Source organism: Callospermophilus lateralis, chromosome 5 (genome assembly GCF_048772815.1).
Source record: "Callospermophilus lateralis isolate mCalLat2 chromosome 5, mCalLat2.hap1, whole genome shotgun sequence".
NCBI classification, from domain to species: Eukaryota; Metazoa; Chordata; class Mammalia; order Rodentia; family Sciuridae; genus Callospermophilus; species Callospermophilus lateralis.
In genome coordinates this window covers 151,921,984-152,210,341 of record NC_135309.1, presented here as the reverse complement: position 1 = coordinate 152,210,341, position 288,358 = coordinate 151,921,984, and the positions used below count along the sequence as shown (strand labels likewise).

General features: G+C 40.3%; 1 protein-coding gene across 1 annotated transcript; it reads right to left on the bottom strand.

Moving 5' to 3' along the window:
- Positions 1-49,745: 49,745 nt before the first annotated feature.
- Positions 49,746-160,727, bottom strand: Marchf11 (membrane associated ring-CH-type finger 11). The gene is made up of 4 exons (XM_076856211.2): positions 160,191-160,727; positions 158,865-159,020; positions 71,981-72,173; positions 49,746-50,068 (listed from the first exon to the last, which is right to left on the bottom strand). The coding sequence occupies exons 1-4, from the start codon at positions 160,725-160,727 to the stop codon at positions 49,746-49,748; spliced, it is 1,209 nt and encodes a 402-aa protein (XP_076712326.1).
- Between the last annotated feature and the right edge of the window lie 127,631 nt (positions 160,728-288,358).

The window sequence follows — 288,358 nt, the reverse complement described above, 5'->3', positions numbered from 1 at the left end:
TATCCTGGATTATCTGAGTGAGCCCAATCTAATCTCCTGTGTCCTTAAAAGCAGACTGTTCAGCCAACTCTACAGAGAGAAAGCGTAAGGGAAGACAGAGAGATTTGAAACATAAAAGGGAATCAATCCATCATCTCTGGAGGGGGCCGAAAGCCTGAGAAGAAATACAGCCTAGGGGAGAAAAAACAGCCCCAGGTGACAACCTACAAGGAAACGGAGACCTAGCTCTTACAATCAGAAGGAGCTGAATTCAAACAACAATCTGAATGAGATTGAAAGTGCATTCATCCTTTGAATCTGTATGTGTGTCTAAGCCCTGCCTATTTAGGCCTTGTGAGACCCTGAGTAAACGACCCAATTGAGTCCAAAGACTTTTGACCAACAGACATCATGAGATAATAAATGGAAGTTATTTGAAGCCAATCATTGTGTGGAAATTTACTTTAATTACTCTAGACTATGACCTGAAGTCAATGAAAGTCAAAAGACCAAAGGCCAAGGCTGAGGAACCTTAACTCTGCCTGCCATTTGGCCATCCGTGGTCAAACTTGAATGTACTACTACAGAGCACTGGGAAATCTGGGCCAATATTTCAAACTTTTGCACTTGACCTGAGATAGAAGGAGAATACCAGCTGTCCAGAGGAAGTTTAGTTAAAATTATTTGGAGCTGGGGAGGCTAATGGGAAAACCTTTCCTGAGACACAGCAGTCCAGAAAAGAGAGAGCTTTAAGTAAATTGGCAAACCAGAGAAATCTCTCAGTGATTTTTTTTGAAGGAACATTTTTAATCTGAAACTGGGGAGGGGGTAGGTGGATTGGACACTCAGGATTGCATGTTTTCCCAAGTAACAAGGGACTAAGATAGAGGTAGGGAGAAGTTAACGTTGTAAGAATTTTGTGTCGGATGGAACCACAACCACATCCTTATGTTATCCCTCAGTTATCAACCTTTGTGGAGTTTACCCTCTGAGGTTTTCTGAGCAGGTTGTGAAGGCATATTTGTATTCCATGAGGCAGATTCCAAATCCAGGAACTGTATGTGGTACATGGCTAGATTTGAGATTTAAATATCTCTATTCTCTTGGATGATTATAACATAAATTGTTCTCATAGTGTGTCCCATGGGCCCAGGGACACGTGGAAAATGGGATTTTAAGAGGAGAGCAGTTTGTTGGCATCCCACTTATATTCTGCATTGCTTCTATAGTTCTAGCTGGCTGACATAGAGAGGCACCTAGCAACCAAGGCAAAGGAGCCAAACCCATCTTCTTCCAGGGAAAGGAGTTAAGCTTCTCCAGAGAAGCTTCATGTGCAGATGACAGCTCACTGTAGATACGTGTCACATGTTCTATGCCCAACTCACCCACAGCCCCACACTTTCATCAGGCTTTCAAGATCTGGGGGAATTCAAGGTGAATCTTCACTCAAGATGAATTCTCTTTATGTGCCAGAAATCTGTGTCCATGTCCACCTCAAGGAAATAAAATCTTATTTCTGAGAAGCCATTTTCCCTAGTGGGGACCCAAAGAACATGGTTAAGGTTTTTAGAATCCGAGGGGATATGAAGGCCAGCTCTCCTCACTCCCAACTGTATGACCTTGGGAAAAGTGCTTCATCTCACTAAACTTGTCTTTGGATCTGAAAACAGGTCTATAGTAATACCCATGTTGTAGGCATCCTATCCATCACATTGCACCTCATATTTGAGATTAAAATAGTAGTAATTATTAAGAGTAGGGGCCAAGCAGAAAGTAGTCAGCCAGATTACAAGGGAAAAGGTTTAAGTTTGACATAAAAAGGAGTTTCCCTGCAACAAGAGTTAGAAATCTTACTGTGAAGATTTATGGAAATTCTTTTGATGAAGATGCTGAAAGTAATCCTGACTATAAAATTATATGATAGGTGTTTCTGGTCATTTAAGAATTCACACAATCAAGTGACTATCATCACCTCAAGCTATCATCTTAGGAATTTATTCAGTGATTCCAGTGCTATTGTTTTTTAGGAAACTCCCTGGAACCTTATCACTAAAATGGCCTTCAATGTAATATATGATCCCTCCAACATTTCTTTATTGAGGACAACCATTATCTTCTCAGGGATCATGAGACTTTTAGAAACAGCCGAAAGTCATTCCATGCCAATAAAGAGAGGTGACAACACAATGAGAAGCCTGATATTTGCATTCATGGATCCTAGATTGTATGAGTAGATGAAAATGAAAATGACTTCAAGTCTAATATATGATTGCTTAAATTTCAAGTGCTTTGGAACTATTTCTTGGATAGTTGATGCACAATTGCTTACCAACTTCTCCATCCTTTGTCTTAAGTTTGAAATATATTATAAGAAGACATCTTTTAAAAGACTAGTTCTTGATTCAAAACCAAATTGGAAATCTAAGATCCCCCTAAAAGCCACTTTTCTAATTGTTCTCAGAACCTCACAATTTGTTTCTAACTTCTTCATGTTTTCCCTAACCTGCTTCTATTTAATGGTAAATATTCTTTAATCTGCCTTAATAGATGCATTCTATTTAAAATCCACACTTGATTAGCAGGGAGCCATATCAAGTGAATTTTGTAAGTGATTAAAGTTTCTACTTCCTATGCAACCGGAGTCTCACATTTCCAAGCAAATGACTCTGGCCACATTCACATGTCTAGTGTGTATTTGGATAAATACCAACGAGCAATCTGTGTGCCAAATCACAGGAAGATAACTGTCCTTTCTAATGCTGCTGTTCCTCCCATTCTGATGAACCAAGTTAGCCGAGTCCAGAAGGGCCGAGTGCAGACATGAGTGAGGTAAATGAATTGGAAGAGAACCCAGAATCCACCAACAGGAAAGGATTTGTGTGGAGAGTCCCCAGATAGAATTCTCTGGGCAAAGACTGCAATCTTTTTCTTGGCTCTGCTTCTCCAACATCCCTGCACCCAGCAGAGTCACATTTGTTCTGAAATCCACCTTGGAGAGGCAACACTTCAGGGCCTGTCCTGTGGGGGGCGGGGGGCAAATGCAGACAAAACTGATCTTTACTTCCATGATCTCCTAAAAATGTCCCTGGTGAAGTCACTTAAAGCCACTGGAATGGTGACTGGATACACATCTACACTGGCAGCTGATGACATAGAGGCCCTTGTGTCCATGCTGCCTTCAGACCTGTGGGATAAATCTACCTGGCCCAGCCCTGGCCCTCTGTCCCAGGTGGGCATAGTACTAGCTACATTCAACCTGAACTGGTCCCCAGGGACATATGGGAACATGTCGCTCTCTTGGGTAAGGAATAAAGGCTCTGGCCCCTAACATTTCTGAGTTAGGCTAGAATTGGTAGATGGACTACATTAGTAAGCTTTCCATTACCATAACAAAATACTAAATGATCAACCCAAAAAGAAGAAAGGTTTGTTTTAGCTCACAGTTTTGGAGGTTTTAACCTGTGGTTGGTTGGCTGCATTGATTTGGGGCCTGTAGTGAGGCAGAACATCATGGCGAGTGGTGGTGGATGGTGGAACAAAGCTGCTCATCTCATCGCATCTGGGAGGTAGAGAATTGATTTCCAGGGGCCATTTCCCTAGTGACATAATTATCTACTATGAGGTCCCACCTTATTAGAGATTGCACTACCAGTAGCACCATCGACTAAGGACAAAGCCCTTAACACGGGGTCCTTCTGGGGACACTTATCCATAACAATAAGTCCCACAACTGCTTTCAATCCCAATTCTTTCCCTGTGTGGAAGTCCTAACTGAAAGCTTGCTATGACATGTGATACATATTCTATGTCCATCTCTACCTTGGACTGACCCCTCAATTTTACCAGGCTTACAGAACCTGGAGGAATCCCCAGCTCTTTTTCTGGATGAATATAGGGTCATTCACTGAATTATTTTTTGAAAACTATTTTTGGAAACTGCAACCAATCAATAGGAGCCAGCATGCAAAATAAAATCTATTTGTCAACAAGACAGCAATGGAAAACTACTAGCCAGGTCTAAGGAGCTCAGTAAGCAGAGATCAATGTGTTGTTGTTTTTCCCATCTTTTTTTAAATGATGAGAAAAATATTCATATTATCTATAGGTATCTAGGTATTACTGCTCTAGAAACAGAACATCTCAAAATCTTAAAACAACCTCAGATTCATTCAATCTGACCTGCTCATTTTGCAGAAGGGGAAAATGAGAGTCTTATTATAGACTCTCCCTCTCCACTCATCTCTCCCCATTATTGGGAAAGACAAATCCTCTTACAAATGGGGGACTGGAGGGTTGTTCCATTCATACATCTCAGTGGGAGGCAAAGCTCAATTTTTGCTATAGAAGTTGAAAACCCTGAACTTCCACAATATCAGCCTCTCTCACAGCCAGCACTACACTACTCCAGTGTATCTGTCCTCGGTGTTGAATTGGGAGCTGAAGGTGTAAAGAAGTAGTGAGATTCCATTCAATGTCAGGTGACAACAGCGATGATTTTAGAAACCCTATCTCCGTGCTGCGTGATGGCTTTCCTGTTCAGTTATGGTGGCACCAGTGGCATCGTCTCCTGACTGACCCATGATTTGGCCTTGGTCCTGGATGCTGCCAGCATTTTATATTCCTGAGTGTTCCCAGGTCAGGAAACAAGTCCTGTCCTTTCCTGATTGTTCTCCATTTCTTCTAACTACAATGCATATTTGCGTAAGTATGACAAAGGTTAGCTTTATTGTTGTGGTTTTGTTTTTCTATTTTAGTTCCTTGCAACCAAGATCCCCAACTTCCATGTGGCTTTACTGGGGACTAGCGAACAATACCACTTTGGGGCAGAGCTAGGATGGAGCCCACGTAACTTTTATCTCTATGCGATTTACATGGAGCCCCACTTGTGGTCTCACTGTGCTTGCACCATCACTAGTCCTGTCCTCTACCTTCTAGTAGGAATGCTGTACTCTCCTTGCCTTCTCCATCCTGAGTGATAAACAATATAGGGGGGAAAGTAGGATCAGTGTTATTCAAAGTGAGAAAGAGTGTAGGTGCCTCTATTGGTGAAAAATAGATTAGGTAGAGAGCAACCTGAAACTCTGTGGCTTAGGTAAACTGGAAGTGCATTCCTCCGTCAGAGTGGAGCCCATGAGAGAGGCACACACACACATCTTCTGTGGCAAACACTGGGCACGGATGTCACTGTGCCAGATGATAGAAGACCTTGGATTGAACCTTTCAAGCTGAATTTTATATCTGATCATATCAGATGACTCTTCATAATGCTTAAGCACAAAATGAATTCTGACTGACTTGGTCTTTGCTCTTCTTGAGAATCATCAGAAATCATTCTGCCATCAATATCATAAACTCTTCCCAGAGAAATAGAGAAGCTCATCCGCTAAAGAGAAAGATTATGAACATCTCTCAAAGCCAAGATGTCATATGCTGGAAGCTTCATTGATCATTGGACTCTTTTGCTTATCAGCAACTCAAAACAAACAGAGGGATTCATCCTAGTAATAACACCTAGGATTTTGTAAGGAGATGTGTTCTCTCTCTTTCTCCTCTCTCTCTCTCTCTCTCTCTCTCTCTCTCTCTCTCTCTCTCACACACACACACACACACACACACATACACACACACACACATGTGTGTGTGTACATGGTAGTTACAAAGAAGCCTTCCCTGAATTTGCTTATTCCTGATGCTACCCTGTCACCAGGACAGCACTCTTTTAATTATCTTCTCCTCCTTCAGATTCTGAAATGATTTCTTTAAGCGGCAGAATCTACCTTGATGCCTGTCATTTTGAGGAGTAGACATGCTACATCTTCAAAGGCATAGAGGATTTCTTTTCCTTCAGCGTTAATTGGTCAAGGTTGACACATAAGAGTTAAAATCATTTCCTGTTTCAGTAATTGTACTTTCCTCCCTCAGGAAGGAGTGATGAAGAGCAATAATGAAACAATATAACAATATAACAATAGCCATTTGAAAAACGCTTTGTCAAAGTGTTCTCTCAGAAACTATTAAAAAAAAAAAAAAATCACCCATACCTTCCAGCCCACCTTTGTGTTGCTTCATCCATCCAAACGTCAACCCTGGGCAAATAATAATTGTTACGTTAGTTTTCTTTAACAAAAAGAAAAAAATTTACAACAGTCTCGGTAAAAGTTGTGCAGCTGTTCTCAAGGAAAGTGGAAAAAAAAATATATCCCCAGGCCTGTTTGACAGACATTAAACAACCCCCACGGTAGGAACAGGCAGGATTACACAGTGGGGCTTCCACGAAAATCGAAGGCATTGATTTTCAGAGACGGAGCCCAGGCTCCCCACCCTGAGAGAACACCTTATGCTGGGGCTGCTTCTGTCTCTTGCTGGGAAACGTAAAGCAAGTTGGTAGCAGCTGAGATTCCACGCAGGCTGCTGCCACTGCCTTAGCAGACACTGTGGAGGCTGTGGAGGGGCGATGGTGATGGAGCACCTTAGGCAGAGCAAGGCCAGCTCCTCGCGCTGCTTCTCTGCATGACATCTCGACTGGCTTTGAGAACCAGGCAAATGTCACAAAGCATCCACAGCCCTTTCCAGCACTGAGACTCCTAGCTCGCGTCCATAGGATGTGCTCCATCACGCAGCTTTTCCAGGGACTCAGGAAGACAAAGTGTGTTCATTTGAACCCCTCAAGTTTCTCTAAAATAACATATGTACCAACCCAGTGAAAATACTGGTTTATCAAATATTGCTCTTTTGTTAAAAAAAAAAAAAAAAAAACCTTCTTTGCGGTAGAGAGCTGTGCATATAAACACTGCAAGGTTTTTCTTGCAGTTGGACTCTGCCTACCTCTCCAGCTTCAACTCTCTCTTCTCCTTCCCTTCACACTTTACTTCAGCCACAACTCCTTTAATCCTGCTAAAAACACTGTCTTCCTGTCTCAGAGATTCTGCATTTCCTGTTTCATCTATCCATGTTTATTGCATAACTTTCATCCAATCTTCATGAATCGGCTTGAAACATAATTTCTATGTGAAGCTCCCACCCCCAGAAAAGATTATGTTCTCCTGCTATGCAATTCCATGACACCTGTATATCCTGTGTCATTGTCAGGATAATGGCAAATACTTGTACAGCATAGGGGGCCAGTTACTGTTCTAAGAATATTCTCTCTCTCTCTCTCTCTTCTCTCTCTCTCTCTCTCTCTCTCTCTCTCTCTCTCTCTCTCACACACACACACACACACACACACACACACACACACAGAGTCAGCCCTCTATATTTATAGGTTTTCAATCTGTGGATCCAACCAACCATGAGTTGAAAATATTAGAGACTGGAGGTGTAACATTTGTCTAGCATCCATGAGGCCCTGGGTTCCATCCCCAGCACTGAATAAAATAAAACCAATCAAACAAAAAAGCCTCACAAAACAACAAACAAACAAAATGGGGGGAAATGCATCTTTACTGAACACATATTAGACTTTTTTCCTGTCATTATTTCCTAAATAATACAGTATAACAACTATAGGCATAGCATACATAGCACTTACATTGTATTAAATATTATAAATAATTTGGAAATTATTTAAAGTATGTGGGAGAATACACATAGGTGAACACAAATATTACACCTTTTTACATAAGGGACTTTGAACATCTGTGGGTTTTGGTATCCATGGAGGGTCCTGGAATTAATCTCCTGCAGACATCTCTTAAAAGACCTCTCTCTCTCTCTCTCTCTCTCTCTCTCTCTCTCTTCTGGTTGAGCATTGAGTGAATATCTATGGTAGCTATGAATCGTAAGGCATATAGATAGATGATAAATGATTGATAGATAGTCTTGCTGTTTTCCCATTTCTTTCTAAAAGGAATATGAAATGCTAGATGGTAACCACCCAACTGCTTCCCCAGAACATCCGCCTCCTCTGGGTGTATCTTCCCACAAGCAGTTGAGGCTGAGCTATGCCTAAAGTGGTCCTTAACCACAATTTTACCTTGGAATCATGGCAGGGCCCAACAGTGTCTCCCTGGGAACATCCTAACAAAATATTCCTCTCTTGCAGCCTTTATTTGTTTCCATCTAGACAGAAAACTCCCCCAGCAACATTGCTCCTTTAAATTCTACAGAAAATAACTCATAAAATTATGGGTCCCATATTAGAGAAGTCTTTTTTTTTTAAGAGAGAGAGAGAGGAGAAAGAATTTTTTAATATTTATTTTTTTAGTTTTCAGTGGACACAACATCTTTATTTTATTTTTATATGGTGCTGAGGATCAAACCCAGCACCCCGCACGTGCCAGGCGAGAGCGCTACTGCTTGAGCCACATCCCCAGCCCAAGAGAAGTCTTTTTATTTAGCATTGTAATGTAGATTATCTGTCCAGCCAGTCAACTGTGGATAAAATATGGCAAGTAAGGATGGAGTGGGGTACAAAGACCATTGCTAAATGAAGACAAGATTTTTCTGTTTTATTTTACCTGGACATCTCCTCTGGATGTTACTGGAAGTCTTTGTTGCAGAAACTCAGAAAGAAAGATAGAATAGGAAGAGGGATGAAGGAAAAGATCTTCCACCATGAGACAGTTACCTTAGGTGACCTACACTGACGTTTGTTCCAAGACTGCCTCATCCCTGTTCAGATATTGATGAGAATATTACCAGAAGAGACAAATTTTTATCCAGCAGAGATAACACTCAGGATGTACCAGACATAACATGGAATTTGGAGCCAGACAGACCCAACTGAAATGTCATTTCCATCACTTATTAGCTATGCTGTCTTAGACAAGATTGTTTAAACTTTCTTATCCTCAGTTTCCTTGGCTATAAAATTAGGATGCAAATGTCTGCATCACAGAGCTTTTGACACGAGAGTCAAATACAATATGTCAGGATGCCTGCTGCAGAGTGGATGTTCAACATACAATTACTTGTGTTCATGTTCCCCCCGACTAACACCTAGAAAAGTTTCTAATTAGATCCACTTGTCTTTTGAGGAAGGAAGGTCCTTCTCCCATGTATCAGAGGTTTGTAAATGACCTGCTGTATTGACAAACGTCAGAGGTGCCTCTCTTTACTGGCAACTCACCAAACATCTTCCTAGCTCAGGGTAGAGTTCTTGTTTCATCTCTAATATGTGAAGCCCTTAGAAATCTTATATTTAACTTTTTAATTCCAGAGAAATATGGATTTTAAGAACACACAGCCTCCCTGTCCACACTTTCCTTATCTAAGTTAGTCCATCAATGTACATTGCCTTAAAAATGAATTTGTTCCAGGGCTGGGGTGGGTCGGCTGTAGAGCGCTCACCTTGCACGTGCGAGACCCTGGGTTTGATCCTCAGCACCACATAAAAATAAATGAATAAAAAAGGGTTTTGTGTCCAACTACAACTAAAAAAATAAATATTTTTTTTAAAATGAATTTGTTCCTTGAAAACATTGAAACTCTTTACATGAAACCTTGCATATATTTGTATATTTAAAAACACATTTTATTATATGATTTTATAAATATGGAAAACATATAGGATTATATACACCAGGTTTCTACCTAGTAGTTTGGCAGGCAGTGGGGGTGAATGAAGGTAGAATGGATGAGGAACAAGGCAGAGGGGAGGTAAGCAAAAAAAGAAGAAAATAGTATATATAATATAATCCCATTCTGATGACTTATTCACATGTGTATACAGATATGCAGGAATAGACTAGAAGAAAAAAAGTTAAAACTCTAACTATCCACTTGTAAAAATGTCACACAATATGGCTCAATAACCAAATATTGCTAAATGACAAGTTGCAGAGTTGTATTAAGCATCACACTAATAAAAAGCAATCAATCAATCAATAGTGTGTCTGAAAATGTGACGTATTTGCATAAGAAATGGAACAACTTTAATATTTGTGAAGAACAGGCAATGGTTTGTCTTCCTTTCTAGGAAATATCTTTCAATTTGCTTATCCAGATTTTTATTGTTTTTGTAATTTTTTGAGGGGTGGGGGAGTCCTTTAAATAAATCTAAGAAGCAAGTAAAATAAAATAAAAGCACATTCTTTAAGTTCAGAGTTGATATCATTGACCCAGTGACTGGTTCAATGCTGAGCTTCACTACTACTAAAGCAGTGAGAGCTGCTTTGTCATATGGTGAATTAAAAGGACATAAAAATAGCTGAAAACGTAGACAGCGCCCTTCCTCTGGCTTTCCCAGGCTTACCTCCTGAACAATATTCTTGCTACCAGAATAAGCCTCCCCGCCCCACAGTACTCAAGGTTGAACCCATAGCCTCGTGCATGCTAAGCAAGTACTCCTCCACTTAGCTTCATTTTCAGCCCTTTTTATTTCAAAGTCAGTGTCTCATCAAGCTGCCCAGGTTGGTCTCAAACTAGCAATCCTCCTGCCTCAGCATCCTGAGTAGCTGGGATTACAGGTATGCTCCACTATGCCTGACTAGAGTTGTTCCTAAATCCCAAGAGAATATTGACAGGATGTTTAGTTTCCAGGATACTCGTGAACTCTTTTTGCTTCTGAAAGTGGACTTTTTGAGAAGCTCCATTCATATGTGTGGACATCCACCCTTCCATCTAGATGGGTAAGATGGGGCTAGATCTCAGTGTCTGCCTAGGGTTCCATACCTCTTGTCTCTAATTCATGCATGTTGAATCATCCTTTTCTTACAAATTGTTGAAATCACAGATTTGATTTGGGCTTTGACAAAGAAAAGTCCTGTTAGAAGTTCTCCACATGGTTCACTGGATGATAAGCATTTCTCATTGCTGTTGGGGGACAATGTCCCAGACAATTATGGTATCATTTTATCTCCTGTTTGTAAACCATTATCCTGTGGCCTTTACTTCCTTGAAACCACTTGGGGAAAGTAATGAATCTGAAGCTGAAAAGCAGTCATTATTTTATTCCCTGGTAAAATGATGCCTTAATTCTCTCAGGAGCCTCCAATGGTCATGGAAATATTCAACGTTTGGCCAGGTAGTAAATGAGATCCGCGATTCTCTTTTTCCTCCTGCTTTAGATGCATTAGATTATATACTGTTTTTTAAAGTGAAAGAGCATAGACAGAATGTAGAACAAAATAAAAGTCTATAAGAAAAAAATTCATGTCTTTAAAATAGGAACAGGAATCAGATATAGCAATAGTCAAAGCAGAAGAAATAAGGACCCGCAAGGCATAATGTAAGCAGGTGAGCTTTTAAAGGCTTAATAAAATGGGGACAGAGAGCTAAAGACAGCACTAGCAAAAAGTGCAGATTTCTTTCAAAAGAAGATAATGTGAGCTTAAGGCTTGGGGATTTTAAAAATTGCTTTTCATTTTGTAACATGAAAAATAGTATAGGATTTTGATTTAGATGATCTCTTATATTCTTTCAAGTCTAAGACTCTTTGCGTAATCCAAAATGGCTATGTAGTGATATGGTATGTATTTTGAACAGTAATAAAGATTTCCATCAACATCCCACTCTTCATTGATGACGAGGTTGAACAATCCAAGCTAGTCCAACCATGATCAATACGTTCACACGTGTACACGCTGACACGTAGCTGCCTGTACTCAGACTCACACATACACTTCCCTGATATAGCCAGACCCGAAATGAAGAACGTTTGGGGAGGATAAAATAGGTTACATTGGTTAATCTGTCAGTTACTGAACACTGCTTGGCATATGAACAAGATAAAGTAAAACCTTGCATATTAAAAAATGCAATTCTGACGCTTACAGTTAAGAGAAAAAATTTACAGAAATAAGAGCACTGACTCCTATATTCTACATGGCGTTTGCAGAATGGAAGCATGTTTTCAATTACTCTTATCCCCGGAGTCAAATATTTAGAGCGTGATGTCACTGTTGACCAATGCTGCTTGCCTACTCTGGCTCTTATCTTGACAGACACTTTTCCCTGGGCAGGAACCTCAGAGGGCCTCATTCAGCAAAAAAGAAAAGCTAGAAATCAGGGAGGTAGACACAGCTCAAGGTTAGATGTAGGAGGAAAGAAACTGCATGATTTTTAGTTGTGCTGTGGAAATAGTATTTATTGTATATCTATTTCAGAAGAATGGATTTAGACCAGTGATATTGGCCAAGTTATGTTGTTACATTGTGTGTGTATATGAATATGTAACAATAAATCCCATCATTATCTGCAACTATAATGCTCCAGTAAAAAAAAAATGTGAGCAAAAACAAAAGAATGAATTGGGCAAAATGCTCACTTAGTAGAAGTATTGCCCTTGGTATTGATGAGGGTTCCTAGAGAAACAAAACCAGCAGGAGGCTTATATAAATAAGGCTTATTATAAGGGCTGGTTCATGTGGTTATGGAAGCTGTGAAGCCCTGTGATCTGCAATCTGCAAGCTGGAGGTTCAGGAATGCAATGTTGCAGTTTGGAGGCCTGAGAACTAGAGAGCTGATGGTGTCTGTTCCTATCCTAACCTGAAGGAGTGGTGAGGGCAGAAGATTGACATCCCAGTTCTAGCAGTCAGGCAGAGGGCAAATGCAAATTTCCCCCACCTGTTTGTTCTGTTATGGCCTTCAACCCCCTGGGTGATGCTTCCACTGAGGAGCACCATCTGTTGGTGCACTTCACCAGTTAAAATGCTAATCTCTTCCAGAAGCACTCTCACAGGCAAACCCAGAAATCCAGGTAAATCAGTTGTGTGGGCATTCTGCAGCCCAGTCAAGACAACAGTGAAGTTAACCATGACACCCCATCAACATGTTAGGACTTTTAATACAGTTAATACAAATGCAGAACCTCCCAGAGTTCTGTATGAGAGTCTCTGCCTGCATGTGAAAACAAGGAGGATACTCAAGGCCTTTGGCTGGGTCTGGACGTCTTTGGTAGAAAAATTAATGAGGAACCTTTCTTAACGTGCAGATGTTGGGTCCCCATCCAGATACCCTGAAGCTGAACCTTCAAGATCCATGGCACCTGTCTGTGGGTTGGTTACGCTGGACCAGTTCAGCTGTCTTTGACTTCAAAGGTTCTATGTAATTGAAGTAAAATTCTGAGCAGAATATCACTTCTCTGTCCACCATCCAGGAAATCTATTTATAGAGTCACAATTTACATTGCCCAGTGAGTGAAGAAGGGAAGAAGCTGTCCAAAACTTGTTGTTATCTAAAAGGGAGGGTAAAGGGCTATGCTTTTCTCATAGAATTCCCTAAGTTAGTTTAACTTTTTCTCTTTTTTGGGAGTAATGCTTTCTCCCGTGAGAATAGCATTTTGCTTGTCATGCCAGAATACGTTCTATCATCCCCAGTACTGCCTTGTGTCTTTTTCTCAACAGCTTCCTACATTAAAACATGGATTTTCTATATCAGAAAAGTCATTACTAATTAAAGTATTTTCCAGATCTTACTCTATGGTGACACATATACAAGAAGTCGTGATACATATCAGTTAGGTTTTGATATATAGCATTGATGTTAAAAAGCATGGAATCTGGACCCACAGAGGCTGAGTTCAAATTCTGTCCCTGCCACATGCTGGTCTGTGACCTTGAACTTAATCTCTCCATTCTATGACCTATACTTTATAAGGTTTTGTAAGAAGTGAGCTTTCATTTGAAAAGTGATGTCATGGACTTCACATAGGTTAGATTTTTATTATTTTTAGTATGTGTAGATGAACTGTGGGTAACTTAAAAAAAAAAAAAAAAAAAGCTTACTTCCTTTCCCTTAAGCCAGGGTTAATAACAAAATAGTGAACATCTGCCGCAGTCTGGCTGGACACAAAATAACCGAGCCACCACAAAAGCCCTGTAGATTCAAACAGCAACTCTTTATTCTCGAACTCTCACCGGCACTCTACACGCATGTTCTGGGAAAATACACCCTCCACCGGGCTCTGTGTACCAAATACCCTCTGAATTCCGCAAGAACTCAACTGGGAACTCAAGGAGTGGGCACCTGAGGCAGCAGGATATGCCCTATTCCCAGCAGGATCCACCCTAAACCTGGAACCGCCCTAAACCCGGATCCACCCTAATCCCTGAGCAGGGTCACCTTTCAACCAAAACTCTCAAACATTTATGCAATGTCACTGCAAATGACCTGGGTCCAAGGCAAGCCCATTTCCACAATGGAGAGTCCTCCCTCTAAGCAACATTGGGTAGGCTGACAAGGAAATTGCCATGCGTCATTCCTACTTGGCTATAGCTCTCAGCAAACATCCACATCTGTAGAGTGTGAGAGGTCAGCCACAATGCAGGTAGAAAATAGGCATCCCCTGTGGCAGGTGACCCCTTCACAACATTGAACGTTTGGCCGCGTTCTCTGTATTTTTACCAGAGAAGGAGGCAGTGCAGGGCTGCTCTCCACGTAGACTTGCCCGTCTGGAGAATACAGAGTATTAGACATCACCACAATTGTCCCAAGAAATCTAAACAGCAGCCCTGAACCTTTGAAAGTCCTGAGAAAATTATAAGGAAGACAGGTCAAGGAGAAGGGAGAGAAGGTGTTCTAGTCAGTATTTCTTTGCTGTGACTGAAAAGACCTGAAAAAGAAAAATTTTAGGGGGAGGAAAGGTTTTTTTAGGGGCTTGCAGTTTCAGAGGTCTCAATCCCTAGACTGCAGGCTCCACTCCTCAGGACTTGAGGTAGACAGCACATCATGGTGGAAGAGTGTGGCAGAAGGAAGCAGTTCACATGATGATCAGAAGCAGAGAGATTCCATTCACCAGACACAAAATATACACCCCAAAGGCATGCCCCCCAGTGTCCCACCTCCTACAGCCATGCCCTACCCGCCTTTAGTAATGACTGCTCAGTTGATCTTTATCAGGGGATTATTCACTGATTGGGTTAAGGCTCTGATAACCCAATCATTTCTCCTCTTAACCTTCTTGCATTATTTCATACATGGGCTTTTGGGGGGCACCTCACATCTAAACCATAACAGAAAGTGGAGGTAAAAAACCAACAGTTATCGAGTGCCCTGGGTGTGCCAGGCATCATAAGCATACATTACGTGTGCATCACCTTCTTGGGCAGTGCAAGACGAATGAATGGTGGTGAAGTTAAACCAGCAGCTGTGCTGGCCCACAGACAGGAGGGAGGCCTGCGAGCATGTTCAGCTGTGAAGGTTCTAGTATGCCCTCTGAGGACTTAGATTCCAATGCTTCTGGCAGCAGCTGGTTCCCAGAGGAAAACACATGTCCTCTGACCCCCGACCCAACCCCCAGAGCAAGAATTCTAAGGAGACCCAGACTCTAGTGCATGCTTGCTGGCCAGGGTTAGTCGAGTGCTCACTTCTGACCCAGAGGCAGACAAGACAAGACAGAGCTCCTTGGGGACATCCCCCAAACTCACCTCACTCCACACCTGCAGGCTTCTCTCACCCCTGCTTCCAGGGCACTTGGGCCACCCTCACTTGAGGGCACCCTCCTCCCTGCTTCAGAACACTATTTATAGGGGCTTTGCGAAATTTGGCAAAGAGGGTGGTGGAGGTTGAGCATTTTTATTACATTGATGAGAAGTTTAGGCACTATTTATTCCTCTGATATAATATTTATTTCTTGGATGAAGAAATACTCAATTGTATATCCCAGTCTCTCAGTGAGAAATTTCAGTGCACTGTGAATAAAAGGGGTATTTCACAGATGAAGAAATTACAGAATTTCCTATCATCACTGCAGCTATCTTGGGTGGGCTGAATCTATATTGTACATGAACACAGAACTGGACATAAGGGGAAAAAAACTTAAAAATATGAACTTCTGCCCCAATCCAATCCTATACTACTTATTCAGACCCCTGGAGATCACCTCTGAAGATGGTGCAGAAGAGAAGGTGACTGAGTATAGTCACCCTTGATATCTGCAGGGGATTAAACCCCGTAGAATACTAAATTCCCTGGATGATCCAATACCTTATATAGAATGGTATAGTGTTAGCACAGAGTAGATGCACATGCTCTTGTATATTTTCAAGTCATTTCTAGATTATTTATACCTAATGCAATGTAAGTGATTTGTAAGTAGTCACTAAACTATATCATTTAAGGAATAATGACAAAAGTCTGTACATGTTCAACAGACAGGTAATTTTAAAGGACATTTCCAATTTGTGGTTGGATGGATCCACAGATGCAAAGGGCCAGCTGTATATCCATATCCAACAAGATAATCATGGTATCCTTTGAAAAATCCTGAGCAGATTCCCATTTTTCCACCTGGATTCGTAGACCATGTATTCACTGGGAAAATATAGCATTGTTTTGCTAAATAAAGTTCTAACTCCCAGTTTACTTCTGGTTTTATATTTTAGAAGCCTAACAAAATTTCTGTGTGAGCTTTGCCTGCTTAGTGTAAGGGGTAAGGCTGTGTTCATAGTGTAACATACACAAACTGTACAAACCAGAATCAGGCACATAAGGTTCACTCCGGAGCATCAATTGCTACGGTTAGCATACTATTGGAAGTGATAGCCACCCTCTTCCCTTAAGCAATAAGCCTCAGTCTCCTGACTTGGACCACTTAATGGGGGAAAGCCTGCATTATCCGAAAGGGAAACACAGTGATATTACAGAGGATTATCCTGTTACCAAGTTTTCAATATAAAGCTTCTGTCCATCGGCTTCTTGAGGATTTTAGAGACACAAGAGCGACAATCACAATCCAAGACCGATGAATTCTACATTTGGAGGAGAAGTGTGATACAGCCTGCCTCGCAGTTGCATTTCTTACAGTGACAAGGATGTATAGACAAGCCGGTTTTCAGAACAGAATGTTCTACCTACTACTCTGAGAAATATTCTTATATTGAATTCTGGGCAAACAAAGCCATAAAGGGGTATTTTGGTGACAGTTACCTCATGTTTCTCTGAATTCTTAAATAGATGTGCATTTTTGACCCACAAATAGATTTGGGAGCATAATGCAAGCACAGAGCAGTGTCTTCACAGAAGGATCGGGCAAATGACAACTTCAAGGGAAATGACATTCAAAGAAGTCATCTGCCTCACATCAAAGCCAAATTAGAGACATAAATTAGAAATTCAAGACCAGATAAAACTTCTGGTTTTATAGAGAAAGAGCGCAGTGGTTTATGGAGGGATACAAGTATAGTATTTCTTTCCAAAACAAAGCAAGTCATTATCACAGAGGGTTGCTTTTGCAAGCAGCCACAGATGTATACAATATGTAAATATGTGTGTTGGGCTCAAAAACCACATTAAAATGGAGTTAAGAGCCTGGATTGTATTCATCAAAGTTTGGGTAATGTCAAGGTTGTGCCAAGTGCCCCAGCCCCAGAACACCCATGTAATGCCAAGGCTCCACTGCTCATCTGCTCCTTTATATCTGGTGGCTTGATCACTTTGTGTCCCAAAGCAGAAAGCCCCGACAGCAGAGACTGGAGTTCAAGACTTGTTTCATTTTCTGATCCCATGCACTAAGTTCTAAGTGTAGGAGAGCCACCGTTACTTTCTAACCCTTTATCTTCGAAGGAATTGCACTTTTAATGAGTAACAGATGAAACTGTGAATGAAAACACACCGTGGTCCCCATCACCTCTCCGTAGAGCAAGGAATACCCTAGGAGAGACACTATGGGTTCTCTGTCCGGGGGATATAGATTTGGAACAAAGGAGAACCTTTAAGTTACATCTAAATGCACTGTCTCTTTGAATGCACTCAGGGGTTGTCTGACCATGTTAAGGAAGAGAGAAAGATGTTTTGCATTTTGATGCAAATATTCCATATTTAAATCTGTTGTGTGATTTTCCATATAAATTACATATGTGTAAGTAACCAGAAACATTATTTGCCTTGACAGACCTTTTAACTGCTAAAATGTAACCAAAATTGAGATGTTACAGTTTAGATATGAGGTGTCCCCAAAAAGTTCATGTCTGAGACAATGGGAGAATTTTCAGATATGAAATGATGAGATTATGAAGGGGTTAATTTACTGGTATGGGCAACTGTAGGCAGGTAGGTTATATAAGAGGTAGGTCATGGGGGCATGCCTTTGGAGTTTATGTTGTGTCTCTGGCAGGCAGAGCGCTCTCTCTCCCTCCCGCTCCCCCTCCTCTTTGTGCTTCCTGGTTGCTAAGTCTTGAGCTGCTTTCCTCTGCCACGCCCTTTTGCCTGTTCTGCCTCACCTCTAGCCTAGAGCTGCAGAGTTGGTCGACCACCGACTGAGCCTTTGAAACAGTGAGCCAAAATAAACTTTTCTTCTCTAAATAGTTCTTGTCAGGTGTTTTGGTCACAGCAAGGAAACACTAACTAAAACAAGATTTTGGACCCTAGATCTCCCAGGGTGGAAAGTATTTAATATGTATCCACATATCAAGCTGTGCCCAGTGTTGGCTCTTTCCACTTCACTTGTGCATTGTGGCTGGGGGAAAGAATAATTTTCCTCCTGTACTTCTCCACTGCCCATTACAGAAGAATAATTCCTAGAAAAAAAATTATAAAATTATGCCTATTTCTTCAAACTCTTTGGGTGACAATGACACTACTAGTCAACATTTTAAAAAATAATAAAGAAACTATAGCATCTCCACATGTTCATCAAACTTTGAAAAAAATGCATGTTGATCATAGGTTAAATATCCTGATATTCATATAGGATTTTTATCGCCACAGACAATATCAAGTGAGTGCCCTCACTTTGACTTCTTCCAGAAGAGTCTGCATGCAAAACACATTCAAATCAAATTATTAAATATTGAGCACTTATTAAATACAAGACACTGGATGCAGAAAGGAATCCTGATATATACGGATGTATATCAATAAGGGATAACTATTAAAATTAACACATGGTTGTAAGATTTATAATTATATGTTAACAAATATAATGATGCTTGTATATGATATTATTCAAAGATTTAAGAAATGAATCTTTGTCAAATAAAATGACTACCTATATGTATATTTGGGATTTGGGGCAAATTTCCCCCTCTCTGGACCTCAGGTTCCTCTCCTAAAAAATGACCCCTAAATGATACTAGTTCATTGTGAGTTAAGATTGCTGCATTGGGTCAAATAATGTACATAAATAATTTGGAAAGAGAACCTAAATCATAATGAGTGCTATTATGGCTGAATTCTGTTACCCATAAATTCATATGTTGGAGTACCTCAAAAATGTGAGTATATTTGGAAATAAGGCCTTCAAAGGGGTGATTAAATTAAAATCAGGCCTTTAGGTAGCCTTCTTCCAGTAGGAATGGTGTTCTTACAGGAAGAGATTGAAACACCCCAGAGACACATGGGACAACCACGTGAACAGGCAGCCAGAAATGACCATCTGCAGACCCAGGAGAGAGGCCTTCATGCACTCCGAGGGATCAACCCTACTGGTACCTTCATCTTAGACTTCTACTTCTAGAACTGTGAGAAAATAAAGTTCTGGTGTTTAAGCCACATAGTCTGTGATAGTTTGCTATGCACCCCACACAGACTAATGCAAGAGCTCATGTGTGTTTACTATATGGAGATGAGAAGGGCAGAGTGGGAGAATGAGTGACCAGGGGACTACAGATGAACTGCGATGGCACAGCTTCCCTCTGTGCCAGCCTCCCCCATCTTTCCCACACCAGGGCAGTGCATTGGACTGTCTTCTTAAATCAGCCAGGACATTCTGGGAAGAATCACAGCTACTTGCAGATAGAGGGAAAGCAGAGCATTCTCATCTGTATCAATTTATAGATTCGGTTTGGAAGGACTCCGAGCTTCAAATCATCCAAAATAACACACAAACCTAAAGGAGCCCTCATTCCTCCCAAAGCTATTGTCCTTTTGCAGATATAAATCAATACTGTGTTTTCAAAATGGCTCATTTCTTTTATGAATGCCTTGGCTTCTCCTGGTTAAGAAATTTAGAGTCCAGAGTAAAATAAAACAACCCGGACATTATGTATCAGCATCTATTCATAGAGACATAATCAGTGCAATCATTGAACACGTTGTTCTCAGTAAGTTTCTTACACTGGGTAATGTATGCAAATATGCAACTCCTTCCTTCAGACCAAACTGCAAATGTATCCTTTTCCCGTAGGCCCAGGGGTTAAAGGAGATGGTGCTCAAAGCCCTATGTCTTTGCAGTGTCGTGTCAACCACAACAACACCAGAAATTCCACAGAGATCTAATAGTGTATTGCTGCCAATAGCTGGATCTTTTTATTGCTAAATGTTCTCTTTCTCCTTTGTTTGTGGCATAGTTTTAAAATCACGTAGTGCAGTTTATGTTTAGGGGGAAACAGATGATATCTCTATATCCTGAAGTCAGACCCCAACAGCCCATCAGTTAGCACTCGACTGCCATGGGCTATGTGTGTTATGGTTTTAAGGACTTCATTAGTCTGGGGTCCTGTTCCCTCGGGCTTCCAGTTAGCAAAGATTATTATGAGTGCCGTCCAAATGCTCAGTTGTTTTAAATCATTTTTATTAAATATAGGCTGCCTATATAAGGAAGAGAATCCTAGGATTTTAAATGGTACCTCTCAATCCTTCCAGTCCAGGGATGGCACATAGGTCATCTTATCAATTGGTGGTGGCTATCTAAACCATGATGTTGAAAAATGTGCCAAGGTCAAGCGTGGACTTAATAAGAAATAATACCAAGGTCAATGTTGACCTCTGATGAAGGCACAGATTGGAAAGAAGTAGTAAGACATGCTGGGACTTTCCATCTCTAAATCCATCTCTTTCTACTTAAAAGTGAGGAAACTGAACTCCCAACACATTAAATGATATTCACAGGACACATGCATCAGGACTCTCCTTTCTACCACACCAGTGAAAATAATAGTTATACTGTGAACATGCACAAATATGTAACAACAAATCCCAGTACTGTGTGCAGTTATAATGCACCAATAAAAATATGGGGGAAAAAAAGAGAAAAGATCCTCGCAGCATGAATCACATTTACTTCTGCCCTCCCAGTGTCCCTACTGGTCTTCATTCTCAAATGAAATACAATCCAGAAAGTGGCCCTAAAAGCCTATTCTCCTTAAGACAAAAGTGCCCATCTTACTCTAGAGGATGGGCTCACTTTCTATCTACTTAGACACATTTTCTGCTGAGACCCTTTTTATGTTAGAAATTCTAAGAAAAGTGTTGTTTCTGGTTACCATCTCATCTGTATATCAGGGAGAGAAATAACCAGTCCTAATTCTGCATGTTGAACTTAAGTCTCTAGAGGTCTTTGAGTCCTTTGGAAAAATAATTTAATGAAACGTAAGTTTATTAATTCAGTAACATTCCAAATATAGATAAGAAAACATTATATGTAAAAAAAGAATATTCCTCACTTACATTGGGCAAACTATAGGGGAAAATAAAGTAAAAGTGACACTGAATCCTTTTGAAGGGATAAGAGCAAGGAATTAAATTTTAATTCCTTGTAGCAATTATTTTCCCCCTTGGGGAAGGACATTAAGAATTTTGTGCCTCAATGCCGGGTATTTTTTATTGCACCCACGAACAAGTACATCTTTCCAAACTGCCACTCTTCATTGATTTTAAATAAGAATAGATGAGTTTGAAAAGATAAGAAGATTCATTAGTTGTAAGCTCTAAATATTGCAGGTGAGATTATTTTCATCTACTGCAATCTACTGTGGACTCGGGGGAATAGTCAAATGATACCCTTGAAAAATACATTTCCAAAGAATTTGTCCCTGTTTTGATAAATGCAAAGGCAGCAACTCACAGGCTCTCTGTTCACTAACAAGTTGTCATGCATCCTATCAGACCACAAAGAACATTTGTTCTCCATGGGAAGGGTCATTTCTATGCATTGAGAATATCCCAAGAGCGTGGGAGGGGAGTTTACTGTAATATTTTAGATGAAGTTCCATAGTCAGTAGAAAAATATTATTAAGATCTACTTTCTTCCAATCCCATTAACCTCCAAAGGAAAACTGAGGCAGTGTCTGCTCTTTGGGAAAAGCAGGCAAGAGGAGCCATGAATTCTACTGAAGAATTGATTGGCAATTGATGCTTATTACCATACAAATTGTCACAGCATTCCAAAAAGCTAGGTATTATGATCTATATTTTACAAATGGGAATATAGAGACACTCGGGCTTATGTGGATTTGTAGTCCTGAGCACTGGAAAGAGAAACAGGAGCTAAGCCATTTTTTGCCCTGCTTCTACTGGGCCAGGCCAAAGGTTGCTCTGGGTGACCAAATCACACCTCAGCATCCTAAATCCTCCCCAGAGTCTTCCTTCAAACAACCAAGTTGCCACTCTAGCATTGCAGTTTGGCATAACTCCTCATCCCACACCTAGCCCCCAGATGAAAATATTTACTCTCCCAAACATAGAAAGGGCAAGTCCTATGTGCTTTCCTGATATGGCTTTTGGAGTTTGCTTTTAGGCAAACACAGAGATCAAGACATGAGGGGGAAGGATTTGCATTGCCTCCTTTATGACATTCATTTCACCCTGCACTCTGCATTTCCCTAGACTTTGTTACTTCAATGACCAAGAGCAAAATCTATGTTATGCACCCTGAAACCACCGCAGCATCGAGCCGGGTGCCTTGCCCATAGTAGCTGCCCAATCCATGTTAGCAGAGTGACTTACTGATGGATGGAGTGCCTCAGTTGTCAATCTGCTCCTCTCTTTTTATTCACCTTCTGCCACTTGAGTAACTTTGCAGACAGAAGTGCATTCTGATTCCCCTACAGCTCACCTGACATGCCCTCTGCTATGTCACCCTCCTGCTGACTTACCCCAATGTAAGGAGGCCCAAGGACAATGACTCAGCTCAGCATTATATCTAGATTTTCCATGATCTTTTCTCCTTCATCATTTGCCTCTTTGCCAGTCTGAGTGACTCAGCTTCTAGCTTAATGGAAGAAGTGTTTATAGAGTATATAATGCTCCTTATATAAAATAATTTTCCAAAACTCCCTCATGCCACTCTCTCATTTCATTGACACAGATCATTCTGGGACCAGCAAGATGCACCTCATGACTCTTACGTCACAGGTATGAAAGGGAGAGAAAGAGGTGACCTGACCAAGGTCGCATAGCAAGCCATACTAGTTGGTGGCAGGTACGCATCCCATGCTCTTTCCATAGCACCATGATGTACTCTTCAATTGTAGTAGACCCTGTCTCTATCCTCAGGGCAGAGGCTTAACCCCAGAGACTCAGCTCCAGCTTAGTCCAATGGGTGTTGATTAGCTCTACCAAAGCTTCTAAAAGTGTACTCTGGTGATTTAGTTCACAAGGTTGAAAATACTTGTGGAAGCATATTTTTGTCATAATATAAGAATTATCTGAAATAATTCATATTTTAAAAATGGATTCTCAATTAACTCTCATCAAAAATTAACATTCCCCATTCATTCATTTGGCAGGATTTGAGGAGAATGGAGGTAGCCTACAAAGCAAGCACTGCAGGAACTTCTGGGGATCTTCTGTCCCAGTGAGGGTCCGGGAAACAATCCCAGAAGTCAGTGTGGGTGGGGCACCCAGATGCATAAACAGCTCATGAGCAAGGGGCTCTGACTTGTGAGAGGAGGAAGTCTATCCAGGAGCAATTGATGGGCAAATGAATTCTTAAGAGGGAAATAAAAAGGACAGGTGCTTCAGAGACACGGGCCAAGGGATATTGAATTTCTGGGTCCAGGGAACTAGATTAATATAAGCAACTGTGAAGACCATGTGGATCACAGAAATATGCATTCATGCCTGGTTTTTAAATTTAATTTATTTTATAGGTGTTTGAAAATTATTTTCTCCTGATCCATCTGTGTATCAGGGAGTTAAACTAGGCCAAACTTCCCACTTCATAGCCATGTGGTGCTGGGAACTTTTCTCTGTTCCTCATCTTTCTGATTTTGTGCACCAGAGGCATATTCACCTGACATATGGGATTGTTGTGAGGATAAATGAGATGATTTCCGTAGGGCATCTAGGACATTGCCTGGCCCCGAGGAGTTGCTCAATAATTTATTTTCTGAATAGATTTTTATGAGTTTGTGGCCTTTATACCAAATGTACACTTCGAACAATGCCTTGATCCCCAAAGTCCAGATCTCTTGGAGATAATTGTGCCATCATTTCTTCAGTCTGGAGGCAATAATACATTAATTAGATAAACAGACAAAGAGCAGAGAGATGCACGTGTATGTATACAGATGGAGGTAAGGTGGGTAGAAAAACAGATACAGAGGAGAATTGAAGCATTGTTCCTGATCTACCCACACCTCTATGAGACATCACCCTAAATCTTGCTGAAACCAAAGCCTGAATAATCACAAAGGATGCTTGGACTTAGGAGGTTCACTGCAGGTCCTAGTTATTTATATTTCTTTCTTGTTACTGAGTAATGAGACATCATAGGAAAATGGAAGCAATGGATAAGAAAAAAAAAAATCCAAACCTACACAGATACTAAAAGTGGAATCAAGCAAAAGTTGGAGAGCAAAGAACATAGGTTCTCATTACCCTAACAGAACATTTTCAACCTCCCCCTAACTCTGTCATGACTTTAATAAAGGGCCCCTCCCCTGGCCCCCACACCTCCTCTCTCTTCTGCCCAAAGTACCCATGATCACAGCTTTTACCGTAGCTTAGTTAAGCAAAATTACTATTTATGTGGAACCCAGGAACTCTAAGAGTTAAACTGAGTGTGCAGGCTCAGTGGGCAGGGTTCCTGGGAGACAGAGCACGAGAGGGAAGAAGCATCAAGACTGGAGGTCCAGCAGGGCGCCATGGTACATGCCCCTAATTCTAGGGGCTCAAGAGGCTGAGACAGGAGGATCGTGAGTTCAAAGCCAGCCTCAGCAATAAACAAGCCACTAAGCAATTCAATGAGACCCTGTCTCTAAATAAAATACAAAATTGGCCTGGGGATGTGGATCAGTGGTCAAGTGACCCTGAGCTCAATCCTTGGTACCCCCCCCCCAAAAAAAAAAAGGCTGGAGATCCTGGAGTGACCTGCCTGCATCTCACACACCTTGACCTTCAGGGGTCATTACCAGTGTACAGAGAGCAGCCTGTAAGAAGTGAACATGACAAGTTTGAACAGAGTAGGCACGTTACTTGGGACCAGTGATGACAGCTCATAGGATTCATGTCTGTTGATGGAACCAACAGTTCCATCAGTTGGTTCTTCCCAGACAGGCCTCTACAAGAGGTTTTATTCCCTAAATTTTTCAGGTTCCAAACTTATTTTTCACCACAAAATGTTTTATACTTCCCCCACTTGATTATAGTGGTGGCTAACATTTTCAGAAAATCTTTCCTGTGCCTAGTCCCTGGTAGGTACTTTCTGGTGTGTTGATATCATTACTACTCATGCCATTTCTGTAGGTAAATGACATCAGGCCATTTCACAGATCAGAAACCAAAGGTACAGGGAAGTTAGAGTAACCTACCCAAAGTCACGCAGCCATGGGGAGAGTCTAGGTGTGGACCAGGCAGGCAAAGCCACAGCCCCTGCGCCCCCCCCCGCCAGCCCTGAACTGGTGTGCAGAGCTTCCTCCTGCTCATAGGTGAGCTTCCTCCAAAGAACAAGTCACACAAGAACAGAAGGATTCCATACATTCAGGAAGTCCTCTGCGTTAGTTTCACACATAAGAAAACATGCCTGCTGCCTTCGTATCCCTCACAAACAATGCTCAGCAGCACAGGGTGTATCAGCTTACAACAGCCTCCCTTACCCTGGTAATGTATGGCCAGACTCCACCTGTTCTGCAGCCATGGTTCCCAGGGCTCAGGGGGCTTTCTCATATTCTCCTGGACATAGACTGCCTATGTGTGTTCCCAGGGTCTTCATTATTATAATCCATGTCCCCACCAAGTCTTGCCCCTAAGTATTTGGTAAATATTTTTGGAATGAGTGAAATCATAGTTCCGTATCTTGATCCTCTTTCCCCTACCAAGGGTATTCCCAAGTACAGGTGAGGTAGGAACACTGGCTTAGACTTTGGAATAGGTGATAATACTAGGAATTTTGAGAGAGGGACACTGACAGACTAGGGCTGGGAGTGAGCTCCTGCTACAGAAAGACCAGTACAAAAACCAAAGCACAAGTTCAGTTCCAGAAGCCCTTCTGGTGGGTTGTGGTTCAGGGTTTGGAAGGATGGTAAGGGACGGCATTGTGATCATGTCGGGGGTGGGGGAGGGATGAGTGCCAGCAGACACTTGCATTGAGGATAACAGGGTTTGGGTCTAGTCTAAGGATGTCGCAGGTCATGACTTCCATGTGGAACCTGAGAAGGAGTGAGAAGCACATTCCTCCAGTCTGTGAGGACCACGTGGGCTGAACTAGGGCTGGGGCAACTTGCCTGGGCTGCTGATCCCAAATGGCTGTTTTAGGGGTTTGCTCCTTCAGGTGGTATTCTGGACAAACCATGGGGAAACTTTCCCTTCCAGTGTTTTCCAAGGGCATGACCCTAAAAGGTACTCACTCAGTGCTGAATAGAGACACTGAGACATTTCAAGGTTGGCATTGTGCATATGAATCCGGGCATTCTTGAGTGACAGGAGCCCAGGGTATCAGTTATTTTGGGAGTCCTGTGTTGCCTACTGTCCATGGCTCTTGGGTCTATCCCAGGTCTATCTTGGGTCTATCCCAGTTTGGGTGGTTATAGGCAGTGCCCTCTCACTATTAAGGAGCAGCTAACAAATCCCAGAGGCCTATCCTGAGCCCAGAATAGGCTCAATTAGAGTTCACACAAGGGTTCAGGGACTGTCTTACATCATTTGAAAGTGACCCATAGGAATTTCAGAGTAAATATTTTTAAAGAGATTTTGGTCCTAAATTCTTTTACCTGTGGTTAGTTGTTTCTTTTTCTTCATAAAAGTCCTCATGGACAGAGAAGAAGGAAACAGAAAACTCCCAAGCAGCTTGCCGTTAAGGTAAATTTCTATGAGAGAGGACTGTGCTCAATTCCTTGCTCAGAAAGACCATTCTGAGGTGACAACTTGGAAAACTGACAACAGGCTTGTCCTACCACCAGTGACATTGTAGACTTTTCTTTACAGAATGAAATGATGCCCGCTCCATACACTGGGCACAGCAGCTAAACAAAAGCAAATCAACCAAGGCAAATAAAACCTTAAGCATCTCAAAACTGAGAAATGTACAAAAAGAGTGAGATAGATATGGGTCAGAGATGTACACAGTCAACGTTTTGCTAGCTGGACTGAAGGAAATCAAAAGCACACCTCTTGACTATAGCCAGGAAGTGTCAGGGACAGTGTAATAGCAGATGGCTCAGTCTAAAGTGCAGAGAAAACCCAATTGAAGGGTGGCTGCCCTCAAAATGGGACTGGATTCACTTATTGCTAATTAGGATGAATAAAAAGAGACACTGAGAGATGTGAAGCCTGGGATTAGGGAACCACTTGATGGGGTGGAGGGTGAGAGCTTTCCTGGTGCTTTGGAAAATCACTTATGCAACATCTGGTCCATTGTGCATGCCCTGAAGTTTGCACCTAGTAAGAACTAAGGATATTAGTGGTAAAACCACACTGCAGGAAACAGTCCGAGGGAACCTCACTGTCCAAGCTGGGAAGACTGCTTGGCTCCTATAAAGAATGCCTCTTTTGGACTGGCCTGTATGGAAAGATATTTTTTTCCTTTAGCCTGAGAGATAAAGTGCACAGCCCTGAGCAAAGCTCTGGACTGTTAGCTGAGGTTGTTGGGATACCCAGAGCACCCTCTTGATAATCCACCATTTGATTTGTACCTCCTTGTGCTAACTGCTCTTTCTTGGGGTGAACTTGCTGTTCCTTTACTGAGTTTAGAGAAGAAATGAACTACTAGGCTCATGCAAGACAGGAACAGCAACAGGGAGCTGGGAGATAGAAGGAAGAGAGAGAGATGTAATGCATAACAAATAGGATTCTTCTGTGGGGATTCTTAACGTTGGAACTTCCTTTTTTCTCAACTTTCTGGCCCAGGGTGAGATTGGAGAGTTATTTTAATCTTTACTCTATTTAGAGGACCAGAGTGTTCCAAAGAGAAGAGTTCTGCTGAGCATTTTAAACAATTGATTCCAGATGGAGTCTCTCTGTATCATTTTTGGAATTGTTTTCTCTCAATGTGTTCTAAAGATAGAATGTACATATTCACTGAAGATTGAGGGATGCTAAAATATTAAGCAACTAGGAAAGCAAATCCTGCCACATGTTGGTCTCACTTGGGCAAATGGCTTTAATATTCTCTCTCTCTCTCTCTCTCTCTCTCTCTCTCTCTCTCTCTCTCTCTCTCTCTCTCTCTCTCGTGTTTCCATGAAGCATCTGAGACATTAGCCTTGCCAGGATAGGAACCACAAGATGAATGTGCAGGGTATATTGTTCACACCTATTCTCAGGCACAATTTTGAGATTATTTTGCAATAATAATAGATGACTTTTATTTTAAATTAATTTTAGGAGTGATTGGAAGAAGAAGTATAATGTGTGTGTGACTTTGTGTGAGTGTGAGTGTGTAGGGGGTGGAGGGAGAGCAAGGGAGAGAGCTCTACTGGAGAAGCCAAGATTAAAAACCAGAAGTGATCGGCATCAATACCCCACTGCCCAGGGCTCCCTTCTTCTAAGTGGTTGACATCCAACATTTGGAGGCGATTATCAAGACAATTGGAGGGGCCCCAGCATTCATCAGACAAAATGAATGGTGACAGGGACTGTGGCCATGGGTCAAGGTGTCAGTCATGGAATGATGCTCCAGAGACTCTCAGCCCTACCACACCTGTGGCCAGGGTGGAAGTGATGTGCTGTCTTTCTCTGTGTCATTAAACATGGATACTCTAGCCACAACTGATGAACCAGAGATGTGCTTCCCAGCTGCGTGCTACACGATGTGTATGGCAGCCCAGGAGCTTACAAGGTGGCTGAGTGCCACACAGATGTGTTCCTTTTTAGTTTTCATTCATTAATTAATTCATCTATTTATTTTGTGGTACTGGGGATCAAACCCAGGGCCTCAAGCAAGTGCTCTACCACTGAGCTACATCCCCAGCAGCCTGCTTTTTTAAAACAGGATATTGCTAAATTATCCAGACTGGCCTCAAGCTTGACATGCTCCTGCCTCAGCCTCTTGAGCAGCTGAGATTATAGGCATGGGTCAAAGCACCTGGTTATTGTACCCCTTTTTCTGAATGAAGAACAACCAACCCAAGAAACACCGCTCCCTGCAGTAATTGAATGAGCAATACAGGAACAGAAGGAAGAGACAGAGGGGCAGCCGTGACGAGAGAATAAGAACACAGAGAGAAACAGCTAAAATGATTGAGCATTGAGAATGGTAGAGTAGGTCCCAACTGGTGCCATTGTCAAGGAGGACAAGATGGTGCTTGAGTTCCTAAGGGTCTTCAGTGACAGCTCAGTTCTTTGTGACTCCTCACTGTGGGGGAGTTGATGGGCAGCCCTGACCCTCCTGACTTCCCCAAGTGTTTACTGTTAAATCCCCACCACCGGAGGCATCCCAAACCTGTCTCTCCTCTATACACAAAATAATAACTACAAAAGTAAAATGTTTAGTGTGTGCTAAGTGTATTAAGTCGATTTTTAGTTAATTGTTTCAGAAACCTTTGCTGTAGATGTTACACTTTTGCTTTCCATCTTACAGATGAGAAAACAGTAGAAAAGGGGGCTTGAGTGCGATGGAAACTTCTAGAACACTGTGGGGATCCATCACCCGTCAACTGAAAGTGCCAGTTGAAAGAAAGAATTGCAAAACTGTTTCATGCGTATGTTAAACATTTTATTTTCTTACAGACAGGAATTTACACCAGTTTGGCAAGGCCTTTACATTATCGGTAGAGGGTCTGTAGTTGAAATTCAGTGGGTGTTTTTCGGGCAGAAACCACACACATAACATGTGCTCCATGTTTGCCGGTTTCTGTTGCTTTGATGAGGTGAACCTGAAGACAAATGTGAAACACTGTGATGCAGAATTGTCCTAGGTTTCTATTTTACTGTTCTCTAATATTTTATAGCTATTTTTCTAATATCCGGTTTTCATGGTTTGTTGATATTCTCTCCTTTCAAAGAATTCAGCCTCGTTTTTTACAGGGTGACACAAAATTTTATACCATCAGATTTGGTTATTGTATTTAACTATCTGTGTGATGACAACTGCTATTGAGACATCTGAGATCTAATTCTTTTCACTTTTTCCGTCGTATATGGACACAGGGTCTTTATTTATTTTTGTGTGGTGCTGAGGATCGACCCCAGAGCCTCACACATGCTAGGCAAGTGCTCTACCACTGAACTCCAACCCCAGCCCCTGAGATCTAATTTTTAAACACCTTTCCTAATAAGAGCAGAAATGGGTGGGTCTACCCCAGATTCTATGTCCAAGTGGCTGTAACTCTGTGTCATTTCACATGCTCGAAGCTATGTGCACTCCCTTGAATCTAAAGGGGCCTTGGTGACTACTTTAACAGATTATGGTGAAATGATGCTACACGGTTTTCAAGCTGAAGTCATAAAACTGCATTTCTGCCTTGTTCTTTTGCATAACTGCCTCTTGGAAGGCAGCTGCAGGCTGGGAGGAACCCCAACAGAGAGGCTCCCACAGGGAGAGGGCTCAAGGCTCCTTGCCTGGAGTCTTGGCAGAGACCCCAGCTGGCAGGGGCACCAACTGACCAGCCAGGTAAGTGAACTAACTTGAAAGTAGCACCTCCCGTCAAGCTGCCTTACCTTATATCTCACAGAGTGGAGAAGAACCAACCTTCCCAATTACAATTTAGAGGGGAAAAAAAAAAAGAAAAAAAATTAAATGGTTTTATTTATTTATTTATTGTGGTGCTGGGGATTGAATCCAGGGTCTTGTGCATGTGAGGCAAGCACTCTACCAACTGTGCTTTATCCCCAGCCCTTAAGTGGTTTTATTTTGAGCCCCTGAGTTGGATGGTTTGTTATGTTGCAGGAGATAACAGGAATGAGTACTTTGGGTATCACTGGATGTGTCTCATAGAGAGACTGAGGAGCAGATATCAATCGGTTGGTCTATTGAGTAAACTTCTATCGTAACTCCTCTAAGATGATGCAAATATTAAGAGAGAAAGCCAAGTTTTGAATCCAGAGATCTGGCAGAATTATATTATTATACCCCTGGAAAAATTTTGAAAGCTCTACTGAGACATACACAGAAGTAGATGAAATATAATCATTTGGTTTGATTTCTTAACTCTGTACTTATAAATAAGCTCCTGATATTTAAAAGGTCCAAGGCAAGAACACAAATTTAAACAAGATGTCTAATAGGTAAGAGTTAAACACTGTTCAATAAAATAAGCTTTATGTTCTTTTTTTTTCAAATGCCTTCATGAAACTGGAATGGCCAGGTTTGAGTTGGAATTCTTGGACTCCATGCTTATATCCTTTGACTTTCTACCCCAGGATCCTTTTCTCACTACTGAGGGTTTTGTGTCCAAAGCCCATGTGTCCAACCTTCATTAACACATTCAGTTTACCCCTGAATAGCCTCCCTACCAGGGATGGCCATACTAGGGGATAAGTGGCCCCAGGAGATTGAGACCAGAGAAGAGGCCCACGCAGGCTCAGGAAGCAAACTTGAAGCCACTTGGGTAGAAAATTATGGGGTACATTGCTTGGGACATGATCTGGAAGATGAGATGGGCTCTCACAGGACTCTGGGTGGCCATGTATCTTTGGCCCCTGTCTGCTCTCATGGAGAGATTGCAGCTGGAAGGACGAGAACAGCCCCCTCAAAGCAAGACACTCATGACAAGGAATCTTCTTCTCATGCCCAAGGACAGAACTTCCTTAGTCTCTAGTTAGTGCTTCCCTCCAAATCCTCTCCAAACATTTCTGCAGGGTCTGGTATGATTGAGAATCAATAAATATTTTCCCATTAAAGTAGTCTAGTTCCCAAAATTATGAACATAAATTAATACTGCCAATGTAGAAAATGGTGTAAAGATTCCTCGAAAAACTAAAATTAGAACTTTGATATGATCCAGTAACCCCACTACTGGGTATATATTCAGATGGAATGAAATAAATTCATCAAAGAAAAGCTTGCATTCCCATGAGGATTGCAGGACTATTCAAAACCATAGCCAAGAAATGGAATCAACAGAGGTGTCCTCAATGGATGAATGGATAAAGAAATATGGCATGTGCCTACTGTAGAATATTACTGAGCCTTAAAAAAGAATGAAATGCTGAAATTTGTGACAACACAGATAAGACTGGAGAACGACTTTTTAAGTGAAATAAGCCCAAGCACAGAAAAACAAATACTGCATGTTCTTACTTAGATGTAGAAGCTAAAAAAGTTGATTTCATTGAAGCCAAGGGAAGAATAGGGGTCACTAGAAATTAGAAAAAGTAGTGGCATAGAAATTAGAAAGAGTAGTGCCATATCAAGTTGAATGATGAGTACCAAGATACATTTAAACAGGAAAGATACATTCTTTATGGTCTGCAGCACAGTGGAGTGACTATAACTGACAACAGTTTTTTATACATTTTATAAAGAATTAAAAGAGAGGAGTTTGAAATTTCCCAACAGAAAGAAATTATAAATGTTTAAGGAGCTAGAAATGCTAATTACCTATTTGATCATTACCCATTACATACATGTAACAATTATCACACCATATCCCATAAATGTGTACAATTATTATTATCTGTCAAATAAAACATGATGATGATGATGATGATGATGATGATGATGAAGTTTTCCATTTTCAGTCTTTGGTGCTGCTGGAGTTGAAGACTGTCAGCCCTGAGTGAGGTCATGAAGCTAGAATAGGAGCCAGACCTCCAGCTCACCTCAGACCACAGCTAGAATCGACTCTAAGTGGCTCTAAAGAGCAAGAATGGTGGATGACAATTAGATTTGGCTCAGTGACCAGAGGCAAAGTAAACACCAGACATTTGAGAATGAAACCTTGAGCACTGTCCCAACCTTTTAACCCGATGATGACATTTCTACTGGCATGCACAGCTGCAATTTCTCCTACCCATGCCATCTCCCTGCCCAAGTACCTATATTCTTCTTGCAATGACAGCCAAGTAAAGTGGAAATGATTGGAGCTAATAGTTGCTGTGCTGTTCTGCAGAATATTGCAACTATGCATTTAGAAGATGCATTAAAAAAGAACTATCCATCTTATATATACATTCAGTGCTGCCTCTGGGAAGCCACAGAAACTCCCATGCCCAATACTAGTTATGGTAGCAGTGTAGACCCTTTAAACATGTGCACATTGCAAACACAGCTTACTTAGTTTTAATGCTATATGTTCAAGAACAGTCTCTGATATGTCAGGAAATTATTACCCATGAAGCAGTTGATTATTACCCATGAAAGCAAGGTAATTAGAGCTGGGCATTTTAGTATTATTTTAGTCCAAATTTTACAGAATTGAGTCATAAAGTCCTATAAAAATATTTATCTGTCATTTTGATTAAACTTAGTTCTACCAGCAGCAGAAAAAGACTAATCTAGGTTATATTACAAGGTGTTTTGAGTAAAAGTGAAAAAAGTAATAGTCATATAATTTTTCTGTCAATAAATTTAACTTACTTTATTTAGAAGTGAGTTAATATAAATCCTTCATAAACATGGATAGATGCATGAACAAATATGTAACAATGAATTCTCATTATTAGGTACAATTATTATGCACCAATCGAAATATGGAAAATAAAACATGTAAAAAAAATTGGATATGTCAAGATCTCCAATGGAACAAAGATGTTTGAGGCATAATTCTTCCAGCATGTAAAACAAAACTACAGTGAGAATTCTTTTTAGTGAAGGCTATCAGATCCAGGAGAGCAACAAAGATCAAACCTATGAGAAATGATTGACACACATCACCCTGGACATTCTTCTTCCGTTTAAAACTCCCTTGGCTCAGAAGAAGTCCATTTGTGCCTAAGCTTGTGATGAGTGCTCTGGGCACAGATATTGGTTGGTAAAGAATTATATAAGTTAATCTATTAAATGGTACTTTTATCTTGAGAGATGTTTGTTGTAGGGACAAACAAGGCAAGGCACCAAAGACAGCAGGACACAGTTTTATTTGGCTGCAGCCGGTTGAGGGGGCACAGCTTTTGCTGTATCAATTTATCCCCTGAACCCCGAGTTCAGGGAGTTTCAGAGTTTTATACCCAGCATGTAAGGGGAGGGGCTCAGAAGTTCACAGTCTGCAGAAGTTCACATAAAAGCAGCTTTTGCTTTCACTGTTCTGGGCAAATTAACTCTTCAAGGACAACACCTGAGAAGGGGAGAGCTTCTTCTCCCCTTTCTTTCCTCTTCCTGCCAACTGTTACCATGGAGCCCACTTGTAACTTATCTTAAAAATGTAGACATCTCTGGGAAGCCCAGCTCAAGGCCAGAGGCCTTGTTTGCACAGTTCTACAAAGTACTATACTGGATATGTTTGTGAAAACTAGTAAGGGGGTGTCCAGCACCTGGAGTGCTGGTATCTTCCCGGCCAGTGGCCAAGTAAAAACAGGGCGACATGAAAATAGGAAGTTTATCTACATTGGACTCTTTTGCAGAGTCTCTTTTGCTGACAGTCCTAAAATCAGCCATGGTGAAGAGGGCTTTTCTGTGGAGAAAGGGGGTGCCACTTCAATGTTAAGGAAGTTTTATGAGTTTTGGGGAGAGGAAGTAAAATGAGGAAAGGTAATTTATGAAACTGTCTACTAATGACTATTGTCCCTTCTATTTCCATGGAAGACTAAAAAGCTACACACAAAAAAATTCTCATTCCCAAATCTGTGTTTGCATTTTTCTGTTGTGGACATTTTTTTTTTTTGGTTGTTTTTTTTTTATTATTATTTTTACTATTATCATTTTATTTCCCCTAAGGAGGATTATACCGGATCCTGAAAGGGATGGAAAGTGAGACATATAGATAAGAGATATGTGGTTTGTAAAGAGCTCCAAGGGGTCAGAGATGACCATGACAGCAACAACAACAAAACCTATGAGCATGATGAGTCAATTTAGCAAGGGCCCAGGGTACAAAGTTAACACAGAAAAATCAACTTGTTTTCTATTTACTAACAATAAACCAGAAAAATAAGATAAGCAGGAGAATTACTGCTTACATATGTTCAAATTCCAGTCCCCTTAACTAGTGAATATGTAATCTTTTATGGAAAAGAAAATGGAGTTAAAAGCAAAACAATCGGAGTGAAAACAAAAATCAGGACTCAACTATATGCTGTTTATAAGAAATGAAATTTAAATATAAAACCACAAACTATTTGTAAAGCAAAGGAACCAACAGAATGCACACTGTTAAAAGATAAACTTTGGCACAGCAAAATCTTAAGAATTTATTTGAACACTCAGTGATTGATATGAGATGAGGCAACATTAAATCAGGATAGAAATAGTTCAGGGCTCCACAGAGTGGGCACAGGGGAGAATCTCTATCAGGTATTTGTGAAAAACAGAGACAAAGAAAACATTGGGTTAAAGTGGAAAGTCCTTAAGTTAAAGGTTAGTTAGTGGTTTCTGGTTAGTAGAGTCTCTAATTAGAGGTTCATTAGTTGCTTCTCATAGGGTAAGCTCAAGTTTCACTTTAGTGCTCACATTGAATTGGGTTTCTACTTGCTTCTGTACAAACTCAAGGCCCTGGAGCCTTCTCAGCTGAATGGCACACCAATAAGTCATTGTAACAGTACTAGGAAGCTGGAAATATAGCTCAGTGACAGAGCAATATCAAGCAAGTGTGCCAGGCCTTGAGTTGATCTCCACAAACAAAACACTACTATGCAAAAAATAACTATATAAAAGCAAATATGGCAAAATTAATATCAACAGACTAAGTTTCCATATGAGGCACTCAATTCCTCAATTTATCAAGAAGACATAATGATCCTATATGTATATAAATCTGAAAACATATGAAACAGAAATTTACAAGATAAAATGAGAAATAGGCAAATCTACAATCATAGTAGATTAATTGAAAAAAAAATGTAGATTTTACAAATTCTGCCAGAATGTAAATTTGGACAATACTGAATAATTAGTGTTATTAGAATTTATAGAACAACATACCCCACAAATGCAAGATCTTCTTTTTCCAAGTATCCATGGACTTTCATGGATTCTTCACTAAACATGGCCACAATTGTCTCTCCCCCTGTCAAAAAGAAGAATCTATTTCCCCAGCTCTTTAAGCTCATCCTATGACTTGCTTTGGCCAGTAGAATGTGGCAGAATTGTAGTATATTACTTATGATAAGACTTCAAGAGAAATGCCGCTTTTTCCCCACTCTTTCGAAAAGTTGCTGCCCCTTTACAAGACTGAAATATCATATGGTGGAAGCCAATCTGCTCATGTCGCATCCCCAGCCAACCCTCCAAATGAGTGTGACCTCATGAGTGAGATCAAGGGAGATGAACAGAAGTATCATCCAGGCCACCATCAAAATTATGAAAAATAATGGACTGTTGCTTTTCAGCCACTAAGTTTTGATTGTTATAAAGCAAGATTGTTGATGTGCTGAAAACACTTGACCAAAAACATCTCAATAAATTTCAATGGATATAAGTCATACAAAGTATCTTCTTTGACCACAATGAATTAAGTTATAAATGCTATAAATCAACAATAAAGATAAATCTAGGAAGCGCACAAATACTTTGAAATTAAACTACATAGATCAAAAGTGTTTACAAATTTAAGGAGAAACAACAAGGGAATTTATAAACTTTTTTTGAACAAAGTAATAAGGAAAATAATATATACATCAACTGTTGGATTAAAACAGTACTTAGAGTAAAATTTATAATTTTCGGTGCTCATAAATTAGAAAATAATTAAGGTTTAAAATCCGTGATATAAGCTATACAAGAGTAAAAAGAAATAATAGTCTTTATTACAGATACAGATCCCATTGTATTGTACGTAAAGAGGGCCAAGGGGTCAGAGATGACCATGACAGCAACAACAAAACCTAGGAGAATGATGAGTCAATCTAGCAAGGGCCCAGGATACAAAGTAAACACAGAAAAATCATTACTAAAAATAAACCAGAAAAATAGGATAAATATCATCTATAAAAATATAAAATTCTTAAGATAATTTTAACAAAAGATGAAAAGGATTTACACTTAAGACTAAAAATAAATCTTTGTATATTGAGAGATTCTATATTGCAGCAGAGTCTATTTGCCCCAACTTTATGTCTACCTTCAAAACCTGCTGATATTTTAAAACAAAATTGACAACCTGATTCTAAAATGTGTATAGAATAATTTCAGAATAACTAAATCCATTTTGACAGGGAAAAATAAAAAGATGAAGTTGGAGGGCTTAATTATACTAAGAGGTCACATAACTTTTGTTTAAACTCCAACTAGCAGTCCTACCCACAGGTATGTTTACCCAAGGGAAATATCTTAAAGCATATGTTCATAAAAATACCTGTGCAAGAAAGTTCATAGCCATTTTCTTTGTAACAGCCCTAAACTGAAAATGGCTTAAATGTCCATCAAAGGATAATGGATAAACAAATTTTGATATATTCCTGCAATAGAATACTACTCTAATATAAAAAATAGCTGATATGCACAATGATATGGATGGATCTCAAAAGCATTTTGAGAAGCAAAAGTTGTCAGATATAAATGCATATACAGAAGGAATAGTATATTCATATTTCACTTATATGAAGTCCAAGAATAGCCCAAACTAATCTATCTCAATAGATAGGTTGTCTATGGTTTAGAAACTGAGAAGGGATATAAAGCAATGACCCAGAGTGATGAATACATCCTACATCTTGATTGAGATGCTTTTTACACAGGTGTGTACATCTGTCGCGTCAACTTTATGTTTGATGTGTGCCTTTTGCAGTGTATCCAATAAAGCCCAATAAAATTAATTCATAAGAAAAATGTAGTAGCACATCTGCTAAATGTTTTTAATATTTGGGACAGGTAAGTTGCATAAGGACAGAGAACCCAAATCCTGGAACAGATTGCAACACTTGGTGAGACCCAGATGGTGAGTGTCCTAGTGAGAACCTAAATGGGAACACAGAGTGAGGAGTGGTGGTTGAACCTGCTTGGAGCAATCTTCTTGCAAAACCAGGTGACAGAGGAACAGAACCATGACTGATGCCCAGAGACCAGAGGCAATTATCTACACCCCAGATGGAAGTGCAGTATCAGATTGTGGTGCCATTTTTTGAGGAAAGGAACATGAGACTTAGATTTGAGGGAAGAAGATGACAAGTTTAGCTTTTAACATGTTACTTCAAGATGCTCATGGAACATATAGGAGGATAGATTCAAGGTATTTTGGGGTTTTACACCTTAGAATTCAGCAGAGTTTTGATGTGAAAATAAAGACATTCAAGAAAGATTCAACTTTGTCTGAAAATTCCATAATGCAATCATTAGGAAACTGAGGAATCTGATGTTCCCTTGGCAATAGGAATGCCTTCCCCCCGCCCCTAAAAGCAAAACAAAGCAAAGCCAAAAAAAAAGATCCAACTTCATAAACAGAATTTTATTTTTCTTATGCAACAAGATACAAAGAGGTAGGCAGTTGCTGGCATCAGTTTAAATGCTGAGTGACGTAAAAGCCAACACGTCTGAACTTTACTTGTCCTCATGACTTCAAGATTGCTGCTTCAAAGTGGAAGGAAGTGGGAATGTCAGCAGTCTGCTTCTTTTTATCAAGGAATCAAACGTTTCCCAGAGGTGATCTAACTGGATTCTCATTGCCCAGAACTGTGGCACTAGCTACCTCTCACCAAAGGACAACTGGAGGAATGAGTCCACCTGTGAAACTAAATATATGTTTCTTTTGCAAGAGGCAAGGTATGAGGTAGTAGGGGTGGCTATGGGGTTGGCCAAGCACCTTGAGTGTTCAGAGTTAAAAGAAATGCATGTAAGTGTTGGCCAGCTGAAAGGTGGGGTGGGGGTCCATTGTGGCAATCGGGCAAGGTCTTAGCCACTGGACCTGACAGATCTTTAAATTCCTTTATTTGGCTACATAGGGAAAGGGGGGTGGGAGTGAGTTATATCCAAGTTTCACCTTTAGGTGACTCTAAAACAATTAAGTAGATGAGAAAGGGCACTTCAATCAGATCGAGGTAGTCTGTGCTCTGCTCTGCCACTCACCTTCCACATTTCTACCTTTCACTTGTGCCAGTTTCTCCATCCATATCATAGAAACAGCAGCCGTCCCAAACAGTGCCTAACACCAGGCGAGGACTTGTCAATGTAAGCTGCTGTCTTCTCTAAATCAAACACTGAGGATCTTCAAATGAGTCATTTTATCTAATTATTACAATGGAAAATCACATTGAAGGAGATACTCACCTGATTGAATTATAAAGGTATTACTTCTAGAAAGAATTCACATCCATAATTTCCAAATTATAGGATTAAAATAATTCTAAAGCTAAATATCAATAACAAATAAATAAAAATAAGAGCAAGTGTAATCTGGAGAACACAATATTGCTTAGAATTCCTTATGACCCTATTTTGTCACAGTGGTTTTTTTCACTGGCTTCTTAATTCATGAAGGGGGTCCTGGGAGCTCTCTGTCATAAACAGATTAGTAAGAAATGGAAGCAGATTGCTCTGCCATAGGTCCTCACAGAGTATGAGCAGGACAGCGATTTTCAACTCTAGGAGGACTGCTGAGATCAGCAGTCTCAACACTTTTTTAAAAAAATAAATTTTGCTATGTATATTGAAGGCATGCAACATGATGTCATAGAACACATACATATAGCAAAATGGTGATTATGCGGGTCAAATGGATATATTCATCATCGCACATAGTTTCCCATTCCCCTCACCTCCCCGAGGCAAGGGCAACTGCAATCTGCTTATTTTACAGAAATTCTGAATACAATACATTGCCATTCACTGTGGTCCTCATGTGGCACATTAGATCTTCCAACTTATTCACCCTACATATTTGCATTTCACTTCTGCCCCCGCACTTCAGCCCTGGTGCTTTAACTCTCTATGTATTTGACTTTTGATTTGTTTTGTTTTAAAGATTCTATTTACAAATGATATCATGCCATATTTTTCTTTTTGGATCTGGTTTATTTTACTTGGCACAATGACCTTGGGGGTGATCCATGTGTGGTGGCAAAGTACTTAGTCTTCTTAGTTGAGGTGTCTGTCAGCTCTGAGTCAGGGAAGTGAGGTCAGAGCAGTGTTCCCCACCATCTCTGCTTCGTCCCTGATGATACTCTAGTTGGTGGCCTAGACTCTTCATACAGCTGGGATTTAACCATAAATTGATACTCAAATGCAATGAAGACATCTCTCAAAACATCTCTTGTTTGGCCCGGTGAGGTGGCGCACACCTGTAATCCCAGCAGTTTAGGAGGCTGGGACAAGAGGATCACGAGTTCAAAGGCAGCCTCAATAAAAGTAAGGTGCTAAGCAACTCAGTGAGACCCTGTTTCCAAATAAAATAAAAATAGGGCTGGAGATGTGGCTCAGTGGCTGAGAGGCCCTGAGTTCAATCCCTGGTATCCCCTACCCCCCAAATTGGGTTTGTACAGAGAATTATACAGAGTGGCATCCATACCTATCTGGGGCCCAAGCTTAGAAATGGCATCCTTAGCCAAAGTTCAGACAAATACTCAGAATAATGTGCTGGACAACTTGTCTGTGGAAGGCAGGATCAGGGCCCTGCAGAGAGGTTCATGTCACCATCCCCAAGTCTACAAGCGTGTGGTGGCAGGAATGATGGGCAGCTGTGATTAAGTCAAGGGTCTTGGGTTGACAAGATTAGCCTGATGTCACTACAAGGGTCCTTAAAGGATGGGGACAGAGGAGCTGAAGTCAGAGAGGAGACATGCCAGGGAAGCATAGGTGAAATGGTGTGCTTTGGAGATGTGGGAGGGGCCTGTGGGAGCTAAGACCTGCAGACTCGGTGTCCCCTAGAGCCTCTGGGACAGCCAGCTCTGTGGACCCCTGGGTCTTAGCCCCTTAGGATCTGTTTTGGACCTCTGGTCTCTATGCCTATACGGCAATGACTTTGTGTTATCTTAAGCGACTAAGCCTGTGTTAATTTGTTACACCAGAAATAGAAAACCAGTCTGAGTCATTATCTTCTGTTTGTTTCATGATCTATGTGTTGGCACCTTCCTCCTGGGAAGAACTCGGTCTCATTTGGAGGGGAGGCTGGGGGAGAGTATTTAATGGTAGCATGGAGCCAGGAACAGCTTCTGGTTCTTTATCCAGACCACAGCCCTCTGTCCACCCCGTCTCCACACAGACATACATGCACATGAGAACAGACACACACACACACACACACACACACACACACACACACCACAGTTCTCTTCTTTAAGCACTGGGTCAAAGTGGTGTAGCACCTCCAGATACAACTGGGGTACCACAAGTAGAATCTTAGGGTCCTTCCTCCCCGTCATTCAACTGAGCCCCAGGAAGTGATAGCTGTTTTAACTGTAGCAAAATCCGACAGAGGGTGCTGCTGTGGAAATCCACCCATGTTAATGAGATTCATTTGAGGTTTGGACTTGATAAGCTACACTTGCTAAATCCAAACTTCTGACTCATATGCATTATGAAAATAGGGAAAGGGTGTTATAACACTGTCTCTCATGTGCTTCTGGGCTGATACAGCAGACAGTCAGCAATGACTCCACACTGAGTAACTCTTAGGCAAATACCTTCAGTATTGAGTGCTTCCAGGTAGACACTGAACCACTTAACCTGGCTCTTTCTAGACTCTCATTCTTTCCTTAACTGGGAAACCCTTCATGGAATTTGATGTGACTCCGTTGATCCCCAGTATGCTACTGAAGGCATTTATATGTTGATTAGATAGGCATTTCTGTGGCCCAAAGAGGAAGCTCCAGGAAACTCATAGGATGAGAAATTAATTATTCAATAACCTAGGACAAATTCAAGACATGCAACGATAAGATTAAATGTAGCCCAGTGCATTGAACCAGGAGCAGCAGGCAGCTCATCTTAAGGTGCTCCTGAAAGTCTTACATTCAGGGGACTTTACTCTTGACACAAATCCCCTTAAGATATGGCAAGGGATTTTCCAAGGATCTCAGCAGCTATATAATAACTATTGGAAAGAAGAACAATTCAGGAAATTTCTAAACTTCATATAAATTAGATTCCTTTATTGTTTCTGAAATGATGGCAGCCAGGAAGAGGTGTGTTGTGAAGAAGAAATTGAAGTTAATTGCAGATGCAGGTAATGGTGTCTGGGGTGATGGAAAAGAAGAAAGGCAAGAGGCGAGGAGGGGGAACTAGATGACAATAAGATGAAGAAGAAGAAAAAGAAGAGGAGGGGGGAGGAGAAGAAGGAGCAGGACTGGCATGTGTTAGAGGTTATCTAATCTGATCAGCAGATGTGCTGCAGACTCCTAGCAGGTGGTGATGGTGATTTATTTTTTGCTTTAAACATTGTCACATGGTTTTTTAAATGAAAAATATGTTAATGATATGCCAATGATAAGCAGGTCCTTTTTCTATATAATGTAACCTGCTTTTTGTAAGCCTTTATGCTTAATCCCAAGTGCAGAGATGCTCACAGGAGTGATGCTGCAAATTCCCAGCTACTGACATTAGACAGGCAGACCGGGAAGGGTCAGATCCCCAGAATGGAGGAATTGAAATGTTAATGCCTTCAGAGCCCTTCCTCCACCCTATCAAGATAACCTGCCCAGGCTCCAACCTGTCTAGGAATTCCCCTCCCTATAGGGAGTTATAAAGTTGTTAATTAATGTGTCCTGGGCTGCTCCATCTGGCCCTTTCCCTGTCCATCAGCTTCTCACCTTTTGGCCATCCCATAAGCAGAAAGGAGAGATAAGAGGAAGAGAGCGGGAGAACAAAGGAAATTTAGGACATAAAAATGCAGAACACCTCGCTTCTTGGGATACCAGGATACCAGCTATGGCTCCCTTCTCCCTCCCAGCAGAAGTCTGTTACCCCTTCTTTAAATAAACACTGCTTTATATGTTTGCCTCAGCGATAACAAGTGGTGGAGCAGAACTCATCACAGGTAACCAGCGGTATCAATGTCACCTGTCACTTCAGTGTCCCAGGAAACACTTTTTCTTTCTCAGTCTCTTTTCTTCCCCATTTTCTGCCACATTTCTTTTTAAAGTTTCAACACCAATTCTCAGCCCAACATTTCCTCTCTTAATATTACAAAATTCATTTATTGATTTTTTTCAAAAAATATTTTTTCAGAACCCCCTCTATACCAGTCCCTCTTCTAGGTACTAGAGAATCAGCAGCAAATAAAATATGGTCCCAGCTTTCATGGAGCTTATGCTCTGATAGAGGAAAAGAGGAATAAATAAATGTGCATATATTGTGTCCGTGGTCAAAGACTCTACAAGGAAAGTAAAGCAGAGAGTGAGAGGAAGGTGCCATTTTCCTGTGGTCTGGGAGGACCTCATAACAGGAAGAAAGCAAGGTGGGTCATGAGGGCGTGTGGGCAAGAGTGTTCTGGGTGGAGGGAGAAGCCAGAGCTCTGCAGCAGGGATGTGCTTCAAGGGTTTGAAACCCAGCATGAGCCAGGCCGAGCAAGTGGAGTGAGTGGTGGGGCTGCCAGCAAAGGGGCAGCCAGGGGCAGGTCCCTAGGACCTTGCGGGACTTTGCAAGGACATTGGCTTCATTCTGGGTGAGATGGGACCTCATCAGAGGGTGTCTGAGTGGAAGAGTGGCAAGACCTGAATTTCATTGTGCAAGGGTGCTGCTGCTGCTCTGCTGGGCTGGGATTAGGAGGAGAAAGCTCATTTCCTGGAGCCCCCATAACATAGTACCAAAGCTGGGTGGTGTAAAACAACCCCAATTTAGTCCATCATTCTTCCGGAGGCCAAAAGTCCCAAACTGAGGTGCCAGCAAGGCCATGTTCCCTCTGAAGCCCACGAAGAGTATTCCTTCCACCTCTTCTCCACTCCTGGTGGCTGCCAATTGTCCTGGTGCCCTCTGCTTGCTGCTGTGTCACCCCAACCTTCTGCCTTCATCGTTACATGGTGCCCTTCCTTATGTGCCTGTGAGAGTCTAGTGTGGCTTCTTATAGTGGCCTTAGTCATAAGGTTGAGGACCCATCTGCTCCCTCTCAACTAATTACATATGCGAAGCCCTACTCTCAACCAAGTTCACATAACTAGGTTCCAGGTGGTCATTACTTTTGGGGGCGGGGCACGCAATTCAACTCAGTACAACTAGATTTAGGCAGCAATTGGGATAGTCCCCATGAGAAATTTATACCAGCAAGAAAGGTCATGTCCAGTAATTAGATTTGGGGGAAAATATTAAGGGATAAACTGATGGAATTCACTAGTGGATTGAGTGTGGGTACAAAGGAACGGAGATTTAGGGATGACACAAAATTCTAGCCTAGGCAACCAACTGTATGATGAGAAAGAGAAACAAAGGGCTCTATTTTGGATAAATTGGATTTGAGGCGTCTTCTTTCCTATTGCAAAGAGAACACAGAAACCACCAGGCAGAGGCACTCAAACCTCTTACACCAAGCTACATACTTACCTGAAACCCTCCCCTCACTTTCCTTCTTCCCCTCCGACTGAAACTGAAGGTCAGACCTGTAAATGGCTCCAGATCCCAGCCTCTCTGCCCTCCTCAGGGAGCATCCTTGAGGGTCACTTAGTTGTTCACATTCTCAGTTTCTCAATTGCACCCCCAACTCACCCAGCTCCTTTCCAACACCATTTATACCCGCTTAAGGAGCTCGTGCCTTGAAAAGGAGAAGAGAAAAGCAAGAGGAATAAAAAAGGGAAGAGGAGGCAGAGAAGAAACCTGCTTTGAGGATACAGCCAGCCTCCTTTGCACGGTCACTCACTATTAGATCATTGCTTCTCTTCCACCTGAAGCGTCCCTGGAGCTGCTTCTGCCTAGAGCACCAAGGGGTCTGGCTGCTAAAGCCCTGGCTGCTTCCTGTCCCTGATCTACCTTTAAGGAACATCTTCCTGCCTTTTGAAGCAGTCTTTCCCCTTGGCTTCTAAACATTTAACCCCCTTCATTTTCCTCCCCATTTCAACACCTACACACTTACCCTCCCTCTCCCCCCAGGCTAGGCTGTCAATGACCTCTTGACATGTCCATTTCCAGCAGACTATGCTCCTAACTTTTGGACTCACATCCACTGCTCATAGCTGCCTTATGGGCACAGGAATTTGTGGTTATATGTCATCTGCTACCTCCTCCTGCTCTGAGCCACTCTCTCTTTCCTCTTTCTTCCTCCTCCTCATAGTAAGGGTGTCCTGCTCCTCCCCCAAATTCCTGCTTCTCCTGCACACTCTGCCTCTCCCTCTTCAGTCAGTTCCTGCTTTTCAGGTGCTTGGTTTAGAGGTTAAATACTACAGAAAACTGTCCCTGACCCTCGGTGTCAATAGGAGGACAATTGTGTTCTTTTCTTAAATTCTCATGTGGGCAACAGGATGCTGGCTCTGAGATTGTAGATGCCTGCTTCATCCTCCATGAGGCCATAGAGTTTGGAAAATGAGCCTGTCTCCTCCCCTGTGACCAGGCAGCCTTCCCTTGTTCCCTCCCAGGAAAACTGGGGCTACTCCACTTGCCTTGTCCCCTCCACCCATGCCACCTCCCTGGGGCAGCTTCCCCAGCTGCCTTGGGAGCTAATCCTCATTAATGTGCCAAACAGGGATAAGCAAGGAGCTTTGTTATGCGCCTAGTAACAGTTTCAACAATGGCATGAAGGGCAGTAATGCCACCTTGTTTGTCTAAGCCAGAATCAATGGGGACAAAGAGAAGTAAGAGTTCTGAGAGGGGCATTAACAAGGTTTTGTTCAGTGTGGTCAGTTAGCACACTGCAAAGGGCACAAATGCTCCTAAACAATGCTCCTAAACCACTACTTTGGTTATTTTGATAATAATTTTTAAAAAGAGCATAGCACCAAAACTTCATAGATAACCACATATTATTTTCATTCTCTCATTGGCGCCTCATATCCTGAGTTTTCTAGGGGAAAATGCCTTAAGACAATTTTAAACTCCTTGGCTAATTAGCAAGATAAATCCACAATGTGGAAAATGGTACCTGATGAAGGTAATGAATTAGCCCCAGGTACCATTGTGGTCCAGAGCTCAGTGCTTCACTGTAAATGACAGCATTTGCTGCAGCTCTGCATGAGACACACAGGATGGGAACATTTTTTCTCAATTAGAAAACTGGAACTAAGCTAATTGCCTTAAGTATCTTTTTAAGATCTTTAACAATTATTACTTAGTGCATGAGACATTCAATTGTTTTATGAAAACAAATAACATAAAATTACACAACATAAATTATATAACATTATAAAACACACATTTTATATGACATGTTGCATGATGATGTTATTATAATATTTATTATATAGGGAGAACAATGTCAAATTTTACCATAACTTAGTTTGAGACAGGATGGACTTGGAAAGAAAAGTTTAATGGGTCAGGCATTTGTAAATTGCTGTCATTAAAATGTGAGTAAAGAAAACAAACTATACAGGATGATATGGACAAAACAAGACCTATGTTTACTAGCTGGATGACAGCTTTTGTATTACTTGGAGCAGCAAAGCTTATTTTGCTATTTGACTCCAAAGAAAAGGGAGGAAGGAACATTCACACATCAGCAAAAACAACAGCCCTTCCTAACATCACTAACCTACAGGGGAAAAATAGAAAAGAGACTCAGTCCTACCTAGGCTGAAGCAAAAGCAAGAGACAGAACTTGGTTAATTGGGCATGTTTTCAGTGGGATGGAGAGAATAAAAAATAAAAAGGTTATATTGAAGCTAAATCAGATAAAAAAAAATTATTTACTCTGGAAAGTGGTGGAATTTTTAATGGAGAAATTACCCTCTGCTTCATAGGATCTTTGATGTGCTTTCCTACTCGGAATTATGGGTTTTGCTATCTCCTCGGGAGAAAGAAGGAAGGAAGTGTGTCCCATCTGATCCCCGATTTTCTAGGGCATTTTTGAGTCTACAGCTGTTGATGGAGACAGAACATCCATCCCCCAGGAATGACAAGGTCAAACCTTACCACAAGCTGCAGCCCACCATTTTTCCATGGTTCCCTGTGGGATTCAGTCCCAGATACCTACCGACCCTATAGACTGGGATCCTAGTCCCTCCTGTACCCAGGGCTTTCCCACCAAAGATCCTTTCATTGCTGGAATATGCCTCTCTTTCCCCCAGAATGTCCATCACTCCTTTGCTGATTTGCAAATGTTTATTAAAATCAGCCCCCCCCCCCCAGTGACACCTTCCCCAGATGCCCCACAGGGACAATTCATTACCTCTCTGACCTGCCACTTAGCTCACCAACATGTAGGATGCACTGCAGGATATCCCCACACACCAAGGCTCCTCAGCTATCCATCTGGCACATAGAAGGTGCTCTATAAGTTTCTTAGATTGGAAATGAATGATTCAAAACAGACAGGCTGAGTGCATTTTCTAAATTTTTATAATATTGGAAAAGATTTGAAAATAATTATTTCCAATTCATTTCCTTATCATAAATGTTCTTGGCATTGAAGGCAGCTTGAGTTTGAATTATGACATTAACAGTTGAAAAGATAATAGTTTATATCATCATAAATCATATAGTATGTTATTAAAATTTTTAATTATTTTATAGCAATGAGCTCAATTTTCTAAATGCACATGCCCACACTTGAATTTCTATGCAATCTTTTCAGGAATGGTCCTTTTTTTTTAGTGAAAATTCTGCTAGATTCTTCTTCCAGTGTTGATTTGAATTGTGTGCTGGTATGCATGTGTTTGTGTTATAGGAGGTAGGAGCCATGGAGACAGTGAGTGGGAGTACAGGTTACAGACAGAAGGTAAACCCAAAGGGCAAGGTCCTTGGATGGAAGGAGGCTTCCATTCAGTTGCCCTTTCTATTAGGAGCTCTCATATCCAGAGGTCTCCACCTTACACCCCATTCAGATGCAGCAGAGAGGGAGTCTCATCCTCTGCCCCTTCTTGTTTTCAAGTAAGTTGATGTGGATACAAAGGTGCACACTAATTCAAAGGCAGGATAGTAACATGCTGTAGCACTTGTGTCTAAAGTCTTAGTCCAGTGTTTTTTTAATATTGCTTAATATTTATTTTATTCATTTATTTATATGTGGTGCTAAGAATTGAAGCCAGTGCCTCACACATGCGTGGCAAGTGCTCTATCACTGAGCCCTAACCCCAATCTCTTAGACCTGTGTTTTTAAAACAATGCTCTATATTGTACTGTCAGCAGTAGCTAGAATTATTCTCCATTAGATGATGAGCTGTTATGACTTGCCTTAATGATTAAATCGTCCAGGAAGCCACCAGGACTGTACTCATTTAACATCAGCTTAAAACAAGCAAAACCCTCACAGTTTGGCAACAGAATGCTCAACATTCTCACCCTCTAGATCTAGATGTGCCTCTAACTAATGTTGGAATTTCATTCTTTCATGACTTTGTGATTCATTCTTCACTTTTCTGCAAATTTTCATACCTTCTCATCTGTGACAAAGATTTTCAACTGGAAAAATATATTTTTAAGAAGTGGGAGAATTTGCTATGTGGGAATCACAATTCTACCTATTCTATTGTCAACATAAATAGAACATAAAGCATTATGGCACATCACCATATTTTAAATATTTCATCTATTTTAAAATCTAATTAATTGCTTCAAACAGCCAGCATGTTCAACTCATGTTTCTAAGGGAAGTATGCTCATTTGCCCTCTCATCTCTTGTCACTACCCATTAAAATGTGACAATTACCTCCAATAGGAGATCCAAAGGTGGAAAGTCCCAGGTACCACTAGTTAGCAACCTGTTCCTGGGGAGTCAATTTAGCTGCATTTATCTCTTTCTCTTTTTCATTTAAAAAAATACTGATTGAGTCATCTAGAGAAAGACTTCTCACAGCTGGCAAACATACTTTTTAGGACTTCATTAGGCCAAATAATAGGAATATATTTAAATGATTAGGAAGATACATATGGTTTTTCAAAAGGAAAAATCTAATTAAGATGGTGCTCAGATAATTCAAGACACTAATTAATGGAACTAACTGTGATGGGTCTATTAAAGGTCTGAGCCAATGCGAGGCAGCATTATCTTTGGGTTAGTATTATTATAACACGTATATGGTGCAATGTTCTGGGGAGCTTTGAGAACTGGAATTAGTCAGCCTTGTCATTTAATATGAACTGGAATAAAACCATATTATTTGGCTCCTATTTATTCTTTGAGATGCTCTCTGTGCCGTTCCCAGAACTTGCATTGCTGGCGACCAGTTGTTTTTCATCACAGTAAAAAGCCGCACTGAATCCTGCCAACAGCAGGAGGCACAAGGAGCCCCAGCCCTGTGTGCCACCGCAGCGCCTGTTCTGTACCTCGATGGGCACTTGGGAGTCTTCCCACAGCACTCTAAACCGCTTCCCCATTCGTGCTATGTCAGAAAAATTACACGTGCAGCAGGAAATTTGGTAAAAATATATTTAAAAGAAGCAAGAAAAAATAGTTTTGACTTAAGGATAACTTTCATCGTTCTTTTAACCCAATAGAGTTGAATTATATGTATAATGATTTCAAGTACTAACTTATAAAAGATGTGACAAATCAGAAAACAAAGAACAAGACGACTCTCTTTTTTTTTTCAGAAAAATGTATTTGCAATTCAAATGTTCATATAAAAAGCATAAATTTTAAAAAGTTCATAGATGTGTGTTTTTTTAGAAGTGCTATGGTTTCTCCATTCATTGCAATTACATTCCGAAATGTGCAGGGTGGTCCACACTGCATCATCAAATGTGTTTGTCACACTGAAGTCACTCTCATCACAACCTCTCCCGAGCTGTTATCTTCTGACAAATCCTCCTGGGGCCTCATCCGGTTGAAGAGATGCAAGAGCACGTAGCCACACTGGAACCTTGGCGAGGTGAGCTGCGTTGGGTGGACCAAGTTTCTGCTCCGCAGAGCCGTCAGTGGCAACCATAAAGTCCTACTCGTGGAAGACTCTCCCCGGCTGCTCTCTTCAATGTCTGTGGCTTTGTCATAATTTAACACATCCCAGTGCAAATTCACGGCTCTCCAGCGTTTAAACACTCTGTAAACTGCAGCTCCTTCATGGACAATGAGACCTGAAATCCAAGGGGGGAAAATAAGACGTCCTGATCAAAAGTTGGGAATCTTACTTTGTATTAAAAAGAGGGATTCAAGAAATAGTCCATTCTGTGTTATTCATCCCCATCAAAATGCAGTATTCTGACTATGCCAATATTATGACTCCTGACAAGGAGTCATACAGAAAGAATCAATATTCGAAAAGTAACTACCATGTAGAGTTAAGCAGCCATGGGTATAATTTACTTGCTCCATTGAGGCAAGAGAACACACCTTGGGCACTTAACATTTCTTTAAAAGAATCATTAAAGTTGTTCATTGATTCAACATTTGTGTCCATTGTGTGCCACGCCATATGTTAGGGGGCTTGTACCCAACTGACAAATTAGGAAAGAGACAGTTACTAAGGTCACTACCATCTCCCCAGTGTCTAAAACAATGCCTGACACACAGTAGACACAGTATACCCTTTTTGTTATTTGTCCTTTCCTCAACAATGCAACAAAAGTTTATTGAACAGCTAGTTGAGCTTTATGTATATTATCCTATTTAGTTCTCACACAGCCTTGTGAAGTAAACTAGCATTTCCCTTGCTTCACAAGCAAGGGAACCAAAGCCCAGGGATGCAGGGGGCCTTGCCCCCTGGCTCAGAGGTAAAGCATCCATGGGTTCAATCTCCAGTATCAAAAAAAAAAAATTACTGCATGATTATCTGAATTTGAAGAAAACAATGGCAAGCAATTACAGAACATGAATCCAATGAATGACAGCAATGACATAAAGGGGTACAGAGTTGTACCCGGAAACATGGATGAGTCTCAAAACCATAATGAAAGTCATGATGAGAAAATGAAAGTTTCTGAAAGAAACGATTCTACATTTTTCTGGAGAGACACACACACACACACACACACACACACACACACACGGTGAATGTATAAATGTACACATGAGAAAAACAAGCACTAAATTCATGATAATGGGAAGGAAGAGAAAGAAACAAGATTGAGAGCTGGCTTCAAGGAAGGCTTTCAACTGTATCCCAAATGTTGCAAATTTTTAATAAAGTGATTGGATACAGATGTTGCAAGTATTATTCTGTATATTTTTGTGCCAGTAGGATTCAAAAATTACAAATAATTAGGAAAATTAATCTGAAATGGATTGAGGAATTTGGGGAAACAAAGGAGGCTGTTGTATTATACATGAAGACTGGAGTAGCAGTAAGCAGAGTACAGAGGGATGAAGGAATGAACTCGGAGGAAAAATGGGTAGCAACTGTAATGGAGGAAGGAGGAAAAACTCAGTCCCATATCTCCAAGGCTAGAGGAATGGCTAATTGAAAGAAGGGTAGTGATCTTCCCATATATACAAGGAGCGTCTAAATTTTGTTTTTGTTCGAGAGAGCAAGTTTTGGTCAGCTAAAATAATGTCAGGGAAGTGATGGAGATAGCCACACCTTGAAATATCAGGATTTTACCTACCCAATCTCAGAATTCAAATTTTACATTGCTCCTTTACCAGAAGATAATCTGATACATGTGACTTCAAAGCTTCCAAACATATTAACATAGGACGAAAAACTGTACATGATCTAATAAGCAAAAATCCATTCAGCCCAATTATTGAACACTGCCAGGTACAGCAGATGTAAACTGCTGTCAATCATAACAATTTTGGAAAACTATTTTGACCAAATTCTTTTTCCAAAGAAATAGTCAATGTTGACCTAATTGACCAGAGGTTTTCAGGAAACATGAGTTAGGACTACTAGACTTTAGTTGGTGATTTTATTATTAGCTTTCTAAATTCTCCATGGCCATAATTTAACCTTGCTGGATCTCTTTTTCCCCCTTGCAAGCAATTGGAAATACCTAATTTTTACATTCAGCAGGAGAGTGTTAAGATAAATTGGAATTCATCAACTATAAAGCCCCCAGATTTCCTCTGAGATGGTACTATATAACTACAAGACACTATTATCAATTAAAAATCAATAGTGAATCTATGCAGCGAGGGATATTCATTCACACTAATCATGAGACACTTACAGACTGAGACAGGTTGATTGTGACTAAGTGCAGTGAGAAGCGGGGTGGGGGTGGCTTCACCAGTAGAAACTACTCTTTCTCAGGATCCTCTTCCTTTTTTATTGATTTCTTTTGAAAGGCCAGGAATCAGGTGGTTTACTAGAGTTTAAACTCACTTACTGGGACTATATTTATTCCTGGTATTTCTTTTCTATATACATAAATCCACCCAATGTGCAGACACAAGCCCCACAGGTCTTTCTAGAACATTCTGAACAGAATTTAACCAAGGAAAAGACACTCGAAGTTCTCCTGAGGACACACACAGTCCTCTTGAATGTCCAACTCTTCATCGCATTAAGTTATGAGTGATGTTTAGATCTCATTTTGCTCTCATGGGCACAGAGAATCACTCCTTGCCCTCTGCAAGCTTAGATTGCCCAGAAATATAATGAACTCCATCCACCCTCTACAGTGCATTTCACCCCTTTCTTCTTTGTGCTCTGGAGTTGTGGCAAATGCCTTTTATACTACAGGTATGAGAGAACATGATGACGATGAATCTAGGGGTAAGGCTTCATTCAAGTCTATTTCCCATGTTGACAATCCAGCCTTTAGTTTCTATTTTATTATTTTATTTTATTTATTCTATTTTATTTATTGTATTTTATTTATTCTATTTTATTTTATTTTATTTTATTTTATTTTATTTTATTTTTGACACTGGGTATTCAATCCCAGAGTGCCCAGAAAATCCAGCCTTTAAAAATCATACGAGTATGCTTTCTTACTGATAATCAAATCAATTTGTCACCTGGACATTTCAGATCATATGAGAATAGGATTGGATTTGCTTTGTCATCTGAGTCACTAAGTCTGCAGGGAAAAGAGATGACAATTTCTGTAAAATGTAAAGGCAAAATATTTTAGATACTAGCTACACTAAATGGCACAGATGTCCACAAAGTGTGATTTAATTTGGGGTCTGGAGAGTCCTGGAGTGTTTCTGTATCGCAAGAGGGGAGGGATTGGTGTTTAACTGAAACATATCCTGTCTGGTGTGCAAAGGAACATTTTTGTTAGGGAATAATCTTGAAAAACAAAGCAGGCCTAAATAGTTTCTGGTTTTAATAAAATTTTAAAAAAGGTATAAGTGATTCCTAGTGGAGTTGGGAAGGGGAACATGGGAGGATTAGACAAACTCTAGATAGGGCAAAGGAGTGGGAGGGGAAGGGAGGGGGCAGGAGGATAAAAAAGATGGTGTGATGAGATGGACATCATCCCCTAAGAACATTTATGAAGACACGAGTGGGGTGTGAATATACTTTGTGTACAATCAGAGATATGAAAAATTGTGCTGTATATGTGTAATATGAATTGTAATGCATTCCCACTGTCATATATAACAAATTTTTTTTAAAAAAGATATAAGTGAAACATATTCAAAATTTTAAATGGTGTGTTTGTTTTGACATTCTGTCAATAGGTAAGAATTAATTACCCAAAGAAATGAGGTGAAGATCAAGGTACATAAGGTCACCTGCTCACACACCTGTAGGTATACACGCGCACACACACACACACACACATGCACACATACACACACACACACACACCTGATTTGTCTGTCTACTTCAACATCTGAACAAAGGTTGAAAAATTTAAGGTCAAATAAGTTTTATCTTATCTTAACAATCAAACCACTAGTCAAACATTGCCATTCCTTGTGTCACCAGTCTCAGCCTTGGTTGGGATAGCTGTAATTATTTTTCAATAATTATAAGCTAAATTTTTATCACGGGGAAATTTGTTCCAAGAACTGTCCTAAGAGTTTTACATGCTTGATTTTCATTTACTCTAGACAGCAACTCTACAAATAGATGCTATAACTCTCAGGGAACAATTTGAGGAAACTGAGACCTAAAGAGATTTAACCATTTTTACATCACAAAGGTGCTAAAATCAGTCTCAAATTCATCTCAGTATAAACCCTGAGTACCTCAGTCCATGGTAAACTTCCAGTGTACGGCGGTCTCTTCTCGTTGTAGAATGACCAACTAAGAGATCAATGTGGACTAACTATCTCAGTGTTCCCCTGGTATTCCCATGATGAAACCTTAATCCCCAATGTGACAGTATTTGGAGGTGGCCTTTGGGAAGTAAGCAGAGTTACGTGAGGTCATGAGGATGGGGTCATCATGGTGAGATAAATACCCTTATAAAAAGGAGAGGAGACACAAAAGAGGCCTCTCTCCCTCCCTTTCTGTGTGTGCACACACCAAGGCAACGTGAAGGCACAAGGAGAAGACGGGAGCTGACAGCAGGCAAAGACAAAGGCCCTCATCGGACACCAACTGTGCCAACACCATGTATTTCCCAGCTCCCAGAACCACAAGAAAGAGAAATGGTTGCTTAAGCCACTCAGGCTACAGATTTTGTTAAAGCCACCTACACTGACTGTAAGAGACCTTATACATAACCCCCCCCCCATTCTCATTTAAAACATAAGTAGATTAAGTCCCGGAGGCTGCAGCTTGAACCAAATTATACAGTTAGTGCCAGATTCAATATCCTTGTGTGTCACGGACACTGTTAGATGCAGAAGATGCCAATGAAACAGTCCCCCCGCCCCAGGAGAGAATGGGCAGGGCGCCTTACCTGAGGGTAGCGCTGTGATGCCTGCCCAGAGCTCTGTCTGTCTGCTGGGTGAGTTACCCCCACCCTCAGCTTTCCCAGGAAATGCAGGCCCTCAGGAAAAGGCAGAGGAACCACAAAGGAACCCAGGTAAAGCCCTGTGCATGGCTCAGTGCTTCGGAAGGCTAAAGAACTCAAGGCCCGCTCACAGCAGGTGTCTGGCAGAAAAGGCTCTTGATTATAAATTGTCCGAGATTTCCAGCTTAATTTTACCTTTTCTCCTTTGCCAACATTCTTATCTCTCTGTCATATTCGAAGCCTGTAAATAAACCTTGTGTCCTCCTGGGAAGTGAGTGTGACCAGAACCATACTGGAAACTTGGGTCCTGTTTGATCCCCAGTGCTAGAACAGCTCAGGGCCTATCTCAGCAACAGGCCCTACTTTTTTTTTTTTTTTTTTTTTTTAATATTTTTAATACAGAGTTAGTTGAATCCAAAATATGGAACCCACAGTTAGGGAGGGCCAACTGTATAGCATAAAAACAATCTATCCCATATTTTGTAAATACAGTATGGCAGGTCCGACTTTTAACTCCTAAATTTCTGTTCTTTGGTGAAGGTCATAGAATGGTGGCTTCAAAGGTTTAAACAAACTAGTCTGTGGTCCATGGTACCCTCTGCTGGAATTTTTGCTAGAATGTAATAAAACACATTAGCTCTACTAACACTATTTCCCAACACGTCACAAGTTTAAATATCTTGTTAATATGAATCTTGGAGAAGTAACCAGAAATCATAGTTATTTCTATATACACAGAATGTTTATTTTTTTTTTTCCTGATGTACTGAATCTGTACATCAATATACAAGAACACCCAAGAAAAAACTTAGATGAAGATAGGCAGGTAATATATATGTCATCTCAAAAGTCACCAGGTTCACAAAACAAAGTTTTCATGAATTTCTATGCCTCTGGGAAGTACAATGTGCTAAAAATATATGGGGATTTTAATGGATACTATGTCCAATGTTGTTCATATAGAAGCAAATAATGTGAAGAAATAGTCCATATAAAATGCACTTTCAAGAAGTGTTGATTTTTCTATTGGTCAATATAAATGATAAGACCTTGATTCCTCTCAGAATGATCTAGAACAAAGTAAAAGTCATAGGACTAGGTTGAGAATCGAATGCTGTTCATGAAATCTAACAGCTCAGGGGCTTAAACAGATTCATCCTTACCACTGGCAGTACAATCGTGTGTGAGAAACCTGGTAAGGACAAGGAATTATTCGGAAGCTTCCCACAACACACACACACACACACACACACACACACACACACACACACACCCCACCCTGATGCTAGAGGCTGGCTAATATCCAAATACTGATGGTGCAAGCCATCCCACATAAGGCAGATAGCAGCACATGTGAAGGGAAGCCCCTTCAAAATAAGTGAAGGCCCTGAGGGTCACAGAGATTCTTTTGAGAGTGCACAAAAGGAACTTGGTGTCCTTTCTGTGAACTGCCTCTCTGCTCCACGAGGCCCACAGTCACCAGGCTAGACAGGCAGGGCACGTTTGCACTGGATCTGCAGCACTGATGACATGCTGCTGGATTCAGAATGAGACTGCAGGGCCCACTTGCATATGGAGCGTAGTCTTTTGCTCAGTAATTGATGATGAACAAGCTGGTGACACAGGTTGAATTGGCTCTGTCCTGCAGTCTCTATTTCAGCAAATGACTCTACTCTAAGTCAGCTGGATCAGAAAGCTTGTCTCTTGCTCTAAATTCTGCCCATTCTGTCTTCTTAGCAAACCTGAGCTGAAACCATAAAACTGAGAAGATTCTGGAACTTCCATTCGGACATTTGTAGGATGAGCTATTAATCATGCATCAAGATCCAGATTTTCCCACATGTTCCTCTCTGATACAAATAAAACCAATCATCTGCTCCTTCTACCATCTACCACCGTCCCTGTTTTACTTGACACCTGTACTGAAACAGTTTGTATGCCCAAGATCCCTAACCAGCAGTGTGCTCCCTACAATGGAAGCCTCACCCTTCTTGCCTGTGGATATCAATTCCCACTTCAGGGCCTGGTACATGCCAAGAACTCAATCTTTGCTAAATGAGAGGGAGAGATAAAGGAGAGGGTACCCATCCCAGGAATCTAAGGGATGACAAGGATTGACTTAATCTAGATGCACTAGTGCCACTGAAACAGAACAATGTGTCAAGTGTTGTTCTTTGAAACATTAAACTAATATTTTATGACACCAAAGACAGACTGAGACATGCATTTCAAAACTAGATTTGAAAAGGGTTTAGGAGTCAGTGCCCACATTTCATGAAACATGGGTTTTAGCCTCAAGGGAAAAATACACACACACACACACACACACACACACACACACACGGAATGGCATAAAGAAAAGAGTTAAAATTTCTTTATAAACAAAAGAATTGAAAATTCTTTATAAACGTTTGTTCTTCCCCAGCAAACTGTAGTCCTCTCCCCCACTGTCTTTTTGGCTTGCATCAAGCAATTAGGAACCCAAATACTTATAAAATGACTGTGCCCTGGCCTAAGAGGTAGTTGTGGATTCTTCTCTGCTATTTCCAGGCAAAACAGAGAGAAGAAGCTGTCCATTTATTTCACTGCTTGTTTTCTAAGGGCCAATCCATTAATCAATTATTTTATTATTATTTTTTATTTCTTGGTAGCTAGATTGGAAGTTATCCTGAGTTTCAACTGCTAACCCTTGGAGCATAAATACACCATTGGCACTTTCACATAATATTCCACAAAAGCTGCAAGCTATACCATGGGTTATAAAATATATGATATGGTGAAATTTTTAAAAGGGATTCAAATAATTCACTGGAAAAGAGAATCACTAAATCATCTAAGTTTCTAGCCCAATAATGCCTGCAAAAAAATAGTCTATGGTTGTGATTTTTTTCCATAAAAGAAATAAAGGAATAAGACCAATACTTTTATAGATTATAATAAAGATCTCTTAGAGGGCTCCTGTAACAGGAAGCACAGACTAGTATTAGTTTAATTTCAGTTGCAGAAAGTGTCATTGTGCCCCTCAGTTCCGGGACAGATAAAATATCTTGTGACAAAGGGGAAGCATCATAGATCACAAGGGTCTGAAGACCAAGAAGAGGCTGGCAGATATGGTCACGGAATTTAAAATAAAAATTAAAAAAAAAATTGGGTATGATGTAATCCAACTTTTTCACTTGGGAGAATGAGGACTCTGGGACCCAGAGATGGGATGTTGTGTGACTGGCTCAAGGGTCCATGGTTAGTTTCTGAACCCAGGAACTGAACTAGACCCTGGATGCCTGGTCCACTCAGCTAGTTCTGCAGGAACTCTGGTCTCAGGAGCCATTTCTGGCCAAAGCTAAACATCACTAGAGTCTCTTCAGCCCACAAAATCATCAGCCGTCAGAGGAATCAATGGACAAAATTTCCTTTTGGTAACACCAAAGGCTAAAATGGGTGAATTTTTCTCCAGTCTCTTAAAGCATACACAGTGTCATAGGAGACAGGGGATGACAACAACTTGCACAACTCATAAAAATAAATAACTCTGCAAGTTCTGATTTTGTGAAAACATTTTTTGGTTAAGAAAGCAATGTTGATATCTATCTTCTGTGTTAATTAAAGCTTTTAGGACTTGAAATCATTTTGGTAGATTTCCATTTGTTTCCCACATTCTAGTCCATGAACTAAACCCAGTTCTTAGAGATTATGTGGACTTTTCCTAGTAGGAAGTGGAAGAAAATACAAATAATTTCGCATTTCTTCTGCAATGGACAAACTTTCTACTACAAATTCACCAAGTACCTGCAGGCTGGTCACTTTGAGAACAATATTTTTAAAAATTTATGTTAAAACATCTAATTAAAATTTATTTATCTTTGTGGCTTCGAATATGGTATTTTAATTCTGTTGGCTATTAATTTTTTGTCTTTCTCTAAGACTATAAAGTCAATGTGTAAAAATTCTAAACAGAAGCTATCATCTAAGCATAATTAAAATTTATAACTCTTCTCTTTCATTTCATGATTCCAGCAAGAGATTTTCAATTGAAAATATTAATGGAAAATTTAACCTGAATATAAAAATGCTCAGTTTCCTTAATATTCTGTTCATGACCGGGTGAGAAGATTCAAGGTTGAAATGTGATTCTCTACATAGATAATTCTCATTAAGAAATAGTTTCACTCAGAACAATGGAAAGAGAAATAGATTTTTGTTAGAGTATATTTCATACATGCCTTTCTTCTTTTTGCTAATGTTTCCAAATGTCACTGGCTTCACTTATTTTGAATAAATTAATAAAGACTTCACAAAATAACTATATTACTTTGGGATTTTAGGGAAAAATTTCTCCATTTCTGATCTTAAATTAGCTCCTGCATTCTTAGAAAAGGTATCTGTTCTCTCTGTCATGTCTTTCTGTTTAAGATAGTAATTTGAGTAGCTTTACTTTACTGCATAGACCACAGCATTTTGCATATTAGTCATTCAAGCTCGGTTTCTAAGGAGAATTTTCTATAACCAAATAATAAATACAATTAACTGAGTCGTGTAAATATTTGTGCTCGTTGTACACTCTCTGAAGTAACAGGATTCCAATCTTGGGCCCTGCTTCCAGACTGTGTAACCCTGGGGGAATTACTCCCTCTTGCACTTCAGGTTTCCTGTTTCCAAGATGAGCCATGCAGTATGAGGTCCTTGTGAGGATTAAGGGTGAAAGATGAGGTGAAGAGCTTAGACTGATGCACAGATCATAATAGCTCTGATCTTAGATAACCCTGGAGGCACGGTTTTTACAACCTTTTGTCTACTCATTTGGAAGCAGTTGAAAACCTACAGGGGCTCGGTTTCTATGCTCACTTCTGTGGTTCCTGATGACCTATGGGTTTGTCTCCATCTCCCTGTCAGCACCCACAGTGCACATCATTATTTAGAGGAATGTTCGTGTTCACGTTCCCTTCGGTGAGAAAGTTCTCTGTTGTCGCGTGGTACAAGGCCAGGAAACCCCCAGAGAAGAGCTCAGCTGTGAAAGACAAAGCCAGGTCTGGGGGTTCGGGAAGCTGCGTCTCCCATGGTCCTGAATGGGTGCAGATGGCTCTTCTTGCAATGGTTTGGCCCCACTGCTGCACAATCTGCTTTCTGCTCTTTCTTCTCATGTTGATTCAGCCCCTTTAGGGAACTTGCTTTAGCTTAGAGTACTCAGGGATACCCTAGGTTGCTGTCCTTGTTCTCAAGCCTCACATATCCAGCATTCCCACAATCACTCTCCTGGAGAGCTGTGACGTCACACAGTAGAGCCACACAGAGAGCACACATGGGCACATTCATACACAGAGCAGCTCCACAGAAAGTGAGCCCTTCTGACCCTCAGTTACTGTCCATAACCACCCATCGTTTGTCCTGTGGCTCCTAGACCAGAAAGGCTAATGTCCACGTGTCCATGGACGCAGGGACCACAGCCTGACGTGCATATTCCTGCTCCACCCCAGCTGGGCCTTGTCCTTCCAGAAACCAATGAAATTCCAAGCTCTGAAACGCGCCCATCCCATTGCTGATGACAACCTCCAGTGCTTCCCACTCGCTCCCTTTCTTAATCTCAATGCACCTCCCTCTACCTCCTGACCTCCTAACCCATTCCCCAGGTGCCAGCTCCTCTCTGCTTTTGTTACTTCCCTAGCAGCCAGGACAGCTCAGCCCACCCTGTGGCCGTGCTCTGTCCACTTGAGGAAAGAGGCAGAATGGAGCCTGCTGCTCTTTCTTCCAGCGACTCTGTATAACCAGACCCCGTCTTGGCCTGGGTCTCCTACTCCCCCACCCCCACACTTGCTCCTCATCCCTGCAGAGTGGAAACACGTGGCCACGTGACTGTGCAGAACGGGGTCCTCCTGCTGCAGCCTCAGGAGGGCCCTCAGCCTTGCTCACAGCCCTTCATCCCCTTGGCTTCTCCTGTGTCCACAGCACCCTCCGTGGCCGATTATCACATTTCTTCTCTCCTCAAACTTTTCTCCCCACATTGTGCCTTTTCTGAGCAACTGACCAGAAATCTTCTTGACTGAGAAACAGGGACCATCTCAGCAATAGCCCTCTCCAGCTGTGCCCCCCACTCCTTCCCTCAGAGGCATGGGCTCTCTCCTGGGCAAGGCAAACTCGCCGTCTGGGTGCTGGGCTCCAGGCCTCGGCATTCTCTGTGACACGAAGCTACCCCTTCGTACCCCTGGATCGTCAGTCTTCCTTCTGATCTCCTGGGTCTTCATTCTCCCTGTTTGCTCTTGCCTAACCCTACCCTTAAAACCAACAAACCCTCCTCAATCCCCCCACAGCCTCTGCCCTCATTTCACTGGATCCTTTATCAGCCAAGCTTGGGCAACGTCCTCTGCCCTTCCCAGCCTTCCTCAACCTACTGCACCCTCGCCTCTATCTATCCATCCCCAAATGCCAAAAGATGAACAAATATTGGCTTCATTTCACTTGCCGTGGACATGGTGTCTGGAGCTGTGGGCCACCTGCTCCTCCTCCCAGAAGTCCCCCCTCCAGGTGGCATGCTTCCTTTCTCTGGCCTTGTTCTTCTGCCTGCCCATCCTGTCTCATGTGACCCTCAAACTGCTGCATGTCTCACCTACAGACGCTGGCTTCACCTACCAGATACGGAACCTCTTCAAGCTTTGTTGTTTGCAAAGGTCTTTTTTCAACATCAAGCTCATCATCCTGCACACAGTCTTTTGGGGGCTCCTGAGCTTTCAGTGTGGTCTCACTCCCAAGCTCCACCCACAGGATCCTTCTTCATGACCAGGCCTTACTCCCTCAGGGCTACTCTCCCAACAAGCATCTTGTGCTCTTTCCACATTAAATTTCACATGAATCTTTTAAAATGACAAAATGATACCGTGCGTGCATTGTTAGGTCCAGGCAGGTGCCTCTCTCAGGGACCCTTGCTAACTCCTGCTCTTTAAATTTTGATCAAATTCCTCACCAATCTAGGAATGAAACCATATTACCCAGCAATTCCATTCCTTGGTATTTATCCAAAATAACTAAAATCATCATACTACAGTGATACAGTCACATGAATGTTTATAGCAGCGCAATTTACAATAGCCAAGTTTTGGAACCAGCCCAGGTGCCAATCAACAGATGAAAGGATAAAGAAAATGTAATACACACACACACACACACACACACACACACACACACACACACAAACACACTGGGGTTTTACTCAACCATAAGAAAGTATGAAATATGGAATTTTCTGTAAATAGAAGGAACTCGAGAATGTCATTAAGGAATAAGCCAGACTCAGAAAGTCAGAGGTCAAAATTTTCTCTCGTATGCAGAAGCTAGAGCAAAATAAGGAATAAAAGGGCAGAGGGTCCCACGAAAACAGAAATGGAGTTGATGGAGTAGAGGAAGGGGATTAATGGGGAGGTAGGAGGGACGGGGAAAAGAAGAAACCGCAGAATGAAATTGACCAAATTATGCTATGCCCATGTATGAATATACCACAGCGAATTCCATTTTCATGTATATTCATAAGGCACCAATGTTTTAAAAATCAATAAATAGAAGGACAATCTGTAGAGTAGAGGAGGGGAACAGGAGACAAAGAGGACTAGAAACTGAAATGAAGCAAATTATACTCTGTGCATGTGTAAGTGTGTTAAAATGAACCCAAATACTGTGTATGAGTATAATGAACTAATAAAAACATTTTTGACAAATTTTAGCTCAAGATTTTCTTTCCTCCCCAGAGACTTTGCTGACTCTAAGCATGATGAACCTTCCCCCATCGGTTCTCACGTCTATTTTTCTCCCGGCACGTTTCAGGTTGTGTATGAATCACTTTGTCTCCTCAGTATCTCCCTGCAGCAAGTGGAAAGCAGGTAGTATGCTATAATCCAGGTTTCAGCAAACAGTGAAGCGCCAGCAAGTGCATATTTTAGCTGTGCAAACCTTCAGGGCCTCTCGCAACTTCTCATACAGAGAACATTAATGACTTGGTATGGCCTCGTCCTGGCACAACTGTGTGGGCACTGAAGTTTAACAGTGATGTAATTTGCCTAAATCGTGGGCTCTACAAAAACAGGCAGTGGGCTGGCTCTGGGTCTTGGGCTTCTGTTTACCAGCCTTTGTTCTGTTTATATCTCTACGTTGATTAGCACACAGGATGCACACTATGAAGGTTGGCTCAATAGGTGACGGACACCTCCTTGGTTAGAGGGCCCCAAACTGAAAGACACAGCAGAAGTGTACTGATTCCCTACAGAGAAAATGGAAGTCAACCATACCAACATACTATTCTGTTGCGGTTCTGCTAATTATGGTAATGTTTCTTCAAAAGAACTTGAATTTTTCAAGGTCACACAAGGGGAAGGCTGAATTAGGGTTTAGTTTGTTTTGTTTTGTTTTCTCATGGGAGTACTAAAGGGTTAATTAGCTTTAAGAGCCCATTCTATGCACTGAAGGGCAAGTAGCAAAAAAAAGTTCCCCTCTATTTTATTTCCTGGGGTTTTAAAAGCAGCAATATCCATGATAATAATCTTTAGACAAATTAGTGAACATCAGTATGATTAAGGCATAAAAAACCCTATAATTTGTACCTCCAGAGGAAAAAAGATAATGACCTACTCCTCACAGCAAATAAAGATAAAGATTTGTTTTTCCTCAAACATTCTTGTATTGCACAGGGCCACTCTGCCTTTGTCCTGAAGGTCCTGACTAGGACGTGCTCAAAGTGCAAAGCACCACAAACTGGAGCTGGCCAGGATGGACTCCAGATAGGGCTGAAGGCTGACCAAATGCCTCAGACTTTCTAAAGAAGCTGTGGCATTTCCTGGGGTATGAAGCATGCTAACATATTCTGAAATTAAGGATAATGAGCTGTCCCTATGAAGGAATTCACTCTGTCTAAGAAATAATTCCAAGTGAGCCAGCGACACAGGCAAACCCATAACAGCCTCGGCTGCATACGTGACAGATTCTGCCAGTACAGCCAACCTCACAGCCCTCCACCAGGGGTGGAGTTGGAAGGCAAACCCGGAAAGGCTCTGGGAAAGAGCAGAAGGATGCTTCTGTTCTCCTACAGACGCAGCTGGGTGAAGGTCTCCTAAGTCGCCAAATTGTGGTGCTGAGGGATATAGGTCCCCGATCAAATTATAGCTCAGGAAATGAGAGCATTTCCTGGAGCAGGAGTGGCTGACATGCTTCTGATGTCTAGAGGGGAAAATTACAGTGATGTGGAGATTCAAAAAGGAAATACTGGACTAATGACCTTTCCTGGTTATTATGCTAAATAGTGTTTTAAGTTGAGCTTCTTTTTTTCACATGCCTTGTGATTCATGCAGATTTATCTACTTCAGTTCTTTTTAAAAAACTCAGAATGAGACAAAGACAGCAACAGTATTTCCTACCACCTGCATCACACCCTTAGCTTCTGAGCTGACCTACCGACCTTGAGAACTCTGCAGATTCTGAGTGATCCTAGTTGCTTAGACTCCATGCTTGGCTGTGGTGGTGGTGATTGGAGTGGGGATGGGTGATGAAGGGTTGAATCTGGCCAGTGAACCACATTAATTTGTACAATTAATATGTGTTAATAGAAAATTAAGATTTCTTTTAAATTAAAAAAAATACATGTACATGAAGTCTTTTTAACGGAAATTGCTGGCAATTTTTAATGGGGCAGACCTGTCCAGCTTTGGTGGCCCTGACAAAGCAAAATGTGTAAGGGCGATGCAGGCTGGCATCAATGGTACCAACTCCTCATGAAGGACCTGTGGACTGTGTCCAACCACGTGGCCTCTGGTGGTCCTGCTCTCTTCTCAGGGAAGACCAGGAAGAGGCTCACTCTATTCAGTCATCCCCAACCCCCTCTGTGCAGAAATGCTGACTGTTCTCTTGGCAATTTTACATATTTCACTTGGAACTACTTGATAAAGTTTACAATTTATCCATAAATATCTTACAGCTTAAAAAAATTCTACCTATTGACAATGACCCAAGGGCCACACATTTGACAAACCTCACCAGCAGCTGCTTCAAGCACTATGAACATGTATTAGTGGACCTGAAGCTCTCCTGTGGTTAAAAAAAAAAAAAAAAAAAAAAAAAAAACAACAACTTTTGTTTTTTGCTCTAAATTATGTGATATCTCAACTTTCAATGATGACTTTTTTTCTAATTCTTCTCAGTAGACACAGTTTTCATCTAAAATGTTCTAAGAAATATTGTCAACTTCTGAATCATGCCGAGAGGTGCCAGAAATCATGAACATTTCTTCTTTAGAAAGTTATAGTTTAAAAGTCATTTGCATTTTGCTTGAAATGTACTAGAATTTTATTTTTCCATAGCAGTAGAATTAGTTTCTTAATTGTGCTTTGCTTATGCTGCCTGGTTTACCTTCATTTCAAGCAAGGAAGATATCTATGGCACTGTTTTAGGAGAAAATTCTCCTGTCATTAATTAGACAGTGACCATTCCTGCTGCTGGAACATATCTATGGTTTGATTATCCTGATTGTCAAAATTCATCATTTTTACCTGTATAATTATCACAGTTAGGAAGTGTATTTGTAGGTTTCATGTCAATAAAATGTTAAATCTTACATTACTTTTAACTTCTCTACCTGAAAAAATTGGTAGAGTAAAGCAATATCCGAAGATAGAAATATCCTGGCTTTTTAAAATGTAAAGATATGTCTGATATCATCAATCAAAGGTTGTAGGAATGTGTTGTATTTATTATTCTGATGTCTATAATGGAACGTGAATGTATTACCAACAAGTTACTCTAGTTTTTTTGTGTGTACCCAAGTAGCTTTAGCTAGATAAATGATCAACTATTGAAAAATGTGTTTTCATAAGGACTACATGAGTCTAAATAACTATTTCAAATGAAAATATGGGAAAACAAAAGTTTATGTTGGGGAATGTGAAGCCCTGCAAAAGGAATATATTTTTTTCAGTATTAAATATAATTGGGACATTGAGAAGAAAACATTTTGATCTGAGTCTCATTCTATTATATCTCAGTTTATTTTCTAGAATTCCCTAATCTCTGTAGCTCTCAAAAACAAGACAGCATAAAAATCATATTATATTTATTTCATTATTTCAAAAGAGCTCTGGTATTTTTTGTTCCTGGTGGCATATCACAGTGTGTGTAAGTGTGCGCACACACACATTCTGGATGCTTGTGCTTTGAGAAATAAAGTAATATGGAGAACAAAATATTTTAGTATTTTAGTCACAGAGCCAAGGGACAGAGGGTGACCATTTTTCCTTAAGGCAATTTCTGAGAGCACGTTCTATGCCAAAAAGAAACAGAATGAAAGTAAAATCTCCTCAGTGTTAAGATATAATAGAAGAAACTGACTCCGGGGTGTCTTAATGAGCTGGAGAACACAGGAATTTGGAGAGGCAGTGAGCTCTAATCTTGGGCCTTCCTGCTAGATTCTGTCTTCAGAAAGAACTAGTGAATGTGTTTACAGAGCAGGCCTGGTCCAACTCTGCATGTCACATCCCTGGTATTCCGAAAGACACCAGGACCACATGCCCGGTAGGATGACCAGTGGGGCTATTCTTATTTTCTTAAATAAAAATTGTCACCACCAACTTAGTTAGAGAACCTGTTTTAAGAAAACCACTCTAGTGGTGTTTATTTTAAATATAGCCAAAACCACCAATTTTCAATGTCAAAAAGGGATGATATCCACGGTGGACAAAGTGTGGAAAACAGGAACTCTAATATATTTGGAGGAAATACAAATTGTAAAGTGTTTTCAGAGGGAGATTTAAAAGGACTTTTCAGAATTCAACATGTGCTTTTTTACTTAACTCCGATTTTTCCACTAATCAGAATCTTGCCTACCGATATACTCATGTAAAAGAGATGTCCATTCAGGACTGTCCCTAATGGCAAAAATGGGTAACAACCTAAATATCCATCAGTAGATGAAAGATTTAATGAATCATGTTTTAACAGAAAAAGAGCTCATGTTGTTGAATGGAAAAGACTGATTGCACAACAAATTGTATAGTATGGTCCCATTTACATGAAAAATAAAATACCTAAGTATCTGTGTACCTGTACATGTATAAACTGAACAACAACAACAACAAAAATCCAGAGGGTATATATTAAAGTGTCGATGGGAGATTTCTGCAAGGGAAGCAGCATAACAAAAAGGACTGCATTAGTGAAGGTCGCACAACTTCAAAGATTTCATAATTACAAACTAAAATTTATGTGGGATGTGGGTGGGTGGATAAAGGTGTGTTATGTGGACAATTAAGAAAATTTTAGAAGAACAAAATCAGTGCATGTTTTAAACAATTCCTTCACACAGTATTCCAGGGAAGACCAAAACCTCTTCCAGACATGAATTTGCCACTCACTTATTATGGTTATTAGATTAGGTTCATGATCTGCACCCTCTATTTGGGCATTCCCACTGGTGTAACGGGTTTTAGTTTGTTGCCTGGCCCGAGCTACGTGACACTAACATGTCGTGGTAACCACTCTCAGTGTCTGGATGCAGGCTCACCAAATGACTCTCTGTCCCCTGGGCCATCTCCTAGACCCTCCAGCTCTAGTCATTAATAAATGAGTTCAACTTGTGGCACAGGCTTCCTCTGAGTCACATGACCAGTGGAAGTGACAGCCTCCTACATTCTCAATGTGCAAAGTGTGGTGTGAAGAAGCAAATCCCCTGCCCAGGGTACTGTGCAAACCTCTGGGGGGCCAACACGACCCTACAGTGGTTCTCACTCCTCTCTGAGTTAGCACCACTGGCTACAACATCTCAGAGATTTAAATCCTGCATATTAGTTTTCCTGTGAACAATCACAGTCTGAATGTCATCTACTCAAATATTTAAAAGAGCTTCCTAAATATAGTCTAAAACTACATCTCTTCCCACTTGACTTTCCTTAAATCAGATACGAACTGTATAATAAATGTGGGTTGAAAATCAATTCACATTTAACCCACAGAAGTCTTCTGGAAAAAGTTCAGTAACAGAAAAGTCATCTGCCAAGCATGTTTCCCCTTTAAGGCTCTCTGTCTGCCTCTAAGCAACTTTCCTCTGCCTCTGACAGTCTTTGCTGAAACGTTTGCTCTCACTGTCATCTCCCCTGGAACAGAGAGGTCTTTTCCACTTACGACCATGCATGCAGACAAGGTGAAGATATTCATCAGACCCTTACACGTTTGCCATTCCATCATCCAAAACAGCAGCCACTAGTAACACATGGCTATTTAAATGACAAACTAATTTAAAATGTAGTTTATCACTCTCCCTAGCCACATTTGGGCATTCGACACCCAAATTAAATTATCTAATGTCGATGGTATCAGACAACACAGATGCAAAACATTTTTGTCATTGCGGAAATTCTATTGAACAGACTTGATCTTGAAACACTAATAGCAAGGAAAAAAAATCTTAGGAAAGAAGAAAAGACATTATTTAATAATGAATGAAATCAAGAAACAAATTCACTATATCTGGAAATAAGTAAGCCAAATTTTCCAAGTAAATGAATGTTCTACAAATCTTGAAATTTCTGTTTAACAATTCAATTTCTTGCTATCTGTTATATACACTGGCTGGGTTATAACATTTTTGGATGCTAGAATAATCGTCTTTGGGTTTTCTGAATTTTTTAAAAAAACATTCAAAGTTGTCAATCTGTTCCTTCTCATTTAGGTATAATCAAGTCTGAAAAGGTTGTAGGACTGTTTCCGGCTATCCTGAAGTCCTCTGAATGAAGAGCTAATCTCGTTTCCTCCAGCGGTGAGAAGGGGACCACCTCTTCACTTGTGGGGTTTCTATTCAGCTGTCACCCAGCTTGGCAGTCACTTCCCTAGAAAATCTGCTGAAACCTTCCCCTCCACACAACAACCCAGCATTAATCTCTCCCTGTATTATCCAGCTACCATTTTCCTGTGCATACTTCCATAGCGACACAGCCCAGTGAGAGATTCCCCCAAGATTAAGTTCATCTGGGGTGGCATTGCAATGGGAGCATAAGTGTCACAACAAACGGAAGGCACTCAAGAGGCAGGAGCAATGGGAAGTCGTCAAAGGCAAAACGAGGAGGAGCAATGCACCAAGTATTTTGAAACACTAATCCTTGGCCACGAGGATTAAAATCAAGGATGCTTAAGGATCAATAACACAAGTGATGCCAGACTGAGATTAAACAGGAGATTCATGGGCAGATGTCTTTGAGGAAGTATTCTCTGTGAGGTGGCAGGGGCCTTTCTGCAAGGTGTGGTCCTCACAGGGTTTCTTGCGGCACTTCTTGTTATCAGTCATAAGCATGGGACCCCAACTCTACAACTTCTCAATATTATTTTTTTTGCTGGACCTTGACAAAAGGCCTCCATTTTGATCTTTAGAACTCCCCCAGTCCCAGTCCCTGGGGACAGGAGAGGGGCTGACACATTTGCAATCCCAGCATCCAGCACTGTGTCTGGCACACAGAACACTCCTAGTAAACATTTATTAAACTGACCTAAGCAAATTGCACCCAAAGTTGTAAACCTGATTCTCAATAAAAGTCTGCCTGTCAGGAGTATTCAGGGTAGAACCAATGTAATTTTTGTTACTTTCTACATTTAATTAGCAGACAGCTGAATTAATTTGAAACATCATCAGGAGCTATAATACTGGCTATAATCCTGTTGGCTACCACTTTCTTTACCATAGTCGGTTCTCAGTTTTTTGAGAAAGGAAATCAGATTTGCTCAGAACAGACTAATTAGTGAGAAAGCCAAGTAAAATAAATAATGTTCAATCTCAATTCTTTAATTTTTTTAAAACATACAAATACATCAATGAATGATGGGATTTGGCTTTAATAAACCAAGACAATGAAAAGTATTGTTGGTATTTAAAATTCACTTTCAAAATGTCTCCAAAAATAGCAACTGTTTTTATTTCTGAGAAACTACTTTATAATATGGACAAATGCTCAAATTATGAAAGAGGAGCCCAAATATGTCATATATTACCCAAAGATCATCAGTTCATGTATCTGAGTCCTTAAAAGCAGAAATTGATTAATTTTGATTAAAATGCTGACAGTAATCCTCAAAACTTAAAAGATAACAAATGCAAGTCATAAAACTTAAGAAAATGATTTTCTAACCAGGACATAAATGCCTGGTCCTTTTTAGTGTTTAATGATATCAAGAAGTCAACTGGAACTTTCTTTTCCCCCCTCCAAGCTAAACTGAAAGCATAGTGATTCATTTATTTTTCATATTTCTTTTTTTTTTTTTGAAAATTTACTTTTAACTGATACATAAAAACATAAAAATTGTCTATTAAGCAGGGCACTATGTAATATTTCCATACATGTATGCCTTGTGTAATGTTTAAAGCAGATTAAACGTACCTATCTCTTCAAGCATTTATCATTTATTTATGGTGAGAACTTTTGAAATCCTTTCTTCTGGTTTTTTGAAATGCTTCTCTTTATGGACGATCACAGTGTATAATATTCAAATCAAAAGAATAAACACTCTCTTTGAACTTGTCAAAGGACTGCATTTGTAGAACAGTTTTGTGACTCTATATAGAACATTGCACTAGAGATAAAATCTGAATTGAGATTTCAGATATCTAAATGCTTGCATATGCATTGTTGCATTTAATACAGAATGTTCATATACATGATTAGCTCAATTATTTGGGCAACATCTGTTCAGTTTACCTATTATTCATGACATTTCCCTCCCTTCTGTGTTTCTTTCTGGCCTGAAATTTGATGAGTTTCTTTCCTATTGATCTTATATTAATGACAAGGGAGGAAAGAAAAACAGGAAGGAAAAATCTGGCTAATTATATTTTAAACATTTATAATTACAGTTCCTTTTTAAAAATTAACTGAGGATTTTGAAATTGCTAGTTAAATAAACTAAGGTTCTAATAAGTACAGACGTTAATTTAAGTGATCTAAAGTTATTTAAATGTTTCTGACTTATTCAAATGTGCTCAACCATTTCTAATTAATCACATAATTACTTTATAACTGTTATTTCCTTTATTTGACCCGAATGATAGGTTTTCACTATTCCAAATTTTATGGGTGACAAAACAGAACCGTGGAAAGATGACCTGGCCAAGCAAAGGCCAGGATTTGAAACCAATTCATTTGATCCCATTCCCTGGAACCTCCAGTCCTCAAGCTTTAGCATCAGAACTTAAGAGACACAGGCAGCTGGGCTCTACCCCAGAAAGTTTCTGATTCGGTAGGTCTGGATTGCAACCTGAGGATATGTGCAGGTGCTGCTGCTACCAGCCACCTAGAGACCACACTTTCAGAAACCACTGCTTTAAATCATGGCTACCTCCCTCCTTCAGCTCTTTCAACAGCCCTGAGGCTGCAAACCACATAAGAACAGAGAAATTCCCGTGATACCTCGGCGTCCCACTCTAACCACCCCCTGATACCAACTGACTGGTCATGACCCCAGTGTCTGCCTGTGGCACCTCACAGGCACCACATGAATTCGGAATGAACTGGCTTTCATTTTCTCATGGTATTAGGGAAAGGACAGATTCTGTCAAGGGAAATGCAGATGTAATCTTTCTATAAGGTCTATTTTATAAAATGTATGACAGGTTTTGTTTTCTGAGCCACTGAATTTATCATGTGAAACAATGAGACAGGAACCAACTAGGAACAGTGCCTGCAAATCCCTAACCTTTCAAGGAGTGCTTTCTGCCTCCAGGGAATCTGAGCCACAACCGGGTGCAGGTCTTTTAGGGTACTGTCCTCTTCCCCAACCACAATATTGCACCATATTGCCATCTGCATCAGCATGTGTTTCCCCCAAGTTTGTGAAAGGAAACTGGCTTGCTCCCCTTCCTTAGAAATAAATTATTGCCCTTATATTGCTCACTCCAATAATTTCTTCAACCCCTTCAACTTTCCTTTTAGTTGCAGAAGGTGCCATTTTAAACGGGCATTATCCTGCTAATTTTATCAAACTATACTGGAATACAAATGCTTTGCTTTGCTTAGAAAAGTGCCCAGATTACGAAACCCACCTCTACCCCAGATAAGCAATTATCTGGAAAACCAAGATAATGTGAACTGCAACATTCTATGAATATGTGATCCAAATGGTGAAAATATCATCGCTGAAAGAAACGGATTACTGATAGTTGGTGAAGGTTCAAGGTCATGGTCTTACCTATGCACACTAGATCCATAAAACCATACATTCCATAGCAGATCTGAAAAAGGATGTCCTTCCTCTGCCACACTGCATAGGGGCTGAAGGCTGACCAGAGGAGCCACGTCACACTCGCTATTAAGAACAGGGATCCTAGGATTACAGCAATCATCTGAACTTTCTCAACCAGTGTTATAGAAATGCTTTGCCACTAAAAGAAAAACAGAGGCATGTGAGAAAAAGACGCTGTATATAACTCAAAAAGGAAAAAAAAAAAGAACATTTTCAGCCCCATGTTTCTCTTCATAATGCCAGACCCCTTGCAATCTGATGAGCCCCCAAATGAATTTTTCCATTTCATTCAGGCAATAAAAGAAAGACAAGCAGATAAAGATTAATGAGTTGCCTTAACTTCATTATTTTTAGTAATTCACCATTCTACAAGTTTAATCTACTTTACTTCAGATAACAGTACTGAGTGTGAAGAGCTGAGGAATATTTAGTACCTGGGAATCACATTATTATCTCTCATGAATGCATGAAATTAAATTTATCTGACAATATATGGTAAGAACTCCTCTATTTGATATTTTTTTAATTCTTAATACATCTGGCTCCTTAAAAGGGGGGGGGAGTAAACTGTTCTTTTTGCAGAAACATGTAAAAAATTTTAAAAAGAAAAGTAAGTTATATAAGAACATCAGTGAAAAAGTCATTTAAGATAATACACAGTAAAAAAAAATTATAAGGCAACCATGAAATTTACATTATCTGGTAGTGGTGAATTTCATCTGCACAGATATTACTGACTTTATTATCCAATGGGTAATCCATGAAGTCTTTTTATCAAGATTTAGAATTTGTACACAAATGGGAGTACCTTGGAAACTCATGCATTATATTGGCATACACTATTCACTGGGAAAAGTAATTTGTTCTCCTAAATATCAGTATTTGAGAGGATTCACAGTACAAATGATCAAAAATCCTTCAAGGGTGCTACCAACTTGAGAGGTTTAATTAGTCATGTTGTCACTTTCAAGTGTCTGGAACAGAAACAAACCTAGAATTATCATTGGGATTTGCCAGTCAGCAATGGAACCCAACAGGATCTTAGTCCCCTCTGTCTGGAGTCCATCTGTGACAACACATGGCTGATCAGAAAAATCCCAAGGTGCATGAAGCAGCCTTATTTTAAAAGTGAGTTTAGCAATCAGTGTCCACTGGATGAGTTTGATATTTCCTTAAAGTCTTAACTTACCTTAAGTCTGAATCCTGTTACTATCACCACCTCTAATTCCCTCCCTCCCTCATGGTCCACTCTCCTTTTTGCTCTCATACATACATAATCCGAAAATAAATAATCTACTTATAATATTTTAAGTCCATACTTGACCTTGCATATTCAAGTATATTATTATATTCTGCATTTGTCGCAGATTAAATTCCAACATACATTTTAAATATTTTATATTCCAAAGTCGTTTTTCTTTTTAAAGACCAAACCAAACAGTAAACAGTTATTTACTGGAAGAAAGATACTTCTGTTCATTTGAATGCAAAAATTCATTTATCAAAAAAATAGTTCTTGCTTTTATCAGTCTGATAAATAATTAAACTAGTTAACATAATTTTATCACTACAAATAAATCAATGTTGTATTCCAAACATGATTTTAGAGTTATTTTTTTGTCTTAGCTTCCTGATGCAAACATTAATTTCAAACTGCCAGTCATCTGAATTTTAAAGCATTTTAAATTTGGGATCAGCAAACAAATACAAAGTGTCAATGTATCTTGTTCTTATTTAGTTTGATTCTCATTAAAATCTGTCTCAAATACAAGAACACAGTAACAACATAAAATGCCATCCTAGATGGACGGTACCTAATCGGTATGCCATCTTACCCTTTATCAATTTATTAACTGCATAATCAGATAGATGAGAATGGCATAGTAGATGACAGGCCACAGGACACAGTGCAGCAAGAGTGTCGTGTGTGTGTGTGTGTGTGTGTGTGTGTGTGTTTGTGTGCGCGCACGTGTGGGGTTTTCACAAGGTGTTCACATGCTCAAACATGTACACCTGAATCATAGTTGAGGGTAGCCAAGAGTGAGAGAGGAGGAGTCCTCTCTATCATCTATTTTTCTTTTGCCAATAATTCTTATGATGTTACAGCTTCATTATGTAACTTTAGTGGAGTTAAATTCGGGCAGTTCCATGTCATAGAATTCACAATATATTGCTTCAATTAGACCTTCTCATAAATTGATCTAAGCTTGCTTTCATGATAGCTGAGTGACAACATGGTAGCCATGGGCACAGAGTGGTGTAGCCCTTTTAGATGCTCTGATTTGGGAGGACTGTGATGACAGCTGGATGTGGCTTTGGAGTTTCCTGGGACACAGGATTGGGGTGGCCACACATGTCCCTGAGGTGTCAGACCCCTCCGTCTCCTGTGTGGCATGCATCTAACTCACCAGGTAGAGCTGCTCCTTGGAAGGAAGGTGAGTGAGTAAAAGGAGAGTTATCAGAAGCATGGATGCTGCCCACTTGTTTGGTGACACCAAATTTAAAGTGCTTTGAAATTCAAATCTCTGGCAGTTTAGAATTATTGTGCTTCAAACCACACCAGGAAGCTGGGAGAAAAGAACAACTCTCCATCACAAAGCACTGGGAAGCTTAATTATTTCTATTATCACAGAAATTGTCTTTTGTCATGGACACAAGTAGCATTTTGAGACTGTAATGCTTATTTTTAAAGAAAAATAAATTGTGCAAATCTGTAATGAAGACCCCCCACAAAGTTTCATTATATATGGCTCCAATAGTAACACAAATTACATCACTAATGGTGCAAATGTGCAAACGTGTTCCAAGGTAAGTTGATGCTCTTCATATACGGGTGAACCTCAAAATTAACAACATTTCACTGAATAGCTAGTAAAAATAAACCATCATTTTGAAATCAAAATTATTAAACCCAATACTGAAAGTAGGTTTCCCCTTGGACATAACATCATCTTGGCAATGCCCATGCACACTACGTGTCACTCTTTTGTATATTTACCATCATGTACATGGAGGGGACTGCTCCTAGTCTCCTTCTAGGAAGAATAAATGACTTCTATGATGGAAAACCAGTCAGAGACCTTGCTATCAGAAGACAGAATCTTCTATGGGCTCAGCCTTATGGAGCTGTGTTCATGGATCATTAGTTTGGACAATAAAAGTGGCAGATGAGTCACTTGGGGCTTCTCTCTCTATCCCATGGTACCCAAGATCTGGATTTAAGTTCCTAAGATAATTCGAAACTTGAACAAATGTTTCAGTGGCTAAACACACTTTTCTCCCCTAAAGAGACATATAGGAGTGTGAGTGTGTCTGTGTGTGTTTCTGTGTGTATTTTTTTTGTTTTTTCATTTAACTTGATTCCCAGGTTTGGGTAAGAAGGTAATATGACAATAACTGGATTGCTTCTAAATAATTATTATCATTTTGTTTCCTTCTATAATATAGGAATGTGACTCAAGTTCCTGAAAAACTCTTTACTTCTATACAACAACGCTCTGCACCCACTGTTCCCAGCAAATGTGAAGTCAACGGGCTCCTCCTTGGGAAGCTCACCTCATTTGGTGCACAAGGAGAGAGAGTCTGACAGCACCAGCTACGATCATCTAGGACCACTACCTGCCAGGCATCTCTCCAAGTTGCATGAATTAACTCTGAATCCCCACAATTACTCTATGAGGGAATTATTATCTCCACTTTAAAGATAAGTCAACTGAGGCAGAGAGAGGTTCAACAACTTGCCCAGGTTACACATCAAGTCAGGATTGGAGCTGAGAGACAGGCCAGGCCTCCTGGTTCCCAGGTCTTGCTCTTAACCGTTAGGCTGTACAGCAATTCTGCTGAGCTTTGGTGACATCCATAGCACACAACCCATCTTGGCAGCATTACACCTTTTCCTGACTCCAAAAGCACCACATCCATCTTCTCTGGCCTATTGGACATGTCTTGATCCTGCATGCAACCCCTAAGGCAACATCAAAGGAGGGCTGTCCCTCCAAGCTCCATCAAGGAGGACAGGACATTTGCATCAGCATATACCCTCAGTGCTTGACCCTTTACTGTTACAGAAGGGTAAAAAGAAAGTTATGGGAGGAGAATAAGAGGAAGAGAGGGAGGACTGGGAGAGGGAGGAAAGAGACAGTGGAGACACCCTTCAATTCGGCGTCATCTCTTTTTTAATCTCCCCAGTGCATGCACTCATTGCTTTGGTCCCTCTGAACATGTTCTTTCCTTGACACGCTGGGTCTTCCCCTTCTCCTACCTGATTCTGTCTTGTCCATTCACATCTGGTTCTAATGGCATCTCTTCTAAAAATCTAGCCCTGTATGTCCTTCCCTGCTGAGTACGATCTCTCTTTCCTGGCCTCCAAACCCGGTGCTGATACATCTGCTTAGTATTAAGATCTTTCTCACTTCAATGCCAGAGAGCATTTATTATGGTTTAGATGTGAGGTGTCCTCCCAAAGTCTCACGAGTGAGACAATCAAGAAAGTTTAGAGGTGAAAATGATTGGGTCATGAGAGCCTTAACCTATTCAATGCATTAATCCCATTGAATGGATTAACTGGGCATAGTTAGAGGCAACTGGGTGTGGCTGGAGGAGGCGGGTCACTGGGGGCATGCCTTTGGAGTTTTTATTTCATCTCTGCTTTCTGATTGCCACATGCTGAGCATTCCTCTTCTACACCTTTCCATCATGATGTTCTGCCTCACCTTGGGCCCAGATCAAAGGAGTCAGCCATCTATGGACTGAGATGTCTGAAACTGTGAGCCCAAATTAAACTTTCACTCCTCTAAAATTGTTCTTGTCAGGTCATTGGTCACAGTGGTGAAAAACAGCATTTACCTTTCTATTGTTCATAGATTGCAAGTTTCACAGTGGCAGAAGGTGAGTCTTATCCCCCGCCCCCCCACACACACACACCCTGACACCCCCGTGTGTTCACCAGGCAGCTGAACATACCCAGCAAATGCCTGACACGCGTAGGGTTTGATCACCTATCTGAACACTAGATGAACATGCACTCTACATCTAGTCCAGTGTTGCTGAAAGGTAAAGCCTCAGTTCTGGAAGAACCACTACTCAGTGAGCTGAAAAGTGAGAATTCAAATCCAGAACTACTTCCAAAGCCTAAAGGCTTTCTAAAATACCTTCTTTGTCTTCCTTTCACCTGCTCTCACTCCTGCTCTGCCTACTTAAACAGAACCATTCGATATCCAAAAGGAAAAAACAAGATGAGCACAATTACACCTAGCTAAGACATGGTGGTGGGGATGGAAAACAGTCAACTGCTGTCTCAGCAGATGCCAATCAAATCTGACCATGACCATGTTGTTGCTCTGATCAAAATATCTAGTTGACACAGGGATATCTCACTGACCTCAGGGAAGAAAGGAGGAGGTGGAAAAAAAGAAGGAGGGAAAAAAAGAAGAAAAACAAAGCAAAGCAAAGCTAGGAATTTTCTTTGAAGAAATGTAATGAACTCAGGCCAAAGCAAGGCCCAACATCTCACCTTGTATAAATCACTTCTGGCCAGTAAAATAAGCACTTGAGAAAGGCAGACACATCATCACATCTCTAGGAAGCTATTTAGAAGATGCACCTGTCATTCCATTGACTGAAAGTGTCAATGCACCTTCTCAGTTTAGAACCCAATTTCCTCCCTGAAAATGACCACGGGCTCAGAGGGAACCAGGCTGCACTCAGAGCAGGTCAGCGTGCTCTGAGTTAAATCCTTCTGTCCAAAGTACTCCTTCATCTTTGCTTTTACGAGGCAGGCCACATATGAATCATTACTTAATAGATTTGTAGTACGATGATTTGTACTGTGCAGAATGACAGGGGGGATCACTCACCAGCGTCACAGGAGAGAACACCTGCTCTTAGGAGTGCCCTCTTCAGAAAAAAAAAAAAAATGAATTTACCTGAAACTTATTTTCAATCAACTTTAAACGGTGTTTAAATTGCACCACTAAAGCTGGGATGGGAAATGTTGGCAGAAAAACATCTCAATGTGCATTCGGGATGACGTGCAGAGACGAACATGCTGTTAATTACACTCGTGTTTATAGGCTGCAGATTAAAAGTGATTTCAGGCTTTGGTATGGGCCTCCTCTGCTTAAAAAAAAAAAAAAGCATCTTCATAAACTTATCTGAGCTGGAATAAAATCAGACAAAAGGAATTTGCTTTGCTGAGAAAAGATGAGATCTAAACAATCCAGAGAAAATTTAAAAAACACAGAACTGCTTCTCTGGAAAGGTTCATAGCAGTTGATTAAATAAAAGAGGGGATATAATGAGTGGTCCTAAAGATAAGAAGACTAATTAGAAGATAGCATAAATAACGTTATGCCAAGTAATAATTCCACAGCATAGATGAAACACATAAGTTCTATGAAAAAATTAACTTACCAAAACTGACTCAAGAAGAAATGGAATATATGAATACTTCTACATAAAATATACTGAATTTGTATTCAAAACCTTTTCACAAACAAACTGGCAAACGCCTCCAGGACCAACCAGATGGTTCTACCAGATGTTATCAAACATTTTAAAAAAAATCAGTATCAATCTTTCACATTCTCTGTCAGAAAATAAAAGAAGATAGAACATCGCCCAACTCATTTTATGAGACCAGCACAAACACTGTTTTGCAAAACCCAACAAAATCAGTACAAGAAAAGACAAAATCCCAGACCAATATTCCTATGAGCACAGGTGGAAATCAAAAAACCTTTTTGAGTGTTAATGACCCAAATTCAACAATATACACAGACAATAATGTGGTATGAGTGAGTGGGGGTCATCCCAGGGATGCAGGGTTGATAGAACATTCAAATACCAATTAATGAGATTGACCACATGAACACACCGAAAAAGAGGAAAAAATCCTCCAAATAGATGTGAAAAAATAAAAAAAAAAAAAACATTTGACACATCCCCATGCATGGTGAAAACCAGGGAGAGAAGGAAAACTCTTTAACCTGCTAAGAACATCTAGAAGAATGTAATGCAAGGCTCAAGCTTAATTGGCTCATGTCGGGGAGGGGGGAATGCTTTCTTTTCCCAAATCAGGAACTAAACTAAGATATTCATCTTTATTACTTCTCCCCAGTTTTGATGTGAACATCAAAAAAATGCAATGAGGTAAGAAGAAAAAAAAGAAAGAAAGAGTATATGGACTGTAAAGAAAGAAATATGAGTCTAAGACTGTCTCTATTTGTAGATGGCATGATTATCTGTATAGAAATCCTCGGGAATCTACAGAAAATCCAGAAGAATTAGTAAATCAATTTAGCAAAGCCTCAAAATGCAAAGTTAATAAATCAGTATCAAATAGATTTAAATATCAGCAGCAAAAATAGGAAAATAAAATTATAAATGGAAGAAGTATGTTTTTGAGATTTTGGTTTCAACTGAATCTCAAACACTAAAAGCTGTAAATTACTTAGGACTGAATTTTTAAAAGATAATCTATAAATTATTCTAAGAGAAATTAAAGAAGACCCAAACAAACTAGAGTTACAGATTAGACGACTCACTATGTTTTAAATAATCATTCTTCCCAACTTTAATTTCTAAACCTAAAATGGAAAGAAAATGGTATTAGAAGAATAAAGAAGAAATAAAGCTTTTATTATTGTTATTCATATTTTTAAAAAAAGTGATGATTCAGTTAAAATGGTCATAAACCAGCTGATGTTAAGCAATTTAAGTTTAATTCACAGAGATCAAAAAAGAAAACAAGCCAAGCTCAGCAGCCCATGCCTGTAACCCCATAGACTTGTGTGGCTGAGTCAGGAGGACCACAAATTTGAGGCCAGCCTCAGCAACTTAGAGATAAACTCTCTTAAAAAAAAAAAAAAAAAAAAAAATTAAGGGGATTGGGAAGGAGCTCAGTGGTAGAGCACTTTTCTAGCATGTGTGAGGCCATGGGTTCAAGCGCCAGTTTCACCAAAAGAAAAAGGAAAAGCAAACTTTCAAATCTTTGCTTGTAATTTTTAGGACCAGACAGGAGAATATCCTTTCTATTCTCTTTCTTACATAAAACAATCTTTTCTCCCACTGCCTGGGCTACTGGTAACACACATCCTTTGAGGGACAATGTTGCAACTATAGAATCTTCCCTTTAATCAAAATGCCAGGAACTAGATCACATGACCACAGAGAGACAAAGAAGGGGCCTGGGTGTCCCGGGCACATGGTGGTGGTGGTGAGTGTTTCAAGTTGTTTGAGTTTCAGTTGAAACCAGAATCTCAAAAACACACTTCTTCCAGAAACCTAGAAATCCCCATAAGTTTGCCAGGCCATATCCCAGGACTATGGCAGTGTCCTCCACGGAGTTTACATCTCAGGGAAGGTTACCTTGGGGTTCCTAAGACAGGTGTCTCGGGGACCACAGGCCTGGGACCCAGGATTACAAACAGGAAGGAAACAGGGCTGCCCTTCTGCTTCAGGGCCAGAAGCCAAAGGTCCTGTATGCAGCAGGACAAAGGCAAATCTGGCCCAGGGCCATGTGAAGCAGCAAAGGGACCAAGAGGCAGGGCCAGAGTGGCCTGATAAGCATGGAAAGTTCCGGGTTCAGTTCTACAAGAAGGGAAATCAATGCAAAGTGAAAGTTTGACTATTAAATGAGGATCAGGGCAAGCAGAGCCCAAGGCCTTGGAGTAGGGAGGGATGCTAACAGGAGAGGCACCTGTGAATGGCCAGAGACCAGGACACTCATTACACGGGGTACGTGAGTCCTTCAGAGAAATGTCTATCCAGAAAAACCCTCCAATGAAAGCTCTTCTGTATCCAGATGCCGGAATCAGACGGAACCTCTGGACTCCCCTAAAAAGATGAGGATGGGCAGTTGGAAGGTTGTGTCTGGGACAAACCCTTGGAGTGACTATGAGGAAGAGGAACAAGCATTTGAACACAGTGATGAGCTTTAATTTATCAGCTATAAAACACGGATTCCACGGGAACCTACCACAGATTCTAGATGTCACTTGAGAAAGAGTATATCTGTTCCTCAGTTGTTTTTCCCTTATTTCTTCTGGAACCACCCGTATCTCAGCTCTCAGTGTGATCTCTTGTTCTTTTGTGTTTGTCAAAAGTTTGTTAGTCCAGATGTAATAGTTCAAATATTGAAATAAAAATACACACTATCCCTTCAGGTGTGTATGTAAGAGCCGGAGCTACCTCTCCTCCCTGTTTTTGTTTTTATAACAGATGCTATTCACGATTTTGAGACAGGGAAAATTTCCCCAGGTGTCCATGGTTTAATATAGTTAGTCTTAGTAACTTGATTTTTCCCTATCTGATTTAAAAGTGTGTGTCTGTGTTTAGTGCATTTTTATTTCATTACTCCTCTCAATATTCAGTATTAATTATGTTTAAATATAGGCTCCCCAGGTGACCCGGTATCTAAGTAATTAGTAGGTGATCATAACTGGATATACTTGTTCTCTCCACAAGGAGTTGAAAGCTACTTTTGCTAAAGGAGCTTATTAAAACTCTCAATGGACTACTGCTGTTTCCAGCTTTGCTTTTGAGCAGGATTTTCATTGAAAGCATCTACCTTCCCATTGTAGTTCATGCAGGCCAAATACTGCAAATTCTCCTGGTGGTAAGAATAGCACCCCTGGTAATTAGGAACCACAGCATGAGGCAGATCACCTCTTCTAGAAACTCATGCAGAGTCTTTTACAATGTGTTTATCTCTTGGCTACTGGGAGGCAGTATAATGTGCTAGGACAGAGAGCTGTGAATTGGCTCTACCACGAAGCAGTTCTTCTCATAATGGCCTCAATGTTTTTTTTTTTCCTATGAAAAATATTTGACATTAGCAATTGCCATGGTTTGGATATGGTTGGAGTGCATTCCAAAACTGCATGTCCTGGATGCGTGGTTCTCTGTGCAGTGATACTGGGAAGTGGGAGGTGCCTAGTGGGAAGTAATGAGGTCATGGGGAGTGCTGTCCTCACAAAGGACTAAAGCTTGTCTTGTCGAGTTACTTCTGAGAGCAAGGTGTTATAAAAGAGCAAGTCTGGCCCCTGAATCTCTCTGGCGACCCGCCTTGCCATGCAATCCCCCCTACATCTACACCACTATGCTGTCATCCCATCATGAGGCCTTCCTGGAGGCAAGACTGATGGGGCCACCTGATCTTGCACTTTAAGCCTCCAAAACTATAAGCTCAATAGACCTCTTTGCATTATAAAGGACTCAGCCTCAGGTGTTTTTGATAGCAACAGAAAATGAACTAAGGTACCTCTCAGAAAAATTGTGCATTGAGGCCTCCACAACCGTCTCTCCTTCCTTAACTGATGTTCTAGGGATTTACCAATGACTCCTAACTCATTAAGAGGAAGGACACAGTCCATCTAGCTGAGTGTCAAATATGCATTGTCTATGACACAGGTCTGGGCTTTGCTTCAGTTCTTGGCTAGGGTCACACTCAGGGATGACACCATCGATGTAAAAGTGCTCATGGAAGTCTACCCTCCTTAAGCATCTTGTACATATAAGTGGATTTGTTCAATGTGTACTTATTAGATCCCTGGCACATGTCACATACTGTAGAAATCACTAGCCTGAGGAAAAAATTTTATTCTCATGAGATTACTGGCCAAGCAGAACAAAACCACACAAATCTAAAAGTCACAGTACAAACTGGTGTGGCTTCATAGAGGAAAGTGTGCTTAGTGCATGTTCCAGAAGCTGCCTCTGCAGCATCTTCAGGGGAAGTTTCCAGAACAAGGTGGTATGGGAGCCAAGTTTGACAGGGTGGGTTGGCAAGGTGGAGAAAGGGCTCAAGACTTGGGGTGAAGGAAGGAAACACATGCAAAGGAGGTAGTGAGATTCTTATTGTTGTTGGAGGGTAGAATCCATGTGGGCAAGTGGAGGGGGCTTCCAGAATTGGCCTTGGGATTCGAATATTATCCTATAAAGTACAAGAAAGCACAAGATCTGAATGGGACTGGCTGGCTGGCCTGCTTAGTCTGCTTCTAGCTTCTTGCCTTCTTCAAAGATGAACACTCTGGTCCATCCTAACCCATGGGTTCCTCTGTCATGTGGTTCTTACCCACGAAGAGGCATCCATTTTACTATCGCATTGAGTAAGAAGATATTTTGACCAACAAGACATGGGAGAAGGGACCACACGTCAACTCTGAGCATAGACTGCCGCTCTCTGGGAAGTTTTTGCTTCCTCCCTCTAGGAAGCCATGCCATGTAAGAACTGCAACTACCTCAAAGCCACCAAGTACCAACACGGAGAGGGCCCTGGGCATGTGGCACCCTGAACTGAGGAAGACCCCCAAGCACTGGGGTACTGGCAACATGAGCCAAGAAGCTGACTTGGAAGTGGGTCTTTCAGCCCCAGATCCCTCAGCAGATGTCACATGAATTGCAAGCAGATGGCCCCATGGAACCCTTGCAGACCACAAAATCATGAACAGAGTAAAAACAGTTGTTTGGAACCACGAAGAATCAGGAATAGTTTTTTCTGTGTATTGCAGTGAGACATACGCTAAGGTTCAGAAAAGCAAGCTCTGGGTAGATCATCAGCGGTAGAGTCCTGGTTCCCCCACCCCCTCCTTCCCAGTCTTTAAAGCGAAGATCCTCACTAAATCATTCCTAGGCCCCTTTCTCCAATTCCCTGGAATGCCACTTCTCTTCAGTATTCCGCCTTCTCTTTCCTCCCCACCTTTCCTCTCCTCCTCCCCCTTATCTCCTGTTCCCACAGGCACCTTAGGAGTTCTAGGACCCAAAGCCCTTAAAAGGACCAGATCCCTAGTGCTTTGAAGGTGATGGAAGTGTTCCACAACTGGGTCGTGGTGATGGCTGCACGAGCCTATAAATTACTGAAATTCACTGAAGAGTACACTTAAAATTCGTGAATTTTATGATATGTAAATTATGCCTCAATAAAGCTGATTTTAAAGCCCCAGGGTGGGGGGTTTTAAAAAAGCAAAATGAGTGAAATCCTTTTGGCAGTCATTTGCTTAGTTAGTATGTGTTATCTTCTATTGTAAGAAATTTGAAATGCACTTAATGTTTTTAAGAGTTACATATAACTCCTGGTATAATCAAACAAGGAGAAGATTAAGAAGGCCACTGGCCTAAACACTGTCTGCTGGCCCCTCTCTCCTGGATGGCTCTGTTGCCTAATGAGTTTAGACTCTGGGGTCAGATTTGAATCCGAAGTCTGATACTCCAGCTTTTTGCTGTTTCACTTGAAGAAGGACCTTATCTTCCTCAGCTTTAAAATAGGATGACAGTAATTATTCCATAAGGTTGTAGTGAGGATACACACACACATACACACACACACACATACACACACACACACACAAACAGTGCACCTGGCCACACAGTGGACATCTCTGAGAGAGATATCCCCAAGCCCTCTGCTTCTAGATGCTTCTGGAGGAAGTCTGATGAAGGGTGTTTGTGATGCATGTGACCCAGGCGGCCCTTTCTCCCAGTTGAACACAACCATGTCCCACCTCCTGATATCCTACTGTGGCTTCCATATCACTTTCCTTGAAGTGCAAATAAATCTGTTCACTGACGTCAAGACGTGGAAATCATGCAGGCAATCTGCAGCTCACTATTCCCCAGGAAAGGAGAAGAAGGGCAGGTATGATGTCTTCTTGTATTTTCCCTTTGATTTTGAGCAGTACTGCAATACAACCACCAATTTCCTCACTGCCCATTGGTTTTCCCAGCAGTAAGTTTTATAGGGATAACGGCAAACAAGCTTTCCCTCACTCAAGAGAGCTTAAATGTTGCTCAGCTGTTCACACTTCAGTTGAGGACCTACTACTTGCCAGGACAGACAGAAAAGCAGGGCAGGATACTGTGGCAAGACATCCCAGCCTCAACCCAGAACACCTGACTGTCCAGTGAGGGAGGAGACACACAACCAGCGATTGCTGGGGACTTCAGGGATCCAGCGACTGCAGGCTACAGAAAGCACAGAGGAAGTAGGCATGCTCTGGGGGTTTGGCGCATCAGTAGAAGTTCATTAGGCAGAAAAAAAGTGCCTATCAGAAGGCTAAACACGTCTCACTCTTTGAGTTTGGGTACTGTTTTTTTTAATTTCATTTTACCTTTCACTTGTCTTTCCTAATATATCTGAGCTCTCCTCCCGTACACAGTTTTGCAAGTCAACAGCAAACAAACAGTGCCTTGCTTATGGCAGCAATCTGGTACACATCTGGTTTCTACCTTTCAATTGCCCACAATCTATTTGCACAATAAGGTCAAGGCACAGGAAACAGGAGCGAAACAACGCAGGGCTGTCCTGAAGCCATAACCTGTGCAGAAGAGACTGCGCATTTCCTATGGGAGCTGAGCAGAGAGACATCAAATGAACTAAAGCAATTGGAATGGCTTCCTGGGGGAGGCAGGCCTCTCTGTATATGACAGGGAAAACGTGGAGAAGTCAGTCCGAGACGAGGCTCCAAGGAGGGAAGCAGAGACGCTTCCTCTGTGGTGCCCACTTAAAATAAGACTGTGTCTGCCGACTCCAGAGGAGCCACTAGAAAAGTCAAAGTGTGGTCAGTAATCTGGCAGATCTGTCTATGTCACCCAGCAGCACAACTTCTCTGCTCCCTGTAAGTGCAGCTGACCTAATATTCCACACACACGTATGCTTCCCCAAACACACGGAGCTCCCTTGCACGCAGGGACCGCACCTTCTTGATGCTGAGTCCTTGTGACTTGGCACAGGGCAGAGGCAGAGCTTCAGAACTCCAAAACTGCTGGGTCAGTGAATGATGTCACGCCTTAATTTGTCCTTTTCAGGAGTGACTTGTTCCGACAGCTTGAAAGGATCCCAAAGTCATTATCTTCTAGTTTTAGTCAAGTCATTCTCAACCAAGTCTGATTTTGCCTCACCCCTGACCCTCCTGCCCAGGGAAGTTAGATGATGCCTGAAGATACTGGAGATGATGCCACCAGCAGGCATCTGTGGGGCAGAGGAGCACAGGACAGACCGCACCACGAGAAATGATCTGGTCCCAACCGCCAAGAGAAGGCTGAGAAGCCCCGTTGCATTCCATCATGCACAGAAACGGGCGCTGTGTGGGGGCTGCGCAGTCTCCTGGGGGTGACCACTCGTCTTTTGGAAGAAGTGAAGTGGGAAGAGTCTGAGTCTTCTCGAGATAACTGCACTGTGGTTTCCTGGGAAGTTGGCAGCAGTGTGTGCCTCAAGTGTGTCCCGGGTCATCTGAACCACAGAGTGACCATGTCCAGGGAGCGTGAGAGTGAGGGGCAGATGGGGTGATGTCAGGACAGAGACTGATGTGCTGGCGGGTTGGACAGACTAGCTGGACACCCGCTCAAGTTCTGTGCCATTCCGCAGGCAATGAGCCACTTGTCTACACAGAGCACAGCAGGCTGACTTTAAAATAAATGATAGATAACTCCGTGAAGCATCAGTGAAGGGAGGAAATGCACATTTTAAGGATTTCCTTACAACTAAGAATAGAGATATGGATGATGGATGGATGGAGGGAGGGAGGGAGGGAGGGAGGGAGGGAAGAAGGGGTCCATCGACAGCCTGAGAGAACCCTCAGCCAAGGCTACAACACGGCCTGGGCACTGACCATCCAGGGCACTATCTGACCATCCTGCACTGTATCTGTATCTACTGTAATCACCCAGATTAGGAGAACAGTTGTCCTTTCCTGTCTTTAATTAGAAATTGGAGAAAAGCTACCCCTAAAGGCAAGGATAATGCTAATAAGTTCTTCCTGAACTGCTTCGAGATCTGGCCACACTTTAGGCCTCAAATGGTATTTAGGAGGAATCTGCCCTCCTAAATGGTACAGCTGAGAGCTGGCTCTGGTGGGCATGGGCAAGAATCAATGTGTCCACTGAGGACAGAATTCAGCCTACTCCACGTTTCCATAAACACAATTTAGCACTTATCCTCATAAAAACATGGTTGGAAGGAGCAAAAAAGGCCCCAGGGGCCCTTCATTTTAAGGAAGAGATAAGAGTGGCCCATGCAGGAAAGCAGCCTGCTATGTGGGACCAACCCGGCCAGGGGACCTCAGTGTGACCCCTGATCAGTCCAGGGTTCCTGCCCTCTGCCGTGGTGCCTCTGAACACATCCTGACGCCTCTCGTATCCTCACGTGGTGACCCGTTTCTCATTTCCACTCACTCTTCATTCTCCCTTGCCAACCCAGGGGAGCTGGCCCGTTCCCCAGGAAGTGGCAGAAACCGCCTGCCTGGTGAAAAAGAGGTGGTGACAGGGGAGCCAGTGACCCTCCAGGATGGCTGGGCCCGGCCTGCAGGTTTAGTGAGCAGATGTGTTACTTATGGAAATTTCCATCACCCTGGCAAACATTCCAGGGTAATGAATATTATGAAGAAATGAATATGAAATTACCCACCCGACAGCTGAACCTTCCAAGCAACTGCACTCGTGCAGAGCATTTATCTGTCATAAGATGCAGAAGCACATTTCCTGGAGCTTTCCCGCCCCAAGAGCTGCTCGGAGGGGGAAAAAAATAAGTGAGTGGTTTGGAGAAGAGGGGAGAGCCTGAGAGAAGCACTATGGATTTCTGAAAATCAGATTACCGTATTATAGCTTTTTAGGCGGTGATGTCCCTGTTAAAGGGTAATTTGTTTTTCAGTAAGCATCTCCGACAAAGGTTTCATGACCGGAGGTGCCAGAGCTGGTCATGCTCTGCAAAGTAAAATAAGGCCACTGTGCCCTCCAAAGAATTAATGAATTATTAAACAGCTACAGCTGTAGTAAATGCCCCCCCCTGCTTTAAAAAGCAAGCCTGCATCTGGGTATTTCAGAGCCAAGAGACAGGAGAGGGAGAGCAGGCCAGGGGCTGCGGCCGATTTGACTCAGCCAGGAGGAGGAGAGGGACCTGCAGGAGGGCAGAAGTGTCCCCAGGGCAGCCCAAGCTCCAGGTGTGGAGAAGAGGCAGGGGGAGGATCCGTGGCTCGCTTCCTGCACCTAGTGGGGGCAGGACGGCATGGCGTGAAGAGGAGGCTGCAGAGCAGCAGGTTCAGAGCCAGCACCGAGGCGTAGGGCGCTGAGGCAGCCACCCTGGTCTCAGGAAGCTGCTTTCTCCGCACAGGCCACACAGCACACAAGGAAGCAGCCACTGAGAAGCACGTGCCCCAGGGCATTTTCTCCACATCTCCTCGGAGTGCTTTGCTCAGTTGCACAAGGGAAGTCTGTGTGTGTGTGTGTGTGTGTGTGTGTGAGAGAGAGAGAGAGAGAGAGACTGTTCCTGTGTTCTCCACCTGCTGTCATGATGGTCAACATCACAAGCCTTGAAAGGGTCAGGTGAGTGTCCTAAATCTGTCTTTTCCTTCTTAAACTTGGAAATCTGCTAGACCTCCACAGATTCAGCTCCTCGTCTGCAAAATGGGGATAATAATACCTACCCTCACAGATCTATGAGCATCAAGAAAGACAGACATGCATTTGGTTTCTGCTCCATTTCTTGGCTCTTAATCTATAGTCATGGTGTCCTGTATGAAAATCAGATGGCTGGTGCCTTGGGTAGCCTCATGATACGGAACCAGCTGAGTGATCAGAGGGTCGCAAATTTCAGCCCCACCCTGGTCTCCAGGGAGGGAAAAGGAAATGAAGTATGGGTTGGTAGCCAATGGCAGATGATTCAGTCATGTCTATCAAAAGGACAGCTGAGAGAGTCCTGGGCTGGTGCTCGGTGGGGGGCTTTGCACCCTCTCTCACACAGCATTCCAAGTCATATGCTGTACACATCCGTGAAATTAAGGAAAGCATTTCTCTGGGTTCTATGAGCCAATCTAGCAAGTGATTGAACCCAAGAAAAGGTTGAGAGAGCCTCCAATTTATAACAGCCAGAAGCACAAATGAGAGGTCAAGTTGGGATAGCTATCAGCATCTGAAGTGAGGACAGTGTTGTGGGATTGGGCCCTTATCCTGTGTGACTTGATGCTATCTCAATGTAGTTCAGTTTATCAAGTCAGAATTGAGTCACATAGTGGGACACCCAGTTGGTGTCTATGGAGAATCAGACAGACACCACCATCTAGTACCAGAAGTAAACTGTTGTAGTATAAAGAAGAAATAGTATTTGTTGCATCTATGTTAGTCATTTTTACCTCACTGTAACAAAATACCTGAGGATAATTAACTTATAAAGAGGAAAAGTTTATGCTGACTCAAGGTCAGACCATGGTTGCTTTGTAGGCCTCCAGTGGGGATGCCAGAGGGCTGTGGCAAGAAAGTCATATCAGAGCAAGCTGGTCACTCCATAGCCAGGGTTTCACAATCCCCTTAAAGGGCACCACTCCCATGATCTAAGGAGCTCTTACTAGGTTCAGCCTCCTAAAGATGCCACCACATCTGAACAGTGCCAACATTGGGACCAAGCCTTTAGCACATGAATTTCTGAGGAACATTTAATATTTAAATTATAGCACTCTGTCCCTGATCCCCAATGGTTTGTGTCCACCTCACAATGTGAAATGCAGTTAGCCTATTCCAAAAAGTCTCTAAAGTCTTAATTATGCCAGCACCGCTCAAAAGTCCCAGGTCCCAAGTTTCCACCTAGACTCAAGGCAAACTCAGCTGTGAGCCCTTGCAAAAAAAGTCAAAGAGAAATGTGCGCAGTAATGGTACACGCACTAGGTAAATATTCCTATTCTGATAGGGAGAAATAAGAAAAGGAGGGATTTGGCCCAAAGCAAGACCAAAACCCAGCAGGGTAAATATTAAATCTTACATTTCCATACCTGGCATCCAGGGCACACTGTATCTGGATGTGGGTTCCCAAGGGCTTGAGCTTTGCTGGTTGCAGCCTCCCTCTTGGGCTGAATCTCCACACTGCCCACAGCTCCCCTAGGCAGACATTCCATGTTCCTGGGGTCTCTGCTGCAGCGTTGGCATCAATCCCCTGCCATCAAACCTTTCCCTGTCAGGGGCTGCCTGCAGAGACTCCAACATGCAGCACACTGTCCAGCCTCCCCTGGAAATCCTGGAACCAGCTTCCATGGCCCAGTAACTCTCGCGTTCTGCATTCCAGCAAAGCCAGCATCACATAGAGACACCAAGGTCTGCCGCCAGCACAAACTTCACCTAGGTCTACCTCAATCTGCAGCAGTCTCTTGGTCCCTTGCTAGCTGAACACAGGGAAAGGAATCCTGGGGAGTTCTGAGCACACAGGACACCACAGGGCTCTTCACTGAAAAGTTTCTGCTCTAGAAGGTTTGACATGATTTTGCATTCCTCCATCACTGAGATTACAGTGGTGTTGACCTTCACAATTTCTGAGATGCCCTCGAGGCATCTTTCCTATTGTCCTAGTGTGAAGCCCTTGGCTTCTTTTTATTGGTGCTACCAACTATACCTTCCTTGGCGATACCAGTATACATGCTCCCTTTTCCAGCCAAGATGCATTTTTTTTTCAAATCTCTACTCCTTTTTTGAGTCCAATTCTCACTGTAAATGGACTAAAATCAGTCAGTAATATACATGCCATAGTCCAAATGTATTGTTGCTTTGTTAACTTAAATTTCTTCCACTAGATATAAACCAGTTCATCGCCTTTAAGCTCAGTCTCCCACAGTATAAACAAAATAAATCCAAATGGTGTTACAAGGGTGACCTCTCTCTAGTCCAGTTCCCAAGAGTGTCCTCATCTCCCTCTGAAACCTCGTCAATATAACCTTTACTATCCACATCCCTGTCAGTATTCTGATCTTTTGAGTCCCAGCAAGAATAAGCCCCACTTCCAGCCTTCAAGGATTTCTCTAACCTGCTTCTCCAAAATTTTCCAAACTCCTTTGATAAACCAATTCCAAAGACTCTTCCACGTTGTCTCCTGTCAGCTATAGTTAACGACCCCACTCCTGGTACCAATTTTCTGTATGAGCTTCCCATCACTATAACATAACACTTAAGATAATTAAAATAACTATGAAGAGGAGAGGCTTATTTTGGCTCCCAGTTTTAGAGACTCCATGGAACCGCATGACTGAGTGGACCCATTGCTTTTAAGCCTCCGGTGGAGAGTGACCTGCTCACCTCAGGACCATGAAGCAAAGGGGAGAAAAGCAAGGTGTCACAATCTCCGTCAAGGACACACTCCTAATGGCCTAAGGACCTCACACTGGCTGGGCCCCTCCTCCCACAGGTTCCACTACCTCTTGATGTGTGACCCTGAGGACCAACCCTTTTACATATGGGGCTTTGGAACATTCAACATTCAAACTATGGCAGCATCAGAGGAGACACTTAGCACCATCCCAGAACAGAAATCCTGGATAAGTGGCATCTAACTATTTACTATTAAGAGTGCAAAGTACCCAGGAATCCATCAGTCAGTTCTGGGGAAAGCTGGGTGATGTTTTCATCAATTGGGCACCTGATGAATCCACCACATAGTCTCCCCAGGACCATTAACATAACATACATGTGACATCCCTTTTGAGAACCATATTTTCCCCTAGTTCTCTAGAAACTATATATTATAGTTATATCTATATATAATAGTTATATAATATAGTTATATAATATATATATAACTATAATGAGAACCATATTTTCCCCTAGTTCTCTAGAAACTATATATTATAGTTATATACTATATATAATAGTTATGTAATATAGTTATATAATATATATATAACTATAATATATGTTATATTCAGATTGCTTTCCAATTAATTAAAAAATATTATAATGTATGCAATTTTAACCCCCCCCCTTTAACAGACAAAAATGATAATGCTAAATAAAAAGAATTTTTAGTTAGGACACTGAGATTTATAAACTCGCATAATTCAGTTTCTGCATCCATGACGTTGTTTTGCACAAATGAATTATTATATCATGTCACTGAACTCGAAAAAATCCAGATGAGATGCTCAAGACCGTGCAGCCCATCTGCTTTTGTGTTTTCCTACTACTAAATCACAGGAGGCTAGTGGTGGGTGAAGAGCAGCTCCCTCGTTTGTGAAGGGCACAATCACAATATGACAGTGTGATAGGACATAGGACGTTTACCTTCACTAGAGACTATTGGAGGTTCATGCTTTGAAATAATCTAGTCCAAACTCATTTTGGGGAAACCAAGAATAGAGATAACATGGCTAATTCAAGGTCACACAGCTAGTTAATGATGAACATAATAAAAGTCTCAGATCTTCACATGGCAATAGTAACAATAGACTCTGAAAATGGTGTGAATGTACAGTTCTCATCCCTAATCTAGGAAGTAATAAAGACCTATATCCCTGGGGATCATACAAGAGGATGATGTGTGGTCATCAAAGTTACCAAATTAAAGAATGCCACCATCGAAAAGCATGATTTTTATGGCATCCATGATAGGAAATCATTAATACATGGTCAATGGCACTGGTCAGCTGAAGACAAGGGGATAATGTGACATGCCTAAAACACAATTGGCTCCGGTACGCACAATACTTTTCCTCAAAATCATTGGGAGGGAGATCACCATTTCAAAATGAGGCCATCCATTTCTAACAACCAGTTTACTATTTCAACATCACAACTGATTTTTTAAAAAGTAAAATACTAGTGATCAAAAGAACAGTTATGACTAGTCTAAAATGATATTCCTGAGCACACTAGAAGAACTCATGTTATTTTTGTTTGACTTTAAAATTACAGAGGACTATAAAGTAGTCTTTCTATGTCAGAGGTTACCTTCTTTGGTTAGATAAAATAGCCATGAATTTGAATAAGGAAATAAGAGGACATAGTTGAAGAATGACACTTATTCAGATCTTAACACCATGCTATCTTGGAGAAATTATTATCAATAGAATCCATACCCCTAATTCTGATCAAGGGAGTATTTTTAACGCAGGTTATACAACTAAAGAAAGAATACAGAAGGAATCCAAAATCTGAAACTCTTTTGCATTTTTTTTTTCAGTAAATATGTTTGCAAGTTAACTGCCGATATGCCCTAAATGTTTCTTCTTGCCTCCTCCTTCTCCCAGTGAGCATCATGACTCTTGGTATAGCTGTGGTCTCTGCTATTTATCCAGAATCATTCCCTGCAGGGCCCAACCACTGAGCTCAGAGGACCGGTGGCCTCGGTCCAAGGGTGGACTCTCTTAGGAGTTTTACTTTCCTTATCAAGAGGAAATGACTGCCATAATTATTAGTTGAAGAAAGTAAAATACAATGTGGTGGCTCATTTCCCCCCATCCATTAAATTTCCTTTGATTATTTAAATTATAGTTTTCATAATTAAAACCTATGGTGAGGAATCAAAGACCCTACATCTAAGCTTTCCTGCTTGATAGTGCCTACCAATGGCATTCAATTCTACTCCGTGTCTCATATTGTTACAATTATTTCATCCTTTTGCACTGAAAACAACAACAAAAAAATGCCTGTCGTCAGTGAGGTTCATGAACAAAATGATGAGTCTGGGTTCTGCAGTAACGTTTTTAACAAAAGCTGCGGCAGGGCTTCGTAAATGGCATTTTGCACGAAGAATTCTTTAAAATGAAATATTTAGCCAATCTACTCATTCGGACAAAATTTGTGAGTCTAATTTAAACTATTATTTTGCAGTGAGTGCCCTCTGGTTCCTGAACTGGCCGATTTCCTTCTGGGCTCTGGGATTAGATGTGCACTCAGCTCCTCTTCCTGCCCATCTTTCATTCTTGCATCTAGTGCTGCTGACTTCCTCCTCAGCTGAGGAGCACGGTGAAGCGCAGCTTGATGTCACAGCCTCATCAGTTTATGTGAAAGGAACTGAACTCATCAATAAATGTGAGTCGAGAGCCCGGAAGACTGCAGAGAGGACAGAAGCAATAGCATTCAAGGAGACCTGTTTTTTTTTTCCCCTTGAAGCATACTCGTAGAATCTATTTCTCAGCAGACATCTAGCATTTTTAGAGTAAGCGGGGCAGGAAGAAACAAATAAAAAGATTGAAGTAAAAAGTTTATACCAAACTGTAACTTGAAGATTATTCGCTTTTTTGCATACTTGTCCTTTTCAATGGCAGTGACTATTGTTAGGATTGTCTTGGTATGCTCCTCTGCAGGGACTAAATGCTCTTGCAGGGCTGGAGATGCAGCTCAGCACTGACCTCACCTCGCATGCACAAAGCCCTGGGCTCAGTTCCCAGCAGAGAATCTTTTAATTAAAAATAAATAAATAAGTACTCTTGCAAGCACAGGTTAGTCCAGTTGTTATGAGGTTCAGGATTGTTAGAAGCATGTTGGCAAAAGTTTAGCAGCATGATTCTAGCCTTTGGCACATGAATGTGCTTATTAATGACTTTCAGGAAAGAGACTGAAAGTGACAAATAATATGTCTCCCTTTTTTTACTATGTCAATGAATGGTATTCTTGAAGTTAGTAACCTCAAATGAAGCCTTCATGCAAGGCTTTGTTTGCCTATCTAACTATAACCACAAAGTAGGATCTATCTGAGTGAAATCAAAGTGACCACACTTCAGAGTCCTGGGCCTGAGGGATCATCTCTCACCAAGAAATCGAGAACATCTACTATACACCTCCACACACATGTTCATCTGACAAGGAACTGAAATTACCTGGTTTTTCTATGCTTACAATTTCATCAGACCGCTCTGGCTACTTCCAATAGCTTAGTTCAGTATCACCTCCACCCCCAAATTGCTGAGAACAGTCATTACAGGTGATTTAGAAAATAGTCTCTGCTACCAGATGAACTTCTAAAAGAAAGAAACGCTGTGCTATTGGTTTCACTTTGTCTTCTTTGACAGAGTAAAAAGATTCAGAGTGATTTTTTTTAAAAAAGCTAATCGGAGGCTACTGGGATTAGAAAAAAGTAGAAGCTGCTATATGCCTACCACGCAGGATGACATCACATTTTTGGAATATCTGGAAAGAATTCAAAGCTATAACCTCACACGATGATGAACAACTGCATACAACTATCTAAACCTAGGGACAAATGTTTGAGAAACTGGATTTGGGGAAAAGGCGCAGGGCATCTTTATAACAGAAGTCACTTTCTTTGAAACAGCCCTCAGCCCCCCGTAGGGTCAGACACTAGGAGGTGTTAAGGCTTTTTTCCTGGAGGATTAGTCACAAGAGCAAAGGGTGGGTGAGCTCTGCAGCTGCTCTGCATGAAAAGAGCCACCTCACTTCACACAGGCAGGAGGCCCAGAGCTAAGCACCAGGGCTGCTCTGCGGAGTTTCCCAAATTGATTTTCTTCAATACAGAGATAAATAAAATATGACTGGATCAGCTAAACCATAATATGTTTCATTTGGGATGCTGTGAATTATTTATTCCTGACTACCCCCGCGGCATGTTTATTCACTAACCTTTTAAAGCTGTCTGATAAAATGGTGCAAACTTTTCTTAAATTGATTCATTTGTGTAGATGTATTTGGCGTCAGGCTTCCTTATTTGCGGTCGGGAACTTACTTCATACATCTGGAAAAACAGTGCCCACCTAGGCAGCGCTTTCCCAAGCGGGGACTTGGATCTGGATCTGTCGGGACACCGCAAACCCTGAGAGCCAGTGACGGCTTTCTTTATACTCCACTGCCTTCCAATAAAAACTAGGAAACAAAATTCACTAGTTCATCCCATAGTAATCTAGTGGTCACTGTGAGCATGATGCTGGCCATGCAACAATGACGACAGGAACTCTCTGCTCAGACGGTGCTTGGACTGGTGGAGGATGTGGATGTCAGGTGACAGATGGCACTAGGGCAGTCAGCATGTGACTTTAGGGGGTGATGATGGATGCCGTCAGCACAGGCCACTCTGCAGCAGGGAAGGAGGGAGAAAGGCATTCTATCCTGAAGTACACGTAAGAAATTATCGGGAGAAGAGCACAGGACCCAAGGACAGATGTCCCTGGCAGAGGTCAGAGCACTGAAGCAGGCACAGGGGCAATTCTGAGGCACAGACTACATGCCCTTGCAGGGCTGGAGGTGCAGCTCAGCACTGACCTCACCTCACATGCACAAAGCCCTGGGATCGGTCTGTGACAGGAAAGAAAACCAGTGACATGAAAGGAGTTCAAAGCAGCAGGCATGGCAGGGTCAGGAGGAGCCTGTGCGAGTCCTTTGAGACCCAGCTCATTGGACAAACAACCCCTGCAGGGTTTTGAGGCAATAAGTGGTATTTCCTTCACTGCTGTGAGGGGCATGGATTTGAGCAGGAGAGAAGCAGAAAACCCACTTAAAAGGCCCAACTGGTCCAAATGTGGAGGGTGGCTGTGACCTGCTCTCAGAATCACTCCATGATGTACAGAGTAGCAGTTTTCAGGCTGTGCCTAGCCCTGAATTTCTCTGTTTTGAAAAACAGTAATTATGTCACTCTAAATATAAGAGCCAGGGGAGAATGACTATACCATAAGGCACAAAGTGGTAAACAACTTATACATGCCAACTTACCAATTAAATCAAGGAGACTGAACACGTGGACACCCCAACTCCTACCAGGAACACCTGACATGGGAGCTTATCAACCTCACCAGACACAATGTCCTCACCTAAGATCCATTAAAGCAGGTCCAGGCTGGTCACTCACCAGGAGGATGCCCCAGGAAAATCACCACAGCAATATCCTGTCCCATTGCCTATGAATTTATCGTTAATTCAACAAATTGTGACATTGTGGAAAGACACAAATATGTTTGGTCTATGATAATGACAGAGCTCACTCACATAAAAGGAGGTGATGGCTTGAACCAGGTGTGACTTTAGATGACCAAGTGAACAGAGGTAGGATACATTGAGACAGGGAGACTGGAGAAGGAGGAGGTTTCAGAAGAAAGACCAAGAGCTGTTATAGACTCATTTAGTTTTGAATTCCCATTAGACAAGCGAGGGAAGATGTCAAGTATGTAGTTAGATTTATGAGCATGAAAAAATTGCCACATTTAGTGGAGGAGGAGCTGGGATTTTAACACACACACACACATACACACACACACACACACACAGAGCGAGAGAGCGAGAGAGAGCTGAGCAGCCAGACAGATCAAGGGAACCAGGAGAGAGGAACTTTGTCCCACTCAGGGATGTCTGAGACCCCTCTTCCTTCTTGCAGGTTGTGTTGGGCTTCAGCTAGAGCTGTTTCAGGAAATCAGTGGAGGGAAAAGTGGGATTAGGGTGGGTGGAAGAATGACAGGGAGGTGAAGAGGTACAAACAGTTCAGTGTGAACACCACTTCCAAGGAATCTGGCTGGGAAGGAGAATTACAGGCCTGGGGGCAGAGCTTGGTGGTAGAGCACTTACCTAGTGAGTGTAAAGTCCTGGGTTCCAGCCCCAGCACCACAAGACCTGGGCAGGAATTACGGCCATGGCTGGGTGGTGCAAGGCCGGAGGCTAGTTTGTTAAGGTTTTGCTTTTTCTGTTGTCTGTTGGAGATCAAGTGAGTGACAGCCATGTAAATCCACATAACCACTCCTCACACTCAAGAGTGTTGGAAGAGAGGGCTGAGCTCAGGCACAGAGTGGAAGACTGGTGTGCCCTCTTTGGTACCAAATGGAGAGATGCTGTGAAGGGGGTACGGCTCTGACATCCCAGCCAGGATTTGGGAGAAGATCTGGTTTTAATTTTTCTGAATCTCCAGAGCCATGATAATTGAAAGCCTTGAGGTTGTAAAATGTTAAAGAATGCCTATTTATGAGCACTATATGTTGGGATGCTGAGGTCTATCAACCAGCAAAACAATTATGTTTACTGACTTGCTGACAAGACCATTTAAGGACCCTCAAATTCTGAGTTTATTCTACCAATTACTCCTCTAAAGTAAAACCCCCAAGGCTCTGTGGTTTATTACTTCTATTTATAGTAATAAAAACTCAACCCACAGATTCAAACAATACAGAACGTAATGAAGTAAAATGAACTAGCTTAAAACGCATTACTAAATAACCCTTCATGAGTGGGTTCCCCTCGGCTTTATTTCTGTACATATGCTGCTAAGTGCTTAACTCAAGGGCACTCCCATCCCAGCAGACGGCCCAAGGACAGCAAGCAGAAGCCTGCATCTGTGCCATACACCAAGAGCCACCCAGAGCCACTGCGGTCTCCTGCAGAGTTTCTGAGGATGGGCTTCTATTTGGATTTTGCCAGTTTACCTTGCAATTCTGAAGTCCCACAGAGTCATTTAATAAATAGGTACTGAATACCTTTCACATGAAAGCCATGGTCCCAAGTGCTGGGAACATCAAAGAAAATAAAACCACCTGTGAGGAGCTTTCACTCAAAGTGGCACAGAGAGTGAATAAACAGGGGCGGGGAACGGATGCACATGTGGAACCTGGTCACTGCTACTACCCAGGTTCAAGTCTCGCTTAGATCAATGCAATGGCCTCCTTCCTAGCCATTCGGCATGCACACTACCCCTCTGGGGCCCTTCTCCACAGACCAACCAGAGAAATGCTGCTCGATTGTTAATTCATAACAAGCTAAAGTTCTGCTCCAAACCCTCAGGTGGATTTCCACCTTACATGTACAAATGTGAACAAAATGCAAACTTGCATTTTTCAGTAAAGAGGCTCTGCAACTGTATAACTAACGCATAATGTCCTCTGGCTCTCCCAACCGTGGATGGACTTCAAAAACGGCACCAGATCCTGCAGCTTTTCCCATCAGGAGGCAGAGACTGGTTCTCTTCCCCTTGAAACTAGGCTTGGCCATGAGACTGGCTTGGATAACAGACCATGATAGAAGTGACTTGTCATGACGTGGGGGGTAACCGTCTGGAGTATGAGAGATCAGTGTGGACCAGAGAGAAGCCAACCCCTGAGATCCCCAACACGGACCAGCACTCAGCTTCCTGGAAGCTGCCACAGAGATGTTGGTGAGCCCAGTCCAGACCAGCAGATGGACTGCCTGGCTGAGCCCAGTTAACTTGCTCACAGATTCCTGAACTAAATAAAGGATGTCGTTTTAAACTATCAAGTTTGGGGTGTGTGTGTGTGTGTGTGTGTGTGTGTGTGTGTGTGTTACAAAAGCTAATTAATACATTCCACTGACTCATGAGGACAAGGATTTTCATTTTGTTCATCCCTCTGTCTCCAGTAACTAACACAGTGGCTGCTGTGAGGTAGTGAAGCCAGATTTAAAGTTAGGTAGTCAGTGTAGTTAGATCGGGTCTAATATCCAGTGAGATCTAAAATGGAGGCCATGCTGAGAATGATTCCAGGAAACGCAGGACAACTCATGGAATGTTCATGAAGTCTTGAAAAGGCCCTAGGCCAAAGTCCACCCCAAAGAAATGTTAATGGAGCCCAGGAAACAGCCCCAACAGATTTGGAGATAGCCCATCCCAGAGAAGTGATAATCCCATCCCAAAAGGTGACAATTAAGTCCACCTGTGTCCCACCCCTCCGGCCTTCAACCTACATTCCATCACTTAAAGAAACTATAAAATGGAGAGACAACCGCACTTCCACGGATTCCACCTCTTGGGTCCCCTTCTTGCTCCGGGAGAAGTCTTTTCTGCTGTTCTTTAATAAACTTCTCATTTCTACTCTGACCTTGCTTCTCTGGTGTTATTCTTCAACATTGGGGAAGCAAGGACTCGTCACCGGTCAACACTATGATCATCCTCCAACAGAGCAGGAGGCAGAGTCTTAGGTACTTTTCTAAAGACACATGGTGAAAAAGAAGTAGTTGGTTTTCAACATGGGCAACACGGCTCTGAGGCCCGGACCATTTCTTAGACACCTGTGTGCCCGATCACTCCCACTGCCTTATCAGAACTTTACAGGAGGAAACCTGTGGGCCCTGTTCCCTAAGCCCCGCCCCCCCGGGGAAGCCTGGAGAAGGACCACTTCTCCTCCACACACAGGCCTGTGCTTGAGCCTGGAGAGGGGCTCCAAGGACAGCAGCTGGGAAGTCTGCATGGAGCTTCCCCAAGCTCACTCGCTAGTGAGGAAAGCCCGTCCTGCTGTGCCACCTGCTGTCCTCCAAGCTCCGGGATGTTCTCTTGGTCAGCAGTCCAACACCCAGTGCTCAGCACTAACATGGTCTTTATGCTTCTTATCTCTCAAAAACCCAACAGAAATAAGTGACATTAAGGGGATGAATTTTAGGACAAGGAGAATTACAGAAATGTTATAATTTCACAACATGACTTCTTGTTGCTGTGCCCAATGACGGTTTTGCTCTGCGCATCTGGATCCATCTCCCTCCTCCCACGACACCACGTGTGCTGGAGGTCCCGACTCCAGCTGCCTTAGCCACCGACTCTCTCCTTCCTTCCTCACCACAGATGAATTCTCCCTGGTAGCAAGGCTAGGGGCAGATGCCGTGCATCCACCCCATCTCAGAACAGAGGGCACAGCATCCAAGGACAGAGCCCCAGCTGCATGAGACAAACCAGGCCACACACTGAGGCTCAAGCTCCCTCCTCAGAGGCCACGCTTCACCGAGCCAGAAAGGCCTGTCTGTGCCCCTTGTCTCCCGGGATGCATCTTCCTTAGTGCTGATGCTGCAAAGTTGTCACAGCAGGGGTGTTCCTCATGAGCTTGGCCATGTCCTTCCTCCTCAAAGTCAGAGTCCACCCCCTGTGACACAGGCCTTTCCCTCTTCCAAACACATCCCTCCTCACTGGTCTGACTTATTCCCCACACACTATGTTACTGTCTTCCCCTGATACTCACAAGCCAAAGTTCTAACCCCGGGACCTCTGCACACAGAGGTGATTAGGTAAAATGAGGCTGTAGGAAGGGGCTAATCCAATGTGCCTGGCCTCGTAAGAAGAGGACACCAGGACACAGGTACAGAGGGAAGACTTTGTGAAGGCACAGCGGAAGACCGTCAAGGAGGGTAACAACCTTGCCCACACACCTGACCTCGGACTTCCAGCCTCTGGCACAGTGGAACAACAAGTTTCTATAGTTTAACCCGCCCAGTGGGGGGCACTCTGTCACAGTAACCCAAGCCACCACATGTGGGCTTGAGGTGTGTGCTGTGCTGCCTGTCACTGAACTCTTCCTTGGGCTCTGTGCTGTAGTGAGATTAGGTGGCTGGGCTGTGTTGCACTCAGCTCTTATTATCCGAACTCTTACTACAACAAGCTACAAGGCCAGAAACCATGTAGTTTTATTGCACCCACAGTTACCTGTAGTGACATCTCCCAGGTCATCCAAATATCATCATTTGGCAGAATTTGCCAAATGAAAGACAGATTTGCAAGGGATAATTTCTAGCATCTGTGGTCTTGCCATACTGAAAGAAAGTCACAGGCCTTCTTTAAGATATAGGTATAGAGGTCCCCTTTGTACAAGCCAACAGCTGGCCTGAGTTACGTGCAGGTATCTGTGAGTCAAAGGGATAGAACACTAAAATCTGGACTGCCTCGGGATAGCCCAGCACCTTCCTCTAGACAAAATATGATTGCCAAGAACCTGGTTTTTATGTTTATAAGGTTACCCAGTGTAAATCTTTAAAACAGGATGACACTGAACTCAGGAGACAGCGAGAATAAAATGTGGGCATGGTGGGCTCATCCTAAGCGTTTCTAAGCACAAAATGACCCAGGATGAGAAGATGAATGGGCTGGGAGCATGGAGATAATTAGTGAGACATCCTAAGAAAAAAGATGAGAGTAAGGAGCTGCTATCTGGAATTTGGGGTCTGGGAATGCAGGGAAATGAGCTGCAAGGTGACTCCGGGGAGAGACTGGCGAGCTGCCCAGGAAGGAGGCCGAGACAGGACTGCTGGAGTTGGAGGATTCGCTTTTGGGTTCTATCTCTACTCCAGAAACGGGAGAAGAGTTCACACAGAGCTCCAGACGATGGTTCCAGGTTCCGCTGTTTGAATGGCTGTCAGGTACAAAGGGCTACCAGTGAGGCTCCACACAGATCTGAAGACTGGACTGCAGAGCAGACATGCCTGGAATGTGTGTGCTCAGTGGGTCAAAACCGTGGCTGTGGCCTGTGTTCCACTGGGAAGGGTGAGGGAATGCAAGGCACCAGCGTCCATTCGTGTTAGTGGCACCCGCAGGGAGGGCAGTGACCGGGCAGTGTCCTCAGCATGTTTCATCTCAGTTGCATAAAGCATAACAGCATCCACAGCAGCCAAAACTCTTGGAAAATCAAGGCAACGGATAGTTCAAGATCAAAACTGAGTTTGACCCAATGCAAATCAGCAGGTCTAGGAGGAGCACGTTTTATGAGACCCTCAAAAGGATGCAAAGCACACAAATAAAAAAAAAGGTCTTCCCTGTTAAAAACTATCTTGATAGGAACAACATGCAGGATTTTCCTCTATTAGGTTCTGAAAACATCTGCTAACTATCATGGGTTTAAAGCCGAGGATCTTCAAGTTTCTGGGTTACCAGACTCCTTGGTGTCACAATGAAGCTCCTCACAAAGCTTGGTAGGCCCAAAGAAATCACTTACAGTCCCATTTATCAAAGAGTCAGACCCAGATAATGTCGTGTTTATCCCACGACGACAAACCTAAACTTCATTATTAAATGACCACAGACCTCGAAATGGGTGGGTGAAGCTGCCGGGCAGGTTCAGGTGAGACTGCTACCTTCCTTCACCCCCCGTCTGCCCTACTCGCCGAGGGCCACCGGCTTCTCATCACAACATCCACATGCTCTAGTTTCACCAATGTGCGGCATCATCGAAAGCAGTGTGTGACAGCTGCCTCCAGGAAGTCACTCTGGCAGTGTCCAACCGATGACATGGGATTCTCCATGAAAATGTCGACCGTCCAGCGGTGCCCCCAGAAGCTCTTTGTGGTTCCCCCAGGCTGGCTCAGTGTTTACACTTCAGGCACTTAGAGGATCATTAGTTTAGATCTTGAACACACACGTTTAGGGGCAAGATTCATAATTAACAATAGAAGGTATAAACCCATATTTCTGATACTCTCAATCATTGATAAGGTTTTGCCTCATGTTTTTTCTAGAAACATGGTTAAACTAGTACCAGGAATCCCGGCTTTGTTATGTTCTTCTACTTCTGGGGCGGGGAGGGGGAGTACTGGGGACTAAATCCAGGGGCACTTAACCACTGAGCTATATGTCCAGCTCTGTCCCTTTGAGACAGAGCCTCGCTGAATTGTTGAGGCTGACCTCAAACTTGCCATCCTTCTGCCTCAGCCTCTCGAGTCATGGGATTACAGTCATGCACCCAACTACACTCTTATTGTTTTAAGGTTAGGTGTGCATTGTTACAATTGCCTTCAATAGGAACTTCCTTTGCAACAGTATTTTTCAGCCTCTTGTTAGTAATGTGATGGTGGAGTGGCATTTAAACCACATATTGTTATGGACAGTATCAACTCAACATGGCCCTGACAACTGTGACATGTCACATTAGGCTGAAATGCAGCACTTGGGTGAAGAAAACATTGCCAATAACATATTCATGACCATCTGATGTTAGAATTGAGCACCAGTCTCCGTAGGCAATGCATGCATTAAACCCGGGTAAAGCTGCTGATGTGCGGACTGAGAATAATAGATGTTAACTACTCTGGGACAGGACGGCACTTGGTTCACATTCAATAAATCCAGCTGGTATCCTTAGCCTAGACTCCTCAGTGCTTTCATGAATGCCCAAGGTGGCACCTTGCCATGTGTCCTTTAAGGCATGGGCTTCAATTCTCAGCAATGCTTGGGTGGCCATGAGGAATCTTGTCCCAAGCCTGGCCTTCAGGATATAAAAGCAGCACAGATCTTGGCATCAGCTCCTCCAAGAACTGGTGAACCCTAGCTGTACTTGAGTTCATACTGACAAGAGCTTCTTTAAAATATCAACGGAAATTTCAGGGAACTTAGAGTAAGTGCCCGAATTAGGAGGAAATCTAACTACATTTGCACTGCATTGAAGAAAAAAGCTACCTAAACAGCAGAAGTTGAACAGACATCCCTTACTAAAGGCTCGGTGGGTCAACACCAGTCGGCCTGTGAGGTTTTGCTTTTCTCCATGATAAGAAAGCAAGAAGGCACGGGGCCCCTGAAGGCATGTGGCCCCTGAAGTCTGTAGATGCACAGTCAATGGAATGGCGATGTTCTTGTTCTGATTTACACACAGACCCTCTTGCTTGCAAGAGCAGGCAGATGAGATGTAGGCAAGGCCTCCGGTGGCTGTACTGTCTGAGTTTCTTAAGCCGCATCACTTTGGCCAACAGCTATGGTGCTAGTCAAATGTCATAACCCACTGCAGCCAAAGGAGAATTGTTCATGAGGAGCAAAGGACACCATCGCTGTAATATAGACTCCAAAAGACTTTAAGTTGAGGTGGCGGGTGAAGGTACCAGGGCCACTTGATAAGTGCTATGGCTTGGATATGGTTTCAGTGTGTCCCCCCAAAGCTCATGTTCTGGAAACCCAATCCTCAGTATGGCGAAGCGAGAGATGGCAAGACCTATAAGAGGAGGAGGAGTTAGAAGTGATTATGTTATTGGAGGCACTGCCCTCCAAAGAGATTATTACTGGCCTCTCAGATTTTGTTCTCCTAAAAATGAGTTGTTTTTAAAAGGATAACACTGGCGGCTCCTTGGCTTCTGGATTCCTATTTCTGTAGGCCATCTTTCCCTCTCTCATGCACATATTCTATAAAGTTATTGGTCATGTTGTGATGCAGTCAAGGGGGCCTTTACCAGGACACTGGTGACATGCTCCTGAACATCCAGAACTGTGAACTCACTAACCTCTTTTCATTATAAAGTTTCCAGCCTCAGTTATTTTGTTATGGCAATAAGAAATGGATTGGTACAGCATATAAAGAGAAGAGAATCAAGAAGAATTAAATAATTTTCTGATTTACACAGTGCTCACCAATTTCATGAAGCCACATGCCAAGAATGTATCACATAAGTGCCACTAATTAGGAATGAAATCATTTACTAGAAACTGTTGGCAGATAGACTAATTTTTAACACATGAATTATTTCGTGCCTTATTCTCAGTTATAATACTCTGCATATGGAATTAAGCTTGGGTTCTTAACTGCAAAGCCCCTGTTTGATACTGTTCTCATTGTTATAAGAGCTAACTTTTTATGCCTTGAATAGACATGTTATGAATAAAAATTAACTGCTTATAATAATGGAAAAAATTACCACTGTATGGTGGCCCTAAACTTTCTAGGGCAAGAAAAGCTAAATAGTGTTTCATTATTTCTCTGGTCTTCCCTCCTTTGTATGGGATTTTTGATGTTTCTAAGTCTCTCACACAATGAGACATGCAGAGCGAGTGCTGACATTAAATCAATTCACCTCACGAACTGCTCACCATAACATAATTCATTGTTTGTTTTAACATTAAGAAACAGCACCTTCCAAAGCTCTGCTTTGGTTAACATCCACTTTTAGTAGGCATGGATATTTTATAGAGTCAAATTAATAACTTGATTCAAGTATTAAAATTTGGGGAAATGTTTTTAAAGTCATGAATCTATAATAACAACAGAAGTCATCTGTTTGCATCACCTTTGTTCAATTGGGGAAAAAAAAAAAAAACAAAACATATCCCCAAGGGGTTTTCAAATAATGAATTACGGAGGCAAAGTATCATATGTAGAGGACCTGGTTAAATAGTCAAGTTTCACAGAGATGATGGAAATTCCTAGGACAACAGGACCTAACAGATATGAAGTGGCTGTGGGCCAAGCATCAATTTGCATGTGTTAAGGATTCCCAGCTCACTCTCGGTCATGCTCATTGGGATTCACATACAACACAGACTATTAGCCACCTTCATTGCCTTTCTCTGCAGTCAGGTGGGAGCAGTGTGACGGAGTGGTGTTCCGTGGCCAGCCACACCAGGTCCGTGGCCGACCACCTGGAGCTCTGAATTCCAGAGGATCTCTCTACAAGACCAAGGAGGGCACTGGATCCCAAGGTGGGCAAGCACTACTTTCTACTGGATTAAGCCACTCCAGGTTTTCCCCACATCACACCTAACCTCCCTTGACCAAAGCCAGGCACAAGTGGGCAGAGCTGGCACAAGTGGGCAGACAGTGCTTCCTACATGAGTAAACTGGCCTTCTGGCCAAGGCCTTTATCATTGCAATCTCAATCCGCATTGTTCCACAGGAACCTCCCTGAGTGCACCAAGGCTCTGTGTCACAGATTTCAACTTCAACCCAGCCCCGGAACCCGGCTTGGTATGTTGCAAGGATGGCGGGGTGAGAGGAGTCATGAGACACATACTCTTCCTTTGGTCCTCCAGACCTAGTCTCTCTCTCTACCCTGTTCCCAGTCATGAGCTCCTCTGCCCTCTTACTTCTGGCTAGGAAGTCAGAAACAGCAAGTGCAATGAAGTCGGGCTACCTGCTCCACGTGCTTCCTCCACTTCTCCATGAACATGGCGGTGCCCACCCTCCCACCACCCAGCCCTCAGCATCCCTCATAACTCTCCACCTGCCCCTTCACACCCTGTTGCAGCCCCCGGGTGCCTCCCGCTGCTTACTGGTTCTTGCAGCCCTTCCCATTCCACTAGCAGGACCTGCTGCGTGATGCCTCTGTTTCGCAGTAGGGCTGGGGCAAGCTGTATGTCCTTCAAAGGCTGAAACCACCTCTATGGCCACTTCTGTGAGACATCACAATTACAGCCCACGCTATCGGGTGAAGACGGACAAACACACCAAGCAAGGTGCTCCTGCACAATGCGGCCTGGCTATTTGAAAGCCACCAGAAAACCACTGGCACTTCAGGGCTTCATTGAGCAGCTCAGCAGCATTCACACCTGGGAGGGTAGGAGGACCCAGCAGAGCAGCACCTGTCCACAGGCAGTTCAGATGTGGGCAGAGGGGCTGTGGCTGGCCGCCTCTGCAGAGCTTTGACAATGGCTGAGTAGCTGTTAACTGCCACACCACACTCAGGCCCTTAGAGCTCATCCCTAGGGACACTCGAAATAGATAAATAGATGAGAAAAGGTTTGAAGTGTTCTGGCGTCCCCACACAGGAAGGAGGGATAAGAGCAAGAGAAACACAACTAACATTCTTTGTTAGCACCCGTGTGATTCTAGGCTGGTGGGTTCTAGGGAAATAAGAATCATTAAGAGAAGGTGTGGTGGGAAAGTCCCCGAACATAGACTGTGCTCAAAAAAAAAAAAAAAAAAAGAAAGAAAGAAAAGAAAAGAAATATACTTATTGGAATAAATTGGATTTCCCTGGTCATGTACCAAACTCCTTGTATGTGTGTGTGTGTGTGTGTGTGTGTGTGTGTGTGTATGCATGCACACGCACGTGTATGCATATGTTACACATCATCTTAAATCTGTCATTCAAAGTAAAGAAAATCATTCAATTTTCAAAAATTTAGAAGAAAAAAAATGCAAGCCAGCTCGGCCATCTGTTTATGCCAGTAATTCACAAAACATCAATTCCAGATGGGAACTTAAATCTTAGACATCAGTTTATTCTACCCTTTTGTGCCTAGTTCTTATTTTTTCAAATTGTCTCTTTTATTTCGTGTGTAAGGTCACACCCTTCTCAACATTTATATTTTATGCAAACAAGACTCCTGAACCCTTGGTTGGCTGGGGGTTGGTTGGAAGATGAGCTTTCTGTGTGGACCATCACTCAGCCCTGCAGTGGCAGCCGGAGCTGTTCAGCTGTTCAGCATGGCCCATGCAGCATGAACTGGCATTCTGAGGCACCCCCAGGTGCAGCACTTCCCTTCATTTCTGAGGAGAAAAGTATCTCAGAAATTTAAACGGAACAAGTCACATGGTGGAAGGGCTGGAAATGTTTCCTATCATCTTCTCACAATTATCACTGTGTCTCTGGTTATATTTCCTTGACATTTTTCAGGAAAGCCTCATCTAGTTTGTGCCTTTTACATTTTTCCAACAAAGCAATATATTAAACAATTTTTCAAGCCACAGTTTGTAATGGAAAAAAAACCTTATTTTTTAAAGTCAAGTGTTTTTTGTTAAAATAGCTATTCCAAATTTAATTTAACTTAGCATAAAGATGTTCAAATAAAAATATCTATTTTACAGTTATTTTTTGTTCCCATTTTGCCTTTATTAAGTAAAACATGTTTCAAACACCTTGCTGACCCAGCAATAATACTTCATTTCTACACTGAGTTTCTGCAATCCTAGAAAAGGCTTTATAAAATCATTCTGGCTGGAGTGAGATGAAATGTTAGAATAGTTTTAATTTGCATTTTTCTAATTAGTAGAGATGTTGAACATTTTTTCATATATTTGTTGAATGATTGTATATCTTCTTCTGAGAAGTGTCTGTTCAGCTCCTTAGCCCATGTATTTATTGGGTTGTTGGCAGTTATCAAGAATACAAATAATAACAAGTGTTGACAAGAATGTGGAGGAAAAGGCACACTCATACTTTGCTGTTTGGGAATGCAAATTGATGCAATGATTATGGAAAGCAGTATGGAAATTCCTTAGAAAATTTGGAATGGAACCACCATTTGACCCAGCTATCCCACTCCTTGGTCTCTACCCAAAAGAGTTAAAAACAGCATACTACAGGGACACAGCCACATCAATGTTCACAGCAGCACAATTCACAATAGCCAAACTGCAGAACCAACCTAGATTCCCTTCAGCAGATGAATGGATAAAAAAAAAAAAAAAACTGAGTTGTATATACACAATAGAAAATTACTCAGCAATAAAAGAAAATAAAATTATGACATTTGCAGGTAAATGGATGGAGTTAGAGAATATAATGCTAAGTGAAGTAAACCAATTCCCCCCCAAAAAAAAAACAAAGGCCAAATGTTTTCTCTGATAAGTGGATGCTAATCCATAATGAGGGGGGATGGGATAAGCGGAGAAACTTTGGATGGGGCAAAGGGGAGGCAGCGAGGGGTAGGAAAGATTTGCAGTAAGTAGAATGAGATGGACATCATTACCCTAGGTACATGTACAATTATACAAATGGTGTGACCCAACTTGGGTACAACCAGAAGTCAAAAATTGTGCTTCGTTTGTGTACAATGAATCCTCTATCACGTATAACTGATGAGAACAAATAAATAAATTTTAAAAAAGAAAGGGCTTTATAAAATAAAACTATAGAGCTGAGTATTACAGTTTTAATACTCTTCTCATGTTTGTTCTCAGGTGTCAGTAGAGAAATAGTGACTTCCAGTGGACATGCATTCCACAGAGCTACTTATTTTATGGCTTAAAGTCATTTTCTGATACCTGTTCCAATCAGTAAGACAAGGGTCCAAGGAGAAATGAATGAAAAATTTTTAAAAAGAATGCAGTTAAATTTGTTCTCTGAGGTCCAAAATAGACAAAGTTTCTTTTTCTTTTTTAATATTTCAAGACATAGTCCCTAGAAATCAATGGAGACAAAACATCTCATCAGTTACAGATAAAATGAGAGATTGGTATCTATTGCCCATTAAGGTTTTTGTCTAACTGCACTGGGTAAATACAGGTAAAATCTCATTTCAACAAGTCTAATAATTATAACCAGATTCAGCTTTGGAAATATAGTCCTCCTTTCAGCTAACAATTTAAATTCATTGCTTTGCTGATGTAAGAACCATAAATTAGACACACACACACACACACACACACACACACACACACATACACACACACATATTCCTATTTTTTTGCAAACTGTTGATCCGTGGTACAAAACAGTGGAGACTGTGAGTGCTTCAACATGACTGAATATGCACAGATCTTGGACTTGAACACTTTCGCCATGCTAAATGTGCTCACAAATAAGGATTTGCTGAATGTTGTGCTGGTGGTATTCGGGCAGTATAAATACAGTTAGTTTTATAGACTTCTGTGGAAGTTCTAGCCGGATGGTTACAGAATTTAATCAACATGCTGTGCTACTAAATAGAGAAGATTAATCAGTCATTGAAAAAGAAACATTCTTAATTCTGGCAAAAATGCTCCTGATGAAGATATTCATGAAAAGACAGACAGTCAAAAGGCGACAGAGATCTCATCAATGAAAACAATACAGAAAGTGTTAAAGGAGTTAAGAAAGAATGCTCAGGGTGTGGTTGTAATTTTTTTTGGGGGGGTGGGGGTGGTAGAAAACAATGTCCTCACCAAAAATAAACCTTATCATCACTCCCGGAGATCAGTCTAACCCCAAATTCGTGAATACTATTTTTACCAGGCACCACATTTTCCATCCTCACCGAAATTAGTTCCCTTTCTAATCTTTCCCATTGGACACAATTTTATTTTAATCCCTATGCCTGAAGGCTTGTGTGAATTTACTAGGCAAATGTGATCTTCTGGTTCCTTCATTTTAAATACAATGTGCCTTTAAAGATACCTGTAAAATCAGCAGTACCTTGAATGTTCCACTCAACAGAGGACCAGCCGAGGAAGCAGACAGAGGGAGGGGCCAATTAAAACCTATCCCCGAGCAACATTAAGGAAAGGTAAAGTTCACCAATGTAGAAAGGACGAAAAGAAGAGCCAAGAGGAAGCCACGGACAGCAAGTTGCATCATCCAGAGACTGACCAAGAGATGCCTCCCATCCCTGATATGCAGCCTCACGGCAAGAGCTCAAGACATTTGCTGACCGCTCTGGGAGACTTCCCAAGTGATGCAAGAAGATGCATCCTCTGTAGTGAGCTTAGAAGGCGAGTTTGCTGCCGTGTTCAGAACCAAGCAGAAAATCTGTAGTTCTTGAGGTGCTTTAAGTGGCTTAAGAGCAACGGTAATGAGCAGAAACGAAGGGAGAAGGGTCCAGTGTGATGAGTGGCCAGCTGTATACACTCGCCTGCCTTGACCCCTCAAGGCAGCCCCTGTGTCCCACCAGCCCAACTTAGCAACGGTTTCAGGGTTCCATTCTTTTTGGCCCTCGAGCATCCACTTCGCATCTTTCTTCAGCTTCTTACTTCTGGAAAGGCCTCTGTAACCCTCTTACAGCGTCTGGATTGGCATTGTCAATGTCAGGAGGGGTACACACAGACATCTAGTTGAATGGGGGGAGATTTTTACAAAGTGGGAGGATAAAGGGGCACTTTGAGAAATAGTCAAAAGAAGGGTTGAGGGCTGGGGTTGTGGCTCAGTGGCTGAGCACTTACCTTTCACATGTGAGGCACTGGGTTCGATCCTCAGCACCACATAAAAGTAAATAAACAAAATAAAGATACTGCATTCATTTATAACTAAAAAATATTTTTAAAAAAGCAGGGTTAAATTCCCATGTGGAAGATTTATACCCAAAGTATAGGAGAGCAAGATATTGTGGAGTGTTAGCCTGGAGACCAGGAGTAGATGTTTCATTAAAAGAACCCAAAGAACATTTCTGAAGACTTCTTGGAAACCCCACAAACAGGAAATACACTACTCTGTCCTATAAGAAACAGGGATAGAAAACAGCAAGAGAGAAGAAATACTCAGGTGAAAAGCCAATAGGAATAGATAGAAATGCAACTGACTGCAGTAGGGATAAAGATTACAAATTGCAAAGAAATAATAACACATAATAGGCCAACAAATACACATTGGAATAAGCAATGGATGTTAACCTGGTAAATAGGACTGGATATAAAATGAAAGACAGTAAATAAAACCTTCTTGTATTTTATTATTGAAAAATTTAGTTGATATATCCTGGAAAAATACTGACACAAAAAACATATATCCTAAAATGATCCAGTTTTTCAAAAAGTTATTAACTATGGAAGATTTTTTTTAAAAAAATGATTCTAATTATCCACTTTTCCCTAAATTTATGCCTTTGCTATATATAAAATTTTCAGTTCCTTCTCATTAAGAAGTAGAGTCTACTTCCCCAACATTTTAATCTGGTCTGGTTCTGTGACTTGCTTTTGCCAGTAGAATGTGTCAGCACAAGCTGTTTATTAGCTCCAAATGTTTCTTGGAATACTGCCACTTGAACCAGCCAAGCTGATGTGGTCAAGGAGAAAGAGCCCATTTGCCCTAGCCTAGGCCATCAGAGGTCAGCCAGCTTGCCATTGCCCCAAATGTAAGAGACCTCACTATGATCAGCAGGATGTTTCTCTACCTCCAGGTGACCAAAGGGGCATGAGAGAGTCTAGCCAAGACCAGAAAACTACACAGACAACCAGAGACCAACAAACAATAAGAAATGATGACTGTTGGAATCCATCAAGTCAGAATCTTTTGTTACACAGAAGTTGCTAACTAATGTACCTACACAGGTGCACACAACTGTGACATACACATACGTGAGCACACACATTTGCAAAACAATGAAAAAGACAAAATATTTGAAATGTACTGAAAGGAAATAAGCAAAAACTCTAGCACTCCAGCAGAGAACTCTTCAGATAATTCACAGAAAAAATACAAATGACTAAAAAAATCACAAACTACTCAACTCCATTTCTGAAAGGAACAAACATTAAAAAGCAATGAAATGCCATATTTCCTACATTCTATTTAAAACAAAAGTTTAAAACTATCCAAGCTAAAGGCTGAGTCTGGTAGGGACGGCAACACTCAGGCACACACACGCCTCGTGAGATGGGAAGGCACAGCCCTTCTCAGAAGCAGCCTTGTGGTAGGTATTGAGCCTTAAAAATGCTCCAGTGTGTGCTATATTTGAGAACATACTGTATTTCATAACAAAACACATTTTTAAAAAATTGGCACCAAAAAATGTTCATGCACTTCCACCTATTAACTCTACTTTTCACACTCTACACTTAGAAGTTACACAGACATTACAAAAACAGTGTGGAACAAATGCTTACCAACATGAGAAAACATAATAATCCAAAACTTAAGGTACAAAGCATGCGTGCAACTTAACAGAATCATAGATGCATGTGTATATATTTAAGTATAAGAAGAAAACTCAAAAGCATGCTAAGGAGTCTCTGTACTCACGGGATTATGGGTTCTGACTGTCTCTGTTTCCGTTTCTGTCTCTGTCTCTTTGCCTCTCTCTGTCTCTCTGCCTCTCTCTGTCTCTCTCTCTCTGACTCTGTTTCTGTCTCTGTGTCTCTGTCTCTCTTTCTCTCCCTCTCACACACACAAACACACACATACACACACATAGTTTTCAAATTCCCTCGCTAAATGTACATTAATATTACAAATCCAAACAGATTTCCTTTTCAAATGATTGTTGTACCTCACAGTGACCTTAGAGGCCAGCTCTGGCCCAGTATGTCTCCCCATCTCCCCATCAGTGACTGCACTCAAGCTCAACAGCTTCGGCCTGTTACCAGCTCAGGAGGCTTCCTGAATTCACACTGACGTTGTCAAATGCTGAAATGATCATAAATAAACAGGATGGAAATGAAAAGGGGCCTCTGCCAGGTCATTTACAGAGGATAAACTAATTACACAATGCAATGCACAGGACAAGAGCAGGTGTTTCTGAAACAGACCTAGGAGTCAGCGGGCCAGAAACTAAACACAAATTAAAAATCCAGGATAAAAAAAAATGAAGTACGTTTTTGAAATCTAAGTCAAAGAATAAAATGTAAGATCAATTCCTCCCCAACCTACTGGCTGTGTACTGTCTCTTAGGAATCTCACCTACATTTATTGGATCCACAAATTAATAAAAGTTCAAAAGAAATACCCTAATAACATTTAATACCCTAGAAATACTGTAATAGCATTTAAGGAATAACACTACTCCTTAATAAATGAGAAATTTATTATGCCTAATGGGAAAATACTGTTGAAAGGACTTTAGTCTACCGAAAAATACTTAAAAAAAAAAAAAAGTGGTTAAATCACACTAAATACTACCCTATATAATTACAGCCACACTTTCACTGGGAAGATTTTCCTGAGTGTGATGATATGAGAAAAGATATCAAAAGAAAGTGGGTGAGAAGAGAGGGAAGGGACGGGGGAGGGAGAGAAAAAAGTGAAAGAACAGAAAGGACACAGAAGTAAAGAGGGAGAGACAACAGACAGACAGATAGACAGACAGTAAAAGCAAAACTAGCTGGAAACATCTTCAGGAGGAATAGAGATGCTCTGCTGGAAACCCACAGGGAAGGCAGACCAGGGTTTGAATTCTCACCAGCCCCATCTCTCTCTGTAGGCTCCAGTATCAAGTCTATATGGTAAGGAGGGTTAAAAAAAAATGAGGGAGGTGGAATAGCACTTAACATCATAAGGGTCTAGCTGATGTCTCAGAATAAGAAAAGAGTGTGAAGAGGAAAAAATAAATAATGAATAAAGTTGTAATTCAAGAAAATGAGAAATGAAAGAAGCATTCAGCAAAGTGCACACTGGGTCCCAGAGGAAGTTGATACGTAACAATGAACATGAAGTCAGTGGATCTCAGTGGTGAACAAAATCCTCCTCGCATTCAGGACGGGTAGAAGGGATCAGTCTACTTCCAAGGGAAAGGCGCTGGCTAACTTGGGGCTTCTCCCAACGAGGTTCAGCATCAGGACCCACGGAAGCCTCTAGAGTCCTCAGGCAAAGATAGGCAGGAGACAGACGGCATAGCAAAATGCCTGTCTGTGATCACCAAATACTCAAGCTCAGCCATGAGAACTCCGCTTCTAGAGCAGAAAAGAAAATGGTGTACACTATGGGGAATGTAGAAACAGCCTCACTGGCAACAGTCGCGTGTCCACAGGAAGAGAAGAGAGAGGTGATGCTGCGCACTGCCTCATCCTATGGAGCAGAGGGAAGAACAATATTTAACCCTGGTAAAGGAAAAGGGAAAGAAATTTGAGTATATTAAAAATATAAAAGTAGCCAGGCACAGTGCTGCATGCTCACAGTCCCAGTGCCTAGGGAGGCTGAGGCAAGAGGATCACAAGTTTGAGGCCAGCTTCAGCAACTTAGTGGGACCCTCAGGAACTTGCTGAGACCCTGACTCCAAGTACAAAAAAAAAAAAAAAAAAAAAAGGGCTGGGGTTGTGGGTCAGTGGTACAGCTCTTGCCTTGCCCATGTGAGGCACTGGGTTCAATCTTCAGCACCACATAAAAATAAATAAATAAATAAAGGTATTGTGTCCGTCTACAACTAAAAAAAAAAAAAAAAAACTTAATTAATTCTAGAACTAAAAAAATATTAAATTCTTCTTAACGGTCAAAAATAGATACTGCGTCAAAAAATATAATTAAATGTCTGTGAAGCCATAGATACATTCATAAAGGTTATCACTAAAAGGGTTATAACATATCATGATCTTTCAATACAACACAAAAAATTTCAACAAAATCCAGAAGGTGTAATAAAAACTTAGACAATAAGACAAAAAAAAAAACACAAAATATGATTATAGAATTAAGTATAAATATTATCTATTATATAAATTGATAAATTTCTATTGTATTAGAAAACAACACAGACACCCCCAGACATGACTCCCAGTCGAAAAAAATGGTATGATATAAGGAAGAAACATTTAAAATAATGCAATGAAGGAATGCTGAAAATAAAAGCTTGGGCCAAAGTAAACCAGGTAACATTAGGAATGGTGATCTTAACTTCAGACTCAATAAATCCAAAGCAAAAAGCATCCGGTAAGAAAAAGCTACTTTAAAATTGTGCAGAGTACAATCAACAATCAATATCTAAGGGTTATGGACAAAGCATCAATATTTATATAGCAAAATCTATATGAAGAACAAAAGTGTAAGAAATACAGAAGTGTTAAGATTAATACTTTTTGTAATTTATGATTTTTTGTTCTCTTGGTAATTCTTTGGCAGAAAGAATTACCAAGAGAACAAGAAATAATAAATTACAAATGTAATTACAAGTTGCATTCAAATTAATATATAAAAGCAATTATATACCTTAAAACAAGGGATGCAACTTCTTTACAAATTTCCACAGAATGTTTAGACTATAAGGCAGAAAAATAAAGCCTCAGCAAATTTTAAAAGTACAAATTAAATAGACAATAATTTCTATTCAATGTTGTGAAATATCTATAACAAAACCAGAAAGCCAATAAAGTCTACCATTTGTAAATAATAATAATGATAATAATAATTCTCCAAAACTAACTTTGTGTCAAAAATGAAATCAGAACCAAAATATAGAATATGTAGAAAAGAGTGAAAATGGAATGATCTCTTTTCTCTCTGAATACCACAGCGATATGTTCAGAGGAAGATTTACAGCCTGAACTACTTGTATTAATTAATAAATAAGAAACGATGGGTCTCTTTTTAGGGCAATTGAGCAACCATGTTAAGAGATACGAGGCCATGGGGGTAGGAAAGATGGTGGAATGAGACCAACATCATTACTGTAGATACATATAGGACTGCACTTATGGTGAGACTCTACACTGTGCACAACCAGAGAAATGAAAAGTTGTTCTCCATCTGTATACAATGAATCAAAATGCATTCTTCTGTCATGTATAATTAATTAGAACACATTTAAAAAAAAAAAGAACAAGCAGATCAGGGGAAGGAGGAGGGAAAGGAAAGAGAAGGTACTGGAAAATGAGATAAAATGCATGCACAAATAAAACACAATGAATCCTACTGTTATTTATAATTATAATATACCAATAAATTTTTTTAAAAAAATTTTAATTGGCAAAAAAAAAAAAAAATATATATATATATATATATATATATATATATATATATATATATATATAGCCAAGAAATGTTTATCTAACTCCTAAATAACCAAAATGGGAAAAAAAGTCAGAATATGGAAAGAAACACAGATTATTCATGGGACATGTGATTAATAAAGTACTTGGCTTAAAATATTACCATATTTTAATATTTAAATATTATAATAATTGAATGTCATAATATTCAAAATTTTTGTAATATTTTAAAAGTATAGCCTTTTTTAAAACCTGGATGAATGGTGATTGTATACATAGAAAATTACCAGAAACAAAACTGCAGTAGATTTTCACATCCTCACCAAACTGCATCAGACATAATCAACTTCTCAAAGCCAAATTCTATGAATCCTTAAGGAACAGATAATTCCAAAGCCAACTGCAATACACATAGAAGGGAAAGAAAGCTTTCTACTCTTCCAATGAAACCAGATAACCCATGCCCACACCGACACACACACATATACAACTACAAATGCCCCTTATGACCTCAAGAATCTTAAATGAAATGTACATAAGCCAAATGGTGCAGCACCGTTCAACATTTAAAAATGTGTCAGTGTAACTATTCATGTTACTAAGTAAAAAAGGGGACACTTTATTTTCTTCATTAATACTGTGGAGGAATTTGGCAGAACTTAAAAAAATTGAGAATTTTAATTTTTTAAATTGTTTTAATCACTATTAAACTCAATACACTAGAAAATATGGAGACATTGCTGATATCATAATAATTATCAATATTTATGAAGTTCTTAACACGTTTCTTGCATCCTAAGTAGATGTGAACCAATTTAAGATTAATTTTAATTTCTTTTCCTAAAATAATGGTGAGATAAATAAAAGCAGGACACTGGGAATGAAAGGGCCTAAGGGAAGAACTGAGGCTGTAGGACACTTGATTTATCCTGAGAGCTGGAGGAATTATCTAGTCTCCAAGCCCACAGAGGAGGAAACACCAAAGGCCACCCTCCCAAGTTCTCCACAGGACCCATCACAGACTTTATCTATGACAGATGATAGGCACACTCGTGCAGACTGAAAACCGTCTTCTCTCAGGGTCGCTGGGAGATGGGTTCCAACACACCCCCACCCGGTGAATACCAAACCCTTGGGTGCCAGTGTCCTAGATATAAAATCGTGCAGTACTTGCATATAATCTACACATGTAGATAATCTTTAAATCTTCTCATACGCTCCAAATAACTTCTAGATTACTAATAATATCATAATACACTGTAACTGCTGTGTAAACTCTCAGCATACTGTATTGTTTAGGGAATAATCCATAGGAAAAAAGGCCTATGCATGTTCAATACAGATACAATTTTGCTTTTTTCCCCCAGATTTCTAACATTTGTTTTTATTTAAAAAACATTTTTTGTAAATAGTTATACATGGAAGTAGAACATACTTTGATACATCATATATAAATGGTGTATAATTTCCCATTCTTCTGGTTATACATGATGTAGAATCCCACAAGTCGTATACTTATATATGTGCATAAGGTAATAAGGTCTGATTCATCCTACTTACCTTTCTACCCCATACTCCCTCCCCTCCGGTGGGAATGCAAGTTGGTGCAACCATTATGGAAAGTGGTATGGAGATTCCTCAGAAAACTTCAGAATGAATCCACCATTTGACCCAGCTATCCTGCTTCTTGGTTTATACCCAAAGGACTTAGGATCAGCACATTACATTGATATTGCCACATCAATGTTTACAGCAGCTCAACTCACAATAGGTAAACTAGGGAACCAACCTAGGTGCCCTTCAAAAGATACATGGATTTTAAAAAATGTAATAAGGGAATAAGGTCTGATTCATTCTACTTATCTTCCTACTCCCATACTCCCTCCCCTCTGGTGGGAATTCAAGTCGGTACGACCATTATGGAAAGTGGTATGGAGATTCCATACCCCATGTCACACACACAATGGACTATTACTCAGCCTTAAAGAAGAAATGAAATTATGGCATTTGCGGGTAAATGGATGGAGCTGGAGAATATCATGCTAAGGAAATAAGCCAATCCCCCAAAACCAAAGGCTGAATGTTTTCTCTGATATGTGGATGCTAATTCACAATGGGGTGGGGGCAGTAGGGAACAATTTAGTTTTTTGAACATTTCCGTTTCATGATGGTTGAATCCACGGATGTGGAACCTGTGCATATGCAGGCCCATATGTACTTACTGAGTGCCCACTGGGTGCTAGACAATATTCTAGGTGGTAGAAACACCCTGGCCCCATCTATCCTACTGTCTAGTCTTAAGTTTAGTCTTAAATCTAAGTGCAAGAGGTATTTCACAGTGCAAATTCTCTTTATTAGTAGGAAGCATTCCCAAAATTTTGGGCACTAAGTAAAGTGTACACAAAAAAAGTGGCCCCTTCCTAAGGAGCCCACAATGTCCACAAGGATGTAAAGTCCATTTAGAAACAAATGGCTGCAAAAACCTCAGCCATAGTCCAGCAGCAAAAAAAAAAAAAAAAAAAGAAGAAGAAGGTTGCCTTTGGAATATCATCTGTTAAAAATGCAGGAGAACACCATCCATCAGAAGTTAAATGGCCTGGGACACCATTGTCTGCACAGTGTGGTCACTACGATATTTTGAAGAGAAATGATATTTTTAAAAACCAACACAATCTACTTTTCATTTACCTTGAAAATGTGAATTGACACTTAAGAGCCAGGAAACACTTGAGGACACTGTATTCTGACCTTGAGAATGAAGAACGCACTGCCTCCCGAGCACCTGTCTGAAGAAAACACCTCAATGTCCAAGCACCTTGCAGCCATGATCCCCACAAGGCCTTTAGCAACCAGGGCCCTGCTTGATTGTTGGGGGATTTCCTTCCGTTTCCCTGCAAAACCACTTTGCATACACAGACTCTAACAGGCAGAACATAGCCAACCCATGGTTTCCTCATGAGTCGCTGCCAAGACAGCCTCATGATGGTTTTAAGAGAAAAACAGCAGACACTTGTCTCAGACAACCCAGACCAAAATGACTAAAAACCCCACAAGGAGAGCTGGCATCACTGTTCCCAAAACCAAAATCGTCATCAACAAGTAGTTAAAACTGGGAGGATGCGACTGCATTTCATTTGTCTTGCAAAGGCAAGTCGGTCTCAGGTGAGACTTTAAGATGAGAAAGAATCCAAGAACTTAGGATCAGTAGGTGGTTTTCTGTCCATTCTAGGACCCACGTCCTCACCCCTCTGCCCAAACTCACCTCCCTTGTTAAAATAACAGCACTGGAAGATACTTCACACTAGGGCCTTTGGGACAGATTTCAAAACTCTTTCTCCCAACTCCAGAGTCTTAAGCCAAAGTAGACAGTTCATAAGGCAACCAGATAACAAAATATATTATACAGGACCACACTACAACCCTGTTTTTACCTTAAGGATTCAAACTGCCTACAAATTCTGGATGACAGTGTTTCTGCAGGACTCAGCCCAATGAACCAGGGAAATTGCACAGTTCTGACTCCCGTAATCCCTGCCTCTTTCTCCTTTGTTAGTTCCACTTAAAGCCCTGTTAACAATTTTTGCATTTGCCTTTTCATGCATAAAAGTAAACAGTATCAAACTTTAAATGGGTCTGAATACCCTATGTCTGCTTAACCTCCCGTCTCTTTTCTCCATTTAGTTTCCCTTCCTGTCCTTGGCTCTTTGTTCTATCTGAAGCTGTTATAACTGATCCCTTTTTTCTACTTCTGATTCCTAAAACAGTATAGGTAGATGGAGAGTCTGAGACCACCACAGATGTGTGGCAGTCAGGGAAGTGGAGTGGGGTGAGACAACGGCTGATAGAGAGACAAGTCTTGACCTGACCTGGGCTCCTGTTTCCCCGTCATTTCCTGTTCCACTAACAAGGCCAGATCTGGCACACTGGACCAAGGGAATTTGCAGCCCTGGTCCACTCTGCCTGGTCTCTTCCTCCTCATCATATCCCAGGAGCAGATTGATGATGTCTCTGAATACTGAGATTCTCCCCATTCAGAAGGGACTTCCTTGCCTATTTCTTTAAGGCCCCAGTGATCCCTTAAACTGCTAATTTGATACACTGTTCAACAAGCATGTATCCTAAGAATGCCTTAAGCAAGAGCTAGGACTTGGCCAGCATTCCAACAGAGACCTTTTTCCTCAACTCTCACATTCTTTTTGCCTAAACGAGAGAGATGGTTTGCAAAGTAGAGCAACATCAAACAGAGAAATGCAGATATTTGTGAAAATTTTGTCTAGGGAAGTGTGACACAGATGGTTTGGGTGAGTCCCCTAGAAACAGACTCACCTGGCACACCCTGCTAGTAAAACCTCTTCAAAGTACTGGTGGGACCTCAGAAGCTTGGGCCAAGTCCCTTAACTAAAATGCTTAGAGTCAGATGTGTTTCAGATTTGGAGTTTCTTTCAAATTTTTTAATAGTTCTATTTACATAATGGCATCTTAGGAATGGGACCCACATCTTAACATGAAATTCACTTGTTTCATGTACACCTTAAACACATAGACTGAAGGTAATTTCATATAATATTTTAAATAATTTTGTTTATGAAACAGTCTGTGCACATTGAACCATCAGACTTCTGGCATCACGTTGGCACTCAAAAAGTTATTCAGCTTTTCCTTATCTCAAAGCAATACCAACTTTATTAAGAGAGAAGGTTTATTTGGCTCAAGAGATGTAAGTCCAAGATCAGGTGACCCCATGGTTTGGCTTCTGATTGAGGGCAGCACCCCACAACAACAGCTCACGTGGGAACAAAGGGTAACTTCTGGAACCACAGCAGGGAGAGGACAGATGGGGTCCCACAATCCCCAGCGGCCTTACAGGACCTCCTATGGGGTCCCATTCTTAAAGTTCACAGCATCTTACAATATGCTACTTTACAGACCTTAGGGGAACAAATTATTAAACCACACCCAAACCAGAACACTCAACTCCAGCAGTCCCAGCAGTTACATGCTCACTCCTTCTGTGTTAACAAAAGCCTAATGAAATCAACTGAAATCCCTGGTTCTGCATCCCTGACCCTGTAACCAGAATAAATTGCTTAACCTCCCTGAGCCTCAAGGGACCCATCTGCAAAATAAGACTAATGATAAGACTAACAGCACAGTCTTTTTATAAAGAATTCCTGAGCTAATGCACGTGAAAGCACTTTATACATAGAAAAACAATTATAATTAATTATGAATTAATTTTACTTCTCAGAAAAACTCAGAATGAATGCCGTGAAATGCATTCAGGAAACACAAAAGTTGAGAATATGTTTGTGAATACTTCTAAATATTAATTAAGATGACCGCTGGTGCCCTTTACAGATGGAATTTAACAAATTGTTCCACGATGCCCAGATCAAGCAAACTCTTCCAAAATGTTATTCATCTCAACACACAGCCACCTGCAGGGGCTCCCCACCCATCCCAGAACAGAACACCTTCTGAGAGTATCACTCTCCACTCTGATCTCAGGCACTAACTGAAACATGTATTCACTGGCTGTCTCTCTGCTTTATCCCCTAATCCTGCCTCTTGTTTTCCACCAGCCTATTTGATTGATTTGGAGCTTTTAGTGTTTAGTTAAACCATGCATTTTGATTCTTTATCAAAGCAACATATTGCAATCTGTGCATAGAGCACACAGAGGAATGGACAGAGATGAATCACATGGCCCCACATCCAGTGAAATTATACTGTAATTTCATCGTCAAGAGAGGAATTTGTGGTGCCAAAGTAAGCGTATAACTTCATGATGCCAAACACTAAAATTAAAAAAATAATTTTGTTTGTTATATGAATTTTTAGGCTCTTAAATGTGTAAAGTGGAAACATAAAAATAGCTAACTAGATTTTTTTCTGTCTTAACCTGGATTTTAAACACCACAGAAAATCATCAGAAGCAAAAGTAACGTTTGAGAGAATGGGGAAAAGAGGTTGGGTGTGCAACTTGTGGGAAAATCATTGGACAAAGCTTTCCCATTAAGGTGAGGCCAAGGCTGAGAACTCAGACCTACTCAGAGCATTGACACATTTTAAAAAGTCAAAGATCCTCCACTCTTTGGGGGTGAACTGCACATACTAATATGTTTTCAAAGAGCAGACTGTAGAAATGAGGGACTTGGATAACCACAGGGAAGAAATCTGATTACAGTACCTCAGCTGAGTTGCTATGGTTTGCATGTGTCCCCCAAAATTCTTACACTGGAATCTTGATCCCCAGTTCAACAGCACTGGGAGGTGGAGCCTAACAGCAGGTGTGGAAATCATGAGATCTCCATTCTCCCCAAAGAGACCTGGACTTCGGTGTCCTTCCTGGCCTCTATCCTCCACCTCCATCTCTTGTTCTTTGAGAGCAACTGTGTTCTTTCCCTCTCTCTCTAATTAAGGAATTGCTCTCACTGTGGGTGTTAACGCACCAACAGTTCTCAAGTAATCCGTAGGTCATTTGGAGTAACATTTAAAGACAAATGAATTCAGTAGGGAAAGGTACATAATTCTGGAGGCAAAGTAAGATTTTCTGGACTTTTCCATCATTCACGGGGAATGTTGGAAGGCCTTCAATGAGACAGCTAGATGAAATTTGTAAACTAAATCTCAATGTCCTTCCTGGCTTTAAGTGAAATCAACACCTAAAATGCTCTAAGCAAATGCTTTAATTTTTTGTTTTGTTTGAGGAACCAGGGATTGAACTCTGGGACGCTAGACCACTGAGCCACATACCCAGCCCTATTTTGTATTTTATTAAGAGACAAAGTCTCACTGAGTTGCTCAGCACCTCACTTTTTCTGGCCTTGAACTTGTAATTCTCCTACTTCAGCCTCCCAAATCTCTGGGATTATAAGCGTGCACCACCACTCCTGGCAAATGCTTTAGCTGTATAGGTACTTATTCAAGTGCTATGGCCAAAATTCATGCTGAAGTTCTAACTGTATCTGGGAAAAGGGCCTGTCCCACATAATTAAGGTTAAGTGAGGTCATAAGCAAGGGACCCTAATATGGTAGCACTGTGACCTCATAAAAGAGGATCTCCTTCTCTGTCCCTACCATGTAAGGACACAGAACAAAGGAAAATATCTATAAAATAAGCAGAGGTCCCTCTCCAGAAATCAAATCTGCTGGTACCTTGATCTTGGACTTCCAGCTTCCAGAACTCTAACAAGTACATTCCTGTTGTCTAAGCCTCCAGTCTATGGCATTCTGTTGAAGCAGCCCCAAGCTGAAGAATGCAGTTCTTTATGAAAGAACCTACTCTAAATAAATGACACACAATATTGAAAGAAGCAAATGTGTGTGTGTGGGGGAATACAAATAATGTCACCTTTTCTCATTCTAGTATGTTTTCATCCAAATAAATGCATAAAGACTGTTACTTTTCACAGAATAACTCACTATATGTCAACGTCCACGCAGCACATGATGCTCACATGGCTACCCTATAGTAAATTCCTTTCCATTTCTAGGCAAGTTTTGTCCAGGTTTGTCCAAAGCAAATACTCAGGTAAATTTCATCTTTTTATGAACTGGGCCTTTAAGTGGGTTTTCTGTGGAAGCGTTTTCAAATCACTTATATCTAACTTTGATATCTTATCCACCTCCCACCAAATTCCCTAAGTGCAGCATGGCATCCAATTCTGTTCATTTAGTGAACATTTTAAGAACAGCAAAATAAAAATCCTTGATTTTATAAATAATGGAAAGAACTGGAACACAAGGCAAACTGCTCAATCTCAAGTAGGTGCTGATCATGCAGATCTTGCTGTCCAAATGGCAAGAACATTTTTGTGTCTATTAGGTTCAAATAAAGGCATAGGCAATGTCCTAACCACCTGGGCGCAGAAGATTGACAGGGCTTCTTCATATTATTATCCTTCTAACTCATGAAAGCGAATCTGCTATTCATCAGTCAGCTCCCACTAAAATCACAAATAAACAAAACAAGGTACAGTTAAGCACAGCCTCCTGTTAAAGGCATTTCTTCTTTCTAACTCTGATAGTTGCAAAGAGGACAACTTCCACATAGGACTGGAAATCTCTCGTTATTCGCCTCCTGGAGAAGAGTACACCACTCCTGGACTCAGGGACCAAGACTTCAGGGCTCACTCCACAAGCCCCACAATTCTGGAGGTTTGCATACATAATGTCTAAGATATTTTCCATTCCAAGGACTGCAAACCAGAAACGAATTCAAAGCTCTGATTGGAAAGGCTGCAAGAAGCAGGATACAATGGGCTGGTTCCAAGTTTTTAATTTATGGCACAACAGCTGAACGGTGAGGACCATCAATACTCTCAAGTTGGCTTTCAACTCTGAGACAGTTTGAGAGCATCCCAGCTTGTGCAGAAGTAGACCTCAGACTGAAGCAGTCACAGTTCTGAAGAACTGTGGACGGCTCAGGCCTTCCATTATACACTGAGTAAGAGACCAGACTGAGGGGAATAGCTTGATATGGAGACAGAGAATCACACTGAACTAACAGCTTTATCAGAATGGAAAGAGTGCAAGTATCTTCATTGTTCTTGGGTAGGTTTGTCCAAAACAAAGCGATATTTCAAAGGACTCTCCTTGCCCAGTCTCACACTACATGCCATCTTTGAGGTGACTGCATTTATGGGTGGGGCACAACCATGGAAGGATGGGTTTTGATTGGTCAGTCTGCAAGAAGTTCCAAGAACACCTTGAAGAAGTGCCTAGCCTCTCATTACGCTCAAACCATAAAGCCCTTTATTTTTAAATCAGTGCTAATGCCAGCCAACATTTATCTAGTCCTTTTTCCTTGTGTTACTCTGCTAAATGCATCGTGTCCCTCATTTCATTTAATCCTCCCAAAAACCTGATGACGCAGTTACTACTATTATTATCCTCATTTGACAGCCAAAAAAATCTGGGACACTGAGCCATTAAAATTCTGGTCCAAAGTGACAAAGTAAGTAAACACAGACAGACTCAAAACCTGATCTGTGGCCTTATTAAACTATAGCCTCACCCGTTTTTTTACAAAACCTCTTGTAAAAAAAGTGGAAAGTCCTGGTTCTAGATCCGTCTTTGCTACCAATTCTTTCCGGAAGCTTGGCCACCTCACCTCTTTTTTTGAGTAAAGAGATTTGACCTAAATGATCTTTAATGCATCTACAGAAATCTAAAACTGGGATCTCCCAGCAATGCTGAATGGCCATAAATTTGTCCCGTTACTTCAGAGTCGTTCTTGGACTGCTCATGCAACTAAATATCGTAAGGCGAACAAAGCACTTCTAACATTTTGCACTTGGGTTTGCAGTTATTTGGCTCCACTGACCCAGTCCCACTAGAAATCTTACAAAACAGAGACCAAATTCATCAGCATACTCCCCCCATGCTCACTGCCTAGCCAGTGTCTTACCCAAACTATGAGGTCATTAATATATCCCAGTGAACGGAATGAGCTACGGAACAAGGAGGGACTGCTGAGTCATGATTCCGGGAAAGGCTCCTGCCACTGGCAAGGCTGTGTGGCACCAATGTGTCCTGAGGAAATTTCCATAAAGTGATTTTTCCTTCATCTTCTGCTTCCTTTTTATATTGCCCACTTTAGGAAAATTTAAGAAAAGATTCTGGGGAAGATGCATTTGGTTTAACAATACTATCATTTAATAAATGCTTAGAGGGCTGGGACTGTAGCTCAGTGGCAAAGCGCTTGCCTAGCATGCATGAGGCACTGAGTTCGATCCTCAGCTCCACATAAAAAATAAACAAATAAAATAAAGGCATTGTGTCCATCTACAACTACAAAAATAAAAAATAAAAATTAAATAGATTATTAGAGTAGAAAGTACACAAAGTGCTAAGAAACAGCGTAAGTTTATTTTTTGCTTTTAAAAAATCAACACAAATGATTAAATTTATGCAATAATACACATAATGGGTAAAAATACATATCATAAATATCACAATGTTTCATTATCCCACTTTTAGACCACCCTTAACAAAGGAGTGGCCACCCAGAAATTGCTCAAATTCAATGACTACCTGGGATTTTTCCTTTTCTCTTCTCAGTGGCCTACATCACCCACTCATACTAGGTCCTCTCCAGGGTACAAACTTCTAACTTTAATCTGTATGGATCCTTATCCAAAAGCAAATTTGCAAAAACAGGCTTTATGCTGAAGACAGGGGAAGTGTGAATCGATGTCCCATCCTCCTCTCGCCTGTCCTTGCCCACCTAGTCGTCCTTCTGCAGCCCCCTTATTAACCGTTCCCTCCCATCTCCTCACCCAGGGTCTCCCCTACCCTGTCCAACGCCGCTCCTCCCACAAAGCTGGGCCTCATCTTCGAAGGTCTTCTGTGGAAACATAAGTGTTCTTCCCAGAAAGTCACTAATACATCTTTTTAAAAAGACTTTGGACTTAAATTTAAGATGAGGAAAGAGGGTAATGAAAGTTGAGACGAGAAGGAAACCCTTTTATGTTCTGGAAGCTTTCTGGCTGCTGTGGTTCAAATGAAAACTTTGAAGAGCTCAGCATCAGGTAGCGGTGAGAACGTGGAGCAACTGGAGTTCCCTTAACACTGCTGATGGAGAAGAGATTTGCATGAGAATTTGGAAAACCCTTCAGTGGTGTCTTCTAAAGCAACCAGCATGTATACCCTTAGACCTGATGTCATTGACTACATTATGGCCCCAATTCTTGTAGCCCTGTGTCCATGCCTTACCTCCACAGAATAAACGCACATCCCCTCTCCCTGACTTTGGGCTCAGCTGTGCATTTGCTTTGGCTAATGGGGTGTTAGTGGCTGTGTACATGCATGTCTTGCCACATTCTCTTGTGCTTCAACCACCTCCTGAAGAGATATCCTGGTAGCCCACTGGTCCCAGGAGGGAAAAGCATCAGAGCTGACCAATGAGCCTGCATCTGTGATCCATCCGTAAAATAGCACACAGCAGTACAAACACTAAACCACTGCTACACTCGACCACACAGATGGAATTTCACAATGTGGAGTGACAGAAGCCCAAGACCAAACAGTAAATACCATAAGATTCTAATTATATAACATGTATAAACATATAAAACTAAACTATTTTGATAAAGATATGCATATGGGTCTAGTAACAGGTAGCTCAGAGAAGCCTGTTCAGAATTCAAACACCTGTATCCTGACCTGGATAATGGACAGAGGGAGGATTTATCGAGCTATGCACTCTAGATTTATGCACTTTAGTTTCTGTGAGTCACTCCTTAATGAAAGAGTACATTTCTACAAATAAATTAATAATTCTTAGGAATGCAAGGGGACAGCAGGAAGCCATGAGAGCCAGTTCTGGCCGTAGTCACTGGTCAGAACCAGAATGCAATGGGAAAGTGTAGTGGTCTGAATGTCCCCTCCCAAACTCATGTTGAAACTTAACAGCCATTGTAGCAGTATTAAGAACTGGGACCTTCCCCCGCACCTCCCCCACAGGGAGATAAAATTAACTAAATATGTCATGTGCATGTATAAATATGTAACAAAGATAAATAGATATCCACTATTATGTACAATTATTATGCACCAAGTAAAAAAATGATCTCAAAAGAATTAAAAAAAAAAGGAGACAGGACCTTAAGGGATGATTAAGTGGTGAGAAATTTACCCTCATGAATTGATTACGGTCCCTATTGCAGGAGAGGGTTCATTATCACGGGAGTGAGCTTTCAATGAGTATAAATGATATAATAAGAGTAAGTGGATGACTATGGCCCCAATTTTCCTGCTCACTTGCCCTTCCACCATGTTAGCAGCCAGAGGCCCTCACCAGATGGGCCCCTCAGTCTTGGACTCCCTGCCTCCAGAAGCATGAGCCAAATAAATTTCTATTGACTTATAAATGATCCACTGAAGATGGAATGGCCACTCTGGGCAAGCCTGAGCAGCCCACGTGGTCTCTGTGAGTGGAAACGGTACTGAGGTTTCTAAACAGGTTTGGCAACTGATCGGTTCGTAAACTGAAGGTGGTCTTTTGTATTAATGTAACCGTCAGTCTGCCATAAACATTCATGTTTTTTTTTCCTGGATCATCCTGGATCTCAGCCTCTGAGTTTCACTCCGTGCTCCCCTCTCCCCACTCAGCCCCTTGCCCTGTTTTCCACTCTCAAGGCTTAATACTCATACAAACCATGGGCATATCTCTAAGGATGTGTGTTCCATACTACACTGGAACTTGTGTGCATTTATTCTCCGCTGGGCTACAAGCTCCTGAGTCTGCAGCCCCGTAACTCATACGTGACTCTTGTGCCAGGCTCACTACTTCACATGAACGCTGTAGAGTAAATGCTGTTCCCCACGTCTGGAATGCTGATCCTGCCTCTCCACTTATCCAAATCCCAACTCTGGAGAGTGAATTGACACCAGTGCTATCCGCTGTGTGAGGCCCTCTTTGATCTCCCTGCAATGACCTTCCTCCTCTCAGAAACCCTGTGACCTGGAGAGCTAATTGTCATTTGATGGAGGTTGCCATAGTGTAGGAAGGTAAACTCAATGGAGAACTTACTTAGTCAAGCTGTATGTTTTAGGTATCCATAAAAAAAAAAAAAAAAAGAGGGAATTGTAAATATATCATTAATCCCTGACAACTTGACACTTAAATGTATCTTTCCGGTTAACTTTTAATTACCAATGTCAATATATTGGCAATTTTTTTCTACCTATTTCTCTACATTTAGAGACACATAGGTAAATAAATATGCTTACATAAAGATGCTTATCTACCTATATCTACATCTAAGCCTACATTTACCAAGTGAGTTTGGAGTATACGTGCAAGTCCACATCACTCAACAGCACAGTGTGGAAATATCCCCAAGTCAATGCAACTCATAGGCCTCAGAAAAAGCCACTGCACTGAGGAGCTGCAGTTGACAAGACCACTCACCAGCCTTATGGGTGCGTCCGCCAGTCTTTCCCCATGTTTATCACAAGCAAGACTTGAATCAATTGCTTGTTCATACATCATTCCAGACTTGTAGAATTATACCCTTAGAGTAAACCCCTTGAGGGATGATTGCCAGGACAAGGCTCATACATTTTATATTCAGGCAAACGTTCCTAGACCACCCTAACAACAGTAGGTGCACACAGGCCCAGAGTCCTTTCCCAGAACCACTCCCTTTCCACATCCACTCTTCCAGATTGATCTATTTATCTCCCAGCAAGACAAAACCTGTCAGCCTCCCTGAGTCAAAAATCTGTGTGTGTGTGTGTGTTGTGGATGTGCAAACACACTTAAAGCTACCAAAAGATGATATTAATCAGAATTTTTCCTTCCAGGTCTCCAGTTATTGCCACAAGCAAACATTTCATAGCTTCCCCTTAGCATTGCCAATAGACATATGAAAAGAAAACAACTGCCCCATTAACCAAGCAAAATGCAAGTAAAATAATAAGATTTTTAGTTTTGTTTTGTTGTTATTTGGGGTGAAGACCAAGAGTGATAATTCCTGTTGATGCAAATGTTGGGGAAAAGCACTTAGGCCCAACTCTTTTTGTTCTCTTTCTCAATTAGCTAGCACTTCCAGAACGATTTCAAACAACAGTGTGGTGATAGGAGACACTTGTGTTTTGATCCTAACATTAGTAGCTGAATTTCCAGTATCTCATTCATTAAGCATGAAGTGGATTTTAGTTGAGCTTTATGTTTTTAGATCTATTTTACTTTCAGTTCTATTATGAATACATGGCTTTTACCAAATGCATTTTTGCATCTATCAAGATGAACATACAGCAATTTGGATACTTACAATCGATATAATAGAATCCAGACAGTGCCTACCTGCCCACCCATCTGTCTAACAAAGAACTTCTGTTTCAATCAAAAGATGAGATTCATTCCAAGCTTTTAGGCCATGGCTCAAAAACAAAATTGAAACATGCAGCCTGAATATATCTGTGGTATACAAATCTTAGCAAGATCCATGTCACAAATATAGAACTCTGTTAATTAACTCATCTTAAGGAAACTAATAATTAACTCATCTTAAGGAAACTAAGCAGACTTTTGTCTGGACCCAGTTTGGTGCAAATTCTGCCTGACACAGAAGAACAGGTGTGCAACAGCACACGTAGATGACCTACCATTGGCTTTCAGAGTGGAGTCAAACATCTACTTCTTACCCCTATCAGAAACACAGGTGGAGCCCAAGATGTCTCATCCTCCCTCCCAATGTTTATGTAATCAAGTGGCCCCTGATGAATCCAATGGCAGGAACTAGAATCGTTTCTAAATTCTGCTTCCTCTGTTTGGCTAAGAATAATTATTAAGTATTCAGATGTACCAGTAAGTGGCACCCTGTGTTCTCCCACCACCCAAAGCTAGTTATACCATCTTCAAACTAAATGTATCCTTTCTACATATTACTATGATTAAGCACCAGTAATATCCTTTGGACCACACACAGTCTAAGCTACATTAATGTAACCTGAGCATTCAGACTGCATAAAATACTATGGAATGAAATGCACACATTTAATGTGCAATAAACCACTCAGGTCAACCTCCTTTGCTGGAAGCGATACGTTTCTTCACTGTTGTCCAGATTTCTGCACCTGGCCAGGCCCCGAAGAGGATGCAGATAAATCAGGCACTGATCCTGCTCTAGTGCCTTACAGTGTAATACAAAGACAAAAATGTGCACACAACTCCAGAAGCCCAGAAGAGGCCCCGTGCAGTGAAGTTCTGCGAGGGCGGGGATCACACGCAGGTAGGAGTGATGAGAATGGTTTGGATCAAAAATGGTGCTAGGAACACTGGAAATCCATATATAACAAATTGAAATTAGACACCTGTCTCTCACCCTGCACAAAAGTCCACTCAACGTGGATCAAGGACATGGGCATTAGACCAGAGACCCTGTGCCTGCTAGAAGAAAAAGTAGGCCTAAATCTCCACCGTGCTGCCTTAGGAACGAAATTCCTCAACAAGACTCCTAAAGTGCAAAAAGTGAAGTCAAGAATCAATAAGTGAGATGGAATCAAACTAAAAAGCTTCTCTGCAGCAAACAATCAAGATCGTGAAGACAGAACCTACAGAATGGGAGAAAATATTTGCCATTTGCACCTCAGAACATTACTCTCTAGGATATATAAAGAATTCAAAAAACTTGACACCAAAAAGACAAATAACTCAATCGGTAAATGAACAAAAGGAAATGAACACACATTTCACAGAAGAAAAAATGCCAATGGTCAACAAATATATGAAAAAAAAATGTTCAACATCACTAGCAATTAGAGAAATACAAATCAAAACTACACTGAGATTTCATCTCACTCCAGTTAGAATGGCAATTATCAAGAATATAAGTAACAATTAATATTGGAGAGCATCTAGGGGAAAAGGTACCCTCATAGTTGCTGGTGGGACTGCAAATTGGTGCAACCACTCTGGAAAGCAGTATGGAGATTCTTCAGAAAACTGGAAACTGAACCACCATTTGACCCAGTTATCCCACTCCTTGGTTTATACCCAAAGGACTTAAAAATAGCATACTACAGTGATGCAGTCACATCAATTTTTACAGAAGCTCAATTCACAATATCTAAGCTATGGAACCAACCAAATGCCCTTTAACAGATGAATGGATAAAGAAAATGTGGTGCATATACATAATGGAACATTACTTGGCCATAAAGAAGAACGACATTATGACATTTGTCAGTAAATGGGTGGAACTGGATTCTATCATGCTAAACCAATAAAACCAATATAAACCAATCCCCCCAAAAACAAAGGCTGAATGTTGTTTCTGATATGCGATTGCTGACTCACAATAGACAGGGTAGAGGGAGGAGTAGAGGTTCACCAGATTGAACAGGGAGGATTGGGGGGAAGGGAAGGGAATGGGAATAGGAAAGACAGAAGAATGAATTGGACATAACTTTCCTCTGTTCATATATGAATACATGATCAGTGTAACTCCACATCATGTACAACCACAAAAATGGGAAGTTATACAACATGTATGTGTGATATGTCAAAATGTATTCTACTGTCATATGTAACCAAAAAGAACAATTTTTTTTTAAAAGTGGTTGGAGGACAACTTGCTTTTGGATTCAATTCTGAAAGCAAGAGGGGATTCATCCATGTAGAGAATAGAAAGGGAATTCATAAGTGGGAGAAGAGCGCCCTCAGCCCAACACTGAAGCCAGGTTCTGCCTGTGCCAGGGAGATAAAGACAGCTCTGGAGGGATCTCGGGCAACAAGAAGCACAGGAAGTGGGCATGTGTCTGGCAACCTCGGGGGTGGCTCCATCAGTTAAGACCTGGACTGGCATGCTTTTTAAGAACATATGCCACATCTACATAAATTATCCATATATTTGGCCAAAATTCAAGTTTCAGCAAATGTAGAAAAGACTGAAATATACCAAAGGTGTCTTTTCTAATCTCAAGGCAATTAAGCTAGAGTTGAATGACACAAAGGTAATCCTTTTATGTTTAAAAATTGATTGTAAGATGCTTTGTTAATGTCTATCTCCCAATTAGATGGTAAATTATGTAACAGAAACTGACAGATCAAGCTGGCCAGGGGAGGGGGTTTGTAATGATGTTAATGTGAATTTAAAAATTAACAAGCTTAATTTCAATTGAAAAAAAGAAAAGGACATAAACATAACCCACACAGAGAAAGATATGCCAATGGTTGGTAAACACACAGAGCAAAGTCCAACCTCTTTAGTAATCGGGGCAATGAAAATTAAAATCACAAAGTGTCACTTCTAGGCAGCATCAATAATTGAATTTATTAATGATTAATTATTTATAATTTCCCTAGTCAATAGGATATGGGAAATGAGCACTGTCCTACGATGCTGATGGAAATTCATAATGGTGCAATGCGGACGGCAGGCAATCCAGAAGCATCTATAGAGGTTCAATGGCACATTCTCCAAACCCAGCACGTCTACATCTGCCTCCACTCTGCAGCAATACCCCAAAGTGTGTGGGGAGTTCACGACACCAATTTTAAAACAGAAAGTAGAAGCCACGAATACCCCTCAACAGGAAAAACACTAAAGAAACTTGTAGATTCATTCTAAACAACATAATGCATTGGTTAAATACAAACAGAGAGCCGCGTGTGCTGGCAGCCAAGTGAACAGAGCTGCAGAACGCGGCAGGTAGAAGATTTCTTTCTTGGGAAAGCAAACAGTATAAACCCACAGACACACACGTGTCCACGCATAGGTGCATTTTTCAAAGGTCTTAGAATCTGACTATAGACTATTCTCTTCCATTGATTAACACCAGGAGGCAAATGGTTTGGATGGACCTGGGAGGTAAACAGAAGAAGGGGCTGTTCATTTTTTTCTCACGTGGTTTCTGTATTATCTGAGTCATTTAAATTTTAAAATGTATTTTAACAATATGATGTTTTCCTGAATTACTTGTAGAGTTAAAACGACTTAATAAATTATCGGGTTTACTCCAAATCCCATAGGGATATATGGTTCCTCATGAACTGAGATGCAGGCTCTCTGACTGGAGGGAAATATTCTCAACATTTCACCAAACCAATGTAAATTTCTCTAAATTTCAGAGTCTGTTCAATCCTGTAAAACATGGTTCAACTTAAACTGAGGCACCTCAAAATGCAAGATGCATTTCTCCACTGTTCATTCTTACAGTATTGCAGGTGTGACATTCCTACCAAGAACTTTGCAAGATGCCTGATACATAAGTTATTGTATGTATCAATAAATAAATGGCAGTTATTATTATTGTAGTAGGTACCTCTAGAAGTTGTTGTTGGATCATAGCACCAACTTTATAATAAATATGCTTCTTGTCTGAGCTCACCAAAGGCACAAACATGGTCACCCAGACAAGGTGTACGTGGGGACATGGCCAAGCATATTCCTAACCTCTTACTTCAAATCACTCTCGATCATGTTTTTAAAATATTTTCAGTCCTAGAAATGGTACATTGGGATTCCCTTAAAGTAAACACTTATCTAATCTACATCAACCTCCAAAGCCATGTGCTATGCAATCAAATGAGTTCCAATTTGTGAATACCAGTAAGTTTATAAATCAATATATTCGTTGTACTGAGTTTTGGATATATTTACTATAAAAGATAATGATTACATAATTTAATCACTGTATAGTCACTTTACTGACCCTGGTTTTGATCAAACATCTAGAAGAAATTCCATTATTAGACTTTCTGATAAGATATGAGAAATGATTGTTCTTATGTCTAAAGTGCTGGCCAAATTCTGACTCACAGTTGATAAGAAACACTGTATTACTTTTCATATCATAAAACTGTCAGCCATATGTAGCTAACACTTTATTTGAAATTAGGGCCTTGTCTCCAAACTATAAACTAAACTGCCTTCACAGCACTCAATACTCTCCTAGTTCCTCATGATCCTACTAACCATACATCAGTATGCAATCGTTAGAAAATGGTTAAATGAACATGTTTTAAGACCGAGCATGCATTTCATATGCATATTAACATAAACATTTCTTCCCTCTCTCTAAATGAGATCTTATGCTATTTCATTGAAGACTGTCCTCATTCAGTATCAAAGCACTGTTGCAATATTCATAATGTTATTGTCATACAAATATATATGCTGTGCACTTTGCTAATGGTTTAAGTACTGAAAGTATGTTTTCAGGAGTTTTATTCAACTCTGTGTTTATTTTCATTTAGTACCCTATGGTTTGCTACTGAAAGAGGCACCTCATAAGAAACAGAAGTAATTTTTCTTATTTGAAGGATAGTTTTCTAACTGTTGAAACAAAAACATATACCTCCAGGATGTGGGACTATCAATTAACCATACTAATTTATCAACTTATTATCATGTTTAGTTTTTTAAACACTCTATGAAATCATTTTAGCCTAGAAATAGATGGACACAATATCTTTATTTTATTTGTTTATTTTTATGTGATGCTGAGGATAGAACCAGTACCTCATGAATGTGAGGCAAGTGCTCTACTACTGAGTTATTATAACCCCAGCCCTACATTACCATTTTTGATAAGGATTGTATGTATGTACTGTATGGATATCTTTATGCCAAATGCCATGTATTTATATAATTTGTTTAAAATAGGTTTAAAATTACAAAAAAGAGGCAAAAAAGGTCATTATATAGTAAAAAGGGGTCAATTAAGCAGAGGATACAATTGTAAATATATAAGCACCTAATATCAGAATACTTAAATAGATAAAGTGAATATTAATATATCTGAAGGGAGAGAAAGGCAGTAGTACTAATAATGTAATATTAATAGGGGATTTCAGTACCCCACTTTTAGCAATGGACCGGATATTCAGGTAGAAATCAATAGGAGACATCATACTTAAACTATACTTTAGAAAAATAGACCTAACACACACAGAACTCTCCCTCCAACAGTAGCAGAATATACCTTCTTCTCAAAGCACATAAGACATTGTCCAGGAAAGATCAGAAGTGAAATCACAAGACAGACTACATAGCATCAAAATGTCTTTCCCAGCCACAACAGCATAAAACTAGAGATCAATAATAGGAGGAATTTCAGAAAATTAAAAGATACATGGAAGTTAACAAGCATGTGCCTGAACAACGAATAGTTAAGGAAGAAATATAACAAGGAAACTATAAAGTACTATGAGACAAAGAAAAAGGACGCGGCACACCAAACAGATGGGGTTCAACAAAAGCAGTTCTAAGAAGGAAGTTTATAGCACTAAATGCCTACCATGGGGGAAAACAAACAACTTCAAACAACCTAACATTATACCTCAAGGAATGAGAAAAAGAGAAACAAACTAAGCCCAAAGTTAGTACAACAGAAATATTAAAAATCAGAGAAAAAATAAATGAAATAAATAGAAGAAAAACAGTAGAAATGATAGTGAAGGAGCTGCAGATGGAGCTCAGTGGTAGAGCTTGTTTCACATGCATGAGGCCCTGGGCTCCATCCGCAGCACCATGTAAAAATAAATAAACAAAATGAAGGTACTGGGTCCATATACAACTTTAAAAATATTTTTTCAAAAAAAGAAATGATCAATGAAACTACTTGCTTTTGAAAAGACTAGGAGCAAAAAGAAAGATAATCATGAATGGAAGAGAAGACATTACAACTGATGCTACAAAAAGGATCCTAAGAGACACTGTTAGGAAGAATGTGCCAACAAATGTGATAATCTAGAACTAGACGAATTCCTAGATACCTACAAACTACCAAGACAGAATTAGAAAGAAATAGAAAACTTGAACAGACCAATAATGAGTAAGGAGAGAGAATCAGTAAGAAACATTCTCTCTCCAAAGCAAAGCCCAACACCTAGTGATTTCACTGCTGAATTCTACCAAACATTTAGAGAACACGGATCCCTTTCAAACTCTCCCCAAAAATCAGGAGAGGAAATCCTTTCAAACTCATTGCTGGAATTACCCAGATACTAAAGCAAGACAAAAGCACACTCTGAGGGAAGAAAGTTGTAGACCAACATCCCTGATGAGTATAGCTTTGAAAATCCCCAAGAAAATACTAGCAAACCAAATTCAATTGTGCATTGAAAGGATAATTCAACAAGATCAAGGGGAATTTATTCCAGGGAGGGGAGGCAACTTCAACTTATGCAAATCTATATGTAATACATCACATTAGTTTCATGAAGGAAAACAAAATGATTATGTCAACAGATGAAGAAAAAGCACTTGAAAAAATTCAGCATCACTTTATGATAAAAACTCAACAAACTAGGTAAAAAAATAATAATAACGTACCTCAGCACAATAGAGGCCATATATGATAAGCCCACAACTGATACCACACTCAACGGTGAAAAGTTCAAAGTTTTTTCCTTTAAAATCAGTTAACAGCGTAAGACTGCTCATGATCACAACTTCTATTCAACCTATTACTGGAAGTCCTAGACAGAGAAGTCATGCAAGAAAAAGAAAGAAAAGCACCCAATCAGAAAGGAAGAAAAAAACACAAGAAAATAGTCCCACTTATAATAACCACCCAAAAATGAAACACTTAGGAATAAATTTAGCCAGGAGATGAAGACCTCTACACTAAAAACTATAAAATATTGTTAAACAACCTGAAGAAGACACAAATAAATGGGAAGATATCCTATCTTCATGGATTTAGACAAATCAATACGGTTAAAATCAATTTTAACTAATCAATACTGTTAAAATACTCAAAGTAATCTTGATAGTTAATGCAACCTATATCAAACTTCCAATGTCATTCTTCAATGAAACAGGAAAAAACTCTAAAATCATATAGAACCACCAAAGATGCCAAATTATTAAAACAATTTGAGCACAAAGAATAAAGCTGAAAGTACCCTACCACATGAATTCAAAACATATTACAAAGCTATGGTAATCAAAGAGCATTGTACTGGCATAAAAATGAGCACATAAGCCAATGGAACAGAATAGGCAAAAATAAGTCCATGAATTTATAGTCAGTTGATTTTTGATAAAGGTCCCAAGAATACACAGAGGAAAGGACAATCTCTTCAATATATGGTGCTACGAAACATCCACATGCAGAAAGATGAAATTAGACCCTTGTCTCGTGCTATCCATAAAAGTCAACAACAACAACAACAAAAAATCATCCTTAAACATAGACCGGATGTAAATACTGTATTAGAAGAAGACATGGGGGGAGGGGGGAATCCAAAGTATTCTTCTAGGTAATGATTTTTTACATATGATCCCTAAGGCACAGGCAAAGAAAGCAGAAGGAGAAATGGAATTAAATTAAATTTAAAAGCTTTTGTACAGCAAAGGAAACAATCAACAGGATAAGAAGACAACCTTCAGAATGAGAAAATATTTGCAATCCATACATCTAATCAGGAGTTAATATCCAATAGATAAGGCACACAAAAAAATTCAATAGTAAGCAACAAGTAACCTGATTCCTTTCAATGGACACATCAGCAAAGCACTTACCAAAAGGGTGTGAGGCCCTGGGTTTGATCCCAAGCACCACAAACAAAGAAGAAAAAAGAGCGGGGAGGGGATAAAGGAAGGGGGTGTGTGTGCCCAGGACAAAAAATGCAAATGGACAACAGGTTTATGAATCCTCCACATTACTAATCATTAGGGAAGAGTAAATAAGCCACAGTAAGGTATTACATCTGTCAGAGTGGCTATTTTCAAAACATGAAAAGTGTTGACAAGAATGGAGAAAAGTCCACTCTTGCCCACCACTGCTGGGAATGTAAATTGGTACAGCTCTTGTGGAAAACAGTATGGAAGTTCTTCAAAATATATATTTTTTTTAAGTCTATGTAATCCAGCAACCCCACTGCTGGATGTGAACCCACAGGAAATAAGGTCAATAGCTTCAAGGGTTATCTGCTCACCAAGCTCAATGCAGCATTTTTCACAATAGCTAAATACACAATCATCCTGTGTCCATCAACAGATGAATGAATAAAGAAAATGTGGTCTCTGTACATAATGGATACTATTCAGTCTTAAAAACAAATAAAAGACAAGGAAGTTTTTTTCATTTATGACAATGTGGATGAACCTGACATTATGACATTATGTTAGGTAAAAGAAATTGGGCATAGAAAGCACAAACACCACATGACCTCACATCTAGGTGGAATCTAAAAATGTTGAGCTCATACATGCAGAGCAGAAGGGTGGCTCCCAGGTATGGAGGGGGAGGAGACACTAGTTGGAGGACACAATTTCAGTTCAGAAGAGTAAGTTCAATAAACCTATTATCAACAGAGAGAAAACAGTTAGTTAATTATAGTATACTGTATTCTTGAAAAACTCTTAAGTAGATTTTAAGCATTCTCACCACAAGTGGTAAGTATGTGAGATAATGCATGTATCAATTAGCTTGATTTAGCCATCCCACAATGAATATACATTTCCAAATATCAAGTCATGCTTGCTAAATATTATACGATCTTTATTTGTCCATGTAAAATAACCAATTTTAAAATGAATATTAAAGTTTGTCAGTAAGTCAGTAACATTAAATCTAATGGTCTATCTTGAAAAAATTATATAAATTAATTTAAAAGGTTTTTGGTTTTAGTACCAGTGATTAAACCTAGGGGCACTAGCCATGGAGCCACATCCCAGGTACTTTTTATTTTTTTTATTTGGAGACAGGGTCTAGCTAAGTTACTTAGGACCTTACTAAATTGCTGAGACTGGCCTCAAACTTGAAATCCTCCTGCCTAATCCTCCTGAGCAGCTGGGATTACAGGAGTGGATCACCATGCCCAGCCTAATTAAATAGGTTTAATGAATTTTACGGACACACTGTCTTCCAACAGAGGCTTCAGACTGCTCAAGTTGGTCCTCCATACCCCAGCTCCACCTGTACACCCTTGAAAACCAGAACTGATTTTCCCTGACAGATCATAACATTCCTTCCACCTCTGCCATGCTTTCATATACTTCAAGATATGGGAGTTGGTCAACCAGCAAGGCAGATTTTTAGAGCTACTTGCATCTTCCAATTTCAGTAAGTTAGAGGTCACATTTTCTAAGCATCAAACTGAGACCAATTTTGGCCTCATTGATCTGAAGAGAGGATGCATAATTGCAGACAAATAACATTTACCTAATGCTAATTATGAATGATCTTGAAATGCCTCGGAGTGCTAAAACTACGTTCCCCATCTACAAAAAGGAAATAATTTATTTCTCTCTTCTTCCCCTCTGACTTCTTTCTTATTTTTGGTTATTTCCAGGGTACCGAGTCTTCCCTAGGGATTCACAAGCAGCTGGAGAGAGGCGTTCTCCTCTACACACCCTCTCACCAATGACGCAGCCTCAGGAGATGGTCAGTGCTTCAATAATTATTGCTTAATTAATGTGTCTCTGCTTGTTAACTAAGAACTTAAACTGCTTGGAAAAAATTTCTCCCTCAAGCAAGATGGCTTGCCATTAGTAAAACAATCAGTAGTAATTAAAAACCTCATTTTCAAATATAGTTCATAAGTTTCACATCATGAAAACGGCTTCTCATCTAATTCTCTTTAAAAATGTTGCCCTAAGCAAACTAAAATGCTGTCTTTGAAATTTTACAGCCAAAGGAGAAAAGCTAAAATGTAACCACTATTTTCCTTTCAAATAGCAAAATTTCTCCAATAATTGGTCAATAGTTACTTTTATGTAGGTAAATTCAAATAAGTGATATTCTTTAAAGAAATTTGTCTTGGCTCAAAAATATGTAGTATATTGATCATAATTATACTCCAAAATTTTGACCGAGAATTCCAGATGTTATAATTATCTTTAAACTTATCACTCCCAGAAATACAATGGCCAATCAAAATTTGAATACATTCCCCAAAAAGTTTACATGAATTAAACACTCTTCTTGAGTTTAGATGCTTTATATTCTCAAGCTATTTAGGAAATAGCTATTCCAAAAATCTCTGAAAAGAGTAAAGATAAAATCCCCCAAATTGCAAGTGAATAAGAAAACAGAAAAGTTTAATGAAAATATTTTTTAAAAAACATGACACCTTAGTTCAAAAAAATTAGATAAGATGGTCAATGCCTTTAAATAAATAGAATCTGGGTCAAATTCATTTAAAGGTAAGATGAAGAGAGTACCTTAATAGGTTTAATAGTGGAATTCTGCACCGAGGGTCAACTTCCAAGAATGTAACTGTAGCTCCTGTGAACACTAGAGGGCGGGGTTACATAGTGAAGCTCTTCTGACATCTACTGGGGAAAAGATTCAGTCCGCACACCCTCAAGACCCACTACCGACTTATTTTGAAAGGCTTGAAAACTTTAAATAGATGACCCAAACTAGTCCACCATGAAAGCAATCAACCAAAGAGGAAACCCATTCAAGAGCTCCATGGAGAAAACTTTTCTGAAGAATGATCTCCCTTCCTTCCTGCATGTATCCATAAAACATCCTTTTCCCCAGGAAATGATTCTTAATAATCCACTTATGGTTATGGCCTTTGAGAGTCAAGGTTTTAAGTTACAAGTGACATTTCTCATCAACTCTGGGAAAGTATTCCATTTTTGTTAACTAAGTGCCATGAGCTAAAAAAAAAAAAAAAAAGAAAAAAAAAGTCTCTCCATATTATTAAAAGTTTTCTGAACAAGAGAAAGGTATCTTCACCCTTCACGACTCCTTTATATTCAGACTCCCTGTCAATGACTAAGATCCAAAAAACATGAGCTGCCCACCATCCTACCTACTTCACTGATAAATGGAAGCCATTTATTTCCAAATGGATTTTGGAAGACCAAATATCAATTTATGTGGCTCCTGGAGCAACATAAAAAGCTATTTCCCCTCTTTAAGCATTGCATGTCTTTCACAGTGGCCAAGTCATGTAAAAGCCACTTTAGTATCTCCCAATTACATTATCTTCAAAATTACAGGCTCAAACATTCATTCTACAAATAGCCCAATTTCTACATGACATTCAGTGAGATGATGGAGCTTCTCTTCAAAACAATCCATCTCAGAAATTGTGTTTTTCAACAGAAAAACTGTACTTGTCCAAGAAGAAATAAGTTCAAAAATTAGTTTCTAGCTTGTTTTATTGTTACATTTATAAAATCACTATTAAAAATAATTATAATCCTACATAGACTTAATGTGTCATATATGCAGACTTAATTATTTAAGATTCTACCCTTTTGATAATTCTGTAGATTGAACTGTGGCAACATGACTGAATGTTTTAAATTACTCAGGAAGAGCAAATGGAGCATCTGTCCTTAAAATCCACCATTCTTTTTCCCTCAACATCTGTCTGACATATTCATTTTTTCTTGCTCCTAAAGCTAATGTCTTGAGTTTTAACTATAATACACTCCGTATAAAAACAGATCAGGGAAAAGGAGCCTCTAACAAGGATTTTAATGTATTGATACAATTACAAAACTGTAGAATACAAATATTGACCTTGTCAGTTCAGTTATGGAAAATTAAAACCTGGAATGAAATGTACTTAAGTGGGAAAACTAATTATGACAAATATTCATTAGCATACCCTTCTTCTGAAAGGCTAAATATTAAAATTTTTCTATCAACTAAGTAAAAAATTATGGATTAGTAACCTTCCCTAACCACCCCACCTAAAATTTTGACAGCACATCTCACCATTTCATACCCACTTCATTGTCCAGTGTTTTCCCCTTAGCACTTAGCACTAATTAACTTACTGATTAGTTTACTTGGAATTTCTACTTATGTATTGTTAGTTTTTCCAGAACATGTGACCCTGGAGGCCAGGATTGAGTCTTTTTGAACAAGTGTCAAAATAGTGCTTGACACTTAATAAGTCATTAATAAATATTTGTTGAATAATTAATTGGATGAATAAATAAGTGAATAAAGGACAAATCCAAAAGCTGACCATTTTATTCTAACAAGGTGAGGAGGTGGGAATCAACACGCAACTACCAAACACTAACCACTTTGGAAATGTACTTGCTTTATTTAATCATCCCAACAACATCAAGGAATTAATACACATGGTATCACTGTTCATCACATCTTACACTAAGCATCATATAATCTCAATCCTTCCAGAAAATATACAGCACATTTTCAAAAGGTAGGGCTTATGTTGTGAAAGCAAATTGTGTCAAGATGATTTCACACTCGGGAAGCTCTGGAGATATGGAAGAAGCCACTGACTACTGATGAGTGGCAGTAAGACTCTCCTCCTTATCAGAAAAGCATAGGTTCTCACAATTCCTCCATTTCCCTCACAAGGTCAACTCAGATACACAGGTCTTTTTCTCTGCATTTTTTCTTTTCAGTGTTGGCCATCAAACCCAGGACTTTGCACATGCTAGCTAGGTGCTCTTGCACTGAACTACATCCTCAACCTAACACATGGACAAACAGAATAATTACAGCATTGCAATAGGTATTCAAAATACTTAATCTCAGAGAGCACATATTCACCACAATTGTAGAATCTAAGGCTGTCCTAAATTGATAGCTTCATAATCAGAAAGCAATCTGATTGTTTGCTCATTTTCATAAGACTCTCCTCCAGGAATAACTTTATACAGGTCCAAACCTCTTTACTCAATAATCCAACTATATACTCCCTATGAGACACAACTGAGATTCAAAGATCAAATACGTTGAAAGCAAAAAGATGAAAAAAGATATATCATGCAAACAGGAACCAAAGGAGAGTTGGAGTGAATATACTAACACCAGGCAAAATAGACATTAAGACAAAACTTGTTGCTAGAGTACCATGGTTTTAATGATGGTGTCCACTCCAAAATTTGTAGATTGAAATTTAATCACCAATGTAATTGTATTAAGCAGTGAAGCCTTAAAGAGAGGATTAATTTGTGAGAGTAGAGCCTTCAGGGTAGGGCTTTTCAGAAGAGCTGGAGAAAGTGGGCTCACTCTCTTCTGCTCTGCCTTAATTTGAGAACACAACCCTTATGCTTGCCAAAGAACAGCAACAAAGCACCTTCTTGGAAGAGGAGACAGAGCCCTCATCAGATACCAAACCTGCCAGGGCCTTGACCTTGGACTCCCACTCATCACAGTTTTGAGAAATAAACTTATAAAATGCCAAGTCTGAGCTATTTTATCACAGCAACACAAATGAACGAAGACAGAGACAAAGGACGCTGCATAACAATAAAATGGTCAACCCATCAGGAAAATATAGAACTTACAAATATGTTTGCACCTAACAAGAGAGCTCTAAAATACATGAAGAAAACAATGTACAGAACTGAAAGGATAAATAGACAATTCAACAATAATATCAGGAAACTTCAATAGCCCCCCTTCAACTACATAAGATCAACAAGGAAAGACTTTGACAGCACAAGCAAAACCATGCAGGACACTATAAATCAACCACACCAAACAGAAATCTACAGAACACTCCACTCAACAAGAGCAGAATATATATTCTTCTGAGGTACACAGAAGATCCTTCGCATATATGTTAGGCCAAAATTTCTCACCCAAAACACCATGGGCCATATGTGATTTAGAATTCGAAATGTCTGGCTTTTTAAAAAATCATGCGCCACCCTAAGGAACCTGTGATGAGCCCTCATACTCACTAATGGTGGTAGAGGGGAGGCCTGCCCTTTCTCTTAGAGAAACCATGTAATATTAGCTTGGGCTTGTGTGTACTATATATAAAGTTATATAAAGTGTAAAAAATAAAACGGAGACTTGTGATGGAAAAATAAATAAATAAATAAATAAATAAAAATAAAAAATCATGCATTTTCAGTATACAAATCGAAGACACACACCATCAGCATGATCTAGGTCAGCACCCTTTAGCAAATCACACTATGACTTCGGACACTAATGAAGCACAGATTATTTATAGCTTCAGATCAATTCAGATATTTTGTCATCAAATAAAATTACAAAACAAAATTTAAAACCTATTGCTTCTACTGTCAAAGCATTTTGGGGTGGGTCTGTTTTTCATCTCTGCTGCCATCGTCCTAGCATAAGTGTCCACTATGTCCCTTCTGTCCATCAAAAGTGCATTCTAGGGCTGGGGTTGTAGCTCAGCGGTTGAGCACTTGCCTGACATGCATTTGATCCTCAGCACTGGGTTCGTTCCTCAGCACCACATATAAATAAATAAATAAATAAATAAATAAATAAGACAAAGATATTGTGTCCATCTACAACTAAAAAAAAATGTTTAAAAAATGACTGTTCTGTGTTCTACATACAAATGCAAACACATGTATTCTGTGCTGCCTAAATAAAAATCTCTTTAAAAAAAGAAGTGCATTCTATCAGCATCCATGCTTTGAGCCCTGCCTCCCTGCAGTCCAGGGTCCACCAAGCAACCAAAGGCATCTGTTGTCACTGTATTACTTCCCTGCTTGAGATCACCCAATTCTTGCCAGAGCTCTTAAAATGAGAGTCTAACTCCTCAAGGCGGCCTGCGTGGACAGGTGGAGCTGTTTCCCCAGTGAGGTCACCCACTCCCCCAAGACTCACAGTCTTCCAGCCACATGGCCTTTCCTTGATTCCCTCAAATATCTCAAGTCCTTTTCTGCTTAGGGTCCTCAGTTTCACCATCCCCCTTCCAACAGCTCTTCACAGAGTTTCTCAAAGGCAGGATCACTGCTCACCTTCAGGTCTAACTCAGATGTCCGCTCCTCAGAGAGACTTTCCCTACCTCCTCCAGCTACCTCCTCTAGCCTTCTGTGTGTGTGTGTGTGTGTTAATAAACTTAATTTCAGAGTAGTTTTTAACTTACAAAAACAAAAAACAAAGTTGCAAAGATAGTACAAAAGTTTCCATAAACCCACCCCCAGTTTCCCTATTGTTAACATCTGACGGGGCTGTGGTGTATCTATGACAAATACTCAACCAACACTAATATTGACAAAATTCCATATTTGATGAGGTTTTCACCAGCCCTTCTCAATGCCCTTTTTCTTCTCCAGGGACTTAACCAGGATCCCACATTATATTTGGTTATCATGGCTCTTTGGTCTCTTTTGGTCTTCGACACTTTTTGAGGCTTTTCTTGCTTTTCTTCAGCTTTGAGGAGTACTGGTGAGGTCCTTGATTTGGCTTTATCTGATTAGACTAGGGTGATGGGTATTGAAGAGGAGGATCTAGCTGGGTGCACACCTATAATCCCAGCAGCTCTGGAGGCTGAAGCAGGAAGATCTAAGAGAGTTCAAAAGCAGCCTCAGCAAAAGCCAGGCGCTAAGCAACTCAGTGAGACCCTGTCTCTAAATCAAATACAAAATAGGGCTGGGGATGTGGCTCAGTGGTCAAGTGCCCCTGAGTTCAATCCCCAGTACAAACAAAGAAAAATATATATTAGAAGAGGAGAATCCCACCAGTAAAACAGTCTTATCACAGCATGTTAAAGGCATATGCCATCAACATGACACCCCAATAATGCTTGGTCATCACTAACAATGTTAAACTTCATCACCTGGATGAAGTCAGCATGTTAGCCTTCTTCATTATAGAGTTAGTCTTCCTGCCCTTCCCACCCAAATGCCCCTTGGAAACAAGTCACCAAGCACAGGGACACGGACATGAGCGATATCTCTTGGAGGGGGGATTGCATCCATAAATTATTTGGATATATTCTGTCCAGGAGATTCATCTCCTCTCTTCCATTTATTTGTTCAATCATTTCTTTATATCAATATTCACTCATGGATGTTTATAGCACAGGTTGAGTTATAATCCAATACCACATTTTAATAAATATTGTTGCTCAAATTATTCAATCTTTTTTCATAGAGGGGTCTTTCACAGTGGGCACCTGTGTGCCTTTAACATGCCCCCATTCTTTTGTTTTTTTGAGCACATCTATACTTTCCAGCACTACACAATGCTTCAGTCTCATCTTGTGTGTGACTGTATCCTTTTAGTGCAGAACAGCAATGAAACCTATTTAGATCTGGCCCTAGCTGAGATTATTATTGAGATGTCACTATTATTAGGCCCTCTCAACAGAGTGAGCTAGGAAATATATGTATGGATACCAATCAATCATATGTAAATATCTATAAATATTTCTAGATGTAATATGAGTTTATAGGGATATAGTAAATTTCAGTCAAGTACCAAATGGTCCACTTTACCACATCCTTTTTAATCACCCAGTGCATGTTATTAAAAGATTTTTATTATAAGAAATTAGCTTACATGACAATGGAGGCTGACAAGTCCCAGTATCTATAACTGTCAATCTGGAGACCAGGAGAGCCAATGGTGAAGTTCCAGTTCAAGCGTGAGGCCTAAGGACCAGGAGGACTGATAGTGAGCTTTGAGAGTGTACTAGCCTGAAGGACAGAAAGCTCAAGACCCACAAAGAATAAGTGTTTCAGTTCAAGTCCAAAGGCAAGGAAAAAAAAAAAAAACAATGTCCCAACTGGCAAGCAGTCAGGGAAGTGAGACTCCCTCCTATTCAAGGGAGGGTTTGCCTTTTTTTGTTCAGTTCAGGCCTTCAACAGATTAGAAGAGGCCCAACCTCATCGGAGGAACAATTTGCTTAATTCAATCTATGAATTTAATTGTTAATCTCTCTACAGAAATTTACTCACAAATACACCCAGAGTAATGTCTGAATAAATATTAGGGTACTCTCCAACATAAAATTAATCATCACACCCAGCACCCAGTTTATTTCCTTTAGAGTCATTAGCACTACCTATAACTACCTAGTTCTTACATTTATTTTCTTACTTATTTTCTGTCCCTCACCATCAATAATCTTAAATTCTAGAACAAGGGTCTTACTTTATTTTAACCAAATCTGTTACTTCAAGACTTAGAACAGTGCTTATTATGTAGCAGTGGTTAATCTATTGAGTAAATAAATTTTAATAAAAGTAGTATTGATATATAGCTGATAGTAAGAAATAGCAAAGATGAACTGTTCTGTGGTTATCCATGAACGTCAATAAAATCACCTTCCAGGTCAAAATTATCACATATATAATCCACTGCCATGCTTTGTTTTAATATCATTCTCCATATATTCATCATGACCTGGCAGTAAAATTTTCCCTTCAGGTAATTGAAGGGATAGCAGACATTTTTCGTCTGATGTTTGCTTTAGCAGAGCCTAATCATTTTCAAAATAAAGTGCATATTTCTTTTTCAGATTTTCTTTTCTGTAACAGATATTACCTTCAGTGCCAGTAGTGGCAGGTCAGAGGAGGGGGCAGTCAAGGATAGGGAGATTCACCCCTCACCCTAAGTGCTGTCTCCAAGTCACTGAGAAACGCGTCAACATCTAAGGGTTTTCCATGCATAGCTACCCAGCAAATTTTGGCAAAGTTAATTGTAGCTACAATATTTGTATTTACTTTACTCTTAAAAATTAATATAGAGGCCACCTGCATACATAGTTATGAAAAATATCTGCAAACGTAAACATAGAGAAGTTAATGCTAGCAAGGGAGATGGGGGAGAGAGCCAGACAAACATATTTCCTGTGGCTTATGAAATATTCTTCCATAAGAATATAAATAAAATCCCCTGATATTTGTGAGAGATTCCATCTTTCCCAGAATCTTTTTTTAACAGATTGAACAAACCAAGGCAAGCCTGTGTAAATTTCCTGAAATAGTTCCCTGTTCATAATTATTATGCAGTTCAATGTCGTGACACAAATTGAGTAGGGAGATGACATTTGGCACAACTGCAAGACCATATATAACAAAGGAGTGTCCAGAGGGTTCTTATTCCAAGAGCTAGAGGCTTATGGACAGGCATCCCGGGCCTGAATTAAGCTCTTGGCCACTTGCACATAATTAGCATACCAAAAAGAGAAGCAAAACTAAAATGCCCATTAAGACAACAGAATTCTATTACCCCAATAAGGACACATTGCCCAAGTGTCACCAATCAAAATGAAGTAACTTGAGGAGACAAAAACAGGAATCCCAAAATGCCAAAGGGGGAATGTTTCCTCTGATAGAATGAAGCAAAGCCAAAATAAGGGGTGGTGGGATTAAAAAAAGAAGAAGAAGAAAAATCAGTGGAGTAGACAAAGGGGAATGAAGGGAAGGGGGGAGGGATGGGACAAGAAAAGGCAGCGGAATGAACCGGACTTTTCCTGTGTACATATATAAATACACCAGAGTGAAACTCACCATCACGCACAACCACAAGACACTAATTTTCAAAAAACAATAAGTAAATAGCATAAAGATCAGTTAACCAGAGGGAAGGAAAGAGGAGGAGGGGGGAGGAAAGAGAAAGGGGAAGTACTGGGGACTGAATTACAACAAATAAAGTCCATGCTCTTATAATTATGTCAAAACGAATCATATTGTTATGCGTAACTAAAAAGAACCAATTTTAAAAAACTGAAAAGAGAGAAGGTTATGAGATGGGAGTTTTCACAGCATATCATATACCTAAAGGAGGGATAGAGTAAGAAATGGCTCTTCAATAAGTACCCTTCGGACTTTGCCTACATGGAAATGCTTTTGTGCATGTGTGTGTGCGTGTGTGTATGAGTGTGCACGTGTGCAACTGTCTCTAGTCCACCTCTGCTTAGATAAAACTTCATTTGGCAAAATCATGTGAGACAGCTGTTGAATTATGAGCTATGCTCACGAGGAAGACATTGTCCGATACCCAAGGATACAAGCCAAGTACAAGCCAAGATGCAATTTCTCTTGGCCACATCCTCTGAGCTGCCATCCATTTACTGGTAATCGTAGGCGATTATCTACTCATCAGCCCATTCCCTGCCTTCTGCAGGGTCAGAGGTGCTCTCATTTTGCCCTCCAAGTCATCCCATTCTACTCTTAGAAGGTCCAAAAATAGAATGAAGCTGAATTTCCTTTGTTCCAATCCCTTTAGCAAAACATCAGTCACATCACAGCAAAGCTACATGCCAAAGGGAGGCAGGAAATGAGCAAGGAGGAAAGAGCCTGTTCTCTGCTCCATCTCCCTGGGTTGGAGTATGTGTTCACCACATTCCTAAAGCGGTGCTACAACTGTACAAACCACTCATCAAAAAACGTCACCTTGTTTTCAGCCAGGTGGCAGATTTCACACCAAAAAGAAATTATAACCAGTAGACATTCTCAGTAGCTCAGCCATACCCATGATCATATAGTAAAATTTCCAACAAATTATTCAAATTCCCTGCACAAATGCTACATGAAGCCCTTCAACCAGTGACAATCTCAAGAAAGCAAATGTGTCACACAGGGATAATTCCACATTCACCAAGTCTTTTTTTCATGACATTTTATGTTCTGAAAAGAGCAGATATGTCTCATTGGAAGATTTTTTTTTTTTTAATTTTAGGTTTTAAAAATAGATCCCTGAGGAGTTGGGATTGTGGCCCAGTGGTAGAGTGCTTGCCTGGCATGTGTGAGACACTGGGTTCGTTTCTCAGCACCACATATAAATAAATAAACAAAATAAAAGTCCATTTTTTTTAAAAAAAGAGAGATCTCTGAATTACTTTTAAAGGATTTTTACTGTGGTCTAAAAAGCTGAATATATTTTCCCAGGCAAATTCTAAATAGCATTATTAAAAGATAAACTTAAAAACAAGTTGAAAATTAACAGCTTGTGGATGGCTAATGTATGAGTAATGAATGCATTACTTCTTAAGATGCATCTTCACTGCAGAAATAACATGACCTCCGTGATTCTGGCCCCTTTACTAAAACATTCACTTGTACATCCACTCATTCATTTATACCACAAATATTCACTGGATACCCACCATGTGACCAAGAAAAAGAATCTTAAGCAATATTGAGCTGTTTTTTTTTTTTTTTAATTTGGTCTAAAATTTGTCCCACTTATTGTTATACTTACCCATTTAGAAAGCAAGGTTAGAAACCCTAAGCAAACTGAAATAATATCATTTTAAGACATTCAGAAGAGGGTATGCCAATCACATCTGCTGGGCTGCAGATACCTAAGAGAATCTACCCAACATTCTCCACCGTGCATTCCAGGCCTCATTGAGATGAGAGGTGGACTGTTCCAAGGACACTGAGAGCTCATTCTGACATGCCCTGCCTTCTGCTTCTGACTTAACTGATGCTACTCCTGGGAATTGAGGATATGAGTCTGACACAACCAAGAAACCAAATGAAACAATGATTTAAATATTTAATATTAAAAAGAAATAGCATTTTGTCATGGAGCTCAAGTGCCACCATTTTTTAAAATAATGCAAGCTCATCATGATTTCACTAGAAATTACAAACAACAACAACAACAAAAAAAATTTAGAGACACTTTGCACATGTAGTTTTCTAAGAGGTCATGAAACACCTCAGTCAACATCAATGTTCCATTTGTTTAAACTACTGCCAAGTTCCGCTGGGCCAAGTCCAGCTCACCACCTGCTCTGGCGTAGCCCACACACTTTTACATTTTTAAGTGGCAGGGAAGAACTTTTTAAGGAATAGTATTCCTTGACACATTAAAATTTTGTAAAATTCAAATTTCAGTGTCTATTATTAAAGCTGTACTGGAACACAGCCACGCTCATTCATTTATATAGTGTCCGTAGCTGCATCCTGGCCAGGAGAGTGGCTACAATGGCCCCATGGCCTAAAGGGATTTCTATCTGGCCCTTTAGAGAACAAGTCTGTTGACTTTAGATGTAAATAACAATTTAAAAGTTATCAAATGAAAACATAGAGCCATGACAATGTTCCTCCATCCAACCACTGCCAAAGTGTCTTGCTACTCTTACTTGCTTTGACCAGTAGGTCTACCCATTTCAACTCAGGAGATTCAAGGGGAAATTCTTCCTTCCTGCAAGCAGGTGGATGCACAGGCCAAGAAAACAAAGAAGAGAAAAGTTTCAAAGGGGAAATACACTCAAGGAAAGATAGAACATGCAGAAAAACAGATGTGTATGGAGAAGAATGCTCTGGAGTAGAACCAATGGAGTCTACACTGTCCCCATGTGTTGTTCTATAAAGTTTAGAAACAGCAGAGTACAAGGCCTAAAATGTTTCCCACCTCCTTTTTCTCCTGTCTCAGAGCTATCTGGCTCTGGGACAAGTTATAAAATTGCTGTACTCACAGCCTGTACAGTAAATAAAGTGGCTACAGTAGTATACAAAATTAATTTACATATTTCATTCAGTACAGAATCATTAATCTTTTCTAGTGAGTCAATCGCAGATTCATGTGTTTGGGAAATGAGTAAGCAAATGAGACAAAAACAATTTCTAAGTCAGGGAAATTGCCTCGTGATGTGTTTTTTATTTTGACATTTGTAGTTCACTATAAGACACACCAGCGTATACACTGAAATATTGCATTTGAGCACTGTTTTTCAGTTAACTCAGGCGTGGACATGAAAAGTCTCCCCTCAATTTCTCATCAGCTTTAAACCACAAAGAACATCAGTAAGAACCGCTAGAGAAAAAGTCAAAGTGGCGGCTCACCATGTATTATGATCTGGATCTGGAATGTCCCCCCAAGGCTCATGTGCAGCAACCTTCAAAGTGAGGCTTTGGGGAAGTGAATGGATCTGAGGGCTCTGAGCTCATGGGGTGGATGAATCCACTGATAGGTGGATGGACTACTGGGAGATGGCAGGAAGTTTAGCAGTGGGGGATGGTTGAAAGAAGTAGGTCCCTAGGGCACAGTGGAAGGGCGTTTCTTATCCTCAACCCCTTCCCTCCCTCACCTGTCTCTCTCTCTCTCTCTGCTCCTCAGCTGCCATGAGTTACACAGTTTCCTTCTCCACACCCTTCAATCATGATGCTCAGGCACAAAGCAATATGGATTGAAACCATGAGTCAAAATAAACTTTTCCTCCTTTACGTTGTGTCTGTCAAGTATTTCAGTCACAGTGACGAAAAGCTAACACACCATGTCACAAGGGCACACATGTGGACATTTTTGAGAATTTTTTAAGCCAAAAAGTGCAAAGGCCTTGAACTACTTCAAAAGACAGCATGCAATACTGATGGAGTTCCAGTTCTCGTGTTTTATCCACACATTTTCAAAATCTCAGCCAACTTCCATAATCTTTCAGCTCCTCTTAGTGCATCAACTACATCATGCTATCAGTTCTGAAGATGAAGATACCTCTTTCATGTCGTCCAGGAAAATAATGACTACAGGAGTCCTCCAAAAGCTAATTAAGGTTCTATAAATGCCATACAGGTAAGACCAGAAGTTCTACCTTAGAAAGATAACAAAGACAAACCCAGTTGGCACTATATTCCTCTATCATGATGAATCTCAGGGTTTAAGAATATGGATGAAAATGAAAACTCATGTCATGTCACCCTCCTTCTCCCTTCCAGTCATTCTTACTGCTATAAGACGACCTGCTGCTGAGAGCACATTATAAATGTTTAAAGGAAAAGCAGTAATGGAAGGCTAATAAAAATGTTACAGGCTAGTAAAGGTGGCCAAGGGCCTCATACCCACAAAGGTGTACGTCCCACATGAAGTCTCGATCCCTCCCCAGGCAGGAAAGGCAGGTAGATATTACTGTCCTTTCCTGGGGTACTCTGAGCAATGAAGGAGGAAGAAGGAAAGTTGGGGACACTGTGAATGACACTCAGCTCCCCCTGGCCATGCTGCCCTCCAGGAATCTCTGAGGCTTCTCTGGCCTCCCCTACTGACAGGTCACAGGTATCCCACCCAACAGGGGCCCACTGCAAAGTACAAACGAGCAATGGCTGCCTGACTTTGAATAGTGTTGCCCCAAATCTCGCCACATTTAAAAGCACCTTATAACTCTAATTATGGGAAGACTCAGAAGGACGTAAGGAAGACCCATGGGAAATGACAACTAGAAAGGAAATAAGTTACATTACATCTCCTTACACCTGCTGGTCCATTAATTATTTATGATAATTAATTTGATCTGAAACTGAGATGGGTTTCCCCAAAAGAGCAAGAGATAATAATCTAAAGACAAAGAATGATACTGGATTCTTAACACGCATCACTTGGAAATGATCTAGGTAACCATCCACAGATGAATGGATGAGAAAACATGGTATTTAGACCACAAGAGAATATGATTCAGCCTTCAAAACAAAACAAAATTCTGTCATTTGCTATAACATGGATGAAACTAAAGGACGTTATGTGAATTGGAATAAACCTAGCACAAAGAAACAAATAACAATATAATATTACTTGAGATGTGGAATCTACAAAAAGTTGAACTTATAGAAGTAGAAGGTAGAATGGTCAGTACCCGAGACTGGGACTGGAGTGGTTGGGAAAGGGGAGATGTTGGTCAATAGGTACAAAGTTATAATTAGAGAAAAGGAGTTCTGGGGCCCTATTGCCCAGCTCAAGGATTGTAATTAATAGTACTGTATTGCGTATTTCAAAACAGAGAAGATTTTAGGCATTCTTACCACAAAGACATGATAACTACTCGAGGTGATGATTATGCTAATTAGTATGACTTAATTATTCCATAAAGTATATATGCATTGACATATCTTGTATCCTATAAATATGTGCAATTATTATTTGTCAATTAAAAATAAAATAAAACTTTAAATGACATGGAAAGAGGGATCATTAATGTCACTTTGATGACAAGAGACTGAAGAAAACACGAAGAACCTGTGAACAGGGGCCAACTGAAGGTCCCCACCCCTTAGGTGAGGAGAAGTAATTATAATCACAGCCAAAAGTCAGATGGCACTTACTACATTCCAGGTGCCATTCTGAGCTCTTCACGTGTGTTTCTAATCCTCAAAATAATGTATGAGATTTGTGTCATTATCCTGTTTAAAGATGAGCTAACTGAAGCACTAAGAGTCTAGGAAGCTGATCTAAGGGAACAGCTATTACTTCACATTTACATGTTTTTATATTTGTAGACAGTGCAGTCTGCTTTTATAGCAAGTTGAAAGTTTCCTATACAATGATTTATCTAGTAAATGTTACCTCTTCAAAGATCCATATCTCTTGATAAACAACTAAAAGCTTCATAAGCTGGAATATGGTTTAATTGACTTATAATGTCACCAACATCTCAGAATAAATTTGATCTTATATGTTCTTGCATCTCACTAATTATAGACCATACTATGAGATTTGAAATAGAATTATCCTTTACTCTCGAAATATCATTAATGTATCATCTAGATATATTAATAAGTAAAATAGATTCTCCAAGTAGGTAGGAAGGTAAGTGCATTTTAATTACCTCAGATTTAATTAACTCCTACAGCTAATGATGTAACAATTAAGATTTAAATATGTTGTAGAAAATACATCTGCTAACTTTCTATCGGGTCTTATTAATGAGCATTACTAAAATCCAATGAAATGGTGAGGTTTAGACCCCATTTCTAAAAGAACTCAAATGTCAATGAGAGAAAATAATTAAAACTAAGATTTCAGACTTACTGTAGCATGCTTCTCTCATACACACCTGCTTCCTGGCTCCTTGCCCTTCATTATCCCCACCTCCCAGTGAGCACCAGGGGATAAATCACAGTAATAATCACTTCTTAAAGTGCTTGAAGACATGCATCAAAAATCCTGATTGAGTCCATCTCCCATACATGCCCTCAGTAGGGCAGCTATGCTGATGCCTGCCACTCCATGTGGACCAAACACAGAGACCAGGGCAAGCACAAGGAGCCATTTTAAAAGTTATCTCCTATGATGAGTTAAGGATGGACATTCTCTTTAAATAAAAAAAAAAAAAAAACAAACAAACTGTACTCCCTTGAATCTGAGTTGGTCTTATGACTTGCTTTAAACAAAAAAAAAAATGCAGAGATGTGAAACCATGTAACTTCAGAGGTTGAGCCTTAAAAAATCTGTAACTTCCACTTGCACCTTTCTGAAACCCTGTTATCACAGCCTGAGAAGCACAAATGGCATGGAAGGACAAATGAGGCACCAGTAGGCAGCTCCAAGGAGCTTCCAAACCAACAATCAGCACCAAGAACAAGTCAACCAAGTGAGCTATCCTTGATGCTCCAGCCAATCAGACCTCTGGATTACAGCGCCAAATGATGTCACATGTGGAACAGAACCTCCCAGCTGACCTCAGTCAATACAAACACATGGTTAATAAGTAATGGTTCTGTTTAAACTATTAAGAACTCAAGTGGTTGTTATGCAGAAAAAGGCAGCCAGAAACTTTGTCAAACTCTAATCTTAGAGACACAGTTCCTACTCACGAGGCTTAAACAAGACAAGTTGATAGACCCAGAAACATCATGAAGGCTAGGAGTAGATTGAGAAGAACACTTGCTAGAACAGTAACAATGGCTATGGCCCCTGGAGCCAGACTGACCTTGAATCCTGGTTTTATCCTTTACTAGGTATGTACCTAGTAGAAGTTACTGACCTTTTCTGAGCCTCAGTTTCCACTTGGGTAAAATAGAGATAATAATATTCCTCACCTCTCTGATTTGCTACATGGACTTAACAGTAGTATCCATAAAGCACTTAGAACAGTGCCTGGCACAGAGTAAATGTTCCTTAGATGTTATCACTTATTATTATTATTTATTCTCTATTTTTCTCTACATTCAAGGAAATACCTGCTCACAGTTGTGGGACGGCTCTATACCTGGGACAGAGAGAGACGGAAAGTGAAGGGAAGGGCCATATATATGCTTCTTGTGTGACTCTTCACCATGAGGAAGTGGATCCCTACCTACCTTCCAAAGCAACACGAATGTGATAAATGCTAATTCTGAAACTCTGGGCTTACACTGGCAAGGAAAAAAGATAAGAAGCTCAGGCTTTTTATCATCCACAACAGAAATGTCAGGCAAGTGGCCAAACTTCATCTGAGCAACTGAGTATGAACTACTCCTATGTATAAGAACCCACTATGGGAACTTTATAACTCTTTTGTTTATTGAGAGCACCATGCTTTATTTATAATGGAGTCCTGAAAAGTTATCTCATCTCTGGTATGATAGAAGCTATTATCAAACTCATATCAACTTTGTTTCTGAATGTTATTTCACAATTCATGGCAACAATCAGATCAGGTTACCTACTGATCCCAGTATTATTTATATATGTCATAATAAAATGTGTTGCTAAATGTGTTAGTAAGAGTGGATTAGTTAGAGGGTTTTGTGGGGAGGAGGAGGTCCATATCAACATAGTTTGAAGATCTGCTTTCGTTAAAATAATCATCGAATATTTTTAATGATGTAAAAGACAGCAGAAGTCAATTCTTTTTTGCTATAGGAATACAATTTGTGTGTGTGTGTGTGTGTGTGTGTGTGTGTGTGTGTGTATGTATATATACATATCCCCAGCCTTTTAGTTCCATTTTTAAATGTTCTTCAAGGACCTATTTCTATTTACTTCAAATTATCCCAAATGAATTAACATGAAATGTTCATAAGCTGAAGTTTTCAAATTACTGAGTAAGCATTCTGTTTCAACCCTTGAACTTCTGACCATAGTCCTTCTCATTAGACTTTTTGCCAAAGCAACAACAACGCTCATTTCTTATCTTTCCATATATTTGTATTCATAAACTATTACAGATATAATTACATTAACCATGTCCTGACCTTTGGACATGGTTCCATCTGTTTTTCAACACAACTATGATAGACCTCTAAATTGATCTCCAAGTAGTTTGATCAATTAAAGGTTCTGGGGAAATGTGTCAGGCTTGCACCTATCTTCAGCATGATAACACCACTTATCCGAATTAGTCATGCTTCTTCTTTTCAAATAATTTAAAAGCCTCAGGTCAGCTTGAGAAAATTCATATTTTTATTTCATGCTTGTTAGTCATGCCTTAAATGGCAACTACCAGAGATGCAAATTAATTGCAAACTATACGAAGGATGTGCAAATTAAAAACTATGAAATTTAAATTATTAATGCAGCAATATTTTAGCTCAAGTTTCTTTCTGGAAACACTACAATTTCCTATAATGTTATACTACTCAATGCAAATCACATTTGGTGATTTAGATAGAAACAGGATTTTATTGCATTTCCCCCTCTCAACTTTTCAATTCCCTCTTCCTGTTCCTCTCATTATCTCCTTTGTCTCTGTACTAACTTTTTTCATTTGTCTACTTAATTTCAGTCCCATCTCACTATCTGGCCTCATCAGTTACATGTTACCCTACTTTTCTTTAAAATGCCGTTCTTAATATTCCATGTTTTACATTCTACCAGCCTACTCAAAGAACCAATCAGGTGCACCAGGAAAAAAAAAAAAAAAAGAAATAGTTTTTCCCCCCCAGGGCATTTGTGTACATTGTTGTTATGTGATTTTATACAAAAGTTTAATAATATGTGTGATGCCAGTAGTATTATTGAAAGTAACTCTTGAAAATACTTCTGCATCCACTGTATAGTTGAATACAGGAAACAATGAAATGGCCAAAATTTAACTGTGAAAAAAATCTTCTATGAAAAAAGAAAGCCTGGTTAAATGAAAAGAGTAATTCAGATTAGAACTGATAGGTTCAACCAAAGTTTCCATAGTAGTAAAGTTTTGCTTTCCATAAATGGGGCTTATCAGTGTTTATACCCATTAACAAAATATTAATAAGATACATTGTGTAACATTTCTAATTAGTAAAAATAGATTTAAATAGGGCATATGATATTTTACCAACTTGATCTTTTAGAAACAAAAGTGGTTTCAATTTAGTCAGTAAATAACAAATTATTGAGAAAACCATTTGATTAAAATGTCTTTTGAGTTTCTCAGATAAATGTAATTGCTTTCTCAAAGCACATCTCTACAAATTCTAAATCTTGGTTTTACTGCAATTTGCATAAAATGTTTTAAGTAGCATAAGTAAATATCCTAAGTAATAACTAAACTCAAGTGCACTCATGTTAACTAGATTATTTCTGGAAAAACAAAATGTTATGTTTACCTGGCAAGGCTGTTTCATCTTAATGGCTATCACGTGGTATCTATAACAGCAGAGCTCGCAGGTCCAGGAGCCTCTCTCACTGATCCACTTTAACAGGCACAGTTGGTGTGTGTACCGAACTGACCCATCACATCGGCAGGGATTTAATAGCTCTCCCTGGAACAGAAAAAGGTCAATAGGAATATTTGTGTTTGTGTTTTTATTTTAAAATACAAAGCCTGCTTTCTTTTTTCTTTCAAAGTCATTTACCCAGAAGGATGCAATCATCAAGCTCTATCCCAGAAAAGCAAATTAAAATTTTATACCTCTGATGGGAATGAAACTAAAATCTTACACTATTACAAATATATTGCTGAGAGTTATGACATAAATGTTTCTACTAACATACACAGTGTCTGCAAGATATAGCTCCCAATACCCTTGGGGGAAAGCTGTACTATTAAATCTCTTTAATAACTTTTAAGTGGATGGTCAGATGCATTTCCTCTGTAGTTATTCTTAATCATTACTAAAGAAGAAATGCATGGCATCTCAGGAAGCAGCTTGCAATAGCATTATGCTTTTACTTTTTCTAAATGTAGCATCATTAATATTGACTTAGGGCACTATATCCCTGAAAGCCTGCATATTCTTATGCAACTTCCTTACTTTTAAAAATATTAAGCCTAATGTTTTCTCAGCCCACACATTTTGTAAAAGAGATATATTATCCTCTGTTGTGCATGATCACTCTCATATAAGTTTGCATGCACCTTGAATGGTGTTCCAGAATTCTGTTTCTAACAAAATATAAAGTACACTGTTGGCTAAGTTGCCTTTCTTTCAAAGCACTTTCCTATCTCTCTTGAAAGAACTCTAACGTGCTTTTCACATCAGTAAGACACAACTACCAAAATCTTCAATAAGAAAAGAACCTGCTCTTGTGACATGACTCAACTCCAGTCATGGTCTCAGGGTACATTAATGGACTTCACCTTACATTCTATAGTTTTGCTTCTACGTAAAAACCAAAATCCTTTGAGTAATTCACGAGAGATTCTTATGGCCTTGCAATATCATTAAAGCATCCTACGAAGTGTAACTACAAAAACAGATGGTGAGGGAAAAGTGTGGAGCAAATTAGCCCGGTATTCACCACCGGGACATTTTCATCTGCTTTCACAGAAAAGGAAGGGGAACCACAAGGCAGCCACTGCTCAGAAGGCAGGACCCGACAGGCCAACTGGGAGGGTGCGCTGTCCGTGGTGCTGAACCAACGAAAGCGGGAGCCGTCCCGGCACTGGCCAAGTCCACTGCTTGCTGCCCTGGAGTCCCACCCGGCCTTACCTGCTCCGCGCCCTGGAAGCAGATCTTGCAGATGGGCTGGTGATGCTGGTGCTGGTGCCCCGCGCGTTGGTCGCCGCCGCCGCTGCTGCTGCTGCGGCTGCTGCACACGGAGCGCGTCTCGGGCTGGTCGCCTGCGCCTCGCCGCTCGCCCTCCCCGCCCGCGCCGGCCTCAGGCTCCCCGGGGCCGCCCTTCCCTGCCGCCGCTTCGGGGACGGACACCTCGGGGAGGTGCCTCGGACCCTCCCCAGAGTCGCCAGCCGCCGACACCTCCTGGCCGGCGGGCGGCAGGGGCAGTGGCGGCGGCGGTAGCTCGTCCGTGCCCCTGCGCCGCGGGGACACCTCCCCCGGCGGGTCATCCAGCCCCGCCGTGCGCTCGGGGAGCACAGGCGGCGTGGGCAGCGGCGGCAGATAGCGCGGGACTGCGAGGACCGGGGCTGGCTCTCCCGGTGGCGGCGGGGGCGGCGGCGGGGGCGGCTCGGCGTCTCCGCTCTCCGCCCCGCGACACAGACTGAGGTTGTGGCCGCCCTCAGAGCTCATGGTGCTGCCGCCGCCCTCCTGCCGGCCCGGCTGGAGGGCCGGGCACGGACTGCAGCCGGAGAGAGAGCGGAGGGGGAGGAAGGAAAGGGGAGGAGGGAAGAGGGTGGGGAAAGGGGACTCGGGCGCCGAGGGCAGGAGGGCGGGACAGGAGGGGACGCGGAGGGCCTGGCGCGGCGACAGAGGCGGCTGCTCCGCGGAGCCGCCGGCTCGGCTCTGATGGAGGCGGCGCCGAATTCCGCTGCGCGTGAGAGCCGCGCTGCGGAGGGGGGCGTGGGGGAGCTGCGGGGCAGGAGGGAGGAGCAGCGCGGCGGGCGGGTGGGCCCACGGAGCGGGCGCGCAGGGAGCTCGCGCCGGGTTCGGGGGCGGTTCGTGGGAGGGAGGCGGGGGGCGCGCAGCCGGGGTGAGGCGCGGCGAGGACCAGCTGGAATTGGGGGATCCCTCAGTGGCTCCACCGACCCCGCCCCGGGGCCGCTCACGTCGGTTCCGGGGCGGATTACCCCTCTCCAAACGGCGCGGCACTGCGGCTCTCGTGCAGGGAAAGGGGGAGGGGTCCGAGGCCGCCAGTCTAGAGACGGTTATTGGGTGGGTCAGTGGGATTCAGCAGCGCGGGCCGGGTGGGGGCGCGATGTCTGAGCCCAGACCTGCGTGGGAGCAGGGGCGCGCCAGACCCGCGTTCTGTGAGCCTTGGAGCCGGAGGAGCCGGGGCGAGGGAAAGGACGCGCGCACCCGGGTACAGTAACCGCCGCCGACCCGTGATCGCTCCGGGGCCTCGAACCTTCTCCCTCAAGGGCACTCGCCCTGCTGCCTGAGAGCCTTCAGATAGAAGTCACTGGAAGATTTATCCTCCTACTGTGTGTCACGCCCCTGATTCATCCCTGGGTCTTCCTCGCGCCCTCTCTCCTGCAGTAAGTTTCCTGGGTTATTTCTAAGTATCTTGTGCCTACGAGGTCAGAGGGTCACCATTTCTTGGAATGATTCCTAATAGTGAATCTTGATGCTTGTGGTCACTTTTCCTCCTTTCAGTAAAAGGATGGAAGGAAAAGTGGCTGCAACCTTGGATCCAGTTTTTACTCACCCACCCTAAACCCAATTTCTCCCTAACTGCACCTCACAAAACCTCTCTGGGACATCTCTGAAAAGAGTCCTCTCTGAAATAAACTCCCTCACTTGCAGGGAACTAGAGAAAAATTAGCACATGTAGTGGATTCCAGATTCATACAGTGTGAACTCTGAAGTCACTGGATTTCAGTACTGTAATGTGTCCATGCAAATCAATGCTGATTTTCACTGATGTAACACTTTAACGTCCTGGATACAACCAGCTCTTAGACTCGCTCTCAGAACAGTCATTTGGGGCTGCATTTCACAGCTGAAGCCCTGGGATCAGATAGGCATACTAACTTGTTCAAGGTCACTGATCTTTTAACAAAGAACTTTTGAGCTTCCTGACTCCAGATTTACCATCTCAAACACGAATGATTTTTTTTTTCCCCCAATTGTTTCTTCTGCCTCTTAAAATGTGCTGTAGTAGATGGTTTGTTTGGTGGCACTGATTCCCATTAACAGATGTTTTGAAATGGTGAGGCAAACTACCAGCCTAAGTTAATTTTTCAATTACACGGTTTGGCAGGAAGAAGCATATTTGACTTTTAAAAAAATAACGGCTCTTTAAACAAATTTGTTTGATTAGGAAGTAGGAAAAGAATTCAAGAATGCTTTGTCACAAATGGCCTCAGATGAAATAGTCTCCGGAATGTCCTCTTGCACTTAGTTCCCTCAGATGAGCTTATTTTTGGTAGCTGAGTGACAAACAGCAAGCATTTTTGAAATAATAATCCCTGCATGCCCTAGGAATTTATCACATTGGAGAAATGTGATTGTTAATATGCTTTCATTTTTGGTCCTCACCTGTCAAAATAACATTGCATAAATTTGTGTATTACCTCCTTAAAATCATTGTAAGCCTTAAGATAATCATAAACCTTGATCAAAACATCTTAAATTAAAAAGGTGCCTAAATTCATATGGAAAGCACTATAACAGCCACTGCCCCACGGTTTCTCCTGGGTCTCCAGTCTTCTCCCTCAAGGGCTTTCTCCCTGATGCCTGAGAGCCTTCAAACTGAAGTCTCTGGAAGACTAATCCTCCCACGGCACCAACCTTATAGAGTAATTCAGTCAACACAGAAACTGGACAGAGGAGGAAAGGACCCCAAGACTAGGTATGTCCTCTCAGTTGATTGTTTCTGAAGAATAAGTAACTCCAATAAGATAAAATTAAGTTTCTTAGATCAGTAGAATAGAGGAAAAGGAATGGGGGAGGGAGGAAGGGAGGAAAAGGGGAAGTAGTCGGGACTGAATTAGAGCAAGTTTTATTCTGTGGTTTTATGGTTATGCCAAAATGAATTCTAATATTATGTATAACTAAAAAATATTTTAAAGATACATAATAAATTATGTAAACTACAGTCACAAGTTTCTTTGAGACGGTAGGGGATCACATGAAATCATTCTATCTCAGATTCAATGACCTCCAAAGCTGACTTCCCTAAAAAAAGGGAAACATGTCTACAACCTTCAGTTAACTCAGTAAAGCTTTAATGATCAGGAAAAACCACCTTGTGACCTTTGACTATCCCCCTGTTGTAAAATATGGAATAGTGAGAAAAGATGAATCATGCTCAGCTGCTGGCACCCAGGTGGAAAAGATGACAGAGACCAGGAGGCCAGATAAAGAAGGGCAGGGGAATGACAGGTCACCAGAGCACTGGTAGCCAATGTGTACCCACCAAGAAAAGAATAAATGACGGGAAATTAAGTTTGAACAAATGTAGAGTGCTACTTTAAACCTGTCTCAACCTACATAAATGAGGAGAAAGATAATGATAGTGCAACAAATGCTAGAAAAGTCTTCATTTTTACACCTCCTCACCCAAACACACACATAGTACAGTGTACCCCTCACCAGATGAAATTTTCCCTTATAAGGTCTAACCCCTTTAGTTTCTAGAAGTGTCTTCAGGAGGGGAGAGAGTTGGGGGCTGAAGCAAGTGTGTCCCAGCAAGTTCTTGGTGGTATTAATGGATGTCTGTAGGATATTCATCTTGAACTTCCTCAGAATGCACCTCCTGTAGGTGGCCCTGGAGCCAGCTCAAGCATGTTAAATAGGAAACAAGCCAAGCTACTGAAGGTCTGAGTGTTTTCACAATTATCCTGAAGCTGAAGTAGGTGCGATGACCTTGATGTGCCCTCCAAGCAGTAGCAGTTAGCCTGGAGAACTCTTAAGAATTGCCCTCAATCCTTAAAGTTTAACTCTTCAGGATGTTCCAGAATTGTTCAGTCAGCACCTTTGGGACACATGCGGTGGCCACTGAGTATAATACTCAGAATTCTAAGTTGCTTTCAGATATCTGAGAGAAAAGAAACTAAGACCTCTGTTGTAGAACAATGAGATTGTGTCATGTGTGTGAAAGAGGGTGAGTTTTAAAGGGGATTGATTGTGAAGTGGAATCTGTGCTATTAGCACCACTGAATGCAGAACATAGCTTTGTTAGGCACAAGAACCAAAGCAGTGCCACACATGATAACCCAGTGACATGTGCAGAGGAGTTCACAACTTTTATCTCCTGTTCTAAACTCTCCACTTACTTCTTGATTCATGTATCAAATTATATTCTTCACAGCTGCTTCTCTTTTTTAATTTAATTTATTCTAATTTGTGATATATGACAGCAGAATTCAATTCAATTCATATTATACAAATAGAGCACAATTTTTCATGTCTCTGGTTGTACACAAAGTGAGTCACACCATTCGTGTTTTCATTCATGTACTTAGGGTAATGATGTCTGTCTCAATCCACCATTTTCCCTACCCCCATGTCCCCTTTCTTCCCCTCCCTCCCCTTTGCCCTACTAAAGTTCATCTACTCCTCCCATGCTCCCCCATCCCCATTACAAATCAGCATCCTTATATCAGAGAAAACATTTGGCATTTGGTTTTTTTGTAATTGGCTTCCTTCACTTAGCATTATATTCTCCAAACCCATCCATTTACCTGCAAATGCCATGATTTTATTCTCTTTTAAGGCTGAGTAATATTCTGTTGTCTTCACAGCTCTTTCTAACTAACCAGGTCCAAAAGCAAACACCTCAAATCCTTTTCCCAGTCTTCATCGTGTCAGTAAACCAGTTGTTCATACACCTGGTAGTTCAGGCCAAAATCCCAGAAGTCATCCTTGACTTTTCTTTTTCGCATCATACATTCAGTGTATAAAAGAAAATCTTGCCAGTATACTTTCAAAATATAAGCCAATTTTCACTACTACTTTTCCCCTCATCCCCATCATCCTAGTTTAAACTACCATCGGGACTACCAAACCATTAGAATTATCAAAAGGGCTTCCTAACTGACTCCTCTGCTTCTTACTTTAGAATCCAATGGAAATTCCATCATGTCAGACCCCTGCTCAGTACCTGTCAATGGCTTCCTGACACTCTTAGTGTAATATCAAAATACCAGCTAGCCCCTGACTGCCTCTCTGAAAACTTCTCTAAACCCTCCCTTCTATGCCTTTGCTATACCCCAAGATGCCCCTCTTGAATTATTCCAGTTCTCATGGCTCATCCTTCACTTCACTCAGCGGTACCTCATCAAAAAGTTCTAGGGGGCTGGGGTTGTAGCTCAGTTGGTAGAGTGCTTGCCTTATATTCACAAAGCCCTGGGTTCAATCCCCAGCACCACCAAAAAAAAATTAAATTAAATTAAAAAAAAAAAAGTTCTAGCTGGGCTCAGTGGTGCATGTTTATAATCCCAGTGGCTCAGGAGGCTGATGTGCAAGGATCTTTAGTTCAAAGCCAGCCTCAGCAAAAACAAGGTGCTTTATAAAATACAAAATAAGGCTGGGAATGTGGCTCAGTGGTTGAGTGCCCCTGAGTTCAATCCCTGTACCCCACCCCCCAAAAAAGTTCTTCTATCTGAAATATAATCCTCCACTCTTATTTTAAGTCCAATCCTGGCCTAGCATTATTCTTTCTCGCTTCATTTACGACTCAACATTTACATTTACTTCTTTGTCCATACCTATCTACAGTTATATCGTGTATATTTTGCTTTCTTTGTTTTCTCATTTAGCACCTTTGTTAAGAACTCTGACCCCATTGAAGACTAATTTGTCCACAACTCTGTAAGTGTGCCTAGAAGCGTGCCTGGCCAGAGTAATGTTCAGCCAATATTTATTCAACAAATGTCTGACTATTCCAGTCCATCAAGCAGGAAATTATTCATCAGCCTCTGTATTTAAGGCACCGTGCAGCTGGTTAAGCTGAAGTTCCCAGGTGGGAACACAATCTGCAGAAATATGCTCCATGTGACACAAAATATTTTTTTCCATTGCTTAACTGAATTAGCCAAAATTATCCTATTCTTTTAGCATTGTGCAGTTGCTAACTAGTCATTTGCTTCCATGTGTAAGTGAGGTCAAAGTCTGCCATGACTTTGATCTCGTGCTCATCAAAGACATTTGTTAGAAATGTAAAAACAACGAACACCCTGATCTTGAGGAAGGCACTGATATTAAGTATGGATAGAAAATCCCTAATATCCGATCAATCTCATTGCTGGTCAAAATCCCCCTGTGAGTTTACACTACCTACTAGCACCTGTCAGTTCCACTCTTTCCCTCAGTCTTTTTTTTAATAGTTATTTGATTTTTTTTCTTTTTTTATTGGTTGTTCAAAACATTACAAAGCTCTTGACATATCATATTTCATACATTAGATTCTAGCATTGTCTCCTGCATTTCTCCACCGTTTTCTGTTCCTCCTGGCCCTCCCACTCATAGAGGCTTCCAAATCTAAGCTGGCCAGTCCCCTTTCTACCTTTATTAGGGTATGGGGGTCCCTATCCACTTTCTTATCTTGACCTGAATTTTATCCAAGAACCTGGGATCATTTCTGAAAGCTTGCTTATGCCTAAACGTTTAATATAAGCACAATCAAAGGTACTGATTCCTACCAAAACACTTCCTTCAACTCCCCCATAACATTTGAGAACTTCAAAACAATAAAATATTATTCTGGGAGAATGCTTGGTTTGTAAAAGACCATATTACATTTTTTTCTATTTTTTTAAATTGTAGGTGGAGACATATCTTCGCTTTATTTATTCATTTTTATGTGGTGCTGAGGATTGAATCCAGTGCCTCACATGTGCAAGGCGAGCGCTCTACCACTGAGCTACAATCCCAGCCCCCATATTGCATTTTACTTAAAAGTCTCCCCAGGGGTCTTGAACCTGGGAAGTGTTGTTTACATCAGAGATGTGAAGACATTAAAATCCAGGGAATGGCAGTGTGCGCTGGATATCCTGAAGCTTCCTGACACCAGAATGCACCTCAATGGGGCCATCCAGGCCAGAGAAAGATCTCAAATAAAGCCATCCCTGAGTCCCCAGAAATGAAAATCATCTGCATTTTGTCCACACTCACACATTAAATGATTAAGTGATTCTTACCTTGTCCTTAGGCTGTGCAGTTAGATATGCACTTATCTGGGTTTCTCCCCTATTGTGCTAGGTTACAAGCCACTTGATTTCCATCTATATTTAAATGGCCCTTGTCTCTGAAGCATATGCTTAATATGATGTTGCCATAGCATGAGCTCAGTAAATACGTATTAAGTTAGTAAATATTAACTGAATTCTTAATTTAAAAGAAAGACTCTTTACTTTTTAAAACTTATTGATAGAGTTCTATACAAACAACAAAGAGAACTATGTTCCCCCTGAATTTGGAGAGCCAAGGATTACTTGATGAGACAGAGAACTTGCCAGACTGAGACAAACCCTTCTATGGAAAAAGTTTCAACAAGGATTTGGTGCCCTTTAGGATCATTCAAAGGCAAGGGACTAGACAGTTTGCTTTCTCTTTCCCCTTTCCATGTCCACTTTTCTCCAGGATTTCAATCTCACCCACCTTGGTACCTGATTATTTTGAGAAGAGTGTAAATCTGAAGCAAGAAGCAAATCCCGATGCTATGTGAGCCTGGCTTCAGTTATGTGCTGGCCCAGATCCTGGCTGCTGCAGGCTTCTTTGCTCTTTCATGGGGCTCCCTTTAGATGGGAAGAGGAATGAGCTACAGGCTTACACTAGACCACCAACCTCACCTCCACCCACCCCACCTTTTTCCAGACTAAAATTTCCAGGAAAGAATTGTGATTGTCCCCAACCTGGGTGGTGAGCAACTGACCAGTTGCTGAAGAGCCTTTTACAAAACTGCAGAATTATTTTGGGTAAATAGCAATTCCTCAAAGAAAGAGAAATATTCTTCTCAAGCGAATGACTGCTTGATGAACAGAGATGCTAGATATCTCCACATCTTGGAATTTGACCTCTAATCTGTGAAGTTTCTGGAATTCTCACACCTGTCCTTCCCTTCCCAGACTGCACTCCAAAAGATAATTAGTTACTGAAATGCAAAACCAAGGGTTATAAACTGCAGCCATACACAAGCCTTCCTAAAGTACAGGAAGGCTCACGTAAGTAGGCGTAAGCTAATGCCATTTAAAAAATTTTTGATATGGTCATAAGCCAAGTGTGTGCTCGCATATATATGTATGTGGGTAAGTGGGTGGATGAGTGGTCCTACAAGTGATGGGTATCATCAAAAAGGATTGGGTGCCAAAAATAAAACACCATCTGTTTGTATAATCAACAATTAGCCAGTGACAAATTTTTAGTAATGCACTTTGGGACATACAGAAGTAGATCTGGTTTCAGAAAACCTACAGTACAACCAGAAAGATAGGCACATAGACAAACATGTTACATAGATTGAATTATGTAGGAGGATGAAAGATGTTATGAAAGTACAGAGGTATAAACAATCCTGCATGGGAAAGATGATTCATTGTAAGAAAAATTTTCAAACTGGATCATTTGGGCTGGGGTTTGGAAGATAAGAGTGTACTGGATTGATTTTGCAAGTAGGAAAATCAATAGGATGGAGGAACTTCTGTACATATTAAACTTAAGCATGAGGACTGTCAAGAAAAAGAAGGCTGAGAGAAAATAGGGTTCAAGTTTATTAAAAATGAAGAACTGGTGATAGGATAAAAGTATAAGTGGCCAAGTTCAACAAGCCTACTACACACTGAAACACTAAAAACAATAAAAGAAAAGTGCCTTCTGTTGGAAAAAAACATCACTGGAAGAAAAAATTAGGTTATTCAACTATGAGGAAGTTGCTATTCCATTGAATGCAACCTACAGCCACCTGAGAACCACAAAATGAGCAAATCAGGCTCTTACAAGACCACTGCAGCCAACCCCACACACTGAACCTCATGAAAATCCACCTCCTAATGCTTCCACCTCCAGATCTGTTGCATTTGATTTTAAGTAGAATCCTAGTACATAAATATGCTTACTCATTTTCTGTCCACAGCAGATTACAAATAACAGATGTGGAAATGAAAACAGAGGATCAAGAGTGGAAAATAACAACTAATACTCCTCCCTCCAAGAAAACAGACTCAGTAGCTTAACAGCTTAGCAGCTTGATGTCATTTAAGAGGAATCAGCTCTAGATGTGTTTGAGTGAGCCACTGGGCTTTACTGTCTGGTAACTGCTGCAATCATTGGGACTTAAAATGATGGCTGTGAGTATCTTAGAAAAGTCTATAGTCCTGGGGGTATAGTAAAGAACTCAGCCAGCATGGGCCAAGGCCCTGGTGCAATCCCCAGCACGTCGTGACCCAGGCTGTGTACCATGTTTGCTGCCTGGGCCATTCATGTCTGTTGATTAAGGAGTAAAGAATGAGGAAACACATTCAGAAGATCCCCTTTCAATATGGTTAATTATAACCTTAATAACCAGATTTTTGATACATTAAGGTAACCAGATTTTAAAGTATTCTTTAAGTCCTCTGTGCTTCCCCATGTCCCACGCCCCAGCAGGTGCACTGTTGGATGGTATAGAGCCCCTGGAAGTCCGTGTCCTCATTGCCCACCCCCCACCTCCTTGGCTCTCTGAGCAGTTATTTGAGGGCTGGTCATTTATAGTCATGTAACTTTTATAGTTTGTCCCCAGTGCTTAGTACAAATGCCTTGGCACAAAATGGCTATTCAAAAAAGGCTTATATAGTGAACAAGGCAGAACGAAGTGATTTAACACTTTTGAAGAAGATTTATATTAAAAGTGAATGAGCTTTCCACTACTTGAGCAACTCTTTCGCACTTAACAACGATAACTAAAATTGATTGACCATTTGTAGGGTCAGGCTCTGTTCCAAGCACTTCACGCGTGCTATTTAATCCTTACCACAGTGCTGTGAAGCAGTTGCCGTCATCATCCTTATACAGAGGAAGGAAGAGAGGCCCCGAGAAAGTGGGTGGGGCCATGGGGGCAGCTGGAAGTGACAGAGGCTTCTTAACACCCTGACAGTCTGGCTCCCAAGCCCATGCCTTTATCCACTGTCCTCTGCCCCTTGTATTATTTAATTCAAAACAGATCAAGAAAAGAAACCTATGCAACTCATTGCTACAAGGGATGGTTGAGCTTATCAATATAGTTCACCAGTTTACAAAAAGCCCTGGTGGTCACACAACATTGTGAATGTCCTTAAAACCACTAATTATACTTAGAATGGTTAAGATGGTCAATTGCAAAATTTAACACTCTGTACACATACATATTTATATATTTTTTCTTTTAAATCCTGGGGTATGTTTCTGTAATCTTTTATCCAGGCTCCCCCTGCTTGAGTGACTGACTTGTGAGGAGCACATAGAATCTGTGTTTCTTTAAGCCACCTAAAGCTCCTTTTCATTTGCTTTCTATGACACCAAACTTCTCACCACTAGAACTTCTTTTTAGGTTTCAAGTGCTTTTTCAATGTCACAATGGGTCTTACCTGCCTCATTTCCCACCTGTGTGATAACCAGGATTCTGGATTATGAGTGAAGCTGATTTACTATCTTGGTAATATGCAGAAATTACCACAAACTCACCGGGACTCCATGCTGCAACCCCGAATTCCCTCCTCCTCTCACTTCTGAGAAAAGTGGGAATGGGGAAAATATTCTTTATATGAAACTGTTGGCTCTAGAAACCCAGGCATCATGCGAAAGGGAGAGCTCGATGCTGGTGCACCTAAGCACCTGGAACAATGGGCATCTGGACACATTAAGTGCTCAATGAATACTATGGAAAGATAATGAGTGTGCTCTGCTCCCTTTTTTTTTAGGAGAAAGCTGCTATCTTCTCATCCCACACCATTCTGGGGAAGCTTTCAGGGAACCCCAATTTAGAAGAGACAAAGGACTTGTTATGGGCTGACTGATGCTTAATAAATAGTGAGATGGAAGGGATTCCTGCTCAGGAAATCCAGAGGGTCAGAGGAGAATCAGTTGCTCTGGTGATGGAGCCAAGCACACTGCTGTCTTGGATCCACCTGCACTTCTGGTTGGTGTGTCAAAGGATGCCTGAGTGTTTAGCCTCGTTCAAATGTATGTCATGCGGGAAGCACGCTTCATTTTGCCTTGACAGAGCAAGTAAATTTCACTGATGAGAATCTGAATCTAGACTGCCCAATGGCTTTGGGCTTAAAAAAGAATCCTCAGAAATTGAAATTTGTTCAGGTCAAGGAGCAATGAGAAATCCACAGAAGTCAAGGAGTAGGAAGGAGTTGGCTTTGGTGAATCACAAGTGGGAAACGCTGCACTGAGCTCCCAAGCAGTCCCAGCAAGGACAGATGGTCCTGCTTCCCTCTCCTCCCTTGCCACCTTGACCCAAGCCAGGCCCCGGGCGGAGGGAGCAGGAAGAGAGGTGCCAGCAGAAAGATCCCCTCGCCCATTCCCCCATGCAACTTCACTCTGGAAAGTACCTATTCGAGGGAGTAGAGGACAGCTTGGTTTCAATGGTTTGGAATTTTGATTATTGTTAGGTATTGGACTTTCTAATTGCTGAACTAAGACTATGTTAATAAAAAGGAGTGTGGGACAATTACCTGAGAATGGACAAAAAAGCTTGAAGGCCTGTCTACTTCTTCATCCAGTTTAGAAAAGATTCATTGCCACCATCCTAGTGGTGGCCATAGTGATAAAATATGGGTATTTCCATCACCATCTGCAGTCCTTTTTTTTTCACCATGTTCTAGTTTCATTTACTAAAAATTATTTTCTAGAAGACAGACAAGTTAATATGGAGTCTTGATAGGGAGAAGAGAGTTCCTTTTTCACCTATCACTAGGTTCATGGCTGAGATTCGTACCAGAAAAGACAGATTCCCAAGAGAAAACACACATTTTTTAAAACGTAAATTTTATGTGATACAGGAACCTTCAGAATAAAGATGCAAACAACCAAGGAAAATGTACGTTATGCCTGCCTATGATGGTGGAGAGTGGTGAACGGTGGTGAGGAAGTATGAATGCACAGAAGGGGAGTGACCTAATGGTGGATTTTAACAGAGACTGTTCAGGTTATCCTCTGTGTCTCTGGTCTTCAGACAGGGACATTCCTTTCCTCCAGATATAGGGAGGGCATCTCTTCTAAGCGTCCTATGGTCTTCATCAGAAGAAGATCAGAGTTCTTTAGCGACTTGCTCCAGGGGACAAGGGTGGGAGGTCAGAGAGAACTTCTTGCTTGTGCTGTATGCACAAATGCTCAGGTGCCATATTGAGGGTAGCATATCCTGAATCCTGTCAGTGACTGTTACCACCTGCACAGATTCCCTCATGCTTAACCAGGAGGGCAAGACGCTGCAAGCCAACACCAGTACCCCTGGTTGATGTCAGTGTTATATTAAAACCTCTAAACCTGAGTCTTTAAATTTTTTAAGGACTGGGATGTGGGGTAACACTAACAAAGAATATGCAAGTGAGATAGCAGGTGGCCTGTGAAGCTTAAAATATCTGCTATCTGGCCCTTCACAGAAGAGAGTTGCCAGCCTCTGCTTTAAGCAGCCCTGCAAGGTGTATGTTAATGTTTTCCAGTTACACAGGCAGATCTGGAGGCTCAGAGAGGTTAACATGCCTTAAAACATACTCTAAAATACCCGTTCCCCAGTCATCCTAGCAAAAGGAAATGCAATAGAAACCTAGGGCAACTAGGTGGGAGGAGGAGGAGCAGAACTGAAGGGGAAGGAAGTCTCCAAGGTGAGCTTGTCTTTCATCTCTATTTTCACGTTTTTGTTCCCAAAGAGAAAGTTAGCATGAGGTGGGGTGGGGTGGGGCCATGTGTTCCATACCTGATCTTTGAGTATGGCTCTGAAGTATCTTACCCATAGTCTTTCGAAATTGCTTTTTGATATCCCTAACAGAGAAACTAGTCAGAGTGGAGGGACACTGAGTGACATTTCCTAGGCTCTTACTTATGTTCTATCAGAGGAAAAAAAAAAAAAATACTACCATAAAAAGCCTACTGACTTTCATGTTTCAAATAATTTATTCATATATCATGATTGAACATGATAACACAGGCCTCAGCTTGTGGTCCTCAAACAGGGAGCTACTTTGCCCACCACCCCGAGGACATTTTGTCCTTAGTGGGCCAGTGCTTTTGAATCCCAGAAGGATAGAAGCCAAGGATGCTGGCGAACATTCTACAATGCACAGACGTCCCCCCCACCCCACCCCGACACATGACAAAGATGTCAACAGGGCCAAGGTGAAAGAACCCCACCTAAATACTAGCAAAATTTTTCCCAAGATATGAATATAGCAGAAGTAAAACTTTTTAAATACTGCTAAAAGGGAGATGATAATCTATACAAAGGCGGTCTGAAAGAAAAAATTCAGAATTAAAAAAAATTGAAATGAGAATTTAAATATTAGAATGTCTTAATTTTTTTTTTTTTTAGTTGAAAGAAGTAGAAAACATTAGGAAAGAAGGACAGTGTCCAAAACTAATTGGACAGGCTATGCATAATACAAGAACATATGCTTAAAATGAAAAGCTAACTAATTTAAAATAGATTAAAAGTAATGCATATGCAAGAGGTAAGGCATCACAAATTGGTGAGCGTCACCGTCTTTCAGCTTATTTTTCATTTTCTTCAATGCTCTGTGAAGAGACTTCCCACTGGTTTCAAAGGATATTTTGGTTTTCAACTTCCCAGAAGCTAAAAATTAGACTTTAAAAATTATGAACACTCGGTAATTTAGATTTTAAATCTGCTAGGACAGAAGGACAAGCTTACACAACTTGTGCTCAAATTCACGGACCAACAAAAACCAAGAGTTTTGATGAGGTTGACGGGAGTGAAGCTTGTACTTTCTGGGGAGGTGACGATGGCAAGAGGAAATTTGGCTCGCATTGAAAAATGGAATCCCAGTCTAAAAGGATCAAGACCAATAACATCTGTAGAGGAAATCTAAATTGTGAACAAGATCAGGGAGTGTAACCTTGACAAGAGTCTTCCTGGGCCCCCAACTGCAGGCAGGCACCGGAGCCCTGCCCTGGGCTCTCCTGTGCACTTCCTTGTGAAACCCAGTGTTGGCAAAGAGCCCTACCCTGGGCTCAGCCAGAGCTCCCTGCCTTGACATCTGATGCGCTTCCTCACTACTCTAGTTTGAGGGAATCCTCCAAAAGGTCCAGTGTCAGAACCCACATCCCTGATGCCACCTCACTGGGAGGTAGGAGCTGGTGAGAGGCATCTGGGCCCTCATGTGGATTCACTCGTGTGTTCTGGCCTCACAGAGCTGGATCAGCTACCTCTAGAGCTGGTTATGAGGGGAGGCTGCCCCTTCCTGTTGGACCAGTAAGAGGAGGGAAAGAGTGTGCCCTGGAAGGCAGGGCCTGAGAAGAACCGCACTAGGAAGGCTAGTCAGGTCTTACAAGGGCTTCCTTTGGCTTCATAAATGTCTCCATCTCAAGGAGGAAGCCATCACATATTTGTCAGCATGCATTAACAACAGGAGTCACAAAGGATGAAGCTGAAAGGCCGGCCAGATGATTGAAGCTTAGACATCCTCTTAATTGGTGAAAAAGGCAAGGGGAGGGGCTGTAGGCAATTTTGGAGATTATTAAGAAATGATTATACAAAAAAAGATTATTAAGGAAATTAAGTGGATCTAAGAGATAAAAATTAACTTGTGAATGATTTTCTTTAGAATTAGAATGAGACAGACATAACCTTCCAGGTGTGCCTTCTTTTCTTTCATGATGGACACAGAGATTTCAGGGAGGGGATGGGAGATACTTGTGTTCTCTTTGGTGGTTCAGGTATATATGCAGGTAAGGGAATTCCAGAGAGAGGCCCCCTCCCTGGGTTTGGGATGGAAGAAACAAGACAAGGCTAGGAACAGCTTCTGTCTCTGATTAAGACTGCTTCTAAGGCCACTCTGCATGTCAAAGTGCCAATCTTTGGAATATCCTCTTTGGAAGACTAATAGTTACATTTCCAGAATACAATTTATAGTATCATTACTCTGGTTTTTTCAAGGTTGGACTCTTTTCTCTTGGTTCATTTGCATGTGACAGGACCAATTCTGTTTCTAACTTTCACACGTGTGTCATTTGCCCTCTCCTCTTTCCCCTCATGTGCAACTGGAATCTGTACTTTTATTAAATTTCCAGGAAGCTTCACCTTGAACTTTGAATTTCTCAGCAGCTGGCAGCTGTGCATGCTGAGATAGGTTCTTGATCTTGGCTCCCCCCCAAACATGGAGGTATCTTCTGGGTTTTTGTGGACATCTAGCCTTGGGATGACAAAAAAAGATACTCTTAGGTTTCATGGTGGTGACTTTAGTGACCCTTGTAACCTGTACAAGTGTGGTTTAGACACTGCCTCATTCCAACTTGCTTCCCTTGCTGGGCCACACCTGCTAGTTTCATCTGGGCTGTTAATAGTCCTGGTGTGGTTGCCTGTGTGGAACGCAGTTCCTGAACACTGAGGCTGATTAGTCAGTGCCATCCTGACTCAGCTGGCACTGGGGAACTCCTGCTCTGTGGCAGGGGCAGTTTGAGAACTTTACAGGGCGCTTTGCAAGGGGAACACAAAAAAATCAAGATGGTGTTAGGAAGGGTGTGAAGGTTTTTGTGATCTTTGATACCATTTCCAAGTGGCTTTCTAAAAGTGATATGAAATTGCATTTTCTCTTTCCAAAACACTGATATCACCATTTTTAAAGCTGTAGATTTATCCATATCATGGATCCTCCTTATTGATTCTTATTTAATGATGGAGCTTGTGTCCTCTGTTCCTTAGCATTGGTACTACTTTGTGTGAACGTATCCACACAAAAAGTTTTAAGAAGTGAAAAATCTCAAAGATTGGTGATAAGTTTTAATAGATGCTGCTATTCACCACTGAAAACTGGTTTATGAATTTGTCTTTCACCTCTCGTTTTCTCTCCACTTTCATCAGAGCAGGATATAACCAATTATGCAAATTTTAAAAAATCTAATATGGTACCTAAAGGGCATACAACTAAAGTCTTCTGATGACCATTGAGACTGTGTTCATTTGTAAGGTTAGAAGAAGTAATATCTTCTCCTCACCCATGGCAAGGTTAATGACTGACATCTCCATGGTAAAAGACAGATTAATAAGAGAAAAACAATGAATTTATGAATTCAAAGTTTTACAGGACATGTCAGCTTTGTGAAGGGGAGACCCAAAGGCCTGGGGAGAACCCTGTATTTGGTGACCCCCAGTAGGCCCACCTCTCAATGCTATCACCTTGGCCAGTAGGTTGAAACACATAAACTTAGAAGGACACATTCAGACCACAGCAGTGACCTTGCTGCTTCTGCTGCTTTGTCAATTTTCAAGTTGCCAAAGTTCAGGGTAGCATTTCCTGCATACTGTCATTTCCATCTGTTTATTGCCCCCCTCCCTGCCTTTTCTGTGAATAGTCTATTTATAACTTTTGAGTATTTAAAATCTTTTTTGAGTATTCTTTTAAGGGGTACTTTTTCTAGGTTGGCTACTAATCCTCAATCCTGCATTTATAGCAAGTGTTGAATTTCTGAAATTCTGGTGTGGGTGGAAAGGGCATGCAGCAAGTCTTCTCGTTCTGATTTGCATGATCTTGATGAGCAAAGAGATTGCCATCTATCTTCCTGAGTTTTTTTTTTTCCTTACACTTTGGTCTCAATTATTTGGGTATTTTATCTCACCTTGAGTTACTATTAATAATTTGTGCTTTCTTAGAAAATTTTCCTATTCGTATAGATTTTCAAAAGCATCGAGATGAAGTTGCACATCTTACCTTGTTGCACCATTTAGGATGAGATGATCAAAAAGCCAAGAGATCACAAATGTTGGCCAGTGTGGGAGAAAAGGACACCCTAGTACACAGCTGGTGGGAATGCAGATTGGTACAACCACTAAGGAAAATGGCATGTGGCGGTTCCTAAAGAAATTAGAAGTAGAACCGGAATATAATAAAGCCAGCAATGCTTCTTCTGGGCAAACACTCAAAGGAAATGAAAATTCCACCTCCTAAAGACACTTCCAGCATTAGTTGCAATAGTCATGATTCAGAAACGACCTAAGTATTTGTCTGCGGGCAATGGATTAAAAAAATGTGATGTACTTACATCTGCACACACACAAACACACAAAATAGACTAGTAGCCTAAAAAAGGAGACCCTGCCATCGCGATGCAGGAAGTCAAGACACAAAGAAAAATATTGTATGATCTCCCTCATATGGGGATATCTAAAAAAAAAAAAAAAGCAAAATAAGGTCAAATTTACAAAGAAAAATAATAACCATGGGCAAGAGTGGGAACAGGAAGATAAAGACAAGGTAGGTCATGAGAAACAAAGCAGAAAATACGTAGGATGAGCAGGTCTAGAGATGTAATGGGCAGCCTGAAGACGATAGTTAAGAAAGCCATATGGTGCTGTATGGTGCTGTATTTGGAATTGGAGTCAAATTTTGTTTTCTCTTATCACAAAAATAGTAACTATGTGAGATGACAGATAAGTTAATTTGCTTCACAGTAGTAATGATCAATCCTGCTATCTTTATACATCCCATAGTATGTTTAAACCTCAAATATATATAATAGAATTTCTTTTTAAAAATGAAAGATACATTTTATTTTTAATATGTTTATAATAATGTTGTTTTTAAGCATAATGTTTACTTGTGTTGTCTTATTTGTAACTTTTTAAAGATTAAGTTAGGCCAGGTGCAGTGGCACACACCTATAATCCCAGCAACTCAGGAGGCTGAGGCAGGAGGATGGAGAGTTCAAAGCCAGCCTCAGCAACTTAGTGAAGCACTTAGCAGCTTAGCAAGACCCAGTCTCTACATAAAATACAAAAAAAGGGGGGGGGGGGCGATGGGGGACTGGGGATGTGGCTCAGTGGTTAAACACCCCTTGGTTCATCAGTTGCCAAAAAAAAAAAAAAACAGATGATAAGATAAAGTTAATTAATTTGATTGTGCTTTGTATTTTTGCTGTTCTGATTTTAAAACTGTAAATCATCTTTGGAGTACTACATCACAAGCAGGATTTTAATTTAATTTTAAATGTTATGTAATTTCAACTTGAATTTGTTATTTAAAATTTTAACAAATTTTTGATGATTGTGAAATTTCTGAAGAAGATATATTTAAGAAAAGACCATTAGTTATGAGTATTTTTTTTTTAAATTTCATTAAGCACTGAGGATGTGGGCAGCATGGTCCCTACACTTTAAAATGTTCAGATTTTCCATGAACCCTGGCATTTTTGGTGAATATTTATAGTTTTCATTGGTGTTTGAAAACATTGTGTATTCTTTTTCTTCTTCATACAAAGGCATGTTTATCTTCACTTTATTTTTGTCTACTTGATACATTAACTTCTGAGATTGATATTAAAATCTTCCCATGAATCTGTTTGATTTTTATTTCATAGCTATGTATGGAAATAAACATACTAATTATTGTTTTTGAGTTCATCTTATTATTACTGTTTTACTTATATTTTAAATTTTTATTTATACAAAAATGTGATTATAATAATTTATATTAATATATTAATAAAGAAGTGTTATATAATTTTATGTGATTATATATAATTTTGTATAATATAATTTGATCTTAAGAATATAATAATTTTGTATTATATAATTAGATCTTAAGAATATAATACTATGTTAACAATTATATAATATTGTATTTATGCATAATAAATGATTTAATAAGCAATAGAATAATCATTTGGTTCATTATAACAATAATAATGAAGCTCTATCACCTATAGCAATTTGGGTTGGGAATGCTTAGTTTAATGTTTTCCTTCCATTCTGTTACTTTTATCCCCCTATTGGATAGTTCTTGGTTGTCTGTTCCCCTCGGGGGTGATGATCTGGATAGATGGCTTCAATGTAACTCTTCTGTGGCAAATAAAGCGGACCCGGGTTTTGTTGGTTGTTTTGGATGTGTGACGAGAGAGCACGCAGAGCCTGTCATCTTGGATCCTAGGAAACTTGTAGCCTTGCATCTGTAGCCTAAGGCCCTGTCCAGGTAGGTGGTCACCTGGCTCAAAATTTGCCCCTTACACAAGTGTCCTGGAAATTAAGTTCAAGGCCAACTTTTTTGTAGGGGTGCCTGCTGGGAGGACAAAACAGCACCCCCACCCTGTTGGTTTTCAGTAACTGACAGATCACAGTAGCCTGTGCTTTCTTCCAGTGCTGCTAGTTCCAACATTTTCTAGAAAGTTCCAACATTTCTTTTTCCAGAATTTTCCATTTTATTACACCCCTGGGACCCATACTGGCTTTCAATATCTTATGGATTTACTAAGATATTCCTTACTGTATTTTAATAGGGTTTGTTATCTAAACTGGATTGGAATTCAAAAATTCTTTCATAAGACTGCCTAAGTTCAGAATGAATGCTTCAGTACTTACTGACTCCGTGAACTTGTCATGTTATTGTGCCCTGGTTTCCCCATTTGTAAAACGTGGATAATAGTCTGCATGCCATAGTGTTGTCATGCCCAGGGTATGTAAAGAATACTCCAGAAATGCTAGCTGCTGTTATTTTGACTACCAGATATAGCAAAAGTTTATATGTTATGAAAGTTATCTTATTTGTTTATGTATCTGTAGATTTAGGAGTGAGGGTATTTATCTTTATGCTTTCCAATAATAAAAGCTAGCACTTATATACAGTGCTTACCATGTACCTTTTAAGCACTGCATACATATTATTAACCCATGGTTCAGAAGGAGAGACCACAATGGAAATGAGAAAAAGATTTTGAACCAATAATGAAAACACAGCATAATAAAACTTATGGGGTGATTTTTTCTATTATATTTCTTAATTAGCTATTGCTGGTGTCTTAAAAATGTTTTAGTTTCTGTTCATTTATTTTGAATTTAGCTTCAGTACTGAACAATGCCTCAGGCAGAAGGATTATAAGCTTTATTATTATTATTATTATTATTATTATTATTATTATTATTATAAATCACCCTTTCAGTGAGTAGGAAGGAGCCACAAGGAGAGAAAGGCAGGGGAGTGGAGAGTTGGTGTGAGCATGTACCATTGAGAAGGATGTCTCACAGGTGCTTGCACAATGCAATGCATGGGAGGGGACCTGACCACCCTGGGGAGCTCTGTAAACTGCAATCCATGATGGGCTAGCTGGGTGTAGGGAGACGGAGGGAGCGGGGTTAGACAGGGCCAGATGGGGTGAATGCTTTATCTACTAGCTTCCATCTTCTTTTTGCCTTCTGGGGCATTAGCCCCTCAATTCCCAGCCTTGGCATAAATCCAACTGGATAAACTCACTTCTCTCCAGGAACTTCAAACAGAATCTTTTTCTAACATATTCAGCTTTTCCGATTATGCTCATTGAGGCACTGGAAATTGTACTGCCAAGGTCACAGGCAAAGTTCACATTATATTTTACTTTGATATCATAATAATATATATTTTATATAATATACCGTATATATGCATTGCATGTATATAAATACAGATATATCCATATATCTAGATACAGATAAAGACATATATATGTTTGTTCTGTTTCCCAACAAACAACTCCTTGAAATCTCCCAAAGGTTGTGTCCTTTTTATGCTAAAGATTGACTGACAACTGGGGGCCAGTGATGTAGTCAATAATGATTATATAATGAAGCTTTCAAAAAAACCCCAAAAGGTCTGCCTCTGGAGAGCTGAACCTAAGGAGGGACCTGGAAGCTGGTGTCCCCTTCATGCATGCTTTGCCTCATCTATGTCTCCCCCAGCTGGCTGGTCACCTGTATTCTTTTTATTGTCCTTTATGATAAATGGGCAAATGAAAGTAAGAATTTCCCCAAGTCCTGTGTGCTCTCACAGCAAATTAATTGAGCCCAGAGAAGGGCTGTGAGAACCCCAGTTTTTAGCCTGTTGGTCAGAGTATTAGTGGCAAACTACTAATTGCACTTGAAGGCAGTTTTATGAGACTGAGGTCCCTCAGTCCATGGCATCTCAAAGGCCTCTCCAGGAAGACAATGTCAGAACTGAATTGGATTACAGGACACTCAGCTAGCATCCATCATAGGATCCGGAGCTAGGGAATCAACTGTGTGGAGAGAAACTCCCCCATACATTGTGGTGACCAGAAGTGGTCTGCATTGAGTTAGTGTAGCAAGAATGCATTGATGTTTTCTTATAACTTACCACTGTTTACTAGTCAATAGTTCTAGAATTGAATACATTTTGTCTAGAGAATCAGTTAAATCTTGATCAAAGAATCAGTAAGCAACATGTTGAGCCTTTTCTTCAAATCAGTATTTTTATTGCTATGTAACAAATTCTCTAAAACTTAATGCGTTAAAACAACTATGTGTATTATCTCACCTTCTCTGTGGGTCAGGAATCTGAGCATGGCTCGGCTGGATGCCTCTGGGTCAGGGTCTCTCCCAGGGTGCAGTTAGGTGTCAGCCTGGACTGCCTTCATTTCAAGGGTCACTGAAGAATAGATCCATTTCGAATCTGTCTCATGTGGCTATTATCAGGACTCGGTTTTCCCTGGAAATGTTGAACCGAGGGCCTTAGTTCCCCCCTGGCTGCTCCTTGCCATGCGAGCAGCTCAACATGGCAGCCTGTTTCATAAAATGAGCAAATGAGAAGAGAGAGAGAGAGGACTCCAGCAAGGGAAATCAGCCTTTCACTGTCTCATCTTGAAGTGGCATGCCATTGTTTTGCAGTATTCAGCTTGTCAGAAGTGATTTACTAGTTCTCACCCACACTCAAGGCTTTCTCTGAAGAATCCCCCTTTGGAAGAGAAAGAACTTGTGTCACTTTTCAGAAAGTGGAAACAGCAGCTGTGGCCCTCTGACTGCCTTCCTCAGCTTGCATACAGGTGCCTGATGTGCACGTGCCACTTGGATGTACCATGGCAGACTTCAAAGCAAAAGCTGCGTATGTAAAGGAGTACAGTGGCCTCAGCAGGTGCCCTTATGTTCAAGCCCCAGCTGCAGCAGGGGGTGGAAGTGATCCCAGTCCAGGACTCAGTGTTTTCGTGGTGCAAGTTGCAGTATGTGTGCCACATTGTCTGCATAGTTCTGATTCTGGGAACTTCTTGCAGATACTGTGAGCAAACCAACATTTCTAAATTCCTTTTCTGATTAAATTAGCCAGATTTGTTTTCTTTGGCTTATAGCTAAGAACTTTGAATGCTATGATTTCATTATTGTGTTAATTCTTTTGTGTGTGTGTGTGTGTGTGTCTTCTTTAAGATCAGCAGCTTAATTTTTTTTTTACTCAGTTTTATTTTATTTTTGTTCTTTCCCTGTGTATTCTGAGATTTCGTGACTGTCTTACACCTAATGATTTGTCTTACCAACCAGTTGTTCAGTGACAATTTGAATTTTATATTTTAACCTTCATGTTGTGTTTAATCTAACTTATTTCATTCGGTTATTTTTTTATTTCTTACCTCTCGAATATTTCTTTCTCACGCCTGAAATTTTAATCTCATCGTTGATCTCCTATTTCACAGAATTCATTTACTCTCAAATTGTTTTGAGCATGAAACCAAATGGTTTTCCCAAATTCACGCCTGCTTTCTGTAGTTAAGATTTTAAAATGTAGACAGACTCTTTTCCTATATCCTAGGTACTATGATCTTTCTCATCAAAGCTCAAAATTGTTTCAAATTGTCTTAAAAATGTATTCTTCTTGCATATACTCACTGTGCACCTGGCTGACGCTTGCTTTCCCAGACTCGACCTTGAAAACATGTTGATATGCATAGTCCCTATCAATTTTTTTAAAACAAGGATTAATTTTAAATTCTCAAAACATACCCTTAGGTATTGATTCCCCAGTTCCCAGACAGGAAGCTTCAAAGGTAGAGTAGCTTTCTTATAAAATACATAAGCCATACATAAAAATTCCACAATGACAGAAATAAAGTCATCTAACAAAAAGTAGACGTCTTAAAAAATTGGCAATATTTATGGAAAGATTAAAACCTTCAGTTATAGAAATATATAATGTTTATGTTGGGTCCCAGGACATGGCGTATTGAATATTTTAAGCAGAAGGAATTTGAGTTAGCAGGACCAGGAGGGACTCTCTGACCCTCCCTTGAACACTCCTCTTACCCATAGGGAAGACATGTGCTTACTCCAAAGACAAGGACACCAAGAGGAATCTGAAGTATCCCATTTAATACCCTCAGCTCACACCTTTTACCCTATCTTTTTTTCTTCATCTCTTTTTTCACTCTTTATAAAATATATCATTTTAAAAAACACGTAAGTGTAAACACTTCTTCAAATCTTCATTTTTACAAAGGCTCCTGGGTCATATAAAGCTTTGATTAAGTCAATTGGTTTGTTATTTCTTTTGATGATTTTTTTTTTTTTGAAACCATTTTTCATTTACAGGCTCCCAGCCAATGAAACTAAGATGAGTAGAAGGAAGAGAAGTTTTTCTTTGCCTACTCTTACTACAAATATTATGATTTATTATAAATTGTCAATAGGGAAGAAATCAACAATCTTATACACATGTGCAGAGATCATAAATAAGTACTTTGCTGAAAAGAAAATATGTCAACTTATACTTATGAAAAGATACGTCAAAATTAGAGAATTGCAAATGGAAACTGCAATAAATGATCACTTTTTTACCTTTCATATTGGCAAAATTCGGTAACACACTGCTATGGCAAGGGTTTGAAGAAACAGGCACATCATACATGGCTATCAGTGGTGTAATTTTTTACAGAGTCTCTACAAAACTCATCACTATCTACTGTAATTTTAAATGCACATACCTTTTGCCTCAGCAGTTCTTCTTGAGTATTACTGCCCCACAGATACACAAGGCAGTGTGCTAGACTACCAATTGAGGCATTTTCTATAATAGCAAAAGATTAAAAGCAACGTAAATATCTGTTAGTAGGGATATAATAAAATAAATTATAGCACATCATACAACAGAATACTATGCAACATTTAAAACACTGAGGCAAATCCAGTGAATCTAATGTGAAGTGATTGCCAAGGCTTGATGAAAATAATGGGAAAATAAGTCAATGTACTATGATTCTATTGTCTTATAACCTGATAAGACAAAATATCAAGCTTTTGATCTTTGCTCCAAAGAAAACAAAGCAAAAGGAGGTACCAACCTAAATGCTTGTGTGTGCACTGAATATCTTCAAATCTATCAAACTACAAGGCCAAAATACATTTGTTGATGCTCAGAAAAAACACTGAGTCGGGCATAGGTGAACAAGTGTGCTAAATAGAACCATTTTCAGTATACCCTGTTGGGAATTTGATATCTTCCCACAGGCACAATTTCAAACATACAATTAAAGTTTTAATGAAGTTGCATTGATACAAATTGTCCATTTTTCATATGCAGGGGTTGTCTAGACAGTTTTTATATATTAATGGTATAAGTTGAGGCAAGAATAATGTGATTTTTCTCACAGATTTTCATCCTTAGAGTCTCAAGCAATTTGACAAACCGAATAAAGGCTATTTAAAAAATGGAAACTAAGTATAGAAGATCATGCTAAGTGAAAATAACACAGGCTCAAAGTTAAAGGTCAAATGTTTTCTTTCATATGCAGATGCTATGAATAAAGAGAAAAAGAATTTTTAAAAAATAAATAAAAGTCAAGGTAGAGACTGGAAAAGAATCTCACAAAAATAGAAGGAAGACCAATAGAATAGAATAGAGAAAGGGGGTTGATAAAGACAGAGGGAGGAGGGAGGGCCTGGGGAAATACTGGGGAATGAAACCTACCAAATTATACTCTGTCCATGTACAAATATAACACAGTAAATGGTAATTGTGTTTTAATTTATTATTAAAATTCTTATTATAATTAATATTTAGTTATAATGCTTTGAGAAGTGAAGGCCAATGTCCAACTGTTGGACCTTTGAAATTAAACTTGATTCAGAATTCAACTGATTGCATTAAAAGAACCTGCCCAGTCAAGAGGCTGTGGCCCCTATGTCTACATATGTGAAGACAAACAATGTACATCTAGTACACCCTTTGGCTTCCACACAAAGATCTTTTGATCTTTGTTCCAAAATAATTTCACCTGTATTGATTATATTATATAAAAATTACCTTGATCTTAATCATGCATTTCTCTCATTTATTCCTCTACCAGTTAATTTTAATTACTTTTTTTTCATTTAAATAAGATTTTTCATTAAGACTGCTGAATGAGTTCATAATGTGCAGTTAATCTATAGCAGTCTTTCAAATAATATGCCAGAATTTTGAAAGGATTGGAGTTTTATGAGTAGGAGTAGCTGCTTCACTGGTAGTACTGTACTTAGGAAAAAATTAAAAGGACTTTAAATCAATTTTCTCTCTAATAGACAAAGAATTTTTAAAAGCACATACATACCTTATGTAATATGTTGTCATGTTCAGATGTTTTGAATTTGTTTTTGAGAATAGATGAAATAATATTGATAATAATTATAATTATTATAGTGGAAATGTAATTTCAAGAAGAGTTTATCAAGTTAGGGTATAATTTTGTGTTGTTTGAAATTCTCCACTGTTTAAAACACTTTTTCACTGTATATATTTGCAGATACAACATGAAGTTCTGATATACACGTACATAATGAAGTGATTACTATAGCAGATTGCCGCAGTCTGGCTGGGCACAAAATAACTGAGCCACCTTGGCTATGGCTCTCAGCAGCAGATTAACACATCCATCATCTTACATAGTTGGTATGGTTGATCTTACTTTCTAATACTTTTTATGGTTAAGAGTATATTGGGGTTTATTCAGCGGCCCGCCCCGCTGCTAGAGACTGCGGTGCGCCAGAAACGGCGTCCCTAGAAACAGCGAGCTAGCAACGCAGAGAAACGGCGCTGCAGATTCTGTGGGCTCCTGCCAGCTGTGCCCTCACTGTGCTCTGGGCTGAGTTCTGGGTTTGAGGAAGGAAGGAAGCGGTCCAGTTCTGTCTTCCACACCGGTCAGTCCACCGAGGAAGCCAGCGGCCACCATCTTGGAGAGCTGACATCACCATTGCTAGTTTTCGACTGATCGCAGCTCATTCAGCGATAGAAGAGGTCTGTGACATTTAGACCATCTCCCATACGGGGGGTGGGGGAATCACATAAAATCTCTCCCTGGCTTTCCGGGGGCGTGATTAACAGAGTGAGCGTGAATAGAGGTGTGGGGGAAAAGTAAAGGCATCTGACCTCCAACTCCCCCCTCCCACCAACGGCAAAAAACGAAACCTGTCTCGCCAGCTCTCGGAGGAGGGGCTAGCGGAGGGCATCAAAACAATAAGGTGCTGGTTCCCAAAAGCCGCGCTCCACATCCAGGAAACTGCAGGCACTGAGTGTAGCTTGAACTGCTGACAGGTATCACACTGGGAAAGGCCTGGCTGACACGAGAAGCCAGGGGACTAGAAACCAGGAATAAACCTAAGCTAACAGGTTTTGAGAGACACCAGTTGGGTGTCTACACCCAACTACAGCGGGAGGGCAAAATCTTGGCCCGGAAGGCACAGCACCACCTACTGGAAGTGAAGAAAATAGAAGCCTAACAGTGTCCCTTTAATTTTTTTTTCTTTTCTATAATTATACTATTCTTTTTTTAAATGTAATTTTTATTTTACTGCATTTTGTTATTATTTTTTTATTATCATTTCCTTTTCTTTTCTAGTCTTTTTCTTTCCTCCCTCCCTCTCTCTTTCTTGGTTTGCTTCCTTACCTTTTTCCCAACTTTCCTCTTAAGCATGACCACCCAGATTATGTACAACTTACTAAATGCAAATAGATGAATACTATGAATCGGTCCATAGTCTGCCTAAGCCCTTAACTACCCCCAAGTACTCCTGTCTATTCTCTTGTTAATATCCACCTGCATTTGTGCAACCCCCCAAAGAAGATAACATATACTAACCTCCATACCATCAAAGCGCCCAACCTCAACATAAAATCCTAAGTTCAAACATAAATTCTGTACTTGCCATCAAATTCTGTAGTCCTCTAATGAAACTAATGAATTTACCTTAAATCACAATTAAATCCAACATCTCTAAACATTGTCTCCCAACACAAAGGAGAGATATTGGAACTATAAAAACCAAAACAAATTTAAAGAAGAAAACAGAAACACAGCAGTTAAACAGAGTTGGAAAGCAACGTGAGCACCATGAAAACAACAAGGGAAAAAAAGGATTACAAACAATGCAGGACAACTTAAATTCACAGGAGAACCTAGAGGCACCAGAAAAATGGGCAGAGAAAGAACTCAAGGCATACCTAACCCAGATGGAACGGAATCTTAGAGAAGACATTAGACAGAAAGTCCAAACAATGAAAGTATACTTTGAAAACGAATTAAATAGGCAAATTCAAATGGCAAAGAACAAGCTCTACCAGGAGATAGAGATTTAGAAAAAAATCAAACAGTAATCCTAGAAATGCAGGAAACCATAAACCAAATTAAAAACTCAAATGAGAATATTACAAATAGACTAGATCAAATAGAAGTCAGAATATCAGATAATGAAGACAAAGTGTATCAACTTGAAAAGAATATAGTCAACACAGAAAGGATGCTAAGAAATCACCAGCAATCTATCCAAGAGATATGGGATGTCATAAAAAAACCAAACTTGAGAGTCAGTCAAACCAAAGGAATGAACAATCTATTGAATGAAATAATCCTAGAAAATTTCCCAGATATGAAAGATGGAATGGATTGCCAAATCCTGGAAGCCTACAGGACCCCAAACATACAAAACTGTAATAGACCAACTCCAAGACACATAATTATGAAGATATCCAACATACAGAACAAGGAGAGAATATTAAAAGCTATGAGAGAAAGAAGGCAGATTACATTCAGGGGTAAACCAATTAGGTTAACCGCTGATTTTTCATCACAGACGTTGAAAGCAAGAAGATCCTGGAACAACGTATTTCAAATGCTGAAAAATAATGGATTCCAACCAAGAATACTGTATCCAGCAAAATTAAGCTTCAGATTTGACAATTAAATTAAAATATTTCACGATAAAAGTTAAAAGAATTTGCAGCCAGAAAACTAGCACTGTAAGGCATTTTGAGCAAAACACTACAAGAAGAGGAATGGAAAAATAGCACTCAAAACTAACATTAGGAGGTAACTCAGTAAAGAGAAGAAAAAAAAATAACCAAAAAGGAAAAAAGAGCCATATTAAAATAAATAAATAAATAAGCATGACTGGAAGTACAAACAATATATCAATAGTAACCTTAAACGTTAATGGCTTAAATTCACCAATCAAGAGACAAAGGCTAGTAACCTGGATTAAAAAAACAAATCCAACAATATGCTGCCTTCAGGAGACTCATATGATAGGAAAAGACATACACAGGTTGAAAGTGAAAGGTTGGGAAAAATCATACCACTCACATGGTCCTCGGAAGCAAGCAGGAGTGGCCATACTCATATCGAATAAAATCAACTTCAAACCTAAGTTAATCAAAAGGGATAAAGAAGGACACTATATACTGTTAAAAGGAACCATCCACCAACAAGACATAACAATTATCAATATGTATGCACCAAATAATGGTGCTGCAACGTTCATAAAACAAACTCTCCTCAAGTTCAAGAGTCAAATAGACCACAACACAATAATTATCAGTGACTTCAACCCACTGCTCTCTCCATTGGACAGATCCACCAGACAAAAGCTGAATAAAGAAACTATAGAACTCAATAACACAATCAATAAACTAGACTTAACCGACATATATAGAATATATCAACCATCAAGTAGATACACGTTCTTCTCAGCTGCACATGGATCCTTCTCAAAGATAGACCATATATTATGCCATAGGGCAATTCTTAGTAAATATTAAGGTGTGGAGATAATACCATGCATCTTATATGATCATAATGGAACAAAACTGGAAATCAATGATAAAAGAAGGAAGGAATAATTCTGCATCACCTGGAAAATGAACAATATGTTACTGAATGATCAATAGGTTACGGAAGACATAAAGGAGGAAATCAAAAAATTCTTAGAGATAAATGAAAATGCAGACACAACATATCAGAATCTATGGGACACCATGAAAGCAGTTTTAAGAGGGAAATTCATTGCCTGGAGTTCATTCCTCAATAAAAGAAAAAACCAATAAATAAATGAACTCACACTTCATCTCAAAACCCTAGAAAAGGAAGAGCAAAACAACAGCAAATGTAGTAGAAGGCATGAAATAATTAAAATCAGAGAGGAAATCAACGAAATTGAAACAAAAAAAAACATTGAAAAAATTGATAAAACTAAAAGTTGGTTCTTTGAAAAAATAAATAAGATCGACAGACTCTTAGCCATGCTAATGAAGAGAAGAAGAGAGAGAACTCAAATTACTAACATACGGGATGAAAAAGGCAATATCACAACAGACACTACAGAAATACAGAAGATAATTAGAAATTATTTTGAAACCCTATATTCCAATAAAATAGAAGATAGTGAAGATATTGATAAATTTCTTAAGTCATATGATTTGCCCAGACTGAGTCAGGAAGATACACACAATTTAAACAGGCCAATAACAAAGGAGGAAATAGAAGAAGCCATCAAAAGACTACCAACCAAGAAAAGCCCTGGACCGGATGGGTATACAGTGGAGTTTTACAAAACCTTCAAAGAAGAATTAATACCAATACTTCTCAAGTTATTTCAAGAAATAGAAAAAGAAAGAGATCTTCCAAATTCATTCTATGAGGCCAACATCACCCTGATCCCGAAACCAGACAAAGGCACTTCAAAGAAAGAAAACTACAGACCAATATCTCTAATGAACATAGATGCAAAAATCCTCAATAAAATCCCGGCGAATTGAATACAAAAGCATATCAAAAAAATTGTGCACCATGATCAAGTAGGATTCATCCCTGGGATGCAAGGCTTCCTCCTCAAATCTTCACACCTCACCTTCTCAGGGAGTGCCCACAGGGACTGCAACTTTTGTAATCCAGAAAAAAATCCTTGGCCTCAATGGGCAAATAAATACTAGAGGGGAGGAAAGTGTATAAGCAAATCGTTGTGTATAACTTCAGACAGTGATGTGTATCAGTCTTCTATTGCTACACAATTTCCAAATTTAGTAACTTTAAATGACAGTCACTTATTTATTAGTGATTGTGTGAATTCCCAGTTTGGCTAGGGCTCAGCTGGGAAGATTTTCCTGTTCCAGTGATGGTGGACAGGTTCCCATACACATTTGCCACTAGCTGGAAAGTTCTGAGGCTTGAATGTCCCAGGTAGCTTCATTCACATGTCAACCAGTTGGCTCACACTGTAGGCTGAGTTGTTTCCTTTATCCTCCCTGCAGCATCTCTTCCCAGAGCTTAGCTCTGGATTATTTAAATGGCCTTCTCAGAATTTCGAATCCATCAAGTGAAGACAAACCCTGGCGCGTGAAGAATTCAATTCTGTGCATATGGCACCCTTGATATTGCCCTGCTAGCCAAAGCTAGTCACTAGGCCAATGCCAAAATAACAGTGGAAGATAACTAAATAAGGAAATGGACACAAGGAGAGTAATTATTGTAGCCATTTTTGCAGAAAGAATATGCCACATATGTGCCAATGACCCCAGATTCAAGAATCTGCACAGAGATAGAGCAATGACTACCCTGGGGGCCTGTTTACATTTTGCTGCCATTGTCTCAAAAAAAAAAAAAAGGAAAATTTTTCTTGCCCACTGGAAATTTCTACATTAAACAACATTAACTAGTTGTTGTTATTTATTATCACTATCTTTAATATATTATTAAAACAGAATTATTATATAGTATTATTACATAGTATATTATAGTGTTAAGTAGAATAATTCAACACTATTGTTCTTCACTTCTCAGGGAGTTTAGTATACCAATGTTAATGGATGCCCCTAAATAGGAAACTTCCATGTAGCATTTCAAATATTTTCCTCCACAGGGTATCCATCAGGGCAGATGCTGCCCAACTCCAAACAACTCTTGCCATCAATATCTTAGAGCCAATATTTCAAGATTTTCCCATGCTTTAAGAAAAGCAAGAAAGGTGTTTTTTCCATTCTATGTTGTATGAAATTTCCTAATTTTTGGATACTTGCCAGTTGTTCAAATATTGTTTAATGATTTACTGTAAATATTTATTTCAAATAAGCAAACTACAACTGCAAAATCTAACTTGGCTGGTTTGTGACATCTACTACAAAAGGACCAGGGATCCTCCCAGGAAAGAATGCATGCTAATGGAAGTCAGAGTGTGGGCTTGGAGGTCTGATGAAAGGCAGAAGAGGAGGACTGATCCTGTGCATGGCACTGAGGCTCACTGGATGGGGTTCAACCCAGTGGGCAAGGCCTCACACCTGAACAATGAAAGATTGAGTAAAGTCAAAGGACTGCTCTCTATCCTCCCCAAGGGCACCATGAACTCAAGGAGTATGTGTCTCTGGTGAAAGTACTGGTGGACTCAGCTCAATGCTCTCCCCATGAGTGGAGCATTGGTAGCTCAAGAGGAGGAACCTAACTCTGCCCGATAGGCCCACCTCTCACTTAGAAGTCACCTATCAATTGGACTAGAGATGAAGAGAGGCAGACTAACTTCTCAGTTTCCCTATTAGGAAGTGTTAAGGTCTGTAAACAAGTCAGGATGGCGCCTGGCATTTTGCCAGAGAAATGTTAGAGTCTATAAACAAGTCTGGATGGCGCCTGGCAAAATGACAGAGGGAGTGGTTTGTGAAGTAACAAAAGCGAGCCATTAAGTGTGGAGATTCCTTATTGGTTGACTGCTGTATCGAGTTTATGTTAATTAGATAAGCTGTGTAAAATGTATAAATACCACTCCTGTCCTACAATAAACGGCTCCCATTCCTGCTGCATCAACATACACAAGTTGTTCGTCACCCCCCGGTTATTTTGCTGCAGCCGGACTGCGGCAGGAGGAGGTTTTTTGACCAAAAAAAAAAAAAAAAAATCTCTTTCCCTCATCTGCATTTTACATATATTCCAAATTTCTTCCTGTTTACCATTAAATGTTTCTCCCTATCTCTCTCCAAGATATTTATTTTATGCTTCCATTCCTGTTGTGGCAAATTGTATTTTTCAAAAGCATGCCTCCCACATGCTCTAATACCATGTGATCTTGCCAGAGTTCCATCAAGAGGTAGAGTCCAATTCCCCCTTGATTTGGTGGACTTTATGAATCTCTTGCGACCAACACAGCTGGGTAGGAATGACTCCACATTGCTCCAGAAACAGCCTTGTAGCTTCCGCCTGTTTTCCTCAAGTGGCTTGATCTTCTGCAGGGTTTCTCAACCTCAGATTAATTGAATTTTGGAGCTGACCAATTCTTTGTTGGGAGATGGGATAAGGTGGTGGAGTCTTCCTAACACTATAGGGTGTTTGGCAGAATCCTTGGCCTCCCTTTCTTATGTGATAGTAGCAGCCTCTCCTCAGCTGAATAAGACTCTGCTTCACAAGAAGCCAACCAACATTTCAGAAACCAAACTACTCAAAAAAATAAAAGAAAAACAAAAACTATTCAAGACCACCATGCAGGAGAATCACAGGTAGATTGTTTCTGTTAACAGTCCCAGATGGAGACCAGCCTTCTTGCCACCCTCACAAAGGTGCTGGGTTTGTGAGTGAACCATTTTGGATCCTCTGGACGAACCCATCTGGCAGCCAAGCACATCTGAACAACCTCACTCAGAGCCACTGATTCCTGTCCCCATCGTTACTTACAGAACCTGTGAAATGTGAGTTTTAAAAGGCGGCCATTTAGCCAATCCCCGCCCCCGCCCCCCCCAAAAAAAAACAAATGGCGAATGTTTTCTCTGATATAAGGGGACTGACTCATAGTGGGGTAGGGAGGGGGAGCATGGGAGGAATAGATGAACTCTAGATAGGGCATAGGGTTGGGAGGGACAGAGGATTAGCAATGATGGAGGAATGTGATGGACATTATTATCCAAGGTACATGTATGAAGACATGAATTGGTGTGAACATACGTTATATACAAACAAAAAAATAAATTAAAAAAAATAAAAGGCTGCCGTTGTAACCCACTATGTTTGGCGATAGTTTATTATACAGTTATACAGAAAGCACCTGTATAGATGAAAGGTGAATTAATAATGTTTTACTATTAAAAAAAAAAAGAAATTAGTATCCCTTGTTTACCCTGAGATGCTTGTTTTTATTTCCATAATTTGCTATGGAGCAAATGTCTTTATAAATGCATTTATCCTTTCACTCCTTTATAACAAGTATTTATTGAAGACCTAACTTTGTGGCAGGAATCATGTGGTATCACAGAGAAACATAACGAAACAGGACACGTTTGAAGCATAGCATTTGTGAGAGTTTGGTCATGTACCCTGTGATCTAACTTAAAACTTACGTTTGTGAGTTAGTGACCTTGACATGACCTTTATTTTTATTTATTTATTTTGCTTCTGCTCATGCTCTTGGAATTTATCTTCCCTCTTCGTTTTCCTAATTCCTGCCAACATTAGGAAAGCACATCTAGGACTTTGATGAAAGCCACCCAGCCCAGCCTTCCTCCCTCCATCTTCATCGAAAGCCACTCCACCTCTGCTCTGGATTCTCGGCCACCCCCCTCCCTTTACCTCTCTGCCTCCAGAAGCCAGACTTTTTCTCCAAATCTTTTTTATTTCTTTTTGCCTCTCACCTCTTTCCTCACTTCTCTCTCTCTCCCAACAGTGGTAGCAAAATTAGTAAACCGAAGGCTCTTCCAAAGTGTGTGACCCTTTCTGTATTCTAATTTACCTCTTAGTTCTTCTTTCCAGAGGCAACCTTCTTGAAAGGGTCATCTCCAGTCATTGTCTCCACTTTACCCTTTAGACAATGTGACACCTGTCAAACCCATGCACAGCCCTCATCCCCATCCTCTCTCTCCCCATATACTCTTACAAAATCCTCCATAAATGTGACCACTCTCTTCATTATTACTAAATAGCAAACAGTTTTCAGTCTCCTCCTAAATAACCTCTGTTGCAATCTATACAGTTCACCAGGACTCCCTTGGTTTTCCAAGATACTATCCCTTGTCCCCCTGTAACTCCTTCTGTCTCTTGCTCTTCTCCCTCATGCTCTGCACATAAACACCAGTGTTCTTCTCACTAGTCCTGCTTCTCAAGTCACTGAGTGAAGAGCTCGCAAATGCTTCCATGACACCATTACCACAAATCTTTCCCAATTCAGTGCTTCCCAGCTCCGGGAGTTTCCCACTCATGGATCTAGTGTTTCCTAAATATATCTCCTTGTTTGGCCCTTAGACACCTCAAACTCTTCAGGTACAAGACCAAACTCATCATCTTTATGTTTAAATGCATCCATCTGGTGGTCTCCACTTTGGATCATGGCTTCTTTCCCTGAGCCACCCTGTCACAGTTCCCAAACCTAAGTATTCTGCCCTTCATACTGTGTCTCAAACCAGTCCACGGCAGCTCTGCCTTAGCCCAGGTCCTCATCGTTTCTCCCCGGGCCTCTGCAGCAGCCTTCTAATTAAATGCCATCTCCAATTGTGCCTTTGTTTTAGCCATTCTCCTTGCTGCTGTCACATTTCTCTTTCTAGCATAGACATTTGATCATTGTGGTGACAAGATCATGGTCTTCTTGAGGATGAAGTCCAAGTTCCCCAAGCAGGCATCTGGGGCCACGTGATGGGCTCTGCTTGCCTTTACCACCTCACCTCTTCCTGCACCGTCCCTTCATCGTTGGCCATACCAAAGGTTTGCAGACCCTTTCGAACCTCATAATCTCTCTTGTCTCTCTCATGTCTATCAACTGCCAATGTGATGCTTTTCTCTATTTTTTTTTCTTCTTCTTTCTGGTATTTCTTTCTTGTTTCTTACTCCTTTCGTAATTGGCTAATTTTTCTCAGTCCTAAAAACTCAGCCCAGTCATTAACTTGTTGGATAGCCTTCCTTCATGTCCCTAGAGGAGGGTGGACTGGGACCTATCATCCCTTCGTGGATCAGCATCCCCTATGGCACTTAGCCACTCCCACTTGCAACCTTATCATATACCTCTTGAGAGCAGAGACTGAGCAGCAGCTCTAAGCATAGTACCAGGTATCCAGTATATGGTCAATAAGTGCCCTAAATGCCCCTAGCCCTATTGCCCTTCTATGAGAGCGATGTGCATGGCTCAGCTGCCTCCTTTGCCGGCCTGCAAATCCTGTTCCTTTTACAATCCATCTTGCACTATGTATTACCACGCTGTCCTCTTTCTAGACACAAAGCATAGTGTTAGATGGAATTTCCATTACTGTGTCATATGTTTATATAAACCTAAATGGTGTTCATTAAAAATAGTGGAGTGTTCACTTTTATAGTGCTGACCACCAACATAATGCCATGATATCGAAACAGATGGTTAGTTGCCACTATTCTAATTATACTGATTCCATCCTTTCAAACAACAAATTGCTATAAAACCCTCTAACGTCTAGTCTATACTTAATAGTTTCTGTTAGGATTTTATACTAAGGAACTTTCTGTTGTTGATCAGATCTCCTAGGAGAGTAATTCTCTACATCCAGTGTTCAGTTTCCCACAACCTGAATGAAATAGCCTCCAGAACAATTCATCTCTCCTTGTTACAATTGTGTGCTCACAAAGCCTTTGCATTATTTATTGACTGGGTTATAGAAGTTAAAAAAAAAAAATCCTGGTCTACCTATTGGACAGTATTTCTTTAGTCCTGAAAAAATCTGATTCTGAATTCATTTTTATGAGATTTCAATCTTTTAGGACATTCCCATGATCTGCTAAACTTGAATGTATCAATATCTTATTGTAGCTATAACTCAATCACCTCAATATTGTATAACCATCCTGGCCCTAGACTGAGATTTGGGAAGCAAAGAGGATTTTCATACACACTGCTTCATCTGTTTGTTAATCTCATCCAGTTAATGTTTAGTCTTTTATTGTTTCTGGTATATATAAAAGCTCTTACTAATCAAAGTGATATATTGATTATTATGTGAAGGGAATAAATTTCAATCTCAGAATTGTTTTGTACTTAGGTAAGGATCTAAAGTCACCCTTTTGGACAAAAATCATGTGCAAAACCTTTACCCCTGACGATCACCCAACCAAAGACAGACGTTCCACCTTTTCCAAGTCCACTGCGCCAGATTTCTTATGTTATCAACTTGACACCAAAGGAAGGTGGGGCTTGCGTTTAAGGTCCATTTTATATGAATAAGATATCCACAAGGTGGGAGTGATTTTCAGCAGCCCAAAATGTTTACAAGGTCAGAGCCCAGGGGTTCACTGGATTGGACACTTGGGAGTACACGGACTTTGGTGGGACAGCAGGTAGAATTTCCAGAGTGTTCTTTCCTCTGACCCAGGTAGCTCATTCGTGGAAGTTAAATACACACATTCTGTGACTACACTGGGGCTTTTCTTGAAAGTTTTCAAGAGAAAACAAGTGAAACCAAGAGCATGGCTGTCTACTTGCCCCATTCTAAGAGCTCTCTCTTTCTTACCATAATTCTGATCTGTTCTGCAATTGTGAGCTTTTGTCACAATGGTCACCTGAGAGCAAACTGAGCATGTCTATTCCTTTCATATTTTGATGACCATAAGAGACTCTTGATGATCTGTTGTTCTTTATTAGGCCCCATTTGTTTCTTAAAATAGCTATTGGGATCCACTATCATAGATGTCTGCAGAAATGTGTTGTTTAACCTGGCATCTAGGTGTGCCCAGCTCACAGTGATAGATCCACGGGAAAAAAAAAAAAAAAAGAATGGAAATTAAAAAATAAAAGGGAAGAGAAACCAAAGATTTGGGGAATGCTGAGAACAGAAGTGTAAAGGAAGTGGAGACAACCCACATACACGGCTTGGGGAATGTAGGAACAAAGCTTGATGCCCAGGGTCGGCCTCACGTGGGGTGTAATAGGTGACAGTCCAGATGAAGATGGGCTCCCAGGGAGTTACAGCCCAATATAGAAAATAAGCAAGAAATCCTATACCCCTAGACTCAGGGGACTGCGGGGCTGGTCAGCTGTCTCAACCCTTGGCCTGAGTAGATTGTAGGGAAAAATTCCCATGAGCATTTGGAGCTACCCATTGGTTGGTTCCTATGAGGACCTAAATCCCTGATTCAAACTCCCAGTGAGATCCCAAAACTGTCCAGACAAAATTTAGCCTAGTTGTTTCTTTGAGGAGGTTGTGGGAGTGTTGAACTCAGAGGCATTCAACCACTGAGTCACATCCCCAGCCCTATTTTGTATTTTATTTAGCGACAGGGTCTCACTGAGCTGCTTAGGCTCATTTTTGCTGAGGCTGGCTTTGAACTCACGATCTTCCTGCCTCAGCCTCCCTAGCCACTAGGTTTATGGGCATTTATCCCCCACACCCAGCCAAAAATTTATTTTTGAATCAAACTTTTTACAAAGAGATACCATAGGATACAAGAGATGTCTGGGGATGTTTGGGGATGTCTTGGGGTTTTCATAACTACTGGGTACACTACAGGCATTTACAGGTAGAAATAAGTACATGAAACCTCTGTAATGGAAAAAAAAAAATTCCAAACCAAAATGCTAACCACTCACTCCTTGAGAAGCATTGATTTAACAGAGACGAACAGCACCCCTGAGCATCTCAAGAAAGCACAACTAAATTTGCCTGAAGAAATTCACCTTTAGCACACTATTTTTAAAGGTAAATAAGAAAATAAGCTAAAAAAATAAGAAAGTAAGGGTACAACCCACAGTAGACATGAGACACTGGCTCCCTAAGGGCTTGCAGCTCCTACATTGGTACTTGGATAGTGCTGAGGAGAGAGGTTCCACCCAGTGGCCCCAAACACACCACAGCACAGCCAGCTCAGCAGAACCTGCTCTGAGGGCAGACACAGCAAGGCGACAGGAGGTGGATCCACAGCCGAGTGGAGGGGCCAAGCCCAAGGGGGACATGCCTCCTTGATCCATTGGCCTCACTTTCAAAGTGCATTCCTAGCTGAATGAAGAATTAAGGATATCAAGACAGCAACGACGACGGAGCATCAAACGTCTAGCAATAGACCCTTCTATGCACGGGCTCTGTGTGACTATGTCTCTCATATACCAGGAAACCATGTGGAATCGATTTTAGTTTTGAAGAGATACCATAGGATACAGGTAGCTGGCTCTGGCACCTAGTCCACCAAGGACTTGATGATTCTGCCAGGCCAGTACTTAGAGGTCAGGAAAGGCTTCTCTCTCTCTCTCTCTCTCTCTCTCTCTCTCTCTCTCTCTCTCGTATGAATCTGGCTGCAGCAGGAATTCTAGATCCAGATATTGAAAAGAGGTGAGGAGGTCTCTTGTTCCTATAAAATATGCAGAGTTTCATTTAAACTTCTTGTTCAGTATGAGAACTTTAAAGTTCAGCACCCCCACTGTCAGCTGGGAATTCCCGAGCCTCTATTTCCTCTGCCTCAGAATCTCCTTACAATAAATCTCTTGCCTTCTGGCAGGGAAGGAGAACTGGAATCCGGATTGAAATGGATGGAATGAAGGAGGGAACCTGTGGGTCACTGCCTCACATAAATTCTTCCAGACACTCTTTCTGTGCCTAGCCCACACAGATCCCATTTTCAGAGGTAGATGGTGCTTTCCATTTCCGAAAAGTCCCATTTCTGAACTTCTGTGACATAATTCAACTTGGCTTTTCTTTCTCAGCTTATATTTCAATTTCCTCTGCATTGCTAATTCACTTACCACTTGCTGGTTTCCTTTCCAGCTTCCAAAATTGTGTTGCTGTTCTCTCACACCTAGTCTTTTTATCCTATGGGTCCCTGCCTTTAAGTTCTCTACAATTGTCATTTTAGTGGGGTTTGGGAAGGGGACAGAATTGTACATGCGTAATCGATTCCACGTGATTTCCTGAAATTTCTCCTTTGTAAATTTTTTTTTCTTATTTTAAAATAAATGTTTCCTCTCCCTCTTCTCCTCTTCTGTACTAATGTGCAGATGTACTAAGATATAGAAGTACTAATGCTGATTAGATTCACATTGGAGGCCTGTGAATCTAATCAGATCCCGAAAAGCCTGATCTCAAGCAGGAATGATTATATGAATTGGAAACGGGGTGCAGTGGCCCTTGACCAGGCAATTAAACATATGAGATGCTGAGACCTATTTCAGGGAGAACTTTAAGGGGACCCAATTCCTGCTCCTCTAGAAACTGCTGTGACACATGATGGTGAGGCCCTAACAGCAGTATCAGATGCCCCCATCTGGGACAAGAGACCCAACTGGGTCAGTCAGTCTCCCCTTGGAGTTTCACCTTTGAACCAAGATGAGAGAATTCCTCAGGAACTATAACCAGGGCAAGAAAATACAGCACTCACCGCCCCCCATAGCAATCTTCACAGGGGGTCTGCTCTTTGTACTCCATGCATACCACCATAAGCCATATCTGCCCAAGGAATTCCTCCTTGTTTTAAGGTGCTGCGCTCAATTGCATTACACAGTGGGGTACCCAGCTCAAGTTCTAAGAAACAATTGTGCAGGTGTCCTCCAGCTTCACAATTAAAATCAACCAGGAAGGGAGTATTTACACGTAAGAATTGGCACACGCCACACATCAGGGTTCTGGGGTCCACCCCCACCACCCACCAGGAGACTGGACTCCTAAATATCTGATAGCACACTGATGGTTGTAATTCTGATTGTTCATTTTCCTGGTTCCCAGTTTGGTCATCACTGGGTAAGTGTAATACCTTGGTTTTCCTTTCCTGTCAGAGATGTTACTGAGATTTAACTACGATAGTAAGAAAGAAAATAAAGGTTTTAAACTAGCCAAATGTTCATTTTTTTTGACATTATTTTTTTTTTAAAGAGAGAAAGGGAGAGAGAGAGAATTTTTAATATTTATTTTTCAGTTTTCGGCGGACACAACATCTTTGTTTGTATGTGGTGCTGAGGATCGAACCTGGGCCACACGCATGCCAGGCGAGTGCGCTACCTCTTGAGCCACATCCCCAGCCCTTTTTGACATTATAAACCGGAAAATTTCAATTAATTTTAACAGATATAATTTTTTATTGATTAATATCACATTGTTTAACGAGTTAATAGATTTTGTTTGTTTATTTGTTTTTATGATAAAAGAACATAGACTGGCCATTATGTGAACCTGGCTAGCTTATGCATAACGTGAGGGAATAAAGATGAAAAAAATGATATTCAGTACACATTATGGATATTAACTAAGTAAATTCTTCATGCATTTTTTTAATCAAATCATAATTATGCCTAAGAAGAATCATAGGGAAAAACTAAAGTATCTTTGTATGTGTGTGCATTTGTGTTGCTGGGAATTGGATTCAGGGCCTCATGCTACTACAAAGATGAAAAAAATCAACTGTCAATATAACACATTATTATAGTTGTACATAAATATATTTTATGAAGCAAATCTACATGCCTTATCTTCTTCCATTCTATTAACACCTATTTTTACCTTAGAATCCCAACACAACTCTCACCTTGACTTTTTTCCTTTACTTTTATATGAAATAGAGGTTCTCAGATAAAATATGGCTGGAATTTCAATTTCAGGTGCGGAGTAAGGATGGGCAACGACCACATTTAGATCCGTATCGTAGGCTTTGTGTTCTGTGTTCTGAACAATTGAATTAACATCAACTCTGTGTCCCTCATTGAAAATAGATGTTGAATCAGGACAGTGTGGGTATTTATCACTGTGAAAAAATACGTGTAAGGTAAGCAATTCAGATAATATTAGAAAACTACAACAAACCAGGTGCTCCTATTATTTATAGGGTATTTTGAGAACATAAATAGCGGGGGACAGAGCTCGTCCCCTGGGAATGCAGTTGAAGGACAAAAGAGGAAACAGACTAAATAAACACATCAGAAAAAAAGAGCAAGAAGGAAGGGGGCTTCTCAAATGAGATATTGCTGGCTTCAGTTTCATTTCTCTTCCCTCCTTGAGCCATCTCTCATGCTTTCTCCTAGGGAGAGAATTTTATTAGGGGACCGCATTCAAGAGATTTGGCAAAACATAATTTTGAAAACAAATTTTCAAGAGAGGGATTTTTGCTGAAAAAAAGCCTAAGAGAAATATGTTCTTCACATATAAGGAGCAGCCTAAGAAGATTTATAGGGAGAAAGGGAATATCAAGCCTGAAGAAAATGAAGAAAAGAATATATATGGGCAATACAGGAACAAAATTTGACTAAGACAAGGGAAAGAAGGAACTTTAAGGCAGTTATGATGCATAACATAGTGTTATATTTTTATTTACTAACAATTCAGACTTATACAGCTCTCATGACCCGTTTTCTCTTCCATAGCAGAAGAAAAATTGCTCAGGAAGCTGTAAACAGAAGCTGTTGTTCTTGCCCTGCTAGGTGTCTTCTCCATCTTCCTCTTCAGGTACCAAATGCATCCTTGCCCATTAAGAACCTTCCTAAGGTTTTCATCTTTAAACTTTATCCCTGAGTTAGAATGAAAAACCTGGCCTAGGTGAAGCAATTTCAGCCATCAGTGAGCAGCAAAGTTTTTTGCCCAAGTCCATGGAATCTGTCATATACTATCAATTGTGTGTATCTACATATTTTTAATGATCTTACAGCTTTTGAGGAAGGTAAAAAAAAAAAAAACATAACTTCACGTTACTGATGACTTACTCATATTAGTATTAAATAAGTGAAATATTCAAGGTGATAAAAAATATGGATATTATAAAACCGGAGGATAAAGTAATGGCCCATAATAGACATTGGAAAAACAGAGAACATGGGAGATCTCAGAAAAATATGGAGGAAAATTCTGTGTGACTCAATGATTTTTTAGACACCTCCATGATACACTATGGTAATAATTTCTTCAACCTTCTGTTTATCCACTTATTCAACCGTTCTTTACTAAGGAGCAGCCCTATGCCAAGCCATTTGTTTTCTGGAATAAAAAGGACAAAGGAGGTGTGTGGATGTTACACTACAGGTGAGGGAATACAGCAAAACATCAGTACACAGGAACACGCCAGTTAGTAACAAAGTACAACATAGAGTGTGGGAGGTCAACATTTTAAGTTGTGTGGGCAGAGGTCGCTCCAAGTGGGTAACATGTCACTGAAGTGAGTAGGTTTGGTAGCCAGAAGAAGACAAGGGAGGAGCTGGGAAGAATGCCCCAGAGGAAACAGAAGGGGGCCCACAGGGCTGGAAAGGCGTTGGTGAGGAGAGAGGGTATGAGATGAAACTGGGCAGAGGTCAAGATCTTAGAAAAGCGTTCAGTGTAAGTAGGAAAGAGATGGGATTTTTATCCTGGTTGTCATAGAGTTTTAGGAAGGTACATGATGAGATCAACTTTACATTTTTTAAAAGATCCCATGGACTGCTGTGCACAGGAGGGTTCCTATGTGGAGTGGAAGCCCAGAGTCAAGCTCAGAAGCTATCACAGCAGGCGCAGGGAAGGCTGACACTGGCTTGGATAAGGCCAATAGGAATGAAGATGGAGAGAAGTTGTCAGGTTCAGGACACAGCCTAGAAGTGCCCTCAACAGGTTCTGCTTATGAATCAGATATAAAAGGTGTTGAGGGGTAAAAATAAACCATGCTTTTCTGGAGAAACTGAGTGGATGATGACACATTAGCTGGGAGGAGCACATTTGTTGAGAGGGTGCAGAAAGACATGAATTCTCTTTGGCCAAATTGTGTTTGAGAAATGTATTATATATCCAATAGGAGATTAGATAGTTGGATATGTCAGTCTAGAATTTAAGGTGTCAGGCAAGAGATGATTATGTGAGAATCCCTAGCTTACAGGTAATATTTAACTCTGTGGAGTAGATGGAGGTCCTTAATAGCATGCATGGAAAGAGAGATAAGAGCGGTCCATGGTGCACTCTGAAAACTTGTTTTATGAGGAGATGTTTATGAGATAGAACCCAACCCAGGAATCATGGAAGCCAAGAGAAGAAAGTATCATGGAAGCCAAGAGAAGAAAGTATTTCATAAAGAAGAAAGTCATCTGAAAGATCAAAGATGAAAATAACTATTCCGACTTGACAAGATGGCAGTCGTTAGTGACCTTGACTACAGGAACGCCAATGGAGAAACACAGACAACGAACGGTGCAATTAAAATGACTTAAACACTAAAGATGAAGTGTGAAGCAGAGACAACATCACTGGCAACTATTTAAGTTGTCTTCTGAACTTCGATCCATCCAGCTGAAGGTGGATATGAGATCAGAGGATGTTTCTCAGGAGATACTGGAACATGTGTGTGTGCTGGTGGGAATTACCTATTTTAGGAAGAGAGAAATGTATGCAAGATTAGATGTGGATAATGGCAGTTACAAACCTACTGGGACCCCAAAAGGGTTGGGACCCAGGGTCGAAGTAGAGAGAGTAGCATTAGATAACAATAGGAACCCTAATCCACAGTAACAAGAAGGAAATCAGGAAATACAGGTACAGAGGGAGGTAAATGGGCAGATATGATGGTAGGCCAAGCGGAGTTCCCATTTGATTGCTTCTGTTAATGAACTATGAGCAAAAGCCATCTGTTGAGGGGCAGGAAAGAACCCTGAAGACAGAGCAAAAGGTGTGAAGTGGACATTTTGGAGGATGAGAAATTGAGCATGATAGAGAAGTGTAATGAGATCAGGGGACAATGTTGATTATTCATTTGAAATTTGTTGAGTGATCAACTGAAATCATTTAAAGTATGACCAATCAGCATTACTGTTTTTGTTTGTTTTTTTAATCCCCAGCAATTTGCAGCTGTTTGAGTTCAGCGCAGAGAAGCTAATACATTAGACCTCCGGTGGAGATTTGAAGGTGAGAGCAACATAGAAAAATAAGAGTTTCCCAGTGGAGCAGTTTCAGAATGATGGATCCTGAATCAAAGCAGATAAGAAAGAAAATCGTGGCACCAATCTTTTACCTGATTATGAAAATATGTTGGAATCCTAGATAGAAGAAGTGAGGGGGGAAATTGCTTGGGGAGAAGGAATAGAGTATGTAAACTAAGGCTAGTTGGAAGTTTATGTGTGAAATAGAGATTATTAAAGGGTACTTTTACTTATGGTGATTGTGAGGAGGGTACAGCTATGAAGTTGGATTGTTGAGTGAATGGATGAAAAGTAATGGAGGTGAACGGTTGAGAGACTGAGAGATCAATATGTGGGATAGATATTACATATGGATGTTGAAATCATCAAGAATGGTAAGGCGTGGAAACAAACAAAGGCAGTCTGGTGCTGTGTTTGTCAACAAAAAGGGATACAGTGATATCAGTTGAAGACAAAAACTAGGAGAGATTGCAGGTGGGACCTTCTCATGGCCAGGCAAAAGGAACTGAAGGGGGAGAAGACAGGGAGGGAGAAATCACTTGAAAGTAGCAATAAAGAAAAAGCAATCTACTCCTAATGCCAGGTCCTAAAATTTCTAGGATATGGATGAATAAAAATTCTATTTTCAAGATGGAACCCAGAGGAGCAGTCATGAAGAAGATGAGAAGAGGGGGTTAAGGAGGAATACAGGGGAGGTCTTGATGATAGATGGAAATCATGTTAAAGAATTAATCCATCCAACAAATTCTCATTGGTCTGAGGAGAGTTCTGGTGCCGTGTGTGGCAACGACAATGTACAAGACAGTCACGGTCTCTGCACTCTTGGGACCTGCACTCTGGCAAGGGAAGAAAATAATCTAAATAAATAATAAGGTAAACCATGGGCTGGGGCTGGGGCTGGGGCTGGGGCTGGGGCTCAGTGGAAGTGCACTTGCCTGGCATGTGCGAGGCACCGGGTCTGATTCTCAGCACCACATATAAATAAATTAAATAAAGGCCCATCAACAACTAAAAAAAGTATTAAAAAATAATTTTAAAAATAGTAAGGTAAATCAGATACAACTTAGAGCAAAGAACAGAATTTAAGTGGGGGACTGTGATCTGAACAAAGGGCTACTTCAGATCAGGTTCTGAAGACAGACACTGCCCAGAGGACCCAGGAGAAGAGCTGGGACCGACAGGGGTTGAAATGCTGTAGAGGGTAGTGGTGGGCACAGTCCAGGAGCTGCTACTTAGGTGAACCTAAATCTGAGGTGTGCTCCGAAGGACTGTGGCTCCAGCGGGCAGAGTGCAGTGTTTGTTTCCTAGGGATTCCATGACAAAAGCCCTACAACCTGGGTAGCTGAGGTAGCACAAATGCCTTCTCCTGCTGCTGGGGAGGCCGGACGTTTGAGAGGAAATGTCAGCAGGATTTGTTCCATCTTGAGTCTTTGGAGGAAGCTCTGTTCCCTGACTCTCTCCAGGCCACTGGTGGCTGCTGCAGCCCTTGGCTTGTAGCTACATCTCTGTATGTTCTGTCCCCCGTGTCTGTCTGTCTTCTGTGTGTGTCTGAGTCTCCATGTTCCTATTGGGATTGAAGACCCACCGCAGCCCAGTATGACCTCTCCATATCTAGATGACATCTGCCCAAACCCTATTTCAAAATAAGATCACACTCATGGGTTCTAAGTGGACAAGAACTTTAGCGGGACTCTGTTCAAGTGCCAGGGCTGCTCTCTCTTGAGCAGTCCAGAGCCCTAAGCAGGGGCTCAGACAGGAGCGTTGCCCGAGGCTCAGGAGGCCAAGAACTACCACATGTCATCCAAAGCACAGCGTCGCAGTGTGGTGTCCAGGAGGGGGCCTCTGCATGGTGCCTCTGACTCTCAACCCTGGGGAGTGGGCCTGGGAATTGAGTGACAGTCACAGGCAAGTACAACACAAATGGAACACACAGATGAGGATGACATCTCAACTATGGAGACTGGGGACAAGTACTAGGAGCGGCACTGTCTCTGTTGAAACCCTAGTTCCCCAAAAGTCTGCCTTTGGCGATAAGGCCTTCTAGGTATGGTCACATGGGGTAATAAGGTGGGGCTCTAACCCCAAAGCTGCTGTCCTCATAGAGAAGTCCCAGACCTCTGGCTCCCCACGCAGGCACGGAGGAAAGGCCAGGGGAGGACACAGTGAGAAGAGGCCTGTGCAGTCCAAGAACAGACGTGTCGCCAGAGACCAGCCCTCCTGGCACCTTAATTTCCAGCACCATGAGCAAATGAACTTCTGTTGTGTGAGCCACACAGTCACTGGTAGTTTTCTGTGGCAGCGCAAGCCGCCTAAGACAGCAAGTCTTCACTTCAGGTTCAGGAGTCAAAGGCCCCATAGAGACCAAAGGGTGAAGGAGCTGAGGGAAGGATCCGGGAACTGTTGTACCTCAAAGAAACATCTCTGCAGTCTTTATGGCAGAGTTTCCGACTCAACTATAAAGGGTTTTTATTAAAACTAATATTTACTGTGCACTCACCATGTGCAAGCCACTTGGGTACATTACAAAGTTCCAGACACCGGACAAGATGTAGAAGAAATTCATGAACTTTGGTTCCATGCCAAAGAGAGCGTGACTTTGTGGAGTCACGGTGTACTTCATAGTCATGATGCATTAAATGGAAATAAGGTTCACCTCTGATGTCATGATTTCAGAGAGATGAGAAAGAAGCCTGTTCCGAGAAAGGAACCCAGTACTATTTCTTAAAGTGGAAAAGACAAATCATTTGCTTTGTAAACTAGTACCAATATTCTGGCTCTCCAGATTTTGGACTCCATTTCATCCCTAGCAACAAGAACTCAAATTATTCCATCCTTTTCCCTATGTCCTCTAGTTCCTACCTCATGTTTTATTCCTGCCATTGCAAACCCTTTCCATTTGATTGCCACATGGGGAATTATTTTGACCCTGATAACAAGTTTAGGAGCTTCCTGCAAACGGATTTCGCAGTTTATATTCACTTTAAGTTATTCCTGCATGATCTCTCTGAAAGAAGATACAAATAGAAACCCAGGGGTCACTTTGAAGGTCTGGTTGGGTTCAACATCTTTATTAAGAATCTGGAAGAATTCAGTAATGAAATGTGATTCTACGTTGGGAGTTGCTACAATGACCAAAGAATAAGTTGAGAAGGAAACCACAGAGTGACTGAAATTCAGCCTGGCAAGTTATGATCTAATATGTCTGCAAACAAGAAAAGGATTCCAAACCTGAGCTGTCCATGGATGAGTGAAGTCAGTCCAATAATAAGGTCCTAAAAGGCGCACTGGGGGTGATGGCAAAGCTAACTGGGCATGCCAGCAGAACTGTGATGGGCCAGAAAATGACCAGTGCTGTCCTGTACAGCAAGGACGGAAGTCCTGAAGGGAAGGAACATGTAAAGACTGGGGAGATGGCACTAGAATCCTATACCGCACTGCATGTGTTATTACTTGAAAACCCCTCGACTACAGAGAGGTTAAAAGCACAAATCAAGTAAAGAGTAAAGAAGAGATAGACATGGGCAAAGCCAATAAGTGGAGGTTTAAAGCAGACTCCTGTGACCTGACTGAGCAATTATTAAAGTTTCAGACAGCAGCATAGCACTGTCCATAAGAACTTCAAATCCAGACCAGCCCGAGTTTCTGCCTCCGCCACTTGCTAGTTACTTCACCTTGGGCAAGGCACATAACTCCTCAAGTCCCAATTTATTGGTCTGAAAGAGTGGGAATGCCTAATTCTTAGATTTGTTTTAGGATTGAATGAGATAGAACATGGGAAGATATTAGTATAGCCCCTAATCCACCCTTTCATCACCAGTGTTTATTACAACAAGCAGCAATAAAAGCAGTGGTCCGCAAGAAAACTGGAAGGTTTCTCATATTAATGCGCATATATTTTTCTCAAAAATTTTATTTTCCCTTAGTGAAGACTTTGGCAGGAAGGTTTTCTAAAAAACATGACATTCAACTAAAGTTTCTCCCAAACGGTACACCAGCCTCTCTGCTAGCAGAGTGCTAATGGTAAGTAGTTCACTGCCCTCATCACTTTCTCCACCACATAATTCTACCATCTGTCCTCCCATCTCTTCTTAATCAGAATAGCCCTAATAGGCAGTCCTGGATCTAGTGCTTTTTTCCAAACCCAGAGAATATGGAATGAGAGCCAGATGGTAAATTTGAGCATATCTAGGACAATCACTTTATTTCGCTACAAAAACAAACAAAATTAAACAGTGGCTTCTCCTTTTTGTACGCTGGTTTCCCTGGCCAGAGATCTCCTTGAACTTTTTTAGATGACAAAAAAGTTCCACTTCTCATCCAGCACAAATACTCTCTAGCCATGGCATTTCAAAGTTGGAGTGTATTCCGATTGTGCCACTTAAAAAAAAAAAAAAAATCTATTATTGTATAATTGTTTTCTACAGCCCACGCCAGGTCTTTTCATGATATTAGGGTGAAGCTAAATGGGGATATTTTTCTTCAAAAGGTGAGAATTTCAAGTAAATTTCATTTGAACTAAAGGAAACAGGGATGGACAAACTGGGAAGAACAACGTCCTCAATCAACAGGTTAAATAGTTTGGTCTTCCTCGAAGTCTTGTTCTCTAATTTACCAATCAGAGACAAAAGAATAAATGACATGTGGCCCAGGAAGGTCCTTTTCTGAGGGCAAAGCCTGCTTTGCCCATTGTGATTGGGGTCTGCTGTGTTAATTAATAAGACCCAACGCATTCTTTTTTCTTTAAAAAATCTGTGATCCAATAGCTTGGCCAATCTGATAACAGTAAGTGAAGAACGATTCTGCTCCTGAAGGCTCTTTCTAAGAAAAGAAATGAAAAACATAATACCTCTAGACATTGTTTGGACATATCAATTTCTTTTTCCAAATTGAATATTTTTTGAAGAGACAATAAAAACTACCAAGTTGATTCTGGTAGAGTCATTATTTAGAGATAATAGATCAATCATCTCAAACCTTTCTATATCATCTTGATCTCAATGCCATTGAAATAATTTTACTATGCTTTAGGCTATTTCTATTAAGGCATCAAACTACATATTATAAATGATGTGGAAAAGGGTTTTTTTTTAAAAAAAATGGTTAGCTCAACAAACATCTCACTTCTTCCCTTAACACTGTGATTCAGTATTGCAGAGACCATAATATTTTAAACATTTATAGTACTTTTTTATCAGACATTCATTTTTGCCTGAAAGAAGCATCTTCCTCAAGAGAGGGAAGACCTTTCCTCTACTTGTTTCTGTAGATAAGCATCAAAACAAGACAATAAATTAAACAAACAAACCAATGTTTTAATTGGAAATTCTATTACATTGAAGACCCTCCATTATTAGGGGGAAATATTTTTCCCTACATAAAAGGTGTTATTCTATTTCAGACATGTATAAATTAACCATCCAGTTCTTGGTCTACAACAGATAAGTAACTAATTTATTTTAGTTCCGTTTGAGATTAATGTTTTCCTAGCTTATTGAAGTGACTGAATGCTGGCTTACTTTCTATGTACCTTCTATGTATAAGAATCAAGGGGCTGGGACTGTGGCTCAGTGGTAGAGTGCTGGCCCTGGGTTCGAGTCTCAGCACCACATAAAAATAAATAAATAAAATAAAGATATTATGTCCAGTTACAACCAAAAAATAATATTGAAAAAAAAGAATCAAAAGTAACCACACATTGATTTTTCTCTCACCAAGATCTGTGGCCAAAGTGTGTCCCTGTCAGAGCTTCAACAGTGCAGAACAAAAGATTTCAGACCTCATAATCCAAGGTTCCTAGGATGGTATTCTGCCTGCTCTCAGGTGTGGTGAGCACTTCTACACTTAAATTAACCATTTGATGCTGATCTGGCTTCTCTTAGGCATAAATAAATTAGTTTTGAGAATTTGCTAATCAACCTATAGATGTTGGACTAGCAGGTTTGGGGAGGCTAAGAGAAGAAATCATAAAGTGAATAAAAATGTATTTTCATTATGTGGGATACTTTTGTGTCTTTCTTGTTATCAAGTCTCTTGATAGAACTAATTCTTGATTTTTTTTTCCATACAAGTTAGTTACAAAAATATTTGTGTCACTTGGATGTCCTTTGGTTAAAAAAAAAAAAAAGAAAAAGAAAAAAAGAAATCCTTGGAATCAGCCTTGCAGCACCCAGGCTTGCCTTCTGCTCCCCAGCAACTTGGGTGATTCCACCCCTTCTTGAGCAGCAGGATGATAATGCCTCTCCCACGGTCTGTCAATGACCTTGTCTGGGACAGCTTGCAGCATGTACCAACTTTGGCCTGTACCGATCTGAATCATTGCACCTCACATGATTGAATCACATATTACCTGCTGCATCAAGGTTACCCAGATTTCTGGAGCAGATTCCATTTCCTTGTAGGTAAAAGCAAGCTGTCCTACATTAGGTCTGATAGCACAGCATCCAATGTCTGCTACCCTCGGGGTGTCCTTCGCTGTTCAGATTAAAATGCCTGATAGAGACATGTGTATATTTTCACTTACCATTTATTGCCTATGACTTGGAATTCTATTCTTCCCAAATGTCCTTTGTTATGAGAGGAAAAGGATGGAGAGAGTGTTGCTGTTATTCACTTGAGAAAATGCATCCTTTATTTGTGCCACTAAGCCACTTCTGTCTCTAAATTGCTCAGTTTATAATTGATATGCTGTCCTTTAAAGGCTTTTATATCGTGAGTGCTTTGTTGTTTTCAAAACAGTTAAAAAGTGATTATGCACCTGGAGTTCTATTCCATAAGAAGGAAAATTAAAAGAGAGAAAAAGAAAGAGGAAAGGAGAGGAAAAAAAAAAAAAAAAAACTAGTCCCGTGTATGTTTAAAGCCTGAGGCTTGTGCTGGGGATGGTGCACACCTGTGATCCCAGCTACTCAGGAAGCTGAGGCAGGAGACTCACAAATTGAAGAACAGCATCAGCAATTTAAAGAGATCCTGTCTCAAGAAAATGAAAAGGCCTAGGGATATAGCACAGTGGTAGAGCACCCCTGGGTTCAACTCCCAATACTCAGAACAACAACAACAACAAAATACTTGAGAGCTGAAAAAACCCCTCATGAGATAAAGAGATAGCAAAGAAAGAAAATGTTTAATAAATGTACCTCAGGATTCAGAGTTAACAGGGCAGATGAAAAATACAAAAAAAAAAATCACAAGGAACTGGAGATCTCTTCAGAGCAAGATGCAGAGTTTTCAGAATCCCTGAGCATCACCTGGCACTTTTAGAAATGCAGATTCCAGGGTCCCACACTATTCATGCTGCATCTGAGGAGCTAAGGAGGAGACCCAAGAATTTTCATGGTCATCACTCCCCAGGGGATTCACATGCTCAGTGAAATCTGAGAGCCACCCCTGAATTCACTGCACCAAAACATAGCACTGGCCTGACTCTAAATACTAGGAAGTATTTAATATATCAGGTAACAAAACTAACTCTCTCACTCATCTCCTCCTGCCATCAATGCTCCAAAGAATAGCACCCTCCACCTGACAGCACCACCCTCAACGGCTCATCTCTCACTTCTGCTGCTATAACAGCCCCTGTGCACCTGACTGCTCCCACTCTTATCCCTACCACCCACTCCCCAATGGGTGATCAGAGGTTTTGTTTAAACAATGGAAATAAGACACCATTACATTTGTTCTGAAAATTCTGCAACAGCTCTCTAAAATTCAAAATGCTTCACTAGGGCTGCAAACAGTGCAAGACCTAACCTGCCCATCTCCCCTCCCATCCTCATCTGGGACCATTCTCCAATTGCCTTCTGCTCACTCGTCCCCTGCAAGGATGCCTGTGTCCAAACCCTCAAACATAGCCACCCCGTTCCTCCCTTACAGCTCTTGAACCTGTGACTGGTGTATCGAGTGGGCTACATTTGAGAGGTGATAATTAGAAAAGAACTTGACTCTTCTCCCACCACTCTTCTGCAAGAGGCTCTGTTGGACCTTCTCTCTCTTCTCTTCTCCTCCTCTCAGTGCCCGGAGCTTTAAGTTCACATTCTAAATTAAAAATTGAGGTCTCTTCCCGGGTGTATGTGTCCCGTCTGCCAGCTCCTCTCTAGCTTTGTGTCCAGAAACCAGAGGCTGGGGTCCCTTCCATCCCTCCCAGGATGCTTTAGCTCCTCTGTCTAGCATCTGGCTCCCAAAGGTTGGGAACAGAGTCCAGAAAGATTAGCACAAATGACACCACAGTTGATTTACACACCTGGAGTCACTTGAGTTGTTCTTGCTGTCATGGCAGAGGCTCAGGGCTAGCCATGCCCTGCAGACTGCACCATGCATTTTTTTCAGAGACCCCCCCATCACTGCCACTACCACAGGGGTCTCCACATCACACCGTTCCCGGGGATGTAAGCCGTGTGTTCTTGCTGGCATCAAAGGGAAGCCCGTCTGTGAGGTTGGGTAAGCAAACTCTGAGGGAGGGAGTCCAGCTTCCCCTTCCTGAAAACACCTCCAGACCCCTAAGGTGTTCAGTGGCTTCTTCCTCCATGTGACTTAGAGGAGGGAACAGGAGTGTTCTCCCCACAGAGAAAGGAAGGAAAACACCTGTCTAGCAATTTCTTGTGCTGCATGTCTACCTCTTGGTGAGTCATACACGGGTGTTGTGAGAGCCTTTCCTCAGAATCTAGGAACGCTTTGTTCCTTGCTGTTCTCCATTAGGAAGATTCCGTTAACCTAAAAGGAAAGCCCCATTCTCCAGGCTGCTCTGCTCTGAGGGTTTCTGTTATACAAAACTGTGTCCAAAACCACCTCCAAAGTAGTGACTTACCCGTTATTGTTTTCTCGCCAAGTCTGTGAGTTGACTGGGCTCAACTGGGTGGTTCTTCTCTTCTGGGTTGACTGTGTTCACGCTTGGTTTCCTGCAGAAGGGCGGACTAGAGACTGAGGGAGACTTCACTTGCATTGTTCCCTATGGCTCCTCCTCGTAGCTTGGGCATCCTGACAACATGGCAGGTTCAGAGGCTTCAGAGAGGAAAAGAAGAAGCTTCCAGATCTCCTAAAAGATAGACCTGGAACTGGCATGGCTCCACCTCTGCCAAAGCAGTTTATGATGCCATGATGTCCCAACTCAGGGGCAGGGAAAGGAGAGGCCCCACCTCTTTCTGGGAAGAGTGGCATGTCCACCTGGGCAGGGAAGAGATGGGTGGAAGGCATCTTTGGAGACTGTTCATTGATTTGATCCCACTGCTTAGAACTCTTTCCAAAGATCTTGACGTAGCCGCTGGCCTTTCGACTGTCATTCAGGTCTCAGCTTAAATGCCACCACCAAAGCCATTCCCAACTCCATCATCCCAAATCACCTGACAGTTACTGGAGGTTATTCTCTTCATTGCAGTTCTTATTTTTTTGTTTATTTCGTACTACAATTATTTAGTGTATATGACTCATTATTTGTTTGCTTATTGTCTGCTCTTAACTTCCTACTTCCCTTTGAAATGTGAGCTCCCTGATAGCAAGGAACTTGATCTTCTCATTTTCTGCAGTTTCTTCAGTATCTAGAATGAAGAATGGAATCAGTCCTGTTTGTGAATGAAAGAACAGCTTGCCCAGTTCTACTATATGCAAAGCCAACTCTAGTAAGTGTTTGAGAGACACAAATGTCTTTTTTCTATTTAAGGTTTCATGTGAGAGTAGTATTTTTAGAACATTCAACTAGATTTCTAGTTGAAAATATGATACAAGTTCAGCATTCTGCTTCCTAATACCACTTTGAATTTTATCTAGATAAAACAACCTCAGGTTTCATGAAACTTCTTAGTTTCCCTAAATGGCTAAACAAATTTTTCTTTTCTCTGTGTAAAGTCAAAGGAGAATATTCGTGTTATACCTGCAGGGTGGGAATCGGCAACTTAGAGATTTTTATGACACTGTTCTTATTGGGATGATGATAATAGATAAGTATCTCGAGCACTTTCTTTGAGCCAGTTTCTAGGCTAAGTGCTCGCCATGGACCGATTCATGGGTCCCTCTAAACACAATGACCAGGAGAGTCTTCTGCTTCCTTTGGGCAAGTGTCTAACCCTTCAGGAATGTGCCTTTTGCAAATGCTGCCATTATAACAACTTCCCCCATCCTTTTGAAACTTTAAAAGAAGAAAGGAGCTTTGATGTATTTCTTTGTAAGGGTGAATTCTCCCTTGCCTAGGACAAACACACTATAACATACTACCATATTTACTTAAACATGGCTGGCAGCGTTACTGTTTTTACTTTGAGACTGTAATTAACTCTTGTCGCCCAAATGGTGTGCTTGTTCCCTGTTTTATGAAAGATCTATCAATTACATGAGTTTTTGCTGTCTCTTTTTAATTGCATTTCTATTAAGTGACATGTTTTTTTAACTTTTTTTTTTAGTTGTTGATGGACCTTTATTTTTATTTATTTATTTATATAAGGTGCTGAGGATCGAACTCAGGGCCTCACATATGCAAGGCAGGCGCTCTACCACTGAGCCCCAGCCTCAGCCCCCTAAGTGACATCTTTTTGTAAGGAAGTAAGGATAATTGCAAGCTCAAGACTTTATTTTTCTTATGATGTTACCTTAAATAAACACCTTGAATATGAAATGTAAATTACATGATATCACAAATGCTGTTCTAAAAATTGACTTTTGATGAAATTCTCTGAAACCATGTAAATGTGTTTTCATTTTCCAAATTGACCAATTTGCTTAGGTTGTTCACAAATATTATCCCATAAGGCACAGAACTGATGTGCTTGAAAGCATGTCCAATCAGCAGCTGCTCCTCAGTCCCACAACGTAGCTGACTATTTTCTGCTGAAAATTCTGGTCTCCAGATCATTGTTCATTTAATTGATGGCTACTGTCTTCATCATGCAGCTGTTAGCCCATCAAGAGACTGTTAATGAACTTGGCAATATACATTGCATTAACTTTTTTGCCCTAAGGTTAATCATGGGAAATATTTTTGAATGTGCTTTTGATATGCTAAGCTTACCTAATAAATATGATTAAGTAAAATAAGTTGAGAGGAAGAACATCAATTCAACGAAGGTTGCATCAGGCAGTGGATTCATTTTTGAGTAAAGGGAAATTTAGTGTCTGTACTTTCCCAGCTCTTAAAAAGAATTTGGCTCTGATCCAGACCCTGAGTTCTACCTTTTTTGAGCTAAGCCAGAGAAACACTGATTGATACATCAAGATGATGGTCTCCAATAGAGAATTATTTTAGGGATTTATTTTTGAATATTGCATGCCTTTCTATAGTTCTTTGTATCAAAATGGGGATTATAATTCCTTGCTAGAATATGAATAGAGTATATTCTGTGACTAAATCTATTAGAGGAATAAGCAATGTTGAAACAGTAGACTCCTAAGAAGAAAATGTGCTTCAGTAAAGAACAACCCTTCTAAAACTAAGTAAATCTCATATTAAATATTAAGCCTTTCTAAAACAAAATATATTTGCTCCCTTTTTAGAAGGAAAAAAAAATGAACATGTACAATGCATTTGCTGCTGCTGCTACTGTGACTACCCTGTCTGCCTGTCCCTCTACTCTCCAACCTTCTGAGTGCTGTTATTTTAGCCTTTATTGACCCATTCGATATTAGGAACCCTGAGCAAAAAATAACCTATATGGCATTTAGAACAATAAAGATTACACGAGTCTTTAGAAACACACTTTGTGATCTAATTCTCTTAATTTTTATTTCCATTAGTCTGATAAAAATTAATGGCTTTGGGTTTAAACTTTCCATCATTTGTCTATAGTGTAAAATTATGTTATTTTTGGACATTAGCCTAGTACATGCTAGTCAAGTGCTTTGATTGTGAGCTGCATCCCCAGCCACAATGTGATGATTTAGTATATGTTGTGTACACATCATCCTAGTCAAACTAATTAACACATTCATCACTATCCATATTTACCATTTGTCGGGGAGGCAAGTCAGGACACATAAAATTGCTCTCTTATGAAATTCCAAGTAACGACACAGTAGGATTATACTGTACTTGCCATGTCATATCTTACTTTATAAAAACATTCACTTTGTAACTGATAGCTTGGGTCACCCTACAAATCTCTCTCCAGTTCCTCTTCCCACAGCCTCTGGAAACCATCATTCTATTCTCTGCTTCTTTGAGTTCAACTTTTTTTGATTTCACATAAAGTGAGACCATGCTGCATGTGTCTTTCTTGCCTGGCTTATTTCTCTTAGCATGATATCCTCCAGGTTTATTTATGTTGTTCTAAATGGCATATTTCCTTCTTTTCATGTCTAAATAAGACCATATATGTGATATACATAACATAAAATGTGACATAATATATGTTGTATATGTTAGATAACATTTTATGCATCAATTAATTGATAGACACAGACACTTGGGTTGTTACCATACAACCTAGGACTTGGGTAGTTATGATGTGTCAATGTAGGTCAATCTGCTGTAAAAATGTACCATCTGGTAGGGATGAGGTTGTGCATGTGTGGACAGAGACACATGAGAACTCTTACTTCCTGCTCTGTTTTGCTGTTTACCTAAATTTATGTTCTAAAAAAAAATCTGCTTTTTTAAAATAATTTCTCTGGCAAAGAATAATCCCAATTTTACCTTATCAGATGGCATACTGTTGTCTGAGCAGGTATCATCACTAGGTCCACGAAGACAAAAATCTCCAACGGGTGTTTATAGGAAATTAAGGGTGGAAGAGGTGTAGAGTTTGCCTTGAGACTATTCTAGACAGAGTGCCAATCAATGTTTTTGTTTTACAAAAACAACTACTACAAGAGCTCCCGTCTCATGGTCCTGCTCCCTGTGTGGTGCTCACACTCCCCCATGGACAGTGGGGTTTTGTTCCATCCTTGAATCTTGGCCTATCTATGCTGACAGTGGCATTTGTGCTAAGGAACTTACAGGAACAGGACACAAAGCTGATGTAGCTATCATCTGCTTCTCCTGGGACACTTGTTTCTGGAACCTAGCCACCATGCTACCAGGAAGGAGCAAGACTTCAAAAAGTTAGATATAAGTTTCTGCTCAAAAGCTCCAAGTGGATTCCCAGCCAATGGCCCAGCAATAGTCCTGATATGTGACTAGCTGAGCCCTAAGATACTCAAGTCCCAGACACCATCTCCTACGACATTATGAGAGGCCACCAAGCAAAAACTTCCAGAGTCCAATTGACAGCCAGGTCTATAAGAAAAAAAAATAAGGCAATTTATGTTATTTTGATATATGAATCACTGCATAGCAATAGATTACAAAGTAAATACAATTAATACAAAAACAGTAACCCAACTGGGTAATTGTTATTGCTCAATAACCCAATGGGAAAGAATAGTTAATATCCTGTCCAGTTCCTATGTTTACTTTTTAACATTTTAAGTGGTCAAGATCCCTTAACGTTCCCAAGTGTGCTACTGAATTGATAGAATCCTGCTTTCTCCAGGTGAAAGTCCTATAAGAACCAGAAGCGTGAAAAAACATATATACATTATGCTCAAATTGCTATTGTGCATTTACTTTAAAAATAAAAAATATCCATCATACCTGATGTCTAGGTTCTAAGTGGATAGAGCAGAGTCACAAGAAATTGAATCCTGTTCATTTTCAAGAGTAACCTTACAAAATTACCTCCTTATCTTTTACAGAATAATTCATCTTTACTTTCTTACTGATACAGTCACATGTCTCCTAGGACCCCTACAAATCTTGATAAGACCCTCTGGCATGTACCCTAACCTAATTATGGAAACAACTTCAGAGGCCTATTATTCATTTGGATGCAGTGAAATGCATGATTGAACAGGGTCACATTCTTGGGTGAATTCCACTGTTGTCAGCCAAGGGGCAGCTGCTTGTGCATGTCCAAAGATGCAGACTGTGGCCTCTTCTGCTTCCAAGCCAACATTTGCTCCCTTCATTCTTCTTCTCTCCCACTTTATGGAAGTGAATAATATCATCACCCATCTATCTACTTCCACTCTCTCTCATTTGCATAACTCCACTCCTCACTTCTTATTCTCCGTGATTGAGAATAAGTCCTTTTCTTTCTCCCTCCCTTCCTTCCTCCCTCTCTCTCTTACTCCCTTTCCTCCATCCCTCCCTTACTCCTTTCCTTCCTTCCTTCCTTCCTTCCTTCCTTCCTTCCTTCCAGCACTGGGCATTATACCCAGGGGCAATCTACCACTGAGCTGTATCCCCAGCCCTTTTTATTTTTCACTTTGATACAAACAGGGTCTCACTAAGCTGCCCAGGCTGGCCTTGAACTTGTGGTCTTCCTACCTCAGTCTCCCAAGTAGCTGGGATTGCAGGTGTGCACCACTGAGCCCAGCCACACTTCCTTTCTATTCAAAGTTGAAACCTCATCTTTTTTCTTAAGACTATCATTTTCTACCTTCTCTGAGAATCTCCCCATAAATCATTCTGTCTGTCCAGCCACCCCCTCATTCCTGACTCTTGACCTTCTACCTATAAACATTTTGAAACTCCCCATTCTGAAAGTTAACCCTTCGATGTTCTTGTGTGTCTCTCTCAGTACCCCCATCTCTTCCGTTTCCAACTAACTTCTTGAAGTGAAACCCCTTGCTCAATCCCTATCTGTTCCTCCTTCTGTGGCCATTTGGAGGCTGCCCCAATGGTTTCAATCGCTATTTTCAGTCTTGTTGAAATTGATCTCTGTAAGGCTTTAGAGGTGTTTAACCATTCCAGCCTTTAGAAATCACATACCTTCCCTGATTTCCATATCACTGTCTCCTGATTTATCTAACTACCTACCTTCTTTCCTTCCTCCCTCTCCCCCGACCTTTTCTATTTCTCTTTTAGCAACATATGGAATAAAATTTGTCACACAAAGAATAGGCAGAAAAAAAGAACAACAGCAACAACAACAACAAAAACATTTTTAAAGTAGGCAGAAACCAGCAGTTCCAGGTTGCTTAACACAACAGAGATGCCTCAGGCACCTTCTCTTCTGATGTTCTCAGTTGTTGTCTTGTATTTTCTTGTCTGCTATTTCAGAGGTTCAAGTTGGATGCCACAATTGCTTTATAATGATCTCATCAAACATCTTCCTTACGAGACTGGAAGCAGGCAAATCTGTGCCGTGGGTCCTTTTTTTAAGAGCCAAGAAAATGCCTTCCTCATCTACTTCACTTCCTAATACCTCTCACCTACCCAATTACAATATTCCATCCAGGACCCGCTTGTATTTGTGCATATAACACATTTGACTTTATTTTTTTGTTTGAACATATTTCATCACTACCAGATATTAAATTACAGCAGATACAAAAAATCTTCTCCTTTTCATTTTTTAACCTATCCCAACTATATCTACCCAGTACTTAACACTATGAAATCAACTTTAGCTAGCCAGACTCATATATACAGAAATAATAACACTACATTCCTACACCAGGCTTTCTTTCTCAGCTCAGGGTAAGATGATTAAGGAAGAACTTCTCTCATTCACTTCCTTTGTAACTCCTCCATGTCTGAAGCACAATACTCTCTACTAATGATGGCAAAAGAATAAAAAAATTATTAATACATCAATAACCCCTGAAAACCAAGTGATAGGTTCTGTAATCAAGGATAGTCATGGCATTAATTTGTTTTCCCATTTTGCATTCATTTCCTGGGTCACCCCAGTATCTAATTCTATAACATGGAATCTTGACTCTAATCAGGTCTATGGTCTCTTCTGGGTCTCATGCCTTATAAATCTGTGACTTTGAGATATATAAAGCCCTTATATGGAGAAAGGGAAAGTGCTATCTCTAATGATGTCCTGAATAATTGCTTGGCTCAAAATGTGAAGTTTATTTTTAGTAACATGCAGTAAATATTTGAATGTTATCACAATATAGTTTCCTTTTGGAAAAGACTATTTAAGAATAATTTTTCTATATCAATTTTTGCCCCCTCCCACAAAGAAAATAAGTTATCCCCTAAAGTAAGCTCTTATTTCCATTCCATTATTGGCATTCGTTTTGCTTCAAATGTTTTACACTTGAAATTCTCATCTTTTCTGAGAAGTCTAGCTCATAACTCTCAAAGCATAAGGAACAATATACCTTATAGATACATAGTGTTTTATATTCTACAATATTCTCTAATCTATTTTATTATATCTAAGCCACAAGTTAATCTCATGAGGTAGATAAAACATATATAATTTCACAGATGAGGGGACTGTCACCTTTATCCAAGATCACATGGTTAGTAAGTAATATAACCAGGAAAAAACTAGAATCCTTTGATATTTAGTCTAGTGCTCTTTGAAGCTCATCAACTATTCCAAACTCAAGAAATAAATCTCCTTCTGCTTTTTATAAACCAGCATTTGGATTGCACTGGGATGTCCAGAGTATAAATTGCTTGTAGACTTTTGATTACTCCTTTCTTTTTGCCATTTCAAGACTGAAATGGCAAAACTTGGGAAGGGGTCCAAGTTTTATGCAGTGAAAACTTCTTGGACCTGGAATAGTCCAGTCAATTTTGTCAAAATAGAGAAAACTGTTCTTCATGTAAAATTCATAAGACAAATGAATTTTTAAATCTTGCAAAGATAGCTAACTTGTAACCTCACAAGCCATATTTCAAAATGCTCCAGAGGTCTTCTGCTTCTGGCCAAACAGAGTAAGTTGTACCAGATTAGCCCTCTCAGAAGAAGCAACTGTAACACTAGACAAAATAGATGAAATGATTATTTTCAGATGGAAAACAGGCAGCATAAATCTGTGTGAGCCCTGAAAGAAGGAAACATAAGCTCAGTCTCACAGTTACCACCCCGGATCTCTGCAGGGAGACACTGTCCAAACTGCTGTGAGTCAGAGGCACATGCAAACAGTGGGCAGAAGTCTCCGAGTCTGGGCAGAGGATGCAGATATCATAGCTCTGGGCTACTGAGATGGCTGAAAATTGTGGGCAGGAATGGAGAGAAAGGAGCTGTGCAGAAAAGGAATGCCAGAATTCAGTATATGGTTCTCCTTAGTCTTGGGTCTAATAAAAAAACTGTTCATGCATAGGGCAAGAATCCATCAGTTGTGGCCCCAAACCACCGATATAGGGAAGAAAACTGCAGGGAAACAATGACTGAACAGCTGCTAGAACCCACCTAGCTGTTTGGAACACTAATCAGATGGAGTGGAGAATCTCATCTCGTCATTGCCATTCAGTTATTGACCAGGGAAGGTCATGGGCCATGCTAATCTGTTCCTGCAGTAAAAAGTGGTCAAAAATTTCCTCAACAAATCTTTAAAACAAGCTTTAAATCAATCAAGCTTAAGTAAATTGACTGTTTGCTGAAACAAAATCCAACAGTTTATTATTAAGGAAAATCATATAAGGCAGCTATTTGTCAGCATAGTATGCATAATATCTAGTACACCATTTAAAAATGATTAGATATAGCCAGGCATGGTGGTGCACACCTGTAATCCTAGCAGCTCAGGAGGCTGAGGCAGGCAGATCACAAGTTCAAAGCCAGCCTCAGCAACTTAGTGAGGCCCTAAGCAATTCAGCAAGACCCTATCCTAAATAAAATATATTTTTTAAAGGGCTGGAGATGTGACTTAGCGGTTAAGCATCCCTGAGTTCAATCTCTGGTACCAAAAAATAAAAGAAAAAATAATTAGACATGGTGGAGAAGTAGCAAAATGTAATGCATAACAGGAAAAAGTCAGTCTATGGAAAAATTAATTTATTTTTAGCAATGTGATAAATCTCCCATCTTTGAAGGATTCAAAAGTATGACTTTTTTTTGAAAAGATGGTTTTCCAAAATAGATAAAGTTATAACAGAAAATATTAAACAACGAGTAAAAACTAAAAAGACATTTCCTACAAGGAAACATCAATAACTCCAACCTCATTAAGGCTACTGACCAGTAGGAGCTACGCAAACCAGACTACATTGGATTGAAATCTTTATGTACTGAAAGGAAAAAGAAGAGGAAAATTGATGTTTAGTGAAAATATCCTTCAAAAAGGAAAATAAAAAACATTTTCAAACAAATGCTAAAAGAATCTTTCACCAAGAGACAAGCACTACAAAATATATTAAGGGAAATTCCTTAGAGTGAAGGAAAACAATACTAGATGGAAACCCAGTGTACACAAAGGAATGGAAAGTTCCAGAAGAATAAATGTGTAAAAAAGTGAAAAAATTTTTTTCATTGCCTGATTCCAGAGAAAAGTGAAACTATTCTGTTGAAAGGTATCTGTATGTATATGTCTATATAAAGTATATGTATATGTATATGTATGTTTACAGTTGGTTAGATTGGAACATTTTTTGTATATATGCATATATGTATGTATGTATGTATGTGTATACATATACACACACACACATCCTATATATATGTAAATGTATGTGTGTATATTCATTCATAGTATATATATGTATATCTGTATGTATATATCAGACATGATCAGGCTGGCACTATGTATAAATGTGTGTATGTGTATGAATACTATATGTTTGTGTACACACACACATACATTTCCTTGTTGAAATATTCCACAGATACATCCACAGCTCTGAAACTTCCAAGAATACTAGCTTTATGCAGCAAAAAGTATATTTCATATTTGTATCTAGATGTCTAAAAAAATTTAATGTAACTTGTTTAAATACAGAATTTATGATATTCTCCCCCAAACCTGCTCTCAGTCAGTCTTCCTTGTTTTAGTTGCTCATGTACAAATCTTGGCATCATTCTTGACACCTCTCTTTCCCAACAATTCCATACTCACATCGTCAAAAATATCCTGCTGGCTGTAGCTTTGAAATATGTTCCAACCTGACCACCTTTCACTGCCACCATATCTACCAACATGATTCCAATTGTCATTATCTATTATTTCTCTGCTGACATATTGCATTGGCTTCATTACTGGTCTTCCAGGATCCACTCATGCCCTATTTAATTTTACTCTCTTTAGAGTAGCTAGAAGGATCCTTTTAAGAATATGAATCTGATTTTTGTAAATCCCTGCTGAGAATGCCCAGTGGCTTCAGGACACACTGGAGATACTTTCCCAGGTGCACAGACCCCTGTGATCTGACCGCTGGCTACTTGACTCCTACTCTACTGGCCACCTGAACTCTATTGTTTCTCAAAGTCCCTAAGTGCATCCTTGTCTCAGTGGTTTGGACTTCTGGTCTTCTGCCTCACTTCCCCAGAAAGTGCATAGTTCTCTCTCCCTAATGTAATTCAGATTTTGCTAATTTACCTAATGTAAGAGATCAATGCTGACCATTCCATAGAAAAGATGAAAACCTCACTCTTGGTATTTTATCTTTCTTACTTTTTTTCATAGCATTTATCATCACTTGCTTTTATGTTATAACATTTGTTTATTGTCTGTTTCCCACTAGACTATAAATTTCATGAAAGCATGAGTTCTGACTGTTTCATATACTGCTGCACCTCTAGTCTCTGGCACAAAAGAATCATTTGTGCTAAAACAAATATTATCTTTACACTTAACTTTATTGTCCATTGAGACCAAGAGGGATGTGTTTAGTAAGATAAGAATATGAGCAGCAGAAACCAAAAAGGCCCCTAGAGAAAAAGAAGAGATGCCAAAGGCGAGGAGGGAACACTGAAAGGAATTAGAAGCGCTTGAAAGGCAATGTTCTTCATCTTTGCTGATTAACTAGAGTCAATGCTTTCAAGTATCTTGATGCATTCAGAATGCACTGGCAAATTCCATAGTGTTTTCTAGCTGAGGTTCTTTGAGTGTCCAAAGAAGGTTGCATGATGACATCACTACAGGGTCATGCCAGTCTGCTCCTCCAGTACAGCTTCTAGTACATTAGAGCATTAACTGTTCCTTTTGTGCATTAAAAAAAAAAAAAAACAACTTTATGCTGACACTTGCTAGGTGTTAAACACTAGGGATTTTGAGATTAAGGGCAGTCACCATCCAGAAAGAGACAGCAGTCTAGTAGGGGAAGGATACTTGAAAACCGGTATAATGAAGTAGAGATATGCACAGACTGCCAGGGAAGCCCAGCAAAGAGGTTATGGTGTCGGGGGACAGCAAAGCTTCTATGAGAAGGTGAAGCTTATGCTGAGCCTTAAAGAATGTGCTTGGGTTGTTTGCAGTAGCCATCAGGAAAGGCAGCATGACCAAAGGCACAGACATGATCAGGCTGACACCTTAGATTATTGCAGACGTTCTCTGACATTGGACCAAAGAGCAGTAGAGGGACTAAGTCAGAGGCCACATTACAAATGCAGCAGCATGCTCTTAAAGACTTTATATAATAAAGAATGAGGAACTCTGGAAGGATTGGAAACCATCACATTTGCACTCTTCACAGAATCAGAATGCATCAGAAAGAGAAAGACTTGTTCATAGGCTATTGCAAAAGTTCAGTCTAAGAAGATGGTGGCTTGATCCAAGCACAGTGGAGAAACAGAAAAGGGGAAACATGATGGACACAGAAGCACAATCCCGAGTCTTTGTTGTTGATCGAATGTCAGGAGTGAGGTACAGGAGGGTATCTAGCTAGTTCCAAAGCTGCCTATGTAGATGACTGTGCAGATAGTGTGTCCTTCACTAAAATGGAGATCCCAGTAGGAATAGGCTTCCATGCTTACCATTGTGAATGGGTGAGCTTGGGTGAACTTGGGAACTGGAAGACATTGTACACATCTCAAATTCAGGAGAGAAACGAGAGACTGAAATCTGGCTTTCCATAGGCCATAAACTGAATGGGCAACCAAGATGCACATGCAATTAGAAAAAAGATGAATGTACTGTTGAAGCTATGTGCATCGATGAGACCTCTAGGAGCTACAAGAGGACATTATTTTTTAAAAAGTGGCAAAAGGGGATTTTTCTGTAAGATATGTATATATAAATAATTTCTGGGTGAGCAAACATCTTTCCTTATGCTAGATCCAAGTCATACATAACTAACTTCTGAAAATGATTTCAAGGATGACTTCTTTTAGTCATAAAGAAAACTTCTGGATAATATTTAAAAACCAACAATGAGTGATTATCAATTATGAATTACTGGGGAAAAACACTCTCTGTACTAATAATCACATCTACAGCAAGGATGCACTTTCCTCCATTCTGTGAATGCTACAGTAGGCTCCACTGTTCACAGCCATTTCGACAACCTCATCCTTATGCTTTCCTACCATCATCATAATATTGTGCTGAGTGCCTCACAGGTGTTAAGACAACACCATGTGTGCTCTCCAACACCTCACCTTCAGTGATCCAGTGATCAAAGTGCATTTTACTGTAAAGAACACATAGCTTTATGTTCTTTGGGTTGTGAGGTTTTATACTATGCAAAGGTAAGATTTTTTTTAATGTTCTTTTTCATAAAGAAATCCCCAATATCTGGGTGAGCTTCAGGTTGTTGACACCTAGGCTCTACCTCTGGATAGCTATTACAGCTCAAATGTTATAGAGAGTGGATTAATCAAATTAATTTGATTTTTATTCATTAAATTAAATTATCAATTGAAAAATTGTTTCTCACACCCATGGATCAGAGCCCATGCCCTGTCTGGGTTCCCCACCCTGGCTGCATGTTTAAATCACCCATCAGTCTCCAGGGTTAAGAATCACTGCACTACACTATCTCAGTTAACACTTCTTATGGTTAAATACAGAGTTAACTATTCCACAAGTGCATTCTTGAAGAAACATTGCCAAAAGACAAAAAAAAAAAAAAAAAAGAGAGAGAGAGAGATGAAGTTCTTCTCATTTAGTTTAAAATAATTAATTCACTGAAGGTTGAACTGTGCCAAGTAGTATAAACATTTGCTCCTATGAAGAAGTTATTTTTCCACATCTGGAGAAATTTTAATACACCAAACAGAATATTCGTATTTGTTCTTCTTTTAATCATTGATACTTTTTCTGGCTTGTAACACATAAGTAAGTAGGTAGCATCTCCCTATATCCTGATCTACATAGGTTTGAATCAGACCTTTGGGTTCAGGATTCATTCACTGTGCTTTGAGTCTTTTCCATGGAGGAACACTACTGGCATCTTCACCAGACTGAGATGCTGTCTCTTTCCATAAACTCTAACAATGGAAGAGAGAAGTCTGGACTCCAAAAGCAAAGCTTCTTAAGCTGCTGTTGCCTAGCTTAGGCCTTATGAAAATACTATTATTTCATCTATTAAGGGCCAGGGAAGCAAGAACAATGATAGGTGAGAGACATCATATGAATATTTTCAAATTCCCCTGTGATTCCTTGGGCTACCAAGCTGCCTCTGCTTTGTTAGTGGCATTTATTAACTTCCACATAGTTTTTTCTCCTTTAAAGCAATTCAAAGGACCCAATGTTGGAGTGAATAGAGTAACTGAGTGAAAGTCTTAAAATTCTGGTTCCACCTCAGTAACCGTAACGTTGGCCAAGGTGCTTAAACTCTTTTTCTGGAATATAAAAATGTATCCCAACTCAGGCAGAAGGTCAGTGACCCAAATATGGTATATACACCATGTTTTATTTGAAAGAAATAAATTTGCTTTGGGAGAGACTTTGACCTCGACATCTTTGACTGAATACATGCAGACTTAGAAAGCAGTATCATGAAGTATATTCTAAATACATGAACAATTTAGCCAAGATTTCCATCTAAGTGTGGTAAAGCTTAAGAAGCCTTATGTATTTGTTCACTAATAAGAAATGATTGCAGGCATTCGATATTTCCTTTAATTTAGAAAATGCCTTCTAAGAGGACAAACATTAGTATTGTCTGAGAATAGGTTGTTTTGAAAGGCTTAGAATCTGATTGACACTGAGTAACATAAAAGACCATTATTGATTACTCAGGATAAGTATATACACAATGATTTCCCTGTGTAACATTATGCTTCAAAGTCACTTCAGTCTGTATAAACCCTCTAAATGTATGATGGTAAGAATCACAGCAAGAGCTAAATGTGCACCTGAACACCAGAGCAAAGTCCGACTGATTTAGAGTCATTGAACAGGACAGGAAATATAGATATTGTCTAGTGAACTAAAACCTTAGCTTTTACAGAAAATGGCACAGAGATTAAGTGGGTTTGATCAAGAAGCTGTTTTGTTGCTGATTGGAACTAGAATCCAAATCCTCTAAACCAAAATCTATGTCTCTCTTAACTACTCCACTCTATAACTGGAGACACTTTCCCAAATCTTCCCACTAAAATAGCCAGTACTTAAAATTGCAGGGAGACAATAAGTCTAAAATGTAGGGGGAAGGAAGTATTCAGGTTTATATAAAACTTTAACAAAGATGTCTAGATTGAAATGTTAGTGCATTATGGCTATCATAATAGTGGGGTTCATTTCAACATAATCATGCATACATGGAATGCAATTTGGTCCATTTGAATCCCCAGTACTTTCTCTTTCCCTCCTCTCCTCCTTCTCCCTCCTCTACTCTTCCAATCTTCTATTTATTTATTGTTGTTTTTATTTAGTTTTTTTTTTATTTTTTATGTGGTGCTGGGGATAGAACTCAGTGCCCCACACATGCTAGACCAGCACTGTACCACTGAGCCCCAGCCCCAGCCCTATTGCTGTTTTTAGTTGGTACTTTATAGACACATATAAGGGTGAAATTCACTGTCATATATTTATTATATAGCATAACTTGGTCAATTTCATTTTATGATTTGTTATCATAGGAGAGATATTCAATTCCCAATATACTTGAGTTCTTTGCTCCTGCATAAATTTTCCCGTCAGACTAGAAGAGCTTAGTTTAAATGTATTTTATTTAGTTGCTTACATATATTTGCAGAGCTAATCTTAAGTTGGGATTTTATTAAAGAAAGCATTATATGAAATCAATTTCATTGGAATTTATTTCATCATTCTTATGCAGAAATTTTCCAAAAATTAACAAAAACAGGAAAACCCCAAATCGGACTATCTCATTTTAACTCTATCAGTGGATTGGTTCACTTTAAAGTTCACAAAATGGCCTCATAAAACAAAGGTTTTTAATTATTCATATAATTAGGTACACATTTTCAAAGTAACGATTGCCAAAATTTTAGCATCATTTAAGTGTTGTCAATTGTGCAAAATCACATGTAAGAGTCTGAACACTACCAAGGATTGAACTCAGGGACACTCAACCATTGAGCCACATCTCCAGCCATTTTTTTTTTTTTTTTTGTATTTTATTTACAGACAGGGTCTCACTGAGTTTCTTAGGAACTCACAAAGTTGCTGAGGCTGGCTTTGAACTCAAGATCCTCTTGCCTCAACCTCCCAAACCACTGGGATTACAGGCATGCACCACGACACCTGGCCTGAATACTTTTATTCCAGACAAAATGTGAAGCAAGGAAAATCAATTTCAAAAACTTAGTGGTCTTGGCTTTGCCCCTGGAGTTGGGGAAGAGGTGTTATATGCTACCCTCATTTGCAGCTGTTCCCAGATTCTTCTGTGGGAATTGCAAATAGAAATGCTTCCCTCGTGAATGTTTAGGGTTATGGCCCTTTCTTTAAGAAGTAGCCTTCATCCCAGTTGTTGACTCTTTAAGAGGGGATTGCAGTAAGTGGGTGAATATTTGAATAACAAAATAGAATTTATTTTTCTGGTAAGGAAATAGTTTCCAAACATCGTGGAGGTAAGAGGGCCTGAGAGGCTATCATCCTGGCTCTACCACCAATGTTGGAGAAAACTCTTACCTGGGAGTCAGTTTCCTGCTGTGTAAAATATGGATTGCTATAGTCCATTTTATGATAGATTTGATTTCTCCCAAATATCTAACTTCTTTATTCAAGAATTTGATAAATTCTTCATCAAAGGCTGAAATCAAACCAGAAACCAATAGTTTATTTTGCTAAATTCAGAGTTCCGCATTTTCTCCACTAAGAAGTGAATCAGATACAAATAATGATGCTTAGGTGGGAGATGAGAAATTAAAAGCCTGATATGTACACATCCATTGTCAGAATAGCTAATAACCTAGATTGCCAAAGGTTTGTCAGATATAGCAAGAGAGTAGGTAAGGATATGTCATCTTGGAAGAAAAGAATCTCTCCCTTTGAGCAAATATTTTTGTGGGAGATACTGTTTTGCTGCTTTCTTTCTGTTTTATACTTACATAGAAAGATCAAACTCTATTTTTATACATACACTACTCAGGAAAAAAAATTGATAAATTCTAAGAAGTGTAATCGGAAGAATTTTACTGTCTTTGGTAAAATGCATCTTGTGGAAGCTCCCATTATATCCAACTGTCAGAGATGAATTCATCATTGCAATTCTATGATGTAGTCCAGAAAGAGGTTGGGATCAAGAGACAGGAAACCCTGGATCTGTAGCCCCTGAAAGGAGGGATAATATCTGTGGCTTTACTTTGCATTCTGAGAGCTTAGCTCCAGGCATGGCATATAGTTGGTGCTCAGAAATGAAGCTTTGCTTTGTCTGCTGGCCCTGCTGCCTCCCATGTAAACATCCTAGTCCAGCCTTCCCTGGAAACAAAAGTTGAGGCACAATTGCATGCTGAGGTCTCCTGTGGAGGTCCAATCTAAAGGCCTTAAGAACGAGGGAGAGAGGACAAAAAGTGAATCAAAGGTCATCACTCCTGAGTATCCACAGCTTCCAAGAAAGACACAGCTGGTCCTCACACAGAAGTGCTATGCAGAACCTCTGAGCCTCCATCAGGGAAACCACTCATCAAGGGAGGAGAAGTTGCTGGCTAGCACCTGCCTGCAACTCAGCTCTTAATTCACCCCATGAGCCAGTCACCCCAACATGAGCAATGAACCCCAGAGAGTTACCTGGCCTCTGGGGTCACCTTGACAGAGCTCACAGGGAAAGGAAGGGGAAGAGCCTCCCGCTAGGCCAGGCTGTGCTCCAGCACAGAGCAGCTCTTCCTTGTAACCCTCACATCTCCTGCTAGTGAAGAAAGATTCAAAGGCAAGTGATTAGATTGGAGAGCTGTAATCTAATGTGTCCATCCTAGTTTGAATGGACTAGGAGGTGACTACAGGCAGGTGGGGTGTGGGTGGAAGAGGTGGGTCACTGGGGTTTTGTCCTGGAAGGGTGCAAATGTCCTGTGCTTTGCCCTCCCCCCATGATGTGCTGTCTCAACTAGGACCCAGAGCCAGGGGGTCGGCCATCTATGGACTGAGACCTCTGAAACCATGGACCCCAAATAAACTTCTCCTTCTCTAAATTGTCCTTATTGGGTGTTTTGGTCACAACAACAAAGAAAGCTGACTGAAACACATCATTAAGCTTGCTGAGCTCTTCCTCACCTTTTCTGTTCACTATTTGATGGAGACATAGTTGCTATGAACTTTACACTCAGCCCACAGCCCTGGCCAAGGACAGAAGCCAGGTGTGTAAGCTCTAAAAGTCATCTAATATTGGGAATTGCCTTAAGAAAGAAAATTTACAAATTTAAAAGTTGGCATGAAAGTGAATATGTATTTAGAAAGAGCAAAGAAAACACACCAAATAGCAGAGACTTGGCAATCCAGGTTTTTTTCCATCTGGGATCTCTATAGGCAACTTACCACAAGGGGTGTATTTGCTAACTGCTATAACTTGGATCCAGAATGTCCCCCAGGGGCCCATGTGTTAAAGGGCAGGTATTTGGGGAGGCAGTGGAACCTTTAAGAGGTGAGACCTAGAAGGAGGTTTTAAGTCATTGAGCCTTGAAAGCATGCCCTCCAAAAAAGCATGGGACCTTGGTCTCCTCCTCTCTCTCTCTTTGCCATGGTATGCTGCCTTGACACAGAACAAAAACCAACAAGACCAACCAACCATGGACCAAAACCTCCAGAACTAGGAACCAAAATAAATCTTATCTTTTTAAGTTAATTGATTTCAGATATTATGTTACAGTAACAGAAATCTGACATTGATTCAAAAGTAGAACTAGTAGTACACCTAGGTATCAGGGAATTTTAAAAATGTACATCCTGATTCCAGAGAGTTGAGTGGGCCTGAGAAGGTACGTATTTGACAATATCCAGGTGATATGTTATCTGGCCATAATCCACAGTTGAAGTAATAAGTCTTTCAAATCCCAGCACTCTTGGGCAGATGCAAGTAAAGGATTAGGAAGCTTAAACCCCGTTAACTTCTTTGCCTCTTAGGTGCAATGCCCCTCCCTACCCCACCTCCACCAAACAAAGGGGCAACTCAAAATGTTGATGAGAAATAGAACTTTTCATGCCATAAATATGTACAAGTAGTACATCGATTAAAACTAGTTTAAAAAGGAAAGTTAGTACCTGTGGGCACTGGGAGACAGATTCTTTTCCAATGTCTACTTTCAAATCAACTGAAAAAGAACCTCATCCTTTTGTCAACCAAGAGGTTACTTAATGATGTCTGCTGATATGCAGTCTGGTTTTCCCGTATACTCAGGGCTTTTTAGAATTGAACAAATTGTTAGAACAAAAGTCTTGTCTTCTCATTTCTGTGAAAAGGTTTCTAAGGAATTGTATTAATGAAAAGAAAATGTGGAAAATTATTGATGCAGAACTTCATCTCATTTTTACAAAAAAATACCATGAATCCATTGATACCTAAACTATTTGGAACAAAAAAACCTATCTATCTCATTAACAGATATGTCTCCAGTAACTTCTGTATGTTAATAATTATTTATCAAATGTATAATACAATTTATATTATCTTGGCCAATTCAATAAAATATCAATTATTAAAAAAACTTTTAATCCAAGAAGTTTACGGTCACAGGATTTTTAACAATGCAGTTTTAATTTCTATATTTTGATGTAGGGATTGCTCAAAAAAAAAGGACTTCCAAAATTAAGATACATCCCCATGAAATTCTGAGAGGAAATCAAATGGAAATAAGATTACAAGGGAAAAGAATTGCATAAAATTTCCAACTGTTAAAGAACTCGTTCCTGAATATTTTAAGTGAATTGCTAACTATCAATTTGTGATTGTATGTTGATTCTACAAGGTGTATTTTAGAGTACCATAGAGTGGTTTTATCTTATAATTGCAGTAATTGTAATCTCCCTTGAAGTATATCTATTGAAATTGCTTAAAATCATGACAGAAAGGTTGTCAGCTTACAGTGGTCCTGGGGGTACACAGCTCATGTGCACCCCTGGATCTGGAGGACCACTGTGCTGCACAGGCTGCTCTGCCTGCTCAGCTCCCCTAGTTCATTCCCCGCCCCCCAGTCTGGCTCGGCTTTTGCTTGAGCGAAGTCCCCGACTCACATCACTAACGCTCTGAGTTTTATCAACACACCAGACATTTGCCTTCCTCATCCTGCATCACTGGAGGCTGGGAGCAGCATAAGCCGTTACCCAGGGTGGCCATAACAAGACCCGCCAACGGAGAGACCTCACACCACAGCAGTGCCCTCTGTTGCCACTCTGAGGCTCTGGTGGTGTCCGTGTCGCCTTTTCCCGGCAACATGCCATGGGTCCTGGGCGGTCCTTGGCTTGCAGCTGCATCACGCCAACCTCTGCCCCGGCTGCCACGTGGCCATCTTCCTCCTGGTGTCCATGCCATTGCATGGCATTTCACCACACCTGTCCAGGGCTTGCCCTACTCCAGGACAGCCACACTTAACTTGACATCTGCTCCTGTTCTCAGGCACTGGGGTGAGAACTTCGGCAAGCCTTTTTGGGAGCCAGAGTTCAACCCATAACAGCTTTTTAGATCAACCCTCAAGACCCACTCCCGGCTCTGGGCTCTCCAGGCTGTCCTGCATGCTCAGTAGCGGCCCCCCATCTCAGTGTCCCATGCTGACCCCTCCTGGTCCTCCGCACCACCCCACACTGGACCCCAGAGCCTCTGTTCTGAGGCTCATTCCGTAGTCCTCTTTGCCCACAGACTGCCTGCCCTCTCTTACCCTGACCTCTCCTCTGATCCCCAGGCCCACATATTCCACTGTCTACTTAAAATAACTTCTCAGTGATCCCACAGGCACCCCTAACCTACTGCTCCCAAATGCCACTCCTCACCCCCACACTCCATCTGCTGTTCCTCCACTTCTGTCTCAGTGACTAACACCCACAGAGCCCAGTTGCTCTTGCCAGTAACCTGACAATCATCCTGGATGTCTTCCTCCTCAAGATGGATCTTGAAAATACAGAAGATTCTGTTTCCCTGCCAATACTTTCATTGAAGTCACCACCTTCACTTGAAGGAAGTCATCGCACTTGAGGTAAAATCCGAAGTCCACACAAGGCCTTTAAAGCCCACATGTCATTCTCTACCATGAATTAATTATTGAAGGAAATGACACCTGAGTGAGACTTTACTGTTCACTATTTGATTAAAACATAGTCACTATGAACTCAGAATTTTACTTATAATAGAAAGTAGAAAATATGTCTGCGATTATTATACTTGAGTAGGACACTAACCAATTTTGTATCTACTAGAAAATTCATGTCTGAATTCTTCTGACTTTCTGATTATATAAATCTCTGTTCCATAAATTCTTGAATCAGACTTACAATCCTGACAGTTGTCTCATTTGTTAACCTGAAGACAATTTTTTGAAGTGTGCTCAAAAATTGCATTTTGATGAGATTAATGTTTTTAACTTTTCAAAAGATAGACTTTGCTTTGGAGATGATCCAGAATATTCAAGTAGACTCCTGAGCCAAAATCCAATTAAGCTGTGTTGTCCAAAAAGTGTTTCTCATGGGCCGTCCTTTCTAGAACCCCAGACGGGTTCTCACGCAGCATCACCACCTCACTTTAGCTCACTACTTCTCTCTTTTTTTAAACCTGACTCTGTCTGTCTCTTTCCTTTTGCTTCCAGTTCTCGGCCAGATTCAGCTCTGTTTTTGGCTTCTGAGGAACTGCAGGCTCTCATTGTGTCTGGGTTGCTGAGTGTCTGCACACAGCTGATTTGTTATTCCCTGAGGAGAATAAATATTGGGAACCTGGTTTGATGTTTGACAACTTGATGACCTAAGTGGGTGAAGGGTGACAGAATTTCCAGTTTCTTTAGTCTTCCCTGACTGTTTGCTTGGTTGCTTGGGTTTGTTTTCTTGTTTGTTTGTTTTTGCCTGTGGGTGTGATCTTAAACAAGAAAGAAGAGCCCTTGCAGAGTTAGATGAGTCTTCATGTTTGTATTCTCACTTGTGCCTCTGAGACCTGGGCTCATATGCCTGAAGTTACAAGCTCTTGAAATACCAGTGTGTCTACAGCTAAAAAAGGCCTTTATTCCTCTCTAAATATTCCTCTTCTTCCAGAGGTCATTATTAAATGAGTCCAGAGCACCTCTTAAATTAATTCTGATTGGTTCTGATTGGTTTATGAAAATAATTATGTATCACCAGGTGTGGTGGCTCAGGTCTGTAATCCCAAAGACTGGGGAGGCCGAAGCAGGAGATCTCAAGTTTGAGGCCAGCCTTAGCAATTTAGTGAGACCTCTGGCAGCAATTGAGCAAGATCCTGTCTCAAAATAAAAAAAATAAAAGGGACTGGGGATGTAGCTCAGTGACAAAGTGCCTCTGAGTTCAAATCCCAGTACACACACACATACACACACACACACAGACACACACAGACACACACACAGACACACACACACACAGAGTCTCACACACACACACACAATATTTACATAAACATATGTAAATCAATTATTTTCCAAAATTTCCATAAATAAATCTTAGAGATCTTAGAGTAAGTCATACTGGTGTAATAATTTTGATTTAAATAAACAACCAAGAATATAAAGCTTCAGTTAAAGGAAAAAGTTCAAGAGTTCTGTTGTCCAAAATAATGACTATAGTTAAAACAATAAATATATTCTTTTTAAAAACTTTTTTAGTTGTAGATGGACACAATGACTTGGTTTGATTGATTGATTGATTTTTTTTTATGTAGTGCTGAGGACTGAATGAAACCAGTGTCTCACATATGCTAGGCAAGCACTCTACCACTGAGCTCCAAACCTCAGCCCCAATCAATAAAATTACTGAGAATAAATTTTAAGTGTTCTCACTATAAAAAGTCACATATCAGATGATGCATATGCTAATCAGTTATATTTATCCATTCCAAAATAAATACATATTTCAAAACAGATTCAACATGATGAATGTGTACAGTTGTTAGCAACTCCATGACTTTTCCTTGAGGTTATCAGTGCAACACAGAAATCAAGTATGTTTTATTTTAATTGGCCTTGTTTCCTTACAAACAGACTAGCTAATCTGACTTCTTAAACTATTTATACTGGTTTGTTGGTTAGATAATTAACATAACTTCTACATAATATTTAAGAATGTGAGAAATACCAAATTATGTGTTAAAACAAATGGAATTGATTATAACAAAAATTTTTATGACAGTAATTATGTTTTGTCATATGTCAGCTTGAACACAATTTCCAAGGTTCTTAGATTATGTTATGCCTTAGACTATAATTAAACTGAATTAATTAATGAAGAGTGATGCACACTGTGTCTGTAGGTACATGCACACACACATATATACTTTTGCTCTTTATTTTATATATGGATGGGTAGATAAAGAGATATATATCCACACATAGATTTATAGAGAAAGAGTCAAGATACCAGTGGAGGAGAGTGAAAAATGACTTCACCCAGACTTCTAGGTTCTTTGGCTGAACTACAAATTAAATTGACATAAGACAGATTAACAAGAACAAATCGTATTAAATCATGTCTATATGCACAGGAGACCAACAAAATCTGAGACTCAAAGAAGGGCTAGATGGCTGCAGCTCACACAGATAGCATCCCGAGCCACTGAAAGGAACTAGGGCCTGGCTCGTGGGGAGGGAGCAACAAGCTAGGGGAAGAAACGCGTGGTGCATGAAGTCTGTCCTATTGCGCAAAATAGCTGTCTGGGTGCCACCCTCAGAATAAGTGAGTCTGTCTGGTGTGGTGTCTGCCTCATCTCTCCGAGATCAGAGTAACGTGCCTGGCGGGAAAGGACTCATGACAGGAGAGCTCCTTCGGAGGATCTGTGGGCAAGTAAGGGGAGCACAGAGAAGGCATCCCTTGTACCTGCTGCTCCCCACGATCACACTTCCAAGTCCCAAGTTCCCAAACTGCTTTCCAAGGGCTCTCTTCAGTGCAGAAGAAGCAAAGAAGCTCACAACAAAAGTAGATGGCTGACCCAGGATCTCACAGAGGAAGAGCTAATTGCCAAGGGCAGAATGAATCCATGAGTGGACAGTATCAGGATTGATTTGAACTTTTAATTGCTCATGGACATATAATAGAGTCTGAGCTCTTCTTATGACATCTAAGGTGAGGAAAAGTTATTCTGCCCAGAATCTCCTTTCACCTCCAACCTATTCTGTTCTCATCTTCAAAACGTTTTTCCTTGTGTTCCTCACCACCCGTTCATAACGTCAAAGGCCCAGAGAGATTGACCACCTCTCAGTCACGATGAAGGGAGTCAGGTTCAGAGTGTTCCCCTGCTGAGCCTCTCCATCCAGACCCTCGCTGTCTGTGCTGGTTTATTTCCATAAACCACTTAACCCTCCAAATGCTAATGATTGGCCTTCTCTTGCGGGGGGGGGGGGGGAGTGAAAATACTTTTTGGAAAACAGTTTAATTTTTTGATAACTTTAGCACAGAGAGGAAAATACCATTTACTTTTTCCATGTTTCCTACATGAGTATTTCAGTCTGACATTTTTTAAGTCTACTTATTATCCATCCCTTCCATCCCATCCATCCATCCACGCATTTGACTTGCCTTTTGGAATTGACTACCAAAACACCATTCTTTTTTCCCCTTCCTGTCCTTTCCTATTGCCACTAGCCTAGAGAAGACCAGAGTTACAACCATCCTTGAGTGCTGGAACCCGGCCTAACCCATGCTCTTGACCCCAGCCTCGGGGCAGACCCCCTTATCTGGTTGCCAACAATCCGCAGCCCTGACCTTCTACACAAAACACATCCATAACCACAGAACTACTCTGCTCACAGAATAAAACTCAAAGTCCTATCTCAGAATTTAAAGACCTTCTTCCATCTAGTCTGCCTTGACTCTCCCCCTTGTTGATGGGTTTTATAGATCCACACACACTTTTCAAACTTTCTCCTCTGTTCATAAGAGTTTTCCTACCAGAAAACACTGTCTTTCCTGTTACCCACACTCCACCTGTGTTTGCATATTTAAATCAGACCTTGTCCATGGTTTTCTCTCTGAATGTTTTTTTTTTGTTTCTTCCTCTGTTATCTGTTAAGAAAAATTGTCTTGAAACCTTCAGAATTTCTTTAAATGGGGTCTTCACGTTTGTGTAGGATCATTTGCAGCTTGTGCTTTCTGCTTGATATCAGTGGATTCTTTTGAATCAATAATGTCTCTGCACTGACTGTTAAGCTTTCATTCTTGTTGGGGGACTATAACACTTTTTCTTGTTTCAAGTTACCTTGTTTTTTTGCCTTGGGATTTGGGATTTAGAATAACATCCCCAAGAAATGACATTTAGAAAATCCTACGTTAAAAAACACCATTATCAATGTCAATAATAACTGGTTCATAAAAAGATTATTTAGTGAGCTCAGAAATTATCTACATTTGACTTTGATTTTACTGTTACTCAATGGGTCAGACTCTGTGAAATTACATGTTTACTTGTTGATTTTATTCTGGTAGAAAAGATGATCCCCAAAGTTATGATTTGGGGCTTTGTAAAACATCAACCAACTTTGTAGCTAACTATCCAACATATTCTAACATTCTTTTCTCAAAGTGCCTATAACTACTCAGTTCAATTCTTTGGACTAACTTTTGAATGATTCTTTTATTAATGAATGCATAAGCTTCAGATGCACATCATACTTCATTTGCATAAGAATTCTGGTTTTAAAACCGTTTTTTTTTTTTAAATGAGCAATTTAGCAGTATTTTTTAGGACTCCTCTTGATTTCCACAAAATCCACCTCATATATACTTTTCTGTGCCATTTCTCTTATTAAACCGTGTGAGGGCAGGGCCATAGGCTAATACACCTTTGTATCATTCCCTAGAAATCTTATATATTGAGTTATATATTTATTGGGTGTATGTGTTACCCAATAAATAGCTGTCAAATGTGAAGAAAAGTATGGTGGAAAATTGGCCCTTTTGTTATATACAGTGTCTAAATAAGTAATTTAATTGGCAAACTGTTTTGAAATATCTATTTAAAAATATATATTTCATTCATATATTTTTACTGGAAATGACATTTTAGAAGCCATCACTGAGCGTGTTAGTTTGATAAATTATTTTCAGAGCATTGTCTAAAAAGGTCACAAAGGAAAAAACCCACTATCCTTGATATTGTTATGGGGCAGACCACTCAGAAAACATACCAAGTCCATTTTGTCCAAATTGGAGAGTCTTTATTTAGCCAGCTGGCCGGTGACTACTCCCTACAGGACCCATGACTGTTTCTGCAAGGAACAGCCTCTGAGCCTGAGCATTTCAGGGTCTTTAAAGGCAAAAACCACTTCCAGGTTGGCGTGGCTGCAAGCAAGCCGGGTACAGAAGCTGAACTGAGCAGTTAGTGAAACAATGCATGGGTACATTGGTATTTCCCACCCGACTTTCCAGGTTGGCATAGCAGCAAGCAAGCAGAAGGGAAATGGGTCAAAATGACCCTAGTTGAGTACAAGTTAGAGAATGTTACTAACGTCTAGACAATCAATGTCTGACAGGGTACATTGTCCAAGAAAAATGGGAACCAAACAGAAAACAATTTTACATTGTACAGGAATTGCCATTTTGTGTTGCCAAACATGCTATGCTAAGCATTCGACAGGTATAGAAGTGGGGTGTTCCCACGGGAGAAGGATTTCTTATATGATGGAGTCTCAGCGTAAAATGGAGCCTGTTTGGTCATTGTCCATGTAGCCTGGCCCATACCAGATATCATACCCTTAATACTGGTCTTATAAATAACAAATGAGACCACTCAAAATCATCATCTAGAAAGCAAACTGGACAATCTGCCACGTAACTTTGGTATGTGCAAAGCAAATACCTGTAATAAATGTGTGAAAAAACCACGGTACTGATTTGATGCTTCTGGGTTTTGTTTGTTTGCTTGCTTTTTCACTCCACATGAAGCTGGAGACATGACACCACCTGAGTTGCCCTAACCCAGCCACTGGGACTGGGAACCCAGAAGGCCTCTGTCAATATGACCGGATTGCTGCAGGGCATCCTGCCTGGGAAGAGCAGGCTGTTAGTCAGTGATTACCCTCAGCCCTTGCTTCAGGAAACCCTTGCAAGCCGACTCCTCCAGGCCATTTATCTTCTGGTCAAACAGCTGCCCTACCAGAGCAGCAGTGTGTGTGCAAAAGGACCTGCACACCCAGCCTTGCTCTGTTCACCAAACCTATATATTTACGTCCCCAACTTGGCCCAGTCATCCCCAGCCCTTGCCTCAGTCCTTGGCCCATCTTAAGCCATTTGGCTCAGACTGCAACAATCCTATCTAAAAAGAAAAAAAAAAAAAACATTTCCCAAATTTCTTCCTCTTAAGGTCAGGTGAAGGTGTCCCTTGCTGGAGAATGTTTAAGAAACTTGGCTTTGGGTGGGAGTCAGTCAACACGTTATACTCAAAGATCACAGAAGAATGATCCAGTACTGAAAAGCTGGTGGTGTAGCAGACTCTAGGATGTTGTAGAATCAAGCTGTTGTGCAGGCATTGAGTGGTACGGAATGCACCATGTGTTACAAGTCTGCTGTGGTTTACCTGGCTTGTCCCCCCAAATTCTCATGAGCCAAAAGCTAGGGCCACAGTGTAAGAGTTCTGAGATGTGGTCAAACCTTAAAAGCCAAGGCCTAGTGGGAGGTAATTAGATGACATGGGCACCACCCTCAGAGGAGATAGCACCTGCCTCAGGAGAGCACCCAGGTTCTGTGGGAGTGGATTAGGCAGATGGCTGAAAGCAAGTCTACTCCATGCATTTGGCCTATCCTGAGCACACACACTTGCCACTCTTCCATGTTCTTCTGCCTCATGATGCCTTCCACTATGGGCCCTCCCCACAATGGCCAAGCAGATGCTGGTACCATGCACTTTCACTTCCAGAACTGTGAGAAAAAACAGAAAAACCCATTTTCTTTATCAAGTATCCAACCTTTGATATTTGCATTATAGCAACGTAAAATGGACTAAGACGGCATGAAATAAAGGAGACCAATAAAGGATTATTGGAGTTTACAGATTAAAAGACTATGGAAAACTAATCAGAATTGTACTAGGCAAGTGATGTATCTTCCTTAGTTTTCTGTGACTATCCAATGCTACTTAACAGAGAAAATTGAAATATGAATGAGTTTTGCATTGTGTATCCATTTTACCCTATCAAAATTTACTGCTCAAAATGGTCCTCAGGAAAAATTTTGGAATGTTTGGTTTTGAAAGTCCCATTTTTCTCCTTAATATTGTTTTTTCTGTTCATTCTTTCAAGAAATCAAAACTTCCAATATGCTTCAGGAAAAAAAAAATGAAGAAAATTTTGGCAAGACCAGGGAATTTTTTTGAAACAGACACACAAAATGGGATGAATCATGGTAAAATGGGGACAGTTGGTCTAAAAACCTCATTACATTTGTCTCAATTACACCCAAAATGTCTTCACAGGTGTTTTGGGTTTTTTCTTCCCTCAAACATTAGACCAATAAAGGACAGGCAGGTCACAATGGCACCGAGGTAGTTGAGATTGTTGCAGCCAAAGAAGCCAAAATATTCAATGAAAAGAATAAGCTAAGATTCTGCTCGGGACCAGCAGAGAAATCCAGGAGGAGGAACATTCTGAAGAATAACTGGCGAGGGGCATCGACAATTCCAGTTATGAAAAAAAAGAAGACAGCTCTAAATCAGGGGACTGAAGATTTTTTGCAAAGGGCCAGATAGTACACATTTTGAACTCTGCAAACCATACATAAGGTCTCTGTCACAACCGCCTTGGTAGAGAGAAAGTAGCCACAGGGTCCGCACAGGCAGGCCGGTGTGTGGATTTGGCCTGCTGCTCTTGCTCTAGGTTACAGATTTCAATAACTTAAGCACAAGACGCAATGTACAGTCTTGATGTATTTTCACCTTGGAATAAACTCTGCTGGGAAGACATTTGGGGTATAATTGGGGAACTGTAATATGGTTTACAGACAACCTATCTTCATCTTGCATTTCAACTCATGATTTTTCCACCTCATGATGGTACAAAGGCAATATGCACTCATATTCAAATTTTGAAGAATACTCTTGCCCTGGGCTGACACGCCTCTTTCCTGATGCTGAGCAGCACAGGGAGGCACAGCTGCCAGTCAACCAGAAGACCATCAGGGGAAACAACTGATCCTCTCAGTGCACTGTGTTGCTAAGCTGTGGTGGGCAGTGGGCTAGCTATATTAAACACATTTTTGATTTATGGTGAGTTAGAAATGTCTTTGGGGGGGGCTACAATTTTTTGACATATGATATTATTTATATGAAGTAGAAAATGTTAACTAAAATTTCTATAACCATAGAATTGATATATATATATATATATATATATATATATATATATATATATACACATATACATATATATATATTGTATTTCATTTGTTTAAAAGTGTGTATGTACAAAATTCTAAATTATATTCATTAAAATTCCATTAGTGTTGGAAATATGTTATTTTAATTTTCTAACTTTTGATGTTTAAGTTTTTTACAAAGTACATTCACTGATTTTGTGACATGAAAAGTTCATTTTTTCATTTTAAAAATATAGAAGAAAGTTTTTGGCTTTGTGTGTGTGTGTGTGTGTGTGTGTGCGCGCAAGAGAGAGAGAGAGAGAGAGAGAGAGAGAGAGAGAGAGTGAGAGAGACATTGGGGATTGAGCCCAGGAGTGCTCGGTTACTGAGCTACAACCCCAACCCTTTTTTATTTTAATTTTGAGAGAGATTCTTACTAAGTTAATGAGGCTGGCCTCGAACTTGCAATCCTCCTGCCTCAACCTCTCCAGTTGCTGAGATTACAGGTACGTATCACCATACCTGGCTGGAAGTCCATTTTCCTTAAACCTTTGAAATAAGTATATATCTCAGGTGATTAAATGAAGAAAGCTTCAAAATTTCATCTTTCTACTTTGCAAAATTTCTATTATACAACTGTAAATATAAGTTTCATTTAAAAATATATTTTGTAAAGTGCACTAAAACAAGCACGATTCCTCAAATAAATACATCTCTGATTGTTTTAAAAAAATCTTTGATAGTTTTTGGAACTGTCCTCAAGAGGCTAAGAAATAGACTTCCCATAATTTTGTAACTTATAAATCACATTTATTATTACCCACAGGAAGTTTTATGCTTAATGTATGCAATGAGTTATGGGTAGCAATAAATGTGTGTCATTTAAATATATATAGCTATTAACTCTAGATTTTACATTTTACTAAAGGAATTCTGCAATGCATTTCTAAGTGGTTACCATTTAACGTAACTGAGATTAAATTTACACAAGGTATTTCTGGGTATTACTTGACTCGGTTAGCTCTTAATATTTTTTCCACTGTATTTTAATTTTCTTCCTGTAATAAAATTTGAGACTCTAAATACTTGCCGGGGTATATCTGTGTGGGGCCGGGTACTCTCTGTACATAGGTCCTCGAGAGCCAAGGGGAGTCTCCAGGCCCAACAGCAACGGCCTCCTCCACAGGTACTACTAGCACCTGCCCGTCCCGGGGAACAGGGGTCCCCACAGCAGGGCAATAAGTACCCTCAGTTAGCATCTTTGACCCCCAAAGACTTCCCCTTTCTTTTGGAAAATCAAGGGCTTTGCAGGACGCGTCTGAAGTCCCCGTCAGCACTGATATCCACGGCTCCCTTATTGTGCGCCTCATTCATTGTCCTCGGTTATTCTTTTTTTATCACCAGTGAAAGCAGCTGCCATGGGCACAGGGTGACTAGTTGTTGAGAGCCACAGCCGAAGGGGCCCCAGCAAACTTTCAGACTGCCAGCCAATGATTGGCTCACAGGGGCCCCAGCAACATCTAGCTGATTGGCTCCTCTGCGGTGATGCTCATTGGGCTGTTTCGCTGCCCTTTCAGACCACGGAGCTGCTCATTGGGGGACTTTTTTGGCTCCGCCCACACGACCCAGCCAATCGGCCTCAAGAGCAGGAGGATTATGGGAGGTGGAGAGGCTGGTGGTGGTGAGAGAGGCTTGTGGGAAGCCGGTGGTGGCAGTTGGGCTCTGAGGGTTTTTCCTGAGGAGCTGTTTTGTTTGGCGTGTGTGGTTCTAAAAATAAAGTTTGTTTCTTTTGACAAGTGGCTCCTGAATTGTGGCCAGCCAGACTGCGGCAACTAGTTCCTTCCTTCCCCATGCCCTCATGTCACCTTGCACTTTTGGCAAGACCACCCCACAGTCCCACAACCCCTTCACCCTCAGCAGCCACAGTCTGCCTTGCTGTGGCACCAGAACCCAGCTGTCCCATCATTTGTACCCCAACAGTAATGGGGGATTTTCTGTGTCACCATGACGAGGAGGAGGATCCCCGGAGAGCTGGTAAAACATGATTCCTGGGTGTGTCTGTGAGGGTGACTCTGGAAGAGATCAGCATTCGAGTCGGTACATGGAGTAAAGAAGGTCTCCTCGTCCATGGGGATGGGGCATCGCCAGCCACCGAGGGCCCCCACAGAAGAGCAGGTGGAGGGGTGACGTGCCTGCTTCCTCTCTGCTTGAGCTGGACGTCCGTCCTCCCCTGCCCCCAGCCGTGGACTAGCCTCCTTCTCAGGCTCAGGACTCTGCACAGTACTTACACCTTTCCCTCTTAGGGCTTTGGGTTTGGCCTGGGATTCCAGCACCAGCATTCCTGGTTCTCCAGCTCACAGCCAGCCCTCAGTGGGACTTCCTAGCCTCTGTGAGCATGTGAGCAACTCCCTCACAATAAGTCTCTTTTTATATATCTATATATTTACATCTATATACAGCCATCCCACTCCATCCCCAGGGGGTTGATTCCAGAACCCCCTGCTGATACCCCAATCTGTGGATGCTCAAGTCCCTGGTGTAAAATGGCACATGATTTGCCTGTGGCCTATGCACACCTTCTTGCGCACTTCAAGTCATCTCTAGATTACTTACAATGTCTAAAGCAATGTGAGTGCCATGAAAATGGAAGTAATAATCATATAGGGCATAACGACAAGGAAAGAAATCAGTCCATTTCGACACGGTCACAATTTTTAAAAATATTTTTGATTTGAGTTTGGTTGAATCTATGGATATGGAACTCACAGAGGCACAGGTCCAAAGGTCCACTGTGTCTATCCGTCCATCCGTCCATCCATCTATATATTTGGGTGTATGAAAATGTCTATTTTTAAACTTTTTTTTTAGATTTTGTCTTTGTGTCACTCTTTGTTTTAAATGTGTTGTTTAAAGCCAGGAATATGTTGTCCCCAAATGGGTGGAAGACAGAAATCAGTCCTTGTGATGACCTGAGTGACTCTGGAGCTTCAGGACCCACTTCAACAGCAACAAGAGCAGCCTGGGGAGCAGGCCGCCTGTGCAGCGGAAGTTCTCCAAGTCAACTTCATCCTTCTTTAAGGGAAACAGGGTTCAGACATGTTAATTCAAAACTCACATGTGTATAGCATTTTTAGCGTACTACAGTGACAGCCACATCAATGTTCATGCAGCTCAACTCACTAAACTAGCTCAGCTCATCTAAACTATGGAGCCAACCTAGGTGTCCTTCAACAGATGAATGGATAAAGAAAACTTGACATATATACACAATGGAATATTACTCAGCCACAAAGAAGAATAAAATGATGACACATGCTGATAAATGGATGGAGCTGCAAACAAAATAAGCCAATTCCAAAAAACCAAAGACCAAATGTCTTCTCTGACATGCAGATGCTAATTCACAATATTGGAATGCACTTAAAGAAGAATAGAGTTACTTTGGATTAGACAGAGGGGAGTGAAGGGAGTGGAGGGAGTATGGAAAAGGAAGGATTCCAGAATGAATCAGACATCATTACCCTATGTACATATATGATTACATGACCAGTGTACTTCTGTGTCATGTACAACCAGAAGAATGAGAAGGTATACTCCATTTATGTATGATGTGTCAAAGTGCATTCTACTATCAGGTATCATTAATTAGAACATTTAAACTAAAATTAAAATTTAAAAATTAATTAAAATTAAATTAAAGTTTTAAAATTGAATTTTTTAAATTTACTTTTTATTTTTTTATGGTTTTTTATTGGTTGTTCAAAACATTACAAAGCTCTTGACATATCATATTTCATACATTAGATTCAAGTGGGTTATGAACTCCCATTTTTACCCCAAATACAGATTGCAGAATCACATCGGTTATACATCCACATTTTTACATAATGCCATATTAGTAACTGTTGTATTTAAAAAATCATTGGCGATTACAGCAAATGTTAGGATCCTTATTCCAACAATACTTTGGTGAGAGGGAAAAAACTGAAGATCACTGAGGTGGTGTGGAATTGCTTGTGCATGTAATAAATAATAACTACATAATAATGAACATTGCTATTGCTGATACTAAGGTAAACCGTGTCTCCATCCCACCTTCAGTACTGCATTGCCATGAAAGAAAGGAGGAGAAAAGGGAAGCCGTATTAGTGTTCTAGGGCTGCTGTAACAAAGTGCCCCACGGGGTGGTTTAAACAGAAGCCACTTCCTGCCCAAGCTCTGAGTTTCTGGGTGGAGCCCTCCGTTGCCTGTTCCTAGCTTCTGGTTTTGCTGAGAATCCTTGACATCCCTTGGCTTGCAGCTGCATCCCTTCAGTCTCTGTTCCTGCTGTCACATGAAGCTGACCTCCTGTGTGTCCTTGTGACAAAACTCCCCTCACCCTTATCAGGACGTGGGTCCTATTGACTCGGGGCCCACTCTCAGGACTTCATGTGGACGTCTTAACCCCTGCAAACACCCTAAGTCCAACTAAGGTCCAGTTCTCAGGTTCTGAGGGTTAGGGCTTCCACCTTTCCTTTTGGAGGACACACTTCAACTCTCAGCAGTTTATTCCTGAGTTTTATTAACTGCAAAACATGTTGCAATATTTAGTGCTCAGGTCACCTGGGGAAGTTCCTCACAGATTCTACAGATGATTCAATTGAAAGGGTGACAAATCCATTTTAGTAGCAATACACTAAAGAGTGTATGTGATTTTTCCCTTTATATATATATATGACAGAGTTTTAAAAAAACCTTGAATATTGATTTCTCCAAATCATTGGAAGATGAGTCATGAAATTTTTCTCATTTATTAACATATTTGCTTTTTTCTGCAGTTCTTCTTTTTATTACTCTTCTTTTGAAAGTGCTTCTAAATTGTTTCAATCACTTTGCTTTATGTTAATATTCTAATTTTTTAAAACCACACATATTTACCTTTTTTCCTCTAAACTTTAATTTCTGGGTGAATTTGTGATGCTTTTTAAGCCACAAATAATTTGTCTTTTTTTTTTTTTTTAGTTGATAAAACTTCCTCATGTTTCTTTAACTTTTTCACAAAGCTTTAGATAATTTTTTTAAAAAATTCTGCTCCAGCTTTTCAAAAGGTCAGGAGGCCATTTAGCCTACATTGTGAGATCTTGAAAAATTCTGACCTGTATCAGGTTTTGTCCTTTCTGACCTGACTTCTCAATTTTCCTAAAATCTCTGAACTTCCCTGTCTCCTCTTTTCTCTTTCCTCTAACTCTTTAACCTAGAAACCATTTCTTTATCAGTTCAGTATTATGTAGATGTTTATGCCCCCTCCACCAATTTTCTTACTATTTCCCCATTTTAGTTGTCACTTCCTTAACATTAAGACCTGATGAGTCCACTGGTCAGAGAGGTGATAAAGCCATCCGCGCCCCCCTCCCCAGGATGGCTGCCTGCCAAAGACCCCTGACTTCCCACTTAATAAAAATAATATTAATGTTATCTTATGTATAATTTATACCCCAGCTACTGCCTAAAATGCTATGGGGAGTTTATAAAGAAATTGTCTATTCAACAGCTGCATTCTATTGAAACAGAAAAGACATATTTTCACAGTGGAGTTTATCCTGTGGATTCTTACCTGGAAGACTGGATATTCACTGAAATAGCAATTTTAGAGAAGACAAAATGTTTTCCATGCTATGGATTAACTCCTCTTTATACCCCCAAATTACAGTGAAAATGTAAAACTATATATTTAAAGGCATTTCTAGCAGGAATGATCAGCTATACCCCAGGAATGTAGTCTTTTATAATCTTAAGTGGTGAAAGATCTAAGAATAGGAAACTGAGAATCTCGATAATGTGGTTTGAATGTTTTTCCTGCAAAATTCAGATTTTGCCCATATGATGGTTTTAAGAAGTGGGGCCTATAAGAGCTAAGCAGGCCAGGAGAGCCCCTCCCTCCTAAATGAGATTAGGTTCCCTTAGAAAAGAGCTTTCATGAAGCATTCTGCTAACCTCCCTTCTACTAACCTCCTTTCCACTTTTTGTCATGTGAGCGTTCTTCCCCTCCAGAGGATGAAACCCTTAACAATTAAGTAGACCTGCTGGCAACTGATCTTGAACTTCCCAGTACACAGAACAACGAGAAACAAATTTCTGTCTTTAAAGATCACCCAGTCTCAGGTAGTGTGTTACAGCAATGTAAATGGACTAAGACACTAGATTCCACTGTGTGGCCTCTGATGAATGGGCACTGACTGTGAAGATCAGAGTCTTGGCCAGAAACAGAACTCAGGCCACATGATTCAAATACAGGGTCTCAAAAAAAGGATCATTCATAGATTTAAAGGAAGAAACCAGGGATAGTGGTGCATCACGAAAACAGCAACACAAGGCTTTGCCAATCCTGGGAGTGAAGGGACAGGACAGGAATGAGCATCAAAGGAGCCCCCCAAAGGGCAACAGAAAAGGCCAAAGAATAAGTCCAGGGAGGCGAATGGAGACCAGCCAGGCCAACAACACACTGCATTAGATGGCTGGTGGAAATTAATAAGCCCTAATTGACTTCCATTTTCTTCTGCTAGGTACAGGTATCATTTGGCAAAACCAAATCTCCTAGCAATTGCAATTGAGGCTAAATATAAAGGTGCAATTTTTGAGGTACTCAAGTTTAATTGCGTGCTATGTAGTTCACACAGTATTCAGGATTCTTGAAAAACAAAAATGAAGTGAATAAAATGTCACTTAGAGTTTGACCCACATTTGAATCATTCCTAAAAGTCACTGAGACAGGTCAGGGGTTTGTGTCATCTGTCACATTTACCTGATAAAAACACAGTTTTGATTATGTATTTCGCCCCTGGAAACTCTCTGAACACTGCTGGGAAATTTTCAAAGTGTATTCTGTCGTATCATCTCACCAGACTCTCTTGAAATCAGCGGGAAGCCAGGGGAGCAAGAAAGCAGGAGAGACAGGTAAGTCTCTGATATGAAGCAGGCCCTTCCAGTGTCTCACTTCAGACATCCCTGACAGGACGGACATTGCTCCAGGTCACACAGCAGAGGCAAAACCAAAATTAGAACCCAAGTCTACCTGATCCCACTTTCTTTCCATTACCTGCACTCAGAGACTTCACCTACCATATCAAAAATTTTCCCTGAATTATGTACTAAATTGCATCCATAAAAAACTGACAAAAGTATAGACATATATTGGAGGTATGGCCAGAGGAAAGCCAGCCTAGGAGAACATCAAGGAGGCCCCAAATGCGGGGAGACACTCTCCACTCGATCACCACATCACCCTGGGGTACCGCATGCAGGGGGACGGTGTACTTATGTCTGGCCTCAGACACTGGTTTCCTCTGTCAGGAAAGACTTCCTAGTTTAGTCTACCCAATGGCAATCATATGGGGGATGGAGAAATAGCCTCAATGTATACTGCTCTGGTAAACTGTGGGATTTTATGGTAAAACTAGGCTGTGATATCTTATTCTCAGGTACAAAATGAAAAAAAAGAAAGAAAGAAAAAATATTAAGATTTTTCATGCCAATTAAAAATTAGCATTAGGATATGCAAAACTGGGGAAGGAAAAAACTAACATTTATATAAAACATTCACTTAATTTATGAATTTAAAAACAGAGACCCTAAAGAATGTTTGCTTTAGTATAAATACCATGCCCTTTAATACCACTTTTGACTTCAAAATAGATTGCTGTTGAAAGGCCAGCGTGGTGAAGAATTGTGTTTTCTGCTTTAGAGATGTTCCACACTGCAGTAAGAGGGGACATTTGTCACTGTGTCTAAGAGATCTGATTAGATTGACATCAGCAAATACATGGTGCATTGGGAAGGTGCTTTAAAATGAGACCACATTATATGTTATTTGAAATAGGTGACCTCTGATATTTCTATATGTTTATTTCAAATGCTTTATGATCCATGAAGAAACTTGAATTGGTCGTTTTAAACAATTTTAAACAAAAAAGACAGTAACAATCTAAATTCACTTTTCTCTCCAATGATAATAAATATATCTAAATTTTTTGATAGATTGTATTCATACATTTTTATGGACATAGTATAATGTTTTGACATATTTATACATTATGTATTAATCAACTCAAGATACTTACGTTATCTATCCTATCAAACATTTATCATTTCTTTATGATGGGGACATTCAAAATTCTCCCTCCTGGCTATTTTGGATTAAATGGCACAGAACTGTCAACATGATCACCCCCTGTATACTACAACACCCACACTTATTCCTAGTGTTTTCTTGGGGCCCTGTACCCATTGCCCAGCCTCCCCCAGACTCCCCCTTTCTCTCCCTCCCTGCCCTCTGTGCCGCTCACTAGTTCAATGAGCTGACTTCTTTTAGATGCCACATCTGAGTGAGGTCACCTAGTATTTGTTCCTGGTTTATTTCACTTAACAGTAGGATCCCAAATTCTATCTGCATTGTTGCAAATGACAGGATCTTTTCCTTTATGTGGCCCAAGAACATTCCGTGTTGTACATAGGCCACGACATTTTTTTCTATCCATTTATCAGCTAATGTAGGTGTAATGGTCAATTTGAATTGTCAACTTGATTGGATCAAGAGGTGCCAAGGATGAAGGGATTATGGGTGTGTCGTGGAGGGTGTGTCTGAAATGATTGGCATGTGGGATAACCAACTGAAATGGAGACCTTCCCTAAGCATGGGCAGCACTGACCAATAGGATGATGGCTTGGATGGAATAAAAGTTGGAAGAACAAAGAAGCCGCAGCAGATGCAAGTTGACTCTTTTTGACCGAGTTCTTGATTGCTGCTGCGATTGTCTGAGGATTTCCGATTCTTGCTTCTTCACTCTTCCAAAGCGGACTCTGACAGTGATTCTCCAGAAGGCTTCAGTCTCTGACTAGGATAGCACCTCTTGTTCTGGGGCTTCAGCTTCTTGGACTGTGAAGCTACTGGTTCTTCTAGCTCTCCAGCCTTCAGTTGGCCATTGTGGTCTGTCTAGCTTCTGGTCACATAAACCAACCTAAGGAGTCCCCTCTAGGGAACTAATACAGTAAATTGATTCCAAATATTGATTTTTGTGAATAGGCCTCAAATAAATACTGGAAAACACATATCTCTTGATATACTGATTCTATTTCCTTTGAATAAATATGCAGTATTGAGACTGCTGGATTATATGGTAGTTCTATTTTTCATTTTTGAGAAACCTCATACTCTTTCCCATGGTGGCCGTACTAATTTACATTACCACCAGAAGTTTTTGAAAAAATAAATAAGCATTTCTTAAAATAAGATGTAGAAATACGGAGCTGGGACAGAGTGCTCACCTAGCATGCATGAGGTACTGAGTTTGATCCTCAGCACCACATAGAAATAAATTAAAGATATTGTGTCCACCTAAAAACTTTAAAAAAAAAATGTTTAAAAAAGATAACAGAAATTGCTGGCAGAATTTAAAAAAAAATGCTCTATATCGTAAATCATTACAGATATGCCAGAAATGCTATTAAAACCACAATGAGAAATCACCTTACCAGTTAGAAGAGCTATAACCAAAACTACAATAATCAATATTTTTAAACCAGAGTCTTCTTCATTTTTTACAGTTACTGGGGACTCAGAGGAAGAGGAAAGACAGCTGAATTTTACAATGTATCATTTATATATATTTTTTGCAAGTGGAATTTATTCAGAAATTGCTTTATATTTGTAGAATAAAAGCAAAGAATTAAAAGTCCAGAGATCCAAATGATTTTTTGGTGAACAGAATTGGAAGGGGGAACTGAAACACTGAATGCGTTGATTAGGAAATTGCATGGGAGTCTCGGAGGTTGAGGGGCCATTTTCAACCCCTCTGTGAGCAAGGACGGGGCACTGCGGCAGCTGGAGGAGGAGAGTTAAGCTGAATGTTTGTAAATGCAAAGGAAGTTACCACATATGCATAAAACACTAATTTTCATCAGTGAGTCCCCATGTGGCATGGGTGTATGTGTAGACGATGTATTATTATCACCACTATATATAACTCCAGTCGGTCTGCGCTAGTAAAGAACAGCTGTCTCCCACGAAACAATGTGCCTCTGAGGAGTTCCTAAGCAAGTCTCAGCGCAAGGCAAAGCAATCAAGACTGATTAAAAGGATAGCATTTAACCGCAGGAGAGGAAAAACCAAGGAGGAAGAAGGAGGGCGAAATCATTACACCTAAAATCTCACTTGCATCATCCGCAGGTATTATCATACCCTATAATCATGCTTATATCTGTTTATAGCCATGATCACTTATTACAATGAGGAAATTAAAAAGTTCACTGTTATTCCAAATACCTGGTTATGCAGGTATAAAATCACTTTATGTTCCCAATATACAAAGTATGATGTTCATTATCATACATTTGAATAAAGCACAAACATGCCAACGTGAAGAAGTTAGATTATTGGTATCTTCTTTAAACATCCCCTGGGAGGTTATAGACTCTCTTGTGGAGAGGACTCATCATTGAGTCTCTCTCTCTCTCTCTCTCTCTCTCTCTGCTCTCCCTCTCCCTCTCTCCCCTGCCCTCTTCTCTCTCATACACAGACAATACAGTAGGGTCATACTAGATTTTTTTGTGATTATTTTTAACCAATGTGTGTTAGCCAAGCTGGCCCGCCATCATCCAACAGTAGTTCAACCCTTTTTGATAATAAACCCCTAATATTTAGCTGGTATATAGTACATGGCCACACAGGAGGAAATATGTCCCCACCTCCCAGGCCACCAGCTAGAAATGGTCATGCGACCAGATTCACTTAAGGCCAAACCAGAATCCCAACTAATGAAATCATTTTGATAAACTGAATCTCTCTTTGTAGTAAAACTGCCTGAAACTTCAATGTCATGAACCACTGAATTGTATTGTCTGGCATCTATGTAAAAACAGTAGTCCTGTGGAAGGGTACATGTCAGTGTATGCTAAAAAAGTGGTTGTATTTTAGTGACACAAGTAGTAACATCTTGGAGTAAATGTGGACCATCTGGGTAATGTATGTCTGATCACATATAGGTGATAGTACCTGTTACCAAAGGTAAGGTAGGTAGGAATTCAGGTCACCTCCATTGGATTGGTAAAACTATTGAGGCCCAAAGAATTCAGAACTTTCTTCATAATCATATAAAATCTCTTAAAAGTTCCACATAGACTATATCAAGCCCCTAGGCATGAATAAACCTACTAAAAGATAAGAAATCTTTACCTTCCCATAAATGGTTATGATTGTTTGTATCTTCTTTAGATCCTCTGGTCAATCAATTGAAAATGGATTTCAGTTCCAGGGGGCAGGGAGTCACTAAGAAAACCTGGGGAGACCAGTAGTAGGACTGGTATAATGGGGTCTGTGGTGGTAAGACCGGGGCAGAGGTTGACAGGCAGCATCTGCTACAGTATTGAGTGGTGACAAGTGTCCTTCTGCACTTGTTAGGTATGTGAGCAGCTTCCCAGGTGCTGGAAATGTGAGCCAATGGTGCTGAGCTCATAGATGAATATTCCCCTCCCACCCCAGCAAATATTCAAGAATGAGGCTGACCAGACAAGACCATCTCAGGCAAAGATTGCCGAGAGAGTCAGACAAGGAAGGAGTATGTCAGAGTCACAGTTGAAAGGAAGTAGTCTTTCTGGATTGGAAATCATCTCAGAAGAAAAGATAGAGGTTCGCCCTGAAGAAAAAGACTTAGGGAGGAAGAAAAATAGCAGATTGGTGGAGAGAACACCAGGAGTTGACCCGTGTTGGCCAGGAAGGCTGTTTAGACCTCAAGCAGGCTCTGAGGCACTCGCCTCGTTCTTTCTCTTCTCAATTAATTTTGTAGGTCCTTCCTTTCTCCAGGCTGTGCAGACATTGACTGACATCCTCTGGGGATGAGGACCCAGGAAAACATCACAGACCATAAGAAGAGTTAGCTTGCTTTTTTTGGGGGGGGGGCTTTATTTCTTTTCCTTGGTTAATTATTTGGAGGTATGATGAAAACTCAGTTTGACTCCTAGATATTATTTTGTTATTGTTTATACTTTTTAGCACAGAAAGCCTGAAATGTGCAAAAAAGAGAAAATAACTCAATGGATGGCGTGTTTCAGCAGTTTGGTTTTGTCCATAACCAACACCATCACCCTAGGCCTCCAGGTTATTTGAAGGCAAATTTCAGGCAGTCATGTAACTTCACACAGAAATATCTCAGAGTTATCTGTCTAAAATATAAAAGCTATAAAGTGAATTTGAGCTCACCACAAGGAGTCTATTTCTCCTATTGTTTGCAAAAAGCATCATTTGGATCCTACTCCATGAAAAGACAAATTATTAATGAGCTTCCCTCCCTGGCTCACTTTTTTCTGCCTCCAGACTAAATTCAATCATGACAAATTACTAAACTTCCCTGCTGTCTGCCCTGAAAATCCTACCATTTGCTCAAATGAAGTCAGGAAAGAATAGTGCCACATCAGTTTCTTTCAAAAATATGTGTGGAGTTCCCTTTCATATTCTGTTTTTAAAAGGTAAAATTTCACATTGTATAATGACAGGTCCAAATTATCCAGATTCCTTCATGTGGTGTCTAGTTGCCAATATGGATCTCCAAGTTCATTTCCTCTCCATTAGTCCACCTTGCCAATAGCCTTCAGGTTCACGGGTCTCAAATGCCTTGCTTACCTTATCACTGCTGTTCCTCGGGAACCTGTGTGTCTCCTCATTACCTAGCTTTCTCCTGCCTCATTGCTTTGTGAAAGAATTTCCGCCGGCTGTGGCTTCTATTCTTATCCATTCATGTCTCCATTCCTACCAGGTCAAACTCTCAATTGCAATAGCCACACAATTTGCCCTTTTTTGACCATTGAGCAGTTTTCCACCAATGATGGAATTTTCCCCTGTAGGGTGCATTTTTTTTTATCTCAATGCCGTTGTTGTTGCCATCTGGGAACAAATTATTCCCTTTTGGATAAGGTCAAATAGTAAAGGAAAAATGTGACCTCAATGAATTTTTTAGTAGGAGATATCACAGGTAGGTTGTTGTTTGGAGTTGGATATCAAACTGTGGGAAGTGGCACATTAAAAGCATTAATGTGTGGAATTCAAATTTTTATATTGGATTGAAGCAAAGAGTAATGCCTACCTTGTAACCTTATGATAACCTTATAAATGTATAGTTTTCTGAAACATGATTGGACACATAAATTGTAATACAAATTGGGTGAAACTTTGCAGTCATATCTTATGGTAAAGTGGGGTGCTATGAAAAAATAGATCTTAAATCCATTCATTTATTCAGTGAATACTTAGCACTGATATATTCCAAGGACCCAAGAGCTCATTCTAGATCTAAGGAAAACAAATTCAACTAAGTTTATACATTTGTGTAACTAAAATTTTAGAGGACACAGAATATAAATAAGTAGGGAAATCGATCTAGAAAGTAACCCCTAGTGTCAATAAGTGCTGTGGGTCAAAATAAACCAAGATTAAGGTCAATGTGTGGGGTGGCCATGGTTTACTCGTTAGCAAAGGTCATCAAGAAGATGACATCAGGAAAGAGACCCAAAAACTCTTTGAGAACAAGCTCTTTAAGAGCCGTTTAGAAAAGCATTCCAGAGAGGAGGACTACAAAGTACAAATACCTGGGCCAGAAGTGTCATTGGTGTAGCTAATAACAGTGGGAAACCCAGTGTAGGTGAGGTGAACGAGCAAAGGAGGGGGATGGTGGGGGACGAAGTCAGAGAGGCAGGGCTGGATTGTGCAGGCTAATAGGCCCTATTACGTGTCTGGATTTTGTTCTGCATGTGATAGAAAGCCATAAATTTGGTTTCAAAAAGTCCACTTACTTTGAAAGATTCACTATGTGAGAGTTACAGCAAGAGGGCAGGGAGACCACGGTGACTTGTCTACAGTGGAGAGGGGAGAGTGATAAGAACGGGGGTTGCATATATTTTAAAGATGAACCCAACAGTCCCTGGTGGTGAAATAGAAGTGGCATAGCAGGGGAAATTATGAATCAGCAGTAAAATCCCAGGTTTCTTACATGAATCAAGAAAGGAAGAGTGGTTTGGAATAAGTGGTACCCGCGTTCGAGTGGGTTCAGACATCAAGGAGAAGCTGTGGATGCGATGTTCGGTTCTGGAGCTCAGGAGAGAGGTGAGAGAGAGGCAGCCGTGTGAGGACGTTACCGTCCAGGGTGTCCAGTGCTATGAGAATCGATGAAATCCGATGGAGGGAAGAGTTTTGAGGCCTGGGCCATGGGTCATTCCAGCATGAAGAGAAAGGGAGAAATGATACATTCATTAACAGAGTGAAGGGGAATCAGTTAATGAGGTCATTGGAAAGCCAGGAGCAAGCAAGCTGTAGAAGACAAAGACAGATGTCAAGAAGATAGAGCAGCTGCATCAACTGCACTGAAGTTTCAAACACAGCGTGGGACAAGAATTTACACAGGATCAGGCAAGAGAGAAGTCTTGACTTTAACATGAGAATTTTCAGCTGCTAGATGAGTGGATATGGGACAGAAGCCTAAATAAGAGGATAAAAATGAAAACTAAGGGGGGGGGGAAGGAGAGATGCTCATGACAATACAATGATCTTGACATATCATACATTTGATTCAAATGGGGTATGAATTCTCATTTTTCCACGTATACAGATTGCAGGATCACATTGGTTATACAGCCACGTATATACATACAGCAATACTAGCAACTAATAAAATAAATAAATAAATAAGGAGAGATGGCAAAAATTAAAACTCTCTAAAGGAATTTTGCTTAAAAAGTAAGGGGAGTAAGGTGGTTGATGGAGGAGATTCTGAGGTCAGGAAAGGATTACTTTCTTCAACTTGTGCTACAGCATAGCCTTTCTGTCTGCTGGTGAGATGGTTCCAGTGGAGAGGTAGCCATTGATACTGGGTGGGGAAAGAGGGAACAGAAGCAGGAGCAGAACCCTTGAGGGAGCGAGACAGGCTAGGACGCAAGCCCAGGAAGAGAGGTGGGCTGAGATAACAGCAGACACTGTCCATCACAGGAGCAGGACAGGAAGAAGAGCCGGATGCAGATGCCACAGATTGATGGGCTTGCTGGAGCACTGTTCTCTGACTGCTTCTGCATACTGTCTAACTGAAATGAAGAGTGAGATAATTAGTTTAGAAGAAAAAGTGTTTCAGCTGTCTCGGAGAATGGGAGAAGTCATGGTAGAGGGAAATGCAGTCCTGCAGAAGTCAAGGCAATTCCAAGGTCCCACTGGGATTCCTGTGGTCATGGGTTAGTCCTATGCTCTAGCCATAGTCAGCAGTTTGGGGACAGGTGTGAGACAAGTTGAGAGTTGAGTCTAACTGGAGAGGGTTTTACTGGTCACATAGAAAGGAGAGAGGGAAGGTCCTGAGGCTATTTATAAGAGAGTGATAGGAGTGGATAGAATTTAGCTGTGTGAGCTGCCCAAGGCAGAAAGGATGACATTAAAGAGGTAAGTGAGGTCTCCATAGGTGTCAAGTACTCTTGGGCTGGGAGTTCTGGGGGCAACGAACTAAAGTGTGGGTATATCAGATCCAATAAAGTACATTACCAAGATTAATTTCTTCTACTTTGTGGTGTGGCTATTGTAATTTTCAACATTGTACATATGGCTTGTAATCGGGACTTACGTTTTATTTCCATGGTACAATACTACTCTAGAAGGGTGGTTATGGTAGAGTTGAGGAAAGGATCTCTGAAAGGAAGATGAAGGTCACAGGGTGCCAGGGTGATGTGTGGATCATGAACATGAATGTTGATAAAGGACCATGAGCCAGGGAATAAAATCCTCAGTGCATGAAGATGTGGCCAGGATGCTGGTGGACACCCCAACTGGGAAAGGAGGTAGCAGAAGATGGATTCTGATGAGGGGTTCAGGAATGCTGAAGGAGAAGAGAGGAGAGAGGAGACTGTCCAGATGCATCAATGAAGAACAAAAAGCTTCTACCTCACCTCCTGGTCATGAAGCACGAGGTGCCTACAAGAAAACCAGCACCATATGCAGAACATACAGGAGAATCAGCGTTTTTAGAGAATGAGTTTCAGTTGGATCAAGAAGTGAAGGGTCATGCAGAGAAGAGATTGAGGATTTGGGATTTTGCTAATGGCAGATCATTAATGCCAGTGGGTGGCAAATTTAGAAAACTGTGTAAATTGTCTGATTGGGGATATATGAGAATCAGTATCCTTGTATGGATGGATAACTTGAGATGCTCACATTCTTTGTGCCTTGTAATGCATGATACTTTGACCTGATGCATTTCTAGAGGATATGCATGAACTGGTCTACTTCTTAGCTCTCTTGGGCTTTGGCTTGAAGTTTGTACCAATTACTGAGGTTATATCATTGCATGGAGGACGTCATTGTATGTCCTTGAGATGAACACGAGAGCACACAGACCAGTTGAAGGTGAATGCATGGAGAATTTTTATGAACCACCTGGTGCCCAGGCATGAAATGTTATTCAGGAAGACTGTTACATATTTATTTAGAATAGTAGGTTGATTACAGTCCTCCCAAAATTCTTATCTACCTGGAACCTCAGAATGTTGTCTTAGTTTGAAATAAAGCATTTGCAGATATAATTAGTTAAGGATATTGAGATGAAATGATTCAGGATTTAGGGAGAATCTAAATGCAATACCTGGAGTCCTTACAAGAAGAGGAGAAGACCCAGGAGAAGGAAACGTGAAGGGGCAGAGATAGGTGAGATGCACTTGCTACCCGGGGAGCATAGTGGCAGCCTGAGGAGCTGAGAACAGGGTGTGGACCGTTTCATCCTCAGAGCCTCCTAAAGAACTCAATCCTGCTGACACCTACCTTGCTTTTGGACTTCTGGCCTCTGAGCTGAGAAAGAATTAATTTCTGTTTTTTTTTTTTTTTAAACCAGCCAGTTCTTGCTAATTTGACACTACAGCCTTAGGAGACTAATACACTTGCAGTAAACTCCCTGGGAAAAGGGACAATGGTTTCCAAATTGTATTCCGATGGTCACCCAGAAGGCTGGGCATTCGGTTGGCAATCAATGCATGTGTTTTGATTAGCCCAAGTACTTCTCTGGTCGGTCGGTGCAAAACCCTCAGACCCTTAAAAATATCCATAAAAGAAAAATTCAGGGAGCCATCTCCCTACTCTCATGCCATTATGAGTGACATGGAGCTGAGCAACATTGTTTCAACCGTCTGGACACACTAAGATAAATCCCTTAATTTACTTCTTTTCTCCCCATTAGTGTTGGGAGAGTTGAGAAGGCTAAATATATATATATTTTTTTCTAAATGGCTATGCCCCTGAGGTCCAATGCCCTTATTACCTTGAGAAAAGCAAGTTCAGGAATTCCATTAAAGTTTTGAACAATGTTAACCTCCACCCGCCCTCGCGGTTTCACACAGTTCATTTGTGCTTTAGAGCAGGAGAATGGAACCCAGCTACGGCAACGGCATAAAGCCATTCTCTACCAAATGACCTCCTGAATCTTACTTTCTGGATTTGGGACAGGACAGCGGCTGGAGCTGACAGTGGACTGTGTTCTTTTAAATTAAAGGGACACTTTTTACCAATGTGACACTTTTTACCAATGCTGTGTTTTCACTAACGGGACTTTAGTGTATAGACAAATTATTCAGAGGATTTTTAAAATCATCTCTCTAATCAGGCTCTCCCCCACTACGGGAATGCACAAATAAGACCAACATATACTTTGAAGGATGGAAAGAGAAACTGGAGACCATCAGTTATTGCTTTACCCCAAAAGCTTGGGTAAAATAAGGGTGAATGATTTAAAAAGAATGTTTTCGCTCTCTAGCAGGGCAAAAGGAGAAGACTGCATCCTTTCCCAGCTGCTCCAAGCAGGGGCACTCCATCCTAGCCTGCCCCCATTGCCGGACCTGTGGCTCAGATTCTTCACTTTCAAGATAAATAAAGGAGAAAAGAGGGAAAAGTGATATAATTGAAGCAAAATAAGTGGAGGGGAGGTCAAAAAGAGAAAGGAGAAGAACTGCATTTGCTTGAAATAAAACAGCATTTGGGACTGCGAATCAGAGCAACTACTATGGAAAGCAGAATGGAGACTTCTTAGAAAACTTGGAATAGAACCACTATTTGATCCAGTTACCCTACTGCTTAGTCTATACCCCAAGGATTTAAAAGCAGCATACTATATAATGATGCTGCCACATCAATATTTATACCAGCTCAATTCACAATAGCTAAGCTGTGGAACCAAGCTAGGTGCCCATAAACAGATGAATGGATAAAGAAAATGTGGTACATATGCACAATGGAAAATCACTCAGCCATAAAGAAAAATAAAATTACAGTATTTGCTGGCAAATGAGTGGAACTCAAGAATATCATGCTAAGTGAAATAAGCCAGTCCTCCCCCTCACAAAAAGGCTGAATGTTCTCTGTGATATAGAAAATGCTAATCCATAAGGGAGGGTGGGGAGAATAGAAGCCCATTGGATTAGACAAAGGGGAACAAAGGGAAGGAGGAGGCCATAGGAAGGACGGTAGAACTAATTGGACATAACTTTCCTAGCTTTGTATTTGAATAGATGACCAGGGTTACTCTGCATCATGTACAACAGCAAGAATGGGATCCTAATTAGAATAAGTCATGCTCCACGTATGTATAACATGCCAAAAGACATTACTGTCGTGTATATCTAAAAAGAACAAATAAAATATGAAATGTTTTTTTAAAAGACATAAAACAGTATAATGAAAGTTGTCAGAACCAAGCAGTTCAGAGCTGCTGTTTGTGCATCCCTTAGTGTATCCACCTCAAATGTGGGTGAATAGGTGGGGGAATGGGTGGAGGCTGTGTGAACAAGGCAGAGGGTGAGCTCCTTGCTTTGACAATCCTCCCAAGAAATCTCCCAATAGACCTGACTTGGGTAGGAATAGCAGGAATCCTTCTTTCCCTCTCCTTTTCAGGTTTATGATCCTGATGGTGGAGAGAAGAATCTGTTGGTGATGCTGATGAATAGCTTTTAAGATATATCCATTTCTCTTCTGCTCCAAGCTTGTTTCACAGTGTTACTAGTTTTTCTATCATGTAATGATTTTTTTTTTTAAAATGAGACACAGCCTTCAGAGTTATAAGCTGAGGAAGATACATACTTATTCAAGTGATGATACTGCAGTTTAAAATACTCACAGAACTCCCTTCATCATTGTCTTCAGATCTTATGTCTGATTCTTCAGAAACTGCTCAGTGGTGATTTAAAAAAGAAAAATCTTTAACCTTTGAATACAGGTGAGCTCTCTGGATGTCAGAAATCACACCGAACAATATATCAGGAGATTCATAATTGGATTAGGGAAAATAATTTTTGTACAAAAAGCAAGTTTCACTGAAAACATTATTATCTAACAGCAAATACTCATTTTTGTCATAACTACTTTGGAAAACAGTGCATTTCTAGTAAAGTTGAAGAGTAGACCTACTCCTGGGCAGAAGTCCTAGAGAATTCTTGTTTATATGTACAAGAAATAATCTATGCAGTATTGCTTATGATACTGGAAAGGTATCTTTGTATAGAATCCTATACCAACCAAAGCCACATGTAACAGGATTTTTAATGACTAAAATATGCTTCAGATGAATATATACAGTGTGATACAATGTATATGAAGTGTTAAAGTCTGGAAATTGGCTAAAAACTGAGGACACATCTAGATTACAGAAAGGGTTGGAACAGGTGGAAGGAGGGGACCAGTCCTGGACCTCCTCCTGGGGTCTCCTTCAGTTGCTCTTGGCTGAAGCTATTTCTCAGACTTATTTCTGAGGACCTTGACAGTTTTGAGCAGAACTGATCAGGCATTTTATGAGGTGCACCAATATTTGGATTTGCCTGATATTATTCTCGTGACACAACTGGGCTTCTGAGATTGGGGGATGAAGACCAGGGAGGTTAAGTCCCTGAGCCTCACACCATGTGCCATCAACATGAGCTTCAGTCGATGTGGACCGTGGACACCTCGCTGGCGTAGGGTCCCTCAGGTCTCTCTGCTGGGAATTGTCTCCTGTCGCCCCTTCCTTTCCGCACTGTGCTTTCTACACCTCAAGGAAGACACTAGGAGCAGCCAAGATGAGGAAAGGAGGAGCAGCGCTCTCTCCTTAAAGGTGGAGAGTCTGTATAAAATATTAGGAATTATTCTACACTAAAGATTCATCTCATCTCCTGCATTTGTTAATTTAATCATTTATTATATCAGTATGGGCTCAAGGTTACTTATTTTATTTCTTATTTTGAAAAAATACCTTTAGCTGGGGCTGGGGTTGTGGCTGAGTTGTAGAGCGCTTGCTTAGCGTACGTGAGGCATTGGGTTCCATCCACAGCACCACATAAATATAAAATGAAGATATTATGTCCACCTAAAACTAAAAAATAAATAAATACTTTCAGTTGAAGATGGACACAATACCTTTGCTTTATTTTTATTTTTATGTGGTGCTGAGGAGGATCGAACCCAGGCAAGCACTCTATGATTGAGCCACAACCCCAGCCCTCAGGGGTTATTTTATCTTACACCTTGGGTTATAATACAATAATGTTTTATTTATTTTATCCCTCGGATTTCCCAGTTTTGACCTTTGGGAGCTCTTTTGGGTGGCTCCTGTGGTCTTCATATCCTATCTCTACGGGGAGCTGGGGGTAGGGTACTTCCTTACCTTCTGATGCTGCCGAGCCTCCAGGCTTACCTTGGGTAGCTCCTGCCCTAGACCTAGAATCACCCATTTCTCCAAAGCCCTTTTTATTAGAGATTATCCTGAGAGACCAAGCACTGGGTAGTAGGTGTGCACTTTGCTGCTGGGGTGCTCTGCCTTTGGAAAATCGGACATCACAGGATAAAAAGTCATCATAGTATTACTTATCCCCACAGATTCTAATTGATAAGTCCACTATTTTATCCTTAGTTTATTTAAATTCATGTATAATTTAGTATTAGTTCTTGGCTGTTTGAACAGTTACCTTTATGAGAACAAAGAAAAACATTCTCTTAAATTCAGCAGAATGAAAAGTCACTAGAGCATATGCTGTTCTGCCAAATTTAAGAGGCCATGACCTTGACAGTTACTCTGGTCTGTTTCCCTGAATGATGAATGAGGCCACCTTCCTGGTTCACATGATGCCATCTTTTCTCTGTAACCATGCATGGCTGAAGAGGCAAAGGAACTCTCTAGGTCTCTTTCCTAAAGACACTGATTCTGTTCATGAGGGCTGTGCCTTCACAACCTAATCCATTTCCAAAGGAACCGTTCCCATTTTTTTTTTTAACTTTTTGGTAATTTACTTTTTAAATTTTTTATTTGTTCTTTTTATTTATACATGACAGTAAAATGTGTTTTGACATATCATTCATACATGAAGTATAAATTCCCATTCTTGTGGTTGTACATGATATGGAGTTACACTGGTCATGTATTCATATATAAACATAGAAGTTAGATCTGATTCATTCTACTATCTTTCCTATTCCTGCCCCCTCTCCCTTCCCTTCATTCCTCTTCATCTAACCCAGTGAATTTCTATTCTTCCCTCTCCCACCCCACTTATTGTGTGTTAACATCAACATATCAGAGAGAATATTTGGCCTTTGGTTGTGAGGATTGGCTTATTTCATTTAGCATGATTGTCTCCAGTTCCATTCATTTACTGTCAAATGCCATGATTTCATTCTTCTTTAAGGCTGGGTAATATTCCATTGTGTATTGCCATGACCAGTGCAGCCAAACTAGCAGGTTCTGATGAGAGGCAATGGGAATTGGAAGAAATAATAGTCACATACCCAGATCTTGAAGATAAAACATCTGGCATCAGGTGGAGTGCTGCTCTCTGATGGAGAAGCAGGTCTAAAGAATTATACCAGCAATCTTTATTATACATGTCTCATTATTCAGGTTAGAGATCATGCGAGCATTATTCTTTATATTCATGAAAGTGACAGAGTCAGCAACATTATGCAGCTATTTCCTCAGTACATTCTACAGTGGCAATGAGCAATATTAGGAGAATTGTGCAGCCTTCAAGAAAGTCCATTGTTTAAAGTCACTAATTCGTGGGCAGATTCAGGAGCACAGAATTGTGAAATACTGTGGTTGTCTTAGCAAGTTAAGTCCCTTCATTCCCAGGAACTGAGTGCCTGAGAGCAAGATCAAAGCTGATAAGACATTAGCAATAGAGTCTCCCCATGGAGAGCATTGCCGCAACAACCAGGCATCCTACATCTTTGCCCAGAAACTTTCCCAGTCACCAAGCCGCCCATAGCCATGAAGCCATCAGGGACCTGGGTCTCAGACACTGGTCTCCCAATCACTGTCACTGCTCGCCACAGTGCATATGTACCACACTTTCTTTATCCATTCATCTGTTGAAGGGCACCAGTTTAGTTCCATAGCTTAGCTATTGTGAATTGAGCTTCTATAAACATTGATGTGGCTGTGTCACTGCAGTGTGCTGACTTGAAGTCCTTTGCTCATCCCCAACAAATATCCTCACATCTGGAATTAGTTTTAAACATGAGGAGGCCACACTCAGTCCATGGCAAAGAAAGCCTGTGTTACCTGTCTTCTAAATTGCAGACACTGATTTAAATATTGTTGTCAATAATGATTAATTAGCATTAAGAGTATTTTAAGTAGGAAACTAAAGACTGCACTCCAGAGAGTATGTATGATAATGATATCTGAAGTCCAGTTTCAGGGATTGCTTTCGTTGTTATAGATGTATTGAAAGGATCATTTATTACAGCTGTTAAATATAGGCTAGTATTTTATTCCCATAAATGAGTTTTAGCTTCCACCTTTATTTAAAGTTCCTTTCTTTCTTTCTTTTTTTTTTTTTTTTTTTGTGTGTGTGTGTGGTGCTGGGGATCGAACCCAGGGCCTTGTGCATGCAAGGCAAGCACTCTACTAACTGAGCTATATCCCCAGCCTCGGGTCATCACTTTTTAATAAGAAAATGGTTACAACTGCCTCTGACATGAAAGAGATGATAAATACTGCATAAGACTTGAAAATGTGTGGCCTTTCAATACAGTTGAGAGGTGACCAAAGCCACAGATTGGTCAAAGGAATTTCAACTTATTAAGAAATACACATGCAAATTAAAAATTGAAATATCTTCTCTGTGCGGAAGGCAGTCTTTCTGAGATTTCCTTGAGCGTCTGTTCTGGTTTAGATGTTAGTTGTGCCCCAAATTTCATGTGTGAGACAATGCAAGAAAATTTGTCAGTGAAACCATGTGGTTACGAGAGCCTTAATCCAATCAGTGAATTAGTCCTCTGATAGGGATTAACTGGGGGTGATGACTCTAGTCAAGGGGGTACATCTGGAGAAGATGGGTTATTGTGGGGGTGTGCCTTAGGGATGTATATTTTTCCCCTGGTGAGGAAGTCTCTCTTTGCTTCCTTTCTATCACGTCCTGAGCTGCTTTCCTCCACCACACTCTTCCACCATGATGTTTTCCTCATCTCAGCCCCAGAGCAGTAGAATCAGACATCTATGAGGGTTCTGAAACCATGAGCCCCAGATAAACTTCCTCCTCTGTGTTGTTCTTGTCAGGTCTTGTGGTCCGAGTAACAAAAGAGCTGACTAAAACAGCATCGTCTTAGTATTAATGACAGAACCCTCTGGGAAGGGATCTGGATAATATGGGTCATTTCTAAACCTGGACTGGTTTTCACTTGTGCACAAGCCATGATTTAAACAGATAGTCTAGAACCTGGAAGTAAATAATCTCAGAACACCCAAGAGATCCTGTGGACGTCCCCACCTTTCTAATGCCCAAGCAGATGTATTTACTTTCAGTCTTTGTACCTAAGAGAAAAAAAGAGACAGGGAAGATAATAAAGATGATACACTTGTAAGAGTTATAGGGTATCTTCTCTTAGTGCAGGCATGGAGGTGGGACCTTGCTTTTCATGGCAGTCCTGGTGGTCATTCTGTCTGTATGTGATGAATCTTGTTATAAACTCAGTCTCTGTGCTTTACATCCTATTGTTTATGTTGAGTTCACTTGTAGGATTTTTGCATCTGGGAATAGACTATCTTGTCACATTTTATCAAAATAATTAATGTAGTAGTTATGTTAAGCATCTAGTTGACTCCAGGGGAACTAATGAGAAGTCTCATGAGCCCTCCAAAAACATTTCCTATGGGAAGATCTCTGTACTAAATTATAGTAAAGTTTCTGGTTAGTCTCTGTGCTTCCTATGAAAGGCTGACAGAATACCTATTCTTGCCATGTAACTTGCAAGGCTTCCTTTTGAACTGGCATGTGGCTTGCTTTGCCCAATGGGATATCAATGGAAGTGATATATATCAGGTCATCAGAGGGTAGTCCTTAAAAATCATCACACAGTTTCCTCTCTTACTCTTTAACTTCTGCCATAGAATAGTAAGTTCTAAATTGATTTTTTTTCCTTTAGACTGAATTCCAAAGAAAGAAGCCTTTGTTGTTTTAAGAGATATTTGTTACCCACCACACCTAATAGAAACTGACTAACATAGTCTGTGTCAGTTACCTCTCATGCATTACTTTCATTGTCTGGCACCATCACATTCTAGCCTCTACCCTGACTTACCTCTTTCTAGACTTGCTTACACCAGCTCTGGGCAAGTCCAACCATTTCCTTTCTAATCTGAACTGTAAAATAAGTGCTATTAGTGCTCTAATGGAATGATCCAAATTTGGAAATACAGAATTTTAGAAGTCTTTAGCATTATGTGAGAATGAGTGAGGGGGCCCACTAGGCATACCTCCAAATGTGAATCATTATATAGCTGCTGGATCATGTTGCTATAAAACCATGAATAAATGAGTCTTATTTTTGAAGTAAATGAGTCTTGTTACCTTTTAACACGTGTGCTCTCTTTCATTCCTAAGAATATGTAGACAATCACTAGAATATACTGCTATGGACATACGGATCATTAATAAACCCCCCCTCAACAAAAGAATATGCTTTCTCTTCATCTTAATAGCTCTGGTCATATGTGTGGCTGACTCAAAGGTTACTATGGTGGAAGGGCTGAGTCACACTGAAACACAAAGCACACAAATCACAATGTTATTCTCACCAAACCACTCACATGCTTTATTTGAGCACACCAAACCTTGGGCTATAACAGCAAGGTGTGAGAGTATGCCGACATGTGTCTGGATGATGTCAAAACAATGTAATGATTTAACTTTCAAGTCTCTAAAGCTTGTGTGTATACATGCCTGTCTACATGTACACACGCTCACACACGTTTGTATAGCATTAAGGACAGATTGTGAATAAGAGCAGCATCCAAAATATTTTCAGAAGAGATTGGCCATTTGAAATAGATAACAGCAAAGATATAGTTGGAAATGAGAATTGGTCAAAGCCTCAACAGTACTTTTAGCCAGAGTAATAATATTTTACAACAGTTACACCAGTGAGTGACATTTTCACAATTGCCCATAGTCCCTACAGCACCCACCGTTTAGAGAAGTTGGGTGCGCACTTGAGTGATTGTCTAAATCTAGTGTACAACCTACTTCTCTAAAATTTGAGGGCAACACTCATTCTATTGCTATTTGGGTAGAATAAACAGAAGGCAAAGAACTTTCCTTCTGTCAATGATGGCATATACAAGGACCAAATCTTCTTTTGAGTCCTGGTGACGGGACCCATTTTCTTTGGACATGGTCAACTCCATAATAATTTAGACAGACAACTTTTTGTTCCCTCATTCTTTTTTATTTTTAAAATTTGTTTTAATTAGTCATAATTAGAATACATTTATGCACTTTGATATTTCATACATAAATAGGGTATAATTTCTCATTTTCCTGATTGTAATATGCAAAGGAACAAATGTTCCTTTTCTGTGCTTTGTGTCAGCACAACATTTTCCTTTCCTTTTTTCTAAGATTTTGATATTGTTTTCCACTTCTATTGAACACATCTATATTTAAAATAATACATGCAGTCATAAATGGTACCTAGTCATATTTTTGTCAGCAGGAATTGCATGGCGACTTTTAATTCTTCTGAAGACTTTGAATAAATATAGACTGTGAACTCCTTAAGAATTGAATCAGTTTAAATTCTCAAAACTTCATAAAGGGCTTTAGAAAAGCATATTTAAATTAACATTAAAGACTAACACTATTATTTAATATTAAGAATCTTTTTTAAAATGACACTTGAAATATTTAGACAATGTAAGTGAAATATTTTTACAAGAGTAGATAATTTGTGGTATTATATGAGTCTTACAAGACTACTTTGTTAAAAAATGAATTTTTAAAATTATAATTTAACAGAGCTGTATTCCCTAGTTGGCATTTGCACTCTCAAACATTTGCATAGATATTAATAAAGTATTTGACTTGTAAAACAAATGCAAGAAAGTTCATTTAATTTGTTTTTGTACAAAAAGAAATACAAAATATTCTGTTTTATATTCATTTATCTTAGCAGTAATTTACTGATTCTTATAAAACAAATAGCAATAGAGTGAGTGCTGCCCTCAAATTTCAGAGAACTAGGTTGCCCACTAAAGTTATGTCCTCACTCACTCAAGTGTGTACCTTACTTCTCTAAAATGTGCTCATGTCATGTTGTCTCATCACAGTCACAATGACTGTGGGCACCATTTAAAACTAAAACTCGTGAAATAATATAATTTGTCAAATGATTTGCCGTGAGTGGGTATATTAAATAAACATTAAATTAAAATTTAACAGCTAAAGTTTATTTTACTACCTATAATTATAGGCTCCTAATTCTTATTTTGAAAGTCTTAATAGAAAATGTTGCTAAATAAAATCTTCCAATTATGTTGTTCACACAAGCATGCCATGTCTGTTTGCATCTTCATGCTTACTCTGTGTAATTGATAAACTCTCCCAGATCCATGCAAGGTGTCACCCAGAGGTGAGCTGGAGCCAATTCACACCAGCTCACAAGAGCTGATTGTGCACATTTTTCTGCAACTCCACATTCAATAATGTTAGTGGTTTGAAATTAGCCATGGCAGGAGAATTTATCTCCTAAGCATCAACAAGCTAAGTTGGTTGTTAGTGTTTTTTTTTTTTTTCCCTGAGAGCTGGTTTTTAACCATTTATCAGCACACCACTGATGTTAGCTTTTTAAAGAAGTACTGTGCAATTGTGTACTAATGGGGAGAGACCTAGGTTTGTCCATGTAACCCTAAAATCTCAAGGTCCTATCAGAGCACAGGCTTATTTATTATTCAAGTGGAGTCTGCTGCCCGTCCGGATAATAATTGCCTTCCATTGGTGACTCAGAAACCCAGGCTCCAGGGGACCCCTCCTCTAGAGCTCATGACCTTCATGTCCAATGCTGCAAGGAAACGGACTATTAGAGACTCTCACCTGGAAATAAAATGCCTCAGGTTCCCTACTGCTACCAAGACAAATTGCCACAAACTCAATGTTTGAAATGGCACACATTTATCAGCTTTATAATTCTGGAGGTCAGAGGTTAAAAAACAAAAACAAAAGTCTTACTGGGCTAAAATCAATATGGTAGGCAGGGTTCTTTTCCTTCTGGAGTTACTAGGGGAGAATCCATTTTCTTGCCTTTTCTCGCTTCCAAAGATTGTGTACATTCCTCTTCTATGCAACTTTCCTCCATCTTTAAAAGCAGCAGCACATTTAGACAGAGCAATTAGACAAGAGGAAGGAATAAAAGAGATACAAATAGAAAAGGAAAAAGTCAAAATTATTCCTGTTTGCTGGTGATATGATTCTATACTTAGAAAACCCTAAAAACTTCACCAAAAGATTCTTAGAACTGATTAAAAAATTCAGGATACAAAGTCAACATAAAAAAAAAATCAGCCACTTTTCTATACACCAATAGGAATTCATTGAGGAAGAAATCAGGAAAGCAATAACATTCACAATAGCCTCAAAAACCAAATATCTAGTAGTAAAGCTAAGTAAAAAGATGAAAGACCTCTACAATGAAAATTACAAAACACTGAAGAAAGAAATTAAAGGAGACATTAGAAGTTGGAAAAGTTCCCATGTTCTTGTACTGGGAGAATTAATATTGTTAAAACGACCATTTAACTCACAGTAATCTAGAGATTCAATGCAATCCCCCATCAAAATACCAATGACATTCTTCATAGGAAAAAAGAAATCCTAAAATACATACCGAGGAACAAAAGACCCCAAATAACCAAAGCAATCCTAACCAAAAACAACAACAAAATACCTATTTCAAAAACATACTACAATACCAAAAACAGCATGGTATTGGCATAAAAACAGATAAGTAGACCAGTGAAATAGAGTACAAGAGGCAGAAATAAATTCATGTATCCACAACCGACTAATGTTCTACAAAGGTGCTAAAAACATGCATTGGACAAATGGTTCTAGGAAAACTGGACATGTACTTGTAATCCTTATCTCTCACCCTGTGTAAAAATCAACTCAAAGTGGATCAAAGATCTAAATGTAAGACCCAACACATTGAAACCACTAAAGAAAACATAGGGGAAGCTGTGATGTTGGCACAGGCAACAATTTCCCAAATAGAACTCCAATAACTGAGAAAACAAAAGCAAGAATTTACAAATGAAATTACATCATATTAAAACCTTCTGTGCAGCCAAGGAAACGATCAGCAGAGTAAAGATAGTAGCCTATGGAATGGGAAAAAAATGATCGCCAGATATTCATCTGACAGAGGACTAATATCCAGAATATATAAAGAACTCAAAAGTTTAACAACCAAAGCACAAGGAATTCAGTTTTTTTAAAAAGGCAAATGATATGAAAAGACACTTCTCAAGAGATAAGTTTGAGTGACCAATAAATACATGAAAAAATGCTAAATATATTTAGCCATCAGAAAAATGCAAATAAAAACTACATTGAAATTCCATCTCACTGTAGCAGAAATGGCTATTATTAAAAGAATGAAATAATAAAATAACTAATACTGGTGAGATTTGGAGAAAAGGGAATTCTTATACACCAATGGTGCGAATGTAAATTAGTACAAAAATTATGGAAAATAGTGTGGCGTTTCCTCAAAAAAAAAAATATATAGAACTGTCATATATGCCCAAAGGAAGTAAAGTCATCACGGAAAAGAGATAGAGACATGCCCATGTTTACTGCAGCACCATTCAAAATAGCTAAAATATGGAATCAACCCAGAAGCCCATCAACAGATGAATGGATAAAGAAAATATGGTTTGTAGACACAGCAGACTAACATTCACCCATAAAGAATATAAAAATGTCACTTGCTGGAAAAATGGATGGAACTACAGTATATCATGTTTAGCAAAATAAGCTAGATGCAGAAAGACAAGTACTTCAAGTATTGCATGTTTCTCTTATATGTGCGATCCAAAAAAATAAAAAACAAAACAAAACAAACAAACAAAAAAACGGGAAAGAAAAACAGATGACCTGGAAGTAGAAGAGGGAAGGGGCAAGGTAGAAGTGGGAGGGGAAAGAAGAGAGGGGGCCGAAGAGGGCAAAAGAGCAGAAGAGAAGGTGAACATGATCAAGATATGATATATGCATGTATGTAAATGTCATAGTGAAATCTCCAAGATATATAAAGAATTCAAAAAGCTAAACACCAAAAATACAAGTAACCCAATCAATAAATGGGCCAAAGTACTGAACAGACACTTCTCCAAAGATGATATCCAATCAATCAACAAACATATGAAAAAAAATGTTCATCATCTCTAGCAATTAGAGAATTGCAAATCAAAACTACTCTAAGATTTTATCTCACTCCAGTCAGAATGGCAGCTATTATGAAGACAAACAACAATAAGTATTGGCAAGGATGTGGGGAAAACGGTACACTCATACATTGCTGGTGAACTGCAAATTAGTGCAGCAAATATGGAAAGCAGTATGGAGATTCCTTGGAAAACTGGGAATGGAACCACCATTTGACCCAGCTATCCCACTCCTTGGTCTATACCCAAAGAACTTAAAATCAGCATATTATAGTAATGCAGCCCCATCAATGTTTATAGCAGCTCAATTCCCAATAGCTAAATTGTAGAAACGACTTAGATGCCCTTCAATAGATGAATGGATAAATAAACTGGTATATATGCAAAATTTTATTCTTGGCATTGAAAAAGAACAAAATTGTGGCATTTGCAGGTAAATGAATGGAGTTGGAGAATACCATGCTAAGTGAAGTAAGCCAATTCCAAAAAACCCAAAGGCCAAATGTTCTCTCTGATAAGTAGATGCTGATCCATAATGGGGGAGGGGAGACATGGGAAAAACAGAGATACTTTGATTGGGCAAAGGGGAGGGACAGGGTAGGGAGGGGGCATGGGGGCAGGAAAGATGGTGGAATGAAATAGACATTATTATCTTAGGTACATGCATGCCTGCACATATGGTGCTACGCTACATCCTGTACAACCAGAGAAATGAAAAATTATGCTGCAATTGTGTACAATGAATCAAAATGCATTCTGCTGTCATATATACCTAATTAAAATGAACTAACTAATTTTAAAATGTCACAATGAAACACATTAATTTGTATAGTTAATATGTTAATAATTACAATAAATAAAATAATTATTGAAATTCAGAAGACAGAGGAACATGATGAACTGCCCATGCATAACCAATTAAAAAATCTAAACCATGGGAAATTCTACAGACCAAAGGGCCCAGTTCTTCAACAGGCAAATCATAAGGAAAGAAAGGGAGGGGCCTGTAGGTTCACAGAGACTTAACAGACATATCAATTTTTTTGAAAAACAAATGAAATGGGCAGTAGGGATGTAGTACATTTGGGTAAAAGGGCATAAAATGATGCAAAGATGTGAGGACTGGAAAATTTTAGAAAGTAGTTACTGATAGCAGAAAAAAAAGTGGTGCAAGCAGTATGGGACAGGTGAAGGAATTTCTAGAGTGGCTGGCACAGCTCTGTTTCTAGGGTTACAAGAGTGTTTACCTTATGATCATCAATTAAGCCATAGTTGATGTTGCATGGTTTTCTCTCTGCTTAATCTTAAAATAAAAGTATTTTAAAATTCTAAAATATAAAATAATTCAACCCCAAAGAGCTCTGATACTGCCATCCAGAACTACCACTGCCCCACATAACCAGGGCAGGGTGGGAAGGAGCAGTAGATGGGTGAGCACCAGGAATCTCTGTGCCACCTGTCATGCAGACCTCCCCCGCCCCCCGAATGCCAGCTCACCTAACTCTTTTCAGGTAGCTCTATTACGGCACTTTCCTGCCACTACAACTGTTTTACCTGTTTGCTTCACTATTTAGTGATTTCGTTTTGAAGACAATACTTTTGTTGTATTCACCTTGTTACCTTTAGCACCTAGCACAATATGAAAACAGTTCTATTACTCAATACATGTTTTGTTATTCAATAAATCAACTTAAGTATTATTTCTCCTAACATAATAGGGGTTAACTTTATGATTTCAATATAAACCTTGCTGCTCAACCACTGGTGGCTTATTTTTCAATTGACTTTTTTTTTTCTCTCATCTTCTTCTTCCTCTCTCTGTGGGGAAAACAAGATTAACATCCTTCCTGCCCTAAGCCCAATTACCTATTCTTCACTTACTGCCCAGTTTGAAAAAAAACTCCAGAACTGGAAATGGGAAAACAGCTCCCTTAAGGATAAAGTAAAATACTAGTTCTATCTACTGATAATGTCAGGAAAACAGTCCTTTGTATCTCTCATTTTAAAGCCCTCTGTTCCCCTCTAGCAGTTCGAATGTCAGTCTCTCTGATGTGAGTCAATAAAACTTCTTTTTCTTTTTTCCCAAACCTAGTCCTTGTTATTAGATCAGAACGGGGGACAAGAACCATACTTTTGGTATCACTAATAGCATATCTGCTCTTTCAGGGTAGAGATTGTGTCTCATGCTGTCACCAAATGCAATGAGTTTGCATCTTGGTCAGTACAAAGCCTTTAAGCACAACCAGGAGATAAAGCAGTGAAAAGAGGCTCATTACTTGCAGAAAGTAAAAAGAGGACTGGAGTTAATTTGCAAATCAGTATTCTCTTTGAACAAGAAGAGAGGGGGCTTTATTGGGGAAATTTATACATATTCATATAGAGAAAACTCATCACATGGAGCTGGGTACATTCCTGATCATAGAATCTAGCTCCTGTAAATTTCTCCAAAAATACTTCACTGAAGCAAAAAGAAAAACAACTCTGAAGACACATTAACAGTCTTTTAAAGGGGAAGAAACTTGTCCCATTTAAGTACAGAAGTCTGTCCCTAAAAATGTCTGCCTACTCTAGCTGCTAAGAATGGTCTTAGGGTGCTAATCACTTTGTGGGGTCCTTTTTAGTTGGCTCTTTGTTGTTGTGACCAAAATATCTGACAAGAATAATTTAAAGAAAGAAAAGTTTATTTGGGTTCATGGTTTTGGAGGTTCAGTCCATGGTTGGTCATCCCATTGGGATGACCTGCAGGCTGGCTGCAGCAAAATAACTGGGGGGTTGACAAACAACTTGTGTACGTAGATACAGCAGGAGTAGGAGCCCTTTATTGTAGGACAACAGAGGTATTTATACATTTTACACAGCTTATCTTAATTAGCATAAACTCAATACAGCAGTCAACCAATAAGGAATCTCCACACTTAATGGCTCCCTGGCCTTACTTCTCAAACCACTCCCTCTGGCATTTTGCCAGGCACCATCCAGACTTGTTTACAGACTCTAACATCCCATAGCTCTGGACTCCGGATGAGACCAACATCATGGTGGAAGGGTATAGCAGAAGAAAACAGCTCAGGACATGGTAACAGGAACCAGAGAGTGGACTCTGGTCACCAGAGACAAAAAATATACTCCAAAGACATGCCCAGTGACCCACCCTCCCAAGCCACACCCTACCACCCAGTTAATCCATATCAACCCACTGAATAGGGTACGACACTCATAATCTAATCATTTCACCTCTGAACATCCTTGCATTTTCTCACACATGAGCTCTTGGTGGATATTTCATATCTAAACCAAAACAGGGTTATGCCAAAATATGCCTATCTCCTGTAAGGATTATTTTAAGCTTGTTATTTTTAAGAAATGGCAAGGATGGGAATAGCTCTGAAAAGATGCCTTTTTGTGAGGCATCTATCCCAGTAATGGAAATCTCTATTTGTAAGGGCTTTTCACCAGGGAGAAAAGGACAACTATATCACTACAGACTCTCAATCAATGGAGAAGGCTTGAGCTTAATCTGCATTACAACTACAATCTTACCTTGTTTAAGTGTCTTTTTCTGATCATATCATAACCAGGTCTTTTATTATACCATACCCTTTTTAAAAATTTGAGTAAACTATTGTATTTGAGGTTGGTGCTTAAGCTGCTCCTTTGGGATCTATGTCAGAGATTTACTTATGTCTCTGTGTTATCTCCCATGCCCACCTGTTATTGAACTTGTGTGTTTTTCTCTTATTAATCTGTCTTTTGTTAAAGGAGACCCAGTTAAGAACTCATGAAAGGTTAAGAGAGAAATTATTCTTCCTTCCCTACCAGCTCATCTATTTCAGTACAAAATACAAAGTTGGTGTTCAATAAATACTTGTTGAACAGAACTGGTGGACCCAAAAAGCTGTCCTCCTTAGGAAAGCTAATTGCAATAAGTTTCTATCATAAATAAGAAACTCCAGTTCTCAGAGCAAGGGTTTTTGCATCCATGATTAGTGGAGAAGAGTGATTCTTCCACAGAGTAGAACCTGGAACACTGAATGAAGAGTCACAATATGTGGCTTCTACTACCACCTCCACTACTTACCAAGATAGGGTCAAAATTCAGTACTTTATCCTCCTGAACTTCTGTTTTATTGCCCGTAGAACATGGGGAAGATGACCAAGTCCCCTCACCTGACCTGAAACTCTATCATTGAAAGAAGCTGCCTCCATTTGGGGACAACTTTGTCGCCATCTCTAGTTGTGTCAATTCCCAGCTTGGAACACTGGCTGGGCAGGTATCCATAGTCCCCAGCTCCTCCTCTACCAGGCAGCTACTAACCCCACACAGTGACTGCCCAATACAAAACAGCTCTCCAAGGCAGGTTTGCAGCCCATGGAGCACAACCATAAGACCTCCTGAGAGAAAGGTCCCTGATTAGGAAGTAGAAATAATAATAAACAAAAGTTAAAAGAATTTACAGCTAGAAAGCCTGCACTACAGAACATCCTTGGCAAAATATTCCAAAAGGAAGAAATGAAAAACAACAATGAAAATCAGCAGAGGGAGGTATTACACTAAAGGAATAACTAATCAAAGGAGAAACCAAGTCAAATACCAAAATAAACAAGAATGGCTGGAATTACAAATCATATCTCAATAATAACCCTGAATGTTAATGGCCTAAATTCACCAATCGAAAGACATAGATGGTCAGATTGGATTAAACAAAAAGGCCCAACAATATGCTGCCTCCAAGAGACTCATCTCATAGGAAAAGACATCCACAGACTGAAGGTGAAGGGTTGGGGAAAATCATGCCACTCACATGGACTGCAGAAGGAAGCAGGGGTTTCCATCCTCATATCAAATAAAGCAGACTTCAAACTAAAGTTAATCAAAATGGATAAAGAAGGACATTTTATACAGCTCAAGGGAACCATACACCAACAAGACATAATAATTATAAATATATACACTCCAAATAATGGAGCATCTACATTCATCAAACAAACTTTTCTTACGTTTAAGAGTTAAATAGACCACAACACAATAATTCTGGGTGACTGTAATACACCTCTTTCACCACTGAAAAGATTGTCCAAACAAAAGCTGAACAAAGAAACCATAGAACTCAATAATACAATCAATAACTTAGACTTAACTGACATATATAGAATATTTCATCCATCAATGAACAAATACACTTTCTTCTCAGCAGCACATGGATCCTTCTCTAAAATAGACCATATATTAAGCCAAAAGCAACTCTTAGAAAATACAAAAAAAGTAGAGATACTACCCTGCATTCTATCAGATCATAATGGAATGAAATGAGAAATCGATGATTAAAAAAAAAAAAACAAAATAAAAGCTACTTCAACACCTGGAGACTAAACAATACACTATTGAATGAACTTAGAGGTAAAGCTTATAGCAGTACAATTCACAATAACTAAATTGTGGATCCAACCTAGATGCCCTTCAGTAGATGAATGGATATACAAACCGAGATATGAAAAATTGTAGTATATATGTGTAATAATAATTGTAATGCAAAAAAGCAAGTACATGTATAAAGACATGAATTGGCACGAACATACTTTATACAAAGATATGAAATATTATGCTCTATATGTGTAGTAAGAATTGTAATACATTCTGCTGTCAAGTATTTAAAAAAATAAAATCAATTAAAAAAAAAAAGCCAAGTGCTAGAGAGCAGATTAGTGATTTCCAGGTTTGGGAATGGGTTGAAAGACTATTTAGGAATGTTAGAGTTGTTCTGTATCCTATTTGGGCTGATGATTATAAGAATATGTGCATTATTAAAACTCATAGGACTATAAACAAACAAAACGAATTATTTTTGGTGAATGTAAATTTTTAAAAAAATAATGAGTGCAATAAAAAAGAAAATGTGGTATATACACACAAAGGAATATTAGCATTAAAAGAGAATAAAATCATGGCATTTGCAGGTAAATGAATGGACTTACAGAATATAATGCTAAGTGAAGTTAGCCAATCCAAAAAAAAAAAAAATGCTGTATGTTTTCTCTGATATAATCCAGGGAGCATGGGAGGAATAGACCAACTTTAGATAGGGGAAAGGGGAGGGAGGGGAATGGGGGGGCGTGGGGATAGGAAAGATGGTGGAATGAGATGGACATCGTTACCGTTACCCTAAGTATATATATGAAAACATGAATGGTGTAACTCTACATTGTGTTCAACCAGAACCATGAAAAATTGTGCTCTATTTGTGTAATATGGATTGAATTGCATTCTGCTGTCATATATAACTAATTAGAATAAATAAAATTTTAAAAAAGCAAAACTCATGGACTACCCCTCTAAAATTGCCTACATCCCTCCTATTTCTCTTTGCCTTGTGAAGAGAGTATGTAAGACTCAACCATCTGGTCCTTCTTCAGTTTCATATTCTGGCTGGATCCCATAAACATGTGCATGTTAATAAATTATATTCCTTTTTATCCTGTTAATCTGCCTCCTGTTGGTTTGTTTCAGGAGACTCAGTTGCTAAATTTTTTGCGGAAAAGTTTGAACTTCCCTATACTATTTATTGTATGACTTAATGGAGCTAAATAAGTAGAGCAGTCCTGCTTCCTTAAGAAAACTAAATAAATGCTTCCATAATCTTTGAAAAGATTGGTATTATCTATATTAGTACAGTCACCATCCTACGTTCTTTTTGATGTATATACTCCATTTCTCTTTCTCATTTTCTTCTCTAAGGATCATTCTCAGATGATAAATATTTTGAGGAAATCCTTCAAGTCTGATTGAAGTATAGGAGAGGTGGAGTCCCGCAAGCATTTCTGTCTCAGAAGTGTTCCTTCCTTGTGATGCTGTGTATTTCTTTAAAGTATGTCCATTGGAACTTCAGTCACCAAGAATTAAGTATTGTCCTAAGTCCTGCATGTTTGTCAATAGGACAGGAGTCTCCCTTTTTCATGTCAGGGACTACTCTCCTGATCATCAACAAGCAAACCCTCACACCAGTTTTCACATCTAGAATTCATGGAAACCTAAGGCATCCTCTATGGGAATAGAAGTTTTGCAGCCTTTCACAAGAAGAGTTTAAATGTATTAAAGGGCCTATGTCCTTCTTTTCTTCTGTTAGCCTGAGTACTTAGCTAGAGATGATCCGAAATAAGAGAAAGGGCAAAGAGAAGAAGGGAGGAACCGTATAAGGGCCCCTGACTGATAATTGACCCAGAGGTACCATTTCTTCCACCTTCTAGAAAGAGACTTAACACTGTCTCTGTAGATTTACAGGCACACATCAGGCTCCCTAGACCATGTGTGCACCCACAAGCTGCTCCATGGGTCAGAGGACCATGATATGACCATCCACCAGTGGTGCTAGCCCAGAAAGAGCACAATGAGCCAAGTATACAGGTGCATGTCCTCAGTTTCCACGAAGCACACACATCTGAGCACCCCAAAACAGGCAGCAATGAGGCAAAGCACTAGGCCCAAAGAGCCATGGCTACCTGCCACTCCAAGGATTCCCCATGCCCACTGCAAAAAAAAAAAGTCATTAATCATTTGGGCACATTTCAGTCCCTAGTCAATCTGCTCATTGTCTCTCTGGGGTGCATCTCATTTGCTCTATCATTTCCCTCACCTTACAATAAACCTGCTCTATTTACTCTCTGTCTTGCTGTGCTTTTGTTTCCCCACTAGGGAAATTGCCCTAAACTTAGGCATTACAACCCAGGACAGAGGTTCCTTCCTAGGCAACTTGCAACCTCCAGTAATCAATCCAACCTTCCTTCACTCCTTCTGTATTTTCTAATTAAAAATAAATCTCCAAAATTTTAGAATCCTATCAGGAAAACCTAGTAAAAATAGAGGAAATAAATTGTGACAAGCTTTGGTTCATAAAATAGGAAAATTGCCTTCATATCATCACCTTTAGGGAATAACTCTTACTTTGTTAAAAAGCCCACAAATTACAAATCAATGTAAATATGTGGGAAAATATGTTGACCCATAGAATGCCTGATGTTCCACAGGTATTTAAAAATGTTGAACTTAACATATTAGAGTTGAACAATTAGATATCCTGTTCATTAGAAGAAACATGCTGTGCCTGATTCTCAGGAGAAGGTGCAAGCCAGCATGTTTGCACTCGGCAATTACAGAAGTCTATTTGGTGAAAACAGGAATACTCAGTCATTTCCCCCAGACAGCTGTAGTACATGGTGGAAAGCATGTGGTTGCTTTCCTCTGTCATCAATTTCACCTCTTCTCAAGCCTCTTTGTTTTCCCACTACTGTCTTCAAAGTGAGAAAGAAGAATGTGCTCCATTTTACACATGTGCAAATTAAGAATCAGAGAATAAGAAAGCTTCTTTTCCAGGTTCAGAGTGATCAACTCTCTTTAGCAATTACACCATTACTACAATGGGAAATGCAAAAATCTTGGGACTCACTGAAGCTTAATTACTCTCCATATTTACTCTGATCTCTTCTTAGCAGCTTACATCCCTGCCTTAATTCATAGCTAATAGAGGTCAGAGTCAGGGTTAATAGCCTGCAGCTCAACATTCATTAAGTCATTCACTGATCATTAAAACATCCTGAAAGAGCTTTGTGTTGAAGTTTTAATAGCAGCAATATATGGAGACTTGCCGCTCTCAATACTAATAATGTTCTTTTATGACAGTAAGGAAGTGTGTGCATCCAACAACTGACATTAATCTTGATTACCAGTTCTGCTTCCTCAATGTGAATTCAAAACTACATCTTTAAGAAAACTTTCAGAAAGATGAGATTTCATCCATCAGAATGCTCGATGTCATTGTCACCAAGATTGAGTGTGGAGGAGTCAGTCCTCTGGGTGCTGATAGAGGCTGTTGTGGGAAGTTGCTGTGGGGCTGGCTGGAAGAGTCCTCGGTCCAGGCATTTACTCCAATCCGTTCAGCAGACCTGAGTCAGCACCTAGGATGAGACTGCCCTGCACTGGGGACACAATACTGAACAATATAGGATCTTGTGGGATCTACGTTCTAGCCACTTGGCAAGAGTCCAAGACCTGCATAAATCTGAACAATCTAAAGGATGGTGAAAGGAATAACGTAGATCTGTATGCATCATCAAGGTGGGTCTCAAGAATGTTGCAGGCATTTTATACTCGGAGTTACTCATACAGCTTTAAAAGTGTGAATCAATAATGCAGATGGACTCAATACATACCTAGGTTTGTAATACATTTCTTAAAGACTGGGAAGTTCACACTTAGTAATGGCTATTTCCAAGTTGGGGTGGGAGATAGGAGCAATGTGTGAGTCAGGGGTAGGACTCGCTGTTTTCAAAGGAACACTTTTGTAGGGCTCTAAACAATTTATTGCATTATTCTGTGAAAAAAAAGCAAAGCTGCACTTGTGTTTCTGACAAAAATAACCCAAATCTTATCATAAGGAAAACCCAAATTAAGGGAAATTCTACAAAATAACTGCCCAAAACATGCTCAAAACATGTCAAGGTCATGAAATACTAAGTATTGCTGAGGAATTAACTAAAGAAACATGACAGCAAAATGCAGTGTGTGATCCTGTATTGGATTTGGAGTCAGAAACAAAGAACTACAAATGGCCTTATCAGGACAATAGAAAATGTTGGAAGAATAGTGACTTAAGTAAGTGCTGTATCAATGTTAAAGTTCTGGCTTTTATAATTGGAATGTCTTTTCTCATAGGAAACATTCATGAAGTGTTCAGGCAAAAATTAGAATTTATCTCCAATGGTTCAGTGGTTCAGGAAATAATTGAGAAGAGAGAGAAATTTTTAGTAGGGCAGGCTGGAAGCTGGAAGTCCAGTTGTGTTGATGGAGTCTCGAGTTGGAAATCCCCTGGGCATGCAGAATTTATGTTATAGTCTTTAGGTAGAACTGTTTCTTTTCCTTCAAACTTCAATTTTTACTCTGAAGGCCCTCAAATGATTGGGAATGTCCACCCACATTATGGAGACTAACCTGCTTTACATAAAGTCAGATGGTTGTAAATGTTCATCACATCTACAACATCCCTTCACAGCAACACTTACACCTACACTAGTGTTTGATCAAACAACCATAGGCTCACCAAGCTGACCCATAAAATTAACCATTATAAGCAAGCAGGGAGATAGTGCTACTGATCATTAAGCCCGAGAACTCATGAGGAAAATGCTCAAGCAGGACACGTTCCATGTTCAGGAACATTACTTTGGAAATGCCTGTGGCCATCCACACAAGCTGTCCAGAGGCTATTTGATAGACGGTTTAGAACAGACTAGAGATTGGATTTTGTGGTTAGAATGTGTCAATAAGAAGGGACAGTTTTCCAAAAGATGAATTGTCAATTCCAAATGTCAGATAGAAAAACAAATATCCAATCAAATTTGCTGGCATGTAGGTTGGTCAGGAGACTGGTGATAATATTGACTTGGAAGCTGAGCCCGGGATAAAGTAGACATGACCACTCTCTAAGAAACCTTCCCTGATAGCAGCTTATTTCCTGGAATATCCAGTGCACCAAAATAATAACTAAACAAAAATAATTAGCTCTTTGAAGTCATTGACTGTAATCCAAAATACACTCAGAGGAAGGGGCTGAATCAAGTTGTACTCTACTCCTCCTGTGTGCCCTAGGTCAAACCACTTAACCATTCTGATCTCCAATCCCCTTTCTAAAAAAAACTAAAATAATATTTATGCTTGTTTTATAGAAACAGTGTGAGGATTAAACTGCATTTATAGGAGCTGGGGCTGGGTCTCAGTGGAAGAGCACTTGCCTGCCATGTGTGAAGCACTGGGTTCAATTCTCAGCACTGCATAAAAATAAATAAAATAAAGATCTGGCCACACAACAACTAAAAAAATTTTTTTAAAAACAGCATTTATATATGCAAAAATAACAAACAATAGTTTTTATAAGCTGTTATTCCTGTGAAGTACCTACACAATAAGGATCCTAACTATTAGGAATTTGATTAACCTTTATTGGCAGCCTATTTTATAGGATTTTATGAAAAAATTTTATTTATATCCTAGTTACATAGATCATAGCCACAGATTTTTAAAAAACTGGGCCTCAGAAAACATTTATATATTATGTCTAATTTATTATGTCTAATGTATCATGTCTAATTTTTTATGCCATAAAACAATGTGGGCAGCCTTCAGAATTATGCTAAAAATTTTCAGCATGAAGCTGTATTGGTATTCTTAGCTAATTAAGATCAACAGCCTTTTCAATAATTTGAACGTTTTATTCTCTGGGCAAAAATGCAGTCAAGTTTTTCAAGAAACAGATTTAAGGCTATCCTTCTTTTCATAATTGTCATCAATTTTTTTTTCACACTGAATTTATTTAAAAAGGAAAAATGTTTAACAATGCCAACAAGTGACAAGCGTGACTTCCTGATCTCTGGGCACAAGCCCCTGATGGCACAGGGTAGACAGAGAAATGGTGGCTGGTTTCTTCATGTGTCAGTGTTTACATTGGGATGGTAACTGTGCTCTGGTTCCTGACATGAATAATGCACACTTATAGAATTTAATGGAGATCTCGGCTCCGTTAGTGGTGTGCGATGAGTTCCCTTATGAAGGAGAGATTTATTCATAAAGTACATATTGAAGACTTCCTGTATGCCCCGCGTGGCCATGGCGGTGGGGAATGCAGTAACGAACCGAACAAAATCCCTGCCCCTGTGGAGCTCCTATGGAACAAACACACACACTTGTTGCCTGTGAGATGCCTCGCTGTCTGGGGGTCTCCGGGGACACTCCAACGAGCAAGCAAGGTTGTCAGGAGCTTGCAACTTAATTGGGGAACACGAATTGACAGTAACAACCAACCAGCATAGAAATGTAGGAAAGGGGAATAAGAGGCCTGTGATATAAGGACCTATCCTTGCCAACAAAAGTACTAGAAAGAAGAAGTGACATTTCAACTAAGACCTGAAAAATCAAAATCTGAGTAGAATTCATCAGGGATGAGAACACATGACTGAGAATACTCTTGGAGAACTTCCACAGACAAATGAGAACATCAGTTAAGAAAGTGGAACTCATTCATGAAGATAGAGCTTAGGGTGTTCAGGTATGCCCAGAGGGCAGAGGAGAAAATCCACCTGGAGGGCTGTGGGGATACCCTGTCGCTTTTGAGCAGGGCCCGTCACTTGAGAGAAGTTAAAGTCAACTTAATTTTTCTTCTTAGGCTTCCAGTCTACTAAATATTAAAAAAATCAAAAGAGAATTACGTTATTAAGGTATATTAAATGTTTGCACTTAGTGTTTTAATATAAATATATACATTTCAGTGACTATAATAGAAATCTCACAGATAACAGGTTTATTAGATAAATCTAAATTTGGGTTCTTTCTTTAATGTGAGAGTAGCATGTCTTCCAAAAGGTCCATGCACAGGCCCAACCACCCAGACCCTCCGCAGACGCTGCCCAGCATCCACACAGCACCCGGTGAGCAGCCTACCTTTGAAGAAACACTAAGAATTGGGGACTTTTTGATAGCAGCAATGGGGATTATTGGAAAGAACTGAAGCAGAGAAGTAATATAATCTCATCCGCATTTGGTAAGCTATGGAAATGGGTTAAAGGGAAGGAGGACTGGAGACAGGAGGCTGCTAGGAGCTGTTACCATCATCCACATGAGAAACGGGCTCTGGGCCAGCACAAAGGCCCTGGCACAAGGTTTGACTTACAGAAATATCCGGAAGGTAGAATCAGCTGGATTCAATGGTTGGCTGAATAGGGAAGTGAGGGAGAGAGAGGAATTTGCCAGCCAGAATAGTCAAGCTGCTCTCAGCTTATAAACATGACATTCATGTCCACGGTTTCTTCCCTTTCTTGAATGTTTTCATATTTATATAATCCACTAATTTTAAAATCAGCAACAATTAAAATTAAGTGCTTCATTTTCAAAATGATTTTCAAGAAAGTATTGACTTAATTTGCTTTTTTTGCTGTTTTCTAAAATGCTTTTGCTGTTCTCCTATTTTCTAGTATTTATATGAGGCTCCCACTTTGGTATTTTGATGTTTGTGATCTGATTCTAAAATGTTCATCTCTCCCATAGGTGAATAAACATAAATTCAGCTGTAGCCAAAGCACACCCTTATTATTAAAAGAAAGTTATTGAAAGCAATTGTCACAGATGAGTGACATATTCGTAAATATTATTCAAAAATAAATGCCTGGTATTATAGAAACACTAAATTTTATTTGCTCAGTATTCTCTAATGTTTCTATCTTTATTAAATTTGAAAAATACATTTCCATGAATGATAATAGCAAACCGTTTTACAGTAAATGTCTTTAGAGAAAGGTCACATTCTTCCAAAGAGATATGTCAAGGCTAATGGATGTATTCAAAGGTTAGATTTCGGGGCCCTAGACTGAGTTTGATTCATGCTGTTTTATAATTGCATGCCCGTGGCTACCCTAGTTGGTTAGCACACCATACTAATGAGGCCAGTGGCAAAAGTTCAAATCCCTGGGCAGGCAATTTGTTTTTCTCTGCTTGTGGTGATGACTGCAATTCTTATCCCAAGCCGGGCATCAGCAAAGTGTGTCCATCATTGAACTGTCCAGAGAGAGTACAAATGGCTAAATAAAAATCTGTCCTTTCTATTAGAAAAATGTCGCAAAGCACATATGCATCTAGTGGGGGAGAGTGGTGTCACCTTCAAATACAGAGTAGAATATTCCTCATGTTACCACAACAAACAAGTTCTCGCCAGCAGCAAGTCATAAATGTCATCAAGAATGATGATCTCAAATTAGATTCCACATGAATAAATTCTTCATTTCTCATCTTAGACCAAACGGCACTAAATTTACCATTAAGTAAAAACGATGTGAAATGCGTATTTACCTGCTTCCTTCCTGTCTCCCGAAATTGTTATGAGGATGAATCAGACAGTATCTTGGAGGCATTTTAAAATAATAAAATATTAATCCAAATTGTCCCCTTCTGACTCAGCGGGAGAGTAAATATATTGAGTTTTCACAAACGAAAAGCAACGGCTGATGTGCAATTCAGCCTTGAACAACAGAAAAGGAAAAAAAAAATTCAAGCCTGCTATTTGAGTGGAAAAGGGCTTGAGTGAGTTAAATGATCTATTGGTGCATAAAGTACAAAAAAAAATAAATGCTAGAAGTTCTGCCCTAACCATCCTTAAGTTTAGTTTAGCAATAATCACCATTGAATAGAATTCAGAAGATCATCTGAACACGATGAAACCTGCCTAAGTGGATCAATGGCTTTATTAATAAAAAGTCTCCTGGGAGGATTGTGAGTTCAAAGCCAGCCTCAGCAACATTGAGGCACTAAGCAACTCATTACCAAAAAAAAAAAAAAAGCCAGTCTCCTAGGAACACTCTCCCATGTGTGAGGTGAGGTCTAGTGAAGACTTAAAGGAGATACCTGGCCAATTAGATAAGTGACTACACAGGTAGGCCTTTAAATAGAGATGCAGAGCTCTATTTAAATGCCTACCTGTAGGGTCTGGATTTCAGCCTGTAGTTGGCTAAGTCCAGAAACCCAAACTCAGAAAGTCACTCTGGTTCTCTCCACATGTATCTAATCATTCATTTAAATTGTTCTCACATGTCTGCCTCCTAAATGTTATTCAAATCCATCCACATTGCTTAGCCTATTTCCTGCTTCCTTAAAACCCCATACCTGCAGGAATGCTAACAAGAATCCATAAAGGACACTCAAGTCTACACAGTTGTCTTTATTGTTGTTTAAATCATCTCCAAACAAAATTGGGGACATTCAGAAATCAGAATGGTTTTACAACATCCACATCTGTTAACTTGCTCAGAGTGCTCCCTGCTAGTAGGCAAGCCTGCTCAGAGACTGAGGTTATTTCAGAACCATTGGATTAAAGAGTTAGATGTCTTGAGGGACACACCCGCCAATCCAGTCATTGAATGCCTCCTTCTGCTCCTCCTTTCTACCTGTTTCTAAGGAAGACATGGTGGTGGTGTGGCGGAAGATTGATACAGCCCAGATATATCCAAGAGGTGAATGCTGTTGTTCTGTCTGGTTCTGTACTGCTCTCTGATACTCAACCCTCTAAGGAAGAACATTTGTTTATGATAAATGCACCAGCCATAGTTTCCTCTTTGGCAGAGAAAAAGGTCCAGGTACAGAGGCTCTAAAGTCTCTTTTGTACTAAGCATCCTTCCTTCCAAAAGAAATGGAAACTAAACCATGATATGCCTTTGCCACTAAAGAATCCCTGAGTATATTTCTCTACATACGTGGAACTAAATATCCTGTAACTAGAGGTCTCGTGATAAAGTCTTCTTTCTGTGCTTTTCTGATTGTACTCTGACGAGGTTGGTGTGGGTGTCTTGGATGAATTAGAAGTCAGAGTGTCAGTCCCAAGGAGCAAAATGCATTATTCTTACTTGTAGATTTGAACATCAATTATAACAGATAGGTTTTCAGAAAAATTTTAAAAGCAAACACTTTTCCCTGCCTGTTTAAAAATGACAATGTTTTCCTTCTCTCTGAGTATCCAAAGCTGAAATATGATCTGGTATTCAAAAAGAGTTGGTCTCACTTATTGTTCAAGAACAGTAATTTTATTGCTTTGTAATAGAACCAGATACTTAGAATAATAAAGGAAAATGTCTCCCTTTACTATATGGGTAGGTAAATTTTGTCACAGAGTTCTCTAGGACACTACACTCCTGGAGTATATGTTTGCCCTTTCTTCTTGCCACTCTGTCAACTCAAAGACTGATCTGTAAACAGAGCTGGACAAAGGAAACCCACCTGGAGGACCGAGGGAGAAAAAAATTAGCTTAAATTAGCTGAAGAAATGTCAGCCAGGCTTAAAGTGAAACCTGATTGTTGCTTTGATAAAATATTGAGATAGGCTAATAAGAGTCATGAAGTTTGCCTCCTTAGAGAATTTTCTATAAAGACTAAAACTAAAAATTTCTGCCTGAGATACTACTTCATTTTATTCATTCATTCACTCGTTTGTTTAATAGGAATGGCTGATTACCTAATAACTGATTACTTAAATGCACACAAAGTAAATTTCTCAGCCAAAAAGCAGGAATCAGGACCACATGACCTCCTTAGGTTTGTGACATATTTCAAATATTATGGAATCCTGACAAATTTGGATATGGAGAAAGTGGCTAGGAGGAAAGTATCCAAAGAAATTTTTTTTTTTAAGCAAAGAGAACTAACCCTGTTTCTGACTTTCATATATGGCTTTTTGTGATGAAGAACATTTCTGAGAAATGATTATAGGTCATTTGGTGTAATTTACTTCAGAGGGGGAAATGACCTCTAGGGTTAGTGAATATTCCATTACCAAAACTATCAAAAATTGGGGAACCATCTGTCAGATAGGTACTAGCTCATATTTAGTTTGAGGAGAACACTTCAAAGTGTGCCTTCAGTGCAAATGAAATCATTGGCCAACTGGTTGAGTGGCCAACTTGGAGATATCCTAAGAGAGAGACAATGAGTTGGGGCCATTGCTGTACTCGCTTTCTCTCTCTCTCTCTCAGGAAAGAATTAAGCTCAATTCCAAAGGACTAGTTTGATTTCTATTTTTCAAATTATGAAAAATCATGCACATTGAAGGGGACTATGAGAGGACACCCAGGGGCGGTATTCAAACACCAATACTGAAAGGCACAGTCAATCCGAATGGGATTGAGCAAGGTTCCAATATTCTCTTGGTATGCCAGTTGTTGATCCTTATTTGCTGTGTCTGAGGGAATCCAAGGATGCCTGAGAAGACAGTCAGGGAAACTTGGTGCAGAGCAACTTAAAGGACCTGAAACACAGGCCATTATCCCTGTATCAGAAATACTTTCCTATTTTAACAAGTAGCACTGTAATATCTATGGCAGTCTTGAGAAGAATGAATAATGCAAATCCACAAACTATCATGCCCCTGATACTAGCCCTCATCCCTGACAGTAAGTTTGAAAGGGGTGCTCCATTTGACCAACCCGGGCTCTTCCTTCTCTTCTGTGTGTCACAGACGATAAAATGTTGGCACAGTGTGACAACCTGGCATGGAAGAACTGGCCAGAGGGTGCCAAACAAAGAGGGGCTTCAAGAGCTCCACATCAGACAG

What these genes read in the sequence shown, in the direction of transcription:
- Marchf11 (XM_076856211.2), bottom strand. Translation starts at nt 160,727, where the DNA reads ATGAGCTCTGAGGGCGGCCACAACCTCAGTCTGTGTCGCGGGGCGGAG. An exon ending in AGATGAAACAGCCTTGCCAG is followed by an intron (nt 72,174 to 158,864) that starts GTAAACATAACA and finishes TTTTTCTTTTAG; the next exon opens with TGGCAAAGCATTTCTATAAC. An exon ending in TATGGATCTAGTGTGCATAG is followed by an intron (nt 50,069 to 71,980) that starts GTAAGACCATGA and finishes CTTGGATTTCAG; the next exon opens with GTCTCATTGTCCATGAAGGA.